General features: G+C 40.4%; 15 protein-coding genes, 1 long non-coding RNA gene and 5 pseudogenes across 22 annotated transcripts; 5 read left to right on the forward strand and 16 right to left on the reverse strand.

The window, feature by feature from the left end:
* Nucleotides 1-8,720: 8,720 nt before the first annotated feature.
* Nucleotides 8,721-14,860, reverse strand: LOC112541643 (mas-related G protein-coupled receptor member H-like; annotated as a pseudogene). The gene is made up of 2 exons (XR_015797546.1): nt 13,880-14,860; nt 8,721-10,905 (listed from the first exon to the last, which is right to left on the reverse strand). The product of XR_015797546.1 is annotated as a mas-related G protein-coupled receptor member H-like (transcript).
* Nucleotides 14,861-25,747: 10,887 nt separating this feature from the next.
* LOC148214736 (proto-oncogene Mas-like) lies at nt 25,748-26,680 on the reverse strand (annotated as a pseudogene).
* An 11,676-nt stretch (nt 26,681-38,356) lies between these two features.
* On the forward strand, nt 38,357-56,096 carry LOC112541644 (proto-oncogene Mas-like). The gene is made up of 4 exons (XM_025172046.2): nt 38,357-38,418; nt 51,615-51,706; nt 52,203-52,266; nt 53,868-56,096. The coding sequence occupies exons 2-4, from the start codon at nt 51,679-51,681 to the stop codon at nt 54,835-54,837; spliced, it is 1,062 nt and encodes a 353-aa protein (XP_025027814.2). The 5' UTR covers nt 38,357-38,418; nt 51,615-51,678; the 3' UTR covers nt 54,838-56,096.
* Nucleotides 56,097-61,572: 5,476 nt separating this feature from the next.
* Nucleotides 61,573-62,807, forward strand: LOC148214737 (uncharacterized). The gene is made up of 2 exons (XM_088149248.1): nt 61,573-62,251; nt 62,799-62,807. The coding sequence occupies exons 1-2, from the start codon at nt 61,643-61,645 to the stop codon at nt 62,805-62,807; spliced, it is 618 nt and encodes a 205-aa protein (XP_088005374.1). The 5' UTR covers nt 61,573-61,642.
* A 2,528-nt stretch (nt 62,808-65,335) lies between these two features.
* Nucleotides 65,336-69,390, reverse strand: LOC148214738 (proto-oncogene Mas-like). Its single transcript, XM_088148929.1, has one exon. The coding sequence runs from the start codon at nt 69,227-69,229 to the stop codon at nt 68,291-68,293; it is 939 nt and encodes a 312-aa protein (XP_088005055.1). The 5' UTR covers nt 69,230-69,390; the 3' UTR covers nt 65,336-68,290.
* Nucleotides 69,391-81,408: 12,018 nt separating this feature from the next.
* On the reverse strand, nt 81,409-82,309 carry LOC148214739 (proto-oncogene Mas-like; annotated as a pseudogene).
* Nucleotides 82,310-94,420: 12,111 nt separating this feature from the next.
* LOC112542814 (proto-oncogene Mas-like) lies at nt 94,421-104,678 on the forward strand. Its single transcript, XM_025176547.2, has 5 exons — nt 94,421-94,572; nt 95,617-95,814; nt 100,508-100,602; nt 101,357-101,420; nt 102,714-104,678. The coding sequence occupies exons 3-5, from the start codon at nt 100,575-100,577 to the stop codon at nt 103,696-103,698; spliced, it is 1,077 nt and encodes a 358-aa protein (XP_025032315.2). The 5' UTR covers nt 94,421-94,572; nt 95,617-95,814; nt 100,508-100,574; the 3' UTR covers nt 103,699-104,678.
* LOC148214740 (proto-oncogene Mas-like) lies at nt 104,203-107,270 on the reverse strand (annotated as a pseudogene).
* Nucleotides 107,271-115,462: 8,192 nt separating this feature from the next.
* On the forward strand, nt 115,463-121,534 carry LOC148214741 (proto-oncogene Mas-like). The gene is made up of 2 exons (XM_088149265.1): nt 115,463-115,552; nt 120,607-121,534. Exons 1-2 carry the CDS (start codon nt 115,463-115,465, stop codon nt 121,525-121,527), a joined length of 1,011 nt encoding a protein of 336 aa, XP_088005391.1. The 3' UTR covers nt 121,528-121,534.
* Nucleotides 121,535-127,033: 5,499 nt separating this feature from the next.
* Nucleotides 127,034-129,278, reverse strand: LOC148214742 (proto-oncogene Mas-like). Its single transcript, XM_088148930.1, has one exon. It carries the CDS (start codon nt 129,276-129,278, stop codon nt 128,295-128,297), a length of 984 nt encoding a protein of 327 aa, XP_088005056.1. The 3' UTR covers nt 127,034-128,294.
* Nucleotides 129,279-139,092: 9,814 nt separating this feature from the next.
* On the reverse strand, nt 139,093-140,014 carry LOC112543100 (proto-oncogene Mas-like). Its single transcript, XM_025177267.2, has one exon. The coding sequence runs from the start codon at nt 140,012-140,014 to the stop codon at nt 139,109-139,111; it is 906 nt and encodes a 301-aa protein (XP_025033035.1). The 3' UTR covers nt 139,093-139,108.
* Nucleotides 140,015-145,738: 5,724 nt separating this feature from the next.
* On the reverse strand, nt 145,739-149,225 carry LOC112542738 (uncharacterized). The gene is made up of 4 exons (XR_015797547.1): nt 149,070-149,225; nt 148,579-148,621; nt 147,749-147,800; nt 145,739-146,238 (listed from the first exon to the last, which is right to left on the reverse strand). It is a non-coding gene; the product is annotated as an uncharacterized LOC112542738 (long non-coding RNA).
* A 2,887-nt stretch (nt 149,226-152,112) lies between these two features.
* LOC112542737 (proto-oncogene Mas-like) lies at nt 152,113-161,156 on the reverse strand. The gene is made up of 4 exons (XM_088149285.1): nt 161,045-161,156; nt 160,047-160,143; nt 155,983-156,067; nt 152,113-154,472 (listed from the first exon to the last, which is right to left on the reverse strand). Exons 2-4 carry the CDS (start codon nt 160,072-160,074, stop codon nt 153,503-153,505), a joined length of 1,083 nt encoding a protein of 360 aa, XP_088005411.1. The 5' UTR covers nt 160,075-160,143; nt 161,045-161,156; the 3' UTR covers nt 152,113-153,502.
* An 11,110-nt stretch (nt 161,157-172,266) lies between these two features.
* On the reverse strand, nt 172,267-189,892 carry LOC112542739 (proto-oncogene Mas-like). 5 transcript variants are annotated; one of them, XM_088148933.1, is made up of 5 exons: nt 189,756-189,812; nt 178,075-178,117; nt 177,221-177,376; nt 175,133-175,190; nt 172,267-173,641 (listed from the first exon to the last, which is right to left on the reverse strand). In XM_088148933.1, exons 3-5 carry the CDS (start codon nt 177,336-177,338, stop codon nt 172,636-172,638), a joined length of 1,182 nt encoding a protein of 393 aa, XP_088005059.1. In that variant the 5' UTR covers nt 177,339-177,376; nt 178,075-178,117; nt 189,756-189,812; the 3' UTR covers nt 172,267-172,635. The 5 variants fall into 5 exon arrangements, with proteins under 5 accessions (XP_088005059.1, XP_088005061.1, XP_025032048.2 ...); XM_088148935.1 differs by lacking the exon at nt 177,221-177,376 and having other exon boundaries at nt 189,756-189,892; XM_025176280.2 differs by lacking the exons at nt 177,221-177,376; nt 189,756-189,812 and adding an exon at nt 178,568-178,641.
* Nucleotides 182,693-183,703, reverse strand: LOC112542740 (mas-related G protein-coupled receptor member H-like). Its single transcript, XM_025176281.2, has one exon. It carries the CDS (start codon nt 183,695-183,697, stop codon nt 182,693-182,695), a length of 1,005 nt encoding a protein of 334 aa, XP_025032049.1. The 5' UTR covers nt 183,698-183,703.
* A 10,892-nt stretch (nt 189,893-200,784) lies between the features above and the next one.
* On the reverse strand, nt 200,785-213,029 carry LOC103054524 (mas-related G protein-coupled receptor member H-like). Of its 2 annotated transcripts, none has more exons than XM_007439782.3 (2): nt 212,898-213,029; nt 200,785-201,783 (listed from the first exon to the last, which is right to left on the reverse strand). In XM_007439782.3, exon 2 carries the CDS (start codon nt 201,738-201,740, stop codon nt 200,796-200,798), a length of 945 nt encoding a protein of 314 aa, XP_007439844.1. In that variant the 5' UTR covers nt 201,741-201,783; nt 212,898-213,029; the 3' UTR covers nt 200,785-200,795. The 2 variants fall into 2 exon arrangements, with proteins under 2 accessions (XP_007439844.1, XP_025029914.1); XM_025174146.2 differs by having other exon boundaries at nt 200,785-201,786; nt 212,898-213,003.
* Nucleotides 213,030-229,485: 16,456 nt separating this feature from the next.
* LOC148214743 (proto-oncogene Mas-like) lies at nt 229,486-230,410 on the reverse strand (annotated as a pseudogene).
* A 7,653-nt stretch (nt 230,411-238,063) lies between these two features.
* LOC112542127 (proto-oncogene Mas-like) lies at nt 238,064-239,026 on the reverse strand (the record flags this gene model as incomplete). Its single annotated transcript, XM_025174145.2, has 1 exon — nt 238,064-239,026. A coding segment is annotated over one exon (963 nt), but the record flags the coding sequence as incomplete, so codon positions are not given.
* Nucleotides 239,027-263,238: 24,212 nt separating this feature from the next.
* On the forward strand, nt 263,239-265,029 carry LOC112542125 (mas-related G protein-coupled receptor member H-like). Its single transcript, XM_025174143.2, has one exon. The coding sequence runs from the start codon at nt 263,420-263,422 to the stop codon at nt 264,566-264,568; it is 1,149 nt and encodes a 382-aa protein (XP_025029911.2). The 5' UTR covers nt 263,239-263,419; the 3' UTR covers nt 264,569-265,029.
* A 9,601-nt stretch (nt 265,030-274,630) lies between these two features.
* Nucleotides 274,631-275,692, reverse strand: LOC112542126 (mas-related G protein-coupled receptor member H-like). Its single transcript, XM_088149287.1, is given in 2 exon segments — nt 274,631-275,375; nt 275,378-275,692. Coding segments are annotated over 2 exon segments (930 nt in total). The 3' UTR covers nt 274,631-274,760.
* Nucleotides 275,693-280,875: 5,183 nt separating this feature from the next.
* LOC148214744 (mas-related G protein-coupled receptor member X2-like) lies at nt 280,876-284,292 on the reverse strand. The gene is made up of 2 exons (XM_088149286.1): nt 283,985-284,292; nt 280,876-281,604 (listed from the first exon to the last, which is right to left on the reverse strand). Exon 2 carries the CDS (start codon nt 281,551-281,553, stop codon nt 281,002-281,004), a length of 552 nt encoding a protein of 183 aa, XP_088005412.1. The 5' UTR covers nt 281,554-281,604; nt 283,985-284,292; the 3' UTR covers nt 280,876-281,001.
* Between the last annotated feature and the right edge of the window lie 4,066 nt (nt 284,293-288,358).

Raw genomic sequence — 288,358 nt, forward strand, 5'->3', positions numbered from 1 at the left:
ATTAAACCTCATTGCCCAGTTTCTGCTCATTCTCACCTCAACCAGCGTGTTCCCAAAGACTTTTCCAGGCAACCCAATCTCTCAAATGTTGTATTCCTGTTTGCTTCCTTTCCTTTATCTAAAACGTTGACAACGTTCTTCCTAACGTCAGGCACACATACATGAAACAAGTAGTACAGCTTTTTTGCAAGCTAACCACATCCATGTATTCACATTTCTCCAGATGTACTATCTCCATCTACAGCCTTACCGTTTTTCAACTTTCTTCCAATATTTATGACTTTCTTTCCATCATTCTCCCCCGGGGCACTAACATTTATGGTGTGACTTTGAAATTTGGCCTCTCTCTATCAAAAAGCAAATTCATTGGCAGCTAATTGAATGCAGACTGGTAGAAAACCTACAGGGGAATTTGTTTGCCTAACCTTACCATTGCAATTCAAGAACAGAGCACTGAAGATGGGGAGGCATGCTCTGAGCAGCCCTAATAGAGACTGAAAACTGAAACCGTGATGATGATGATGATGATGATGATGATGATGATGATGATGATCAGCATTGATAAAGCACAGGGAGAGGCAAGGTGATAAGGAAACATCTGAGCTTTCCCATCAAACCTAAATATGCAATATCATGTTTGCTGTAAAAATATCTATTTGAAACCATATATTTCCACCCTGTAATAATTGTATGGAATCAACATAGTACAAAGGAAAACTGATTTGTGCATCTTAAGGTCGGGAGAAATTTTGCATAATTTTTGTAGATGCTTGTCTTACTCGAGGAAAAGAAAAAAGGCAGCACTTCCAAATTGCAACTGCAGACTTGGATACAATTTCACTGCAGTGACACCCAAAAGGCTTGCTAAAAATAGCACCGCAGAGCTGTAAACAATGCGTTCAGGTTATAAAGGAGCCAGTGGATCTCTATTACTCATTTTGGAAGCTGAAAGATAGAAAAGTGGATTTTCAAGGCAAATTACTTTTTGGAACGATGGATCAAGGACAGCGTTCCTGCAGCAGGCAGAGAGGTTACAGCTGTTTTGCACTTGGAGCTGAAGAGTGAATGAAGCAATAGAGCAGAACATTCTCCATTTCTATTTATTCTTATATTCTTTTCCAATGGAATGTTGGAAGGAAATTATATAAAGATGCTCAGGATTCCGTTCACGTCTCTGTTAGCAGGATAACTCTCTCGTGGAATGGGAGAGGACCACATTTGGTGGATGGGGAAAAGCTAGCAAAGGAAAATGGAAACTCATTTGAAAATGAGTTGTATCTGGCCAAGATCCACAAGGAAAATGTCAGCCCTTCGAGGTAGTCCAGACAGGAAATCGAAACCATGAATACTAATACTACCTTTATTGTAAGGTTACAGTAACAGAACCTTGCAAATGTGACAGCATTTTCTCCCTCCCTTGCCTTTATTTTCTAGAGAACGAGGGAGGGTCCCTTCTGAGATGCTTTCTCCATCCCCATTTCTGCTGTAGGCTGAGATATCTCTTATTTGACCATTGCCCTGGCTGTGGCTCTTCCTTCTGACTGCCAAGGTTATTCTTGCATCCCTTTACAGAAAAAATGTCCTCCCAGTGCATCTCTGCTGGAGACACAGTCAGGCAGTGGCTCAGCATGTTGGTGACTGCTCTTTTCTAAGCTGCCCCCCTCCTCCCTTCTGGTCATGTGACCTAGGGCCTGCTCCACACTTCCTAGTGCACACATGCACACAAAGACAGGAGAGAGCAGGAATACACACACTTAGACACAACATGTCACTTTATGTCATGGCCCAGGACTCAGACTCTGATCTGAAGCCTCAGGAGACCCCAAGGCAGGAATCACCAGAGGCTGATCAAGCACAGGCACTGTCAGAACAGCTGGAGCAGCCAGATGGTGCAGTACGGCCTCCAAGCCCTGGGACTCGGGGAGTAGAGCGGAGAGCAGAGCTAACATACTTAATGAGGCTTCTTGCCAAGCAAGGGAGTAACTCTCTTAATTGAAGAGAGCTGGCTGCAGCCTAATTTAAGAGGCAGTCCTGACTCATGTTTCTCTGTTGGAAACAACTGTCTCATCTCCTGCTCTGGCATGTTGTTCCTGTGTATTCTGCTTCTGTAAAAATCCTGAAATTTTGACCTTTGGACTAGCTGACAAACCTGACTTGGCTTTACAGACTTTGGGCTGAATTTTGACTTCTCTTCTGTGTGCTGTTGTTGAAAGTGAAACTAAACAGGTTTGATTTACATTCCTTTCCTTATCTGACATTTATCTATTCAGCCTTGAGTAAATTCCTATTTTCACCTAGCACCTGTGTGTGTGTGAGTTTGAAACCTGAAACAGCACACTATTACATAGAAAAACATACAGAAGCCTCTTAGAGCCACTGCTGAGAAAGGGGTTGAAAAGAAATCTGGAAGCCAGGGTCTGCAGATTTTCTTTACCTTTCTCTGAAAAATCATTCTTCGTAGATTAAGCTTATGCTTAAAAATAGAAAACAATAAAAGGAAGACGCTGTGAGTCCAGACTACCATATTCCATGGCCAACAACCAGGGCTCCCCATATACCCTACCCCAAGGCCTAGGAGAATTATACATACTTATTTCACTTGCAGTGGTGCTTAAATATTTGTGAAAGTGAGCCACGGCATACTTCCACATACCTGTGTTGTGAAGATCAGACTTTGATAGGGAATACCTACAGTTCTGTTCTTTAAATAAGGCAGGACCTCCCATACTCACACCTGATTCTCATCCCATTGTTTGAAACCCTTAACTCTATTTTCCCTTTCAATGAAGTGATAATCCTAGAGGTACACATACTTTTGCCACACACAAATATGTAGCTTTGGATCAGTTTCCTCAATAAATAAATGAAGAAGTATAATGTTTTGACTCATTTGTTTAAATGGGTTCGCTTTATCTAGTTTTAGGACTTGTGTGGAGAACAGGTCACGTTTTAGGTCACATTTATGCAAAAATATTGGACATTGAAAAGGGTTCACAAACTTTGAAGCACCTCTGTATATACAGTGGTACCTCAGGATACGAACTTAATCCGTTCCGTGACTCTGGGCATATCCCGAGTTGGTCGTAACCCGACGCAAATTTCCCCATAGAGTTCAATGTAAATCTGGTTAATCCATTCCGCCCTCCGAATTTGGTCGGACCCCGAAGCAAATTTTCCCATAAGGTTCAATGTAATTACCATTAATCCATTCTGGTGTCCGCGGACCACGCGTCAGGGACAGGAGAACGGCCAGGCGCCGCGTGGCGTGGTGGGAAAAAGGCCGGACGCGGTGTGGTGGGAGAACGGCCGGGCGCGGCGCGGTGCGGCGCGGCAGGAGAACGGCTAGGCGCCGCACTGCCCGGCGGCAAAATGGCCACGGACCACGTGTCAGGGGCGGAAAAATGGCTGCGGACCACGTGTCAGGGCGGAAAAATGGCCGTACCCTGAGGCGGAGTTCGCACATCGAGGTAAATTTTTGCGGCTGGAGCTGGTCGTAACCCGAAAAGTTCGTTAGTAGAGGCATTCGTATCCCGAGGTACCACTGTACATGCTATATGTTTCATGAAATGGACCACTTACTGTAGTATAGCATACAGGTAGTCCTTGGGTTACAACAGCAGTTGGGACTGGAAGTGCCGTCACTAAGCAATGTGGTTGTAAAGCATGACATCACATGACCATGTTGCTTAGTGACAGCAATTCCAGCAGTCCCAGTTACCATAGTTAAGTGAATCACCATGGGTCACTAAGCGAGGACCTCATGTGACCATGACTTCTGACTTCCTACCAGCTTCCCCTTTAACTTTGTTTGTAGGAAGCTGGCAGGGAACGTCTGAAATTGCAATCACATGACTGCAGGGACACTGCAATGGCCAGAACTCCGAGGACCAGTCATAAATCCCCTTCATTCAGCACCATAGCAAGTTTGAACAGTCGCAGGAGTAATTGTAACCCTAGGACCACCTGTAATAGCTAGTATAATATGTAATGTAGTTTCAAGTTATTAATTTTTTTCCTTACCTTGTGTCAGGTTCAGCCCAAAGAACTCCAAGAGACAATGCAAATACAGTTCTGTTGCATTTATTAGCTATAACCTCCAGACAGAAAATCTCCCCAGACTGAACCCAAGTTCCCAAGCCAGCCAGCCACAACACCGTGAATTCCTCAGGGAGGTGCCAGCCTCATCTTCTTGAACTTCCCACGCTCCTGCTGAGGGCTAAGAACACGCTTATCTCCCTGAGCCTGGCCTTCATAAGCCCATTCCATCACACCTTGCATCTTTTATTAATTGTGTGTCGTGAGTAATGGACAGCTGGTCTCTGATCAAAGTTTACAGGATTATAATATCTGATGGCAACAAAGTTGCTTAGCCTTGCCTTAGAGCAACACCTCTGGTGCAGGTACATTTTCTTGCAGGTCAACTGGCAAAAGACATAGAAAAGAACTCTACCAGATAGGACAGAAACACACTATCAGGGTAGGATCTAGGCCAGCTTGTCTCCATTTATCAGAATGAGGCAGAGGATCCCCAAATACAATGGGGTTGGCTTACCACAAACCAGGACTAGTAAAGACATATGCATTGCTATCTAAAGATGATCCATAGCTGCCATCGCTCTGTTCCTTTGGAATATCCTGGTCCTGGAGTTTTGGAAGATGGTTCAGACAGAACTTTCCCCCAGACTTTTAATTTTTGATTTCTTATGGTAAGAATTGGTGCTTGGATAATGGATGCCCAGGTGGGAGGCTGGCTTCTATCAACCTTAAGTACTAGTTTTACCAATTTTATTCGGCTATATTGTAAGCCGCCAGTCTTTTAGAGTACAGCAGCCTATATAAAAAAAATAATAAAGAAATAACCACTCCTCTTCTTTCCCATAAGACAATTCAGCCCAGAGTCCAAATGGCCTAATTGTTCGACATGCAATAAAAAGATGGCTGAAAGAGAGAACATCAAGAAGTTTACTGTATATTCCCATAGCAACGTGCCTGTCCAGGTTAGAATCCTGCAGTTAGCTGAATTAATCTATTTTTAAAGGACATTTCAGGGATTTACTTTCAGAACCATAGATGTTGATAGAGGCAGGCTTTGTACAACATGTTAGTATAAGGAAATGGGTGAGGGGTAAAGTACATTCAGGATATTGCAAGAACCCAGCCATTATCTTAGCGTGTTGGGTGAAGAAGACCTTTGGGTTAAGGTGTTCTGTGGGTTATTTTGGGAGCATCACTAGTTATGTGAACACAGGAAATGTAGAATTTCAAATGTGGTATAAACTCAGCCATACCTGAGTAGGTATTAACTCATTAAGGAGGTACTAACTGAGAAAACATAGTCCAAGGAAGCATATGAATTTATTGTAATATTGTGAAATGTTGATGCTTAAATTCCACAGATACAGTGGTACCTCTAGTTATGAACGACCCTCCTTACGAATTTTTCAAGATACGACCAGCTCCGGCCCCAAAAATTTACCTCGATATGCGAACTCCGCCTCGAGCTACGAACCGGATCCGCGGCCATTTGCCCTGCTGCCACGCGGTCGTGGCTTCCTGTGGGCGAGATCGAGGTAGCAAGGAGATGTTCGGTCAGGCTTGTGGTGTGTTTTGTGGCCTTTGGAAGGTTTTTGGTGTGCTTGTCAGCATGGCTCCAAAGAAAATGCAGAGCAGGCTGGCAACTGACTTTAGACAGGTTTTTCCCCAGAACTGAGCCTGCAGCTAAGAGGCAAAGAAGAGAGGAAACCCCTGAAGGAGATCTCCCCAATGTCCCTTTGGAGGGGGACTCTCCCTCCAAACAATAACTGCCTCCCCACCCCATTCTCCCTCTTCATACTGTGCTGTACTGTACTTTTTTTCATGTTTTTGAGGTTTAAAAATAAAATGCATATGTTTCAGAACTGTTTAGCCGTATTTACATTGAACCTTATGGGGGAAATTTACCTCGGGGTGCGACCAAATTCGGAGGGCGGATTAGCCGTATTTGCATTGAACCTTATGGGGAAATTTGCCTCGTGGTGTGACCAAACTCGGAGGGAGGAACGGATTAACTGTATTTACATTGAACCTTATGGGAAACTTTATCTCGACTTGCAACCAACTTGAGTTGCAACCAGAGTCACGGAATGGATTAAGTTAGTAACTAGAGGTACCACTGTATCTTGAATTTTGATAGCACATAGTATGGACTGGTATATCTTTCATTTTATTTATTTCCTTGGTTAGATGAATATCTTGCCTTTCTTCTGGGAATTCTGCAATATTTCCCCATAACCACAGCCCTGGTTTGTTGGGCTCAGAGAGAGTGGCTGGCCCAAAGCCATTTAGTGAGCTTTCATGGCTGAAGGCGGATTTGAACTTGTGTCTCCTCAGTCCTATAACAGTACCTTAACTACTACACCACACTGGCCTTGTAAAATAGGTTAAGTGTATTCCAGTAAGTTGGGTTCCACGTATAGAAGATGAATTGGTAAAATATGTTCTTCTACTTCTCCTGGACAGTCTTTTCCAGAATTGGCATCCCTCTACATACAGAAAGATGGCAAAATAACCGTCTTATGGTGACAGGAATGTTATCAAGTATACGAAAGAAAGAGAGGGAGGGAGGGAGGGAAAGAGAAAGAAAGAAAGAAAGAAAGAAAGAAAAAGAAAGAAAAAGAGAGAGAGAGAGAGAGAGAGAGAGAGAGAAAGAAAGAAAGAAAGAAAGAAAGAAAGAAAGAAAGAAAGAAAGAAAGAAAGAAAGAACTGATGTTTCTCCAAGGCTTTAGTCTATTGTATAGGTTTATAGCCCACTGTAAAGGTTGAGTAGATGGTGTAACATTTTGGGCAACACTAGTGTCTGTGTTCTTCATGATATAAATACTATTATAAATAAATAAATAAATAAATAAATAAATAAAAAACTATTATGCCGGTTGGCCAGCAGATGGCTCATGAGCTTCATAAATACAATTGTGAAAAGACAAGTGAACTTCAGCTCCTCCATCTCTTTACTTTGTGGATTTTTGGAATATTTCAGAAGGAAGCATTCCATCATGTCTTTGTTTTGATCCAGGCCTTGTTGCTTCTGAAGATTCTGTGAGCTTGGGCCTACTCCCTTTGCAAGACTGTTTACACAGCCCTGGTCCTGGATACCCTCCACCCCCTCATCTGGCTTATTCTTTTGGCTGTTTATGTCAGCCAGGGACAAGCTTTCCTCTAAATAGCATGCCCTCGTTTCTGTTATTCCAGGGAGAAAGTGAGATCATGACTTTTCAAAAGACAAATCCCAGAGTGCTCAGTATATTTTCTAAAACCAATTGCTCTTTTCCAGTGATCTTCTCTGACTCTGTTGTACTGTTACACGTGTGTCTCCTCCAGGTGGAGCTTCAGGGGTTCAACAGATCCCTGGTTGCCATCAGATTTCTACAGCGATTAAGTCACAACGTATTTTTCAGGGAGCAAACTCACTCTCATCCAGATGCAGTTCCAGCAAAATAGCACTCGCTCCCCGTCTTTCTCAAGAGGTAAGATCGCTCAATGTTTTATGGACTGATCTACCTGCCATTGACACACACAAGCCCAGGGAACAGGCCTTCTCCATGGTAACTCCCACCATTTGCAATGCTCTCCCACAGGATCTTTGGACGGCCATCTTTTGCAAAGAAGTTAAAGCTCTTCTGTCTGAGCATGTTTTCAGCCTTTAGTTGTTCTTGGGTGATTTTACTTATGGTTGCAGTTTTATACCAAATAGTTGATTGTGCTCATTAAAATCCATCCAAGTTCATTAGGGTGGGATGTGAACCCTGAAAAATGCACACCCACCCACACCCATGTGCATGCACACACTTGTAAGCTCTTTATCCAATCTTAAAGGCTGTTGTCTTAGGGCAGCCATCCAGATAATAAAGCTGCGTTCACACAACATGTTTAGCTGAGTTATATAAAAAGTAGAGCATTTGTATTCACCTGTTAGTCAGCATGGCTACTTTTAATGCTGCTTACATTTTTCTGGCTTAATCACGTTATAATGGGCCCAACCTACTTGATCAGTCTATGGCAGTATTTCTCAACCTTGGCAACTTGAAGATGTGTGGACTTCAACTCCCAGAATTCCCCAGCCAGCATGGCTGTCTGGGGAATTCTGGGAGTTGAAGTCCACACATCTTCAAGTTGCCAAGGTTGAGAAACACTGGTCAATGTATTAGTGTTACACACACTCCCAGATTCGGCTTATGGACACTCACTCATGTACATACAGCCTGTTGGGACACACAGATTTTGTAAGACCCCCTCTACCTGGCTTTCTACCTGGGTTTACCAAATGGGGTTGGCTCGAGCAGACAATACCCACAGCCCTGGTCAATGGCTGGGAAATAATTAGGAACACACACAAATCACTTTCAACTTGATCTGTGGCCATCTGGATTCAGGAAAAGGTTAACTCTTACCCATGAAGCATCTTAGCCCTCTCTGTCGCTTCAATGAAACATGACACTTACTTCATGTGACACAGTAAGCCACTTCAGTAGGTTCCTAGAGCAGAAGATCTCCACAGCACCCAATTTTGAATTCAAATTCTAGACGATGTTAACAAAATTATGGCTGCTTTGAGTTCAAAAAAGCCATTAGATTAGGGGTTCCTAAACTTTTTCCCATCACACCTCCCTTTAGTGTAATCTTAGTGTATGCACCTCCCCTAAAAATCCAAACCCCCAAATGCACACAAATGCACCATGCAAACACTACAATGAAATTTTGGGAAAGGTTGATGTATTGGAACAATGTAACTAAAAGGTTCTTCACACCTCCCCTGGACTCTGTCTTCACCTCCCCAAGGGGGGTACACCTCAAGGTTTGGGAAACCCTGCATTAGATCAAAAACAAGTCCAGGGTATGGCTAACATCCCATGAAATATAGGGTTAAGATGGGGACAATCATAGGCCCATTGTGTCTAGTTTGAATGTGCCAATGTTTCAGGTAGATTCCTAAAAGGACCTCTGGTTTTTACCTTATGTTAATTTGGCTTTCAAATATTAATGCCGCTGTTTTATGTATTTATGTATTTATTAAATTTTTATGCTGCCCATCTCCCCCAGAGGGTTTTAGCTGCAAAATTACTGTGGATAATTTCCAGTTTAGGTTGCACCCATCACACTCTCCATCAAGCCCAATATCCAGATCAGAGTAAGTACAAAATAGCAGATAGATAGATAGATAGATAGATAGATAGATAGATAGATAGATAGATAGATGGTTATTATTGAAAGCAGGTAACTGGCAAAAAGACAAAAAACAGGGAAAGACGGGGAGAAAGAGAGAAAGACATGAACAGCAGGCAAGAATTTATATCGTGATCTAACTACTTTCACTGGAAACAGTACTATGGGGACTTAGCATGGACAGTCCCAAAGGGAATGATTTTGGTTATTTCAGCCTTAATCCTTTTATGTATATAATGGTAGTGGAATAGAAATGGAAAGTAGGACACTAGGTGATCCCACCTCTGTATAAGTATAAATAACTATTGGTGGATGTTGGAGAACTGATACCTAAGTTGGTAAAGTTGTTGCCCACCATTGAATACTTATCTACACTTATCTACTTATTTATACAGTATTCTGATTTACAACCCACAGTTCTGTCCATAGGGAGCTCAAGGAAAGTGACAATCCAAAATGAACATAAAACACTAACACTTAAATGCTAATGAATACATTTAAAATCCCGGAAGCTGGCAAGGCCTAGCTAAAGAGGAAGATTTATTGTAGCGCATGTGTTGAATTCTAGGTAGGAGGCAAATGTTCATGAAGCTGGTTAGGGAACAGAACACATCTGGCTCCTCAAATACTCCACAGACAAAACTTTTCTCCTCACTCCATGATGCTTGTTTGGACACTCTGTGGCTTGGATTCAGTAGCTTGCTACACCACTTGCCTTTCTGGCAGTCAGTTCATCCCCAGAAGGTGTTCCTTCCCAGAAAGCTCTCTGCAGCACCATCTTCAGTGGTTCTCGAGATGACCATTTCAACCTTTTGCCCACTAAGTAATAAAAGACAGGCTTGGTGCTGCTGTTGACAGAATGGATAAGCTGGGAAAATACAAGAAGTGTGCGAAGATGCCTGTAGCCCTGCAAGGAGAATGCAACAGTCCATGGGCCACGGAGTACAAGGATACAAAGGAGTGAGAGGAGAAGAACTAGATTTAGAGTTCCTGGTGATTGCTGCTGGGAGTTGCAACAGATCTTGGCAAGCAGGACCAAAATGAAAGAACCCAGAAGGGAGGGCAAAACATAGAAATTGACTTATGAACCTGATATCAACTGGGATCAAAATCTGGTGATAAATCATGTAAAATGAAATCTGCATTCCGTAGAACATGGCAGACAAGGTCCAGATCAGAAAAGATAACATGGAAGAGAGCCATCTCGGCTATGACGTTGGTAACAGACCGGAAAGAGGAGAGACAGACACGTCTCTGCGCTGAGAACAGTAAGAAAACAAAGACTGGCTGTATACGTAAAGTGAATGAGATTTCTCAGTTGTATAGCTGAACTAAACATATAGAACAGTATACCATGAAAATGGTTAACAAGTGAAAGAATAAGATACACTGTCAAAAATACAAGGGTACCCAAGTCAGTCACAGCCAAGTTCAAGATGTAAGTGGTGAAAGAGTTACTTGTAATATGGATGCTGAGCCACCACATAACCAGCCCATTCCCCACCACCCCAAATATACAGATAAAGATGGCAATGCTAAGAATGATCAAGTCACTTAATCGATAATATAGGTAGGTGTAATTTGCATTATCCTGATCCTCGGTGACATCATCCATTAGGAAATCGTAGGCTGTGTTGTTGTCGCCCGTGATGGAAGGCTGCAGAGCTCACAGTTCTTCATTCAGCTGCCCAGCCATTCCCACTTGGCCTGAAATATGTTTGGAAAAGAAGAAGAAAGTGAATTCAGTGTTCCCCCATCTCTGCTGCTTAGCTCCTGAGGCTACCAAACTCAACCAACATAGCCAAACCTGATCAACATTAGCCAACTGGGCTTCTGCCTCAAATCCTGGAGATTAGAAGTAGGTACTCTGCTTTCCACATTGACTCCCAACCTCTGTTGTCATTGGCCAGAATGGTAGGGGCTGATGGGAACCAAAAAAAAGCAAAAACAAAAAATAGACCAGGTTCCAGTCCATCCTCAACTATGGAAGCTCATTGGGGAAAATGGGAGGATTCTATGAGATCCAAAGTCTGCTGGTCCTCAGATGCATTACTCAGAACTAACACAGCAGTGAATTCTTACAAGGGTGTGAACTAGACTATTTCCAAGGTCTCTTCCAAGCTTTCCATTCTATGATATCACTCTGGAACCGGTGTATGCAAGCTTTTCCGATAGAGGAGGAAAAATTAAAAGGGAGGGGGGCCCTATAAAAATCTTCAAAAAGGACACACACAGAGAGGCAAAATTTTGCTCCTCTCACCCTTCCACTCTACCCCACACCCACCTCCCATATATCCTCTATTGATGGATGTCTTCTCCTTCACCTAAAAGGATGATATGAATGATTTTTGGACAGGCAAGCTCTGAAGACTGAAGTTGTGAGGTTGTGTATTATGGGGTTCCATGTGCCTTTCCAGAATGGCAAAGTCCATGAAAAAGTCCCCATATTGTTCTAGCAATATATTTTTTATTTCTCCAGTTATATGAGTGTGTGTATGTTTATGACGTTCTGACTTGCTATCAAACACTCCCAGGCTTCCTGAATCCCATAAGATCATGGAATCCTATAATCCTAGAGTTGGAAGGGAATCTGCAGGTCTTCTAGTCCAATCTCCAACCCAGGGCAGGAATCTTCAGACCATCCCACACAAATCTGCTTTCTCTTCCCTCTGAAGCCCTTCAAATAGTAGAAGAGTGCTGTCATGCCTCTCCTTAACTTTCTCTTCCCAAGACAACTAACTCAGTGGAAGTTCATTTTGAGGTCATTTTCTTATTTCTGAGTAAATAATAAAAACAGAGGTCATTGATTATGTCAACCACACTGGGGTTTTATCTACAAATATGAGTCAGCAGCTTCCTTACTTCTCTGCAGGACAAAGCTGTGGTAACAACTATTCCCTGCAAGGTTCAGAAGGGGAAGCTCTGTAAACTGCAAGAAGAGATCTTCAGTTTTCTGGCTTTTTCCATTTTGATTTGAAGGAGCAATGTGTGGGCAACTAACAGGGTGAGATCTGCAGCCCAGATCCCCTAACCCCAACCCCTAGATTAAGAGAACATGATTTTTCTGTTCATAGAACTTCCAACACCCCTCAAATAAATCAAGCTACAGCTTCATCTGATGGTCTGCTTCACACAATATTTTAAGAGAAGTTTTGCTTCTCACAACAGGCTGAACCAGAAGCTACTATATAGTCTAATTGCTGGTTAGCTCTCAGCCTGGGAGGATTTTTATATTAAAAAAATAAAAAAGATTCCCATGATTTCTCTGGGGTAAATCATTTCTGGAGACTAGGTTTTTTTTCTTTTTCCATTCAGCCATGTCCGATTCTCGGAGACCACCTGGACAAGTCCCTGCAGTTTTTTTTGGCAAGATTTTTCAGAAGTAGTTTGCCATTGCCTCCTTCCTAGGACTGAGAGAAAGTGACTGGTCCAAGATCACCCAGCTATTTACCCCTTAGGACAAACATTTTTTTTCTCTCTCTACTGTGATAAACAGCAGTCTGGGGGTGGGGTGGGGTGGAAGAAATTAATAGCATGAAAACAGAGAAGACCATCTTTCTCCCCAGGATATGTCTGTACTGTAATTTATTGGCTGAATAGTTACTCTTAATGGAATTATAAAGAGATCCAATAAAATAAAACCTTAGAAGGGATCATCTAGCCTAGCATTTCTCAAACTTGGCAACTTTAAGATATGTGGAATTCTGGGAGTTGAAGTCCACATGTCTTCAAGTTGCCAAGTTTGAGAAACACTGACCTAGCCCAATCTCTCCTGGTCACCACAATAATTGCATTCCTAACAAATTGTTGAATTGCTTCTATCTCTACCTCCAGTGAAAGTGATTCTCTTATCTTACCTGCCAAAACTATCTGTTCCACATGCACACAGCTTATCTTTCTCCCAATGTTCAGTCCAAGATTGTTCATTCCTCCCTGAAATTTCTCAAAACCCCTATTTCCCCATTTTCAATCGGGAAGCTTATCCTCTGACCCTGTCCATGCAAAACATTTATTACTATTTCTCGTCTTCTGGGTTTGCATAATACTTTGTTCTCTAAATTAAGCAAATGTTTGCAGGCTAAGCTTAGCAACAGGAACATCCATGAAGTTACAACTAACCGAGCATTACACGTTATACAAATGTCAGCCCCTGGATTTTAACTTGTCTGGCTAAGCATATGGCATGAATACAGCCACTCTGTTCAATTGACTTGAGTTGATTAGCAGTTCTCATGCTTTCTGGGAATCTTAAGTTCAGTCTCTAAAGAGGTGAATAAAGATTATTTCAATGAGAAAAGGCACCTGCTAAAGTTTGCTTGTCAGAAGCTTAATCTGAGAATTTCTTCTTTCTTTCTAACCATGTTTTTCTGGGCAGCATGAATGGGATCTGGGATGTAGCCCCCCCCCCCTTTTCCCAGTAGGTCTGTTCTTGGGTGGGGTTGTTAGAACCAGATGCCCTGGTTTGCCCCTCCCAGTCCTTGCACAGCCATTAGTTCTTGTCCTCTCAACACAGCATCACAATGTCCTTCTTTGGAAGGCACCATTGAGGCCAACAAACCCAACTTTCTGTCTGGTGCAGGAATCCAAATTAAAGCACTCCCCCTAGTCTGACTTTCACTGCAACCCCTGCAGAAGCCCATCAACTCTTGGGTCTTTGGTTCCATTGTCCAACTGCTCTTACCATTTGGAAGCTTCTCTTTTCAATCTGCCTTGTTTCTAATTTCAAGCCATGATTCCATCTCGTCCTTGGAGTCTGCCAGCTCTGTCTGTTAGCTCCAAGTCCTTGTCTCACTCTCCTTGCTTGTCTTCTTGTAGATCTTCTCAGCTCCAGAGTAAGTTGCCTTCTTGCAACCGACCTTCCAGGTCTCTTTTTCCCTTTCTCCTCTGGCTGCTCTGCTCCTTCTCTGCTGTGCTCTCCTCCCTCCTGCCTTCTTCACCACGCCTTCCCTTCCTGTGTTCACGAGCCGCTGCCCAGCTGGGAAACGACATCTGTATCGCGCTTAACTCTTTCCTGAAAAGGAAGCGAAGGGGGTGGGGGGTGGGAGAGCCGTGTTGGTCTACCTTAGCCAAACATCGGGGCTCGGGCAGCCCTCTTGTGGGCTAACCATTGTAATCAGAAGGCACCAGCTTTCCTGCGCTTGCAGCTCGCTGCATCCGATGCACGGAGGGGTTAAACCCACGCAGGGTTTAGCCTGAAAAGATGTGAGCAGGCTCCAGATCTTTAATTCCTGGCAGCACGTCCCAGGTGGAATGAGCCTCCCTCCGGCTCAGGGCATGTCTACAATCTCAGAGCAGTTTACCCCGAATGATAAATTAAAGGCTCGGATCTTGCCTTAATGGGAGACCGCGTCACTACTGGCAAAGCCCGCTGAGGCTCGCCGAGTCCGAAAATCAGCGTCGGAGCGAAAAGAGCCAAATAAAGGTGCGCCTCCCCAAGAAACAAAAACACTTTCTAAGGCCAGGCAGCTTTTTATTCCTGTTATTATGGATGCTGTTGTCGCAGAACAGCGGCTGAATCTCACAAACGGTTTTTTCAGCGGCGAGAACTCTTGATACGCCCAGCGGGTTTTCCCTCTTTGGGAATCGGGTGTTTTAATCTGGAATGCATTTTCAACTGCTCTGTGGCCGTAATGAACGGAATTGAGCAATCTCGTAAAGTTTGCGGCCGGGGCGGGGGGAAATTGGGGTCCCACAACGCTTTTTCCCTGCCTCGGTGCGCTGAGCAAGGGGCGCTGGCCAGAAGAGCCCCGCCGGGGACGAGGCATCGCGCGGAAGCCGATCGCACCGGTGCGCAGTTTCCGTTCGGGCAGCGTGTCTGGAGAACGCGAGGAGCCTGCGTAAATGACACTCGGGCCGCTGCTGGCGCAGGCCGGCCTTCGTCGGCTCTGCTCGGTTCCGGCGGAGGCAACGCCATGCGCGTTAGGGCGATGCCAGATGCCCGAGACGCGGAGGCCCGGCAGCGCAACAGCAGCCCAGCGTGGGCTTGGTTCCCTGGCATGCTTGACCTACCGGTGGAAACGTCCCCTTTTCCAGGTTCGCGTGATGCGTTGCACCACAAACATTCCTCCAGGTTGGGTTCACACGACTTCCTACACCACACTTCTCCTTGTCAACTGGATGCTAAAATATGTTGTTGAAGGAATAATATTGACAAAGAGCGGTGGGCAAACCCCTGGCTGAACTTCAGCATAGCCCCAACCTGGACAGCAGCCCTGGAGAGCATCTCTCTGCTGCTGCCAGGGGGGTCCCATAACTCACTGGGACACGATTCCCCTGTTTGAGCAGGTACCTCTGAGCTTCATGGGTCTTCAGTCAAATATGAAGATCTTCTAGCACAGTGCAATCAGTGTCTGGGATTGATTAAAGAACTGCACTCCTGTGCTCCTAACTGATTCTATCTTGTATCAGCCCGACTGGCAATATTGAGAATATCTGGAAGTTCCCCATGCCTATTTTAGGAAAATCAAAAGTCACCCCAGAGAGCAATGCATTTTTGCATCGGTAAAGGAGCGATAGATAACTCACCTTGCTGCGTTCATAAGAGCCCCATTGGATCAAACCAAGGTTTATCTTAGTCTACTAATTTGCTTCTAAAATTAGTCAAGCAGATGCTTTTGGGCATGTGGAAGCAGAGGTTTGAGACCCCTCTCCCTTGCAGTTGGTATCCGGGGATGAACCTTCTTGACTTATAATCCTTGATTTGCGTTCCTCAACCATGTCTCCACTCAGCCTTCTCCTTCATTGTCCCCTATGTGATAATGGAGCTCAACCATGTCTCCACTCAGCCTTCTCTTTCATTGTCCCCTATGTGATAATGGAGCTATCACGTTTCTCCCATTCTGCCGTCTTTATGCAACTCGCCACCAGGAAAGGGTCAAACGTAGCCTTCCTCTGACAACTTCCGCCCTCTAGGGCAGCCCAAGACGATGGCTTCTAATGCACCTCCCCATTTTGAAAGGGGTCCAGAAAATGCACAAAGAAATGATTATCCATTCAGAGAAGGGTCCAATGAATTTTCTTGTGAGTTTTCCTGCAGAAACTTAAAGAGTCTCAAACTGTTTGAGAAATCAGCAGAGCAGACTTCAGCTGGGCAAAATGGAAAACTTTTCCAAATAAAAATGAATTTGACGTCCCGATTAGGCTGCTTCTCTGCCAGGGATTTTTTAGGTTGTTCCTTCTTCCAAGATACGATTGCATCTTTAAGCACTTCGTTTGCATATTGCATACTGCTAACAATTTAGTTGCAAAATTGTGAAGTTCAAGAATATTGCTGCTATAAGATGTTCCTCCTTTGATGGGCCTGACCTCTAGGAATTTGACATCCAGATTTGGTTGCTTCTCAAGATATTTTTATTATGGAATATTATTAGGACTCTCCTCCTTCCAGAGTTGGTTCCAGGCAGTGTTGATGGGGGGTGGGGGAGAGATCCAGCTGGCAGCCCCTTCTTTGTGGGGTGCCATAGGGCTTGGCCCTCTCTCCCCTCTTGTTTAACATCTACACAAAACTACTGGGTGAGGCCCTCTAACAGTTTGGGGTGTGGTATCATCAATATGCTTATATGTCCACCCCAGGCCACTCGAGTGATGCTGTAGAGATTCTCTCTCAGTGCCTGGAGGCTGTGGGGGCCTGGATGGGGTGCAACAGACTTCAGCTCAACCCAAGCAAGACCAAGTGGCTCTGGGTTTTTGGACCTCCTGGTTCCGGGGACCTTCCATCTTTGGTTTTGGATGGGGTGGCACTGCCCCAGACAGACTTGGTGTGCAACCTGGAGGTCCTCCTGGACCTACGGCTCCTGCTCAAAGAGCATGTGGCAGCCATGGCTAGGAAGTTCTTTGCACAGCTTATGGCTGTGCCTCAGTGATGCTTGTTCCTGGACTGGGGGCCCCTGCTTATGGTCACTCATGCTCTTGTGACCTCCAGATTGGACTACTGCAATGTACTTTATGTTGGGCTGCCCGTGAGGAGTATTTGGAAGCTTCAATTGGTGCAAAATGTGGTGGCATGGCCAGTTACTGGTGCCAGTACTCAGCACATGTGACACCACTGCTCTGTGAGCTGCATTGGCTTCTGGGTGCAACTCAAGGTGCTGACTGTCACCTTTAAAGCCCTTCATGGCTTAGCACCAGGTTATTTATGGGACTGTCTCTCCTCATCCTACCCAATCTGGCAGGAAAGGCATGCTCTGGGTACCATTGGCTTCTGGGCCCTGCCAATGTCAGCTGGCAGGGCCCAGAAGGAGAGCCTTTTCTGCTGTGGCACCCACCGTTTGGAACATCATCACCCCTGAGATTAGATTGGCCCCATCCCTGTTGGCCTTTCATAAGGCATTAAAAACTCAGCTTTGTGCCTGAGTCTGGGGCCCTCCACATGGGTTAGAGCCCATCTCCTGACTGCATGGATAATAAGTTAGAATATGCCTGTCTGCTATGTGTTTTTATTTTTATTTTCTTTTTATATTGTGTATTTTATGTATTTTTTTTTTGTTTTACTCTAAGTCACTGAGAGTCACTTAAAAGGGAGATGGGCGGTTATATAAATCGAATAAGTAGGTAAATAAATATTATCCCTTATTGGTACAGTGACCATACATCTTTCATTATAAAGGATAGTCCTTTATTTCAGAAAACCGTCCTTTAGATTTAATTTAATTATTTTCTTAGTTTTGCTCTTGAACTTTTCCTTGTAAAGCAAAATTATAAACATAAACCATTATTATTATTATTATTATTATTAATAATAATAATAATAATTATAATCCTTATGAGCCTCTTTCAGATTTGCCCCTTTCTCAGGCTTCTCCTATATTTTTTCCAAGAAAACAGGGTCCCTGTAGTGATGGGTCATGTTGAAAACCTATTATCTATTTCCTTTGTGGTCATGGCAAGTGCTATGAACAACATATAGCAGGAAAGGTATTTTATTTCCAGGAGTGGGAGCAGTGAGAAATCTTTGGCCCACATTGGGACGTACATTGAGTTTTTATAACAAGACTCATGAATAGACTCCTGACACTGGGTGTGCTCAGTGCCCTGTAGATGTTCTCTCTGCTCTTTAACTCCACGTGTAGTCTTTTAAACTTTGTTCTGTGTTTTTAACTATCTTTATGCTTTTTATGGGTGAGCTGCCAAGAGTCACTTGTATAGCGAGATGGGCAGCATACCATGCTGTTTTGAGTTTGATTTATAAATAAATAAAAATAAATATCTAACTTTTTGGAAACTCCCGCTTTGAATATTGGTGGTAAATAATTCTATTGGAAACCTTGGGTGGAAGCTGGGATTATGACTTCAAAGCAACTACTGCGCAATGACTATTTTAAGGATTTTTCTCAACTTCAAATTGAATTTGGTCTTTCCAATCTCCACAACAGTGGAGATTTTTTCAGCTTAAGCATGTTCTAACAAATCAATGTGAACTAGACGCTTTGGCTGCCTCAAAGGCACTTGAGTTGTTTCTTGCCTGATGGAATTCATTATAGAAATAAAACCTATAACGTATCTCTATCAAAAGCTCAAGAATATTTTTAAAGTAGACATTTCTGGGATAAAGAACTGGAATTTCTGATAAAGCCACAGTAATGGTTTCAGGTTCTTAAAAATGTTAAAATGGTGTCTACAGGTTTGAGATTAAGGTTGATTCATTAAAAAAAAAAAATCCCCTCTCACCCCTTTGGGCGGTACGTGTCTTCCTCAATCTTGGGTCCTCTTCCAGAGGCCTGGGAGTTTGAGGGTTCTGAGTAGGATCTGAGCTGTTCCTAGCGCTGCAGTCTTCTGGACAGAGAGCTCTGAGTTGTTCCTGGGATCCGTTGGAGCCATTCTACCAGCTTAGGGGTCACAGTCCCAAGTGCTCCTACCACCACTGGGACCACTTTGGCCTTGACTTTCCACATCCTCTCTAGTTTCTCCTTCGGGCCCTGGTACTTCTCCAGCTTCTCATGCTCCTTGTTCCTGATGTTGCTGTCACTTGGCACTGCTACATCTATCACCACCGCTGTCTTCTGGTCCTTGCCTACTACCACAATGTCTGGTTGACTGGCCAGTACCTGCCTGTCCATCTGGATCTGGAAGTCTCACAGGATCTTAGCCCTGTTATTCTCCATGACCTTTTGTGGAATCTCCCATCTGGGCTTGGGGGGGTCTAGCCCATATGCTGTGCAGATGTTCCTGTACACAATACCAGCTACTTGGTTGTGTCATTCAGTATATGCTGTTCCTGCCTGCATCTTACACCCTGCCACTATGTGTTGGACTGTCTCTGAGGCCTCTTTGCACAATCTACACCTTGGGTCCTGTCTAGTGTGGTAGACCCCTGCTTCTGTGGATCTGGTGCTTAGTGCTGTTCTTGTGCTGCTATGATCAGTGCCTCAGTGCTGTCTTTTAGTCCAGCCCTTTCCAACCACTGGTAGGATTTCCCAGCATCAGCCACCTCAGCTATCTGTTGATGGTACATCCATGCAAGAGCTTGTCTTGCCATGGCACTTCCTCCACTTGACCTTCCTCCCGTGTCTGCTGCTGCCTGAAGCATTCTTTCAGCAGCTCATCTTTGGGTGCCATCTTAGTGATGTACTCCTGGATGCATCGGGTTTCATCCAGGACACTGGCTTTGACACTCATCAGACCCTGCCTGCCCTCTTTGCGGCTGGTGTACAATCTCTGGGTGTTGGACTTGGGGTGGAAACCTCCATACATTGTGAGAAGCTTCTGGGCCTTCACACCGGCAGCCTCCATGTCTTCCTTTGGCCAGCTCACTATACTGGCAGGATATCCGATAACTGGCAGAGCGTACATGTTGAGGGCATGGATCTTGTTCTTCCCATTGAGCTGGCTCTTCAGGACGTGTCTGATCCTTTGGTGGTACTTGGATGTTGCTGTCTTCCTTGCCTCCTCATCATGGTTCCCATGTGACTGTGGGACACCAAGGTATTTATAGCTGGTCTCTATCTGGTATGCGGCCCACTGATAGTTCCACTCCATCATTATATATATGTATGTATGTATGGTATATTGGACTCCCCAGAGAATGTATTTGAAAGGATGGACATCAGATTTTTTATGCTGGAGATATAAGGAATTTGAGGACTCACTGTCACACAAGAGATTGTCATGTGATCATTTAGTATCTTTTGGAGATTCTGTATTAGTAGACTCATGGGAAAACCTTTAAATGTTAAAAATGTTAAGGTAATGTTGAATTATATACAAAAGCTTTGGAATTTGACTGTTTATCAGGAATTGTGATTGTACTGAGTATGGGGGGTGGACGGCATAGCAAAAGGAATATTAAGAAATTGGAAAAATGATGTTATTCCACATATCAAGGAATGGTGGTCAGAAATGTGTGATCTATCTGTTTTGGAAAAGGCAATATTTTCTACCAGTCAAAGGATGCAACAATGTGTGTAATTATGGCATAGATGTTGTGATACCTTATAATAATATCTTGTATTGTTTATATTACAGTAGTGAATTTCAATGGTAAACCAATGACTATCGATAAATATGAAATATAAGATAGATTTTTTCATTTCCTTCTTAGTCTGTGTTTATAGTTAGTATTTTTAATTTAAGTTTCTTTTTTTGGAAGATTAAAGATTATTTTGTTACCAAAAAATAAAACCATTATCTTTTTAAAAAATTCTTTATATGCAAAATACACATTTGAGAGGTTTGCAACAGACCTGTTTTGACTTGGTTGCAGCAAATGACCAAGAATTAGTGGATAATATTTGGCTTATCAAAGCTTCAAGGCCATAATTGTTCCCAAACCTATCCATTTGCTAGATAGAATAAGATTTTAATTTCTCCCTTGGCCTCAGCCAGCATCATTGAGAAATTGCATTACAACACAGAGATCACCATCTATGCAACATTTTTCCACATTATAAACTTTTCACCCCAGTTCTGTGTCACACACATAAACATACACTGTTTTTAACTTAGATTTTGGGAATTTCCATTGAAAGCCACACTGATTTTACTAAGACGCTAACTGTCCTGTTTCAGGGTTCAAACTCTCTCACACAGTTACTAGCTGAGAATAGTAATTTACTGAAGGTTGAATAGATAAATGGCAGCGAAAGAAAGGAATGTAAATCAGAATCTCTTAGAAAGAAAGCTTGCCTGTTTAGTTTCACTTTCAAGAGGAGCACAGAGAAGAGAAGTCAAAATCCAGTTGGAAGTTCAGAAAGCCAAGCCAGGTTTGTCAGCCAGTCCAAAGGTCAGAATTTCCAGGTTTTTTTATATGAGCAGAATGCACAGGAACAACATGCCAGAGAAGGAGATGAGACAGTTGTTTCCAATAGAGAAACATGGGTCAGGACTGCCTCTTAAATCAGGCTGCAGCCAGCTCTCTTCAATTAAGAGAATTACTCCGTTGCTTGGCAAGGAGACTCATTAAGTGTCTTTGCTTTGCTCTCTGCTCTACTCCCTGAGTCCCAGGGCTTGGAGGCCATTCTTCACCATCTGGCTGCTCCAGCTGTTCTGATGGTGCCTTTCTTTGATCAGTCCCCAGTGATTCCTGCCTTGGTGTCTCCTGAGGCTGACATTCCACTGGTTCACCTGGAGCAGCTCCTTCAGGGTCAGAGTTTGAGTCCTGGGGCATAGTGTAGCCATTTTTGTACTTTTCAGCCATTTTAGTACTCTGAATGATCTTCCCCACCCCTTTTGAGAAAAACATGCATATATCAAGCTAAAGTGATAGATTAGGGCCATAAAGTTATTATGTTGCTCTGGCATCTAAGGGATCATCTGTGAGTGCAACAGGAAACACAGAGGCTTGAATGATAACAGGCCTGACTGATCTAAGATTGTTTTTCCTGCCTACATGAGAGATACCAGATCTGAGAAATGCTTCTTTTACTGATAAGAAATGCTTGGTAGGAAGACATCTGCTTGTTTTAATAACTTCTAACATGATATGATGCTTGCTTGTGACCATGGCTCTATCTAAAACAACCTTGGGAGAGTTCACATCCACTGCTAAACCAGAGTTGATGGCATAAATCTTAGTTGGCTGGGTTCACTCAATATGTAAGCCATTAAATGTGGTTTATATACAAAACACAGCCACACTCTGGCTTAGTGTAATGTATAAACTCAGCTGGGGAAAAGGCAGAGAATGCGCCAAGTAGCTTGCTGAACAGTGTTCAAGATCTTGGGTAGAACAACCCAGATGGGCTGTGATATGATTGTTTGTTTGTAAAAGAGGCTTCAGGTGGCCCCCAAAAGGTCTGCATGAACCCTTGAGGCATCTTTCACAATGTTCAACCGTACTACAGAGGCTTGACAGGCCATGTCCCTTTTATTCACCAAGCTTCTGATTTTTGGATTGCACCCAGGAATCAAACTTCAGAATAGTTTCTGAGCCCCTCATTTCTGAAAACAAAGACCCTGCTGAAATCTGCCTTACAGTCTCTAAAGTTTATTTGCCTTCTAACATAAGATTTTGCTTTTCTGCCTCATGCTAAACATTTCTTTTTGCTTTCTCATGGTGGTGTTTTTGAGCATTGTTTAATGTTGGAGGTGGTGCATGGGTTCTCTTCCATTATAGTTATTTCAGTCACAGTGCAGCCTCCGGAGCTCCCATGTTTCCTAGCCTGAGAAAGCTTAATCGGATGAGTATCCTCTCCTGCCTTGCTTTGGGATTGAATTGGACTGCGAGAAGGCAGAGAGGCAGCAGAGCTCTTGAAGGTGATCATGCAGAGAGAGTCAGGACAGTCCTATCCAGGCCTTCACCCCTGCTAACCAAGTAAGTGGAGGACCTCCATGTTCCACCCATGACAAGTTCTCTGAAATTCTCTTCTCTTTGGACAAAAATGTTGAATGCCTTTCTTCTTCTTCAGATTACATGAGAAATGTTTGGAAGGAAATACAGGAAGGTGATCATGGACCCACCACGCTTTTTAAAGAGGATATGAAAGAGAAGTTAAAAAAGAGACCTCCAGAATCTCCATTGTAAGGCATGGAGACCTACTGCTCCTTTCAGGAATCATCTCCTTCCAGCCATAAAAAAAGTCCTTCAAGATTTTCAGTGTTTGGTTGAAGCAATCAGAACAAAAACTGCATCTGTTGGAAAATATAGACTAACCAGCAGAACACAATCAGCCTGATCCACATCCCCTACTTGCTTCCTGGAGTAATTTGGTTAGCAAGGAAATTGCTGTCACAATTAATAATTGCTGCCATAAGATGTTCCTCCTTTCATGGGCCTTATGTCTAGGAATTTGACCTCCAGATTTGGCTGCTTCTCAAGTTATGATTGCATCTTTAAGCACTTTCTTTGCATATCGAATGTGCTAGCACTTTTAAATGGCAAAGTTCAGATAAGGATATTTTGCAAGTTCTATTTTTTCTTTCTGAGAAAGTTTGCACATTGGTTCACCTCAATTATCCTTTCAGAGAGTACCTGCATCAAGTGCAGGTCAACCAGATTCATTGAAAAAAAATCTCATCTGGATCAGACCAACTCCGGTCTTACTTTAGGATTTTGCTTCCATCATTAGTCCATCTATGGCTCTAGGAAGCAGAAAATGGCAGTATAGCCTTCTCCTGCTGCCACTGATATTTAGAGGTATGCTGGCATTTCATTTCATGAATAATGACCCCCGAGAGACCTGCCCATCTTCTCCATGCTGTGCATGACTTTATTGGCTGAGAACTATGTGGATTCAAGATGAAAGTAGCTTAAATGGCTTTAATAGTAAGGTTGAGTTGCCTGTTGAAAACAGTCTTCAAGTATGGAGGATCTCACCGTTCAGAACAACCCAGGATGACCCAACTCATTTTGTTTGGAGAGCTGGGCCATTGTTTACATAACCAAAAGGACAATTTTGCTTCAGATGACATTCTGAGAAAATCCAAATGTTTTTGCTGGATCTGAGGCTGTTTTAAAAGTAAAAATGAGGCTGGAGCTTGGTTTCGCAGGATGTTTTTAATAAAAGAGTAAAGGGTAGGGAGGGGTATGAGGCCTGGCAGCACCAAAAGAAGGAAGCATGAACAGCTACCACATTGCATGACATGACATCACAGCAAGAAATGGAAATCTGGAAGATCAGTGGCCATTAGCCTTGATGGCAGTGGGACTTCTTCTGAAGGCCATCTGCTGGGGGAGAAATGGGCTTCCTTGTGCAATTGGTTGGCCACTCTGAGAACAGATTACTGGAGTAGATGGGCCAGGGGAGAAATCCAGGAGGGCACTGCCTACATTCTTATGTAGTTATTACTGAAGGAGCGCAATGGCCAAGTGGGGTTTTGAGACTGAATCTCTGCAGTTGAAGTCAAACACCACAGGCGCTACACTTAATTTGCCTCTCATCTTAAATCCCTTCCCATCTACTATCCTAATCCTAGGCAATCTACTTTGGTTGAATTTCCATTTAGAAAGAACTTGGTGGTGGGAATTTTCCTCAGCTTTTCCTGCTTGGGTTTGAGCATGTGTGACCAACATAAAATAGAAGACAGTGGAGGAGGTAGAACGTGATCTCTCTGGCCATGAATTTGGAGTAATGGAAGGGTAATTTCAAAGGAGAGGAAGATTACTCTTGGCAGGTAGAGAGTAAAAAGCATTAGTGACATCAGGGAAAAGGAAAACAGTCCAGCATTATATAAAACCTTGGGAAAGGTAGCTTTAGAAAGCTGTGTATCTCAGTGGCCATAGGCAAACACATGACTTCTACAGACACAGTTATCTGTTATTCATTTATTTGCTAAATTTCTATCCTTCAACATTCAAGGTGGCTAACAACAAATAAAAAGAGAAAGTATAAACCACAAGAATAAATGATTATAATTTAAATTAAGGCAAAATTAAAATCAATATCATTACAATTGAAATCCATTGAACAAAATATTTAAACATGCATGGGAAATTAATCAAATATATGTATTGAAGCATGGGTGATACTATAGAATGAGGTTTCCAGAGTCACAGATCAATTCTGACTGGTACATGGACTTTGCTGGGTAACTGGCTGTGAGGATAAAAAAGCAGGGAACATCAAAGCATTTTAAACAGTGTTTGGAGCATTTTTAATTTGTGCTTGAAAATGAGCAAAGGGCGAGTGCAGAAATTGGAAGATCAGGAAAACATTCCATTCAGCTGCTCCCAGCTAATGACTAAGATCCAAGAAAAGTTTAACCCATTTAATCCATGTGTTATCACCTCACGTCATCTCAAAAGGATCTGTTTGAAATGTCTTGGAGAGACCTGACTATTTGTTTGTTTGTTTGTTTGTTTATTATTACATTTGTATGCTGCCCATCTCCTCCCAACGGGTGACTCTGGGTGGCTCACAGTTAAAATCAGAAACCCCATCAACAATTAAAATTCCCCTATAAGTAGTTAAATTCATCCATTAAAAATCAAATAAAGACAACAAACCCTATACATATGGTTTGCTGAGGAAATGAGACTAATTTCCAAAGTTCCTTGGCATTAAATGTCTGGTAATCCTGTATTTGCCAGAACAGTTTTGACTGAATGAGACATCAAGTCCTGGATATCAACCATGGAGAAGAAGAAAGATGAAAGATTTTCAGTCTTGTGAGAACATCATAACTGGATGTCAACCTAGACCTCTGGTTGCTGTTCATTCTCTTCTTCCTCCTTGAAAATTCTCTGGAGGATGATTTTTAGGTTGGACATAGAATGAAGTTCCTTCTTTCTCCCCAATAGAAAATAGATCAGTGGGTTAACACTGCTGCTTAGACAGGCAAATAAGTAGGCATATGCAGCTAAATTGGAATATTTCTGATTGAAAATAACATCTATGAGATAAATAATGATTGGTGGAAGAGAAAAGATGAGGAAGAAAAACAGGGCAAGCAAAATGGCTGTGAGAAGCTTCCCTCGCCTCTTCCTCCGTGATTTAAGATAGCCTTTGATGAAGAGGGCCAGACTGGAGACCAGCATGAGTGGGAAGCAAACAGTGGTATATATGAAAATGTGGTAGAATTGGCGGAAGTTTCGATGAGATTTAACCAAAATCAAAGTGTAATGAATTGCACAGAGAAGGAAAGAGACAATCCATGTAATGGCACAGAGGATGGTGGACAAGTATGGGGGCCGATGGCATCGATACCAAATTGGGTAGAAGACAGACAAACACCGGTCAATGCTGATGATTGTCAGAAGAAATTGACCGGTGCAGTAAGTGCATACTGCACATTCTGTTAGTTCTATGAAGGAATCCCCAGTTGTTATAACAAGAATTGCATGCACAAACAGGGTTATGAGAGTCCCACTGTCAGCCACAGCTAAATTGAGGATATAGATGGTGAAAGAGTTCCTCTTAATCTGGGAACCCAAAACTCGGATGACAGTTCCATTTCCAATAACCCCTGGAATACAGATTAAAATGATTAATGAATAAAGGAGTGTTTTCACATATCCAGGGTCATAAATGATGCCTTTTGAGTATATGGCATGAGTATCATTGTGTTCAATAGAATCAAATGTCAAATTTCCCATTTTAGCATCCATTATTCCAGAAATTATGATCATCAGGTTGGTTGTCATTTTCAGTGGAAATGAATCTTATTTTGATTGTATTTATTTGTTTGTTTGTTTCTGCTTCTTGTTGAGGGTGAATTATAGATCTAGACAGGTAAAGACCAAGCCAAATGTCCTTTGCCTATGTTTTGGTTTTTCCAACAAGATGGTGGAAGATGTGTGGGAAATTTCACAGAAAATCTTCAGTGGAAGTCACCTGGGTTATGCTTTTGGGTAGTCCTGCTTTTGTTCTTGCTCAAGAAGGCAAACGTTGAGACATCAGACTCCCACAAAGTAGAAGACTTGTTTCACCTCAATTCCATACATGAAAAGCAGAAATAACTCACGGAGGTCAGTTTGTTTTTCACTTTGCCAGATAAAAGAGGAAATTCCTTTTGGTTTGATTGGTTCTCCTCTGGCTCTTTACAAGAACTGTGTAATATGAAAAGTGAAAAGAAAACAATCACTCTAATGGCAAACCATATGGATCTCTCCATTTCTATTTTAAAGAGTAATTAGAACTGCTGTACTAATTATTAGTCATAGTTCTTATCCTTCTAAAATGATCACTTTGGGACCACATATAAACAACAGAATGTTTCATGATATTCTGGTTGGTCAGAGCTGAACCTCACAGGAGAGGAAAATGTCCATTGGAATCACTAATGGATTCTTTGTTTTTATACGTGATAACAGCAGCAAGACTTTTATGTACACATAGGTGGAAAGATTTGCCATTCCCTACAGTGGAAGAAGGGATGGTGCAATTGATGGAGTTGGCTGAGATGGTGAAATTGGCAGCTTAGGTTAGAGAAGAGACATTGATTGATTTTAATGCTGATTGGAAACCTCTTCTGGACTTTTGGTGTGAAACAGAAAAAATGAAATCATGATATATGGATTTGACATTTATAAATAATAGTAGACAATAGAAAAAAATGGAAGTGAATGTGAACTTGGAGTAAGAGCTTAAAGCAAATTTATCTGTTGTAAAAGAAAGTTGGAAGCCATTTTTATCTTGTATTTCTTTTTTTTTCTACACTTGTTTTCATTTTCATTCTTTAACTGTTTCTCTTTTCTACTTTCTATCTTAATTATTAGTTCTTGTTAGTTTTTACCTTTTTATCTTGAAATCTAATAAAGTTATTTGGAAAAAAAAGAATCACTACCTGGTTAACTTCTCCCCTACTAAATATTTCTAGTATTGTGGAATCTCAGATGGTTGGTGATAATTTAACAAGGGGTTTAACTGGCTATTGAATTTGAATTTCAGAAATTTCTGTATTTTTTTTTTTTTAATCAGTGTAAACATTAGCTGGAACTGGCATCCTCATGAAGAACAGAGCAAATCTTCCCAGCAAAGGAAGAACGTTTTTCTGACTGGGAGGGGGATTCTATTCCCTGAGATGGGGTGAGGCATTGGGGAGTGGGAGGTGCTTGTTTAGAAAGTCCTCTCGTTATTTACAAGCCGCTTCCACTCACTGCTGTGGAACGAAAGAGGTCTAAACTCCTTGGCAGGGTTGGGCGGTTGGTTTCTCTAGGAACGAGGAAGGTTTTGTGGCCCAGTCACAACAAGAGGTGAATGGGATTGTTGGTTTCTATGCTAGGGAGAGAAATTGAGACGATGGGAAGCTGGAAAAGGAAGTATTTCCTGTTCTGCTCCAATCTGGGCTCCTCTGAATGGAAATACAAATAATCAGGAGAAGGAAGAGAAAAGGGAAATAAGGCTATCAAACATTTTTGTCTGACCAAAAGGAAGTGGCAAGGAATAGGCCTTGGGTAGTTGTTTTCGGAGGTTTCAAGAATTTGGGGATTCAACATTGAAACGGCTCTGTGTATCCATGGGTGAATGTAAAGGCCTCTGATCTGGACCCAAATTGGAGGCAGAACATTCTTCATGATAACATTTAGTATATTCTTCCATCCTTGATGTACTTGGAATTTTATTTTGCTTTATTTATATTTATTTATTGACAGACTTATAGGTATGTGTCAGCCCTTTGAGGTAGGGCAGGTCAGGAAACAGACAGTAGAAGAAATACTGGAACTGGAGTAATATTGGCTATAATAACATCTTGAAAGTCTGACAGCATTTCCTCTCCCTTCCCACTTATACCAAATATCTTCTCCAAAATCATCTTTGTGTTCTTCTACTGTATATCCTATCATCCCAAGGTTCTAGGTAGCTAACTCCTCGCTAAGCTAAGCTAAGCTAAGCTAAGCTAAGCTAAGCTAAGCAAAAATATAAAACAAAATAATAAAAGAGTAAAATGAAATAAAGTATACACTGAAACAACAGCCATATAGAACACCATATAAGCCACCTTAAAAAGTAAGGACAATTTTTTGCAGTGATATAAAATGAATAATTACTCGACTTGAGAAAGGAATGAATATGGGGGAGAAAAAGCAGGGAAAAGGGAAACCAAAGCAAAACAAAAGGGAACAAAACCACAACGACATTTGGTCGGACAGGAGACAATTATTGAAATAACTCTGCTCTCTATGACCTGAAAAATGTAATCAGGGAGTGCAGTTGCCCAACATCAGAAATATCCAGAGAAGGTGCTCCTGAATGAAAATGAGGAGCTTAGAACTGGGTCATGGGTGGGGAAAAAGTCAGTAGGAGAAGAGGAAGACCAGAAAAGGGCATCTTCACAAGCCTTCTGACAAACATTGGAAAGGAAAGGATGTTCTTGAGAAGTAACCACATCTGTCCAGAACATCAGGAGCAGATTTGTGAGTCACTGCAGATTAGGACTTGATAAGGATTGTGGGATCAATGGTCAGGCCTGAGCCCTCACTAAAGGAGGATTGGCCCCATGCTTATAATCCACAGTGGTACAACATGGAAGCCCTATGAGGCACACTATAGTGGATGCTTCAGAAACACCCACAGAGGCTCCAGACATGCGAGAATCAGTTGGTGCCACTGGTGCTTTTATGGCAAGCAGGTTGGCAGGAAGATACAGGTGGTTATGTTGGCTAAGACTTACAGTGCTGAGGAAGTACATCTAGAAATTGTTGTCTCCACCATGCAACTGTTTAACTGATTTTTAAAATGTAGATGTAGATGCAGATGTAGATTTAGATGTAGATATATATCTGGTCATCCATGATGGATACCTTTTTGTAAGAAATCATACTATCAAATAATCTCATTTTAGCAGTTCCTAAGACTCATCCTGAACTGAGAAAGAGTTCTTTTCGTATAACAGTTGCCATGATGGAAGTTCTACCTTTACTCTGGACATACCTGGTGATGATTGGGAAGAATCCCTGGTGCGAACCAGCAGGTCTCTTTGAGGAAGAGGAAGTCCAGAAATCTGGAGTTCTTTGATAAATTCAGTTTGGTCTGTATGTGAAGTAGCTGTGGTGAGAAACCAGAATTTATTTAACAACAGAAGCAGATTTCCGGGTTAAAGAAAAGAGGAACTTGCTTCATATTTTGCTATATACTTGGAAAGAGAAAGTGTTTTTACAAATTTTATGCAAAAGAAATATTTAAAGATGTACTAATAACTTGGAAGGGGAAACAAGAATTTACGAGACTGAAAATCAGATCATAAAATGCTAGATTATAAAAGAGAAAGGAAAGAGAAAGGAAAAGATGCTGTGGATCTGAAGATGGACTCATAGTTGCTTGATTATGAAAATGATGCAGAGAAAGAAGCTGTAATGCATCAGAAGAGTGAGTGTGAGAGTTATCTGGACCCACAGAAGGGAAACCTCAAATCTCTGAAATCTTTCCGAAAATAGACAGGGGGAGAATGATAAGAGATTATTATTTGGGGTATTATTTGAAGACGTGAATGAAGACTACTGAGCCTTCCAAAAAGAAGAGAAAGGAATTCAAAGTGGATTTATCAGATCAGGGTCAAATAGCCTATGTTCTGATCTTGGAATGTTAATACTGAATGTTCTTTCTTTGGCCTGGATTATAAGACAATGATTTATACCTGTAAAAGTGATTTATTTGGTTTAGGTTAATATATATATATACACACACCTAAATAAAGGTTAATATAATAATAATAATAATAATAATAATAATAAATTATTAATAAGTTATACATAATATATATTATATATAATAAAACAATAATTTTATTAATTATTATTATTATTATTATTATTAATAATAATAATTATTATTACTGGTCTTTTGTATGCTTCAGGAGAGAAATCTTTTAGGTTTTACTTTTAAGGAAAATTTAGAAGTTAAAATGTGAAATAGACCTATTTGTTGAAGCTTAAAATATATAGTTTATAATCTCTGGCACTCTTAATGCTTTTGCTGATAAGATTGATTGTTGAATATTCTTCATAATTCGGTTATTGTGTAGGGATGAGAAAGGGGATGAAGAGGGCTTTTTAAAGTAATTTTAGAGAAGGTTTTAAGTTACTGTTAATGCGTATACTTGTTTGGAGGGAGGGGGAAGTCACCTTTTATATTTCTTTCTTTCTCTTTTCTCTTTTTTTCTCTCTCTCTTCTTTTCTTTTTGTGTGTGGGTCTCTTGGTTTTGCATTAGTTTTTATATATATAAACTTTAATTAAAATATTATTTTTTTAAAAAAGAAATTTATCCCAAAGTCTGTTTCATCCTCTATCTGCAAACATTAATAATTTTTGAAATGTTTGCATGAAAATTTACACTAAATGGAATGGAGAAATAAATCCTTTTTCTAGCTTTCTAGTAAAGGTGAGGTTCATTAGAAGAGTTAACAAATTACACATGTCCGCATATGTTGCTGAGGACATATATTGGGTTGAAAAGGGTTAGTTGGAGCCATGGAGGTAAAAAGCAATTGGAACCCTGTGGTGCTTTTCAGGATGCAGAAGGCATCACACATGGAGCTTTGCTTGAAGAGCACTCAAAACTACAGTTGGTCCAGAACGCAGCAGCCTGAGTAATGGTGGGCATTTTTCATTTTGCTCATGTGACAGCTCTACTTTGTGAGTTGCACTGGTTACCAGCAGGCTTCCAGGTGTAATTCAAAGCATTGGTTGTCACCCATAAAGGCTTCTAATGGCTTAAGACTTGGACACCTATGGGACCACTTTCTTTTATTTGTTTCTGCCTGGCCAGTAAGATCTGGCCCAGTTGGTTCATTCCAGGTCCCATTTATCAAGAATGTCTTTTGCAGGACCTAAGTTATAGGTCTTCTCTGTGACCGTGTCTACCCTATGGAGCTACATTCCTTCCGAAATTGGTATGGCTCCAAGCCTTCTGCACTTTTGCAAATCTTTCAAGGCCTTTTTAAAGGTTCTTCCAGCAGGTCCTGGGAAAGGATTTGTACCAAATGTATTAAATATTTAGGTATGTGCATACCAGAAGGTATAACTCAGTAACATCTAATATAAATAAAATATGTAAATAGGTTTCTTTTGATATGGACAGATGGGAGTCATAAAACCTCACCCTTTGGGGAAAAGTAAATGTTCTCAAAATGAATATGGTTCCCAGATTTATTTATATTCTGAGAGGAATTCAAATATCTGGAAAATACTTTCAGAAAATAAATTCTTTGTTTAGAAAATGTTTATGGAATTCTTCGATTCAGAGAATATCTTCACAGAACATTCAATTACCAATCAATGATGGAGGATTCGTTTTCCAAATCTGGAGCTAGATCACAAAGCTTACCTACTGTCAAGTGTTAAATACTGGAAGCCAACAAGTAGTGTTAATTTTCTGATTTGGGCAACATTGGGATATACATATATAGCACCTTTGGTTGGATGGACAGTATTAGGATCTAAATACAAGAGAACTCTAATATCTCTGGAAACAATTTTGTCAATTAGAAAGCTATGGGATGTAATGTCTAATTTAAAAAGTTTTGATCCTTTTTCCTATGCCAAATTGACTTTATGGGGAAACCCAACTTTAAAAATTGGGAAAAAGATGGTGATATGGAAAAATTGGATGGAAGTGGGGTTATTGATTTTGGACCAACTGATAGATGATGAAGACGATTTTTTAATGTAGGCTGTGCTGAGAGGTAACTATCATCTATCAGATGTAACCCAATGGCAATATTTACAGCTACAACATTTGTTAACAACATTGTTTGGACCAACAGCATTTTCAGCTTCTGAGACACCTGAGGTACTAGAACAACTTGTTAAATCCTTTAGAACTAAAAAACCTATGACTAGCTTTTATAGATATTTGTTATCAATAAATCAATTTGATATGCAGATGTTAAGGGATGAGCAGAATAAAGAATTAGAAGTTTCTATATTGCCTAGACAATGGGAGAGTGTCTTATCTTCTATAACAAGAGTGTCAGTGGACCTTAAACTACAACTCATACAAAAAGAAGTAATATGTAGAATTTACTGTACTCCATTACATTTGAATAGAAAAGGATTGTCAAAAGGAGCATTTTGTTTGAGATGTAATAAGGACAATGCCTCTTTAAAAGATATGTTTTACAATTTATTTTAACTCCACCCTTGGTGTGATTTATTGGGCTATAGCACACCAGGCAATGAACACCGCATTTTGGGACAACAGTAACCACAGATCTTGTGTTACACACGCTGCTCCCAGGTTCGGCTTATGGTCACTCACTCACACACTCACAGCCTGTTGAGGCACGAGGATCTTGTCAGCCTCCCTTGCTTTCTACCTGGGTTTTCCAGTTAGGTGCAGCTGGAGTAGACAGACACACAGCCCTGGTCAACAGCAGGGAAATAATTGGGGATACACACAAATCACTTCCAACCGAATACTGAGGCACAAGAGGTTCTTTGTAATACACGGAGACCCAGTGAATTTAAAGTAACAGCAAAACTTTACTGGTTGCAAGGTACATTTGCTTTTTCTCTCTCACACACACACGCTCATCCACACTTATCCACGTCCTTCCCAACTAGGCTGCCAGGCACTAGCTAGAGGGATGGAAACCTCCAGGTCTGGATCCAAAGATGACTCAGAAAACTCAGACAACTCAGAGTGGGCGGGCTTTGGGACCCCTTTTATCCCCAAAAGTCCTTGCTGGGTTGATTTACAGGTTGATGGGATTGGGGTGAGGGTTTCCATGTGCTCAGGCCAAACTTCCTTTTTCTGGTTCAAGTCCTTTGTTTTTTTCCTTAATGACTTGCTTCCTTCTTATCTATGTCCCTGAAGGGATCTCATAGATAAGTTTCCTGGCTTTTGTTCTCTCTGCTTACGTGCCTGCTTCATCTTTAGCTTATGGCAGCTTCGGCCTAGTCTCACACTTAAGGCATCTTTAAGAATGTTCAACCGTTCTATGGAGGCTTGACTAGCCAAGTCCCTTTTATTCACCGAGCTTCTGATTTTTGGACTGCACCAGGAATCAAACATCAGAATAGCTTCTGAGCCCTCCATTTCTGAAAACAAAGACCCTACTGAAATCTGCCTTACAGTCTCTGATGTTCATTTGCCTGCTAAAAGAAGAGTTTGCTTTTCTGCCCCATACTAAGAATTTCTTTTTGCTTTCCCATGGTGGTGTTTTTGAGCATCGTTTAATGTTGGAGGTGGTGGATGGGTTCTCTTCCATTACAATTCTTTTGGTCACAGTGCAGTCTCCGGAGCTCCCATCTTTCCTAGCCTGAGAAAGCTTAATCGGACGAGTGTCCTCTCCTGCCTTGCTTTGGGACCGAATTGGACTGCGAGAAGGCAGAGAGGCAGCAGACCTCTTGAAGGTGATTGTGCAGAGAGAATCGGGACAGTCCTATCCAGGCCTTTATTCCCTGCTAACCAAGTAAGTTGAAGACCTCCATGTTCCACCCATGACAAGTTCTCTGAAATTCTCCTCTCTTTGGACAAAAATGTTGAAAGCCTTTTTTCTTCTTCATATTACATGAGAAATGTTTGGAAGGAAATACAGGAAGGTGATCATGGACCCACCACACATTTTTCAGAGGGTGTGAAAAAGAAGTTAAAAAAGAGACCCCCGAATATCGTGTTTTTGTATCTTCTTATAATAACATCATATTGCAATCCAGAGTAGTAATATTTTCATCCAGTAAGCCAATGCCTTTGCAAACATTACCATCTCATAAAATAATTTACCATGATAAGCTTCCATAAATTTACACATTGACTGCAATTTATCCATCACCTGAGGACTTGATATATCTTGAAAAAGACTCTTAGCCCCAGATCAAATTAAGCTGAAAAAAACAGTTCCAAGAAACTCAGAAGCAAGAATAATATCATCTTGAGATTTCACCATCAAAATTAATTGTTCTATAGAGGAGGGGCTGGGAATCTTCTCCCTGGCTTTTTTCACTTTCACTTCAGGAGGCACAATTAACTCTTCTTCCCAATATGGCCTTCTCCTGCTGCCACTGGTATGCTGGCATTTCATTTCATGAATAATGACCCCTGAGAGACCTGTCCATCTTCTCCATGCCATGAATGACTTTACTGGCTGAGAACTATGTAGATTCAGGATGAAAGTAGCATAACGGCCTTAATAGTAAAGTTGAGTTGACAGTTGAAAACCGTCTTCAAAATATGGAGGAATTCACCATTCAAAACCTAGCATACAAACTATACTGGTCCTTTCAGTTCAATTTCATCAAATTCAAGTCTAAGCAATAAACCCCACACAATTTATTTAGAGCGGTTTTTCTCAGCCTTGGCAACTTTAATATGGGTGGACTTCAACTCCCAGAATTTCCCAGCCTGCAAGTCCACCTAACTGAAAGTAGCCAGGGTTGAGAAACACTGCCTTAGAGACTCATTGCAACCCAGGATGACCCAAACCCTTTTCTTGGGATAGCTGGGCCTTTGTTAACATAACCTAAAGGGCAATTTTGATTCAGATGACATTCTGAGAAAATCCAACTGTTTTTGCTGAATCCAAGGCTGTTTTGAAAGTAAAAATGAGGCTAGAGCTTGGTTTTGCAGGATGTTTCTTCCATCCTTGATGTACTTGGAGTTTTATTTTGTTTTATTTATATTTATTTATTGATAGACCTAATAGGTAGGCATCAGCCCTTTGAGGTAGGGCAGGTCGGGAAACAGACACTACAAGAAATACTGGAACTGGAGTAATATTGGCTATAACAAGATAATCTTGAAATTCTGAGAGCATTTCTCCTCCCCTCCCTCTTATACCAAAGACAACCTAGTGGTCTCTCCAGAGATCTTCCTCAAGATCATCTCTGTGTTCTTACACAAATATACAGTATATGCATTTGAATAATATTTGAATTTGATAAATATATATAGATTTGCAATTATTTACTGTATAATGGTATACTACACTTTTTATTTTTTATTTTGTTCTTGTATTATTGTCACTTTTTGTAATACCACGTTTTAATATTTTCTTCCTTCTTTTCATGTATTATTATTTTTGTGTTTTTTTCTTTTTTGTTATTTATTAAAAAGCAATAATAATTTATTAATTATTATTAATGGGGAGAAGGGTGCTGTATAAATTTAATAACGAAATTAAATTAAATTAGAAAAAAAGAAATACCATTTGCCTGAAATCAAGAACTGGTGGGACTACAAAATAGACAAAGTAATAGAAAATGAAGAAGCTAAAGTGCTCTGGGACTTTAGAATTGAAACCTACAAACACCTGCCACACAACACCCCAGACTTAACAACTGTTGATAAGAAAGACAAAAAAGTCTGGATAGTGGACACTGCAATACCTGGAGACAGCAGAAGAGAAGAGAAAGAGCTGGAGAACATCACAAAATATAAAGACCTGCAAATAGAGGTAGAACGACTCTGGCAAAAGAAAGCCAAGATTGTACCAAGTGTAATAGGTGTCTTGGGTGCAATCCGAGAACATCTGGAGCACCACTGGAGCCCCATCGGCATTGATAAAATCACCATCCGTCAATTGCAAATGGCAGCTTTACTTGGAAGAGCTCCCACCTTGTGATGATACGCTTAACACCATCAAACAAGTGGTGTGAAAGAGAAGTAGAAAAAAGAGACCCTCCAGTATCTCCATCGTAAGACATGGAGACTTAGTGCTCCTTTCAAGAATCATCTCCTTCCAGACACAAAAAAAGTCCTTCAAGATTTTCAGTGTTTGGTTGAAGCACTCAGAACAAAAACTGCATTTGTTGAAAAATGTATACTAACAAGCAGCCCACAGGTCAAAATGGGCAAGATGGTGGACACCTGTATCCACATCCCCTACTTGCTTCCTGGAGTCATTTGGTTAGCAAGGAAATTTCTGGCACACTTAACAACTGCTGCCATATGATGTTCCTCCTTTAATGGGCCTTAACTCTAGGAATTTGACCTCCAGATTTGGCTGCTTTTCAAGATACAATCATATCTTTAAGCAATTCCTTTGCATATTGGGTGTGCTAACACTTTTAACATTTTAAGTTGCAGATTCAGAGAAGGATATTTTGCCAGTTCTCTTCTTTCTTTCTCAAAACATTTGCAGCTTGGTCCACCCCAATTCTCCTTTCTGAGAGCAACTGGATCAAGTGCAGGTCAACCAGATTCATTGAAAAAAAATATCATCCTTAGGTTCTGCAAGAGATCTACTTCTCCCCTCTGGAGATTCTTCCTATCATTAGCAGATATGTCAGCAGTAAAGGTAGAGCTTCTATTGTGTTAATTGTTACTTGCAAAGTACTCCTTTCTGAGTGCAGGATAGGACTTGGGGACCTTTGGATGGGATCAGGTGATATTGCAGGATCCTTTGGCCAGTAACGGAGCTCAGTTTAGCAGCATTTTTTTCCAGGATGGTGTGACACCAGTCTTCTCACCCCTCACTCCAATAAGTCTTTGGGTGTGTATGCGTGTGTGTGTTTACCTGTATATATATATATATATATATATATATATATATATATATGCTTTCTTAACTTTTAACTTGTTTCTTTTAACTTTTAATTTTTAAATCCCAGTTTTTATCTTGTTGACTGGTGCGTGTCTGACTTTCTTTGGATTTCTTTTATCTGAGTATTATTTTCTTAATGGGGAGGAAGATGAAGAGGAGTCACTCAAGATCTGGGCACATAAACCCGAGAAAATCCTTGAAGCCTCTAAGAATTGATGAGGCCAGTTAGGGCCACTGATTTATTTACGATAAGTAATCGGTTCAACCCCTTGGCTGATTCATGAACGGAAACAGTTCTAGTCACGGAGGCAGATTGTATGAGCAATCAAGGCATGACAATGTCCTACCTACTACAGGAATCTCCACTGCCAGAACAGCTAACAGAACGAGTAAAATATAACAATGCAACCTTTTCTCTGCTGACTCCTCTCAGAGAACTTTTATGTCAAATCAATTATTGCAGATACTGTTTCTTTGATATTTTCAAACTCACACATCATCTGTGAAAAACTTGACTCCCTACTATGCTTATGAGGTTATTTCTCAAAAGGCTTCACAGCATATCATACAATCAACTCAAAGTATGGTTTCCATTTGTAATAATGTCATGAAATTAATAAATGTGGTCCCTGTGAAAAATAGTATTCTCTTTGATTTTGTTGCTACATATCCCAATTTCCCAGTTGGAGCTGGAATCATGAGTATGCTGATGATATCCAATTTATCTCTTTCAACCCCAGGATGTCAAAGTCCCACCCCAATGTGCAGAGAAGGAGGAAGATGATCTTGATGGAGATATGAAGGAAGTGTTACTTAGGCAAAAGGGGCTGAAGCATTTTTTCAGTCTTCTGGTGGCATCTAAGCAACTGTTTGATCCTCTCCTCTTCTCTCCCTCCTTTAAAGTCCTTTATCTGGAGTGAAATTGGGTGAGCCTGTTTTACAGATTTATTTTGCTTTTTTCTTCTGCAAAATGTCATTTTGTACTTTTTGGGAAGAAGGGTTAATTGTGCCTCATGAAGCTTAATTTGATCTGGGGCTAAGAGTCTTTTCCAGGATGAATCAAACCCCAGGTGATGGATAAATTGCAGTCAATGTGTAATCTTATGGAGGCTAATCATGGTAAATTATTTTCTGTGATGATAATGTTTGTAAAGACATTGGCTTACTGGATGAAAATATTACTACTCTGGATTGCAATATGATGTTATTATGAGAAGATACAAAGCGCATATTAATTTCAAGAGGTGCTGGAAACCATGAAGACAGTACAGTAGTTGCTCGTTGTCATGAACCCAGACTAAAGGGAGCTGAATCTAAAATTGAACAGTCATTGTTAATGTGGATGTTTGCCTATCGTCGTTGATGAAGACCTCGACACCATGGGGTTTTTTTTAGTATATAATATTGAAACTAGATATGGGGTGTCCGAAGATGACTCATTAGGCCAATTTGGGCAATTCAGAGTGTTGCATGTTGGACAAACATGCACGGGCATTGCAGTAGCTGTGCTCATGGCTCTGGTCTTAGGCAGCTCGCACTTACGTTGTGCTTGAGCAAAGGACCTTGCTTTGTAAGCTTGACAGCCCCTGTGGATGAGGCCCCGCCAGGTAGGGCAGTTTTGTGTCTATATCAAGCAATGTCAGGGAGGCCTTTAGTGTGTCTTTATAACTTTTCTTCTGCCCTCTGTGTGAATCTCTTCCAGCAGAGAGTTCCCCAAAGAGGAGCTGCTTGGGTATGTGCTTGTCTGGCATATGAATGATACGATCTGCCCACTAGTTTTGTGCTGTCACCAGCAGTGTGTACGCTGATGAGAGATAGTCTAGATAAAACTTCAGTATCTGGTACTTTGTCTCGCCATCTGGTGCCTAATATCCTGCAAAGATTCAGCTGTCTTGCACACCTTTGATGCACAGTCCACGTTTCATAGGCATAGAGAAGGACAGTAAGTACCACGGCTCTGTGGATCTTCAATTTTGTTGCTGTGCTAATTCCTCAACATTCCCACACAGTGGAGTGCAGTCTTCTGAAAGCAGCACTTACCTTTGCTATTCTGCAGTTGACTTCTGTATCAGTGGTCGCTAGTCGGGAGAGGGTGCTGCCAAGGTAATTGGACTGGTCCACAGCCTGTAGTTTCTGCCCTTTGATTATGGTTTTGGGTTCTACATCTAGTGCATGAGGAGCAGGCTGATGCATGATCTCCATCTTTGGGTGTTGATGGTAAGTCCAAAGTTGTCACAAGCCATGGAGAATTGATTCACATGCATCTCTGGCTCTGAGCCAGCATTCAAGGCATAGTCATTGGCAAAGAGGATGTCTCTCAGAACAATTAATGCAATTGTTAATGTAATGTTGAACTGTATACCAAAGGATTGGCATGTGACTGTTTATCAAGAGTTATGGTTGTATCAAGCTTGGGAGGGTGGCTAAAAGAATCAAACTGAGAAACTGGAAATATGATATTATTCCCGATGTTAAGGAATAGTTGTTATAAATGTGTGATGTATCTGTTTTGGAAAAAGCAGTATTTCCTACTAAATCAAAAGATGCATGAGTGGGTGTTAGCTACTATGGCAGACATTTTGGATATTTTAGAATAAAATTTTGTACTTTTCACTAATATTAGCTTACCCATTAGTAAATCAGTAACTATTGATAAGTACAAAATATAAGGTAGAGTTTTCTCCTTTTTTTTCTGTCTTAGTTTTCAGTTTGTGTGGGGTTGTCTCATTTCTATTTTTAATTATTTTAAGTTTAAAGATTGCTTAGTTAATTGCATATGTATAAAATTTAGAAAAAGAAAGAAAGAAAAGTCCAGAATTATGAGATAACATTCAAAATCGGCTCAGGCAGACATCTCCCTAATTCACTCAATATAAGAAGGAGGAGAAGCTATACCATAATCAGACTTGTGAGATTCTGTTAGTATACCCAATCTCAATAAAACTAGTCTTAGCCTTCCTGTGCATTTGATTTCCTGGGCTAGTCTATCTAGTGGAGCAAACACAGTGCCTGGAGGCTGTGTGGGCCTGGATGGGGAGGAACTGTCTTCAGCTTAATCCCACGAAGACCGAGTAGCTGTGGCTGCTAGGGCCCCCTAGATCTGGGGAGATTCCAACTTTGACCTTGGGTGGGGTTGTACTTCCCCACTCAAGAGTGTTTGTAATCTGGAGGTGTTCTTGGTCTCACAGTTCCTGCCTCATGAACAGGTGGCAATCGTGGCCAAGAAGACCTTGGCCAGCTTTATCTGGTGGGCCAGTTGGGCTGTTTCCTAGACTGGGAGTCCCTTCACATAGTCCCTCATGCCTAGTCACCTCATGGCTTGACCATTCCAATTTGCTCTATGTGGGTCAGTCCCTGAAGACCACTCTGAAGCTTCAGCTGGTCCAGAATGCATTGGCACTGGCAGTGATGGCCTTCCCTTGGTATGTCTATTTGACATCTCTGCTCTGCAAGCTGCACTGGCTGCCGGTGTGCTTTAGGTGTGACTCAAGGAGCTGGTTATGACCTATAAACCCTATATGTCATAGGGCCCAGTTATTTGAGGAATCATCGATCTCCCTGGTGTCTGCCTGGGCGATACAAACCGAAGGTCACTTCAGTTAAACAGCATTATCTTTCAGGACCCAGAAGGTGTACCTTCTCTGTTGTTGGGCTTATCCCCTGGAATGAAGTTCCCCTTACAATCTGGATGGCTATCACCTTGATAGAGTTCCTTTTTTAAAAATACAATTTTTATTTAAAGAAAATTTTACATAAGATTAAAAAACTATGGAAACATAAAAGTAGAAAAAAGAAAGAAACATGAAAGAATAAATGAAAAAGTGAAAGATTACAAAAGAAAGAGAGAAAAATAAAGATATCTAAAGAAGCGACTTCCAACCTCCTTTGCAGCAGTTACAAACATAGTAATGACCATGGTTCCCTTCCTCCCATAAACAAGCCTTTTTAATCAATAAATCCCAAAATCACCAATTCATTTTTATCCATTTTCAGCAAAAAGTCCATAAAGGGTTTCTGGCCTTTTACAAAAGTAATTGTTGTTCCCTCCTTAATCAAAGAAGTCAGTGTAGCCATTTTTGCAAGTTCTGCCATGCTTACGACCCGTTCCTCCATGATGGGTATTTCTGTATTTTTCCATCTTCATGCATATAGTAGCCTCACTGCAGTTACTATATATAACAACAATCATCCATGAGCTTTTTTTAGTTGACTGTCCATAAGTTGCACTAAGAAAAATGGTGGTTTCATCTGAATATTAATTTTTAAAACTCTCTGCATCACCATATCTATTTGTGTCCAACAGTTTTTTGCTTTTTTCACAAGTCCACCATGCACGATAAAATGTCGCTTCCTGTTTTTTACATTTCCAACAGTAATTAGAAGTACTTTTATACATCTTAGACAACTTCTCTGGGGTCATACACCAATGGCAAATTATTTTGTAAAAGTTCTGTTTTAAACTGTAAAAGCCCCTTTGAGTTGTGTTGTTGCCTGCAAACGTCATCTTGTTTTTTAACAGCTTTTATTTCTTTTTTTTTTCCTAGTTATGTTGTATTTCATTTTCTCAGTTATACTCTGAGGTGTCCAGAGTCATCTGGAGGGAAGTAGTGCCCAAATCAAATACATTAAAGTAAATTAAATCACCTTCGCCCAGTGGGACCGTTGTTGATAATTTAATACAGATACCCACTAATACCAGGGAGTGTTTAGATAAATGACTAATCTGCCATCTTGTCTTCCATGTCTTAATGTAATTGTTCTAAAATAACATACGATTCATGTTAGTCCTAGGGATACCCAAGTATTTCACCTTTTTCTTAATCTTAAACCCAGTTTATTCTATCAACTCTTTTTGTTCTTCCATCCTCATGTTTTTGGTTAACATCTTTGTTTTCTGTTTATTAATTGTAAATTCAGCTAACCCACCCAACTCCTTACACACACACATTTATTACAGCTGTAAGGCCAGATACAATCAAAGTATACAATAACAACCATCTTATGTTTATATATATATCTATAAAACAAAACAATTAATATTATTTAATCTAGTCATTAAAATAACAGTGCTAAAATAGATCAAAGTAAGATACTACGTTGTGGAGTTTTAACTCTAAATAATGGTGGAGCGTAGTGTACAGATGGTAGCACAAAACTGGGCAACTTGGGAGAATATTTCCAGGTCTTTGTCCGAAAGGATGTGCCAGAGGTTTGCTGTGCGGAGGTGCTAAAGAGAGGGCACACCGATGGAATTACGGGACATTGTGGATTTGTCAGGACCCTCCACCTCCTGTGCGGGCAGTTCTGGTGGCCGTCCCTCCGGAGGGATATGAGGGAACATGTGGCCAGCTGCTCAATGTGTGCAACTACGAGGGGAGAGAAGGAGAATCTTTGGGACCCTTCTGCCCAATAATTAACCCGGCCATGGTAAGGCTAGAGCCCCAAAACCCGAGGAAAGGCCACACAGTTACGGCAGATGGGGGGCAGTACCCTGGGAAGCCCAATTAGAGAGAGGGGTCTCTCTTCAGGGGGGCGGTATGTCAGATTCAGCCACATGGAACGGCAGGGCGAACGCGCTGCTCAGCTTCGCCTAAGTCAATTTCACCGCCCGGGCGCAAGCGGAGAAAAAGGGGAAGTGAAACCGCAAACTGATTACGGACAGGTGGCGGCGCTTAACTCAAAACCGCCAGCGGATACTTTGCATCAGCGCGGCTTCCCTCGGGCGCTGCAAACAAAGGAAAGCGCAGAGGCTCGGAAGCGAAGCAATCAATGGGCGAGCGATAGAGAACTCCCGGCTTTGCGCGCAAACAGGCAAACCCAACAAAGGCAACAACAGCACAACCCATAGACGACAATCAGAAAGACAAAAGCACCGGACTGAATCTGCCATTTGGGCGAGGGGGGATTACTGCGGGTAATCTGTAACTAAGCAACGGGTAAAGTGCGGGAACGGGGAAGCTATAAAATACCATGTAAGCTATGCCAAGCCAACCCTGGCTTTGTCTGTACTTACTTACGTTACGCTTGAGTAAACGTCTTTGCTGAACACACGTGTCACGAGAGTTTCTCTGAGATGAACGGGGTAAACCTTACAGGAGTAACATTAAATAGGAGTCACACTCCCTGCCAGGAAATCTCTTCAGTATCGGGTATATATATATATATATATCTGTCTAGAATCCTTATATAGGGAGCAATATAATAGCATATGGCTTAATGTTTCTATTGAGCCATCTCCACAAGGACATAATCGAAGGTGCATAGGAATGCCCTTAAAATGTCCAAAAAGGACTGCTGAGGGCAATGCGTCCATTCTAGCAAGGGTGAAAGCTTTGCGAAATTTCAGAATTGTAATAGATGTTAAATAAGAAGCTGGAATAAACCCTTGTGGTAGAAACTGACAAATATTGGGGTGCAACACCTTACTTAAATTTGTTTGTAAATCTATGTCCCAGATACGTTGTTTAAGGGCAGTTCTAGCATTATCAAATCCTAATAAGCACAGAGTTTGCATAGAGAAGCCCAGCAATTGAATTCTATCTAAGGGTTGTTTTTGCCACGGTGATTTGAAATGGTTCCTAAATACTAATGGGGCTAAACCTATAGGAGACAGTAGTAACTTTAGCCAGAAGGTAAGAAGGAGAAACCATGCTCTGGCATCCAATGAAACTATACTAATTCTATTCTTAGGATGGCATTTTTAACACGTTTTGGTACCATCAAAATGGCTCTCATAAACTTATTTTGAATAGTTTCAATTTTATTAAGCTTTGCAAGGGAGCAAATTTGAGAGCCATAGAGGAGCTGAGGTATTACTTTAGCTTGAAAAACCTTGCATGCTGCAGGGATATATAGTAATGGGCTCCTTTTGAGTGGTAGAATCGTATAATTGCTGATGAAGTGCGCTGTGCCACACTTGCTCGATAAAGGAAATGTGCATTCCAGAATAAAGAAGCATGGAATTGCACTCCAAGGTATTTATAGGTGTGCACCTGTTCACTTGGGGTCCCATTTATTTGCCATTTATGGCTTTTATGATAGTGTTGGGCAAAGACTAAAACTTTAGTTTTCTGATAATTTATTGAAAGTTCTTGATCTGTGCAGAAAAAAGCTAGTGCCCTACAATGCTCTTCTCATTCCCACTTGTGTGGTAGACATAATGACTACATCATCGGTATATCATAGTGCTGGAATTGCATGGTCAGCCAAAATAGGTAGATGATGGGCTGAAGCAGCAAGCACTTGAATTATTGGATTTAGATACAAATTGAAAAGTAATGGAGCTAATATGCAACCTTGTCTTACACCTCTGTAAGTTGGGACTGCTCTAGATAAGTGTCCCCAAGGGGTGCATCTAATTTTTAGGGAGGTATTTGAGTAAAGCAACTGAATAAGAACTAGGAGCCTTTTGTCAATCGTGGTATGTCTCAACCTATCCCACGGTCTCTCCCTTGGTATTAGATCAAAAGCTGACTTAAAGTCAACAAAAGTTGTGAAAAGAGAACCACAAGGGGGAGTAGAATATTTCTCTGCTAAATGGTGAAGAACTAAACAATGATCTAGTGTTCAACGTTCCTCTCTAAACCCGGCCTGTTCTTCAGCAATAATATTTTCATTTTCTACCCAATCCAATAACTTTAAGTATAGAAGTCTGGCATAGAGTTTATTTAGTGTGTTTAGTAAATTGATAGGCCTATAATTTGTAGGGTCAAGTCTATTTCCTTTATTTTTGTATATTGGTACTACAATGGCCTGATTCCAATCAGCTGGAAATTGTCCTGTATTGTTAATATGTATAAATAAGGTAGCCAAAACTGGGGTCCACCAATTGTTATTTTCCTTTATTAATTCTGGGGAGATAAAGTCACCACCAGATGCTTTAGCTGGTTTTAATTGGACAATAAGTTCTTTAACCTCGGCTATGGATACCAGCGACCAATCTGGGAGGTCATTACAAGGAGGAATCACATCTGAAATTTCAGCAGATTCCCTTTTAAAGAAATTATTAAAATGATCCTCCCATTTATCTGCAGATATTTGTGTAGTAGGGCCAAAACGTCTATCTGTAAGAAACTGATTTATTAGATGCCAGAACTGAGTGGAATTCTTGAGCTTTGCTGCTAAGATTAAGTTATTCCAATTCTCTTTTATAGCCTGCCATTTCTTTGTCTTCAGAAGGTCTTTATAATTTTTTTTTTAGTCTTAAGTAACTTTAAAGCAACTGAAGAATTTTCCTGGCGAAAGGAAATTATTGCATTTAAGAGAGCCTTTTTAGCTTTAATGCAGTCATTATCATACCAAGATTTAGATCTTTTATATGCATAAACATACTTTGTTGCGTGTCTTGTCGGGGGGGGGGGCTGAAGATTAACAATAATTGATTGATACAATGATATTACTTGTGCATATGAATCAGATGAACAAATTTGGGTATGTATCTGACAGAGGGGCTCTGAGGTCAGAATTCCAGTCATAATTTTAGCTAAATCTTGAGACCATTTATTTTGTACTTGTCCCTTCATTGTGATGTCAATGGGGCAGTGGGCCACTTCTAATGGTTCAAGGTTTGTTTTAGAATCAAAAAAGCAAATTAATGGAAAATGGTCACTATCAGGGCGAGTTCCAATATAAAAATAAGATATATGACATATAGAGTTCTGGGAGATGATAATATAGTCCACCACACTGGCCCCCTTTGGGCACCAGAATGTAAACTCCCCTTTGCCATCAGCCCTGACAGTGCCATTTAGTATAAGTAAATCTAAACTATCCAACAATTGAGCCAAACGAAATCCTGCAATATTACATTTTTGATCTTTAGATTGTCTGGCTAGTAAATATCCCACATCAGTTTTAGGGGACATTTGCCAATTAAAATGAGTTTGTAAAGAGACATCAGATTGGCCCATGCATGCACTGAAATCACCCGCTATTAATATGATGGAGTCTGGATATTGACATGATAGCAAATTTATGTAAGTATCAAACTGATCCCACAGATTATTTATTTCCCTGTGCCCACGAACTGGGGGCAAATATACATTGACAAGTAATACAGAATAAACTTTAAATCTGAGTAGGAGGGCTAGAGCCATATTTGAACCAGACTCCAGCATAAGTACTGGGACAGTGAGCTTAACAGAAATCATAGTACTCAGGCCACCTGATGGTCTACCCTTTTTTGTACTGGGAATTGCATTTAAAGTGAAGGAAAGGTATCCAGATACTAATAGATCCTCCCTAGCCCATGTTTCTTGAAACAAAAGAATATCAAAAGAAGAAATATATTCCATAAATGAAACATCTAACATCTTTGCTTTCCAGCCTGCAACATTCCAGGAGAGGATAGAAATGTCCCCTTCTATAGGGTAGAGTCATTTAGAGTCTGAGGGTACTATCAGTGAGTTAGCAATATATACAAACTTTTCCTTCTGGAATGGGGCCAAAGTTGAAGTTTCCTCTAGTGCTGCCTGGGGTAGCACCACCTGAGTTTGGGGGACAGCTTCCAGTTGGGTGATTTTAGGACTTCCAGTAATAAAATCCAGAACTGAATTTTGGGGAAGAAAACTAGTAGGTTCCAAAGGATGTAATAAAAAGCTATCATGTGGAGAAGGTGATTCTTTTGGTTCTTCGATCCTCATGTTTTTGGTTAACATCTTTGTTTTCTCTTTATTAATTGTAAATCCAGCTAACTCACCCAAATCCTTTATTTTTTCCATTACTATTTCTATTCCTTCCAAAGTATTTTCCAAAATTATCATCCAGTCATTGGCAAATGCCCGTAATTTATTTGTTTCCCATTTAATCCTCACTCCAAGAGTGCTTTCATCTTGTCCTCTGTCTCTTTTCAGTACTTCCAGAGCTAAGATGGATAAATATGGTGACAGGGGGCACCCTTGTCTTGTCCCTTTCTGTATCTCACAAGGTTTTATTAATTCTCCATTTACAATTATCTGTGCCTTTTGTGAAGTATAAATTGATTTTACCTATTTAATAAAATTCTCACCAAAGTCCATATCTTCCAAACTTTTAAACAAGAAAGTTCAGTCCTGATTGTCAAAGTTTTTTTCTATATCTAAAAGATCAGTGCAGCTTGTTTTTCATCATGTTGTTATAAATATTCCAAAATGTCCAATACATTTCTCATATTAACTTTCAACTGTCTTTTGGGAAGAAGCCACGTAGATCTTCATTAATAAAGTCCTGTAAAATGATTTTCATCCTTTCAGCTAAAATAGTGGTAAATAACTTATAATCATTATTTGGTAATGATATTGGGTGGTAATTTTTTGGTAAAGTCAAATCTTGACCTTCTTTATATTAATGTTATATTGGTCTCCATCCAACTGTCCAGTAACTTTCTACTCCGTAAATTAGAGTTCATCATTTTGGCAAAGGTTGTAGTAATTCATCCTCAAAATCTTTATAATAAGAGGTCATATGGTCCAGGCACTTTCCTTATTTTAGCATTTTTCATAGCTTCACAAACTTCCTTGATTTTTATAGGTCCATTCATTATATTTCTGTTTTTCCATAATCTTTGGTAAGTCTTGTTTCTTTAAATATTCATCAACTTTTGCCAGGGAGATTTCTTCTCCTTTATATATTTTAGAATAATATTGATGAATATTTTTTGCATTGTCTGTTATTATAGTGTTTCCATCTTGTAATTTGAATATAATTTTTTCTCTTTTTCTTTCCTTAATTTTTATGCCCACCATTTCCCTGGCTTGTTTGCAAATTCATTTTTTTTTTTTTTTTGGTTTTTCCTAATTAATTTTTATTCTACTTCTTTTATTGTAAACATGGACAACTGCTGCTGTAAGAGTTTAATTTGGTGGGAAATAATTTTTTAACCTGGGGATTTCTTTAGTTCTTTCATATTTTTCTCATCTATAATTTCTTGTGTTTTCTCTTCGTTTTAAGTTTACTATTATGTCGTATAAACTGTTCCCTCATAAAAGCTTTACTTGCATCCCAAACCTTCCTTATGTCAGTACCTTTAAGATTATTTTTTAAAAAACTTTAACTTCCTCTTACATCTTCTACTACCGTTTGTTTTTGTAACAGTATTTCATTCCACCTCCACCTGAAAGAACTGATTTTCCTTTTAAGTGCTTAAGTCACTGGACTGGGGTCTGAAAAAGCAATATCTCCATTTTATGAACAGTAGTAGCCAGATGACTAGAAATCCAGAACATATCCATTCTTCAAAAAGTTCTTTTGGAAAAATAAGCATATTCTTTTGAACCACCATTTTTTTACCTCCATACATCCATACATCTACAAGCTGTAAGTTATCCATCGTGGGGAAAAAAATCGGCAATTTACCTTGTGTTGTTTTAATGTCTTCCTCAGAGGTTCTATCTTTTTGTGGATAAATTACTCCATTCCAGTCTCCCATTAGACACCACTTTTCATATGGTAAGTCCATTAATTAATCCATAAGTCCTTTATAAAATGCTGCTTTGTCTTCGTTTGGGGCATAGATTCCTAATATCAAAGTCTTTGCCCCATGTAAATTAATTGCACCCTCACATATCTACCATGATCATCAGTCAATATCAGTTCTGGTTTATATTTATTTATTCATTGATATTTCAAATTTAGTCACCACCCATCTCACTGGTTGTAGCTGGGGAGTTATATACAAGACAAATCAATTTCTCTTTTTAATTCCTGCTGAAATGAACTCTTCAGCTAAATGTTTTTAAATCAATTTTTTAATATCCTTTTCGAATATGTGTTTCTTATTGACAAATTAGATTCTGTTTTTATTTTTTTTAAATAATGAAATAATTTTCTTCTTTTTTGAGGAGCATTTACTCCATTTATATTCCATGTTGGGCATTTACATTCCATAGCTAGGCCAGAAATTTAGAAAAGTCAATCCCTATCAATATCAATTTCTTGTTGTTGCTGTTGCTTAGTTATTTCTGTCATCTCCATTTGCACGTCTTCCATTTCCTCTTTAATTTTTTTCTAAAAATTCTCTTGCTTTTTGCACTGAATTCAATGAGTAACTCTGCTATCTGAATGTGAAAATCACTCCTTCCAAATTGTCCCATCGGAATGGTTGTATCCTTTTTTGTTTGAGTTTATCAGTAAAAATTAAAAAAAAATGCTCTTATGCAATATTCATATTGGGATTTCTTTAAGTACAATCACATCTGTCCTACTGATTTTCAGTCAGTAAAATGCTGCTGCAGAACTTGGTCTCTAGTCCTCTTCCTGACAAAGTGCAAAAGAATATCCCTTGACACATTTCTTAATCTTGCAGATTGTGTATTAATCCTATATACTTTGTCCATCTCCACATTGTTGTCTTCTTCATCCTATTCCAAAAATTTTGTTAAAGTTTGAACAAACTTTTCTCTGGTATTTTCTCTAAGCTCTTCTGGGACCACTCTAAATCTCAAACAGAACTCTCTTTCTCTCAGTTCTAACTCCTGTTCCATCTCTCTGTTTATTATTTTTGTCTTGCTTTCTAAAATTTCCACTTGGTCTTTAATTTGTTTTATTTCTCCATTCAGCTATCCTACAGATCCTTCAATTTTTTAAACTTCTTTCACTTCCTCTGTCCTCTTTTCAAATCTTTCTTCCATTCACCCTTCAAATTCCACTAGCTTTTTTTTTACAAGATTCAGACAAATTCTGCTCTAGTTCTTCAAACATTTTTAAAAAATATTTCTGGAGTATTCCCCTTTTCTGCCAGTTGTTCTAGCAATCCTCCCCTCCCTTCACCAAGCTTTGCCACTTTTCTGGTGGTCACCATGCTTTTATTTGTAATTCAAAAGTGAAAGTGAGTCAATCACAAAGGTTAGAATTAAAAGGCAGGCTTCCCCCCCGCCCGCCACCTGTTTTTCCCTTTTCTATACCCCTAAGGCTTTAGTCCAATCTGTCTCTCTGTAGTTTTAATCACACAGTTTTCTGGGTGAAATTTATAGTGGACCAGATGTCTCTGAAAGAGCAAAGATGATGCTGTGGTGGTGAATGGCAGCCAGCTGTGGTTTGTGGCTGGCTATCTCCCTGGAGAAAGGAGAAACCGAGAGATCATCCACCTGCACCCTGGACAGCTGCTCCTGATGAGGAGACCATGGGAATCGAAGTCTTGCGGTCTTCCATGAGTAGAGTGACTGTGGCATGAGGAAGAGACTGCAGGCTTGCACCCACAGCACAGCCTTTTTAAGGACATTAGGTTCGCTCAAACCCTTACTTTCTTAAACACTTCCATATATAAGCAATTTACAGTTAAAGAGAGGTCTTTGGAACAGTGGGAAAAGAAAACCACCACTTGGTGAGTCAGCCTTCCTTCCAAACTACAGAAGAAAAAGAGGAAAATAATATTTTTAAAGGCTTTAAATTCACAGCAAATAGCTTAAGAAGACTTTGATTTAAGAAAATTATAAAAGGATAAAGGGGAATGTATAAATGTGACAGGCTAATATTTTGGCGAAAGTGCTTCTGATGTTTGGAACTAATTAGATAAACAGACCAGACATTCATGGGGATGTTGATTGTTTGACATCAAAGGGAAAAGACAACTGGTGGACTTTGCAAAATAAGGAGGCAACTGTGATAGGAGACAGAAAGACAATGGGGTTTTAAAAGAACAAATAGGTAGTTATGCCAGGAGCATAGTCTACTTTTTCCTTTGGCTTTCCCAGGCTCTCTTCACCTCCCAGTGTCAGCCCCACGAAGCAGGCCAGACCAAGAAACAGACCCCACAGAAGTCTAAAATGGCTTTTTAAAAGACGGACCTTTTTAGCAGAAACTTACCAGACTGATTGTCATTTACCTCCCCTCCCTCTTATACTCAAGTGAATCAAGGAAGAGTCTGCTTCTTAGAGCTTAAAGAATGCTTCATCCATAATGGTTCTTGGATATTTCCCTGTGGGAAAATGTGGGAAGGGTACAATTTTCATAGCATAGATTAATGTCACTTCCACATAAGCTATGATCTTGGAAAGCAAAGAATGGTTACACCTGTTTAGAGTATGAATGGGAGACCAACAATCACTTTGAATTCCCCAACAACATTCTTCCTATGAACCATTTTGATACTCAGAAGAACAGTTGAGTTTTATTTCTGTTGATAATTGTATTTCCCCTTAAATTGCAGTGTCCTGGATTGTCCTCCTAAACCATTCTCAACGTCTCTTAAACAAGCAAACACTTTTTGCATAATGGCACAACAATTTAATTTTTCTGAAGGTAAGACCAGCACATAAACTATATTATACAATATTTTCCTTTCCTTTGTGGCTACTACTGATAAAGAAGACCTCAAGTGTTCAAGATGCGTAATTAGTTTCTTCCAGAGTTCAAACTCCAGCACTAGATCACGAGTCCCCATTGTTTTTTCCCCTGAAGGTGGGGTGCGGGATGATGGGAGAAATGGCATTTTGAAAACATTCAGTGGGTGCATTCACAAAATGTCTGCTGAGGGAATTACTCATTCAAAAAACAGCTCTCCTGGAGAATGTAAGAACACCAGTGCTCTAATACCTGCTGCTTCCTCTGGGCAACATCATCCCAGAATGGTCCTTGGAGGGACAGAAGGGATGAAGGCAACCATCATGTCCTTTAAGAGAACTTTCACCAAAGTTATGTTATTGGAAACCCAGACACATTTCTAAAAACACATTTGCATTTTTGCTGCCTGGTGTTATTGACCGTCATCATGACCTTACTGTAATTGCTTCCCTAGGTAGTGCAATGATCTCTGAAGAATATTCCCGCCCCAATGATACTTTGCCTCCTGACTCTCCAGTGTAAGTATGCTATGGTACAAAATATTTTCCTTAGAGGAAGGAAGGCAGCCGTCCAACTGTTTCATAATATTCCACAAGCAAAAATTAAATATAAATAAGGATTGTGTGTATGAAATTGTTATGGTTGTACTGGACTTGGTTTCTCCTATTGTGTAAGCCTGGCTTCAGTGTTTCTATGTGTACAGTATGTGTGTTTGTGTGTACTTTGGCTTTGCAACAATTGAGATTTGATTTGCAAAAATTGTTTTGGAGCATGAGAAAGTGCCTGCGTTCTGCCTGTGTACAATCTGGCAAAATAGGTACATCTTTCACCTTCTGCACAGTCTCACTAAAAGGCAGATTTGTTTTCAAGGGCTGCTGATGGTACATCATGTGCCCTTCAGTGTGCTCCAAAGGACTTTCTTGGAATCAAATTCAAAGTGTTGCACTGCTGTAGGGTTTTCAAGTGTGTTAGAAAAAGAGTTAGGAAGAGACGGGGGATGAAATGGGAGAGACGCTGAACATTAAGTGGAAGAGATGGGTTTTGTAGGAATCCATTAGAATCCCTGCCCAAGAAAAGTTACATGCATTACAACCTAACATTTAAACCCTAAACACTCATCCTTGCTGCTGCTGCTTTACTCAAGTATTCAAGTCACATGGATGCACACTTTGGCATTAGTCCTCCTCTCCCTGCACAACCCCCACCACTATAGACACTAATGCAATGAACATATTTCTGAGTTTTTATAAGATCTAAATGTAACATTGATTTCTTCAGCCTGCATCCACTTGAGAGCTGAATTATGTATTATTTCAGGGAAGAGTGGCTTTTGAATCATGACAGGCAGATTTTTTTCCCCACTACTGGAAAAGAAACTCTGGGTTTCTCTGCACACAATCTGATCTCTCTCAGGTATTTCCTTTATTCAACATTTGGTGGAACATGTGGAGAGATCAAAGTAGCTACTCCTTCTCCCCACATGATCTGGAACCTGAATAAAGCCAATCTCTAGATCACATTAAGAGGGGTACCTGAGTTCAGGCCATAATAGCAGCTGTTGCAGATTTTTCCCTAAAAGCACGGAGTTGCATCATTATTCCTCTCCTCTTTCCTTTTCAAATTCTCCATAGAGTCCCGAGAATGTCTGAATATACAATGAGGAGAAGGACTGAAATTCAAGGCACCCACCTGACCACAGGCAACTGCTTTAAATGGAGCCCATCCATAGGCCCATACCCTTTTTTTTTTTTTAACAGAAAGTTCAGCAACCACATGTTCTGCAGAACTCTAGAACTGTACCTTCTTTTATACTCAGCCAGAATGGCTAATAATTGGTGGGAGTTCTAGCTCTCTAGCATCTCATGGACTTCTAGTTTAAAAGGTTGGGTCTATACTGATGGTAGCAATTCTTAAACCTGTGGAGTCCTTAACCCTGAGCTACACATATTCTCTTCTACTGGATTCTTAAACCTCACATGGAGAGAGTGACTTTACTGCTGTACTAAAAAGCACACTTAAACACTGATATCTGTAAGGAAAAAAAGGGAGGGGGGAACCATACCATGTATCTAGTTCTGTAATTAGAACTGATTCTCTTTTGGTCACTTTCTGTTAACAGGAAACAGGACATGGCTCCATCATTTACTAAAGTGTCTTCAGAAATTATTGAAATTAGGGAAATTTTTGGAATCCCTTCTTCTCCAGTTGATCACCTGTTTGATGATTTAACACGAAATCTTATCAATGCCTACATTGCCATTATCTGTATTTTGGGCCTGCTAGGAAATGGGAGGACAATTTATCTTCTGACTTATTCCGTTAAGAGGAATTCTTTCACCACTTACATCCTGAGTCTCTCCATCGCTGATTTTGGGGTCCTCGTATCCCTCATTATTGCGGCTATATTTGTTGCTGTTTTAACTCTGCGTAAAGAAACTTACTTACTCTATACCTTTTTCTTCCTATTTTTTGAGCTGTTTTTCTTCACCTATTCTGTTAGCCAGTTTCTGCTGACAGCCATCAGCCTGGACAGGTGTGTGGCTGTCCTCTTCCCACTCTGGCATCGCTGCCATCGCCCGCCCTATTTGTCCACCCTAGTTTGTGGCATCATATGGACCCTCTCCTTCCTGCTCGCTGCAGTGCACTTCATTCTCCACCAGACCAGGAGTTCTGGACGTTCACCTTTAGTTTACCAGCTGATTGTGAATGGTTTACTTTGCACGCCGCTCATGGTTGTGTCCACTGTGACCCTCTTGTTCCACGTGGGCTCGAAAGCACAACGCAAGCAAAGGAAGCTGCTGACCGCCATCTTGCTGGCTCTCCTTTTCTTCCTCCTTTTTTCTGTCCCAATGAATGTCGTTTATGTCTTAGAATATTTGGATCCCCCTCATTACATTCTCATGACAATTGGCATAGGATGTGCTGGTCTCAACAGCAGCATCAACCCCCTCCTCTATTTCTTAGTTGGGAGTAAACAGTCAGGAAGGGATCAGCCCAGAGCATCAATGAGGGTTGCTCTGCAAAGAGTCTTCAGGGATGAGCAGGACAGCCCAGAAAGTGAGAAAACCATGGAGGAAGACCGGTTGTGAAGAGTCACTATCATTGTATATTCATTTTTTTAAGCCATAAATAATATATGGTTCAGTAAGAAGATATGAAATTGATGTAAGTTCCCAAACAAAATTGCAAAACTCAAAATAATGAAAGCTGGAAACATTCCTCTATATGTAGCTTCCAGAAGTGAAGAAGAGAGATTTATATCAAACATTCTTACTTTATATACTGTAATTCCATTCTATTTCACAATAGCAGTAACAATTAATTATTACTGTATGAAACTTTAAATATATCTAATTTTTATGATGATAAATATTTGTCTTCATTTCATTTTTTCAACCCTTTCCCCCCAAATTCCATACTGTATAAGATGTAATCAATATAATCGAAATTTGGACTTTTGTTTTCCAAATTAAAATGTCCATACATTTAATATCAAATTAGAAAGTTATTTGCCAATTGGAGAGGTTCTGAGCTTTGCTGTACATATTTCTCTGTTTAATCAAGCTTATTAGATCCTATATGCAGTTATAGATGAAGGGTAAGTAACGCCTCCTTCAAAACAGCCTTCGCAGCCCCAGCCCATTGATTTCTTTATCAGCTGATGGAAAGAGACAAATAAGGATCAAACTGGTCTTACAGGGGGCTGTCTAGGATGGGCTAGGCTGTCAAGAAGAACAGAAAAATATGAAGGAAACCCATTTGTAATGGCTCCTTAAGCAGATAAAATACAATAGCTAGCATTACATTGGTAATGTTTTAACTCATAATTTTATTTTGTAGAAGAATATACGGCTTCATAAAAAAACGCACATTGATGTAAATAATGAAAGGAAATAGGAAAAACAAAGAGAAGAGCAGTGCAAGAGTCAGTTATTTGAGATGGGTGGCCATAAAAATCAAATAAAGAAATAAAGCAATAAAGCTTGCTGTATACCTAGTTTTCTTAAGTATAATGTGAAATTCATAATCTTGAAAATTTCAGACAATGTATCATTCCATTTTATTTCATAATAAAGAGGTATCATAAATAATGATTACTTGTTGCCTTTCCTTTTTGGATTATACTTTAAAATATGTAGCTTTGTGACCCTTTTTTTTACTGCACCGTGTTTTCCAAGCCTTGGTTTAAACCAATCTTTATTGACATTTCACATCCTATTTCTGGTGGCACCAGCTTCACCTTGTAAAGTGCTGGAATGGTGGGACCTTAGCAGACCATCCTTCACATCCATCAAACTCATCTTCGTTTGTATTCTGCATGGCTGATTTTGAGACTGATTGAGTAGTTATGCCCAAAGCTGGCTGTGAGCTGGAGGATGAAAGATATTTGTGATGAATAATGTATCATGTTGGAAGCCCTGGTTGAATCTTAAAGTAGGAAAATTCTGCCCATAACCCTAACCCTGGGAGCACTGAGAGAAGGAAGCATGAACAGGCACCAAGTTGCATGACAGGACAGGACAGCAAGAAATAAATTGTGAATGGCATGGAAAATAGGGGCTTTTGCTCTCCTAGACTTACAGTTAAGTCCACCTACCTGTTCAGGATTGCACTGAGACAACAGCAAACCTATTATCAAGGAGATTCCCTTTTCCATAAGCATTTATACCAGAATTGCTCTGAAACTGATTTCTGGTTAAACCTTTACCTGCACAAAGCACTGAAGATGCACTAAAGGACATCCCCCCCCCCTTTTTTACTGTGCTTGATTAAAGCCAAATACCTTTACCTATATCTCAATCAATCGATCAACCAGTCACTCAACTGATCGAGATCTAGAGAGATACATAGATATCCAAAGCTGTATTATGAACAAGTAAGGTAATCTAGGATAAGTTCTGAACATAGACATGCAAAATGATTGATGTTTCCAATGGCCTTAGGTAGGTACTGGATTTTGGATTTTGGCAAACAATCTGAATTCTTTAGAAGTGCCTAGATAGGGCAGACTCTCTAGTCTGCTTTTCTGGAGGAGGAGTTTAATACAATACTTTATTAGAAATGAAGGTGTCTGTGCTGGTCATATGTAGTTGAAAGAGCTAGGATGTCTTACAATGCTGCGAGTTTTAGAGGAACATGGCAAGTAAGTGGAGTTTACCCATTTTATCAAAGGTTTCCCTTCTATTATCACAGATTTAAGTAGTAACAAAACCCAGAGAATTTCAGTGCTACATATGCTTTGGCTGAATATTGTATGAGTAACTGTCTCATATGTTATCAGAAAACAAACGTTCTTTCTCCAAAAGGCCGAATATTCACAAATGGTATATAGGTAGAATTAAAATTGAACAATGCCTAGAAATACCCAGTTAACTGTTTTTACAGCCTCTTGGAGCTGAAAAGCTCAAATGCAGTACAATGTAGGAAAACTCCAATGTAGTGCAAATGCAGTATTTAAATTCCCTAGAATGTAAGTAGGCATATCTCATCCGCTGTTTGAATATTTCAGACAAAGAGAATCTTATACTATTCTCTTAAGTATTTTCTTTGTTTTCTTCTCATCTCTTATGGGGAAGAAGACAAAAATCCCATGGAGCTAACATAGCACTGAGTAATTTTATTACATCATGGCAACAAGCTGCTTGGAGAATCGAGAATTGAACGCCAAGGCTCCTCTTTCGAGAAGAGTGATTCCACTGGGTGCTGTAATTCTTGAGGAGAACAGAAAAGTGATAGAGAGAGGTATTGGCTGTGGAATTTCATTTCATGTTTATCTCTTGACGGTGAAGATAACCCCAGCAGGAGTCTGGATAATGCTTAATGCCGTCTCAGAAGCTGGTGTGATTTCCCACCCCCATGTTATTTCGTTCCCCAAGACCTCCTGTGGTCAGTTATGACTGGGAAAAAATTCCAGTAGCCAAGCTTTGCAGCTTTTCCTCACTTGTTTTCCTCCTCAACACAACAGAACATTGGAAAGAAATTATATAAAAGAGCTCAAGAGTCTCTCTCTCTCACCCCCCCCCCCCATCGGTGCCCTTTCAGGCTGTCAGCAGGACAACTCTCTGAAAACAGAAGGATACCAAATTTGGAATGGCAGGAGAAGCCAGATCAAGTTGAGAAAGGGGCTGCAGAGAAAAATCACCATAAAATTCCTCCAGTGCATCCATAGAAGAGGGGGAGTTGCATAATAGCTTGGAGTGCTGCTGATGGCTCTCTCGTAAGCCCCTCTCTCCTGTTCACATGACCCAGAGGAGATTTTATGCAGCCCACTCTGTGTTTCACAGCATAGATCCATGCACAAACGCACCCTGATGAAGCACAAATACAGACAGAAACAGCAAGCCATTTTTTAAAAGATTTTTTATCCTACCTTTCTTATTTTTATCAGTAACTCAAGGAAGCGAACATACCTAATGCTCTTTCTTCCTCCTATCTTCCCCACCACAATAACCCTGTGAAGTGAGTTGGGCTGAGAGAGAGGGATTGTCCCAAAATCACCCAGCTGGCTTTCATGCCTAAGGCAGGACTAGAACTCACCGTCTCCTGCTTTCTAGCCTGGTGCCTTCACTAATAGACCACAAAAGAAAATACAGAACTTCCAAAGTCCATTGGATTTGGGTGACCAATAAATTTAAAATAATACTAATACTAATACAAATAATAATAAGCTAAAGTGCTCTGGGACTTCAGAATTCAAACAGACAAGCACCTGCCACACAACACCCCAGACCTAACCATTGTTGATAAGAAAGACAAAAAAGTCTTGATAGTGGACATTGCAACACCTGGAGACAGCAGAAGGGAAGAGAAAGAACTGGAGAAAACCACAAAATATAAAGACCTGCAAATAGAAGTAGAATGACTATGACAAAATAAAGCAAAGGTAGTACTAAGAATAATAGGCACCTTGGAGGCAATCCCAAAACATCTGGAGCACCACTTGAAGACTATCAGCATTGACAAAATCACCATCAGTCAATTGCAAAAGGCAACTTTACTTGGAGCAGCTCACGTCCTGCAATGACATCTTTAACACTATCAGACAACAACTTCTACTTATCCCAGGTCCTTGGGAAGGACTCAGTAGGTGGATAAAAATGCCAAATTGTGTAAACATCTGGCTGACTGTGCAATCAACAATAATAGTAAATGGAGGGCGGAGCTGGCGTCGCGGCGATACGGCGGGCGATCCTGGGCTCCCAGGATCGCAGCCGATATCTCCCCCCCCGGATGGTCCCGATGGACCTAAGCCGTCCCGTAGAGATGGCAATCGCAAAGGGCGCATCCTGTGGATCTCAGGGACACCGCAAGCCCCAGATTGATCCCAGGAGAAGCTCTTGAAGCCGGCGGAGGAGAGGCAGCCATTTAATGACTGCGAAAGCCGGGACAGCTCCAAAGGAAGAAGAAAGAGAGGGGTGTCAACCGGGTGAGATGGACCTTTACTATTCAACTGTTCTTAGAGAACACCTTAAGTAACTTAAAGAGATTTTTAAAAGTGAAGAAAAGTGGATTAAGCGGCGAGATTGAGCCTTATAAAAAAAAGGGGAAAAAAATCTTTTCTTTTTAACTTTCCCTTTTTAGTGGAATTGGCAAGATGTTTTTCTTTTAAAAAAATATATTTTTAACTGGACTGGCTTTTTCTTTTCAATACTCAATAATCTTTTATCTTAAGCTTCTTTTTTGATTAAGATTTTTCTATTGTTATAAGAAACTTATATTTTTTTATTTGGAAATGGGGAAAGTAGAGTTAAGAGAAAGTAAATGAAAGAAAGTTGCACTGCCATCTAGAGGCTCGATACAGTGTCTTTTTTTTCATTGTGACGTATGCTCAAGGACCCTGGGCTTTCTAAAAAGATAGTGGGATGTGCATGTTTATACAGGTGCCATCCTAATAACTATAAACAAGAAAGTGGAGTTGAAAGCGACTTTGAAAATATTCAAGATGGAAAGTTTGAGTTAGTCACAAGAGCCTTGATTAGTGGCAGTAGCTCTTCTTTCTGCTAGAAGCTCTGCTTTGCTCTCTATTCCCCCCCCAGTTGGATTTTTAAAGAGACCTAGCCTTTCCCCTCCTCTTCTTTTTTTTTTTCTTTTGCCTTTTTTTTTTCTTTCTCCTGGCAAGAACAAAGATAAAGAATCCTTTGACTTAATGAAGGTTTATACAAGATAATAGACTATACGAGAAACACAATGCAGAAAAAGATTTTTAAACTATCGAGGATGACTATAAAAAACTGGAAGAAGAGCTGCAGAAATTCCCGCCAAAAAAAAAAAAGATATTAAAGCTAAAATGGATTTAATTAAACATAAAACGGGATCAATGGAAAAGGAAGAAATATCACAAGAAATCAGAAACACTAAACAGAATTATTTTGAGGCTTATAAACTCAGAATCAAAAGGGTTAATCAACTGATAAATGAAGAGGGACAGACTTGTTCTTGGTACTGAGGGTGAGAAAAAGATTATACAAGATTATAATGGAAAATCGTACTAAGAGAATGCATAAAAAGAAGAAGTAAAACAATATTGAAAGAAACTACTCCAGATGCCTAAAGAAAAAACGAGGGGAATACAACAATGATGGAACTGACAGAAGCTTCAAAAAGCAGAATGCTTGAAAGGACATTTATTATTGCTTTCTCTTATCCAATAATATAGAAAAAGGAATAAACAGCCAGATATTTTGGGATATTGAATGAAAAGGGTGAACTTAAAACTATGCAAGCGTTTGAATAAGGTATAAAACTGAGATATATAGTAAAGAATTGTATTTGATTGTAAATGTTTTAAGAGATTAGACTAAAATTCATACATGGTCGGATATAGTAACATATAGATTTTAAACTGGAGATATTTTTGTTGAAACATGTAGTGAAGAATTAAGTGTGTTTTGATAATGGTTAGAACTGTAACTTTTAAGAATTGGAAGAATGAAAAAGTACCTATGCAGGAGGAAGTTATTGAAAATTATGGAATGTGCAGAGATGAGTTAAACTGATATTTGAAATTAGAGTAAGAAGATAAGTAATTTTATATGACACGGGATTTGTTTTATTAATGATTGGATGAGAAAATATAGTAATGTAATGGATTAGGAAATTTTATAATAGAAATTTGATATTAATTATTATATATATACACATATAATCGATGGATAAAAATGTATTACTAATCCTATTGAAAGCTAAAATTTCTTGTAATAAATGATTCTATAGACTAGCTATGAATGATTAATAATTGATAATTGATAAGTATACAAGTATATTTTGAATAGATGATATGAGAATTTAAGATTATGAAAGGGGCACCAACGAGTTGGTAACTGGTTGACACACGGTATAAAATGGAAGATGGTTTTTTTTATGCCTTTGTATGTTTTTGTTTGTTTATGTATGTTTTGTGTTTGTTGTAAAGAATAAAAAATTTTATTAAAAAAAACCACAATAATAGTAAATAAAAGAAGAAAGCCTGGTTCATTGATATGACTATTTATCAACCTTTTTACTTCAAAGAGGGGGGAAATGGATTGGGCTGTCTGAAGAAGAGGTTGTACCCTAGCAGTGTCAATCCAAACAAAAAAACCCCAAACTCTCTTATATCTGGCAACTGCAAGAGCTAATCCAAATGACCTTTCCAAATTTATTTTAGTGAACTGAAGACTTTACAAGAGTTTTTACGGTATTTTGCGGTGCTTAACATGCCACTTACAAGATTCGGTATTTGATAACTATGAAAATCTACACAAAGAAGAAATGGCAAAACTCTAAATCTTGTCATTTATGGCTGGTTGAAGTGATGCAGATAGATGAGTGAAGGCTGTCTGTGTGAAATGCCTTGATGGGCTGAGGGTGACATTTCTGGCCACTATAATCTTAAACATTGCTGTGGGGGCCTGGATGGGGGACAACGGGCTTCAGCTGAACCCTGGTAAGACAGAGTGGCTGTGGATACGGGGAGCCTCAGGATCTAGGACTTTGTCATCTTTGGTTCTTGACGGGGTTGCACTGCCCCAGACAGACCCGGTGCGTAATTTGGGGGTTCTCCTGGACTCACGACTCCTGCTCGAAGAGCAGGTGGCAGTCGTGGCCAGGAGGGCCTTTGCACAACTTCGTGTTGTGCGGCAGTTACGCCCCTTCCTGGATCAGGGGGACCTCTGCACGGTCACTCATGCCCGGGTCACCTCCGGGTTGAACTACTGTAATGCGCTCTACATGGGGCTACCCTTGAAGAGTATCCGGAAGCTACAGCTGGTGCAGAATGCGGCGGCGTGGACAGTTCTCAATGCCCCTAGGAGGGCACATATAACACTGCTGTTGCGCGAGCTGCATTGGTTACCGGTTTGTTTCCGGGTCCAATTCAAGGTGTTGGTCATCACCTTTAAAGCCCTTCATGGCACGGGACCAGGTTATCTGAGGAACCGCCTCGCCCTGGTCACTTCAGCCCGTCCCACTCGGTCCAGCAGAAGGGGCAGGTTCCAGACCCCACCGGTCAGGGAATTTCGATTGGTGGGGTCTAGGCAGAGAGCCTTTTCTGCTGCAGCGCCCGCCCTATGGAACATCTTGCCTCCTGAGGTCCGGTGTGCCCCCTCCCTCATGGCCTTCAGGAAAGGGATTAAATCCTGGCTCTGCCAGAAGGCCTGGGGGCAGGAGGGGGGCCTGCACCTGTGGAGATGGCTGGTGGGATGATGGGTTGCCCCCCCCCCCCAGCATCTTACAGGTTTTTATAGGGCCAAAATTAGAGGAGGTTTTTTAGGGCATTTTTAATATGTTTTTTAATTATTTATAGTTTTTAGCCATCTTGGAGAGAATTGTGTTTTTTCTTTTTTATTGTGAGCCACCCAGAGTCACCCATGGGGGAGATGGGCAGCATACAAGCCGAATAAATAAATAAATAAATAAACAAACAAACAAACAAACAAACAAACATTCCCTTGTCGTTCTTGGCAGGATCAAGATAGGTGAAAACACTCAGCACAGCAACACTCTGCCATGAAGTCCCACATTGACTATAAAACCTAAAAACTGCAGACTCCCCTTATGTGGTGTTCTCCAGCTACGTTAGTCTAGAGCTCTCATAATTTCCAGTTGGCGTGATTGGTATTTCTGAGGGTTGTAAAGCAGCATATTCAGGAGTACTGGATTGGGAAAAGTTGTTGGATGACGTCGACAGAGGAATCCATTACTGCTGGCTTTTGAAGCTCTAGAATGTTATTTTGGAGACAATATAAATTGAAGGTTTGCCACCATTTTTATGTTATTTATTCAAAATAGTGAGCAATAGAGCCCCATGTTTTAAAGCAATAATGGTTAGAAGATCCTCTGGGGCCCAAAAGAAGGGGACACACAGAGCCCTGGGTCCTTAGAGGACCCCAATTGCTCATCCTTCATCTATAATACGTGTGTAAGTGTGTTGCTAAATATTATCTTGGTAAAAGTTAAAACTGGAGTGAAAGAGAGCCAGTTGGGTGTAGTGATTAAGGATACCAGGCTAGAAACCTGGAGAAGGCGAGGGCAAACCACACCCAAAATTCTTCCCCCAAAAACTGCCTAAATTTGTCCAGACACTGATTTGGAGGTGCTGCGTGCGCACCCACAGAGAGCGCTAAATAGAACTTTTGCAACTCTGACTTTGACAGAGGTAGCCCTATGAAAACGACTCCCGTGTTTGTTTTTTAATTTCCCCAACCAGTTCCTCTTCGTTTTGATGAATGAGAATCTGCTCTCAACATGTCTTTCGAAAGAGAAAAGAATTTGGGGAAAGTGTTCCGATCAGCCGCATTCACAAAGCAGGCTACTCTTGATTATTTATTTATTTTTATTTATTAATGTATTAAACGGATATGGCTCCCATCTCCCCCAGAGGGGGTCTCGGGGCTGCTTACAATTAAAATCCGAAATAATAAAAACAATAAAAATAATAAATTTCCACATCAAAGTAACTAGGAACAATCAGCTTACCATCCAGGCCATCTGGTTAGTTTATGGTCCGTGTGTCCTGGATTAGAAAACGACACTATCAGGCGCCCCCTGAACATGCCCAAAAATTCCAGCAAGAGAAATCTGAAAGAGCCTTTCCAGCAGCCGGAGAATAACCAAACCCTCTTTCGTAAGACGAGGAAGCCTTTGAGACATTGCGAGGCACGTTTTGGCACAGGACGAAGCAGAACCGCGATGGAATGGAGCGAAGACTAGACGGGCCTTTCTTGAACGGCAGAAGAACCCTCGGCTGTCATTTCTTTTTTTCCCACAGCCGTGACAAAGGGGCGCTGCAATTCTGACGTTATTTCTTTAAACACCAGAATAACCGCGGGGGAGTTCAGGGACACCCTCACGCAACCTTCTCTTGCGCCCTCGCCGAAAAGCGCCGACGGCCCCCTCTATTCCGGCAGCGGAAGCTTCGGCCTCCAGGACCCGGACCCCCTTCGACCCCCCTCCGAGCCGGCCCCCGCCTGTGCGGAATGTGCCCGGAAACTCCGAGCCCCGGGCGCCTTCCTCACGGGACGCTCGCCCAGAAGCGACTCCGCTCGCCCGGGTTTCGGGCGGCTCCCGACGCAGCGGACCAAGCCGGCGCTCGCAACGGGCGGGGAAGGGGTGAGCCTGCCGCGCGCCGCGCCGGGCGAAGGCAGGAGCCGGGGGCGCTGCAGGCGCAGCTGCTGCCCTCCCGCGCACCGGCGCGGCGGAGTCGAGCCCTCCGCTGGCCGGCTCCGGCGCCGAAGCCCCGCGGGCAGGGCGAGGAGGCGGAGGAGGGCTGGCTCAGCCAGGCGCGCAAGCTCCGCCCGCTCCTCGCAGCACTCCTCCTGCTGCTGCCGCCGCCTGGGCGCAGGGCGGCGGGCTCCTCTCGCTCCGCGTCCATCCGCTCGCGGGCCCGCCGCGCCGCATTTGGAGCGGAGCTTCCTCGGCCGCCGCTGAGCGACCCAGCGCGGGCGGAGCGGAGCGGGGAGAAGAGGGGCCTCGCCAGCCCCGCGGGAAGCGGCTCTAAAGCGGCGCTTCCGAGCTGAGAAACCGACCCCTCCGCGGGGCCGGGCGACCCGCCGCTCTCCGGCAGAAAGAGCGCGCGGGGCTGGCCCGGGAGCGCCCGGCCCTCGCGAGCGCCGGGCCGCGAGGCTGACGGGGCCGGGGCAGGTGGTCCGCGGTGGAGAAGATCTGGAATACTGACACCCAGGGCAGTAAGACAGAATCATCCCCATACCTGAGGTCGCCCCGGGGTGGGAGAACGGAATATAACCAGAGCAGAAAAGCCCGGTTGGGTTTTCCCAGCGCAGAGGACGGAGGTCACCAAGGCATGTTTGAACAAGCGACTTCGTGTTCCCTTCTCTGTTCTTTGTCCTCGGGGCGCGTTTCTTTCTTCCAGGGAGAACTTCTCCGGAGGGGCCGCCCCGTGGATGGAGTTCCCTCCCCAGAGAGACTCACGTGCACATCATTTCGGTGAAGATGCTTCTATTTTCCTGGGCTTTTTGAATTGGCCTTGAATTTAATTCAGTGTTGAAGGACTGCTCGCAAGCTGCCTAGTTTGCATGAAGTTTTTTTTTTGCACTTTCTTGGTTTTATTGTACAAGTTTTCATTTTCATTTTTTAATTTTTAAATAGCGTGTTTTATGGTAAGTCACCTGGAGAGCTTCGGCTATTGGGCAGTCAGAAACTTTGAATGAATGAATGAATGAATGAATGAATGAATGAATGAAATTTTACTGCATCGGCTTTTTAAAAAAATAACTGGCAAATAATTTTGATTTTGTGGAACCTGAGGTCTTGGGGAACCCCAAGGGATCCTTGGATGATACTTTAAGAAACACTATTTTAGTCAGTAGGAGTCAAGCTCAACTCAACTTTTAGGTGCATTTAGCAAATGATAGAGGACAGGTTTTACACAGTTAATTTATTTAGTCTAAACAGGGTTAGCCATTATCCTATTCTTTTCCCCCCAATATGCCCTGGGAGCTCACCTTCCAGAATGTAAACAGCATCATTTGAAGAAATTGGCAGTGTTGAGGCAACATAGTTAACTGTTATCTGCAGTTGCACAGTATGGTGGGCTGAAAATGAACTAAAAGGACTATTTTGAGCAAAGGTCCTCAGCCGTCGAAGAAGAAGGAGAAGAAGAGGAGGAAGAGGAAAAAGAAGAAGAAAGCCAGGTTCAACGTCTTAGGAGAATACGGTTGCTGACCTGAGACACTGTACAAAGAGAGAGGCAAACGCCCAAAGTCATCAGGGCCAAAATGAATGCAGCAATATTGGGAAAATTCAAAGAAAGAGGCCCCAGGGCACCAAATCAAAAGTAGCCAGGCTGTATGTCCTTATCTGAACACTGACGGAAATCACTGTTCATATCCTGAGTCTCATAGTTTGGCATTTTTCTTCCAGCATTTCCTTTCCAACCCCCTTTCGTTTCATATCCCTCCACTGCTTTTTCCCCCATATTGGTCAGGTTCGATCATTTCCCCTCCATCCCCTGGTCCAACTAGGAGACCAGGCTGACCGGCAACCATGGGCAACCAGCAGAAGCCGCCACACACATCATGATGTCATCATGCAAAACGATGTAACGCAACACTCACTGTGGCACTGATGATGCTACCTAGTGGGGTGATGAAACGTCTGCAAGCAAACAGCCAAGCTCAGAGAGCACCAGGACTCCACAATGTAATTTAAGTCACACGAATCACGTAATTCGGTCTTGTGAGCCCGGACATTGCTTGCCTCCCCCCTGGGGGCCCACAGCTGGGCAGTGTCAGTCCTCAGAAATGTAGGGCCTTGCTAGTTGCACAGACCAGCCTGGATTTGCCTCCCTCCTCTTCGCTCTTATGTGCCCAGAGGTGGAAAGATTTGCCATTACCTACAGGGAAAAATGGATGGGGTTTTTTTTTAGAGCTTTGACTAGAGAATTAATCAATTAAATTGATTAGAGAAAAGACATTGATTAATTTTAATGCAGATTGGAAACGCTTTTCGAACTTTTTGTTAAACAGAAAAAAAATGAATTCATGTTATATGGATTTGACAATTAGAAATAATAGTAGATGACAGAAAAAAATGAAAGTTATGTTGTGAACTTGGAGTAAGAGCTTAAAGCAAATTTATCTGTTGTAAAAGAAAGTCGGAAGTCATTTTCCTTTTGTATTTCTTTTTCTTTCTGCACTTTTCACACTGTTTCCTTTTTCATACTTTCCTTTTTCCTCATCTCTACTTTTTCTCTTAATTATTAGTTCTTGTTAGTTTGTATCCTATAATCTTAAAAATCTAATAAAGGAATCTGAAAAAAAGGAATCACTGCCTGATTAAGTTCTGCCCTACTAAATATTTCAGCTAAGATGGGCTTCCTTCTGCAGTTGGTCAGCCACTGTGAGAACAGATTGTGAGACTAGATGGGCCAGGGGTGAAATCTAGGAGGCCACTGCCTATGTTCTTATGTCCTTATTACTGAAGGAGCGCAATGGCCAACTGGGCTTTTGAGGCTGAATCTCTGCAGTTGAAGTCGAACACCACAGGCCTTAAATTGCCTCTCATCTTAAATCCTTTCCCATCTACTATCCTAATCCTAGGCAATCTACTTTGGTTGAATTTCCATTTAGAAAGAACTTGGTGGTGGGAATTTTTCTCAGCTTTTCCTGCTTGGGTTTGAGCATGTGTGACCAACATAAAATAGAAGACAGTGGAGGAGGTAGAACGTGATCTCTCTGGCCATGAATTTGGAGTAATGGAAGGGTAATTTCAAAGGAGAGGAAGATCACTCTTGGCAGGTAGAGAGTAAAAAGCATTAGTGACATCAGGGAAAAGGAAAATAGCCCAGCATTACATGAATCCTTGGGAAAGGTAGTTTTAGAAAGCTGTGCATCTCAGTGCCCACAGGCAAGCACATGACATCTACAGACTCAGTTATTTGCTATTAATTTATTTGCTAAATTTCTATCCTTCAAAACTGAAGATGGCTAACAACACATAAAAAGAGAAAGTATAAACCACAAGATTGCAATTTAAATGAAGGCAAAATTAAAATCAATATCATTACATTGAAAATCCATTGCGCAAAATATTTAAACATGCATGGGAAATTAATCAAATATATGTATTGAAGCATGGGTGATACTATACAATGAGGTTTCCAGAGTCACAGATCAATTCTGACTGGTACATGGACTTTGCTGGGTAACTGGCTGTGAGGATAAAAAAGCAGGGAACATCAAAGCATTTTAAACAGTGTTTGGAGCATTTTTAATTTGTGCTTGAAAATGAGCAAAGGGCGAGTGCAGAAATTGGAAGATCAGGAAAACATTCCATTCAGCTGCTCCCAGCTAATGACTAAGATCCAAGAAAAGTTTAACCCATTTAATCCATGTGTTATCTCCTCACATTGTCTCAAAAGGATCTGTTTGAAATGTCTTGGAGAGTCCTGACTACGATGGTTGAAGAAGTGACAGATTAATTTCCTAAATTCCTTGGCATTACATGTCTGGTAATCTTGTATTTGCCAAAAGAGGTTTACATCAAGTCCTGGATATTAACCAGGGAGCTATAGAAAAATGAAAGATTTTCACTTGTGTGAGAACTTCATAACTGGATGTCAACCTGGACCTCTGGTTGCTCCTCATTCTCTTCTTCCTCATTAAAAAATTTCTGGAGGATGTTTTTTAGGTTGAACGTAGAATGAAGTTCCTTCTTTCTCCCCAGTAGAAAATAGATCAGTGGGTTAACACTACTGTTCAGACAGGCACATAAGTAGCCATATATAAATAAATAGAAATATTTCTGACTGAAAATAATATAGATGAGATAAATGATGGTTGGTGGAAAAGAAAAGATGAGGAAGAAAAACAGGGCAAGCAAGATGGTGATGAGAAGTTTCCCTCGCCTCTTCCTCTGTGATTTAAGGTAGCCTTTGATGAAGAGGGCCAGACTGGAGACCAGCATGAGTGGGATGCAAATGGTGGTACATATGAAAAAATACTTGAGTATGTCAAAAATTTGAATTCCTTTAAGAAAAAGAATGTAATGAATTGTGCAGAAGAGGAAAGAGACTATCCATGTCATGGCACAAAGAATGGTGGACATGTATGGGGGCCGATGGTACTGATACCAAATTGGGAAGAAGATAGACAAACACCGGTCAATGCTGATGATTGTCAGAAGAAATTGAACAGTGCAGTAAGTGCATACGAAGCATTCTGCAATTTCTGTGGTGGAATGCCCAGTTGTTATGACCAGAATTGCATGCAGAAATAGGGTTATGAGGGTCCCGCTGTCAGCCACAGATAAATTGAGGATATAGACGGTGAAAGGCTTCCTCTTAATCTGGGAACCCAACACCTGGATGACAGTTCCATTTCCAATAAACCCTGGAATACAGATTAAAATGATTAAGGAACAGATGAGTTTATCCTGAAATTCAAGTTGATCAATACTGTCCTTTGAGCATGTGGCATGAGTTCCATTGTGTTCAGTACAACTGTGTTTCAAATTTCCCATTTCAGCATCCATGTTGGTTGTCATCTTCAGTGGAAATGAATCTTATTTTGATTTTGTTGTTTGTTTGTTTCTGCTTCTTGTTGAGGGTGAATTATGGACAGCTAAAGACCAAGCCACTCACCCTTTTTTTAGTCAACAGAGATCAAACGTCATTTGCCTCTGTTTTGGTTTTTCCAACAGGTATGGTGGAAGATGTGTGGGAATCTTCACAGAAAATCTTCAGTGGAAGTCATCTGGGTTATGCTTTTGACTACTACTGCTTTGGATCTTGCTCAGGAAGGCAAAAGCTGAGACATCAGCCTCCCACAAAGTAAAAGACTTGTTTCACCTCAATTCCTTTCCATAGAAGCAAAGCAGAAATAACTCATGGAGGTCAGTTTGTTTTGTCACTTTGCCAGATAAAAGAGGAAATCCTTGTCGGTTTGATAGGAAGTAAGTTTTCTTCTGCTCCTTCACAAGAACTGTGTAATATCAAAAGTGAAAAGAAAACAAACAATGGTCATATGATCAATCTATTGGCAAACGATATGGATTTATCCATTTTTATTTTAAAGTGTAATCACAACTGCTGTACAAATTATTAATCATAATTCTTATCCTTCTCAAATGATCACTTTGGGACCATGTATAAACAACAGAATGTTTCATGATATTCTGGTTGGTTTATATTGGGTCAGAGCTGAACCTCACAGGAGAAGAAAATGTCCATTGGAATCACTAACGGATTCTTTGTTTTTATACGTGATAACAGCAGCAAGACTTTTATGTACACATAAGTGGAAAGATTTGCCATTCCCTACAATAGAAGAAGGGATGGTGCGATTGATGGAGCTGGCTGAGATGGTGAAATTGGCAGCTTAGGTTAGAGAAGAGACATTGATTGATTTTAATGCTGATTGGAAACCTCTTCTGGACTTTTGGTGTGAAACAGAAAAAATGAAATCATGATATATGGATTTGACATTTAGAAATAATAGTAGACAATAGAAAAAAATGGAAGTTATGTTGTGAACTTGGAGTAAGAGCTTAAAGCAAATTTATCTGTTGTAAAAGAAAGTTGGAAGCCATCTTTCTTTTGTATTTCTGTTTCTTTCTACACTTTTGTTTTCTTTTTCATTCTTTAACTTTTCCTCTTTTCTACTTTCTATCTTAATTATTCTGGTTTTTCTTTTTTCTTAAATTCTAATAAAGTTATTTGAAAAAAAAAAAAGAATGAGTACCTGAATTACTTCTGCCCTAGTAAATATATCTTCTTATGTGGAATCTCAGATGGTTGGTGATAATTTAACAAGGAGTTTAACTGGCTATTGAATTTGAGTTTCAGAAATTTGTGTATTTTTTTCATCAGTGTAAACATTAGCTGGAGCTGGCATCCTCATGAAGAACAGAGCAAATCTTCCCAGCAAAGGAAGAACATTCTTCCAAATGGGAGGGGGATTTTATTTCCTGAGATGGGGTGGAGCATTGGGGAGTGGGAGGTGCATGTTTAGAAAGTCCTCTCGTTATTTACCAGCTGCTTCCACTCACTGCTGTGGAAGGAAAGAGGTCTAAAAACTCCTTGGCAGGGTTGGTGGGTTGGTTTCTCTAGGAACGGGGAAGGGTCAGATGGAAGCTTTGTGGCCCAGTCACAACAAGGGATGAATGGGATTGTTGGTTTCTGTGCTAGGGAGAGAAATTGAGTCGATGGGAAGTGGGAAAGGGAAGCATTTCCTCTTCTGCTCCAATCTGGGCTCCTCTGAATGGAAATACAAATAATCAGGAAAAAGAAGAGAAAAGGGAACTTTCCTGTAAGGCTGTCCAACATTTCTGCATGAGCAAAAAGAAGTGGCAAAAAATCACCCTGGGGTAGTTGTTTCAGGAGGCTTCGAGAATTTGGGGATTCAACATTGAAATGGCTCTATGTATCCATGGGTGAATGTAAAGGCCTCTGATCTTGATCTGAATTCTAGGCAGAACATTATTTGTGATACCATTTATTATATTCTTCCATCCTTGATGTACTTGGAGTTTTATTTTATTTAATTTATATTGATTGATTGATAGACCTATAGGAAGGTGTCAGCCCTTTGAGGTAGGGCAGGTCAGGAAGCAGATAGAAAAAGAAGTACTGGAACTGGAGTAATATTGAAAGTCTGACAGCATTTCTCCTCCCCTCCCTCTTATACCAAAGATCTTCTCCAAAATCTTGGTGTTCTTCTAATGTATAGCCTGTCATCCCAAGGTTCTAGGTAGCTATCTTCTCACTAAGCTAAGCTAAGCTAAGCTACGCTACAGTATAAGACAAAATAATAAAATAAAATAGTAAAATAAAATAAAGTATACAATGAAACAATAGCCATATACAACACCAGCTTAAAAGCCAGCTTAAAAAGTAAGGACATATTTTTGCAGTGATATAAAATGAATAATTACTTGAGTTGAGAAAGGAATGAATATGGGGGAGAAAGAGCAGGGAAAAGGGAAACAAAAGGAATAAACCAAACAAAATCAAAAACATTTGGTCGGACAGGAGACAATTATTGAAATAACTCTGCTCTCTATGACCTGAAAAATGTAATCAGGGAGTGCAGTTGCCCAACATCAGGAATATCCAGAGAAGGTGCTCCTGAATGAAAATGAGGAGCTTAGAACTGGGTCATGGGTGGGGAAAAAGTCAGTAGGAGAAGAGGAGGACAAGAAAAGGGCATCTTCACAAACCTGACGAATATTGGAAAGGAAAGGATGTTCTCAACAAATAACCACATCTGGCCAGAACAGCAGGAGGAGATTTGTGAGTTACTGCAGATCAGGACATGGTCAGGCCTGAGCCCTCACTAAAGGAGGATTGGCCTCGTGCTGATAATCCACAGTGGTGCAAGATTGAAGTGCTATAAGACACATTATAGTGGATTCTTCAGAAACACCCACACTTGCTCCAAACAGATGCAAGAAGTCAGTTGGGGCCACTGGTGCTTTTATGGCAAGCAGGCTGGCATGAAGATACAGGTGGTTATGTTGGCTAAGATTTACAGTGCTGAGGAAGGACACCTAAAAAATGGTTGCTCCTCCACCCAATTGATTTTCTTTTTCTTTTAATAACTGGTCATCCATGATGGATGCCTTTCTCTAAGAAATCATACTATCAAATAATCTCATCCTAGCAGTTCTGAAGACTAATTCTGAACTGAGAAAGATTTCTTTTCATATAACAGATGGAAGTTCTACCTTTACTCTCGACATACCTGATGATGATTGTGAAGAATCCCTTTTGAGAACCAGCAAGTCTCTTCAAGAATCGAAGGAAGTCCAGAAAGCTGAAGTTCTTTGATGAATGCAGTTTGGTCTGTATTTGAAGTACATGTGGTGAGAAAGCAGAATTTATTCAGTGCCAGGAACAGATTTCTGGGTTAAAAGAAGAGGAACTTGCTTCATATTTTGCTATATACTTAGAAAGTGTTTCTACAAATTTTACAAAAAGGAAACATTGAAAGACTTACTAATAACTTGGAAGGAGAAACAAGAAGTATCAGACTGAAAATCAGTCTTATCTTATCCCTGTTTACAACTTCAATGAAAATCAGGAAGCAGCTGAAATTGAACCCAAACTCTGTTTCATCCTTTGCCTGGAAACAATAGTGATTCTTGAAATGTTTGCATGAAAATTTGCAGTAAATGGAATGGATAAATAAATCTTTTTTGTAGTTTTCTAGTAATTGTGAGGTTCATTAGAACACTTGACAGATTATACAGTTGTTATCTTGTTGACTGGTGTGTGTCTGACTTTGGATTTTTTTTATCTGAGTATTTTTTCTTAATGGTGAGGAAGACGAAGAGGAGTCACTCAAGATCTGGGCACTTAAACCCGAGAAAATCCTTGAAGCATCTAAGAATTGGCTGGTGTGGGTCTTCTGGGCTGTGTGGCCGTGTTCTGAAAGTTTTGTCTCCTAACGTTTCGCCAGCACCTGGGACCGGCATCTTCAGAGTGCAGGAGCACAGACAGGAGCAGTTCTCTCTGTGCCCAGGGTGATGTGACCCTTTTGTGGGAGATCTGAAGGGGGGGATTGGTGGTGTGTGGTGGGGGGTTAGGGTGTGTGGGGGGTTCAGGGGGGTGTGGGGTTTGGGTTAACAAGTGGCTGCTTGTTTTGGTGTCAGAATATGTGTGTACACACATACACACATACACACATACACACATATTCTGGCTGTTACTTAGGCAAAAGGGGCTGAAGCATTTTTTAAGTCTTCTGCTAGCATGCAGATCTAATCAGCTGCCTGTTTGATCCTCTCCTCTTCTCTCCCACCTTCAGAGTCCTTTATCTGGAGTGAAATTGGGTGAGCCTGTTTTACAAGTCTCTTTTGCTTGTTTGTTTGTTTCATTTTGCAAAGTGTCCTTTTGTACTTTTGGGAAGAAGAGCTCATTGTGCCTCATGAAATGAAATGAAGGCGAAAAAAGCCAAGGAGAAGATTCCCAGCCCCTCCTCCATAGAACAATTAATTTTGATGGTGAAACCTCAAGATGATACTATTCTTGTTGCTGAGTTTCTTGGAACTGATGTTAAAATGCTTCCTGTTTCTTTAGGCTTGTAATATAATTTTTATTAAAAGAAAATTTTACATCAGATGAAAAAACTATGGAAACATAAAAGAGTAGAAAAAGAATTATGAAATATGAAAGACTAAAAGACAAAGTGAAAGATTAGAAAAGAAAGAGAGAAAAAGAAAGATATCTAAAGAAGTGACTTCCGACCTTCTTTGCAGCAGTTGCAAACATAATTCCCATTTCCACCCTACCAGATTTCATATCATGGTTCCCTTCCTCCCATGAACAAACCTTTTTAATCAAGGAATCCCCAAATCCCCAATTCATTTTTATCCATTTTCAGCAAAAGGTCCATAAAGGGTTTCCAGTCTTTTATAAAAGTAATTGTTGTTTCCTCCTTGATCAAAGAAGTCAATTTAGCCATTTTGGCAAGTTCTCCTATCTTTACAACCTATTCCTCCATGATGGGTATTTCTGTATTTTTCCATCTTCATGTGTATAACAGCCTCACTGGAGTTACTATATATAACAACAATCATCCATGAGCCTTTTCTAGTTGACTATCTATAAGTCGCAGTAAGAAAAATGGTGGTTTCATCTGAATATTAATTTTCAAAACTCTCTGCATCACCATTTGTATTTGTGTCCAACAGTTTTTTTTTTTTCACAAGTCCACCATGCATGATAAAATGTCGCTTCCTGTTTTTCACATTTCAAACGGTAATTAGAAGTGTCTTTATACATCTTAGACAACTTCTCTGGGGTCATATACCCATGGTGCATCATTTTGTAAAAATTCGGTTTTAAACTGTAAGAGCCCCTTTGAGTTCTGTTGTTGCCTGCAAACGTCATCTTGTTTTTTTAACAGCTTTTATTTACTTTTTTTTTTTTTGGTCCTAGTTATGTTGTATTTCATTTTCTTAGTTACCTTCTGAGGTGCCCAGAGTCACCTGGAGGCAGGTAGTGCCCAAATCAGATACATTAAAGTAAATTAAATAACCCTCGCCAGTGGGACCGTTGTTGATAATTTAATACAGATACTCACTAATAACAGGGAGTGTTTAGATAAATGACTAACCCACCATCTTGTCTTCCATGTCTTAACATAATTGTTCTGAAATAACATACATTTCATAATAGTCCTAGTGATAACCAAATATTTCACTTTTTTCCTCAATCTTTTTTTTTAATTCAATAAGCACATACGCATACATAGAATTATAACTTATTTCCAACTTCTATTACTTTTGCATATAAATTTAGTAATTACAATTATAGAATGAAATATTAGATGTGTATCCCACCCCCAGGACCAATATTTTTCTTAATCATACCTCTTTTCAAAAGTATAGTAATTCTTGTGCAGGTGTAGATCCTTTCCCTTTCAATAAAACAAAATCTATAAATATATTCCATATCTCTGCAAAGTCATTTCGCCTTTGCAACCCCCTTCTGACTTTAATATTACACGTTAACTTATCATTAATTGCAATATCCCACACTTCTTTATACCATTCCTCTATCTGATAATCGCCTTGTGTTTTCCATTTTCTGGCTATCATTAGTCTTGCCGCCGTCATTAAATTTGTAATTAAATCTTTAGTAGCTTGAGTGCATCTAACCTTATCATACAGTGTATTGATAACAGTGCTATATTTGGACATAGTTCCAAATTTATCCCAATTATCTCATTTATCTCTTTAAATACCTGTTGCCAGAACTTCTGTACCTGTTTACAACTCCAGCACATATGGAGATAAGTACCTGACTCCTGACATCCCCTCCAACATGTTCCTGAGTATTTCCTATCAATTTGGTTTAATCTTACATGTGTCAGATACCATCTCCAAACCAATTTAAAGTAATTTTCCTTTATCCTTTTTTTAAAATCTGTGTTCAGTCATTACCGACTCTGCAACTTTCTGGCTGGCAACTTTCAGCGTCATTAAGCCGCTGCGCCACCGCGTCCCCACTTTCCTTTATCCTTACCGACATAATTTTTAAAATATGCATATCCCATATCTTACCCCAACTCTGATTACTTATTTGTTATGTTAAATCATAATCCCATACTGATTTGAGACAATCTAGTTGATCTTCAATTTCTAATAATATCTTACAAATTTCACTTGTTTCACCTTTAATGACTATATTGTCTTCTTTATCTTCTCTCTCTAAAATCATCTTCTCAAATCTTGTGTAGCCTCTATATTTTCATTTATCCACTCCCTAGTCCACTTCTCTAATTGTATATACAGTAGTTAAACCACAATATCTTTCTTCCCCTTAATACCTCTCTTATTCTATCTTTACTATTCATTTCTTTCATCCAATCCTTTATTCGAAATATTTTCTTCTCCCTTAATTCCTTTTCCAATTCCTTCTTTAAATTTGTAGGGAATTTTTCCATCATCACCACTGGGGTCAATGGGGAGACAACTGGCTTTAATTTCTCCTTATATTTTGCCCAAATCCTTAAAATAGTTTTAATAGTTCTCAACCCCATCCAGCAGTTTCTTAGTTTGTCAAAAAATACATTTTCCAATTTCCATTCCACTTCTTGTGTTTCCATCTCTAACCAGTTCAACTCTCCTTGTCCTACCATACCATCTATAATATATCTTATTTGATTAGCTGTATAATAAAGTCTTAAATTCGGAAGCCCCAGTCCTCCAGTTTTTTGAGACTTTCACCATCTATTTTTATTCACCCTTGCTTTCTTGTCCCCATTACAAAAATTATTAAACGTGGTTTGCCAACTCTTCATCTCTATCTCTGTTACCTTAATTTTTTTTTTTTTAATCTGCGCTCAGTCGTTACCAACTCTGCAGTGACTGCTTGGACGAGTCCTTTTGCAGTTTTCAAGGCAAGGTGTTTTGGAAGTGGTTTGCCAGAGCCTCCTTCCTAGAGCAGAGCCCAGCTGGCAAGCACAGGAGGCGTGGTTTCCGTTGCTTCGTGCCCTTTTTGGGCGAGCGCGGTTTCGCGTTTTACCGGCAACTGCTCCCGACTCCTTTGCAAGGCGCCGCCAGCATTTTTCCTCCCACCGGAGTGAGAGTACCCATTTATCTACTCACGTGAGTTTTCGAACTGTTGGGTTTACAGGAACTGGGGAGGAAACAGGAGCTCACCCTGCTAACGCGAAGGCTGGACTCAAACCGCTGAAGTGTCGACCATTTCTGGCCAGCAACTTTCAGCGTCATTAAGCCACTGCACCACCACGTCCCCCTTGTTACCTTAATTGGTAACATCCTAAATAAATAAAAAAAAAATATTCTAGGTAAAATCTTCATTTTAATCATTGCTATTCTGCCAAATGATGATAATTTAATTTTCCTACAATCCTCCAACTTCTTTTTAATCTCTTTCTTTAATTTATAAACAAGTTCCATTTCTAAATTATCTAGCTCTCTTGTTATATTTATTCCTAGATATTTTATTGAATTCTTTAACTTAATATTTATTTTGTTATTACTCATAAACCATTTCCTCTTACTGTAATTAAATGGCATCATTTCTGATTTGAACCAATTTATTTGCAGCCCCATCATTTCCCCAAATTCTTTCAAGTGTCCTTGTATTCCCTCCGATGACTCCAAGGGGTTTTCAATAGTTAATAAAGTATCATCTGCAAACAAGCTTACTTTAATTTTCCTTTCATTCCCAATCCCTTTAATGCTTTCAACCTCTCTAATGACATTGGCTAAAATTTCTATATCTAAAGTAAATAGAATCGGGGAAAGGGGACAACCTTGCCTCATACCTCGGGCTAGTGAAATGTGATCTGTCCTTCCATCGTTCACTACAACTGTTGTAGTATTTTGTCGTTATAATTGATTTATCAATTGTTGAAATCTTTCCCCAAATCCACAGGTTTCTATTGTTATTTTTAGAGCTGGCCATTCCACACAATCAAAGGCCTTAAATATGTCCAAAGCTATTAGACCTGCTTTCAGTCTGTTTTTATTTATTGTATTTATTAAGTTCAACTCATCCAGTTGACATCTGCCTTCCTGCTATAAAACCACATTCATCCTTATTAATATATCTAAATAGAAAAGTATTCATTCTTTTCACGATTATTGCCGTCGATATTTTAGCATCCTGATTTATTAACGAAATTGGTCTATATGATCCTGGATCTGTTAAATCTTTATCCGTCTTTGGAATTAATACAGTTAACGATTGTTCCCATGATAATAGGATCTTGTCTCCTTCTATTACTCTATTATATGGTACCTTTAGTTTAGGTATCAATAAATGTTTAAATATTTTGTAATATTCCGGTCCCAATCCATCTACTCCTGGGGATTTCCCCCTTTTAGTTTGTTGATAGCTTCTTCAATTTCTTTATCCGATACTGGTTGTTCCATCACCCCCATCATCCTCCTGCAATTTTATTATCCAGCATTTCCTTATATATTCTCTAATCCCCATGGGTTTACCCCTTGAGGAATATAATTCCTGATAAAAGTCTGGAAAGACTCTTATTCTATCCTTCATCCAATTATGGCTTTTCCCCATTTTATCTTTATTTCTTCCAACTGGGTTCCTCTCCTTTTTTCATTGTGCAGACCTAGCCAGCATTTTAGAATTTTTATTACTATACTCAAAAAATTCCCTTTTCAAATATATCAAATTTCTCTGCGCCTTCTCCATATCTTTATTCTCCAACTCCTTCCTCTTTGCTTGTAATCGCACAAATATCCTTTTATCTCTGTCTTTTATATATTTCCACTCTCTTTAATTTCTTCCTCCAATCTCTTCTCATCCCCTTCCTGTTGCCTTTTCAATATACATGATTCTCTAATACAAATTCCTCTTATTACTGCTTTCATTGTATCCCATAATACCGCTCGTGTACATTGTCCTGTATCATTAATTTCCCACATTCCTTACCATTCTTTTCCAATTTTATCCACAATATGCTTATAATTTAAAATCTTCATATCTAACCTCCACCACTTAGCTTCCTTATAATCTTTCTTGATTTTAATATCCATATTAACCAATGCATGGTCTGTAACCTTAATAACCTCTATTTCAGTATTTATTACTTTAGGAATTAATTTTTTAGATATAAAAATATAATCTATTCTTGAATAAATCTTAGACACCAACGAATAAAAAGTAAATTTATTTTCTTCTGCTCGTACTATTCTCCAAACATCCTTCAGCTCATTTCTATTCATAATCCAAGTTAAATCAGTAATTTTATTATGGCACTCATCTACAGAGGTCTTCCTGTTTATCCATCACCATATTAAAACCTCTGCCATTACAATATAACCCTTCTGGAAATCCTCCATATCTTTAAACACCTTCTCATAAAACTGCCTCTGTTTCACATTCGAGGCATAAATATTTACCAAAGTATATTCCTCTCCCCCCAATTCACCCTGTATCATTATATATCTGCCCATAGAATCCTTTTTTGTCTTTATTACATTGAAACCGCATTTCTTTGATATTATAATCGACATTCCTCTTGCTTTGGAGGTCCCATAGGCCTTTTCATAAACAGCTGACCATCTTAACTTAAGTTCACTTATGCCCTCTTTCACCTGACATGTCTCTTGTAAAAATATTGCATCTGCTTTATCTCTGTGCAGTAATGCTTCCACCCTCTTCCTTTTGATCCTAGCCCTTTAACATTTAAAGTTGTAAACCTTAACCAATTATCCATAAAGTTTGTGAAATCGTTCTTAACTGGTCCTTTAAGGTGAAACTCTTAACTAACATCTTATTCCCCAGTCTCTCTTCTCCCCCCCCCATACCCACACGAAGAAACTTCCTCCCTCTTCCAGAGGTTAATAACCTCTCCCATAGTTCTTATGAACTCTTTAAGGGGGGAGAAGGCGGTTCCCCGGTTTAGGAGTAACAGCAACATTTCCAGTTCTTCTTCTCCCAGTCCATCTCTCTCTCTTTTTCCTTTTCCTTATACTATTTTCCTATATACACTAGTAGCCAGATTCATAGCAATCCAGAACATACTTATTCTTGAAAAAGTCCTGTGTCTTTTGGAAAAATAAGTATATTCTTTTGAATCACCATTTTTGTAACCCCAAATATCTACAACCCATAAGTTATCCATCTTTTTGTTAAGTAATTAGATAAACAGACAAGACCTTCATGGGGATGTTGATAGTTTGATATCAAAGAGAAAAGTTAATTGGTGGAGTTTGCAAAATAAGGACTGTAAAATGAAACAGAAACACAATGGGGTATTATATGTTTCTTTAAAGATGGACCTGGGTGACAGAATCTTGCCAGCCTGATTGTGCTTATCTCCCCTTCCTCTTATACACCAGTGAATCAAGGAGTCTTCTTCTCAGAGCTTAAAGAATGCTTCATCCATAATCATTCTTGGATATTTCCCTGTGGAAATATGTAGGAAAGGTGCAATTTTCATAGTATAGATTAATGTCACTTCCACATAACCTATGACCTTGGAAAGCTAAGAAGGGTTACACCTGTTTAGTGTATGAATGGGAGACCAACACTGTCATTGAATTCTCCAACAACATTTTTCCTATGAACAGTTTTCATAATCAGAAGAACGGTTGAGTTTTATTTCTGTTGATAATGGTTTTTCCCCTTAAATTGCAGTGTCCTGGATTGTCCTCCTAAACCACTGATCTCAACGTCTCCTAAACAAACAAACAGTTCTTGCACAATGGAACAACAGTTTAATTTTTCAGAAGGTAGGAACAGCATGTAAACTATATTATACAATATTTTCCTTTCCTTTGTGGCTCCTACTAATAAAGAAGACCTCAAGTGTTCAAGATGCATAATTAGTTTATTCCAGAGTTCAAACTCTAGCACCAGATCACGAGTCCCCATTGTTTTTTCCCCTGAGGGTGGTGTGGGGGATGATGGGAGAAATGGCATTTTGAAAACATTCAGTGGGTGCATTCACAAAATGTCTGCTGAGGGAATTAGTCATTCAAAAAACAGCTCTCCTGGAGAATGTAAGAACACCAGCGCTCTGATACCTGCCACTTCCTCTGGGTAACATCATCCCAGAATGGTCTTTTGGGGGGACAGAAGGGATGAATTCAACCTCCATGTCCTTTAAGAGAACTTTCACCAAAGTTATGTTATTGCAAACCCAAATGCATTTCTGAAAATTAAGAAAAAGCAAGAGTGGGAAGTATAGTTTCCCTTTCAAAATGGTTGGTTTTAAATTAATTATCAGGTTATAAAATTCTGGGGCAGAAAGCCTAGAGAACAGATCAATTCTGACTGGTACATGGACTTTGCTGGGTAACTGACTGTGAGGATATAATAGCTAGGAAGATCAAGGCATTTTAAACAGTGTTTGGAGCATTTTAATTTGTGCTTGCAAAGGAGCAAAGGGCGAGTGCAGAAATTTGAAGATTAGGACATCATTCCATTCAGCTGCTCCCAGCTAATGACTAAGATCGAAGACGAGTTTAACACATTTAATCCATGTGTTATCTCCTCACGTCATCTCAATAGGATCTGTTTGAAATGTCTTGGAGAGACCTGACTATGATGGTTGAGGAAGTGACAGACTAATTTCCAAACTTCCTTGGCATTAAATGTCTGGTAATCCTGTATTTGCCACAACAGGTTTGTCTGAATGAAACATCAAGTCCTGGATATTAACCAGAGAGCTATAGAAAGACAAAAGATTTTCAATTGTGTGAGAACTTCATAACTAGATGTCAACCTGGACCTCTGGTTGCTCTTCATTCTCTTCTTCTTCCTTGAAAACTCTCTGGAGGATGTTTTTTAGGTTGGACGTAGAATGAAGTTCCTTCTTTCTCCCCAGCAGAAAATAGATCAGTGATTTAACATTGCTATTTAGACAGGCACATAAGCAGACATATGTAAATAAATTGAAAGATTTCTGAATGGAAATAATCTCAATGAGAAAAATGATGATTGTTGGAAAAGATGAGGAAGAAAAACAGGGCAAGCAAGATGGCGATGAGAAGCTTCTCTCGCCTCTTCCTCCATGATTTAAGGTAGCCTTTGATGAAGAGGGCCAGACTGGAGACCAGCATGAGTTGGAAGCAAATGGTGGTACTTATGAAAATGTTGTCGATTAGGCATAAGTTTCAATCAGATTTAACCAAAATCAGGGTGTAATGAATTGTGCAGTGGAGGAAAGAGACTAGCCATGTAACAGCACACAGCATGGTAGACAAGTATGGAGGCCGATGGCATTGATACCAAATTGGGAAGAAGATAGACAAACACCGGTCAATGCTGATGATTGTCAGAAGAAATTGAACAGTGTAGTAAGTGCATATGAAGCATTCTGCAATTTCTGTGGTGGAATGCCCAGTTGTTATGACCAGAATTGCATGCAGAAATAGGGATATGAGGGTCCCACTGTCAGCCACAGATAAATTGAGGATATAGACGGTGAAAGGGTTCCTCTTAATCTGGGAACCCAAAACCCGGATGACAATTCCATTTCCAATAACCCCTGGAATACAGATTAAAATTATTAAAGAATAAAGGAGTATTCTCAGATATCCATGCTCATGAATGATGCCTTTTGAGTATATGGCATGAGTGTCATTGTGTTCAATATAACTGAATGCCAAATTTCCCAAAAGTCATCAAATGTCATTTGCCTGTTTTGGTTTTTCCAACAGGTATGGTGGAAGATGTGTGGGAAATTTCACAGAATATCTTCAGCAGAAGTCATCTGGGTTATGGTTTAGGGTACTCCTGCTTTGGTTCTTGCTCAAAAAGGCAAATGTTGAGACAACAATGCCAGTAGATTATTATTCTCTTCCATCAGTTTTCAGCCCTAGGGCTCCATTCATCATCTGACACGTATAACTTTTCAGAATTAAGAACTTGACTCTCACAAAGTAAAAGACTTGTTTCACCGCAGTTCCATACATGAAAAGCAGAAATAACTCACGGAGGTCAGCTTGTTTTGTCACTTTGCCAGATAAAAGAGGAAATCCCTTTTGGTTTGATAGGAAGTTTGTTTTTCTTCTGCTTCTTCACAAGAACTGTATAATATGAAAAATGAAAAGAAAACAAACAATGTTCATACAATCACTCTAATGGCAAACCATATGGATCTCTCCATTTCTATTTTAAAGTGTAATCAGAACTGCTGTACAAATTATTAATAATAATTCTTATTCTTCTCAAATGATCACTTTGGGACCACATATAAACAACAGAATGTTTCATGATATTCTGGTTGGTTTATATTGGGTCAGAGCTGAACCTCACAGGAGAAGAAAATGTCCATTGGAATCACTAACGGATTCTTTGTTTTTATACGTGATAACAGCAGCAAGACTTTTATGTACACATAAGTGGAAAGATGTGCCATTCCCTACAATAGAAGAAGGGATGGTGCGATTGATGGAGCTGGCTGAGATGGTGAAATTGGCAGCTTTGATGAGAGAAGAGACATTGATTGATTTTAATGCTGATTGGAAACCCCTTTTGGACTTTTGTGTGAAAAAGAAAAAATGAAATCATGATATATGGATTTGACATTTAGAAATAATAGTAGACAATAGAAAAAAATGGAAGTTATGTTCTACACTTGGAGTAAGAGCTTAAAGCAAATTTATCTGTTGTAAAAGAAAGTTGGAAGCCATCTTTCTTTTGTATTTCTGTTTCTTTCTACACTTTTGTTTTCTTTTTCATTCTTTAACTTTTTCTTTTTTCTACTTTCTATCTTAATTATTAGTTCTGGTTAGTTTTTATTTTGGTCTTAAAAATCTAATAAAGTTATTTGAAAAAAAAGAAAAAGGAATCACTACCTGATTTACTTCTGCCCTACTAAATATTTCTACTTATGTGAAATCTCACATGGTTGGTGACAGTTTAACAAGGGGTTTAACAGGCCACTGAATTTGAGTTTCACATTTTTTTTTTTTTTTAATCAGTGTAAACATTAGCTGGAGCTGGCATCCTCATGAAGAACAGAGCAAATCTTCCCAGCAAAGGAAGAACATTCTTCCAACTGGGAGGGGGATTTTATTTCCTGAGATGGGGTGGGGCATTGGGGAGTGGGAGGTGCATGTTTAGAAAGTCCTCTCGTTATTTACCAGCTGCTTCCACTCACTGCTGTGGAAGGAAAGAGGTCTAAAAACTCCTTGGCAGGGTTGGTGGGTTGGTTTCTCTAGGAACGGGGAAGGGTCAGATGGAAGCTTTGTGGCCCAGTCACAACAAGGGATGAATGGGATTGTTGGTTTCTGTGCTAGGGAGAGAAATTGAGACGATGGGAAGTGGGAAAGGGAAGTATTTCCTCTTCTGCTCCAATCTGGGCTCCTCTGAATGGAAATACAAATAATCAGGAAAAAGAAGAGAAAAGGGAACTTTCCTGTAAGGCTGTCCAACATTTCTGCATGAGCAAAAAGAAGTGGCAAAAAATCACCCTGGGGTAGTTGTTTCAGGAGGCTTCGAGAATTTGGGGATTCAACATTGAAATGGCTCTATGTATCCATGGGTGAATGTAAAGGCCTCTGATCTTGATCTGAATTCTAGGCAGAACATTATTTGTGATACCATTTATTATATTCTTCCATCCTTGATGTACTTGGAGTTTTATTTTATTTTATTTATATTGATTGATTGATAGACCTATAGGAAGGTGTCAGCCCTTTGAGGCAGGGCAGGACAGGAAACAGACACTGGAAGAAATACTGGAACTGGAGTAATATTGGCTATAATAAGAACATCTTGAAAGTCTGACAGCATTTCCCCTCCCCTCCCTCTTATACCAAAGATGTTCTCCAAAATCTTGGTGTTCTTCTACTGTATATCCTGTCAGGCCAAGGTTCTAGGTAGCTATCTTCTCACTAAGCTAAGCTAAGCTAAGCTAAGCTACGCTACAGTATAAGACAAAATAATAAAATAAAATAGTAAAATAAAATAAAGTATGTTGTTCAGTCATTAAGTCATGTCCGACTCTTCGTGACCCCATGAACCATATTGCGCCAGGCCTTCCTGTCCTTCACTGCCTCCCTGAGTTTGCTCAGTTTCATGCTCATTGCTTCAGTGATGCTATCTAACCATCTCATCCTCTGCCGTCCTCTTCTCCTTTTGCCTTCAATCTTTCCCAGCATCAGGGTCTTCTCCAAAGAGTCCTCTCTTTGCATTAGGTGACCAAAGTATCTGAGCTTGAGCTTCATTATCAATCCTTCCAATGAGCAATCAGGGTTGATTTCCTTTAAGATTGACTGGTTGACCTCCTAGCAGTCCAGGGGACTCTTAAGAGTCTTCTCCAGCACCACAGTTCAAAGGTATCAATTCTTCGGCGGTCAGCCTTCTTTATGGTCCAGCTCTCACAGCCATACAATGAAACAATAGCCATATACAACAGTATATAAGCCACCTTAAAATGTAAGGACATATTTTTGCAGTTATGTAAAATGAGTAATTACTTGAGTTGAGAAAGTAATGAATATGGGGGAGAAAGAGCAGGGACAAGGGGAAAAAAAAGGAATAAACAAAGCGAAAAGGCAAAAACATTTGGTAGGATAGGAGACAATTATTGAAATAACTCTGCTGTCTATGACCTGAAAAAATGTAATCAGGGAGTGCAGTTGCCCAACATCAGAAATATCCAGAGACGTTGCTCCAGAATGAAAATGAGGAGCTTAGAATTGGGTCATGGGTGGGGAAAAAGTTAGTAGGAGAAGAGGAGGACCAAAAAAGGGTACCTTCACAAACCTTCTGACAAATATTGTAAGGGAAAGGATGTTCTTGAGAAGTAACCACTTCTGTCTAGAACATCAGGAGCAGATTTGTGAGTCACTGCAGATTAGGACTTGATAAGGGCTGTGGGACCAATGATCAGGCCTAAGTCCCCACTAAAGGAGGATTGGCCCTGTGCTAATAATTCATGGTGGTACAAGTTGGAAATGCCATAAGCACATGTGAGGAAAATGCATCTTTGGGTGAAAGAAGTAAGTTTTTAGAGGTGTCAGATGAATGGGATCGCCTTAATAAATTGAAATATAAAGGAATGTGCGGCACCCTTGAAGCTGGCTGGTTGGAAAGAATTCATCTAACTGGTGTGAACTGGGGTGATTGCAAAAAGCCTCATCTAAAAGCCCTATCACAAACCTCCCAATATACAAGGGATCTATCTCACAGTTCTTCCTGGCATTTGGACTGACTTGAACTCCCTTGTTACTTCCTCTTAGCAAAAGCAGATTTATGGGTCACTGCAGATCAGGACTTGATAAGGGCTGTGGGATCTGTAAGGTTTGCCCCGTTCGACAGAGAAACCCCATGACACGTGTGGTTCACAGAAGAGGTTTACTCATGCGTAACGTAGTGGTTACAAGCAAAGCCAGGATTGGCTTGGTACATTTGCATCACTCGTTATATTCCCCCCTTCCCGGGCTTTTTTCGCCCCGCGATCGCGTTACCGCTGCGGATTATCGGCCCCCCAATAATCCCCCTTAATTGTCCATGATGGCAGGTTCGGCCAGGGTCCATTGTCCTAGATTGGCAGTCCCCTCCAGCATGGGTTGGTTCCCCCCCGTTACGTGCAAGCCCAAGGGTTCTGAGTTGCGTGGTGATCTTGTTTCGCTGCCTGCGGCCCCGTTCATTGTTGGCTCGCGCCGTTATCAGTGTATAGTTAAAGCTTCCGCTGCAGTTTTCCTGTTTGGCTGGGCGCAGGTGGCCCATTAATTAGCGGCGCTTTCAGTTCCTCTTTCCCTCAGCTAGCCACCGCCGGCGGAGTTCGTGCAGTGTGGCTGCAAGCTTCCCCGAAGCACCGTGCCAGCCAAACCTGACATACCGCCCCCCTGAAAACAAATCCCCCCCAACTTTATTTCGGTTTCCCAGGGTATTTGTTGTAAAAGTCCCGCACTAGGTCCAGCACTTTTATGTGGGCTTTGCTTACCCATTTGCTGTGGGACTTGGGAAAATGTTTCCATTGCACCAGGAGCTGGACCTGCCCCTTGTGCCTCCTGGCGTCCAGTATCTGGTTGATCTCGAAGTGCTGCTCCCCACCGACCATGATGGGTGGTGGCACCACCTCTGCCTTGTGCCAGGCGTTCCCCGGCTGGTGCAGCTTTAGCAGGCTGCAGTGGAACACTGGGTGGATCTTCCCGAGGCTTTTCGGGAACGTCAGCCTGACGGTTACCGGATTGATGACCTCTGCGATGGGGAATGGCCCCACGAATCTCGGGATGAGTTTCTTCGATGTCTGGTGTGTCTTTAGGTTTTTGGTTGACAAATACACCTGGTCCCCCACTTTCCACTGCCCCTCGGGGAGTCTCTTGCGGTCCATGTGTTTTTTGTAGTCGGCTTTGGCTCTTTGCAATGCCGCGTGTGCCGCCCGCCGGATGGCGTCGATTTGGGCGAACCAGGCATCCAGGGAGTTGATTTGGGATGCCGGCTGAGGCAACTCTGGCATGGGGATAAAGTCTCTCCCGGTGGCTACTTTGAACGGGGAAAAGCCATAACTTTTGTGGACGGCGTTATTGTAGGCTACTTCCGCGAATGGCAGTAGCTCTGCCCAATCGTCCTGTTGGTGTCCCACGTAGCAGCGCAGGTACTGCTCGAGCCCCCCATTCAGGCGTTCCGTGGCTCTGTCCGTCTGCGGGTGCGCCACGGAGGAAAGGGCTTGCTTCGTCCCCACCCGCTTCAGGAACTCCCTCCAGAACCACGCGATGAAGTTGCTGCCCCAATCGCTGATGACCCGTCGGGGCGCACCGTGCAGCCGGTAAACATGCTGCACGAACAGCCTCGCCAGCCTCTCTGCCGTGGGGACTCGCCGGCATGCTACAAAGTGTGCTTGTTTGGAGAATAAGTCCGTGACCACCCAAATGGCGGTCTTCCCCTTACTCTCCGGGAGCTCTACTATGAAATCCATGGCGATCTCTTGTCATGGGCCGTCGGGGTCCGCTACCAATTGGAGTAGCCCCCTAGGCTTGCTTTTAGCCCCTTTCGCCGTCGCGCACACCGGGCAACCCCCCGAGTATACCTCCACGTCCTTCTGGAGCGTTGGCCACCAGAACTGCCGCCGAATTAAGTGGAGCGCCTTCACGAAGCCGTAATGCCCCGCATTCTGGCTGTCGTGGGCTCTTTCCATGACCCCCCCGTCGGCACTTTTCGGGCACGTACAGCTTCCCTTCGTTCCGCCACAACCCCCCCTGGCTGGTTAGCACGTCTTGGTTTTGCTTGAGCCAAGCGTCCCGCTCCGCCGCTTCCACAAACTCTTGCTTTAGCTCAGGCACTGCGTCCCGCCGCTCCCCCTTGGTCTGACTCCAGGTTACCGCCTTTGCAGCCAGCCTGCTGGCGGGGATGATGGAGTCCACGATTTCCTCTTGCAGGCTGGCATGCTGGGGCATGCGAGACAACCCATCTGCCAGGAAGTTACGCTTCCCGGGGATGTGTTTTAGGGTGAAACTGAATCTCCCGAAGTATTGGGACCAATGCGCTTGTTTGGGGGATAGCTTATGCGGGGTCTTCAGGGCCTCGAGGTTCTTGTGGTCCGTCCACACCTCGAATGGTTCGGCTGCCCCCTCCAATAGATGTCTCCACGTGGTTAGCGCCCACTTGACCGCGTACGCCTCTTTCTCCCACACCATCCACCTTCTCTCTGTCTCTGTGAATTTGCGGGAGGCGTAGGCGCACAGGTGGATGGCCCCCTCCGGGCTGGGTTGGAGCAGGACCGCCCCCGTTGCCACATCTGATGCGTCTACTTGGATGATAAACTGCTGATCTGGGTTGGGATGGCGCAGGATCGGCTCCGCTGTGAACTGCCATTTTAGCTCCTCAAACGCCCCCTGGCATTCCGCTGTCCACGCAAGTGCCATGCTGGGTTTGGGGGGCTTCCCGCTGCCCTTGGTTTTTAGTAAGTCCGTCAGGGGAAGAGCGATTTGGGTGAAGTTCGGGATGAACTGCCTGTAGAAGTTCGCAAATCCCAAGAAGCTTTGAAGTTGCCTCTGGGTTCGCGGCGCTTCCCAGCCCAGGACATCTTTCACTTTCGCCAGGTCCATCTCAATCCCCCGACTGGATATACGGTAGCTGAGGTAATCCAGCTGCTCCCGATGAAACTCGCATTTTGATAGCTTCGCGTACAGCTGCGCCTTCAGCAGTCTCTGGAGCACCGTGCGCACCAGGCTCACGTGCTCCGTCAGGGTTTCGGTGTAGATGAGGATGTCGTCCAGGTAGACCAGGACGCCCCGGTAGAGTAGGTCGTGCAGCACCTCATTTATTAGCTGCATAAACACCCCCAGGGCCCCTTTTAATCCGAACAGCATCACAGAAAACTGGTAGCTTCCGAGCAGCGTGTTGAATGCCGTCTTCCACTCATCTTCTGCGCGGATCCTAACCCTAAAGTATGCTTCGCACAAGTCCAGCTTTGTGAACACCCTCCCCTTGGATAGGTGCAACATTAGGTCCTTCATCAGGGGGAGGGGGTATTTGTACTCGGTGCTGATTGCATTTAGCCCCCGGTAGTCCACGCATATCCGGAGCAGGCCATCCTTCTTCTCCCGGAATAGTACCGGGGCCGCTAATGGTGACTTCACAGGTTGGATGTATCCCCGTGCCAGGTTCTTGTCTATGAACTCCCAAAGGGCACCCATCTCCTTCATTGACGGAGTACATTTTCGGCTTGGGCAGCTTTGCCCCTGGCTCTAGCTCAATGGCGCAGTCACTGGGTTGGTGTGGAGGGAGCTGGTTGGACTCCTTCTCCCCGAACGCCGCCGTCAGGTCCCGGTATTGTCTCGGGATGCCGCCGCTCGCCGTGGTTTCCCCGGACTCTGGCCCTTGTCCCTCAGTCGTCCCGCTGGTCGCTGCTACCTGCCTATGCCTCGGGATCGCCGCGAGCCTCCGGGTCTCCAGCGCTGCCGTTGCTGCAGTCGCCGCCCGGGTCCTGACCTCCGTCTGCTCCTGCCTCGTCTCCCCATGCCTCGGATCCTCCACTTGCCTGTCTGTGGCCGCGGCCATGCCCGTCGCCGCTGGCCGGTCCCATCTGCTCTCGCACTCCACCGGCTCCTCGACCCCGAATCGTACCGCCTCTGCCGCCCAGTCGACACGTGGGTTCTGTCGCCGCAGCCATGCCAAGCCGATTACCACCGCGTAGTCGGCGACCGGGACCACCACGAACCTTAGTTCTTCCCGGTGATTCCCGATTGTCATCTGGACCGGCTCAGTGTAATACTGAGCCACCCCCCCCGCCAGCGAGCCGTCTAACTGGCTGAATGCGATGGGTTCCCGGAGGCGCCGCAGCTGTAGGCCGAGTCCCGAGACCACAGCTGGGTGCATCAAGCAGTGGGTACAGCTTGAATCCAGCAGCGCCCGCAGCTGTGCCTCCCCTCCGGATCTCACCCCCTGGATGCGTATCCTCACCCGGAACGGAGGGCAGTCCTCATCCCCGATTGGGTTCGCGTGCCTCGGTTCCCCTGCTCGCACTGGGACGCCGTTCAGTGCGAGTACACCTCGTTTCCCGCCAGCTGCGAATCCTCCCCAGAGGACACCGTCTCCGGGGTCGACCACCCCATTCGGCCTCTTTCGGTCACCGCTGCCACTGTACTCTTCCACAGTCGGTCGCCTGCCCTTTTTCCAGTAGGATGCGGGGGCTTGACTTCGGAGCGTGGTGGGGCTCCTTCCCGCTCTGTCGGGCACTGCGCCACCCGGTGGCCTCTGCCCCTGCACCGGAAGCACAGGTTCGGGGTTTGGGTTGCCTCTCGCCCCCCGGTGGATGGCCGCCGACTGCTCTGCCTCTCCTCTGAGGGTCTCTCCCTCGGCCAGTCCCTCGTCTGATCCCGCCACCTCGCGCTCTGTTGAATCTGCCGCCACGCCGACTCCGCCGTTCCGGCCAGCCAGATCCAATCTTTCACTGTGGATGGGTCATCCCATCCCAGCCCCTGCTCCAGGATCTCCGGATTGAGCCCCCTCTTAAAATACTTTACCCTCAGGGACTCCGGCCAGTCTGTGAGCTTCTCTACCAACCTCCGGAACTCCAAGGCGTACTCGGACACCGACTTGTCCCGCTGCCTAAAGTGCAGGATGTCGTCCTCGGCCCGCTTGGCACTCAATGTGTCCTCGGACCTGTCCCGGAGCGCCTGCATGAAGTCCGGGAAACTCCTCAGTTCCGCCGCGTTGGCGTCGTACAGTCCGATCACCCAGCTAGCCACTTGGCTGTCTAACAGCTCGGCCACGTAGGATACTCTATCTTCATCCCTAGCGAATAGGTGACCACCCCTCTCCATGAAACCCCTGACGTGCGTCAGGAAGTGCGGCAGCTATTCAGGATCCCCCGAGAACTTCCCGGTGATGCCTTGAAGTCTCAGGGCGTCAGCCGCCCGTTGGTCCATCGACCGGGGCACCGGGGGCGGTACCAGCTGGGGTACCGGGCTGCCACCCCTGTTGCTTGCGCCATCGCTTGCCGCCGACGGCCCCGCTCCCCGCAGCAAGGTCTGGAGCATCGCCTCCACGGAGTCTAGGCACCGCTCGATCCTCTCCTCCAGCCGAGCGAACTTTTCGTCCCACTTGCGATTCCGGTGCCCCGAGCCCTGGGTCATCATGACCCCCGAGATGTCTGGCCCCTGGTTCATGCATATCGACCACCGCTCTGGTGGAGGGTCCCCGGCCCTGGCCGCCGCCCCGTTGCTCCCGGGTGGCTCCGTCCGTCCCTCCTCGAGTACGGGTTTCTCGTGCTCCAGCTGACCCACGGATTCCTCATCACTGGTCATGCCTGTGTTAGAAAAAGGAAACGCTCCTCGGTGGCACCGGGTAGCGTTAACGGTGAGTACTGGCTTTATGTAAGGTTTGCCCCGTTCGACAGAGAAACTCCCGTGACATGTGTGGTTCACAAAAGAGGTTTACTCATGCATAACGTAGTGGTTACAAGCAAAGCCAGGATTGGCTTGGTACATTTGCATCACTCGTTATATTCCCCCCTTCCCGCGCTTTTTTCGCCCCGTGATCGCGTTACCGCTGCGGATTATCGGCCCCCCAATAATCCCCCTTAATTGTCCATGACGGCAGGTTCGGCCAGGGTCCATTGTCCTTGATTGTCAGTCCCCTCCGGGGTGGGTTGGTTCCCCCCCGTTACGTGCAAGCCCGAGGGTTCTGAGTTGCGTGGTGATCTTGTTTCGCTGCCTGCGGCCCCGTTGTTTGTTGGCTCGCGCCGTTATCAGTGTGGAGTTAAAACTTCCGCTGAGGTTTTCCTGTTTGGCTGGGTGCAGGTGGCCCATTAATTAGCGTTCCTCTTTCCCTCAGCTAGCCACCGCCGGCGGAGTTCGTGCAGTGCGGCTGCAAGCTTCCCTGAAGCGCCGTGCCGGCTGAACCTGCAGGATCAATGGTCAGGCCTGAGCCCTCACTAAAGGAGGATTGGCCCTGTGCTTACAACTCACAGTGGTACAAGAAGGAAGCGCTATGAGGCACATGATAGTGGATTCTTCAGAAACACCCACACAGGCTCCAGACAGATGCGAGAATCAGTTGGGGCCACTGGTGCATTTATGGCAAACAGGTTGGCAGGAAGATACAGGTGGTTATGTTGGCTAAGATTTACAGTGCTGAGGAAGTACTTCTAGAAACGGTTGTCTCCTCCACCCAACTGATTTTTTTTATAACTGGTCATCCGTGATGGATACCTTTCTGTAAGAAATCATATTATCAAAAGACGTAACAATTGTTGATAAGAAAGGCAAACAAGTCTGGATAGTGGACATTGCAATACCTGGAGATAGCAGAAGAGAAGAGGAAGAGCTGGAGAAAATCACAAAATATAAAGACCTGCAAATAGAGGTAGAACGACTCTGGCAAAAGAAAGCCAAGATTGTACCAAGTGTAATAGGTGTCTTGGGTGCAATCCGAGGACATCTGGAGCACCACTGGAGCACCATCGGCATTGATAAAATCACCATCCATCAATTGCAAATGGCAGCTTTACTTGGAAGAGCTCCCACCTTGTGATGATACGCTTAACACCATCAAACAACAACATCTGCCTATCCAACTTGCTTACTTTATTGTAACTCAAACAGCAACTTGAGACTTTATGATTTGAGAAACTGAACCTAGAGGAGACTAATGATTCCAGGCAGAAAGGGAAAAGGAAAAAAAAAATCCTCTTGTTTTTGATCAGCTCTTGGAACTTGCAAAATGACAGAAAACGCTTTGACATTTGTTCCTGGTTGTTTGATGTGGGAGTGATATAATCCTCAAGTGACCTATTCTGCTCAGAATAAAATTGATTTTATCTCCACCTTTGGTGTGATTTATTGGGCTATAGCACACCAGGCAATGAACACCGCTTTTTGGAACAACAACAGTAACCACAGATCTTGCTCTATCAAAAACAACCTTGGGAGAGTTCACATTCACTGCTAAACCAGAGTTGATGGCATAAATCTCAGTTGGCTGGGTTCACCCAATATGCTAAGCCATTAAACATGGTTTATATAGAAAGCACAGCCACACTCTGGCTTAGTGTAATGTATAAACTCAGCTGGGGAAAAGGCAGAGAATGGGCCACATAGCATGCTGTACAGTGTTCTAGAACTTGGGTAGAACAACCTAGATGGAGCATGATATGTTTGTTTGTTTGCAAAGGAGGCTTCAGGTGGCTCCCAAATGGTCTGTGTGAACCCTTGAGGCATCTTTCACAATGTTCAACCATACTACAGAGGCTTGACTGGCCAAGTCCCTTTTATTCACCGAGCTTCCGATTTTTGGACTGCACCAGGAATCAAACATCAGAAAATCTTTTGAGCCTCTCATTTCTGAAAACAAAGACCCTACTGAAATCTGCCTTACAGTCTCTAAAGTTTCTTTGCTCTGTAAAAGAAGATTTTGCTTTTCTGCCTCATGCTAAAAATTTCTTTTTGCTTTCTCGTGGTGGTGTTTTTGAGCATCGTTTAATGTTGGAGGTGGTGGACGGATTCTTTTCCATTACAATTCTTTCAGTCCCAGTGCAGTCTCCAGAGCTCCCATGTTTCCTAGCCTGAGAAAGCTTAATTGGACAAGTGTCCTCTCCTGCCTTGCTTTGGGACCAAATTGGACTGCGAGAAGGCAGAGAGGCAGCAGACCTCTTGAAGGTGATCATGCAGAGAGAGTCGGGACAGTCCAATCCAGGCCTTCACCCCCTGCTCACCAAGTAAGTGGAGGACCTCCATGTTCCACCCATGACAAGTTCTCTGAAATTCTCCTCTCTTTGGACAAAAATGTTGAAAACATTTTTCTTCTTCAGATTACATGAGAAATGTTTGGAAGGAAATTCAGGGAGATGATCATGGACCCACCACACTTTTTTCAGAGGGTGTGAAAGAGAAATTTAAAAAGAGACCCCCAGAATCTCCATCATAAGGCATGGAGACTTACTGCTCCTTTCAGGAATCATCTCCTTCCAGCCATAAAAAAAGTCCTTCAAGATTTTCAGTGTTTGGTTGAAGCAATCAGAACAAAAACTGCATCTGTTGGAAAATATAGACTAACCAGCAGAACACAATCAGCCTGATCCACATCCCCTACTTGTTTCCTGGAGTCATTTGGTTAGCAAGGAAATTGCTGTCACAATTAACAACTGGTGCCAAAAGATGGTCTTCCTTTCATGGGCCTTATGTCTAGGAATTTGAGCTCCGGATCTGGCTGCTTCTCAAGATATGATCGTATCTTTAAGCACTTCCTTTACATATTGGGCGTGTTAACACATTTAAGTTCCAAATTCAGAGAAGGATATTTTGCAAGTTCTCTTCTTTCTTTCTCAGAACATTTGCAGCTTGGTCCACCTCAATTCTCCTTTCCGAGAATAACTGGATCAAATGCCAGGCAACTGGATTCATTGAAAAAATTCTCATCCTTAGATTCTGAAAGAGATCAGATTGTCCCCTCTGGAGATTCTTCCTATCATCAGCAGGTATGTCAGCCATAAAGGTAGAGCTTCTATTGTGTTAATCGTTATTTGCAAAGTACTCCTTTTTGAGTTTAGGATAGGACTTGGGTACCATTAGGTTGGGATCAGCTTCGTTTGGATTTCTTTTATCTGAGTATTTAATGGTGAGGAAAACAAAGAGGAGTCACTCAGGATCTGGGCACTTAAACCAGAGAAAATCCTTGAAGCATCTAAGAATTGATGAGGCCAGTAAGGGCCACTGATTTATTTACTATAAGTAATTGGTTCAACCCCTTGGCTGATTCATGAACGGAAACAGTTCTAGTCGCAGAGCCAGATGCTGTGAGCATGTCAGTGTCCTGCCTACTACAGGAATCTCTGTTGCCAGAACAGCTAACACAGCAAGTAAAATATAACAATGCAACCTTTTCTCTGGCAGCTGAGAACGTTTAGTCAAATTAATTATTGCAGATACTGTTTCTTTGATAACTCCAAACTCACACATCATCTGTGAAAAACATGACTCCCTACTATGCTTATGAAGATATTCCTCAAAAGGCTCTTATCAGACCAAAGAATTTCTCTCGACCCTCAGGTTGAGACAACCTCTAAAACTTCACAATATATCATACAATCAGCTCTAAGTATGGTTTCCAGTTGTAATAACGTCATGAAAATTCATAAATGGGGTTCCTGTCAAAAATAGAATTCTCTTTGCATTTGTTGCTACATATCCAAATTTCCCAGGTGGACCTGGGATAGTAGAACAACTGCCAAGTGATTGAAGTGCCAGTAGGCTCTTGCTGACCTTTAACACTTGCATAATTCCATCAATGCTGATTAAGATGAGGAATCATATAGCCACCTTTCAGATCTCCCTTTACTGAGTTTTGGTTGTAAAGGAGAGGTGACTCCCTATCCCCTTCTTTGTGAAATGCCTCAGGGCACAGGGGTCTCCTTCGTTCAACTGAAAATCTACCTGAAAGCTCTGGATGAGGTCAGAATATTGGTTTGAAGTTTGGTATCATGAGTATGCTGATGTTATCCAATTATATCTTTCAACCCCAGGCTGTCAAAGTCCCACTGCAGTGTGCAGAGAGTAAGGAAGATGATCTTGATGGAGATATGCAGGAAGTGTTACTTAGGCAAAAGGGGCTGAAGCATTTTTTAAGTCTTCTGGTGGCATGCAGATCTAATCAGCTGCATGTTTGATCCTCTCCTCTTCTCTCCCTCCTTCAGAGTCCTTTATTTGGAGTGAAATAACAGGTGAGCCTGTTTTACAAGTCTCTTTTGCTTGTTTGTTTGTTTCATTTTGCAAAGTGTCCTTTTGTACTTTTGGGAAGAAGAGCTCATTGTGCCTCATGAAATGAAATGGTGAAGGTGAAAAAAGCCAAGGAGAAGATTCCCAGGCCCTCCTCCATAGAACAATTAATCTTGATGGTGAAACCTCAAGATGATACTATCCTTGTTGCTGAGTTTCTTGGAACTAAAGTCACAATGCTTCCTGTTTCTTTATGCTTATAATATAATTTTTATTAAAAGAAAATTTTACATCAGATGAAAAAACTATGGAAACATAAAAGAGTAGAAAAAGAATTATGAAATATGAAAGACTAAAAGACAAAGTGAAAGATTAGAAAAGAAAGAGAGAAAAAGAAAGATATCTAAAGAAGTGACTTCCGACCTTCTTTGCAGCAGTTGCAAACATAATTCCCATTTCCACCCTACCAGATTTCATATCATGGTTCCCTTCCTCCCATGAACAAACCTTTTTAATCAAGGAATCCCCAAATCCCCAATTCATTTTTATCCATTTTCAGCAAAAGGTCCATAAAGGGTTTCCAGTCTTTTATAAAAGTAATTGTTGTTTCCTCCTTGATCAAAGAAGTCAATTTAGCCATTTTGGCAAGTTCTCCTATCTTTACAACCTATTCCTCCATGATGGGTATTTCTGTATTTTTCCATCTTCATGTGTATAACAGCCTCACTGGAGTTACTATATATAACAACAATCATCCATGAGCCTTTTCTAGTTGACTATCTATAAGTCGCAGTAAGAAAAATGGTGGTTTCATCTGAATATTAATTTTCAAAACTCTCTGCATCACCATTTGTATTTGTGTCCAACAGTTTTTTGTTTTTTTCACAAGTACACCATGCATGATAAAATGTTGCTTCCTGTTTTTCACATTTCAAACGGTAATTAGAAGTGTCTTTATACATCTTAGACAACTTCTCTGGGGTTATATACCCATGGTATATCATTTTGTAAAAGTTTGGTTTTAAACTGTAAGAGCCCCTTTGAGTTCTGTTGTTGCCTGCAAATGCCATCTTGTCTTGTAACAGCTTTTATTTACTTTTTGTGTGTGTGTGTGCTAGTTATGTTCTATTTCATTTTCTCAGTTATACTCTGAGAAGGTAGTGCCCTAATCAAATAAATTAAAGTAAATTAAGTCACCTTTGCCCAGTGGGACCATTGTTGATCATTCAAGACAGATACCCGCTAAACACCAGGGAGTGTTTAGATAAATGACTAACCCACCATCTTGTCTTCCATGTCTTAACATAATTGTTCTGAAACAATGCATGATTCATAGTAGTCCTAGTGATACCAAGTATTTCACATTTTTCTTAATCTTAAACCAGGTTTATTCTGTCAATTCTTTTTGTTCTTCCATCCTCATGTTTTTGGTTAACATCTTTGTTTTCTCTTTATTAATTGTAAACCCAGCTAACCCACCCAAATCCTTTATTTTTTCCATTACTATTTCTATTCCTTCCAAAGTATTTTCCAAAATTATCATCCAATCATTGGCAAACGCCCGTAATTTATATGTTTCCCTTTTAATCCTCACTCCAACAATGCTTTCATCTTGTCTTTTGTCTCTATTCACTACTTCCAGAGCTAAGATGGATAAATATGGTGACAGGGGGCACCCTTGTCTTGTCCCTTTCTGTATCTCACAAGGTTTTATTAATTCTCCATTTACAATTATCTGTGCCTTTTGTGAAGTATAAATCGATTTTACCTATTTAATAAATTCTCACCAAAGTCCATATCTTCTAAACTTTTAAACAAGAAAGTTCAGTTCTGATTGTCAAAGGCTTTTTCTGTGTCTAAAAGATCAATGCAGTTTGTTTTTCATCATGTTGTTCTAAATATTCCAAAATGTCCAGTAGACTTCTCATATTAACTTTCAACTGTCTTTTGGGAAGAAACCACATAGATCTTCATAAATAAAGTCCTGTAAAATCATTTTCATCCTTTCAGCTAAAATTGTGGTAAATAACTTATAATCATTATTCGGTAATGATATTGGGTGGTAATTTTTTGCTAAAGTGAAATCTTGACCTTCTTTATTTAATGTTATATTGGCTTCTATCCAACTGTCCAGTATCTTTCCACTCTGTAAATTAGAGTTCATCATTTTTGCAAAGGTTGTAGTAATTTATCCTCAAAAGGTTTATAAAAAGAGGCTGGTAAGCCATCTGGTCCAGGTGCTTTCCCTATTTTAGCCTTTTTTAAAGCTTCACAAATTTCCCATATTTTTATTTATTTATTTATTTATTTTATGTTTATTTAATTTATTTGTTATTATTTGTTAGTTCTTTCTCTTTATCATAATGATCAGTATGTTTTGTTTCCTTAAATATTCAGTAACTTTTGCCAGGGAGATTTTTTCTCCTTCATACATTTTAGAATAATACTGATGATTTTTTTTATATGTATATATATATATTTACACTGTCTGTTACTATAGTTTTTCGATCTGGAAATTAATTTCTCCTTGAGGAATATCAAGGATATCAACACAAGTTAACCATTTCTTTCCTATAAAATGCTTCTTGTGGAGATGATCATAGGTGTATTCTTGGATACAGTCTAGGTTTATATCTGTTCCAAATTCTCAAAATGGCACGTCTAATAAAGTGATTTTTTAAAATCCACATTAACCTTAACTTTGTGTCCTTCCAAATCGAATAATTTGTTATTTCTCAGCAACACCCATTCTCTCAACCAAACCAAATAATAAGTGGCCAATTACAATCTGAAATCAGCCAAGGCTAAATCTCCTCTTTCTTTAGCATCTTGCAACACCTTATATTTAACTCGTGGTTTTTTGCCTTGCCAGATAAGTCTAGTTATATTCTTCTGCCATTGCTTAAATGGTAAGTCAGTAGTCACAATTTGTATTGTCTGCAATAAAAAGAGTATCCTAGGTAAGACATTCATTTTTATCACAGAAATTCTTCCCAACAATGATAGTTGTAATTTCTCCCATCTTAACATATCTTTCTTAATTTCATTCCATGTCTTAACATAATTATTCTGGGACAACATACTGTTCATATTTGTCAGATTAATACCCTAATATTTTACCTTATTTTCAATCCTAAAACCTGTTTTATTCATCAATTCTAGTTGGCCTTGTATCTTTGAATTTTTTTTTAGCATATTTGTCTTTTGTTTATTATTCTGAAATCCAGCAAGCGCACCAAATTCCTTTAATTTTCTCATTAGTATTTCTATCCCTTTCAGAGGATCTTCTAGCACCAACACCAGATTATCTGCAAAGGCTCTCAATTTATTTATCTCTTTCTTGAGTTTAACTCCCATTATCCCCTCATCTTCTCTTATATTTCTCTTTAAAACTTCCAAGACCAAAATAGACAAAAGTGGGGAGAGTGGACATCCTTTTCTTGTACCTTTTTGTATCTCACATGGTTTTGTTAACTCTTCATTGACAATAATTTGTGCTTTCTGTGACACATAAATCAGTTAACATTTTTTTTAAAAAAAGAGCAGAGATACTGCTGTGGTGGTGAACAGCAGCCAGCTGGGATTTCTGTCTGGCTAACTCTCTGGATAAAGGAGAGACTGAGAGATCACCCACCTGGACCCTGGACAGCTGCTCCTGATGAGGAGACCATGAGAATCGAAGCCTTGCAATCTCCTCATGAGTAGAGGGGGTGCGACAAGGAAGAGACTGCAGGCTTGCACCCACAGCACAGCCTTTTTAAGGACATTAGGTTCGCTCAAACCCTTACTTTCTTAAACACTTCCATATATAAGCAATTTACAGTTAAAGAGAGGTCTTTGGAACAGTGGGAAAAGAAAACCACCACTTGGTGAGTCAGCCTTCCTTCCAAACTACAGAGGAAAAAGAGGAAAATAATATTTTTAAAGGCTTTAAATTCACAGCAAATAGCTTAACAAGACTTTGATTTAAGAAAATTATAAAAGGATAAAGGGGAATGTATAAATGTGACAGGCTAATATTTTGGCAAAAGTGCTTCTGATGTTGTTTGGAACTAATTAGACAAACAGACCAGACGTTCATGGGGATGTTGATTGTTTGACATGAAAGGGAAAAGACAGCTGGTGGACTTTGCAAGATAAGGAGGCAACTGTGATAAGAGACAGAAAGACCATGGGGTTTTAAAAGAACAAAGAGGTAGTTATGCCCGGAGCATAGTCTACTTTTTCCTTTGGCTTTCCCAGAGCTCTCTTCACCTCCGAGTGTCAGCCCCATGAAGTAGGCCAGACCAAGAAACAGACTCCATGGAAGTCTAAAATGGCTTTTTTAAAGACGGACCTTTTTAGCAGAAACTTACCAGACTGATTGTCATTTACCTCCCCTCCCTCTTATACTCAAGTGAATCAAGGAAGAGTCTGCTGCTTAGAGCTTAAAGAATGCTTCATCCATAATGGTTCTTGGATATTTCCCTGTGGGAAAATGTGGGAAGGGTGCAATTTTCATAGCATAGATTAATGTCACTTCCACATAAGCTATGATCTTGGAAAGCAAAGAATGGTTACACCTGTTTAGAGTATGAATGGGAGACCAATGTTGACATAAAATTCCTCAACAACTTTCTTCCTAGGAACAGTTTTGATAATCAGAAGAACAGTTAAATTTTATTTCTGTTGATATTTATATTTCCCCTTAAATTGCAGTGTCCTGGATTGTCCTCCTAAACCACTGATCTCAACATCTCCTAAACAAGGAAACAGTTTTTGCACAATGGCACAACATTTTATTTTTTCAAAAGGTAGGAACAGCATGTAAACTATATGATATATTATTTTCCATTCCTTTTCTTTATGAGTAGTACCCTCTGTTGCTACTACTCATAAAGAAGACCTTAATTGTTCAAAGATGCGTAATTAGATCATTCCAGAGTTCAAACTCTAGCAGCAGGTCATGCGTTCCCTTTGTTTTTTTCCCTGATGGTGGGGTGGGGGACGATGGGAGAAATGGCATTTTGAAAACATTCAGTGGGTGCATTCACAAAATGTCTGCTGAGGGAATTACTCATGCAAAAAACAGCCCTCCTGGAGATTGTAAAAATGCCAACGCTCTGATACCTGCCGCTTCCTCTGGGCAACGTGGTCCCAGAATGGTCCTTGGTGGGACAGAAGGGATGAAGGCAACCTCCATGTCCTTTAAGAGAACTTTCACCAAAGTTATGTTATTGGAAACCCAAATGCATTTCTGAAAATTAAGAAAAAGTAATAGTGGGAAGTATCATTTCCATTTCAAAATGGTTAGTTTTAAATTAATTACCAGGTCCTAAAATTCTGGGCAGACAGCTTAGAGAGCACCATCAGGGCTGATTATTGGCTAACTAGGGTCTGGGGCAAACAGAGGAAAACCTTATTGGGAGTTCTTTTATTTTTATATACAGAGACCCATGGACAGAAACACACAAATCTAAGTATGAAAGAAGTTTCCCAACACGTTTGCATTTTTGCTGCCTGGTTTTATTGACTGTCATCATGACGTTACCTTAACTGCTTCCTTAGGTGATGCATCGATCTCTGAAGAATATTCCCACCGCAATGATACTTTGCCTCCCAACTCTAGGGAGTAAGTATGCTATGGTTCAAAATATTTTCCTTAGAGGAAGGAAGGCAGCCGTTCTACTGTTTCATAATGTTCCAGAAGCAAAAATTCCTCCCCTGCTCTGCACACAGATGCTGCTGGAATGGGAACCCCTTGTTGAGGTTGGAGGTTACCTAACTCAGTTTGCTTTTAACCCACTTTGGGTGAATGTCCTGAGATACCAGGTTCCCAAGAGAGCCAATGAGGATTTCTGGATTCAGTGCGGGTGCAGGCAAGGGACAGAGTTTCCCTGAGAGTAGATCATTTCCACTTGAGAATTACCAGGCAACCTCCTTTGGCAGATATTGATCTTCTGAAGGAAAGGTGGAATAGGACTTGCACGAATAAATAAGGATTGAATTGGAATACTTATTTGTGGATAAGGATTCCAATTGTTGGAATTGTTGGCATTGTTATAATTGTATTGGACTTGGTTTTGTCTATTGTTTAAGCGTAGCCTTAGTGTTTCTCTGTGTGTGTGTGTTTGTGTGTACTATGGCTTTGCAACAATTAAGATCTGATTTGCAAACATTCTTTCGGAGCATGAGAAACTGCCTACATTTTACCTGTGTACAACCTGGCAAAATAGGTACAACTTTCACCTGCTGCCCAGTCTCACTAAAAGGCAGATTTGTTGTCAAGGGTTGCTGAGGGTGCATCATCTGCCCTTCAGTGTGCTCCAAAGGACTTTTTTGTAATCAAATCCAAAGTGTTGCACTGCTATAGGGTCTTCAAGTGTGTTATAAAAAGAGTTAGGAAGAGAAGATGGGAGGACATGGAAGAGACACTGAACATAAAGTGGAAGAGATGGGTTTCGTAGGAGTCCGTTAGAATCCCTGCCCAAGACAAGGGACAAAACACGCATTACAATATAACATTTAAACCCAAGACATCCTTGCTCCTGTTGTTTTACAAGTCACACGGAGAACAGAGTAGTTCCTCTATTCAGACATTTTCTGGAACATGTGGCAGATCAAAGGAGGTACTCCTTCTCCCCACATGATCTGGAACCTGAATAAAGCCAATCTCTAGATCACATTAAGAGGGGTACCTGAGTTCAGGCCACAATAGCAGCTCTTGCAGATTTTCTCCTAAAAGCACGGATGTTAGAGAAAGGGGGAGACAGAGTCACATCATTATTCCTGTTCTCTTTCCTTTTTCTGTCTCATGGTAAACAGCAAAGTTATACACTGATATCTAGAAATCAAAAGGGAAGCATGTGATCCGTCTAATTCTGTAATAACAATTTTCTCTGATTTGCTCACTTTCTGTTAACAGGAGTATTCCATTGGCTGTAGCATTTGTTGAAGCATCTAACAGGATTCTTGAAATTGGAGACATTCATCAGAATTTTTCTGAAATACTCGATCCATCTCCATATGATCACCTGTTTGATGATTTAATACGAAATCTGATCAATGGCTTCATTGCTACTATTTGTATTTTGGGCCTGCTAGGAAATGGGAGGACAATTTATCTTCTGACTTATTCCGTTAAGAGGAATTCTTTCACCACTTACATCCTGAGTCTCTCCATCGCTGATTTTGGGGTCCTCGTATCCCTCATTATTGCGGCTATATTTGTTGCTGTTTTAACTCTGCGTAAAGAAACTTACTTACTCTATACCTTTTTCTTCCTATTTTTTGAGCTGTTTTTCTTCACCTATTCTGCTAGTCAGTTTCTGCTGACAGCCATCAGCCTGGACAGGTGTGTGGCTGTCCTCTTCCCACTCTGGCATCGCTGCCATCGCCCGCCCTATTTGTCCACCCTAGTTTGTGGCATCATATGGACCCTCTCCTTCCTGCTCGCTGCAGTGCACTTCATTCTCCACCAGACCAGGCGCTCTGGACGTTCACCTTTAGTTTACCAGCTGATTGTGAATGGTTTACTTTGTACGCCTCTCATGGTTGTGTCCACTGTGACCCTTTGGATCCATGTGGGCTCGAAAGCACAACGCAAGCAAAGGAAGCTGCTGACCGCCATCTTGTTGGCTCTCCTTTTCTTCCTCTTTTTTTCTTTCCCAATGAATGTTGTTTATGTCATAGAATATTTGGATCCCCCTCATTACATTCTCATGACAATTGGCATAGGATGTGCTGCTCTCAACAGCAGCATCAACCCCCTCCTCTATTTCTTAGTCGGGAGGAAACAGACCGGAAAGGATCAGCCCAGAGCATCTTTGAGGGTTGCTCTGCAAAGAGTCTTCAGGGATGAGCAGGACAGCCCAGAAAATGAGAAAACCATGGAGGAAGCCCAGTTGTGAAGAGTCACTAGCATTTATATTCTTTTTTTTTTTAGCCATAATGAATATATGGTTCAAAATTGATGTAAGTTCCCAAACAAAATTGCAAAACTCAAAACAATGAAAGCTGAAAACATTCCTCTATATGTAGCTTCCATAAGTGAAGAAGAGAGATTTATATCAAACATTTTTACTTTATATACTGTAATTCCATTCTATTTCACAATAGCAGTAACAATTAATTATTACTGTATGAAACTTTAAATATGTCTGATTTTTATGATGATAAATATTTGTCTTCATTCCATTTTTTCAACCCTTTGTTGAAAATAGATGTAATCCAATCAAAATAATCAAAATTTGGACTTTTGTTTTCTAAATTAAAATGTCCATACTTTTAATATCAAATCAGAAACCTATTTGCAAATTGGAGAGGTTCTGAGCTTTGCTGTACATATTTCTCTGTTTAATCAAGCTTATTAGATCCTATGTTCAGTTATAGATGAAGGGTAAGTAACGCCTCCTTCAAAACAGCCTTCGCAGCCCCAGCCCATTGATTTCTTTATCAGCTGATGGAAAGAGACAAATAAGGATCAAACTGGTCTTACAGGGGGCTGTCTAGGATGGGCTAGGCTGTCAAGAAGAACAGAAAAATATGAAGGAAACCCATTTGTAAAGGCTCCTTAAGCAGATAAAATACAGTAGCTAGCATTACATTGGTAATGTTTCAACTCATAATTTTATTTAGTACAAGAATATACGGCTACAGAAAAAATGCACATTGATTTAAATAATGAAAGGAAATAGGAAGAACAAAGAGAAGAGCAATGCAAGAGTCAGTTGTTTGAGATGGGCGGCCATAAAAATCGAATCAAGAAATAAAGAAATAAAGCTTGCTGTATACCTAGTTTTCTTAAGTATAATGTGAAATTCATAATCTTGAAAATTTCAGACAATGTATCATTCCATTTTATTTCATAATAAAGAGATATCATAAATAATGATTATTTGTTGCCTTTCCTTTTTGGATTATACTTTAAAATATGTATCTTCTAAGTGAGCCTTTTTTATTGCAACGTTTTTACAAGTCTTGGTTCAAACCAGTCTTTATTGACATTTCAAGTCCTATTTCTGGTGGCACCAGCTTCACCTTGTAAAGTGCTGGAATGGTGGGACCTTAGCAGACCATCCTTCACATCCATCAAATTCATCTTGGTTGGTGTTATGCATGGCTGATTTTGAAAGCATCCAGAACATAAGCCTTGTTTTAGACAACTGCATGTGGGATCAGGTTGTTTCAGGCCAGAATCTCCAACTTTTGGACCCAGTTGGTGCTCTTGTTATAAAAGCCTTCCCCATTCACAACACGGCAGCCACAAGGGGTGTGATCAATTACCAAATGCCCATTAGTCGTGAGATAAATCTGTGAGATTGGCCCTGGTCTTTTGTCCATCAGAGCTTGCCAAGCATGCAAAGGGAAGGTTCAGAGAGGATGTTGCTACAACCAAAACTCCCTCATTGCAGCTAGCAATGCCCAGTGGAAGGACACAAAGCTCTGTATATGCACACCAAAATCTAGACAACTAGGGCAAGCTTTCCAAAGAGCTATGCCAAGCGTCCCAAGAGGCCTTTTCTGTGTCTTGCCTTTCCACAGTGGGGACGTTGTTTGCGCCAAACTCTGTGCCAAGGTGCCTGTGACATGCCTTTGATGGACCTACTTTCTAGCTTAGAGCGGTGTTTCTCAACCTTGGCAACTTTAAGATGGCTGGACTTTAATTCCCAGAATTCCCCAGACTGCATGCTGGCTGGGGAATTCTGGGAGTTGAAGTCCACTTGTATGAAAGTAGCCAAGGTTGAGAAACACTACCTTAGAGACTCATTACAACCCAGGATGACCCAACCCATTCTTGTTTTGGGACCACTGGACCCTTGTTTACATAACCTAAAGGGCAATTTTGATTTAGGTGACATTCTGAGAAAATCTAAATGTTTTTGCTGGATCTGAGGCTGTTTTGAAAGTAAAAAATGATGCTGGAGTTTGTTTTTGCAGGATGCTTTTAATAAAAGGGTAAAGGGTAGAGGGGGGCATGAGGCCTAGCAGCACCAGGACAAGGAAGTGTGAACAGGCACCACATTGCATGACATGACATGACAGCAAGAAATGGAAATCCAGAAGATCAGTGGCTATTCGCCTTGATGGCAGTGGGACTTCTTCTGAAGGCCATCTGCTGGGGGAGAAATGGGCTTCCTTGTGCAGTTGGTTGGCCACTCTGAGAACAGATTGCTGGAGTAGACGAGCCAGGGGAGAAATCCAGGAGGGCACTGCCTATGCTCTTATGTCCTTATTACTGAAGGAGCGCAATGGACCACTGGGCTTTTGAGGCTGAATCTCCACCGTTGAAGTCAAACACCACAGACGCTTTGCTGACATTGCCTCTCACCTAAAATCCCTTTGCATGTACTATTCTAAGCCTAGGCAATCTGCTTTGGTTGATTTTCCATTTAAAAGGAACTTATTGGTGAGAATTTTCCTCAGCTCTTCCTGCTTGGGTCTGAGCATGTGTGACCAAGATAGAATTGAGGACAGTGGAGGAGGTAGAATATGATCTCTCTGCCCATGAATTCGGAGCAATGGAAGGGTAATTTCAAAGGAGTGGAAGATCACTCTTGGCAGGCAGAGAGTAAAAAGCATGACTGAGATCAGGGAAAAGGAAAACAATCCAGCATTATATTAATCTTTGGGAAAGGTAGTTTCAGAAAGCTGTGCATCTTGGTGGCCATAGGCAAACACGTGACTTCTTCAGACATAGTTATTTGTTATTCGTTTATGTGCTAAATTTCTATCTTTCCGTTCTGTTTATTCAACACTCAGGTGGCTAACAACACATAAAAAGAGAAAGTATAAACCGCAAGAATAAATGGCTGCAATTTAAATTAAGGCGAAATTACAATCAATATTATTAAAATTGAAATCCATTGCGCAAAGTATTTAAACACACATGGGAAATTAATCAGTGGGTTAACATTGCTGTTCAGACAGGCACATAATTAGCCATATGTACGTAAATTGAAATATTTCTGATTGAAAGTAACGTAGATGAGATAAATGGTGGAAAAGAAAAGATGAGGGAGAAAAACAGCCCAAGCAAGATATCTGTGAGAAGTTTCCCTCGCCTCTGCCTCTGTGATTTAAGGTAGCCTTTGATGAAGAGGGCCAGACTGGAGACCACCATGAGTGGGAAGCAAATGGTGGTATACATGAAATTGTGGTAGAGAGGGTGGAATTTTCGTAAGATTTTAACTAAAATCAGAGTGTAATGAATTGCACAGGCAAGGAAAAAGACTATTCTTGTAATGGCACAGAGCATGGTGGAGAAGTATTGGGGCTGATGGCACTGATACCAAATTGGGAAGAAGTTAGACAAACACCAGTCAATGCTGATGATTATCAGAAGAAATTGACCACTACAGTAAGTGCATGCTAAACATTCTGTTATTTCTATGTGGGAATGTCCAGTTGTTATGTACAGAATTGCATGCAGAAACAGGGTTATGAGGGTCCCACTGTCAGCCACACATAAACAAGAGAACATTTCATGACATTCTGGTTGGTTTATATTTGGTCAGAGCCGAACCTCACAGGAGAAGAAAATGTCCATTGGAATCACTAACGGATTCTTTGTTTTTATACGTGATAACAGCAGCAAGACTTTTGCGTGCACAAAGGTGGAAGATTTGCCATTCCCTACAGTGGACGAAGGGATGGTGCGATTGATGGAGTTGGCTGAGATGGTGAAATTGGCAGCTTTGAGGAGAGAAGAGACATTGATTGATTTTAATGCTGATTGGAAACCCCTTTTGGACTTTTGTGTGAAACAGAAAAAAATGAAATCATGACATATGGATTTGTTGATTAGAAATAATAGTAGCAATAGAAAAAAATTAAAGTTACGTTATAAACTTGGAGTAAGACCTTAAAACAAATTTATACTTACAACTGTTGGAAAAGAAAGTTGGAAGTCATTTTTATTTTCTACTTCTTTTTTGTTTTGCACTTTTGATATTTTTTTTTTCATTCTTTACCTTTTTCTCTTTTCTACTTTCTATCTTAATTATTAGTTCTTGTTAGTTTTTACCTTTTTATCTTGAAATCTAATAAAGTTATTTGAAAAAAAAAGAATCACTACCTGGTTAACTTCTTCCCTACTAAATATTTGTAGTATTGTGGAATCTCACATGGTTGGTGATAATTTAACAAGGGGTTTAACTGGCTATTGAATTTGAGTTTCAGAAATTTCTGTATTTTTTTTTTTTTAATCAGTGTAAACATTAGCTGGAGCTGGCATCCTCATGAAGAACAGAGCAAATCTTCCCAGCAAAGGAAGAACATTCTTCCAACTTGAAGGGGGATTCTATTCCCTGAGATGGGGTGGGGCACTGGGGAGTGGGAGGTGCATGTTTAGCATGTCCTCTCGTTATTTACAAGCCGCTTCCACTCACTGCTGTGGAACGAAAGAGGTCTAAAAACTCCTTGGCAGGGTTGGGCGGTTGGCTTCTCAAGGTACAGAGAAGGGTCAGATGGAAGCTTTGTGGCCCAGTCACAACAAGGGATGAATGAAATTATTGCTTTTTATGCTAGTGAGAGAAATTGAGATGATGGGAAGTGGGAAAGGGAAGTATTTCCTCTTCTGCTCCAATCTGGGCTCCTTTGAATGGAAATTCAAGTAATTAGGAGAAGGAAGAGAAAAGGGAATTTTCCTGTAAGGCTGTCAAGCATTTTTGTCTGACCAAAAGGAAATGGGAAAGAATAGGCCTGGGGTAGTTGTTTTTGGAGGTTTCAAGAATTTGGGGATTCAACATTGAAACGGCTCTGTGTATCCATGGGTGAATGTAAAGGCCTCTGATCTGGACCCGAATTATAGGCAGAACATTCTTCGTGATGCCATTTAGTATATTCTTCCATCCTTGTTGTACTTGGAGTTTTATTTTGTTTTATTTATATTTATTTATTGATAGACTTATAGGTAGGTGTCAGCCCTTTGAGGCAGGGCAGGTCAGGAAACAGACAGTAGAAGAAATACTGGAACTTTGTATGGTTAAGGGGAGAAATCTTCTAGGTTTTACTTTTTAGGAAAATTTAGAAGTTAAAATGTGAAATAGACCTATCTGTTGAAGCTTAAAATATATAGTTTATAATCTCTGGCACTCTTAATGCTTTTGCTGATAAGATTGATTGTTGAATATTCTTCATAATTCGGTTATTGTGTAGGGCTGAGAAAGGGGATGAAGAGGGCTTTTTAAAGTAATCTTAGAGAAGGTTTTAAGTTACTGTTAATGCGTATACTTGTTTGGAGGGAGGGGGAAGTCACCTTTTATATTTCTTTCCTTCTTTCTTTCTTTCTTTCTTTCTTTCTTTCTTTCTTTCTTTCTTTCTTTCTTTCTTTCTTTCTCTTTTCTCTTTTTTTCTTTCTCTCTTTTTTTCTTTTTGTGTGTGGGTCTCTTGGTTTTGCATTAGTTTTTATATATATAAACTTTAATTAAAATATTATTTTAAAAAATTAGCCCAAAGTCATTTTCATCCTGTGTCTGCAAACATTAGTGATTTTTGAAATGTTTGCATGAAAACTTACAGTAAATGGAATAGATAAATCAATCAATCAATCTTTTGTGTGGCTTTCTAGTAAAGGTGAGGTTCATTAGAAGACTTAACAGATTATACATGTCAGCATATGTTGTTGAGGACATATATTGGGTTGAAAAGGGTTAGTTGGGGCCATGGAGGTAAAAAGCAGTTGGAACCCTGTGGTGCTTTTCAGGATGCAGAAGGCATCTCATATGGAGCTTTGCTTGAAGAGCACTCAGAACTACAGCTGGTCCAGAACACAGCAGCCTGAGTAGTGGTAGGCATTTTTCATTTTGCTCATGTGACAGCTCTACTTTGTGAGTTGCACTGGTTACCAGCAGGCTTCCAGGTGTAATTCAAAGCATTGGTTGTCACCCATAAAGGCTTCTAATGGCTTAAGACTTGGACACCTATGGGACCACTTTTTAAAATTTGTTTCTGCCTGGCCAGTAAGATCTGGCCCACTTGGTTCACTCCAGGTCCCATTTATCAAGAATGTCTTTTGCAGGACCTAAGTTATAGGTCTTCTCTGTGACTGTGTCTAGCCTATGGAGCTACATTCCTTCTGAAATTGGTATGGCTCCAAGCCTTCTGCACTTTTGCAAATCTTACAAGGTCTTTTTAAAGGCTCTTCCACCAGATCCTGGGAAAGGATTTGTAACAAATTTATTAAATATTTAGGTATGTGCATACCAGAAGATATACTGTAACTCAGTAACATCTAATATAAATAAAATATGGAAAGAGGTATCTCTAGATATGGATAGATGGGAGTCATTAACCCTCCACCTTTGGGGAAAGGTGAATGTTTTCAAAATGAATATGATTCCAAGATTAATTCATATTCTGAGAGGAATTCCTGTTCAAATACTGTATCTGGAAAATACTTTCAGAATTTAATATTTCAGATAATTTCAAAAAATAAACTCTTTGTTTAGAAAATATTTATAGGTTTCTTTGATTCTGAGACTATTTTTACAGAAAATGCAATTACCAGTCAATGAGGGAGGATTCGGTTTTCCAAATCTGGAGCTAGATCATGAAGCTTACCTACTGTCAAGTGTTAAATACTGGAAGCCAACAAGTGGTGTTAATTTTCTGATTTGGGCAACATTGGAATCTACTATATAGCAACTTTGGTTGGATGGACAGTATTAGGATCTAAACTGTTGTTGAGGACATATATTGGGTGGAAAAGGATTATTTGGAGCCATGGAAGCAAAAAGCAGTTGGAACCCTGTGGTGGTTTTCAGGATGCAGAAGGCATCACACATGGGGCTTTGCTTGAAGAGCACTCAGAACTACAACTGGTCCAGAACGCAGCAGTCTAATATCTCTGGAAACAATTTTGTCAATTAGAAAGCTATGGAATGGAATGTCTAAAAAAGATGTGACCCTTCCTCCCATGCCTAAATGACTTTATGGGGAAACCCAACTTTAAAAAATGGGAAAAAGATGGTGATATGGAAAAATTGGATGGAAGTGGGAATACGCACTTTGGACCAACTGATAGATGATGAAGACGAATTTTTAACATATGCCGTGTTAAGAGATAAATATCATCTATCAGATGTAACCCAATGGCAATATTTACAGCCACAACATTTGTTAACAACATTGTTTGGACCAGCAGCATTTTCAGCTTCCGAGACACCTGAGAATAACTTGTTAAATTCTTTAGAACTAAAAAAACCTATGGGTAGCTTTTATAGATATTTGTTATCAATAAATCAATTTGATATGCAGATGTTAAGGGATGAGTGGAAAAAAGAATGAGAAGTTTCTATATTGCCTTATTATCATTATTTATTATTTATTTGATTTGTCCCCGCCCATCTCCCCACAACGGGGGACTCTGGGCGGCTTACAACAAAGTAAAATCGGAAATACAATTAAAAATTATAAAAACCAAACATTATAAAAATAAAAAAGCTAAAAAATCCAAGAGGCCGATAGGGGCCACACCAGGCCGCTAAGGGGCCAGCCAACCCCATTTCTGATATCCTCCCTCCCCACCCCAGGCCAGATGGCAGAGCCAGGTCTTCAAATCCCTCAGAAAGGCCTGGAGTGAGGGGGCCTGTCTCACCTCCGGGGGCAAGATGTTCCAAAGGGCGGGGGCCACAGCAGAGAAGGCCCGCCTTCTGGACCCCGCTAGTTGAAGTTCTTTTACCACGGGGACCCGAAGCATGCCCTCTCTGTGAGATCGGGTGGGACGGGTTGAGATCATGGGGTCGAGGCGGTCCTTCAGGTAACCTGGCCCCATGCCATGTAGGGCTTTAAAGGTGATAACCAATACCTTGAATTGGACCCGGAAGCAAACTGGCACCCAATGCAGCTCACGGAGCAGAGGTGTTATATGGGTCCTTCTTCGGGCCCCAAAAATTGCTCGTGCGGCCACATTCTGGACCAGCTGAAGCTTCCGGATATTCTTCAAGGGTAGCCCCATGTAGAGCGCATTGCAGTAGTCTATCTGGGAGATAACGAGGGCATGAGTGACTGTTCGCAAGGTATCCTGATCCAGGAAAGGGCGTAACTGGTACACAACCCGAAGTTATGCAAAAGCCCTCCTGGCCACAGCTGCCACCTGCTCTTTGAGCAGGAGCCGTGAGTCCAGGACGACCCCCAAATTATGCACTGGGTCTGTCTGGGGCAGTGCTACCCCATCCAAGACCAACGATGACAACGTCCCAGATACAGAGGAGACTACATAGACTATGACTTATACAACAAGAATAATATTTACAATTTACTGTCTTCCATTACGTTTGTATAGAAAAGGATTGTCAAAAACATCATTTTGTTAGAGATGTAATAAGACAATGCCTCTTTAAAACATATGTTTTTACCATGTCCTATAATTACTAAGTTTTGGGAGAAAGTAGTGGACTACAGGATATAAACATGATTGGGCACCAAAAACTAAAATCTTCAGAGGATAATATTCTTTTGAACTGTATACCTGGTCCTTAGAACTTGACATCTGGACAACATAAATGGATTCTCCGTGCCCTTACTATGGCCTGATATTGCAGCATTGGAAAGATAAATGTATGGGGCCCTTCACTCAAAGGATTGAAGACCTGATTGCACTTGCCTCTTATGAGCAGATGGCCTATAAACATACAGTAGACTTGTCTACAGACAAGTATAATGAAATATGCAACTCATTTAGACCAAATACAGTAGGTTAAAAAAATGATAGCAATATAAATGCATTGGAAATATATATGCATTTGAATAATATTTGCATTAGATAAATATATATAGATTTGTAACCTTTACTGTATAATGGTATACCAGACTAAGTTTTTTAAAATTTATTTTTGCTGTTGTTGCATTTTTGTCACTTTTTTGTAGTACCACTTTTAATATTTTCTTCCTTTTATTCGTGTATTATTATTATTTTTCTGTTTTTTCCCCTTTTTTTGTTAATTAAAAACCAATAACATTTATATATAAAAAGAAAGAAATACCATTTGCCTGCAAGCAAGAACTGGTGCGACTACAAAACAGAAAAAGTAATAGAAAATGAAGAAGCTGAAGTGCTCTGGGACATTAGAATTAAAACTGACAAGTGTCTGCCACACAACACCCCAGACTTAACAATTGTTGACAAGAAAGGCAAAAAAGTCTGGATAGTGGATGTTGTCATAGCTGGAGAGAGTAGAAGAGAAGAGAAAGAGCTGGAGAAAATCACAAGATATAAAGACCTGCAAATAGAGGTAGAACGACTCTGGCAAAAGAAAGCCAAGATTCTACCAAGTGTAATAGGTGTCTTGGGTGCAATCCGAGAACATCTGGAGCACCACTGGAGCACCATCAGCATTGACAAAATCACCACCAGACCATTGCAAAAGGCAGCTTTACTTGGAACAGCTCACACCTTGCGATGATACCTTTAACACCATCAAACAACATCTGTCTATCCAACTTGCTTAGGTTATTGTAAGTCAAAACAACAACTTGAGACTTTATGATTTGAGAAACTGAACCTAGAGGAGACTAATGATTCCAGACAGAAAGGGGAAAGGAAAAAAAAATCCTCTTGTCTTTGATCAGCTCTTGGAACTTGCAAAATGACAGAAAACGCTTTGACATTTGTTGCTGGTCACTTGATTTGGGAGTGATATAATACCCAAGTGACCTATTCTGCTCAGAATAAAATTGATTTTATCTCCACCTTTGGTGTGATTTATTGGGCTATAGCACACCAGGCAATGAACATCACATTTTGGGACAACAACAGTAACCACAGATCTTGCTCTATCAAAAACAACCTTGGGAGAGTTCACATTCACTGCTAAACCAGAGTTGATGGCATAAATCTCAGTTGGCTGGGTTCACCCAATATGCTAAGCCATTAAACATGGTTTATATAGAAAACACAGTCACACTCTGGCTTAGTGTAATGTAGAAACTCAGCTGGGGAAAAGGCAGAGAATGAGAATAGCATGCTGAAGAGTGTTCTAGATTTGGGTAGAACAACCTAGATGGAACGTGATATGTTTGTTTGTTTGCAAAGGAGGCTTCAGGTGGCCCCCAAAAGGTCTGCATGAACCCTTGAGGCATCTTTCACAATGTTCAACCATACTACAGAGGCTTGACTGGCCAAGTCCCTTTTATTCACTGAGCTTCTGATTTCTGGACTGCACCCAGGAGTCAAACATCAGAAAAGCTTCTGAGGCCCTCATTTCTGAAAACAAAGACCCTACTGAAATCTGCCTTACAGTCTTTAAAGTTTATTTGTCCTGTAAAAGAAGATTTTGCTTTTCTGCCTCTTGCTAAGAATTTGTTTTTGCTTTCTCATGATGGTGTTTTTGAGCATTGTTTAATGTTGGAGGTGGTGGACAGGTTCTCTTCCATTACAACTCTTTCGGTCCCAGTGCAGTCTCTGGAGCTCCCGTCTTTCCTAGCATGAGAAAGCTTAATTGGACAAGTGTCCTCTCCTGCCTTGCTTTGGGATTGAATTGGACTGCGAGAAGGCAGAGAGGCAGCAGATCCCTTGAAGGTGATTGTGCAGAGAGAGTCATGACTGTCCTATCCAGGCCTTTACCCCCTGCTAAGCAAGTAAGTGGAGGACCTCCATGTTCCACCCATGACAAGTTCTCTGAAATTCTCCTCTCTTTGGACAAAAATGTTGAAAGCATTTTTCTTCTTCAGATTACATGAGAAATGTTTGGAAGGAAATTCAGGAAGATGATCATGGACCTACCACACTTTTTTCAGAGGATGTGAAACAGACTTGCTACTTGCTTCCTGGAGTCATTTGGTAAGCAAAGAAATTACTGTCACAATTAACACCTGCTGCCAAAAGATGATCTTCCTTTCATGGGCCTTAAGTCCAGGAATTTGATCTCCAGATCTGACTGCTTCTCAAGATATGATCGTATCTTTAAGCACTTCCTTTTCAAATTGGGTGTGTTAACACATTTAAGTTCCAAATTCAGAGAAGGATATTTCGCAAGTTCTCTTCTTTCTTTCTCAGAACGTTTGCAGCTTGGTCCACCTCAATTCTCCTTTCCGAGAGCAACTGGATCAAGTGCTGGGCAACTGGATTCATTGAAAAAAATCTCATCCTTAGATCCTGAAAGAGATCAGATTGTCCCCTCTGGAGATTCTTCCTATCATCAGCAGGTATGTCAGCCGTAAAGGTAGAGCTTCTATTGTGTTAATCGTTATTTGCAAAGTACTCCTTTTTGAGTTTAGGATAGGACTTGGGTACCATTAGGTTGGGATCAGCTAATATTTCAGGATTCTGTGGCTAACTCAATTTTGCAGCACTTTTTCCAGCATGATGTGATACCAGTCTTCTCATCTCTGACTCCAACAAGTCTTAACATGTTTTTTTTTCCTTGTCTTTTAACTTGCTTCTTTTAACTTTTAATTTTTAAATCACAGCTTTTATCTTGTTGACTGGTGTATGTGTGACTCTGTTTGGATTTCTTTTATCTGAGTATTTTTTCTTAATGGTGAGGAAGACGAACAGGAGTCACTCAAGATCTGGGCACTTAAACCTGAGAAAATCCTTGAAGCATCTAAGAATTGATGAGGCCAGTAAGGGCCACTGATTTATTTACTATAAGTAATTGGTTCAACCCCTTGGCTGACTCATGAATGGAGACATTTCTAGTCGCAGAGGCAGATGCTGTGAGCAAGGAAGGCATGTCAGTGTCCCGCTTACTACAGGAATCTCCCCTGCCAGAACAGCTAACAGAGCAAATAAAATATAACAATGCAACCTTTTCTCTGCCAGCTGAGAACGTTTAGTCAAATCAATTATTGCAGATACTGTTTCTTTGATATTTCAAAACTCACACATCATCTGTGAAAAACATGACTCCCTACTATGCTTATGAAGATATTCCTCAAAAGGCTCTTATCAGACCAAAGAATTTCTCTCGACCCTCAGGTTGAGACAACCTCAATAAATTCACAATATAGCATACAATCAACTCAAAGTGTGTTTTCCATTTGTAATAATGTCATGAAAATTCATCAATGGGGTTCCTGTCAAAAACAGCATTCTCTTTTATGCTTCTTCTCTCCCTCCTTTAAAGTCCTTTATTTGGAATGAAATTGGGTGAGCCTGTTTTACAGACCTTTTTGTTTGTTTGTCCGTTTGTTTTCATTTTGCAAAGTGTCCTTTTGTACTTTTTGGGAAGAAGAGTTCATTGTGTCTCATGAAATGAAATGGTGAAGGTGAAAAAAGCCAAGGAGAAGATTTCCAGCCCCTCCTCTATGGAACAATTAATCTTGATGGTGAAACCTCAAGATGATACTGTTTCTGCTGCTCAGTTTCTTGGAACTGAAGTCAAAAAGCTTCCTCTTTCTTTAGGCTTATAATATAATTTTTATTAAAAGAAAAAATTACATCAGGTGAAAAACCTGTGGAAACATAAAAAAGTAGAAAAAAAAGACTAAAAGAAAAAGTGAAAGATTAGAAAAGAAAGAGAGGATATGAAAGATATCTAAAGAAGTGACTTCCGACCTTCTTTGCAGCAGTTGCAAACATAATTCCCATTTCCAACCTACCAGATTTCATATCACGGTTCCCTTCCTCTCATGAACAAACCTTTTTAATCTAGGAATCCCCAAATCCCCAATTCATTTTTATCCATTTTCAGCAAAAGGTCCATAAAGGGTTTCCAGTCTTTCATAAAAGTAATTGTTGTTTCCTTCTTGATCAAAGAAGTCAATTTAGCCATTTTGGCAAGTTCTCCTATCTTTACGACCCATTCCTCCAGGATGGGTATTTCTATATTTTCCCTTTTTTGTGTGTATAACAGCCTCACTGCAGTTACCTTTGATAACAACAATAATCCATGAGCCTTTTCTAGTTGATTGTCCATAAGTCGTACTAAGAAAAATTGTGGTTTCTTCTGAATATTAATTTTTAAAACTCTCTGCATCACCATTTGTATTTGTGTCCAACAGTTTTTTGTTTTTTTCACAAGTCCACCATGCATGATAAAATGTTGCTTCCTGTTTTTCACATTTCCAACAGTAATTAGAAGTGCCTTTATACAACTTAGATAACTTCTCTGGGGTCATATACCCATGGTACATCATTTTGTAAAAATTTGGTTTTAAACTGTAAGAGCCCCTTTGAGTTCTGTTGCCTGCAAATGTCATCTTGTTTTTTTAACAGCTTTTATTTACTCCCCCCCCCCCCAGTTATGTCGTATTACATTTTCTTAGTTGCCTTCTGAGGTGCCCAGAGTCATTTGGAGGCAGGTAGTGCCCTAATCAAATACATTAAAGTAAATTAAATCACCTTCGCCTGGTGGGACTATTGTTGATAATTCAATAGAGATACCCACTAAACACCAGGGAGTGTTTAGATAAATGACTAACTCACCATCTTGCCTTCCATGTCTTAACATAATCGTTCTGAAACAACGTACGATTCATATTAGTCCGAGTGATACCAAGTATTTCACCTTTTTCTTAATCTTAAACCAGGTTTATTCTATCAATTCTTTTTGTTCTTCCATCCTCATATTTTACCAATTGTTTGTCCATCAGTCCCAAAAGGAAAGTCTCTTGTTTTAAGTGTATATTAACCTTCAAGATCTTTTGAATTAATATATGAATTTGGATCTAAAATTTTTTAGCCTTATTACATGTCCACCAAAGATGATAAAAAGTCCCTTCTTGTGGTTCACATTTCCAACCTATCTTTGAAACCCCTTTGTACATTTTGGATAATCTTTCTGGTGACAAATAACATCTATACATCATTTGATAGAAATTCTCCGTCAAATTAAGATACAGTGTAAATTTTAACCCTTTCATCCACATATTTTCCCTTTGTTCCATTTGTATATTGTGCCCAAAAATTTTAGACCATTTGATCATACAGTCTCTAACTTGTTCATCTTCTGTTTCAAATCTCAGCAAAAGCTTATACATTTTAGCGATACAGTGTTCATCATTGGTACACAATTCAGTTTCAAAAACAGCTTTGTTTTGTTCAAAACACTGTATCTTTTTATTAACTTTATATCTTTCTCCAAGTTCTACATATGAAAACCAGTGGCATAAATGTCCCTGAGATGTCAAATCCTCCCTTGCTTTTACTTTAATTTCTCCTTGATGAATATCAAGGATATCAACACAGATTAACCATTTCTGCTTCGTTACCATTTCTTTCCTATAAAATGCTTCTTGTGGAGATGACCATAGGTGTATTCTTGGACACAGCCTAAGTTTATATCTGTTCCATATTCTCAAAATGGCACGTCTAATAAAGTGATTCTTAAAATCCACATTAACTTTAACTTTATAATACCATCAATAGCCGTGCCACCCAAATCTCAATTTGTGTCCTTCCAAATCCAATAATTTGTTATTTCTCAGCAACACCCATTCTCTCAACCAAACCAAATAATAAGTGGCCAATTACAATCTGAAATCAGCCAAGGCTAAATCTCCTCTTTCTTTAGCATCTTGCAACACCTTATATTTAACTCGCTGTTTTTTGCCTTGCCAGATAAGTCTAGTTATATCCTTCTGCCATTGCTTAAATGGTAAGTCAGTAGTCACAATTGCTATTGTCTGAAACAAAAGGAGTATCCTAGGGAAGACATTCATTTTTATCACAGAAATTCTTCCCAACAATGATAGTTGTAATTTCTCCCATCTTAACATATCTTTCTTAATTTCATTCCATGTCTTAACATAATTATTCTGGGACAACATATTGTTTATATTGGTCAGATTAATCCCCAAATATTTTACCTTTTTTTCAATCTTAAAGCCTGTTTTATTCATCAATTCTAGTTGGCCTTGTATGGTTTAGTGATGAATGGGAGACCAACAATGACATAAAATTCCTCAACAACATTCTTCCTAGGAACAGTTTTGATAATCAGAAGAACAGTTAAAATTTATTTCTGTTGATATTTGTATTTCCCCTTAAATTGCAGTGTCCTGGATTGTCCTCCTAAACCACTGATCTCAACATCTCCTAAACAAGGAAACAGCTTTTGCACAATGGCACAACAATTTATTTTTTCAAAAGGTAGGAACAGCATGTAAACTATATGATATATTATTTTCCATTCCTTTTCTTTATGAATAGTAGCCTCTGTGGCTACTACTAATAAAGAAGACCTTAATTGTTCAAAGATGCGTAATTAGATCATTCCAGAGTTCAACCTCTAGCACCAGGACATGCATTCCCTTTGTTTTTTTCTCTGAAGGTGGGGTGGGGGATGATGGGAAAAAGGGTATTTTTAAAATATTCAGTGAGTACAATCATAAAATGGCTGTTGAGGGAATTACTCATTCAAAAAACAGCTCTCCTGGAGAATGTAAGAATACCAACGCTCTGATACCTGCTGCTTCCTCTGGGCAACATCATCCCAGAATGGTCCTTGGAGGGACAGAAGAGAAGAACCTCCATGTCCTTTAAGAGAACTTTCACCAAAGTTATGTTATTGGAAACCCAGACACATTTCTGAAAACACATTTGCATTTTTGCTGCCTGGTGTTATTGACCGTCATCATGACCTTACTGTAATTGCTTCCTTAGGTAATGCAAAGATCTCTGAAAAATATTCTGACCCCAATGATGCTTTGCCTCCTGGCTCTGAGGTGTAAGTATGCTATGGTACAAAATATTTTCCTTAGAGGAAGGAAGGCAGCCGTCCAACTGTTCCATAATATTCCACAAGCAAAAATTCCCAAGAGAGCCAATGAGGATTTTTGGATTCAGTGTGGGCGGCAGACAAGGGACAGAGTTCCCCTAGGAGCAGATCATCCCCAGTTGAGAATTACCAGGCAATCTCCTTTGGAAGACATTTATCTTCTGAAGGAAAGGTGGGACAGGACTTGCATAAATAAATAAGGATTGTGTGGATGAAATTGTTATGGTTGTATTGGACTTGGTTTTGTCTATTGTGTAAGCGTAGCCTCAGTGTTTCTCTGTGTGTGTGTGTTTGTGTGTACTATGGCTTTGCAACAATTAAGATCTGATTTGCAAACATTCTTTCGGAGCATGAGAAACTGCCTACATTTTACCTGTGTACAACCTGGCAAAATAGGTACAACTTTCACCTGCTGCCCAGTCTCACTAAAAGGCAGATTTGTTGTCAAGGGTTGCTGAGGGTGCATCATCTGCCCTTCAGTGTGCTCCAAAGGACTTTTTTGGAATCAAATCCAAAGTGTTGCACTGCTATAGGGTCTTCAAGTGTGTTATAAAAAGAGTTAGGAAGAGAAGATGGGAGGACATGGAAGAGACACTGAACATAAAGTGGAAGAGATGGGTTTCGTAGGAGTCCGTTAGAATCCCTGCCCAAGACAAGGGACAAAACACGCATTACAATATAACATTTAAACCCAAGACATCCTTGCTCCTGTTGTTTTACAAGTCACACGGAGAACAGAGTAGTTCCTCTATTCAGACATTTTCTGGAACATGTGGCAGATCAAAGGAGGTACTCCTTCTCCCCACATGATCTGGAACCTGAATAAAGCCAATCTCTAGATCACATTAAGAGGGGTACCTGAGTTCAGGCCACAATAGCAGCTCTTGCAGATTTTCTCCTAAAAGCACGGATGTTAGAGAAAGGGGGAGACAGAGTCACATCATTATTCCTGTTCTCTTTCCTTTTTCTGTCTCATGGTAAACAGCAAAGTTATACATTGATATCTAGAAATCAAAAGGGAAGCATGTGATCCGTCTAATTCTGTAATAACAATTGATTCTGTTTTGGTCACTTTCTGTTAACAGGAGTACTCGAGTGGGTGTAAAATTTGTTGAAGTGTCTAACAGAATTCTTGAAACTGGAGACAATCATCAGAATTTTTCTGAAATACTCAAAATCCCTCCTTCTCTGTATGATCACCTGTTTGATGATTTAACACGAAATCTTATCAATGCCTACATTGCCATTATTTGTATTTTGGGTCTGCTAGGAAATGGGAGGACAATTTATCTTCTGACTTATTCCGTTAAGAGGAATTCTTTCACCACTTACATCCTGAGTCTCTCCATCGCTGATTTTGGGGTCCTCGTATCCCTCATTATTGCGGCTATATTTGTTGCTGTTTTAACTCTGCGTAAAGAAATTTACATACTCCATACCTTTTTCTTCCTGTTTCTTGAGCTGTTTTTCTTCACCTATTCTGCTAGCCAGTTTCTGCTGACAGCCATCAGCCTGGACAGGTGTGTGGCTGTCCTCTTCCCACTCTGGCATCGCTGCCATCGCCCGCCCTATTTGTCCACCCTAGTTTGTGGCATCATATGGACCCTCTCCTTCCTGCTCGCTGCAGTGCACTTCATTCTCCACCAGACCAGGCGCTCTGGACGTTCACCTTTAGTTTACCAGCTGATTGTGAATGGTTTACTTTGCACGCCTCTCATGGTTGTGTCCACTGTGACTCTCTTGTTCCACATGGGCTCGAAAGCACAACGCAAGCAAAGGAAGCTGCTGACCGCCATCTTGTTGGCTCTCCTTTTCTTCCTCCTTTTTTCTTTCCCAATGAATGTTGTTTATGTCATAGAATATTTGGATCCCCCTCATTACATTCTCATGACAATTGGCTTAGGGTTTGCCGCTCTCAACAGCAGCATCAACCCACTCCTCTATTTCTTAGTCGGGAGGAAACAGACCGGAAAGGATCAGCCCAGAGCATCTTTGAGGGTTGCTCTGCAAAGAGTCTTCAGGGATGAGCAGGACAGCCCAGAAAATCAGAAAACCATGGAGGAAGCCCAGTTGTGAAGAGTCACTAGCATTTATATTCTTTTTTTTTTTAAGCCATAATGAATATATGGTTCAAAATTGATGTAAGTTCCCAAACAAAATTGCAAAACTCAAAACAATGAAAGCTGAAAACATTCCTGTGTATGTAGCTTCCATAAGTGAAGAAGAGGCATTTGTATCAAATATTCTTACTTTATATAATTCCATTCTATTTCACAGTAGCAGTAACAATTAATTATTACTGTATGAAACTTTAAATATGTCTAATTTTTATGATGATAAATATTTGTCTTCATTCCATTTTTTCAACCCTTTGTTGAAAATAGATGTAATCCATATGATCAGAATTTGGACTTTTGTTTTCCAAATTAAAATGTCCATACATTTAATATCAAATTAGAAAGTTATTTGCCAATTGGAGAGGTTCTGAGCTTTGCTGTACATATTTCTCTGTTTAATCAAGCTTATTAGATCCTATATGCAGTTATAGATGAAGGATAAGTAACGCCTCCTTCAAAACAGCCTTCGCAGCCCCAGCCCATTGATTTCTTTATCAGCTGATGGAAAGAGACAAATAAGGATCAAACTGGTCTTACAGGGGGCTGTCTAGGATGGGCTAGGCTGTCAAGAAGAACAGAAAAATATGAAGGAAACCCATTTGTAATGGCTCCTTAAGCAGATAAAATACAATAGCTAGCATTACATTGGTAATGTTTCAACTCATAATTTTATTTAGTACAAGAATATACGGCTACAGAAAAAATGCACATTGATTTAAATAATGAAAGGAAATAGGAAGAACAAAGAGAAGAGCAATGCAAGAGTCAGTTGTTTGAGATGGGTGGCCATAAAAATCAAATAAAGAAATAAAGAAATAAAGCTTGCTGTATACCTAGTTTTCTTAAGTATAATGTGAAATTCATAAACTTGAAAATTTCAGACAATGTATCGTTCCATTTTATTTCATAATAAAGAGGTATCATAAATAATGATTATTTCTTGCCTTTCCTTTCCTTTTTGGATTATACTTTAAAATATGTATCTTCTAAGTGAGCCTTTTTTATTGCAACGTTTTTACAAGTCTTGGTTCAAACCAGTCTTTATTGACATTTCAAGTCCTATTTCTAGTGGCACCAGCTTCACCTTGTAGAGTGCTTGAGTGGTGGGACTTTAGCAGACCATCCCCACCATCCATTAAACTCATCATGGTTTGTGTTCTGCATGGCTGATTTTGAGACCAATTATGCCAGAAGCTGGCTCTGAGGTGGGGGATGAAATACGTTTGTGATGAAAAATGTATCATGTTGGAAGCCCCTGGTTGAATCTTAATGTAGAACAAGCCCAGGAGAGTTCTGCCCATCCTTCTCATGAAGTTAATCTCCCTGATCCTGCTGGGAGTGTCTGGTGGCCGATGGAGACACAAAGTGGCTCTTTTTACTCTGGTTTCTTTGTCAGTGTATGTATTCAGGAAAATGTAAACTGCCTGTATTTGAGAGAAGGCTGCAATCCAGTCATTATCTGGGACCCAACAGTGATCAGTGTGCACATCAGTCAGATTTGTTTGCATGTGGTTTCACTCTAGGGCATTTTAGGGGAAGCAATCTCTGCTCTTGACAATGCAACTGAACTACATTTTCATCAGCATTGTTAGCAATATCGAGACTATACTGACATCCACAAATCCCCCAAAGCAACTCCACGGGAGTCAAATGAACCCAAAGAGACAGCGGTGCTTTTGGGATAGATAAAACAGTCATAAATAAGCTTGGCACTCTCGGGAGGACGGAGCTGGCGTCGCGGCGATACGGCAGGCGATCTTGGGCTCCCAGGATCGCAGCCGATATCTCCTCCCCCGGACGGTCCCGATGGACCTAAGCCGTCCCGTAGAGATGGCGATCGCAAAGGGCGCGTCCCGTGGATCTCAGGGACGCCGCAGGTCCCAGATTGATCCGGGGAGAAGCTTTTGAAGCCGGCGGAGGAGAGGCAGCCAAAATGGCTGCGAAAGCCGGGGAAGCTCCAAAGGAAGAAGGAAGAGAAGGGTGTCAGCTGGGTGAGATGGACTTTTACTATTTAACTATTCTTAGAGAACACCTTAAGTAACTTAAAGAGATTTTTAAAAGTGAAGAAAAGTGGATTAAGCGGCGAGATTGAGCCTTATAAAAAAAGGGGGGAAATTTTTTTTTTCTTTTCAACTTTCCCTTTTTAGTGGAACTGGCAAGATGTTTTTCTCTTAAAAAAATATATTTTTAACTGGATTGGCTTTTTCTTTTTAATACTCAATAACTCTTTTTCTTAAGCCTTTTTTTTGACTAAGATTTCTTTATTGTTATAAGAAATTTATACTTTTTGATTTTGAAATGGGGAAAGTGGAGTTAAGAGAAAGTAAATGAAAGAAAGTTGCACTGCCATCTAGAGGCTCGACATAGTGCTTTTTTTCTTCTATTGTGACGCATGCTGAAGGACCCTGTGCTTTTTAAAAAGATAGTGGGATGTGCATGTTTATACAGGTGCCATCCGTAACTATAAACAAGAAAGTGGAGTTGAAAGCGATTTTGAAAATATCAAGATGGAAAGTTTGAGCTAGTCACAAGAGCCCTGATTAGTGGCAGTAGCTCTTCTTTCTGCTAGAAGCTCTGCTTTGCTCTCCATCCCCCCCTCAGTTGGATTTTTTTAAAGAGACTTAGTCTTTCCCTTCCTCTCCTTTTTTTTTTTTTTTTTCTTATTTTTGGCAAGAACAAAGATAAAGAATCCTTTGACTCAATGAAGGTTTATCAAGATAATAAACTATACGAGAAACACAATGCAGAAAAAGATCTTTAAACTATTGAGGATGACTATAAAAAACTGGAAGAAGAGCTGCAGAAATTCCCGCAAAAAAAAAGAAAAAAAGTTATTAAAGCTAAAATGGACTTAATTAAACATAAAACGGGATCAATGGAAAAGGAAGAAATAGTACAAGAAATCAGAAACATTAAACAGAATTACTGTGAGGCTTATAAACTGAGAATTAAAAGGGTTAATCAACTGATAAATGAAGAGGGACAGACTTGTCCTTGGCACTGAGGGTGAGAAAAAGATTATACAAGATTATAATGGAAAATCGTACTAAGAGAATGCACAAAAAGAAGAAGTAAAACAATATTGAAAGAAACTACTTCAGATGTTTAAAGAAAAAATGAGGGGAATACAATAATGATGGAACTGACAGAAGCTTCAAAAAGCAGAATGTTTGAAAGGACATTTATTACTGCTTTCTCTTATCCAATAATATAGAAAAAGGAATAAACAGCTAGATATTTTGGGATATTGAATGAAAAGGGTGAACTCAAAATTATGCAAGCGCTGGAATAAAGTATAAATCTGAGATATATAGTTAAAAATTGTATTTGATTGTAAATGTTTCAAGAGATTAGACTAAAATTTATACATGGTTGAATATAGTAACATATAGATTTTAAACTAGAGACATTTTTGTTGAAACATGTAGTGAAGAATCTGGTTAGAACTGTAACCCGGTTAGAACTGTAACTGATATTGTAACTGATATTGGTTAGAACTGTAACTTTTAAGAATTGGAAAAATTAAAAAGCACTTATGCAGGAGGAAGTTATTGAAAATTATGGAATGTGCAGAGATGAGTTAAATTGAGATTTGAAATTAGAGTAAGAAGATAAGTAATTTTATATGACACTGAGAAAATATAGTAATGTAATGGATTAGGAAATTTTATAATAGAAATTTGATATTAATTATTATATATATACACATATAATCGATAGATGAAAATGTATTACTAATCCTATTGAAAGTTAAAATTTCTTGTAATAAATGATTCTATAGATTAGCTATGAATGATTAATAATTGTTAATTGATAAGTATACAAGTATATTTTGAATAGATGATATGAGAATTTAAGATTATGAAAGGGGCACCAATGAGTTGGTAACTGGTTGACACACGGTATAAAATGGAAGATGCTTTTTTTATGCCTTTCTATGTTTTTGTTTGTTCATGTATGTTTTGTGTTTGTTGTAAAAATAAAAAAATATTTAAAAAAAAAAAAAAAGCTTGGCACTCTCACGAAAGTGTAAGATCAGCCCACCTGGATCAGACGAACTCTGGTCTTAGTTTAGGATTTTGCTTCCATCATTGGTCCATCTATGGCTCTAGGAAGCAGGAAATGGCAGTATAGCCTTCTCCTGCTGCCACTGATGGTGAGAGGTATGCTGGCATTTCATTTCATGAATAATGACCCCCGAGAGACCTGTCCATCTTCTCCATGCCGTGTATGACCTTACTGGCTGAGAACTGTGAGGATTCAAGATGAAAGGAGCTGAAGGGCCTCAGTAGTAAGGTTGAGTTGACTGTTGAAAACTGTCTTCAAAATCTCCCCATTCAAGCGGAGGATCTCACCATTCAAAACCTAGCATACAAACGATACTAGTCCTTTCAGTTCAATCTCACCAATTCAAGTCTAAGCAATAAACCCCATGAAAGTTGGAATGATTCAGTGAAAGCCATTCCTTTGAACAATTTAGTAAATCATGAGTTTCTTCCTCCATATCAGCTGAAATGAGTTCTTTCCTCTGTTTCATACCTTGCAAGTCTGCCTTTTTTGAGAATGCTGACGTGCAAAGCCTTAGAGGCAAATCTCTTGCCCTTCAAAGTAAAAATTCACCAATGGTTTGACATTTGGAGGAAGATCCTTTTCTTGCTGTGGGAAGCTTTCTTAAGAGCATCCAGAACATAAGCCTTTTTTAAAGACAACTGCATGTGGGATCAAGTTTTTTCAGGCCAGAATCCCCAACTTTTGGAGTCATTTGGTGCTCCTGCTATAAAAGCCTTCCCCATTCACAACACGGCAGCCACAAGGGGTGTGATCAATTACCAAATGCCCATTAGTCGTGAGATAAATCTGTGAGATTGGCCCTGGTCTTTTGTCCATCAGAGCTTGCCAAGCATGCAAAGGGAAGGTTCAGAGAGGATGTTGCTACAACCAAAACTCCCTCATTGCAGCTAGCAATGCCCAGTGGAAGGACACAAAGCTCTGTATATGCACACCAAAATCTAGACAACTTGGGCAAGCTTTCCAAGCAGCTACGCCAAATGTCCCAAGAGGCCTTTTCTGTGTCTTGCCTTTTCACAGTGGGGACGTTGTTTGCGCCAAACTCTGTGCCAAGGTGCCTGTGACATGCCTTTGATGGACCTACTTTCTAGCCCCTTAGAGCAGTGTTTCTCAACCTTGGCAACTTTAAGATGGCTGGACTTTAATTCCCAGAATTCCCCAGACTGCATGCTGGCTGGGGAATTCTGGGAGTTGAAGTCCACTTATATGAAAGTAGCAAAGGTTGAGAAACACTACCTTAGAATCTCATTGCAACCCAGGATGACCCAACCCATTCTTGTTTTGGGACCACTGGACCCAATTTTGATTTAGGCGACATTCTGAGAAAATCTAAATGTTTTTGCTGGATCTGAGGCTGTTTTGAAAGTAAAAAATGATGCTGGAGTTTGTTTTTGCAGGATGCTTTTAATAAAAGGGTAAAGGGTAGAGGGGGGCATGAGGCCTAGCAGCACCAGGACAAGGAAGTGTGAACAGGCACCACATTGCATGACATGACATGACAGCAAGAAATGGAAATCCAGAAGATCAGTGGCTATTCGCCTTGATGGCAGTGGGACTTCTTCTGAAGGCCATCTGCTGGGGGAGAAATGGGCTTCCTTGTGCAGTTTGTTGGTCACTCTGAGAACAGATTGCTGGAGTAGACGAGCCAGGGGAGAAATCCAGGAGGGCACTGCCTATGCTCTTATGTCCTTATTACTGAAGGAGCGCAATGGACCACTGGGCTTTTGAGGCTGAATCTCCACCGTTGAAGTCAAACACCACAGACGCTTTGCTGACATTGCCTCTCACCTAAAATCCCTTTGCATGTACTATTCTAAGCCTAGGCAATCTGCTTTGGTTGATTTTCCATTTAAAAGGAACTTATTGGTGAGAATTTTCCTCAGCTCTTCCTGCTTGGGTCTGAGCATGTGTGACCAAGATAGAATTGAGGACAGTGGAGGAGGTAGAATATGATCTCTCTGCCCATGAATTCGGAGCAATGGAAGGGTAATTTCAAAGGAGTGGAAGATCAATCTTGGTAGGCAGAGAGTAAAAAGCATGACTGAGATCAGGGAAAAGGAAAACAATCCAGCATTATATTAATCTTTGGGAAAGGTAGTTTCAGAAAGCTGTGCATCTTGGTGGCCATAGGCAAACACGTGACTTCTTCAGACACAGTTATTTGTTATTCATTTATGTGCTAAATTTCTATCTTTCCGTTCTGTTTATTCAACACTCAAGGTGGCTAACAACACATAAAAAGAGAAAGTATAATCTGCAAAAATAAATGATTGCAATTTAAATTAAGGCAAAATTATTTCAAATTCAATATTATTACAATTGAAATCCATTGCGTAAAGTATTTAAACACACATGGGAAATTAATGAAAGATATATATCGAAGCATGGGTGATAACATAGACTTAGGTTTTCAGAGTCACTGATCAATTCTCACTGGTAAATGAAGTTTGCTGGGTAACTGACTGTGAGGATAAAATAGCTAGGAACATCAAAGCATTTTACACAGTGTTTGGAGCATTTTAATTTGTGCTTGCAAATGAGCAAAGGGTGAGTGCAGAAATTTGAAGATTAGGACACCATTCCATTCAGCTGCTCCCAGCTAATGACTAAGATCCAAGAAAAGTTTAACCCATTCAACCCATGTGTTATCTCCTCACATCATCTCAATAGGATCTGTTTGAAATGGATTTCAACTTGGACCCCTGGTTGCTCTTCATTCTCTTCTTCCTCCTTGAAAACCCTCTGGAGAATAATTTTTAGGTTGGACATAGAATGAAGTTCCTTCTTTCTCCCCAGTAGGAAATAGATTGGTGGGTTAATACTGCTGTTCATACAGGCAATTAAGTAGCCATATGTCCGTAAATAGAAATATTTCTGATTGGAAATAACATTGATGAAATAAATGATGATCGGTGGAAAAGAAATGATGAGGAAGAAAAACAGGGCAAGCAAGATGGCTGTGAGAAGCTTCCCTCTCCTCTGCCTCTGTGTTTTAAGGTAGGCTTTGATGAAGAGGGCCAGACTAGAGACCAGCATGAGTGGGAAGCAAACGGTGGCATATATGAAAATTTGATAGAATAGGTAGAAGTTTGGAAGGCCTTTAAGCAAAATCAGAGTGTAATGAATTGCACAGAGGAGGAAAGAGACAATCCATGTAATGGCACAGAGGATGGTGGACAAGTATGGAGGCCGATGGCAGCGATACCAAATTGGGAAGAAGATAGAGAAACACTGGTCAATGCTGATGATTGTCAGAAGAAATTGACCAATGCAGTAAGTGCATACTGAACATTCTATTATTTCTATGAGGGAATCCCCAGTCATTATGACCAGAATTGCATGCACAAACAGGGTTATGAGGGTCCCACTGTCAGCCACAGCCAAATTGAGGATATAGATGGTGAAAGAGTTCCTCTTCATCTGGGAACCCAAAAGTCGCATGACAGTTCCATTTCCAATAACCCCTGGAATACAGATAAAAATTATTAAAGAATAAAGGAGTGTTTTCACATATCCATGGTGATAAATGATGCCTTTTGAGTATATTGAATGAGTATCATTGTGTTCAATAGAATCAAATGTCAATTTTCCCATTTTAGCACCCATTATTCCAGAAAAGATGATTGTCATGCTGGTTGTCATTTTCAGTTTAAATGAATCATATTTTGATTTTATTTTTTGTTTGTTTCTGCTTCTTGTTGAAAGTTGACTATATACCTAGACAACTAAAGACCAAGCCACTCACCCTTTTTTTAGTCAACAGAGATCAAAGGTCATTTGCCTCTGTTTTAGTTTTTCCAACAGGTATGGTGGAATTTGTGTGGGAAATTTCACAGAATATCTTCAGCAGAAGTCATCTGGGTTATACTTTTGGGTAGTCTTGCTTTCGGTTGCTTGCTCAGGAAGGCAAAAGTTGAGACATCAGTGTCAGGAGATTATTCTTCTCTTCCATCAGTTTTCAGCCCTAGGGGTCCATTCATCATCTGATGTGGATAGCTTTTCAGAACTAATTAAGAACTTGACTCCCACAAAGTAAAAGACTTTTTCACCTCAATCCCTTTCCATAGAAGCAAAGCAGAAATAACTCATGCAGGTCAGGTTGTTCTATCTCTTTGCCAGATAAAAGAGGAAATCCTTGTCGGTTTGATAGGAAGTAAGTTTTCTTCTGCTCCTTCACAAGAACTGTGTAATATGAAAAGTGAAAAGAAAACAAACAATGGTCATGTGATCAATCTAATGGCAAACAATATGGATCTCTCCATTTCTATTTTAAAGTGTAATCAGAACTGCCATACAAATTATTAATCATAATTCTTATCCTTCTAAAATAATCTCTTTTGGACCATGTAAAAACAACAGAACATTTCATGATATTCTGGTTGGGATATATTTGGTGACAGCTGAACATCACAGGAGAAGAAAATATCCATTGGAATCACTAATGGATTCTTTGTTTTTATGTATGATAACAGCAGCAAGACTTTAAGGGGGATTTTACTTTCCTGAGATGGGGTGGGCCACTGGGGAGTGGGAAGTGCATGTTTCGAATGTCCTCTTGTTATTTACCAGCCACTTCCACTCACTGCTGTGGAATGAAAGAGGTCTGAAAACTCCTTGGCAGGGTTGGTGGGTTGGCTTCTCTAGGAACGGGGAAGGGTCAGATGGAAGCTTTGTGGCCCAGTCACAACAAGAGATGAATGGGATTATTGCCTTTTATGGTAGTGAGAGAAATTGAGATGATGGGAAGCTGGAAAAGGAAGTATTTCCTCTTCTGCTCCAATCTGGGCTCCTCTGAATGGAAATACAAATAATCAGGAGAAGGAAGAGAAAAGGGAACTTTCCTGTAAGGGTATCAAACATTTTTGCCTGACCAAAAGGAAATGGCAAATAATAGCCCAGGGTAGAAAATTTGGGGATTCAACATTGAAATGGCTCTATGTATCCATGGGTGAATGTAAAGGCCTCTGATCTGGATCAGAATTCTATGCAGAACATTCTTTGTGATAACATTTAGTATATTCTTCCATCCTTGATGTACTTGGAGATTTATTTTGTTTTATTTATATTTATTTATTGATAGACCTATAAGTAGGTGTCAGCCCTTTGAGGTAGGGCAGGTCAGAAAACTCAAACAAATACTGGAACTGTAGCAATATCACTATAATAAGAAAATCTTGTAAGTCTGGCAGCATTTCCCCTGCCCTCCGTCATACCTCAAAGACAGCCTAATGGTCTCTGGAGATCTGCTCCAAGATTATCTGTGTGTTCCTCTACCATATATTCTGTCATCCCAAAGTTCTAGGTAGCTAACCTCTCACAAAAGTAAGCTAAGCTAAACTGTAAGACAAAATAATAAAATAAAAGAGTAAAATAAAATGAAGTATACATGAAACAATAGCCATATACAACATCATATAAGCCACCTGAAAACCTTCTGCCCCAGTCCAATCTCTCCCATACAATAGAAGGGCTCAAAACAAGGACAGAGAGAACAGAACAGAGCAGAGCAGAGCAGAACAGAACAGAACAGAACATTTCTTTATTTAGTCAATGGCCAGCAAATTTAAGAGAACAATGACAGAGTAAAACATTGATAAAATAATGTCGTAAAAGACAGATCACAGAGTAATATTACATTCATTCCTCTATAACCATATTAATACATTTATTACCAGAGTAACAATATGTTTAAAAACTAAAAACTATGATTTTGAGTAAATATACCCCTAGCAGCTTATTAATTAAGAAATATCAATGCAAAAGTGATATTTACATAAATAATAATATCTTCCAATATCCTGTCATCCCAAGGTGCTAGGTAGCTAACCTCTCACTAAGTTAAGCTAAGCTAAATGATAAGACAAAATAATAACATAAAAGAGTAAAATAAAATAAAGTATACAATGAAATAATAGCCATATACATCACCAGAGAAGCCACCTGAAAATCACCTTCTGCCCCAGGCCAATCTCTCTCATAGAAGGGCTCAAAAGTAAGGAAATATTTTTTCAATGATATAAAATGAGTAATTCCTTGAGTTGAGAAAGGAATGAATAGGGAGGAGAAAGTGCAGGGGAAAAGGGGGAAAAAAGGAATAAACAAAACAAAAACACAAAAACATTTGGTAGGATAGGAGACAATTACTGAAATAACTCTGCTGTCTATGACCTGAAAAATGTAGTTAAGGAGTGCAGTTGCCCCACACAAGATACATCCAGAGAAGATGCTCTAGAATGAAAATGAGGAGCTTAGAATTGGGTCATGGGTGGGGAAAATGTCAGCAGGAGAAGAAGTAGGCCAGAAAAGGGCATCTTCACAAACCTTCTGACAATCTATTGTCGAAGGCTTTCACGGCCGGCATACGATGGCTGGTGTGGGTCTTCCGGGCTGTGTGGCCGTGTTCTTGAAGTTTTGTTTCCTAACGTTTCGCCAGCACCTGGCGTGGCGCCAGGTGCTGGCGAAACGTTAGGAAACAAAACTTCAAGAACACGGCCACACAGCCCGGAAGACCCACACCAGCCACCTTCTGACAATCATTGGAAAGGAAAGGATGTTCTTGAGAAGTAACCACATCTGTCCAGAACATCCTGACTCATCCTAAACTCAGAGACTCATCCTAAACTCAGAAAGAGTTCAAGAAAGAGTTCAAGAGAAAGAGTTCTTTCATATAACAGTTACCATGATGGAAGCAGATTTATGAGTCACTGCAGATTAGAACTTGATAAGGGCTGTGGGACCAATGGTCAGGCCTGAGCCCTCACTAAAGGAGGACTGGCCCCGTGCTAATAATTCACAGTGGCACAAGATGGAACGCTATAAGGCACATGTGAGGAAAATACATCTTTGGGTGAAGGAAGGAAGTGTTTAGAGGCGTCAGATGAATGGGATCACCTTAATAAATTGAAATATAAAGGAATGTGCGGCACCCTTGAAGCTGGCTGGCTGGCAAGAATTTATCCAACTGGCGTGAACTGCGTTGATTGTAAAAAGCCTGACCTCAAAGCCTTCTCACAAACATCCCTTTGCACAAGGCATCTTATCTCACAGTTCTTCCTGGCATTTGGCACCTTGAACTCACTTGTTACTTCCTCGTATTAAGGCTACTGTTTTCCTTGAAGATAGCAGAGAGGAAGAGGGGCAAATACACAAGACATCTGTCTCGAAAGAGGATGAGATAAGAAGGGGGGCAGAAAGTAACTTGAGATCTATTGCTTGCTAATGTATGCCTGCATCATCGCATGAATATATATGTGTATGCATTCTTTTTCTCTTCCCCTTCTTGTAGAAGTGTATAAATAACAGAGCATCCATTCTGCCTGTAGGGGAATGTCTCCCACTAACCCTTGATGGGTTCCCTCCAGTGTGCACTGTCTAATAAATCCTGCAGTGAAGCCTTGATCATTTTGCATTTGAGTCCTGCATTTTGATTCCACGCACACACAATAGTGGATGTTTCAGAAACACCCACACAGGCTCCAAGGAGATGCGAGAAGTCAGTTGGGGCCACTGGTGCTTTTATGGCAAGCCGTTGGTTATGTTGGCTAAGACTTACAGAGCTGAGGAAGAAATTGTTGTCTCCTCCACCCAACTGTTAAACTGATTTTTTTTTTTTTTTTTTTAATAACTGGTGATCTGAGATGGATACCTTTTTGTAAGAAATCATATTGTCAAGTAATCTCATCCTTGCAGTTCCTGAGACTCATCCTAAACTCAGAAAGAGTTCAAGAAAGAGTTCAAGAGAAAGAGTTCTTTCATATAACAGTTACCATGATGGAAGTTCTACCTTTACTGTGGACATACCTGGTGATGATTGGGAAGAATCCCTGGTGAGAACCAGCAGGTCTCTTCAAGAATCCAAGGAAGTCCAGAAACCTGGAGTTCTTTGATGAATGCAGTTTGGTCTGTATTTGAAGTACATGTGGTAAGAAAGCAGAATTTGTTCAGCAACAAGAGTAGATTTCCAAGTTAAAGAAAAACTTGCTTAATATTTTGCTATAAACTTGGAAAGAGTTTATACAAATTTTATGCAAAAGAAACATTTAAAGATAATCTAATCTCATCCCTGTTTACAACTTCTGTGAGAATGAGGAAGCAACTGAAATTGAACTCAAAGTCTGTTTCATCCTTTATCTGCAAATATTAGTGATTTTTGAAATGTTTGCATGAAAATTTACACTAAATGGAATGGAGAAATAAATCCTTTTTCTAGCTTTCTAGTAAATGTGAGGTTCATTAGAAGACTTAACAGATTATACATGTCAGCATATGTTGTTGAGAACATATATTGGGTTGAAAAGGGTTAGTTGGGGCCATGCAGGTAAAAAAAAGTTGGAACCCTGTGGTGCTTTTCAGGATGCAGAAGGCATCTCATATGGAGCTTTGCTTGAAGAGCACTAAGAACTACAGTTGGTCCAGAACACAGCAGCCTGAGTAGTGGTGGGCATTTTTCATTTTGCTCATGTGACAGCTCTACTTTGTGAGTTGCACTGGTTACCAGCAGGCTTCCAGGTGTAATTCAAAGCATTGGTTGTCACCCATAAAGGCTTCTAATGGCATAAGACTTGGACACCTATGGGACCACTTTTTAAAATTTGTTTCTGCCTGGCCAGTAAGATCTGGCCCACTTGGTTCACTCCAGGTCCCATTTATCAAGAATGTCTTTTGCAGGACCTAAGTTATAGGTCTTCTCTGTGACCGTGTCTACCCTATGGAGCTACATTCCTTCCGAAATTGGTATGGCTCCAAGCCTTCTGCACTTTTGCAAATCTTTCAAGATCTCTTTAAAGGCTCTTCCAACAGGCCCTAGAAAAGGATGGTTTACAATCAACTCCCTGAAATTAACTTGAAAATTTGTCTTACCTGTGTTACAGAAATCTAGATCCTGATAGAATCTGCTCCCTTTGCTGCCCTGGAGAGAAATGAGTGCCTTGGACTGGACACCGAACAACCTTCCTTCCTTTCTTTGCTTCACCTAATGTTATCACTGGGCAGATTCAGAAACAAATGTCATATTTTCTGTTGCTAAGGAACTTTGGTACTGGAGAAATTAGTCATTTCCTCCTGCCAACTGTTGTGGTTATCACACTCTTTTGCTGTGGTTACCTTCATCAATGGAAAACCTGGCTGAACCCTCACCCAATCCCATTGTGTTTTTCTGCTTCCTGCCTTCATTGCCTGGCCTTGTTTTCTGCTTATAGCATATATTCATAAGATCACAATCACAGAATCATAGGGTTGGAAGGGACCTTGGAGATCTTCTAGACCAACCCCCTGCCCAAGGAGGAGTCCTCATACTGACTCAGACAAAAGGTTGTCCAATCTTTTCTTGAAAACCTCCAGCAATGGAGCACCCCCAACTCCTGGAGGTGAGCTGTTCGACTGTTTAATAGTGCTCACTGTCAGGAAATTCCTCCTTATTTCCAGGATGGATCTCCCTCTGACGAGCTTCCACCCACTGCTTCTTGTCCTACCCTCAGATGCTATGGAGAATAAATCAATGCCCTCTTCCTTGGGGGAGCCCTTCAAGTATTGGAGGACTGCTATCACATCTCCCCTCAATCTTCTCTTCGTTAAGCTAAACACACCTAGTTCCTTTAGCCGTTATTCATAGGATTTGCCCTCCAGACCCTTAATCATCTTTGTTGCTCTTCTCTGTACTCTTTCTAGGGTCTCAGCATCTTTCTTGTGTTGTGGGGACCAGAACTGGATGCAGTATTCCAAACGTTGGCTCACCAGTGTGGTGTAGAGCGGTACTATCACTTCTGTTGAGCTTGATACTAGCTTTCTGTTGATGCAGCCCAAGACTGCTTCTCTCTGGGGTATAACACCCATTATTGGATGTGTTGGTTCTTTGCTGATGTCATATTGGAAACTCTTATTCATTGTATTATTAATATATTGTGGTTTGGGGGGAGGGGGAATTCTCTTTTTTTAAATTCTAATTAACTTTTGTAAGCTTTTGTTTCCTTTGTGACTGAGGTAGCTTACCGTCTTGTATAGCTCATATGCTTATTAGATTCTTCATTACTATTCATAACTATACTTGAAGAATGATGTATATCTGCTTTATTTAAAATCAAGGGTATCTCCTCCGTGTGGCCAATTTAACTAGAAATTTGGGATCCCAATGAGTTTCGTTGGGATACAATTTGTTTTTATATCCCCATCAGGACTTCTTCAAGAATTTCCATGATGATAATCCATAGGTACATTTACCTTTCACAAAATTATATTACATGAATTATAACATATCTAGACTGTATTGGTGGGATTGTAAGTAAAATTGTGATATTATCATCTCAGGGACAATGGCCAATTAGTGATGAAGGGTCAAAAATTTTTAAAGAACGGGGAAAATCATCTTAAATTAACACTGAGTCTTGCTATTAGTTTACTGTCCATTTTTCCTGATACATAAAAACTGATGCAGTACGAGATGCTAATTCAGTTCCTTTTGTTAACTGCTAGGCTTCTTATCACAATACACTGAACTACTAGGAAATTTTTAGCTGAAAACATAAGATAATAAAAAGTTTTTAGCTGAAAACGTAAGATAATAAAAAGTTTTTCTATAGAATGTGTTTATTCCAATTTGGTCACTATTCTTCCATCTACATGAACAATGTTTTTCTTATACAAACATTGCTTTGGATCAAAATACTTAATATGGAAGTTTGACAGGTTTCAACAAATCTGCTTGCAAAATTCCAATGTTCAACCATTTCTGTTTCTAATTTCTTAAAAAAGAACTTTCTAATCCTGAAGGTTTAATAGGCTAGAGATAAATGTCCTACCTAAGGAGTACAATCTGAATGCTTGGGACATGACCGTGCCTAATCGAATGGAGCATCTGATAAAGTAAGCAATGTTCTTAAAATATTTTGGGGCCAATCTTGATAGAGCGATTCCTAGGAAAAGTTGGGACCAAGTTTGGTAGAGATATTTCTGATTACTGATAAAAGGGTACCTTGGAGCCAAACTGGATCCCTTTATGTGGAGGGCAGAAGCCAGCATTGCTCCATAATATTTAAAATGTCTGTAAAAGCACAAAGTGTCTTCTGAGTCAGCTCAGGTCCTGATGACTACCCAGACACAAACAAGTTTTGCTTTTTTGCAATAATATGGAATTGGTTTTCCATTGCCATTTTCAGAATGATTCTTCAGCTTCCCAGTCTAGCCTGTAGCAATGGAATTTCCATGGGAAACAGTAGAAGCAGGTCTGACCTCTGTTAGCTTTTCACTTTAAGAGTTCATATGGAGGTGACATGAACACTTCTTCCTTATGTCATGAAAACTGAACCCCACCCACTTCTGCAACCCTGACATTACTTCCAAGAATCGCTATACGTTAAGAGAAGGGAGATGTTAGTTAGTTAGTTAGGTAGTTAGTTAGTTAGTTTCCCTACAACCTGTGATTATCCAATGACATTGAATTGATTTAAGACAGATAAAAGGTATTCCTCACATAGTCCATAATTCTGAAATTTTATACCCCAGTTTCATGATGGACACTAACATGGATGGCATTGTAACCTCTAAATATGAGGGATTGAGGGGACTGTTACCTTTGTACCTTCTGACCACCCTAGAGGTACTGTATCCATTTATGCAAACTAAATGCTGGATTAGAATCACCTATGATTCATCTGGAGCTGGCACAGGCAACTTGTGGGCCTCTCAGCTTCGTTAGCCATGCTGATCATGGCGTAGTTCAGTTACATCTTCAACAGCGCAGATTCTCTTCCTCCAAAGTGTCCAATAGTGACAGCAGCATGAAGATCAATCTGATTGATCTGAGTGCAGTAAACAGGCACCACATAGTTCCTTAATGGATCCTAGGAAATCACTGTGCACTGTATTCCTTTGTCACTGGGAAACAGTTCATGTTTTACTGAATACATATACAGAAAAGGACACCTCATCAAAAGAGCCAATGCACACCCTGGTCAGATACCAGGAACTTCTGGCGGGAAGAAGGAGACAATCTTCACAGCAGACTTGGACAGGAGGTTCCTGTCCTAGGTCTACATTGAGATTCAACCAGGGGCTTCCCAACATCTCAGTTTATATAGTATTCCTTACAGGAAAGGTTTCATCCTCCAGTTCTCAGCCAGCTGTTTAACTGGGCATAATTAGAAACTCTGTCTCAAAGGCAGCCATAGAGAATACAAACCAAGATGAGTGTGATGGATGGGAGGCAAGGTCTACTAAGGTCCCATCATCCTGGCATGTTACCAGGTGAGGCCATGGCCTTTTAGAAATAAGGACTTGAAATGTCAGTAAAGTTTGTTCTTAATCCAAGCTTGGAAGGCATGTAGCAAGAAGAAAGATTCAGAATGATAGAAACTACATATTTTTCAAGTAGAGTCAAAAAGAAAGAAAGAAAGAAAGAAAGAAAGAAAGAAAGAAAGAAAGAAAGAAAGAAAGAAAGAAAAGAAAAGAAAAGAAAAGAAAAGAAAAGAAAAGAAAGAAGAGCAGGAAGCAAACTTTTCAAAAATAATAAAGCTGTTATTGTAAAATAGACTGTAATAAAATATAAAGTCTGAAATTTTCAGGATCATAAATGCAATATTTTATTTTGTGAAACTATTTACAGCAAGGTTTCCTCTTTTCATTTTTCCTTTTGCTACTTTCTATCATTACTTAGATCAGTTTGACATGTTTTAAATGAAGCCATATATTCTTCTGTCAAATAAAACAGTGAGTTGAAACATTAAAAATGAGATATAGCATTTGCTCTTTTACTCCTGTAAGGGGTCATCATGACTGGTCTTCCTTCATAGTTTTCTGTTCTCCCTGGCTAATTGATGAAAATTCTCTGCAAGGCTGGCCTGGTCCGTTTTGATCTCGTCTTCAACTAAGAAATAAATCATTGGCTGATGCTGCTGGTGAGGCAGGAGCAACCATATGGTGTTGAAGAATAAAGACTGACTTGAAGGAGACTTCACTTATACATAATCTATAAGTGGATGTAAGCTCTAATAATCTTGATTAAAAATATAAACAGGGATTAATCTACGTCAAAGTTTGGAGCTTTTCCAGCCTTGGAAATAAATCAGACAAAGATAACAAATATATTGGCAACTTTATTCGGAAAAGAAAAAACCAAAATGTAGATTATGCTGCTTAAGTAAATTTTTGAAAGTCTGTAATTTGGTGAAAAGACCTTGGAAAATATGTAACAAGGAAAAACATTTGCAAGCATAGAGGCCACACATATTTAAAGTTTCATATACTAAGATGTAATAATTATTTCTAACAGCAGATATTATGAAATAAAAAGGAATGATAAAAAGCAAGGAATTTTCTGTATAAACTTTGTCACTTTGAAAATTATGTATACAGCAATATTTCTTGTTTATATTGTTTTATGTTTAGCAGTTTTGTTTGGTAAATTGTATCAACTTTGAATGTTCATATTGAATGATATATACCTATGGCTTAAAAAATGAATATACAGTTATAGTGACTCTTCACAACTGGTCTTCCTCCATGGTCTTCTGCTTTTCTGGCTTGTCCTGCTCATCCCTGAAGACTCTTTGCAGAGCAACCCTCAAAGATGCTCTGGGCTGATCCTTTCCTGTCTGTTTCCTCCCGACTAAGAAATAGAGGAGGGGGTTGATGCTGCTGTTGAGAGCAGCACATCCTATGCCAATTGTCATGAGAATGTAATGAGGGGGATCCAAATATTCTAAGACATAAACGACATTCATTGGGACAGAAAAAAGGAGGAAGAAAAGGAGAGCCAGCAAGATGGCGGTCAGCAGCTTCCTTTGCTTGCATTGTGCTTTTGAGCCCACGTGGAACAAGAGGGTCACAGTGGACACAACCATGAGCGGCATGCAAAGTAAACCATTCACAATCAGCTGGTAAACTAAAGGTGAACTTCCAAAGCTCCTGGTCTGGTGGAGAATGAAGTGCACTGCAGTGAGCAGGAAGGAGAGGGTCCATATGATGCCACAAACAATGGCAGACAAATATGGCGGACGATGACAGTGATGCCACAGTGGGAAGAGGACAGCCACGCACCTGTCCAGGCTGATGGCCATCAGGAGAAACTGGCTAGAAGAATAGGTGAAGAAAAAGAGCTCGAAAAAGAAAAAGAAAAAGGTATCGAGAAGGTAAGCTCTTGCAAACAGAATTGAGAAAGCCACAAATATAAACGACACAATGAGGGATATGAGGACCCCAAAATCAGCGATGGAGAGATTCAGGATGTATGTGGTGAAAGAATTCCTCTTAACAGAATAGGCCAGTAGATAAATCATCCTTCCATTTCCCACCAGGCCCAAAATACAACTAACAATAGTGAAGCCGGTTATAATATTTTGTGTTAAATTATGGAAGAGTTGACCATAAGGAGTAACAGATGTTTCCATGGTGTCAGTAAATTTCACAGAAGTTTCCCATGTGAGATTTGCCCCGTTCGACAGAGAAACTCTCGTGACACGTGTGGTTCACAAAGAAGGTTTACTCATGCGTAACGTAGTAGTCACAAGCAAAGCCAGGACTGGCTTGGTACAATTGCATCACTTGTTATATTCCCCCCTTCCCGCGCTTTTTCCCGCCTCGTGATCGCGTTGCGGCTGTGGGCTATTAGGCCCCCCAATGTCCCCCCTGATCGTTCATGATGGCAGGGTCGGTCAGAGTCCATTGTCCTTGATTGCCAGTCCCCCTCCGGCTGGGTTGGCTCCTCCCTGCTACGTGCAGACCCGCGGGTTCTGTGCTGCGTTGCGATCTTGTTTCGCTGCCCTGCGGCCCCGTTCCTTGCTTGCTCGCGCCGTTATCAGTTCATAATTAAAAGCTTCCGCTGCGGTTTTCCTGTTTAGCTGGCCGCAGGTGGCTCGTTAATTAGCGGCGCTTTCGGTTCCTCTTTTCCCCGCTAGCTACCGCCGGTGGATTCCGCGTGGTCTGGTTGCGAGCTTCCCTGCAGCCCCGTGCTTCCCTGAAACCTCGTGCTGACCGAACCTGACATGCCGCCCCCCTGACGACAACTCCCCCCCCTCGGTCCTATTTCGGCTTCCCGGGGTATTTACTGTAAAAGTCCCGCACTAGGTCCGGCGCCCTTATGTGGGTTTTACTCACCCATTCGCTGTGGGACTTGGGGAAATGTTTCCATTGCACTAGGAGCTGGGTCTGCCCCTTGTGCCTCCGGGCGTCCAGTATCCGGTTGATTTCGAAATGCTGCTCCCCCCCGACCATGATGGGTGGTGGTACTCCCTCCGCCTTGTGCCAGGCGTTCCCCGGCTGGTGCAACTTTAGCAGGCTGCAATGGAACACCGGGTGGATCTTCCCGAGGCTTTTCGGGAGCGTCAGCCTGACGGTCACCGGATTGATGACCTCCGAAATGGGGAACGGCCCCACAAACCTCGGGCTGAGTTTTTTCGATGCCTGGTGCGTCTTTAGGTTTTTGGTTGACAGATACACCTGGTCCCCCACTTTCCACTTTTCCTCGGGGAGCCTCTTGCGGTCCGCGTGCTTCTTGTAGTCGGCTTTGGCTCTTTGCAATGCCGCGTGCGCCGCTCGCTGGGTTTCGTCGATTTGGGCGAACCAGGCGTCCAGGGAGTTGATCTGGGATTCCGGCTGAGGCAGCTCCGGCATGGGGACGAAATCTCTCCCGGTGGCTACTTTGAACGGAGAGAACCCGGTGCTCTTGTGGACGGCGTTGTTGTATGCCACCTCCGCGAATGGTAGTAGCTCCGCCCAATCGTCCTGTTGGTGCCCCACGTAGCAGCGCAGGTACTGTTCGAGCCCCCCGTTCAGGCGTTCCGTGGCTCCGTCCGTCTGCGGGTGCGCCGCGGAGGATAGGGCTTGTTTCGTCCCCACCCGCTTCAGGAACTCCCGCCAGAACCGCGCGATGAAGTTGCCGCCCCGATCGCTGACGATACGTCGAGGTGCGCCGTGGAGTCGGTAGACATGTTGCACGAACAGTTTCGCCAGCCCCTCGGCCGTGGGGACTCGCCGGCACGCTACAAAGTGCGCTTGTTTGGAGAATAAGTCCGTGACCACCCAAATGGCGGTCTTCCCCTTACTCTCCGGGAGCTCCACTATGAAGTCCATGGCGACCTCTTGCCAAGGGCCGTCGGGTTCCGCTACCGGCTGGAGTAGGCCTCTAGGTTTGCCTTTGGCTCCTTTCGCTGTTGCGCACACCGGGCAACCCCCCGAGTACTCCTCCACGTCCTTCCGGAGCGTGGGCCACCAAAACTGCCGCCGGATTAAGTGGAGTGTCTTTACGAAGCCGTAATGCCCCGCGCTCCGGCTGTCGTGGGCTCTCTCCATGACCTCCCGTCGGCAACCCTCGGGCACGTACAGCTTTCCTTCGTGCCACCACAACCCCTCTTGGCCGGTTAGCGCCTCTCGGTTCTGCTTGAGCCAACCGTCCCGCTCCGCTGCCTCCGCGAACCCTTGCCTTACTTCAGACGCCGCGTCCCGTCGCTCCCCCTTGGTCTGGCTTCGGGTCACCGCCTTTGCAGCCAGCCTGCTGGCGGGGATGACGGAGTCCACGATCTCCTCCCGTAGGCTGGTGTGTTGGGGCATGCGAGACAGTCCATCCGCTAAGAAGTTGCGCTTCCCGGGGATGTGTTTCAGTGTGAACCTGAACCTCCCGAAGTATTGGGACCACCGTGCCTGTTTGGGGGATAGCTTACGCGGGGTCTTCAGGGCCTCGAGGTTCTTATGGTCCGTCCACACCTCGAACGGTTCAGTTGACCCCTCCAGTAGATGCCTCCACGTGGCCAGCGCCCACTTGACCGCGTACGCCTCTTTCTCCCACACCATCCACCTCCTCTCCGTCTCGGTGAATTTGCGGGAGGCGTAGGCGCACGGGTGGATGGCCCCTCCGGGCTGGGTTGGAGCAGGACTGCTCCCGTTGCCACGTCTGATGCATCCACTTGGATTATAAACCGCCGGTCTGGGTCGGGATGGCGCAGGATCGGCTCCGCGGTGAACCGCTGTTTTAGTTCCTGAAACGCCCCCTGGCATTCTGCAGTCCACGCGAGTGCCATGCTGGGCTTGGGGGGTTTCCCAGTGCCCTTGGTTTTTAGCAGGTCGGTTAGGGGAAGGGCGATTTGGGCGAAGTTCGGGATGAACTGACGATAGAAGTTCGCAAACCCTAGGAAGCTTTGGAGTTGCCTCCGGGTTCGCGGCGCTTCCCAGCCCAGGACATCCCTTACTTTCGCCGGGTCCATCTCAATTCCCCGGCTGGATATTCGGTAGCCGAGGTAGTCTAGTTGCTCTCGATGGAACTCGCATTTCGAGAGCTTTGCGTACAGCTGTGCCTTCAGCAGTCTCTGGAGCACCGTGCGCACCAGGCTCACGTGCTCCGCCAGGGTCTCGGTGTAGATGAGGATGTCGTCCAGGTAGACCAGGACACCCCGGTAGAGTAGGTCGTGCAGCACCTCATTAATTAGCTGCATAAATACCCCCGGGGCCCCTTTTAATCCGAACGGCATCACGGAAAACTGGTAGCTTCCGAGCGGGGTGTTGAACGCCGTCTTCCACTCATCTTTGCGCGAATCCTAACTCTGAAGTAGGCTTCGCGCAAGTCCAGTTTTGTGAACACCCTCCCCTTCGACAGATGCGACATCAAGTCCTTCATCAGGGGGAGGGGGTATTTGTACTCCGTGCTGATTGCGTTCAGCCCCCGGTAGTCTACGCACATACGGAGCGAGCCGTCCTTCTTCTCCCGGAATAACACCGGGGCCGCTAATGGTGACTTCGCGGGTTGGATGAATCCCCGTGCTAGGTTCTTGTCTATGAACTCGCGCAGGGCTCCCATCTCCCTCCTCGACAGGGAGTACATTTTTGGCTTAGGCAGGGTCGCTCCTGGCTCTAGCTCGATGGCGCAATCACTGGGCCGGTGTGGTGGGAGCTGGTCAGACTCCTTCTCCCCGAACGCTGCCGCCAGGTCTCGGTACTGCCTCGGGATTCCGCCGCCCGTCGGGGGTTCCCTGGGTCCGGCCCCTCGCTTTGCGGTCGCCTCGCCAGTCGCCGCTGCCTCCGCTCGCCTCGGGATCGTGGCGGGTCTCCGGGGTCCCGGCGCTGCTGCTGCTGCTGTTGCTGTTGCCGCCCGGGTCTCGGGCCCCATCTGCTCTCGCCCCGTCTCCCGGTGTCCCGGACCCTCCGCTTGTCCGCCGGTGGTTGCGGCTGCCTCCGTCTCCACGGCTCGGTCCCCTCTGCTCTCGCCCCTCGCCGGTCTGTCGACCCCGAACCGCACTGCCTCCACCGTCCAGTCGACTCGTGGGTTCCGCCGCCGCAGCCACGCCAAGCCGAGTACCACCGCGTAGTCGGCCACCGGGACCACCACGAACCTCAGTTCTTCCCGGTGACTCCCGATCGTCATCTGGACCAGCTCGGTGTAATACTGAGCTGGCCCCCCCCCTGCCAGCGTGCCATCTAACTGGCTGAATGAAATGGGCTCCCGGAGGCGCCTCAGCTGTAGCCCGAGCCCCGAGACCACCGCTGGGTGCATCAAGCAGTGGGTGCAGCCCGAGTCCAGTAGCGCCCGTAGCTGCGCCTCCCCTCCGGATCTCACCCCCGGACGTGTATCCTCACCCGGAACGGTGGGCAGTCCTCGTCTCCTATTGGGTCCGCGCGCCTCGACTCCCCTGCTCGCACTGGGACGCCGTTCAGTGCGAGCGCGCCTCGTTTCCCGCCGGCTCCGAGTCCTCTCCGGAGGATGCTGTCTCCGGGGTCGACCACCCCCCGCGTCCTTTCTCGGTCACCGCCGCCACTGCCCCCTTCCGCGGTCGGTCACCGGTCCTTTTCCCGTTCGCACGCGGGGGTTTGACTTCGGGCCGTGGTGGGGCGCCTTCCCGCTCCGTCGGGCACTGCGCCGCTCGGTGGCCTCTGCCTCCGCATCGGAAGCACAGATTCGGGGCTCTGGTCGCCTCTCGCCTCCCGGTGGACTGCCGTCGACCGCTCCGTCTCTCCTCGGGGGTCCTCTCCCTCGGCCGGTCCCTCGTCTGGTCCCGTCGTCTTGTGCTCTGTTGGATCTGCCGCCACGCCGATTCCGCCGTCCCGGCCAGCCAGATCCAATCCTTCACTGTGGACGGGTCGTCCCGCCCCAGTGCCCGTTCCAGGATCTCTGGGTTGAGTCCCCTCTTAAAATACTTCACCTTCAGGGACTCCGGCCAGTCCGCGAGCTTCTCGGCCAACCTCCGGAACTCCAGGGCATATTCCGATACCGATTTGCCCCGCTGTCTGAATTGTAGGATGTCGTCCTCCGCCCGCTTGGCGCTCAATGTGTCCTCGAATCTGTCCCGGAGCGCCTGCATGAAGTCCGGGAAACTCCGTAGTTCCGCCGCGTTGGCATCGTACAGCCCGATCACCCAGCTGGCGGCTTGGCCATCTAGCAGCTCGGCCACGTAGGATACCCTGTCCTCGTCTCTAGCGAATAGGTGACCACCCCTCTGCATGAACCCCCTGACGTGCGTCAGAAAGTGCGGCAGCTGCTCGGGGTCCCCTGAGAACTTCCCAGTGATACCTCGAAGTCTCAGGGCGTCTGCCGCCCGTTGGTCCTCCGACCGGGGCGCCGTGGGTGGTGCCGGCGGGGGTGTCGGACCGCCCCCTGTCGCTCGCCTCCTCGTTCACCGCCGGTGGCCCCACTCTCTGTAGTAGGGTCTGGAGCATCGCCTCCACGGCGTCTAGGCGTCGCTCGACTCTCTCCTCTAGTCGGGCGAATTTCTCGCTCCACTCACGGTTCCGGAACCCCGAACCCCGGGTCATCGTAACGCCCGAATCGTCTGGTCCTTGGTTCACGCCCATCGACCACCGCTCGGATGGAGTGCGCCCGGCCCTGGCCGCTGCCCCGTCGCTCCCGGGCGGCTCCGACCGCCCTTCCGCGAGCCTGGATCCCTCGCGCTCCAGCTGACCCACGGATTCCTCGTCGCTGGTCATGCCTGTATTGAGAAAGAAAACGCTCCTCGGTGGTACCGGGTAGCGCTGACGGTCAGTCCTGGCTTTATGTGAGATTTGCCCCGTTCGACAGAGAAACTCTCGTGACACGTGTGGTTCACAAAGAAGGTTTACTCATGCGTAACGTAGTAGTCACAAGCAAAGCCAGGACTGGCTTGGTACAATTGCATCACTTGTTATATTCCCCCTTCCCGCGCTTTTTCCCGCCTCGTGATCGCGTTGCGGCTGTGGGCTATTAGGCCCCCCAATGTCCCCCCTGATCGTTCATGATGGCAGGGTCGGTCAGAGTCCATTGTCCTTGATTGCCAGTCCCCCTCCGGCTGGGTTGGCTCCTCCCTGCTACGTGCAGACCCGCGGGTTCTGTGCTGCGTTGCGATCTTGTTTCGCTGCCCTGCGGCCCCGTTCCTTGCTTGCTCGCGCCGTTATCAGTTCATAATTAAAAGCTTCCGCTGCGGTTTTCCTGTTTAGCTGGCCGCAGGTGGCTCGTTAATTAGCGGCGCTTTCGGTTCCTCTTTTCCCCGCTAGCTACCGCCGGTGGATTCCGCGTGGTCTGGTTGCGAGCTTCCCTGCAGCCCCGTGCTTCCCTGAAACCTCGTGCTGACCGAACCTGACATCCCAGACTTCTGAAATTGTTGCAGAACCTTCATATGCAAGAACATGCTCAACTGATTCATGAGGCGCCACAATCCTGTTAACAGAAAGAAACCAAGGGGGAGTAAATCTTTATTAATTCAGACAGATGATATAGATTTTTTTTTTTTAATTGCAAGTATCAGTGTGCAATTTTGTTTTTTTACAACAAGAAGGTAAACTATAGCACCATAATCCCACTCTGCTGGTGAGGTTGGTTAATTGCTGCAGTCAATATAGACTTAAGCTTTTCATCCAGAAATCCTCCAGTTGCTTGCCACAAGACTTCCCACAAACTATGAGGTATTATGTTTGAGGAAAATAGAATTTATAGTTCTAAAGATCAGGAGAACATGAGATTGCTGAACTTTTCTGTAAATACATACATACATACATACATACAGTCATGAGCCTACAGTGGGGTCCCATTTAAGGCAGTTGGATGTGATCAAGCAGGTGTCATGGATTTCCGCCAAAGACAACTAAAGTTCAGACATTCTGATTGTATGGAAAATTCAAAGAAGAAGATGAATGATGATGCAGCCCTATGTCACCTTTTCTCCAACTTCCATGCCTTCAGGAAAGAAAACTGCAGATTATGGTATTGTGGAAAGTTCTCCTGGGGGCCATTGTTGTGGGGATGGGAGAAGAAGAGGGTACAACTTCTACATTGTGGTGTCAGCTGTGACTTAGATACATGAGAATGTTATGGTGAGCAATTATGAATCTTTTGGCTTTATGTTGTAATGCATGTTTTGGCCCCTTTTCATTATCATGGTTTCTAATGAAGCCTACGACTCCCATCTCCTCCACCGTCTGCTCAGTTTCTCTTCTTCCCTTTCCTCTTTTCCTTCTTCTCTTTCTAGCTCTTCTTCTAAGATACTTGAAAACCCTTCAGCAGTGCAACACTTTGGATTTGATTCCAAAAGGGTCCTCTGGAGCACATGTGGAGCCAAATGGCACATGTCGCATCATCTGCAACCCTTGAAAGCAAATGTGCCTTATATTGGGACTGTGTTACAGAGGAAGCATGAACTTGCTTTGCTGACTTGTTACCAGGTAGGAAGTAAGAACTTTCTCTTTCTCCAAAACAATGTTTGCAAATCAAATCTTAAGTGTTGCACAGTGGCAATATGTACACCCACATACCCACAGAAACACTGAGGCTAAGCTCACAGAATATGCATTTCCAGGTGCAGTACAATCATAACAATTGTATCCATACAACCCTTATTCTATCCTTCCTCTCTTTCCTCCAGGAGATCAATGTCTTTGGGTATGAGGACTCTGTCAACTTGACGCACGCTGCCAATGGAGGTGGCTGCATAATGTCCCAAAAGGGGATGATATGTCTCATTTCCTGCACTAAATCCAAAACTTTTCAGTGGTCCCAGACACTCATCCAAAGCAATTTAGGGGCATATGAGTTGGGCAACATCCACTGTTAAGAATGCAGGTTGCAGAGTTGTGCAGAGCAGGGGACAAAGTTTCTCTTCCAAATTTTTGGAACTACGTGGACAGTTGCCTTCAATCCTCTAATTAAAAGATTTGTAATGCAGTATACTTACAGCTTCTTGTAAGAAGGCCACCGATCATCCTGGGCTGTGAACATTCTATTCCCTAAGGAAGTAGGAACAGCAAGGTTATGATTAAATGAATAAACCTTGGCAGACAAAATGCCAGTGTGTTTTAGAAACTTCTTCCATGTTTCCATGTGTATTGCTGTGTACACATGGTGTGATCCATGTGTATGTGTATGTGAGGGTGCATTTGTATTCATATGAAAGAAGCTTTGCATGGAAAGAATCACAAATATTTTGTTCCGGTTGATCCCAATTAGAAGTCATCACCTCCTGTGGTGCTCCTTATAGTTTCTGCCCCATCAGGTATTTCATTTAAAAAAAAACAAAACCACATGCACACAATCATAATTTTCAAAGGGAAGCTATGATTTGGAGCCTTGCTTCATCTTTTTTCCCAAAAGGCATCTGGGCCTCATTTTTCTTAAAGTCTTCTTGAAGAAAATAGTGCTTGACTTTATCCCATCTGTCTCTCAAAAGGACAAGGCTGGAAGATGCTGCCTAGGTGAAGAGGCAGGGATCTCTCTGGCGCACAAGCTTTTTGGTACTCTTACATTGCCCAAGAGAGTTACTTCATAAGTGAGCAACTCACTCAGCAGCCATTTTGGGACTGTACCACTGTATGTTCTCAAAATGCCAATGCAGCCATCACCCTCCCATCCCCTCACAAAAAATGTCAGGGTCCATCTTCTGGTGCTGGAATCTGGATATTGAATTAAGCTCATTAAGTATTTTGAAACACCTGAGACGTTCTTTATCACAAGTAGTCCCCAAAGACAGGAATATAATATATAACATAGCTAAGATGCTGTTCCTACCTGATGAAAGATTGAATTGTCCTTCCATTCTGCAAAAAAGACTCTGTAAATTAAAGGAAAATATAGGCATCAAAAGAAAGAAAACCTGGCTGTTGTTCTGATTGCCTAAACTGTTCAAGAGAGGAGTGTTTTGGGGAATTGTTGGTGCCCTTTGTATCTACTAAGTAGGTGTGATCCTTCATAGCTTTCCAAATCACAATACATGTGGAGGTACTGTAAGATGTCTTCCTCATAGCACGAAAAACGACACCTCACCCACTTCTGAAGATATTAAGGGTAGAGTCCTCGGTGCTGTCTGAGCTTGGTTGTTTGCTTGCAAATGTTTCATTGGCCAACTAGGTAATGTCATCAGCACTGATGATGTTACTTAGTTGGATAATGAAATGTCAGCAAGCAAATAACCAAGCTCATAGAGCACCAAGGGCTCCACAGTTCAGCCTTGAGCCACAGATATTCTCTTCTACTGGATATTAAGGGTGCTGGTCACATACCTCTGTGTCAATTGATCCTTTCAGGAAAGAAGCAAAGATGAATTTGCTATATCTTCTACACTTGGAAATGAGAAATTAATTCATCTTCTCTGCAGGCTCTTGAGCCTACACCCTTTGGAGCAAGACCAGAAGAATTTACTGATACTTGAACATCTCCCTTTCTAGTAGGACTCCAAATATATGAGCGACCACACTCTGAAAATGCTTACAGCACTTATTGCTCAGAAGCTATTTCCTTTCTGTCTACAATATCAGATATTGAGTGTGTGTCATGCTGTAATAAAGATAAAGAAGCACATGGAAATAAAGTAAGATTTTGCAGATAAAAACATTTCATCTTTCATCTTGATACATTTCCCTTCTAGCAGTCAAAACCAGCATCTTTCTTTCACTTTTTAGATGCTCACAAAAAGCCAAAGTCTGTTGTGCATCAAACTTAGGTCCTGGTGGAAGCATCCATGGATTTATTTGAAAAATGAATATGGCTACCCATTTTATATAAAATAGTGCTAGGGAGCTAACAATCAGAAATGCAAATAATATACAGAAGGTTAAAAAAAAGTTTCTTACATACCACCATAACTGTCTTCTCTCAAAAATAAAAAACTGAGCTCGCTTCACATCGTAGAAGATCAAGGCCTTCTGGAAGGCAAGAAGGAAAGGGGCCCTCCAAATTTCAAGGGGGGCAGCTAGTCCATAACTACAGCTACAGCTACAGAAAAGGCTTACTTGCTGGGTCCCACCTGATGATGACACTTAATGGAGGGGACCTGGAATGAGATCATCTTATCCAATTACGGGATGGATAGATGTCTTCAGGAAGAGGCGATCCCTTAAACAACCTGGTCCCATGCCATACAGGGCTTGATGTGATGGAATGTATGTTCGAGGAGGAGAGTGATGAGGGAGATCAAGGCCATCAGGAAGGAAGGAGTGCATTCCAGGAGGGGAAAGGAGACAAGAGACAACACAGTCTACAGGGGAGAGTGAGAAGAGTAGGAGATTCAGGATCGCCACTCACTAGAATCTCACAGGTATTTTGACTAGTTGCTGTAGTATAGATTTAGTTTGGCAAGATTTTGTCTATAAGGTGTGAGGAAATAAAGGAACTGTACTAGACTGGACTGTTTCATCATTGTTCTTGGGCTGGGCCTGACACTTTAGTGATAACAGCACCTTGAACTGCACCCAGAAAGAACCAGTGCAGCTCACACAGCAGCAGGAGAACAGGGGAAAAATGTAATGTACCCCAACATGCACACACTGCTGCATTTTGGACCAGTTGACATTTCTGGATGGTCTTCAAAGGCAGCCCCCCTCAGAGCAGATTGTAGTACTCTTGCATGTGTTTGTTTATGAGTGCATAAGATAGAGATAAAAAATGGAAGTGAGGAATATTATGATCTCTTAGAGTATAAGGTCTGAGGAATGGAAATAAGGATGGAAAATAAGGGCAGAACATTCTTGACCAGTAGCTTTCCTAGGTTGATCCCACAGTTAGTTTGCGTATACTTTAATTTTGAACCGGCATAGTTCCCAACCAGGATGGGTAAAACAGGATTGGCTAGTCTTAAAATCAAAGACCCTTTAGCTTAAGGGAAAACATTTGTAGAGGGGCACTTGATGTGTATGTGAAATCCTGGGGACAGTGAAGAGTGAGACGTTTCTCTCTCTCACACACATTAATACTGGTAATCATCCAATGAAGCTGGTTGGATTTAGGACAGACAAACGATACTTCTCACATAACACATCTATTTAACATTTGGAATTTGTCACCACAAAGTATCCTGATGGCCACGAACATAGATAATTTTAGAAGTGGGGTTGATAAATGTATAGAGGACAGGTCAACCAAGGGCTATCGCTGATGAAGGATCAACGCTACCTGTGTTTTGTGAGCTTTGCCCCTCCAAACATGAGTAGGGGAGGGGCCTATAGGTCTTCCTTCTGAGCATCTTAGAGGCATCTGCTTGTAAAAATAATGCTGAAGTAAAACAGCCCTTTGATTCATTTGGACCTGGAATGGGGAACTCGTGGCTCTCCCGGTATTTTCAATATTGCTAGCCATGCTGATGAAGATGTAGTTCAGCTCTATTTTCAGCAGCCCAGGTCCTCTGTCCTAATGTGCCCGAGAGTGAAATCTGCCTGTAGACAAACCTGACTGACTTGAGTGTAGTGCGCAGGAGTACACACAGATCCAAATTATTGCACTCTACTCCTTATTAGTTCCAAGCATTTTGTGTTTTATTGAATGCGTACATGGATGGACACTGGACCAAAAAGAGCAACTGTATATCCTAATGAGTGATCTGGAGCAATTGACAGCAGTTGGGAGATGATCTTCAGAGCAGGCACGTGCAGGACCTTGCGGGCTTGGTCTACATAGAGGTGCAACCAGGGGCTTCCCAAATATTATTCACAGAAAATGATTCATCATGAAGCTCACAGCACACTGCTGGGCATAATTATAAATTCTGTCTCAAAAGCAGCCATACAGAATAATAACCAAGATGAGTCATAGATAGGAGGGAAGGTCAACTAAGGCCAGGTGAGGTCATGACCATTTAGAAATACAAGTAGTCCTCATTTAATTGCCACGTTTGGGATCAGCAACTCTGTTGCTAAGCGATACGGTCATTAAGTGAGAGATCATGTGACTGTGACTTGCGATTTTACTGCCAGCTTCTCCACTGACTCTGCTTGTCAGAAGCCGGCTGCGAAGTGTGCAAATGGCAATCATGTGACCGTGGGATGCTGTGATGGTTGTAAAAGCCCACTGGTTGCAAAGCGCCTGAATCTGGAACCCTGAAGCACAGGGATGCTGTGATAGTCATAAGTACAAGTACCAGTCATAAAGTTACTTTTTCAGCTCCGTTGTAACTTCAAACTGTCACTAAATGGACAGTTGTGAAGCGAGGACCACTTGTAAGGACTTGAAATGTCAACAAAGCTTATTCTTAACTAAAGCATGGAAGGTGGGTAGCAAAAATAGAGATTTGGAAACCACATATTTTTCAAGTATGGTCAAAAAAAGAAAAGCTAGAAGCAAACTTTATTGTAAATGAATATAACAGAATAATATAAAGTTGGCCGTTTTCTAGATCATCAGTGTTATATTTCATTTCCTGAAATATGTATATGGCAAGGTTTGCTCTTCCTTTTTTTCCTTTTGCTCTTTTCTTTCATTACTTAAATCAGTTTGGCATGTTTTTAAGCCCTATAGTCTTCCATTAAATAGAATGATGAGTGAGAAAGATGATATTAGTGGCTTTTATTATGTGAAGGTGGCAACAAAACTGGTCTTCCTTCATGGATTTCTGCTTCTTCCCAACTTCCTTCTAATCTTTCAATACTCTCTACAAGGCTGGTCTGATTCTTTTTCTCTGTTTCCTCGAAATAAAAAATAAGACGTTGGCTTGATATTGCTCTTGAGAGAGGCAGAACTGTACAGCATTGAGGAATAAAAGCCTGACTTGGAGGAGCATTTACTCGTGCTCCTTCTGTAAGTGGATGTAAGCTCTCATATGCATAATTACAAATATAAACAGACATTAATGTACCTCCAGTTCTGCAACTAGCTTTCAATTTTGAAAAAAAAATATCAACAGCTTAATTTGGAAAATGGAAATCACAATGTTGATTAAAGTGGCTGACTGAATCTTAAAGCCTGTAATTTATTGATAAAGCTTGGAAAATATATAACAAAGAACAATATTTAAAATGATAAAGGCTATACTTTTCAAAAATTTCATGCAATACAAAATAATAGAATTATTATTACACAGCTGTTCTTATGAAAAAAGAAATGGAACAATATAAAGAAAGGAATTTTCCCAATAAGCATCTTCGTCACTTTGAAAACTAAGTATTATTGTTGCTGGTTGCACAGTCAGCCAGATGTTTAGACTGGTTTGGGATTTTTGTCCACCTATTGAGTCCTTCCCGAGGACCTGGAAGAGGCAGATGTTGTTTGATGGTGTTAAATATATCGTCATGAGTAAAGCTCCTTTTGCAATGGACTGATGCTGATTTTGTCAATGCCGATGGTCTTCTAGCTCTGCTCCAGATGTTTTGGGATTGGACCTAAGGAACCTATAACTATTGGTACTATCTTTGCTTTCTTTTGCCACAGTTGTTCTACTTCTATTTGCAGGCCTTTATATTTTGTGATTTTCTCCAATTCTTTCTCGTCTATTCTGCAGTCTCCAGAGTAGTCCACTATCCAGACTTTTTTGTCTTTCTTATCAACAATTGTTAACTCTGTGGTGTTGTGTGGCAGTTGCTTGTCTGTTTGAATTCTGAAGTCCCAAGCACTTTAGCTCTTGTGTCTTGTAGCTCACATTAATTTTATACATTCCTAATGAAACCACATATTATATGCCAAATAAAACTACAGAATAAAACAGTGAACATACAGTGTCACTGACACTTCACAACTGGTCTTCCTCCATGGTCTTCTGCTTTTCTGGCTTGTCCTGTTCATCCTTGAAGACTCTTTGCAGAGCAGCCTTCAAAGATGCTCTGGGCTGATCCTTTCCTGTCTGTTTCCTCCCGACTAAGAAATAGAGGAGGGGGTTGATGCTGCTGTTGAGAGCAGCACATCCTATGCCAACTGTCATGAGAAAGGGGTGAGGGGAACCAAAATATTCCATGACATAAAAGGCATCCATTGGGAAAGAAAAAAGGAGGAAGAAAAGGAGAGCCAGCAAGATGGCGGTCAGCAGCTTCCTTTGGTTGTGTTGTGCTTTCGAGCCCATATGGATCCAGAGGGTCCCAGTGGACACAACCATGAGAGGTGTGCAAAGTAAACCATTCACAATCAGCTGGTAAAGTAAAGGTGAATGTCCAAAGCTCCTGGTCTGGTGGAGAATGAAGTGCACTGCAGTGAGCAGGAAGGAGAGGGTCCATATGATGCCACAAACTAGGGTGGACAAATAGGGCGGGCGATGGCAGCGATGCCAGAGTGGGAAGAGGACAGCCACACACCTGTCCAGGCTGATGGCTGTCAGCAGAAACTGGCTAGCAGAATAGGTGAAGAAAAACAGCTCAAAAAAGAAAAAGAAAAAGGTATGGAGTATGTAAGTTTCTTTACCCAGAGTTAAAACAGCAACAAATATAGCTGCAATAATGAGGGATTTGAGGACACCAAAATCAGCAATGGAGAGATTCAGGATGTAAGTGGTGAATGAATTCCTCTTAATGGAATAAGTCAGAAGATAAATTGTCTTCCCATTTCCTAGCAGGCCCAAAATACAAATAATAGCAATGAAGCCATTGATCAGATTTTGTGTTAGACTATTAAACTGTTGATCATATGGAGACGCAGAAATTTCAGAGATATTCTTAAAATCTTCAGATATGAAATTCATAAAATCTTCATCCGACCAATATTCAGAAACTCTGTTAACAGAAAGAGAACAAGAAGAAATCAAGCCTTATCACAAAAATAGACAGATTTTCTCTTTAAATGCAAATATTGGTATAAAGATCTCTTTTTTTACAATCCAAAGGTAACTACACCATTGGGGTCTCTGTTTGTGAGGCTGGAGAATTGCTGCAGTCAATATAAACCCAAGCTTTTTATCCGTAAATCCTCCAGATGCTTTTCATTACAACTCCTGCCAATCGTCATTATTACCTATTCTGGCTGAGGACCATGGAAGGTATAGTTCCAAAGTTGGGAGAACATGAGGTCACTGATGCCATATCTTTCTCCTAGAAGTCACCAAAATTTAAGACACGGGCGAACCAATGTTGTCAGTCTGTAATTTGATCATTAGATACTGAAAAAGCCTTTGACAAAATACACAAGCAGTATAAGATTGCCATATGAAATAGATTTCAATTTCCTTTGGCCTTTATAAAATGGATTAAGACATTATATGAGTCACCCACATCTAAAGTAAAGGTTAATGGAATGTTTTTTCCTACTTTTCCACTATTTAGAGGAACTAGACAAGGATGTCCACTGTCACCCTTCCTTTTTCACATTTGCATTTAACCCTTGGCTTGTGCTATTCGACAACCCAGGGAGATCTACAGAATAGTACACAACTCAGTTGAACATAAGTTGGTTTTATTTGCAGATGACATTCTTTTGTTCATTTCTAATCCTCACATTACTATTCCAGCATTGATGCAAACGATAGATGCCTTTAGTAAAATAGCAGGATACTCTTTTAACTGGTCCAAATTGGAACTGATGCCAAAACCTATTGATATGCATTTAAGGAATATCAATTCCATCTTTGTACTGAATCTATTAAATATTTAGGTATATGTATACCAAAGGATGTAACTGAGTTAGCAATGTGCAATATAATAAAATATAGAGAGAGGTTTCTTCAGATATGAATAGATGAGAGTCATTAAACCTCAACTTTTAGGGAAAGGTGAATGCTGTCAAAATGAACATTATTCCCAGGTTCATTTACAGTATATTCTGAGAGGAATTCCAGTTTTTATATGTGGAAAATATTTTCAGAAAATAAATTCTTTGTTTAGAAAAGGTCTATGGGGCTCTTCAAATCTGAGACTATCTTTATAGAAAACGCAGTTATCAAATAATAAGGGAGGATTTGATCTTCCAAATCTGGATCTATATCATCATACTTATCTATCGTCAAGTATTAAATACTGGAAGCCAACAATTGGTGTTAATTTTCCGGTTTCACTTAGTGACAGCTTAATGACCTTAATTTTTGAAGACTATGGCAATTTCACAGGCTAGCAATGAACACTACCTGGAAATCCTCAAAGGGAGCTGAGTAGGTCTCAAGGGAGCTCCAGTTGCTGGGTGACTTCTTCATTGAGGCCCAAAATTATCAGTACCTTCAGACATTCCCTCCAACTGGGTTAATAGATGTATGGAGTCCTATGCTTAAGAGGTTTAATGCCATAGCATACTTACCTTCTAATATTATGATATTGAGGCCAGTAATTTTGAATTTTGTGGATGGGAGGGATGGAGGTGTTGTGATTCATGAGCAGAGGTCCTAAAGAAAGGAGAGACGGCAAGGGAATTATTGCAGCAAAAGCCATTTAGCAGTCAAAGGACCAATTTTCTAACACCATGTTAAACTTGATTAAAGATCTGCTACATTTATGTATAAAACATAAATAGAAAGTTATTAAGGCTAAAAGGTTTTTTTTTTCCTGATTGCCCAGGACCGAAGCCACATTGGAAGTCTTGTTCCAATGTCTGGAGGCTGATGGGGTCTGGATGGGGAGGAACTAGTTCAGCCTCCACCCCAACAAGACATAAGGCCTGTCTACAGAATGACATGCTATTGCCAGTAGCTCTCAACATTCGGTCTGAATGGGGTTGCACTATCTCAGTCAGAATGTGTGTGTAATTTGAGGTCCTCCCGGATTCTTGGCTATTGATGAAAGAGCAAATAGTAGCCCTAAGCAGGATGGCCTTTGCAGAGATACATCTTCATACCTCAGTCATCTCTCATTTGGATGACTGCAATATGCTCCCCCCAAGTCCAGCTGTGCTGCCTCATCATAGCGGGGAGTGGGGAGTGGGTGATCCTAAGAGAGATGAGTGAACGATGTTGGGAGTATGTATTCCTAGCAGGATCACCCAAGATGTGAAGGTCATCTCAGCCGCCCAGCTAAAGCAAGCAGGAACTTCTGTTGGGCAGCAGTGATATAGGAAGATGCTGGAGGCAGATGATCCCTTTAGGGACAACAGCAAAGGCATCATTTCATACTGCATGGGAGAAGGCAATGGTAAACTACCCCTGTATTTTTACCAAGAAAATGACATGGATAGAAAATATAAAATGATTGACGATATAGTGCCAGATGATGAACCCCTCAGGTTGCATGGCACTCCACATGCTACTGAGGAAGAACTGAGGATCTTTAGGAGTGCTAATGGTGTTTATGATGTGGCTAGATTAAAGCCTTTGGGGTGCCTAGTTGCTGATGCTGCCATACAGGAAAAGAACATCTGAAGCTGCAAAGGTAGAATAATAGTAGGAATATGGATCATAAGAAGCACGAACACGGGAAAGCTCAGTACAGTGAAAGATGAAATGAAACAACTACAAATTGACAGTTTAGGCATCATCAACTTGAGATGGACTGGGATCGGTTACCGTCAGTCAGAAAACCACACCACTTATTACTCAGGATGTGAAAAACAAAGAAACACTGTTGCTTTTATAGTTAGGAAGGGTATAGCAAGAACAGTACTTGGCTACAAGGCAATCAGTGACTGAATAATATCAGTTAGACTTTGTGGACAACCCTTTAATACGACGATAATTCAAGTTTATGCTCCAACCACTGATGCAGAAGAAGGGGAGGTCGATAACTTCTATGATCAAGTTCAACTCAAAATCGACAGAACATGTAAGCAAGTTGTGCTGCTGTAATTAGACTGGAATGCCAAAGTTGGAAACATGAAAGAGGAAAATGTAGTTGGATTGTATAGCTTAGGAAACTGAAATGAAATAGAAGAGCAATTTATCAATTTCTGCCACTCCAGTGATTTCTTCATAGCTAACACAGTCTTCAAACAACCAAACTGATGCCTGCATATGTAGACATCATCTGATGGAGTATACAGAAATCAAATTGACTATATTATTGCTAAGAGGAGATAAAGATGCTCAGTTATAGCATCAAAGACATGCAAGCTGCTGACTGTGGAACAGATCATGAACTACTCATGTGCAAGCTCCAAGTGAAGCTAAAGAAGAAGAAGGAAACCAGTCAGTTTCCACAGTATGATCTTGATATGATAAAGTTTCCACAATATGATGATATACCCATCATTTTCAAGGAGAACAACAGGAATCACTTTGAACTTCATTGATAGAGAATCATAGGGATTAGGGAATTAAGTTAAATAGGTTGTTAAGGATGAATGTGAAAAGAGACTACTAAAAATGAAGAAAGAGAAGAAAGCAAACTGGATTGCAGAACAAACCATGGAAATTGCCAAGAAGAGAAGAGAAGCCAAAACTACGAAAGACAAATATCTCAGAAAGGAACTTGGAAACAGACAAAGAAAAACAAGGAAAGTCTTCCAGAAGATCTCTGAACTCAGAATGAGGTTCCTACCTCAAACTGGTATGCTCCAGGATGCCAATGGAGAGATAGCACAGAATTCAAAGGCAATCAAAGGAAGATGGAAGGAGTATACTGAAACACTGTACCATAGAGATGTCAACATCCAAGATAGCTTAGAAGATATTCCTTACTTACAAGAACCTCTAGTCCAGGAAGATGAAGTTAGATCAGCACTCCAGTCATTAAGGCTACAGGGACTGATGGAATACCCACTGAAATATGGCAAGCAATAGAAGAAGAATCAGTCAACTTTCTAACCAAGCTGTGCCAGCAAATCTGGAGAACAACATAGTGGCCAGCTGATTGGAAGAGGTCGATCTACATTCCAACACCAAAAAAAGATGACTTAACACAATGTGCAAACTATCATACAATGTGTCTTAATTTCACATGCTAGCAAAATAATGCTTAGGATCATCCAATGCAGATTAAAGTCCTACATGGAAAAAGAGATGCCAGATGTTCAAGCTGGCTTTAGAAAAGGCCGAGGAACACAAGATATTATTGTTGATGCATACTGGATAATTGAGGAATCTAAAGAATACCCAAAATAAGTTACTATGTGCTTCACTGGTTATAGAAAGACCTTTGGTTGTGTTGATTGTGTCAAGCTGTGGAATGTGCTCAGAAAAATGGGAATCCCAGAACATCTCACTGTCCTCATGAGAAACTTATATACAAGTCAGAAGCCACAGTACAGACAGAACATGGCAATACAGACTGATTCCAGGTTGGCAAGGGAGTGTGACAAGGTTGCATTCTCTTCTCTTCTTAATTTAACCTATATGCTGCATATATATTAAGGAAAGCTGAATTGGAAAAAGATGAGCATAGTTTTAAAATTGGAGGAAGAAACATCAGAAACCTGTGCTATGTTACTGATGCTATTCTGATAGCTGAAAATGCAAAGGATCTGCAGACCCTAGAACTAAAAGTGGAAGAGCACAGTGAAAAAATGGGACTAACGTTAAGTATAAAGAAGACCATACTATGACAACAGGTAGAACAACCAGCCTTAGAATTGACAATGAAGATATTGAAGTGGCAGATAGCTTCTGCCTTTTAAGAACAACCATCAACTGTAAAGGAACAAGTAATCAAGAAATACGCCACAGACTAGCACTGGGTAGAGCAGCCATGAAAGCCTTGGAAAAGATATTCAAATGCTGTGATGTGTCTATACCAACAAAGATGAGAATTGTGCAAGCCATGGTATTCCCTGTAAGGAAGTGAAAGTTGGACTTCAAAGAAGCAGGATAGGAAAAGTATTGATGCTTTTGAACTTTGATGTTGGAGAAGACTCCTGAGTATACCATGGACAGCCAAGAAAACAAACCAATGAATCATCAAACAAATAAACCCAGAGTTCTCACTCAAGACACAAATGACCAGGCTCAAATTATTCTACTTTGGACACGTTATATGAAAACCCAACTCTCTGAAAAAGGCTCTAATGTTGGGAATGGTGGAAGGAAAGAGAAGAAGACAACCAGCAGCAAGGTGGATGGATTCAGTTATAGTGGTGATGGGTGCACTGTTGGGAGACTTGAAACAACAGGTTAGGGATAGATCGCCATAGAGAAAAACTCCTCTATGTGATTGCTTCCAGTCGAAAATGACTTAATGGCACATAACCAATCAATCAATCAGCATGCACTACACTTGAAGGTAACACAGAAACTCTAGCTAGTCTAGAATGCAATTATGGGAGTACTGGGTCCAGCATTATTAAAGATACAGTTACATATTGAGAGGAAAGGAAAGGAAAATCTCTTGTGATAATGTCACTAAAGGCAACCTTGAACACTTGAGAATTTCATTATAAGAAATAACCCAAAAAGAAGAGAAAGAAAAAAGCACATAATTTCCTTTAGATCTTATTCATACCTGATGAAGAATTAATTAGTTCTTGCATTCTGCAAACGGACAGAAGTTTCTTCTTTAGAGAGCTGTTGTTTAAAAAGATCAGCTCAGGTCACTAAAACTTTAAAAAGAAACATAATTGTTTTAATCAAAACAAATAAATCAACAAATAAAGCACATTTACTTTCACAACAGTGGGATTGTGGTCCCCCATCAAAGCAATTATCCAATACAGCTCCAAATAGCTTTCCATGTTTTGTCTTGTTTTGTTTTTGGTGCGACTGCCTGGATGGGCCCCTGCAGTTTTCTTGACAAGGTGTTTTGAAGTGGCTTGTGATTGCCTTCTTCCTAGGGCTGAGCGAGAGAGACTAGCCCAAGGTGACCCAGCACAATCACCTCAAACGCAGGACTAGAACTCACAGTCTCCTGGTTTGTGACCTGGTTCCTTAAGCACTACACCCAACGGGTTGTCTTCCAAGATTGTGGTATATGTGAAAGTTGCCTTAACCACAACTCCTCACATTTTTGAGAACTGTACCCTACCTAGTGCTCCACCTTGGTTGGTCACTCAAGAGAAGGATAAATCTCTAGCAAGAACATTACATATATTGGTCAATGCTTTTCTTGACATTGACTTCCTCTTCTTTCTCTGGGTGCCGAGGACATAATAAAACAAATTCTTATCTCACTCCCTTTATCTCTCCAAATCTAGAAGGAATGTGTCTCTTGGACTCACAGTCCTGAGTTAGCTCTCATCTGAAATCCCATCTGCTTTTGCTGGAGTTCTATCCTAGTGAATCTATTTTGATTAATTTTCTTTTCAAAAAGAGTTTGGGGAAGATTTTTTTCCAGCTCTTCCTTTAATTTCCAAAGAAGTATTAGAGTCCTTCTAATCAGCACCTTGCAGGAAATCATGGCATCTTATAACCTCATCCTAGCACTCCCTGGGGTCTATCCAGAACTGAATAGGGGTTCTTTTCATATGGCAATTTCCAAGAGCTACACCTTGACAGCTGACATACCTGGTGATAATAGCCAGAAGCTCCAAGTAGGATCAGCAGTTCTCTTTGATAGCCAAAGGATGTCCAGGACATTCGATTTCTTTGATGAATCCGGTTTCACAGTTCAGTGGCGGCTGATATAGGCGCTTTCAGAAAACAGAGAGTATGCAGCCAAAAGTGGAAAGAAAAACAGGAACTTGTTCAATATTTTTCTCCAGATTCGACAGAATGAAGTCTTTATGTAAATATGCAAAGCGTAATCTCATTTATTGTTATCTGATTATATCTTGGCAGAGAAGCAACCTAAAAATTTGAGTGAAAAGATCCTGGTGCCTTCTCTGTCTATACATTCTGTATGAATAATGGGAGAATATGCCAAATTCAGTTTCACTCAGTTGGAATAATTTCTCCTTTTTCCAAGTCTCACCCTATTCTGTTCTATTTCTCCAACAGTTTGTGTATTTTAAAGTTTTTGCTTGAACATTTGCAAGAAAAACAATGGGCACCTCAATATCTGTTTATTGTTTTGCACACTTTCTCTGAAGTCATGCATTTTGCACCCTTGACCTAATGATGTTAATTAAAACTCTTAGAAGATTGTTACTATCAGCAACTGTGCTTTATGCTATAGGATGAAAAAGATTGACTTGGAGCAATGCAAGTAGAATGAAGTCTTAACTCTGCTGTGCTTTTCATGCTAGAGAGTGGACCATAGAGAAATGACCAATCACTGGACTCTAGTGGATAAGAAAATATTCCTTCTTCCTGTTATTTTTGACTCTAATCCATAGTTTCATCTTACTTTAGAAGCTTTTAAAAGGTGGAAATCATAATTAGCCTCTAATTCTCCTCTCCTTCTCATCCTTTTTCTAATCAAGAGGATAAATTTGTTCAGTACAAGAAACAAGAAGATGGAAGATTTTTTGAGAATGAGATTTGGTTACTGGTAGAATCTTGGAAGATCTGAAATGTTGTTGAAAAGGATAGATCACAAGTTTCAACCTGGTTTCAAATAGCCCAATTTCAACCACTCCTATATGAACATTTTTTAAATTTAAGGCCTCCCTTGAGTTACGCTTGACTCCTGGTGATTACATGACCATCTCCATAGTCTTGTCTAAAATCTGAAAGTGGGTTTCTATTGCTTTCTTCTAGAATATACACCCACAAACACACTCACACTACCATCTCACAAGAGACCTAAAATTTGCTGGAGCTCTCCAACCCAAGTACTGTAGTAACCTATGTAGCTTTTTTTGAGATCAGCAAATTAGGCTAGGTGTGGCTCATTATCATAGACTTAAAGATTTATTGTTACTGATAACAAATTTTGAAAAATAATGTATGTAGCTCCTATGAGAATTCAATAACAACTCCTAAGTTCCAAAGGTGATTTCCCCCAGAGATTTCTCAAGCAGAATCTCTTCCAGTTCCTATAGTAACTATTCTTATCAACTTCCTACTAAGCCTTCCACCAACAGATGGAGCTCTAAGGGGTATACAATTTCCTTCCTCCTGGGGGTATGCAATAAGAAAAGGAAGATCCCTCTTCTAGTTGTGAACATTTTGTCAGTTGTTCATTGCTCCCCCAACGGCTTAGCTGAATTCTAGAACTGACTATTTTTGATAGTTACTGTTACAGGAATCATGATTCAGATGAATTCATCCTAGCACTCTCCAAGACCCATCCTGAATAGAAAATAGAGTTCTTTTTGCATGAGAGAAGCTCCAACTTTCCTCCTGACATATTTGCTGATGATAGCAAGGTTCTCCACAAAGGGCCAGCTGATCTCTTTGGGGATCCAAGGAAATGAAGATACTTCAATTTCTTTGATGAATTGAGTTTCACAGTTGTCCTGCATTTGATGTAGTTGTAATCAGTGATGGATGTGGTTAGAACTGGTAATCTGAGTGATGGAAAGATAAGTTGTCTTCACGAGTTACTGCCTTGCATGTATTGACCACAAGCAAGGAACCCATGATCAGAGAGATAGTGCTATACAAATTCTTGATAAAACTGTAACCATTGGGCTTTTGCAAATTTATGTTTAACTACAGCATTTGCTCACTCATAAGAGCTAGTTATGAATTTAAGACTCTGCATGGTAACCAGAAAATGGTAGTTTCTACCAAAGCTCTAGTACCAGCTGCCCTGCTATACTTGCAACAGAGAGAAATGGAGGGAAGGGAAGGGAAGGGAAGGGAAGGGAGGGAGGGAGGGAGAAGCGTTTCTTCAGATTATAATAGTTAAAGTGATTTTAAATATTGAGAACATATGTGCTAGTTCACCAACCTCTGCCTGAATTGAGCCTTTAAGAAAGGGAGGCATAAAATTCTTCATCTTTCTCAGTTGAAGATGGATGTAAGAAAATCATTCCATACTACCTAGACTTTAGTGGAACATTATTGTTCAGTTTGTACCCCACATACTCCCAGTCAATTCTTATGTTCAGATCAGAGCAAGTACACATAGCATTCAGTTCAGCTAATAGAAATCTAGCTTGATGTTTATTTATATGTTAACTAGCAAAATGGGAGAAAAGTCAGATGTACAGGTAAGTGAGGATGGTTGGGAGAGTCATGAATGACAGGCAACAATTTACATTATCCATACACCTCTACATCCATTTACAAAAAGGGCAGGGCTTTCCAGGGCCACTGGAGACAACATGGCGGGGTGGTTAACAAGAATACACAATTTGGTAGACAGAACAATGTCTCCAACACCACAGAGATGATTGTGATGACAAAGTAGCAGACTGTTTGAATGCTATTCTGTGATAAAACCCTTATGCATTTCCTGCCAAAATGTTTCAGTTCCTAACTTTAAGGACACTGTTCTTTATCTATAATCATAGCCATCTTGACTGGAATGAACCACCACTATTGACACACAACCTGTAACTGAATTCAGATAAAGAAGTATGTGGGATATACATGGCAACTTGAACCTCTGCAGAAACTTGATCTTCTTATGGTTGATTAGATACTTTTTATCTTAAGTGGGAAACGTTCTTTGTTTTTATTATAAGTTCTGCTTTTGTGATGTAGAATGTCAAGGGGCTTCTGAGGTGGCAAAATTTAGCAGACCTTGGCCGATCTTGAAAATATCTCAGCAGGGTGAGATCTTCTACTGAGGAAAGAAAACAGTCCCAGAGGGTCCAGGTATGAAACCGTTAATCAAAATTAAACTTTTTAAAAAAATTATATTTATTAAGAATGTTCATATAATAAAAGACGCATCGAAAGAAAGAAAGAAAGAAAGAAAAAACGTGCACGAAAAGAAAAAGAAAACTTAAGTTAGGGTTAGGGTTAGGGCAATGAAGGGTCGTTTCGTGCATGTGAAAACTCACATTCATTGCCAGCTGAACTGAAGGTGCCTGGCTCGATTCAATAAGCTGATCTGATTGAACTGATTTTGGATCACCCTAACTTCTAACTGTGTTTTGAATCATACATAGGATTGTTGTGCAGAGTGATAATCACAAACACTCCTGTTTGTGCAGAGCGCAGCAAAAACTCCAGGAAAATATTAGCCATGAAAGCAAACACATCAACAGTGCAGCTATTCACAATATCCATTTCTTGTTTCCCAAAGAAATCCAGTCAAAAAATATATACTAACTGGTGTTTATTGATAAAATGCAAAAACTCCATAAAATGCAAATATCATACAAAATATAAAGAAAAACACATCTTCTCATTATACTGTAGCATCCAAGACTTATTAGCAACACAAGCTTAACAAAATCTCTAGCTACAAACTCTTAGAGAAGAGGTACACTACTTGGCAATTTGTTACAACTACGTAGCCCATAAAACCTACATAGTGGCTAACACTAAAACAAGTAACAACTACTCTGAGAGGCTGAACATTTTCCTCTCCTTGTATTATAGCTCTATGCCACCCCCACTGGGTACCTAGCATACACACGCCAATAGGTGGCAGTAAATAGCACAATACACAACACACAATAACAGGTGTTTTTCACATGATCTCTATAGCCAAAATATTATTTGTTATTGTTGTAAAGATAACGGGATGAATCCTTTCCCATGAGAAAGAAAATCCTGACAAGGATCTGGATGTGTGAATTGGGTAAACCTCCATTAAAATGTGAACATATACAATGACATGGGACTCATAAGAACAGAACATGATGGGAGAGGAACACATGAATTTTGATACCATTTGACATTGTTAATTTAGGAAGCTGAGACTAACAGGCATCTTCTAAATACTTCAATGAAAAAATTATTTTACACATACCCAAAAATTGCACAAGCATGAACCATTCCTCCCTTCCCCAATCCCATTCATTTATTAACAGTCCCAGAATCTGAAAAAGATCAGCCCAGCCGCAAGATGATCTTTTCCCTGATACTTTTCCATCCATGATAGAATCAAAGCAGACAAATTCTCCCACTAACACCTTTTTTCCATTCCTAATCAAATTAAGGCTTGCCCTTGATTAATGCAAGGCTTGATAATATATTTTTTCCCAGTGAAACCATGAAGCAGACAATAAACAGTAGTTTTTTGAAGTTAACTGATTGGGAAAATCCTTTTTATCACTGTGCATGACCATTTCTTGGAACAAGTTGTGTTTTTTCTAGGAACTGCTAAAGCAACAACCCATCACCAAAGACCATGAAACTGGCAACCAGTCATGTTATTTGGCCTGGGAATCCAAATCTCTATATAAACTTACCTTTTAATTGTAGCAATGTTCCACTTTCTCTGCAATTTGGAACCCAGACATCGTTTGCAAATTAAATTGCTGGTCTTTTTTCTCAGTACTGAGCTCTGTTCTGCTTCCATGACAATGTGATAGTTAATGTAGCATTTATTGATCAGCACCATTTTAGTGTGTGAATTAAGAAATGAATGGAAATGTTTCTGAGAGGAAGATCTTGAACAGCACCTGTGAAGAACTAAACTATAATCAAGTCTACCCTGGAACCAAAGAAATACCAGGTTGGGAAAAATATGGGAGCATAGATAAGAATGAAGATGGAAAGGCATGCTGACAATCAGAGACAATTGTGAGAAACTGCTACCAACCAAGATAAATCTGGAGATGTTATGAAGAAGATAGCAAACTTCATTTTTCTACAAAAGTCATCCTGAGTGCACAGAAGCCTGAATTGGGAATATAATGTCAAAGTGCATCTATGGCAAGTAGTCATCTATGCAACATCGATATTGCATTAATGTTTAGTTATATTTTTCATGAAGTAGGTTAAGCAATTGTGATAGTAAAATAGGGTTGTATCTTACTTGGTGTTGGAGGGGAGGCTATCAGAGAATACTAAGACTATGGCTGAGATTGGAAATTGAAGAAATCATTCCAGAAGAAGACAGTGACAAAGCAATTTGTGGGAAGCAAGCTCAAAGACTAGATTGCCAATATATCCCAATATCCCTCTCAAAGGATCCCACATAGCAGAGTTGGTATCCAGCTATGTGCTGAGAATTAAATCATGTAAGTAGCATTATAAGTCTTTTCCCTGGATCCATGGCAATGAAAGTCTTTGACTTAAGATTTCCATGCAGATCTCTAGGGAAAGGCTGGGAGAAAAGAGTAAGAAAAGGAATACTTGTAAACCTGTTTTGTAAATGACATGAATTTACTGTACACATCACCAATGCATGGTTTCAAAGAAAACTTCCTGGGAAATAGCAGAATTATTCATGTTTGATTAAGATATGCTACCCTTTGCTTGCAAATAACCCCAAAAGGCAACCTTTGAAAATTGCCAGGTTGGAGCCATCCAAACTTGGATAATACTTCTGAAATATTAACTCCTTATAGCTTATAATAAGCTTATAATAAGAAAAATGACATATTAGGCACTAGTCTGAGAGTCCACCTGTCCCTGGGCAGATTCTTTCAGGAAAGAATCATGGAGAAGTTGAACCTATTACATCTTCTGCTGTTGAAGATACATATGAAGAACTCAGCATCTCTGTCACCCTTGGAGATAGTACTGTTTGCAGAAGGGTGACAACACTTTTCTGATATGAGAGCATCCGCCATCTGAGATAGAGCTCAAACTATGTGTGAGCATGATGTTCAAGGTATCAAGATATCACAAAGAGATTATCTACCATAACAGAAATCTTGCAACATGAACATCAACTAGTCAGCCATTTCCTTAGTTGCACACAAATAAAGATAAACATAAAATGAACCTTATGACATGCAGAAACATAACCTTTTAGGGATGCATTTCCAATTAGGGAGAGAGAAAAAGTCGAACTTTTTCTTTGACATGAAAAGGCGACATTAACCCCATTCACCGTTTCTTCTCTTCCTTTGCTTCTTCTAACTAAAGCCTAAATTGGCTCCCAGTCCCTTCCATACAAAGTGGTGGAGATCCCTTTTATATGTTGAAGAGGGGTCTACACAGTGTAGGAATCTAATTTAAAACATTCCCAACAGATATCTGCACCACCACCGTTTGAAGAGAGCCAGAGGATGGGAACCCTTTGCCTCTCCCAGTAACTGGTTTCACCATCAAGGTTATTTCACTGGAGATTTTTTTTTTTAATATTCAGCCAGAAGAACTTTCTTGTAATCTAAGAGCAGTATTCTGGGTCCTTCGCTGTGGGGTGGGAGAAAACAAGCCTTGGCCTTCTTCTGTGTGATGCTTATTCAATAGCACTGTTATATCTTTCCTCAGCTGTCCTTTCTTAAAGTCAAGTATAATAGTTCCTTTAGTCTCTTCTTATAGGACTTAACTTCTACAGCTGTGCAAATGCTAACCATAGGTTTGAGGGTTAGGGCTAGTTCTTCTAATTTCTTCTTATAGGGCTTAATTACTGGAATTATGAAGATTTTAAGAGCATGTCATAACAGGCAAATCATAGGTACAGATTGCACACTAACTTTATCCAGGTGTTATATTTTCTAATACACTTCATAGATTAGACTCCAGGTAATTGGAGGCAGCCCACCAAAGTCACTTAAATGATCCCTCATTTGACCATATAGCCATATGGGTAAAAGCTTTCCATCTTCAGATTTCATGACCCTAACTCTGGCTGAGGGTGATTAGCTTGAGCATTCCGAAATGGAAAAACCCAAACTATATGAGTGACTACATTACATGCTAAATTTCCTCTGTAAGAAGATTGAAATAATTACTTCTTAATCATCACCTGAGGTTTCTAATAAATGTAGGGCACCATTTATTTATAATAAATATATATTTTGGATCAAAATAACTTTGCTCTGAAGTTTTGGGATGACTTGCTACTAATTTAAAAAGATATTAAATATTAAGATGCATTATTTCAATACATATACAGGTAAATTATTTCAGTTTTATCTATCCATTTCCATTTCTCACAAAGATGGGTCTAGATCCCTTGAAGAAAAGAGCAGAATCATTCAATGAATGCAAAATCTCAGAAGTTGCAGTGATCTCATGAGCAAAAGAGATCTTAAGTCAGAATGGTTTGAGAGGAAAGGCCTTCAGCTCAGAAAGCGGCTGCTCAGGGGCAACGCTGTCCAGACTCTGGCACACTTCTTCTTATGAGTCACATGCCAGGCAGTGGACAGAATTGCCTACTAGAGAGATGGGAAACCTCCCAAGTGCCCTTTGGAAACAGTGGGACCCATTAGGATCTGGGCCAGATCACCCAAATGGGTGATCCTGCCCAATAGAGGCCATGGGCATCTCTGAATTGTACCCAGATCAAGGCGTGATCTAACCATGTCATTGGGATGATGGAAACCCTCCCCCTCCAGATCATCAACCAACTGTGGAAAAACAAAAAACCATGTTGAAGGTGTGACTGCCAAGATAGGTTGGGTGTGAGAGAAATCTCAGAGAAACCCATGGTTGCCAGGGAGGAGATGATCTCCTGAGTCTTACTAGAGCTGTTTCCCAGGGCAGACAGATTGAGCCCAAGGATCAAAAGGTTGGAATTCTCCATCCTCATCCTGGAAACCAGCTCTGGCAGTTTGGGAAGAGATCCTGCCAGGCAGCAGGACAGTCAGTACACTGGCAGGTACCCAAGCTTGTCTCATAGTTCAGCCTAACATAAAAGCACTCACCCCCCACTGTCTCAATGCTAGTGTTACCAATACTAAACAGGCATCCCTAATGATCACAGTGAACCCCCCTGCCTGGCTTTGGCATTGAAGATGTTGAAGGACCCAAAAGGGGCAATTGGGGTGGAAGTCAAGGTTACCACAAGATTGAAGGACTTAGTTCCTCTGGAAGTCTATCAACTGCACACCCTCCCTTGATATTTCCTGCAGGCCAGCACTACCACAATAAAAGTGATTCCAGCTAGGGGCAACCTGCCCTCCCCTACTATGGATGGATTTATGTCCCAATTGATCCAAAACCAGAAGAAGATTATTTTAAAACTGGTGGAAGAAACACGTATAACCTGCACTCTGCTGATGAACTACTCTGTAGTATTTTCTGTAGAGGAAAATGTACATGATCTACAAGCACCAGTAATGAAAGTTGAGGATCAGAGTGAAAAAATGAGACTGAGTTTAAATATAAAGAAGACCAAGTTCATGAAAACAGGTCCAGCCACTAGCCTTACAATGATAATAGTGAAGTGGTGGGTAGTTTCTGCCTTTCAGGATCAACCATCAACAATAAAGGAACAAGCAGTCAAGAAATATATTATTGACTAGCACTTGGCATGAAAGCCTTGGGAAAGGTATTCAGTTGGCATGATGTGTCTATACCATAAAGATCAGAACTGTACAGGCTGTGATATTCTATGGAGGTGAAAGTTGGTCTTTGAAGAAGCAGGACAGGAAGAGTATTGACACTTTTGAACTCTGGTGTTGGAGAAGACTCCTGAGAAGTCTGGCAGCCAAGAAAATAAACAAATGGAATCATGAAACAAATCAACCCCAAATTCTCACTTGAGCATGAATGCCCAGGTTCAAAGTATGTTTAGTTGCATCAGCAGTGTGTGGCTGGCAATCTTTGTAAGCTTTTCAAAGCAATCCTTATGAAACAAGTCTACTAATTACAGATCTCCCCAGTTTGAAATAATAATAGCTGTGGTGAGTTGGAAGATTGGGAAACTGAATAAAGCTGAAGTCTCCTTATCCATTTTAAATGAGCATGGAGTATTAATTGAGTAAAGCTAAATTAATTAAATGGGACTGTCCCCTCAGTGGAACTTATTTTTAAGTAGTAGTGTCTGGAGCTCCAAAGGGGCATGTGCAAACACACATTCTTTGTCAGTTGAATTGAAGGGGCTGGATGTGATTCAATGAGTTAATCTGACTGAACTATGTTTGGATTGCCCCAGCTTCTAACTGAGACTTGAATTATATATAGGATTTGGGCAGGCTCCATTATTGTGTAAATATGAATAAATGTAATGACAGTGGGATTGATTCTTCCTTCAGGCCTTAGGGCTAGAAAGTTTATGGAGCCAGATCGGTGTTTTGGCTTGTTTGATTGAGAAGCTCATTCTTACCTGGTGTCTCATTGTTCTTCCTATTGTTTTGTACACATATTTGTAAGATATCCACAGTTATTGGGTTAAGATGGCTGGCTATATAAACATGTAAAATAACATGGAACAAAATTAAACAAAATTGATTAAGAAGAGAATATGACGGGACAGGGACATGAATTCTGATGGCATATGCCACTGTGAATCCAGGCAGCAAGGTTACCTGGCAGCTTCAAGATATGATAGCTTATGTAGCATTCAGTGGGCAGAAGCCATTTCTGTGTATGAATTAAGAAATGAGTGGAAAGTTTCTGTAATGGCTGAGGTGACGTGGAGAGCTGGCCTTTAATATCTTCTCAGGAAGACTTCAAAAGTGGGTTGATAAACTCCTAGAAGATAGATCTATCAACGGCTATCGCTGGTGACGGCTCTACGTTATCTCTGTTTCCTAGCCATTATACATCCAAATATGAGCAGAAGAGAGGTCTGTTGCCCTAACCTCCCTCTGAAAACCACAGAAGAATTGGTTTACATGAAAAAGATGCTCAACTCAAAGGGGCCTTTGATTTATCCAGAGTTCCCATTGGGAATTTGTGGACCTCCATGTATCCTCAGTATCACTAGGCATAGTGTAGTTCAATCACATCTTCAAGAGGACAGATTGTCTACCCTAATGTGCTCCAGAGTAATGCCAGCATGCAGACAAACCTGATTGAGTTGAGTGGTCAACATGAGCACCCCAGATCCTTAATCAATCCCAGTCACTACACTCTATTCTTTTGTCAGCTTGAAGCAGTTCATGTGTTATTGAATGCATACATGGACAAAGACAATTGAAAAGAACTACATTTCCTGATCAGACACCAGGAACTCCTGACTCTAACAGATAGATGATCTTCATAGCAACCATGGGCAGGATCTTCCTGGGCTTGGTCTACATTGAGGTTCAACTAGGGGCTTCCCAACAGTTCAATTTATACATTATTCCTGACAGTAAATGTTTCATCAACCAGTTCACAGCCAGTTGTGGGGCACAATTATTAACTGTCTCAAAGGGAACCATACAGAAAACAAACCAAGATGAGTTTGATGGATGGGAAAGAAGGTCTACTAAAGTCCTATCATCCCAGCACTTTACCAGATGCAGGCTGCCAACTGGAAATAAGGAACTGAAATGTGAGTAAAGGTTACTCTTAACAAAAGCTTGGAAACCATGTAGCAGAAAAAAAGACTTGCAATACTAGAAGCTGTACATTTTTAAAGTAGGTAAAAAAGAAAAAAAGCAAGAGGAGCTTTTCTTGCTATTAATAAAATTGATATTTGCAAATATAATGGAATGTTATAAAGAGCAAAGTTTGCTCTTCTCTCTCTCTCTGTTATTGCTTTTCATTACTTACTTCAACAAAATAAAATAATGACTTCAAACATTAAACATGTGATATCAGTTACTGCCCTTTCATCTCTTTAAGGGGACATCACAACTCGTCTTCCTGCATAGTTTTTTTTCTGCAAAATATTTTTTTTTCCCCTCTGTCCTCCAATTAAGAAAATAAACCAATGGGTTGAGGCTACTCTTGAAAGAGGCACAAGAATACAGTCTTGAGGAATAACAGCTGGCTTTAAGGAAGCTTTTCTTACACCTCTTCTATAACTGGACCTAAGATCTAATAGGCAAGAGTAAATATATGAACAGACATTAATGGACTTCAAACTTCAGAACTTCTCCAATTCTGCAAATAATTTTGTGATTTGAAAATGTCAGAAATAAATAAAACATATTGACAAAAAGTTGGTGATAGAACTGATTAAATCTTTTAAAATCTTCAATCTGATGAAAAGATGCTTGGACAATATGTAACAAAGAAAATTACATGCAATGATGAGAGCTACAGTACATATTTTTAAAGTCTCATAAGAAAAGAAATTCTTATTACACACTGATAATGAAATATAATAGAACGATAGAAAGCATTCTTTTTCTGGATACATGTCTCTTCACTTTTGAAAACTATGTACATAGCGGTTTTTCCTATTTTCGTTTCTTTGTGTTTTATGATTTAGTTGTGTAACTTATATCAACTTAGTACGTCGTTAATGAATCTACATATTATTTCCCAAAGAAAACTGTGGCTTAAAACATGGTATATACATTTTCAGTGACAATTCACAACTGGTCTTCCTCCATGGTTTTCTGATTTTCTGGCTTGTCCTGCTCATCCCTGAAGACTCTTTGCAGAGCAACCCTCAAAGATGCTCTGGGCTGATCCTTTCCTGTCTGTTTCCTCCCGACTAAGAAATAGAGGAGGGGGTTGATGCTGCTGTTGAGAGCAGCACATCCTATGCCAATTGTCATGAGAAAGGGGTGAGGGGAACCAAAATATTCAATGACATAAAAGGCATCCATTGGGAAAGAAAACAGGAGGAAGAAAAGGAGAGCCAGCAAGATGGCGGTCAGCAGCTTCCTTTGGTTGTGTTGTGCTTTCGAGCCCATATGGATCCAGAGGGTCCCAGTGGACACAACCATGAGAGGTGTGCAAAGTAAACCATTCACAATAAGCTGGTAAAGTAAAGGTGAACTTCCAAGGCTACTGGTCTGGTGGAGAATGAAGTGCACTGCAGTGAGCAGGAAGGAGAGGGTCCATATGATGCCACAAACTAGGGTGGACAAATAGGGCGGGCGATGGCAGCGATTCCAGAGTGGGAAGAGGACAGCCACACACCTGTCCAGGCTGATGGCTGTCAGCAGAAACTGGCTAGCAGAATAGGTGAAGAAAAAGAGCTCGAAAAAGAAAAAGAAAAAGGGATAGAGAAGGTAAGTTCTTGCAAATAGAGTTGACAAAGCCACAAATGTAAATGCCACAATGAGGGATATGAGGACCCCAAAATCAGCGATGGAGAGATTCAGGATGTAAGTGGTGAAAGAATTCCTCTTAACAGAATAGGCCAGTAGATAAATTGTCCTTCCATTTCCCAGCAAGCCCAAAATACAGCTAATAATAGTGAAGCTGGTTATAATATTTCGTGTTAAATTATGAAAGAGTCCACCATAAGGAGTAGGAGATCTTCTCAACGTGTCAGTAAAATTCACAGAAGTATTCCAAACGTCTGAAATTGTCACAGAACCTTCATATGCAATAACATGTTCAATTGGTTCATGATACTCCGTAATGCTGTTAACAGAAAGAAACCAAGGGGGAGTAAATCCTTATTATAAATCCATACAGATGATATAGATACATTTTTTAAAATTGCAAGTATCAGTGTGCAGCTTTGGTTTTTTACAACAAGAAGGTAAACTATAGCACCATAATCCCACTCTGCTGGTGAGGTTGGATAATTGCTGCAGTCAATATAGACTTAAGCTTTTCCTCCAGAAATCCTCCAGTTCCTTGTCACTAGACTTCCCACCAATTATGAGGTATTATGGTTGAGGAAAATAGAATTTACAGTTCTAAAGTACAGGAGAACATGAGATTGCTGAAGTTTTCTGTAAATAAATAAGTTTATGGGCCTATATCGGGGTCCCACTTAAGGCGGTTGGATGTGATAAGGCAGGTGTCATGGATTTCCTCTAAAGACCACAAATCTCAGACATTCTGATTGTATGGAAAATTCAGAGAAGAAGAATATGAATGATGATGCAAGCCTGTGTCACCTTTTCTCCAACTTCCATGCCTTCGGGAAAGAAAACTGCAGAATATGGTATTGTGGAAAGTTCTCCTGGGGGCCATTGTTGTGGGGATGGGAGAAGAAGAGGGTACAACTTCTACATTGTGGTGTCAGCTGTGACTTAGATACATGAGAATGTTATGGTGAGCAATTATGAATCTTTTGGCTTTATGTTGTAATGCATGTTTTGGCCCCTTTTCATTATCATGGTTTCTAATGAAGCCTATGACTCCCATCTTCTCCACCGTCTGCTCAGTTTCTCTTCTTCCCTTTCCTCTTTTCCTTCTTCTCTTTCTAGCTCTTCTTCTAAGGTACTTGAAAACCCTTCAGCAGTGCAACACTTTGGATTTGATTCCAAAAGGGTCCTCTGGAGCACACCAAATGGCACATGTCGCATCATCTGCAACCCTTGAAAGCAAATGTTCCTTATGTTGAGAGTATGTGGCAGGGGAAGGATGGAGCTGCTTTGCTGAGTTGTTACTAAGTAGGAAGTAAGACGTTCCTCATACTCCAAAACAATGTTTGCAAATCAAATCTGAAGTGTTGCACAGTGGCAGTATGTACACCCACACACCCACAGAAACACTGAGGCTAAGCTCACAGAATATGCATTTCCAGGTGCAGTACAATCATAACAATTGTATCCATACAACCCTTATTCTATCCTTCCTCTCTTTCCTCCAGGAGATCAATGTCTTTGGGTATGAGGACTCTGTCAACTTGACGCACGCGGCCAGTGGAGGTGGCTGCGTAATGTCCCAAAGGGGGATGATATGTCTCATTTCCTGCACTAAATCCAAAACTTTTCAGTGGTCCCAGACACTCATTCACAGCCGTTTACGGGCATATGAGTTGGGCAACCTCCATCCTTTAGAATGCAGGTTGCAGAGATGTGCAGAGTAGGGGACAAAGTTTCTCTTCCAAATCTTTGGAACTACGTGGAAGTTGCCTTCAATCCTCTAATTCAAAGATTTGTAATATAGTATACTTACGGCTGCTGGTAAAATACCCAGATTTCTTGGCGAACTCTGTCAATGGTTGTTTCATTACCTAAGGAAGTAGTAACAACAAGATTATGATTAAATCAATAACCCTTGGCAGAAAAAATGCCAGTGTGTTTTAGAAACCTCTTCCATATTTCCATGTCCATTTGTGTGTGTGTGTTTCTCTGTGTATATATTTGTGTGGGTGCTTCATTTATATTTATATGAAATAAGGTTTGCATGGCAAGAATCACTAATATTTTTTACTGGTTGCCCCAGATCCCAATTAGACAATCATCACTCCTTGAGGCGCCCTTTAGGGTTTCTGCCCCAGCTGATATTTGATTAAAACAAAAACAAAAACCAAAGACATAATTTTTAAAGGGAAGCTATCAATTGAAGCTTTGCTTCATCTTTTTTCCCAAAATGCTTCCGGGCCTCATTTTTCTTAAAGTCCTCTTGAAGAAAATAGTGCTTGACTTTATCCCATCTGTCTCTCAAAAGGACAAGGCTGGAAGATGTTGCCTGAATGAAGAGGCAGGGATCTCTCTGGTGCACCAGCTTTTTGGTACTCTTACATTGCCCAAGAGACTTACTTGATAAGTGAGCAATTCCCTCAGCAGCCATTTTGTAACTGTACCACTCTATGTTCTCAAAATGCCATCTATCTATCTATCTATCTATCTATCTATCTATCTATCTATCTATCTATCTATCTATCTATCTATCTATCTATCTATCTATTAAATTTATATGCCACCCATCTCCCAAAGAGGGTGACTCTGGGTGTCTCACAATTAAAATCAAACATGAAAAACAGTAAAAAAAATATAAATATCCACATTAAATTAGCTAAAAAAATCATACTATATAAAAACCTATACAGTATACAGTACATTAAAAAACCTGTAAAATGCAAGACGATGGGGGCCAGAATCAATTACCCATGAGCCACGTCCAACGATGTGAGCCACGCCCATCAGTCCCCCAGGCCATATGGCATAGCCAAGATTTCACACTCTTCTGGAACGCCATGAGAGTGGGGGCACACTGCACCTCAGGTGGTAAGTTGTTCCACAGAGCAGGGGCCATGGCAGAAAAGGCCCTCTTCCTAGACCCCGCCAGTTGAAATTCCTTGACTGGTGGGGTCTGCAACATGCCCCTTCTGCCAGACCAAGTGGGGCAGGCTGATATAACGGGGGTGAGACAGCTCCTCAGATAACCTGGTTCTGTACCATGAAGGGCTTTAAAGGTAAAAACCAACACCTTGAATGGGACCTGGAAGCAAACCAGCAACCAGTGCAGCTCACGTAACAGATGAACCCTCCTGGGAGCATTCAAAACTGTCCGCACCACTGCATTTTGTGCCAGCTGTCACTTCCAGGTACTCTTCAAGAGTAGTCCAATGTAGAGCGCATTGCAGTAATCCAGCTGGGAGGTGACCAGGGATGAGTGACCATGCGGAGAGCCTACTGATCCAGGAAGAGGCATAACTGATACACTACATGAAGTTGCCCAAAGGCCCTCCTAGCCACAACTGCCACCTGCTCTTTGAACAGGAGTCGTGAGTCTAGGAGGACCCCCACAGTACTCGCCAATCTGCCTGGGCTAGTGCAAACCCATCAAGAACCAAACATGATAAACTCCTAGATCTTGAGGCTCCCCATACCACCTTACCAGGGTTCAGTTGAAGCCTTTGGTCCCCCATCCAGGTCCCTACAGCCTCCAGGCACCATGAAAGGGTAGACTCAGCATCGCTTAGGTCACCTGGGATGGAGATATATAGTTGAGTATCATCAGCATACTGATGATACCTCATCCCATGGTGCTGGATGATCTCACCCTACGGTTTCATCTAGATGTTAAATAGGAATGGCGAGAGCACCAAACCCTGAGGCACCCCACAAAGTAGGGGCCACGGATTGGACCTCTCGCTCCCTATCAACACCGATTGGGATCGGCCTTGGAGAAAGGAGCTGAACCAGCACAGAACTCTGCTACCCAACCTCAACTCCTGCAGCCGACCCAAAAGAATACCATGGTCGATGGTATCGAAAGCCGCCAAGAGGTCAAGAAGAGCAAGGATGGATGGGCTACCTTCATCCTGCTCTCGCCAGAGATCATCTAAAAGTGCGGCCAAAGCTGTTTCTGTCCCATAACCAGGCCTAAAACCTGACTGGTAAGGGTCCAGATAAACCGTTTCCTCCAGGATCATCTGAAGCTGTCATGCGACCACCATTTCCGCCATCTTTCCTAAAATGGGAAGGTAGGAAACTGGATGAAAATTGTCCAGAAGGGTGGGATCTAGCAATGGTTTCTTGAGGAGGGGGCAGACCAGGGTAGTCCTTAAAAGACTACGGGAACACCTCTCCTTCAAAGATGAATTGATCACCGCCAGTACCCACCCCAATGTCACCTCCCTGGTGGTTTTAACCAACCAGGAAGGACAAGGATATAAAATACAGATAGCTGCATAACAGCCCTGAGGGTCCTGTCCACTTCCTCATATCCAACAGGATCAAACCATTCCCAGATAACTGGGTAAGTCCGCTCTCTGGGCATCTCCACTGGAACTACCTCATGCTTGGCCTCCAGCTGAGAAAGGATCTGAGTGATTTTATCCATCAGGTGTTTAGCAAATTCCTCTGCACAGCCCTGTAGGTGGTCCTCCGAGCCCTCCCTACCCCTCACATTCCCCAAGAGAGTTACTTCATAAGTGAGCAACTCGCTCAGTAGCCATTTTGGGACTGTACCACTGTATGTTCTCAAAATGCCAATGCAGCCATCACCCTCCCATCCCCTCACAAAAAATGTCAGGGTCCATCTTCTGGTGCTGGAATCTGGATATTGAATTAAGCTCATTAAGTATTTTGAAACACCTGAGACGTTCTTTATCACAAGTAGTCCCCAAAGACAGGAATATAATATAATAGCTAAGATGCTGTTCCTACCTGATGAAAGATTGAATTGTCCCTCCATTCTGCAAAAAAGACTCTGTAAATTAAAGGAAAACATAGATATATATATGAAAGAAAGCTTGATTGATCTTCTGATTGTGGAAACTGTTGAAAGGAGGAGTGTTCTTGGGGAATTGTTGGTGCCCTTTCCACCTACTAAGTAGGTGTGATCCTTCTTAGCTTTTCAAATCACAATACACGTGGAGGTACTGTAAGATGTCTTCCCCTTAGCATGAAAAACGACACCTCACCCACTTCTGAAGATATTAAGGGTAGAGTCCTCGGTGCTGTCTGAGCTTAGTTGTTTGCTTGCAAATGTTTCATTGCCCAACTAGGTAATGTCATCAGCACTGATGATGTTACTTAGTTGGGTAATGAAATGTCAGCAAGCAAATAACCAAGCTCAGAGAGCACCAAGGACTCCACAGTTCAGCCTTGAGCCACAGATATTCTCTTCTACTGGATATTAAGGGTGCTGGTCACATACCTCTGTGTCAATTGATCCTTTCAGGAAAGAAGCAAAGATGAATTTGCTATATCTTCTACACTTGGATATGAGAAATTAATTCACCTTCTGTGCAGGCTCTTGAGCCTACACCCTTTGGAGCAAGACCAGAAGAAATTACTGATACTTGAACGTCTCCCTCTCTAGTGGAACTCCAAATATATGAGTGACCACAGTCTGAAAATGCTTACAGCACTAAATGCCCGGAACCTGTTGCCTTTCTGTCTACAATATCAGATATTGAGTGTGTGTCATGCTTTAATAAAGATAAAGAAGCAAATGGAGGTAAAGTGAGATTTTGCAGATAAAATCATTTCATCTTTCATCTTGATACATCTCCCTTCTAGGGGTCAAAACCAGCATCTTTCTTTAACTTTTGGGATGCTCACAAAAAGGCAACGTCTGTTGTGCATGAAACTCAGGTCCTGATGGTTAGATGGAAGCATCCATGGATTTATTTGAAAACTGTGTACGGCCACCCACGTTATATAAAATAGTGCTGGGAACTAACAATTGGAAACACAAACAATATACGGAAGTTTAAAAAAAGTTTCTTACATACCACCATAACAGTCTTCTCTCAAAAATACAAAAGCTGAGCTTGCTTCACATCATAGAAGATCAAGGTCTTAATGGCCTTCTGGAAGACAAGAAGGAGAGCAGCCCTCCAAATTTCAAGGGGGGCAGCTGGTGCATAGCTCCAGCTCCAGCTCCAGGAAAGGCTTACTTCCTAGGTCCCACCTGATGATGACCCTTAATACAGGGGACTGGAACGAGACCATCTTATCCAATTACGGGATGGATAGATGTCTTCAGGAAGAGACGATACCTCAAACAAGCTGGTCCCATGCCATACAGGGCTTTAGTGATAACAGCACCTTGAACTGCACCCAGAAAGAACCAGTGCAGCTCACACAGCAGCAGGAGAACAGGGGAAAAACGTAATGTACCCCAACATGCACACACTGCTGCTTTTTGGACCAGTTGACATTTCTGGATGGTCTTCAAAGGCAGCCCCCCTCAGAGCAGATTGTAGTACTCTTGCATGTGTTTGTTTATGAGTGCATAAGATAGAGATAAAAAATGGAAGTGAGGAATATTACGATCTCTTTTGAGTATAAGGTTTGAGGAATGGAAATAAGGATGGAAAATAAGGGCAGAACATTCTTGACCAGTAGCTTTCCTAGGTTGATCCCAAAGTTAGTTTGCGTATACTTTAATTTTGAACCGGCATAGTTCCCAACCAGGATGGGTAAAACAGGATTGGCTAGTCTTAAAATCAAAGACCCTTTAGCTTAAGGGAAAACATTTGTAGAGGGGCACTTGATGTGTATGTGAAATCACGGGGAAAGTGAAGAGTGAGACGTTTCTCTCTCTCACACACATTAATACTGGTAATCATCCAATGAAGCTGGTTGGATTTAGGACAGACAAACGATACTTCTCACATAACGCATCTATTTAACGTTTGGAATTTGTCACCACAAAGTATCCTGATGGCCACGAACATAGATAATTTTAGAAGTGGGGTTGATAAATGTATAGAGGACAGGTCAACTAAGGGCTATCACTGATGAAGGATCAATGCTACCTGTGTTTTGTGAGCATTGCCCCTCCAAACATGAGTAGGGGAGGGGCCTATAGGTCTTCCTTCTGAGCATCTTAGAGGCATCTGCTTGTAAAAATAATGCTGAAGTAAAACAGCCCTTTGATTCATTTGGAGCTGGAATGGGGAACTCGTGGCTCTCCCGGTATTCTCAATATTGCTAGCCATGCTGATGAAGATGTAGTTCAGCTCTATTTTCAGCAGCCCAGGTCCTCTGTCCTAATGTGCCCAAGAGTGAAATCTGCCTGTAGACAAACCTGACTGACTTGAGTGTAGTGCACAGGAATACACACAGATCCAAATTATTGCACTCTACTCCTTTATTAGCTCCAAGCAGTTTGTGTTCTATTGAATGTGTACATGGATGGACACTTGACTAAAAAAAGCAACTGTATATCTCAATGTGTCATCTGGAGCTCCTGACAGCAATTGGGAGATGATCTTCAGAGCAGGCATGTGCAGGACCTTGCTGGTCTTGGTCTACGTAGAGGTGCAACCAGGGACTTTCCAGGTATTATTCACAGAAAATGATTCATCATGAAGCTCACATCCCACTGCTAGACATAATTAGAAACTCTGTCTCAAAGGCTGCCATACAGAATAATAACCGGGAAGAGTGTGATGGATGGAAAGGAAGGTCTACTAAGGTCTCATCATCCTGGCACATCACCAGGTGAGGCCATGGCCTTTTAGAAACAGATACCTGACCCAACAGAGGAACGACTGGTGAAGTTGATAGAATTTTCAGAGATGGCTATTTTATTTTATTTTATTTTATTTTTTGATTAACGAAAAGAGCACGTCTGCATTTATTGCTGACTGGAAACTCCTTATAGACTTTTTGCATGCAAATGCACTTATAACCTTTGGTTTTGATGATTAGGAAAAAAAAAATCTGATAATAGAAAAAAATAAACTTTTTTGTAACCATAGAGTAAGAGATAACTTTGTACTCGTATTTCCTACAAAGGATATCAGAAGCTTCTTCTTTCTAATTCTTTTTATCTTTTTTTCCTGCTCTTCTGTCTTTTTCTTTTTCTGCTTCTTTTCCTTCCTTCCTTTTCTTTATTCTTTATTTTGTATTACCTTTTGTTATGTTTTACTTTCTCTTTTAAGCTTTTAGTAAATATTATACCACCACCACCCCCAAATTAGAAATAACGACTTGAAATGCCCATAAAAGTTAGTCTTAACCAAAGCTCGGAAAGCATGTAGCAAGAACAAAGATTTAGAATGATAAAAGTCACTATTGCAAGTCCGTGCTATAGTCTAATTGGGAGGTGACTAAGGTGTGAGTGACCATGTGTGGTGCCTCCCAATCTAAGAACGGTTATCCCCCAGGAGGCCCTAACCAGCCAGATGGGACATGACAAGAGTCTCAGCTGATGCCATACCCCAAACCAGCCAGACACATTTCTGGGAGGGGAAAGCCCTTCCTTCCATGCCCAACCCATTCTTGGTTGGAGTTAGGGCTAATATCATCTCGAAAAAATGAAAACACTGACGTGATATGACTTTTTTCCCTGTTATATCTGCATAAATACATTGTTTTTACATTCTTAATGATATTGCAGATCAGAAGACTCTAAATTAGATAATTGGAGTGTAGTATTGATCCTGATCCTGGTAGCACAAACTAATTGGAATGAAATGCTAGAATGGTAGGTATTGGGCTGAACTGAAGAAGAGGAATTGGACAAGTACTGTAGTTCACCAAAGTCCATGCAGTATATTCCAAAGATTTCTTTTTAAAATCAGCTTGTCAAAGTCATAGACCTGAAGAACTTTTTATAACTTATACATAATATGATGGAGGAAACTTCACTATGTAAACTTTGGTGGTCTTCAGATTCTCTTCTATTCCTTCCTTTGCTAAGAACCATTTTAAGTAGTTCTCTCTTACTCCACAACTCAGCAAAGACTGTTCTCAGATACATGATCATTTTAAAACTTTATTTTAAATTTAATTGGGCTGTAGGACACTACTGTGTTGTCTTCTGAGAGAGCAATTATGTCGTACAAGATCATACATGCATGAGCTTATCTGGTTTTAGCAGTTTTCTCTTGATTGTCTATCAATGGTCCAGGGCCCTATTGAATTTTTTTGATACTTACTAAGACACCAGCCATGGATTGATAGTCATCCACCAGATCTACAACTTTTTGTAGAGCAGAGGTACAGTATGATGGCTTTTAAAGCTAGGATGTAGTTTAAACCATTGAATGATAATTCAACAGATTTCTGTGACAAGAGTAAGAGGGAAAAAAAGTCAAATGCATATTATAACTACTTCAATTTTTAACAGTGATTTATGGATAGAGTGAAAAACACTTGAGAAAAAGTTCAGTATACTTTAACATAAAGCTGTTAAAAACCCTTCACTGATTCTCTTCTTTTACATCTTGTGCTAAAAGACCACTTGAAGTAGCTCTCCATTCTTCCTTTAGTAGGAAGGACTGTTCAGAGATAAGTTCTAGTTTAATTATTTGTTTCTTTAATTTTAAGTTCCCTTTCTTTCAAAACATAACTGGGCATGCATCTGGATTGGGGCCTGGGTTTCTGATTCCTTCCTATTCTCTTCATCCTCCTTGAAAATTTTCTGGAAGATGACCTTCAGGCCCTGCCTAGATTGACCTTTCTTCCTGCTCTCTACCAGAAAATAGATCATCGGGTTTATGCTACTGCTTATGCAGGCAAACAAAACGGTAAAACAATACAAAGGTGTCAAGTATCCAAAAAAGTTCATCAGTTCTGCAAGAGTCAATGGAAAGGCCAATATAAGGAAGCAGAAAAGTGCTAGTAAAATTACTGTGAGGAGCTTTCTACGCCTCTGTTGTTTTGGTTTAAGGCAGATTTTGATGAAGAGGATCAGACTAGAGAGGGTCATGAGAGGCAGGCAAAACAGAGTATTTATGAAAAAAGAGAGAACTTCACGAGAAATGCTGATCCCTTTAGTAACAAAGAAAAAGATCTTAATTCCAAAGGGGAGGAAGGCAACGACCCATATGAAAGCACACAGTATGGTGGAGAAGCGTGGTGGCCGATGGCACCGATGCCAGATTGGAAACAGCACAGCCACACATCTGTCAATGCTGACAGTGGTCAAAAGAAATTGACTGGTGCAATATGCAAACATGAAGAGATTAAAAAGAATAATTAGATGACTTTCTAAAGTAATTAGTGGGAAGAAAATACTTATGCATTGGAGGTCCAAGACCACAAGAACACCAAAGTCAGCAGCAGCCAAATTGAGGATGTAGACCGTGAAAGGATTCCTCTTAATTTTGAAGCCCAGGAGCCAAAGGACAATTCCATTTCCCACTATTCCAAAAATGCTTATAATGATGCTTAGGATATAGATGGCATCTTCCAGAGTCCAATAATAAATAATTATTGCCTGATGTTCAAAGTCAGTGTTATTGTAGTCATAACTGTAGTCATAATTTTCACCTTGAGGATTTAATGTTGCAATATTGGGCAGACCAGCTTGAATTGGACAACTCATTTTGATTTATGTTTTGTGGTTTATTCCTTTCGTTTCTTATGCATCAGATCTTCTGATTGTTTCCTTCTATCAGGTGTGTGTATGTTTGCATTTGTATTTCCACTGTTTCTTGTCTTTCTAGCCAGCCAGATCTCACAATTTATTATTCCCGTGCACTGAACTGCTGTCAATTCTTGATATAGTCAATGAAGATCAAATACCACATCGTGTTTCTTTCCCATTTTCAAAATAGACACATGGAATATGAGAAATTTCAAATGATTCCCTTATTAAACATGTTCCTGTTCATATACTTGGACTTTTTTCATGAATGATCTTCTGCAAATGGACAAAAAAATGGAATTTATCTTATTGTAAGAACTAATGACATTTACAAAATCAAAACAGTTGTGTCATATCTATTCCTTTATGAAGAAGCAAGAGATACACAGTATCAGAACAGGAAATAAAAACTCACAATAATCAAAACATAACTCTAAGTATATTTCTCTTTGTGTGTAAAGGAAATATCACATTACTTTCAAATGATCAGTTTGCCCCTTGAAGGGTTTGTTACAGCTAAGTCATGATAAATTAATTTTATCTACTTTTCCTCATCTACTTTTACCTACTTTTTCTTTATCTACTAGCTTACTTGATGGGGAGAATGCTGTGGACATAGTATATCCAATGTGCAATTTGGAAGCCTTCCTGGACTTGTAGCTCCTGCTTGAGGAGCACGTGGCACTTGTGGCTAGAGGAACCTTTGCACAGATTCATCTTGTGCACCAATTGTGCCCATTCCTGCACCAGAAGGCCTTGTTCACAGGCACTCATGACTTACACCCTTCCTAGTAGGATTATGGCAAGACATTCTCCACGGGACTACCCTGGAAGACCATCTGGAAATTACATCTGGTCCAGAATTCAGTGTCACATGCAGCTTTGTGTACCTTTCAGTTTGCCCATATTACACCACTGCTTCATGAGCTGCACCAGCTCCTACTTTCTTTCTGGTTACAATTCCAGGTGCTGGTTATCATCTTTAAAGACCTGCATGATATGGCACCAAGTTAGTTGTAGGACTGCTTCTCCCTGAGGGTATCTGCCTGTTCTACCACATTGGATAGGATGGGCAGATTCCAGGTCCCTTCCTTTAAAGATCTTGGTAGGACTGAGGCAGCTAGGTCGACTAAAAATGATGGCACCCAGACAATACACATGTATGGTCCCACACCAGTTTGGAGGTGTCACACACACTGCTCCCAGGTTCGGCTTATGGTCACTCACTCACACACTTGCAGCCTGTTGAGGCACGCGGATCTTGTCAGCCCCCCTTGCTTTCTACCTGGGTTTTCCAGATAGGTGCGGCTAGAGCAGACAAGACACACAGCCCTGGTCAACAGTGGGGAAATAATTAGGGACACATGCAAATCATTTCCAACCGAACACTGAGGCACAAGAGGTTCTTTGTAATACATGGAGACCCAGTGAATTTAAAGTAACAGCAAAACTTTACTGGTTGCAAGGTACATTTGCTCTTTCTCTCACACACACACATGCTTAGCCACACTTGCCCACGTCCTTCCCAACTAGGCTTCCAGGCACTAGCTAGAGGGATGGAAGCCACCAATTCTGGATCCAAAAATGGCTCAGATGACTCAGAAGACAACTCAGAGTGGGCAGGCTTTGGGACCCCTTTAATCCCCAAAAGTCCTTGCTTGGTTGATTCACAAGTCTGGCAGCTGTTGATGGGATTGGGGTTGGGGTTTCCATGTGCTCAGCCCCAACTTCTTTTGTCTGGTTCAGGTCACATTTTTCCTTTGCTTCCTTCTTATCTACCTCCCCGAAGGGATCTCATAGACAAGATTCCTGGCTTTTGTCCTCTCTGCTTACGTCCCTGCTTCATCTTTAGGTTATGGCAGCTTCAGCCTAGCCTCACAGAGGGTAGCATCAAATGGAGTTCTGTCCTGGGCCTTCTGCTGTTCAACATTGTTATTAAGACCTTAGAGGGTTTGTCAAGCTCAGTTTCATTCCATTACTCATTTTTTTCCAGTCTTAACTTCATTCTATTCTATTTCTGCATCTGCTTACCATTTCTAAAACTCTGAATTAAAATGTGCCCCCTCCCCATCATTTCTTTGAGCAAATTTCTTGCATATTTTTTCTATGCAGTTTACTAATACACACCTTGCCCATACACACACACACGCACACATTCTCCCACACAAAGGTATATCCATAATCCAAATTTATGGGAAAACTGTATTTGCCTTTTTATAGTACGTTTGGAGTGGAAATAGAGAAAAGTCCCCTTAGCAGCACGGTGGTGTTTTGTGGTGTTCACGCCATAGAAAGCATGACCCTGTTCTTCTTTATTACAAATTGTATAGGGCCATCTTTAGAATGTTGATCAATCCTCTCTTACCTGAATTTGAAATGTTCTGATATATTTGATTTGCACTATTTACCAGAACAGGAAGATAATTTTACTTCCGTAAATGTTACAAATTTCTATCACATCATGTTGCAACTCCTCCACAGATGGTTAGGGATTGTACTTTATGATTATTTGGCTATGTTATGGTCCATGTCCACAATAAAATAAATCATTCATTTATTCATAAGTATTATGTTAGATTAAGACCATGCCCCTACGTTTGTATTAATGTTGATTTATTTCTAGTTGTTTAACCTTATCGTTGTTATCACCATTGTTTTTATACACTAACATTATACCACACTACTTTATATTACACTACTTTATGGTTTACATAGTTTTAATATTAATATTTATTAAAACGTTACATTAAGATTTTAGTGACATGCTAATTATATAGCTTTGCATTCATCATTCTGAGTTATAGCTATTTTTCATAGTTTTTATATATTCACATTTATGTCACACAATTAGTAATGATTAGGGGTTTTTTCCCCCCACAGCTTATTGGCTAGATATTTCATATTTGGATGGTTTTATGTGTTCATTATCTAATGTTATGTCAGTTGATGACTAAAATAAGGATTAAGAGCATGTTTATATGTATATTTTTAGTAGTGAACTGTTTCACACTATTCAAAAAATTGTGTAGTTCAGGGAGGGCGGAGCTGGCGTCGCGGCGATACGGCGGGCGATCCTGGGCTCCCAGGATCGCAGCCGATATCTCCTCCCCCGGACGGTCCCGATGGACCTAAGCCGTCCCGTAGAGATGGCGATCGCAAAGGGCGCGTCCCGCGGATCTCAGGGACGCCGCAGGTCCCAGATTGATCCCGGGAGAAGCTCTTGAAGCCGGCGGAGGAGAGGCAGCCAAAATGGCTGCGAAAGCCGGGACAGCTCCAAAGGAAGAAGGAAGAGAGGGGTGTCAACTGGGTGAGATGGACTTTTACTATTCAACTATTTTTAGAGAACACCTTAAGTAACTTAAAGAGATTTTTAAAAGTGAAGAAAAGTGGATTAAGCGGCGAGATTGAGCCTTATAAAAAAAGGGGGGAAAATTTTTTTTCTTTTCAACTTTCCCTTTTTAGTGGAATTGGCAAGATGTTTTTCTCTTAAAAAAATATATTTTTAACTGGATTGGCTTTTTCTTTTTAATACTCAATAACTCTTTATCTTAAGCCTTTTTTTTTGACTAAGATTTCTTTATTGTTATAAGAAATTTATACTTTTTGATTTTGAAATGGGGAAAGTGGAGTTAAGAGAAAGTAAATGAAAGAAAGTTGCACTGCCATCTAGAGGCTCGACATAGTGCCTTTTTTCTTCCATTGTGACGCATGCTCAAGGACCCTGTGCTTTTTAAAAAGATAGTGGGATGTGCATGTTTATACAGGTGCCATCCGAATAACTATAAACAAGAAAGTGGAGTTGAAAGCGATTTTGAAAATATCAAGATGGAAAGTTTGAGCTAGTCACAAGAGCCCTGATTAGTGGCAGTAGCTCTTCTTTCTGCTAGAAGCTCTGCTTTGCTCTCCATCCCCCCCTCAGTTGGATTTTTTTTAAAGAGACTTAGTCGTTTCCCTCTTCTTCTTCTTCTTCTTTTTTTTTTCTTTTCTTGCTTTTTTTTTTTCTTCTTATTTTTGGCAAGAACAAAGATAAAGAATCCTTTGACTCAATGAAGGTTTATCAAGATAATAAACTATACGAGAAACACAATGCAGAAAAAGATCTTTAAATTATTGAGGATGACTATAAAAAACTGGAAGAAGAGCTGCAGAAATTCCCGCAAAAAAAAAAAAAAAAGATATTAAAGCTAAAATGGACTTAATTAAGCATAAAACGGGATCAATGGAAAAGGAAGAAATAGTACAAGAAATCAGAAACATTAAACAGAATTATTGTGAGGCTTATAAACTGAGAATTAAAAGGGTTAATCAACTGATAAATGAAGAGGGACAGACTTGTTCTTGGCACTGAGGGTGAGAAAAAGATTATACAAGATTATAATGGAAAATCGTACTAAGAGAATGCACAAAAAGAAGAAGCAAAACAATATTGAAAGAAACTACTTCAGATGTTCAAAGAAAAAACGAGGGGAATACAATAATGATGGAACTGACAGAAGCTTCAAAAAGCAGAATGTTTGAAAGGACATTTATTACTGCTTTCTCTTATCCAATAATATAGAAAAAGGAATAAACAGCTAGATATTTTGGGATATTGAATGAAAAGGGTGAACTCAAAATTATGCAAGCGCTGGAATAAAGTATAAATCTGAGATATATAGTTAAAAATTGTATTTGATTGTAAATGTTTCAAGAGATTAGACTAAAATTTATACACGGTTGAATATAGTAACATATAGATTTTAAACTAGAGACATTTTTGTTGAAACATGTAGTGAAGAATCTGGTTAGAACTGTAACCCGGTTAGAACTGTAACTGATATTGTAACTGATACTGGTTAGAACTGTAACTTTTAAGAACTGGAAAAATTAAAAAGTACTTATGCAGGAGGAAGTTATTGAAAATTATGGAATGTGCAGAGATGAGTTAAATTGAGATTTGAAATTAGAGTAAGAAGATAAGTAATTTTATATGACACTGAGAAAATATAGTAATGTAATGGATTAGGAAATTTTATAATAGAAATTTGATATTAATTATTATATATATACACATATAATCGATAGATGAAAATGTATTACTAATCCTATTGAAAGTTAAAATTTCTTGTAATAAATGATTCTATAGATTAGCTATGAATGATTAATAATTGTTAATGGATAAGTATACAAGTATATTTTGAATAGATGATATGAGAATTTAAGATTATGAAAGGGGCACCAACGAGTTGGTAACTGGTTGACACACGGTATAAAATGGAAGATGCTTTTTTTATGCCTTTCTATGTTTTTGTTTGTTCATGTATGGTTTGTGTTTGTTGTAAAAATAAAAAAATATTTTTAAAAAAATTGTGTAGTTCATCACATAACAAGGGATGTTGATGAGCTAAGATCCAACGGAATCTGACAGTTCATTTCTATAAGTCAATCCAGATGTGCAATGAAGTCATCATTGGATTAAATCAGTTCATTTTAAATTGTTGATTTGATTCATACAAAAATTTCATTTGTCCATGCAGAAAGGCATATTGAATTGCCAAATGTATCTTAATTTTCCCAATCCGGTGTGTTGCATCAAACAGCCAGTTAAATTGGACAATTGTACTTAAAGAGAAGTATTGAGTTAAACAGTCTTGCAATGCAGCTCTTCCCAGAACACACCTAGAATGATTTATGAGGATTGGAGGATTCTATGAGTAAGTTGCCCAGCAAACAATTTACTTCATAATAGAAGACAACTATAGAATCTACATGTTCTATACGTGTATAGAATAGTCAATGTCCAGACTAAGGAGAAGTCCTGAGGCCAACTGAATCTGAGATGGAACATGAAGTTCTTCCTCAGTGAAAACCTAACAACAATCACAAAATAAAAAAATACTTCAAGAGAAAAAAATACGCAACACAGTTGCTACACAGTAGTAACAATACAAATACAATTAGCAGCTTTGATACCACACCCCAGCTTCAAACTGTAAGTCCTACATTTCCATGTAATCCCACCTAAATATATACGTACAGTTTCACCCAAAATTGTGGACAGCTGTAGAGTAGAGAAGCCATCTGAGTTTTTTCATTTCTTTGTCTGCATTTCTGTCAATGTGCCTCTGTGTGTATTATCTTTTTGTCTCAGAGTTGGCTATCGCAGCTCCTGGTCAGGCCTGTACCCAGAGATAACAACGAAAAACATCTCCTTTCAGGATGTCTGACAAAAAGAGTTTTGGAGGCTAAGCATGTTTCTGCCACCCTTCCGGCAAGCTTCTGCCTTATCAGAGAGAAAACTTTCAGCAGGGCTTCGCATTGAAACTTGGGATATGAACTTATCTATTAACTTATCCAGTGATTATAGATTTGTAGGGGCTGGCTTAATGCTGATTGCTGGAATCAGGAAATAAATTAAATAAATCTAGGCTGTCACGTCTGCAGACCATTTACAAGGTCACAATACATGAAAGTTGGAGTGACTACTGTTGGGAAAAAAGAAAAACTGCAGGCATTCAAAATGCCAGACAATATTTGATTTTAAGACTATGTCTGCCAGACAGGACATGAGGACGAAAAGGAGAACATGTCCTCCTTTTGCTGGACATCTGGTAACCCTACGCAGGCCTAGCATCTAACTGTAATCTGATTCACAGCAGGATCCAGATATATACAGTAAGTCTTGTCAAAACAAACGGGGCAAAAAACGTTGAGATATATTTTTGAACATTGGTCCTTGAAATTATTTCATATAATAGACGGAGGGTGTGTCAATGAAGTTAGAGAAGAAGAACAAGTTATACCAAATAAGTCTGAAACCAATTGGAATCTGGATTTAAATCTGATAAGCAATGAGAAGGATATGGAAAAAAAAAAGACGTACTGGCTATGCAAACGAAACCAGTTGATGTTTCATTCCTTAAGGCATATGTAATGTAAATAAAATAATGTAAATAAATCTGCATGATGATTAGCCTAAAAATCAGTACACATCTCTCTTTTTCTGTTTCTTCTATTCTTTTGGTGATGTGCACATCTTTTTTTTTTTTTAATTATTGGGTTTCATAAAAAAGTAAAATACAGAGAGGTCCAAAAGAAGGAAAAAAATAACAAAAGAAAGAAAAATACAAAAAAAGAAAAAAGAAAAGAAAAGAAAAGAAAAGAAAAGAAAAGAAAAGAAAAGAAACTTCCAACTTTCTTTGGTACAGGCATAGGTATAAAATACATTTACCTCTTACTCTAATAGCTAAAAATTCACATAATAAAAACTGTCCTTTGCTCTAACATTTAAAAAAATTACAAAGTAAGTCTATATCAACAAGAAATATAACAAGATATTTCTCTAGTTATAAAATAAATCAGTTATTAAATCCCAAAATCAAAATTTCATTTTTTTTGAGTCTCATGTAAAAAGTCCAAGAATAGTTTCCAAATAGAAACAAAGCTAGACAATGTTGTCTCTTTGATCAAAGTAGTCAGTTTCACCATCTCCACCAATTCCATTAATTTCAATATCCACTCTTCAGCTGTAGGTATTTGTAGATCCTTCCATTTCTGCATGTATAAAAGTCCCACTGCCGTTATCATATAAAGAAACAAATTTCCATATTTTCTTTCTAGCTGTTTGTCCATCATACCTAAAAGAAAGTTCTCTGGTTTCAATCATGTATCCATTTTAAAAATTTTCTGAATCAAAATACATATCATATCCCAATATTTCTTAGCTTTTTCACAAGTCCACCATAAATGATAAAAAGTACCTTCACACTGATTGCATTTCCAACATACATTTGAGATTCCTTTATACATCTTAGACAGTTTATCCAGTGTCAAATACCGATACATCATTTTATAGACATTTTCTTTTGAATTATAATTAAGAGTAAACTTCAAACCTTTATTCCACATATGTTCCCATTAGTCCAGCATTATGTTGTATCTGAAGTTTTGTGCCCATTTAAATACACAATCTTTAACATATTCATCTCCCAAATTCATTGTTAACAAAAATGTATGCATTTTAGCAATCAGATGTCCATCATTAATGCATAAAGCGTATTCCAACTCTGTTTTCTCTGAGGTGAATCCATAACTTTTCTTATCGATATGCACATCTTCAAAGGGCATCTTTCTTGGAGTGAAGCTTTATGCCAAGCACCCCTTTGCAGCTGGTTTGCAAAAGTGGAAAGAAGAGGCTGCGTTCTCTTTTCTTTGTCTCGCTTTGGGTTATCTAACGTCCTTGCCTTTTCTTCCTTTGCTACAACTGGAAGGGCAGGATTTAAACGGTCAGGTCAATTGATCTATCCATCAGTTGATCAATCTCTCTTATCCTCTTCCATCCAATACACAGTATTGCTCTGAGTCATTAAACGTTTGGAAACCTTCATCTAACTTGCCTTCTGTTTTCCTTTCTTTTGGATTTGCTACAACTGGTGGGCTAGGATTTAAATGGTCAAATCAACTGATCAGTTGATCAATCAATCAAGCTTATCCTCTTTCTTCCATTCCATACATGTATATCTCTGAGTCATTAAACCTCTGGAAACCTTAGCCAGCACAAATACTTGAGTTTGTTTTTTCCTTGGCCTTTATTCCATACAAATTATATGCTATTGTGTACCATAATGTCAATTTGTTATGTGATTCAGGATTAAAATGTAACCACTTATCTATTAATAACGAAATATGCCTAGCAGCCTTCAAAGCAGGAAGCAACCATCTCAGTTTAATATTCCCAGACCCTAAAACCTGCCAAGACTGCAAGAATGTTATACATTTGCTGTCCAAATAGGGCAAAGACAAGATTGATTGTAACAAGTCTAATTCCAAGTACTTGTATATGGCATTTGAACTAAGGTGGACTTCCTCCTCCTGCTCTACACTGTGCTAGTGAAGGAACTCCAGGGATAAGCATTTATTTCTAACCATGATGAAGTCATAATTATGAAACATGCATTGCGATGTCTGTCCTTTTGTACTTCTGTCACAAAATGCAGTTATGTCAGAGGTGGCATTTGCAATATCCTGATACGTGTCTCCTTACGCACCTCCCTCTGCAGAAACCTATGGAAAAGGGGATGCTATATACAAAACAGTGGTGTCTTCTCTTGGTTAGACTGCTGGTTCTTTGTACACAGAAATGATTTTGAGTCGATTGATGGTAGCAAGAATTGAGTGACCAGAAAACAGAGAAGTAACTTTTTCCCCCTCTCTGTGGGAAGAACCCTTATGTGTAAAGCTTGAAAGGTTGCAGAGGTAATAGGCAAAAGATTCCTTCCTTTCTAATGTCTGGGAACCTGTTATTAATATCACAAGGGCTAAATAGAAATTAATTTGCACTTGTGAAAGCTATCTGGATAATGGAAACTCAGAGGTGAAGTGAGTTTTGTGGTTTGGCTTCAGGAGGGAGGAGAAACGCCAGAGCGCTTGGCAGTCAGGGTGCGTGTGTGTCAGTGTGCAAGGCTTTCTTAGGAGCAGAGTCATGCATATGCCAGGAGTGTGCTCAGGCCTGAGGTTCTAGCAAGGAGATGAAGAGCGGGGCATGAGAAAGTTGCACATGGAGGCAGGCCCAAGGGTGCCAGGTGAGGAAACAGCAATGGAGTTCCCAGGAAGGAGAGCAGGCATTGTGCAAGGTCAAAAGATTTGTGGTCAGTGAGCACAATGAAGCTTTGCTGAGAGGAAAGCCAGGGACGTGGTCAGACGCAAGCTGAGGTCAGGGGCAGAGCCAGAATCAGATGCAGAGCAGAGGGCACGATGCTAGAGGCTGCTTCCAGGAACTGAGAAATGCTTTTAGCCTTGCGTCAGTCCCCTTCCAGATGAACGTGCTCAGCTGCAGCTTTTTTTTCTGGCAGCTGTGGCAATGAGGAGGCAGCCAGCCTGCTTGGTTTGGGAGAGGCTTGCTGTTTACTCACAATTTGCTTGCTCTTACAAAAGCGCAGGGACATAGCATTGTGGCCCCACTGCCTGGCACCTGCGTGCCATCTGTGTGAGCAAAGGAGGGGCCTGGCAGTGCTGAGTGTGAGGAAAAAGAGCCCTCCAGTGTGCCCCAATTCTCCTTGGGCTGTAACGTTGAGGAAAGATGGATAGACTTGTTTTCATTCTGTTTACACACAATAAAGTGGTTCTCAACAGTGTTAAACCACAATAGGTGTGTGGATTGGAATCACATTAAACTGGATGGACACGCTACCCTCAGACACAAGCAACAGGTTGCAGGCCACAATGTGTGCCTCTACCCAACATGCTAAGCTAAGTTTAGCATGCTGTAGCTGTTCTTGAAAAAAGTTAAGCAGGTTCAGATCTGGTCAGTATTTGGAAGGGGGACCCTGGAAATCCCAAAAGGCAGTAACAAACCAGCTGCATTTGGCTGCCAGGAAGATTACATAGACATGTGCATGAAGTCACTAAGAATTAAGCTTGAATTGCAAAGAGTTTATAAATAATGATACAGACAATGTTCTCCTTCAAATTTCAAACAGTGTTATGTGGGATGAGTTATACAACAAAATACATTTCACTGTCCAAAACAGTTTGTGTCTCTATTTTTGTCTGCTTTAAACACACACCCACACACACGCACACACACACACACAATAATTGTTCTAGAAACACTGCATTAAGAGATCCAGTCTGGTGTAGTGGTTAAGGTGCTGGGTTAGAAAGGAGGAAACCATGATTTCTAATCCTCCAAGGCATGAAAGCCGGTTGGGTGACTTGGGGCCAGTTGCTGTTGCTCAACCCAGCCCACCTCACAGGGTGGTTGTTGTGGGAAAAATAGGAAGTGGGAGCATTATAATAGTAATTTATTTAACTTGTACGCTCTCTGAACACCTCTTGAGTTGTACAAAAATAAAGGTGGGATATAAATCAAATCATCATTACTACAACATTCCAGTTCAGGGTTCAGTATAACATTAACGGTGGGAGCTTAATGTTAACTGGGGGAATGCTGAAGGTGCTGCGATATCTTTCAGACCTTTAAAGTTCAAAATAGCTGTGAAGCTAGCCAGCTTTATTATAGTTCTTTGCATTTAATGTCAACTGTTGATAGCCCTGGTGTGTGTGCATTTATGTGTGTGTTTGTATGTGCAGATGCTGTCCTCTTTAATATAACAATATAAAATAGTAATTTAAAAATGTGTGTATCAGCAACTACCATGACCTTTTCAATCCAGCATAAATTCTTTAGTTTGGATTTCCCAAGGCTTTTTCTTATCCTGGATCTTGTTCTTTCATGGCACAGTCTATCCAGGTCTCAGGGGTATTCACATCAAGCTGAGGTTTCATCCAACTACGTGTTGTGTTGTCACACAACAAGTTATTCCTTTTTTTTTTTTAAGATTCTCTATCCCGCCTTTCTTATTTTTATAAATAACTCAAGGCAGAAAACACACCTAATACTCCTTCTTCCTCCTATTTTCCCCACCACAACGACCCTGTGAGGTGAATTGGGCTGAGAGAGAGGGACTGGCTCACCATGTTAGCTGGCTTTCATGCCCAAGGCGGGACTAGAACTCACCGTCTCCTGCTTTCTAGCCTGAGGCCTTCACCACTAGCCCAGACTGGCTCTCTATTCCTTTTATTCTATTTTATTCTATTCCTTTTGGTAAACATTTTGGAATAGATACCTTTGAAGATGTAGGAAATCAGGGCAACAGCATTCATATCCATAACATGCCACAGTGATATCAAAACAATGACCTGTGCATCAGAATATCATTGTCCAAATGGCCCTAGTGTGTTGTGAGGTCTTAAAATCTGAGGGCAAGCCATGAGTCATCTCATGTGGGTGATGACAACATCATTTGCACCCACTTCCCTCTGAGGGAGGCCCACGCACAGGTTCATAACAGGATGATTACACTGTATATAATAGAGTTAGCAAAACAGTTTAGATTTAAAGAAAGAGAGGGAGAGAGAGAGAGATTTCCCTAACTCCAGTCAGTTGCTGGGCAACATGTATATGGAACTGCTAATTAGCTGGCCATCTGAGTGGGTGGAGGCAGAAATACAGTGGTACCTCGGGTTACGAACTTAATTCGTTTCCGTGACTCTGGTCACAGCCCGAATTGGTCGCAACCCAAAGCAAATTTCCCCATAAGGTTCAGTGTAATTACCGTTAATCCATTCTGGCATGGAGGACAGGGAGGCGGCTATTGCTTGGAGGGAGAGTCCCCCTCCCTACGACCACATGTCAGGGATGGAAAAATGGCCACGGACCACGTGTCAGGGACGGAAAATGGCCGCGGACTGTGTCACGGAAGGGAAAATGGCCGCCTATCCTGTTCGTACCTCGGGCGGAGTTCGCAAATTGAAGCAAAATTTTGCTGCCGGAGCTGGTCGTAACCCGAAAAGTTCGTTAACAGAAGCGTTCGTAACCCAAGGTTCCACTGTAGTTCAGAGGGTGTTAAGATAGTAAGTGGCAAATGGGTTCCTTAATTCTTGCAGAGGGGTAAGCCACCTATTTCATCTCTTACCACCTCCTCATTATACACCATTTGGAGCCCTGGCTCTACCCACTTTTGGATGGTGGCCCTTGATGTGGTGCACAAAGTTGGGTGTGGTCCTCAAGCCACCAGAAGCGATAGACCACTATTCTAGGAAGCCCAGGGGCGGTACAGAAAAATCAACCTTCAGTGAGACAGTCTTCCATGTTATTCCAACAATCTGGGCAAAGTTCAATTTTTCCTTAAAAGTCTCTTTGGGTTCACCTATGCGCTTGACCATGCTTGTGATGCCACTAATGTTTCTTCAGTTACTGACATTTCTATTCAGCTGGCCTCTTTCCTTTTAATCTGCATTCCAAATTCTATCTCAGTACTTGATCCATAGAACTCCATTTAATTATGCCAACCAGTTCTTACCCCTTTCTCAAAGCCAGGGTACAATGGAACATAAATGTGATTTTGCTGTTTCAGAGTTCTTCACCATCACCGGCAGGCTTACACGGGAGAAAAGAGACACTGCACACTATAAGTGAACATCTCAGAAATGCAATACATTTAGGTACTACATCACGTATGCTTTGCAGGAAATTCTATCTTTGCTATTTTATAGGGTGATTGATGATAAACCTCTGAGTCGATATTAGATCATCCCAAAGACCATATTCTCTCACACAAACCTGCCCAGGTTTTCTGGTACTCGGGAGAAGGAAAACACAAACTCATTTACAACAATTAAGTAGGTTTATTGCATCATAGCTTGAATACAGTGATCCTTTGAATACATTTCTCAGTTCCAGCACAACTAATTAGAAGTACATTTTGCTGATCAACACAGTTTTCCCAACCAAGGTAAGCAGAGAGGTTATCTAAATTAGTAATCTGATAATTATCAAAAATTATCTTGTAGCTCCTCTGGATTCCAGAAAGATTCTCCGGTGTGGAAAAGTTAGTGAAAGAAATAGCAGGCAAAAAGCAACAACCCCAATAGCTACAGAATGGAGACACTTTTACCCCCCTACATACACACCCTAACACACTTCACACACTTCTCCCAGCTTACACACAGAGCTTTTCTTTGTCTTGTATTTTATAACTTAAGCATGTTGGAGTCTGACCCGCTGGTTTTCAACAATCTTGACATGGAATACTGTTACAATTCAGAAGATAATTTGCAGAAGGGTCTAGCCTGATCATGGAAGTTCATGTCCTCCTCCTGATACTTTATTCATCAGTCATACTTTGATCTCCTGTTCTTTGGTACATCATTGTTTTAGTTCACTCTAGTATGACGTTGCATTCACTCCCTCCATGTATCTATGCATTTAGATGGATTACTTGTACTTCATTAGATTGAATGTTCAACATATATTCAGTAGTTCATTAAATTACTCCAGTGTAATCACTAGAAGAAGTCATTTGCTGGGCGGGCCTGCAGAGAGGTTACATTCTGTTCAGACATGGATTCTATCAGCTCCATTAGTCCTTGCTTTCTCCAGATAGAGTTTGTGTGATACAGCTTGTGGCAAGTCACCGTCCAATCTCCTTGCAAAGGCCTCTAAATTCTCCAGTTTTTGTTTTTCCTTACCCAGCGTTTCCTAAGTTTCATAAAGCTCTTTCTTAACACAGCTCAGAGCTTGCATCACTGCCCATATTGCTGCAGCTTGCAATTAGAAGCGGGTTTGGGTGAGGCAAGACTTTATATTTCTCAAACATCATTCACACATACATCCTTATAAGGAAACACAACCACTTCTTTTGTCCAAGGCCTGGCTCCCACATTTGCACAGATCATTTAGGAATTAGCTTTAAGCTGGGATCATTAGCACACTAATCAGCCTGTGATGCCAGAACATCCTTGAAATGTTAGGTAGGTGTGTATATTTTCCCCACACCACAAACAACTACACAAACTCTGAATCAAGCTGAAAATATAAAAGCTCAACATACCTTCTTTGAAGAAGTCTCAACATTGTCTCAAAGCTCAATGTGTCTTAAGATCTCCAAGTTGCAAAATAAATCTCAATCTCAAAAAGAAAATCCCCCAAAGCAAAAATCCAATTCCCAGCCTACGCAATGTTCTGTTCACTACACCCCTGCTTTTACTGCCTGCATCTTCTACCACTCTTGGGAGCCACCTAGAGGAAAGAGAGTGGAGTTCCATGTTGGAAGAAATCAACTGAGTTTTCATGTTGGTGTCAGCACCATTCCTGCCCCAGATATTTGAAGTATTTTGGAACAGTTCTTGTCAGCAACCCCCAACCCCCACAGTAACTGCTCCAAGTGCAATGTTACCCTTGCACACCAGCCCAGCCATGGTGCCACCCATTTTGCAGGTAGTAGGCAGCCAAAAGCCTGCCTTGGTTCCCCTTCTGCCTTCAGCTGTGCATTCTGGGTACAATGATAGAGGAAGCCACCTGCTGGCATTGTGGCATGCAGAAACAAGTGTGTTGCTATCTTGCCCGATTAGACAAAGAAGCAAAGAGGTCACATTCTGTTCAAGGATGAATTCACTTCAATTCATCTAGTCCTTGGTTTCTGTATGTCCAAAGTAGCCTTCCAACACTGACTACCTTGGAGTCTTTCACCAGGTGGCTCCACCAACAGAAGTGAGGTGGATGGCTACAAAGACAACTCTACCTGAAAATGGGCCCCTTTTATAGAATGACCATCCCAGGGATGCCCTTGTTGATGTCTTTTAATACCAATCTAAGATCTTCTACTTTCTCTAAGTTCCTGTTAGTTTTTTTGAAATCCCAACATTACACCAGAATAGTGGTTCCTATATGGTTTTATTATATTCTCCCTCGGATTCTTATTATTACTATATTTAATGTTTTATATAACACATATACCTATATCTATATATTTTATTCAGATAGTTTATTGTTTTTATTATTTTAACGCTTTAAGTAATTCTGTAATACTTCAGAGAATTTTGGTTAATGGGAGGATTAGAAATGTTCATCATTGTCATTAAAGCCATAACTCTTAAAAATACTAATCATTGAATAAAAATAAGAACTATTAGTCAGATCATTCTATTTAATACAATTTAATAATACATTAGGCTTTGATTAAGCTATCTATCTTTCCAATGAATTACCATTTCACTTGCAAATTCATAAGTCCCATCAATGACATCATAAAAATATTTAACAGTATAAAACACCAACATGAAATATAACCATATCAGGTATAAAATATCATCAGATTTCACAGGAAGAAAAAAAATGGCCATTGGTACAACTGAAACCCCCTGAGGCTAAAATAACCTCGTTTATTTCTGTAATTTGGAAGCCAGTGTCATTTCAACAAGTTTAAAACATGAAACCACAAACCTCAGAATGTTTCCTTTATTTACCAAAAGGCAAACTGTCCTCTGTTGTTGATATTCTTAGATACGCTGAGCCAGAACCATTTAGGAATTTAACATCTACAACTTGCCTCTTACAATGAATAGGCAGCTGTTGAAATTATGACATGATAAATGCTATCAAATCAGAATGCCAAGTGGCTGTCACCATCCTTCTGGCTGCGTCTTGCACCACATGAGGTTTTCAAATAGTCTTTATGGGCAGCCCCACATGATTAGAGCAGAGTTGCAGAAGAAAGAACCACTTTCTCTGGATTGAGCCACATGGAGCTTTCTTGTCTAAAGTAGTCACTTGCACTTTCATAAGAAAGCAAAACAGTCTAGAGCTCCAGGCTTTGTCACTAGCTTTTTAGGGGGAGTACACCGAATAAATAACTTTATTTTTTTCCCTTCCGTAAAAGTTATACAGTATTGTTTTGGTTTCAAAACCATTAGCTTCTGTATCGGTTCTGAATAACATGAAACCCTTTAAATCTCATCTGCGTATGTCCAGGCAATAAAGCTATTACAAATGGTTGAAATTTAATTGCTCTTAGTATAATATATATACATGTGTAGGAAGAGAGATCAGTTTGTAGATATTATCACCTGAAACCTGTTCAGTCTTTCTCTGATTCCTTTCTTCTGGAATCATTCAAAAGCATTTTCATTTAAATGTGATTTTATAAGGTCTTTCCTTGTTGTAACAGTTGTCTTCCTTTTGATTCAGTTGATTTGGTAAATCCTGGTCTAGTGGAGCTAGGCAACATATGATTCTCTAGATAGTCTTGAGCTGGAGTTTCCATTATCCTTCACCAGTGGCCATGTAGCTGATAGAACCTGGGAAATTCTGAAGGTCACACGTGCCTATCCTTGGCTTAGAGTCTTGCCCAGCAGGAAATGCAGTAGTCTTTCTACAATAGACACCTTCCAGAGGTGTGAACTTAAACTTCCAAAATTCTCAGCAGTGGTCCTACTGGCTAGACACTGAAGTTGAAACACACAGATCTGGAGGCCACTCAAGTTGAGAAAGGCTGAACTACAACAAGCTAATTAATCTTAAGGTAGGAGATACTCTGTAAATAGGTTAGATGTAAATAGGTTGGCAAATGTTTTGATATTCCACAAAGATAATTGTCTGCACAGATAATACTGAAATTCTGGATTCATGCAGAAATAAAGACCAGTTTCTTTTAAATAAAACAACAACAACAAATTATGTCCTTGCTTGGAAAGAAACGAATATATCTTTTGAATGACAATGGTAAAATTAAAGAGTTCAGATCTTGGAACCGTCTGAAGTTTCCAGTTCATCTGTAGACAGTTCATCCTCCTTGAAAACCTTCTGGAGCAATTCTTTGATGCTTTTCCGAGTTTTACCCTTCTGTCTCCCCACCAGGTAATAGATCAGGGGGTTAATGCTGCTGTTCACACAGGTACATAAGTAGCCATAATGTACAAGGTTGGGATGTATATAATTGAAAACATACAGAACAAAATAAAAGGCATTTAGTGGAAAAGCCAAGATTAAGAAGAAGAAAAGAGTGAGCAAGATCGCTGTCAAAAGCTTTCTCCGTCTTTGGTTTTTTGATATGAAGCAGATTTTGATAAACATGACAACACTGGAGATTGTCATAAGTGGGAGACAAACCACAGCATTAACAATGAACTGATACATTAAGGTATAATTCTTTCCAAACCCACCAACAGCTATAATGGTGAAGTGAATTGAAGAGAGGATGAAGGATATGGACCAGATTAAAACACACATAGTGGTGAACAGATGCGTTGGCCGGTGGCATCGATACCAAATGGGGAAAAGGACCGAAAGACATCTGTCAACGCTGATGACTGTCAGGAGAAATTGCCCAGTACTGTACATTAACAGCAGGACAGTTTGGAAGAGTTCATAGGGAAAGTCACAGTACAAGTGTGTAAAAAGCCAGTGGATTTCAATAATCAGCTCAGTGGTGAGCAAACCGAAGTCCGCAACCGAGAGGTTGAGAATGTAAATGGCAAAAGTGTTCCTCTTAACAGAGCAGCCAAGCAGCCAGATCACGAGTCCATTCCCCAACATCCCCAACACACAAAAAAGCATAGTGAAGATGGCAAAAATAAGGACTTCTTCATTTATGCCGGAATCATAACAAGTTCTGTTTTTGCCGCTGGATGTTCCATTGGTTTGTGCAAAGACACTGAACGGAATAGGTGATACCATATCCATTTTGCTTCTGTCTTTGTACTTTCTTCTGTGGCTGCAGACACTCCTGCTGGAACAAAAGGCAAACAGATGGCATTAGGCTTTGTCGATATTCCTAAAAATGCACACTGATTGCATATAAGTCTAGTTGGTGGGGTGGAAGCTGCAGTACGTTTGCTTGCAAAGTAGACTCTAGATTAGCAGTTCTAGCTTGGATAGACTAGAGCAAGCATGCTTGAGGTGAAATTGGGTTTTGGTTGCACTTGTGGCATACTGGCCCAAACTGCCAAAACTGATCAGTCCTGTCCTCACCATTAGCTTGGAATGCTTCAAGTTGTGTGAGCTGAGGGTAGTAATCTGGCTAAGATAAGGGTGATAATCCTTGTTTATCTAAATAAAAAGTGTTATGTGAAAGCCTTGAGTCATCAAAGCGGTGATGGGTGGTGGAGGACAATATCTATGGTCTCATTTGGTGTTCTCATGAATACTGTGACTTCAGATCTAAGAGTAGTAAATAGTAAGAAACATGGATTAATGAAAAGGAAGGAAGGAAGGAAGGAAGGAAGGAAGGAAGGAAGGAAGGAAGGAAGGAAGGAAGGAAGGAAGGAAGGAAGGAAGGAAGGAAATTTGGGTTTGTAAAACTAAAAGAAAGGGAAAGAATGTACAAGATAAAAATGAAGATGGTCTGATCTTCTGGGATTGATGAATGCATGCAGGAAATGGGACCAAAGAAGAAGAGTTTCATTCATTTTACTAATCAGAATGGATCATGGCAGGTGTATAGTTAAATACAAAATGTATAGCTACAGTAGCTGCATATTTAGATATTTTTTTCACAATGTAATTCAAAATCTTTCCAATGTCCAGCCTCCCAATAGCTCTTAAGGATATCACTGTCAGTTCTGAATCATCTGAAGTTGATCTATTGTTTTCAGCAGCATGTGTGGTAGACTCAATCTCACTTGCCCTTAATCATTTTTACAGGCTTACTCTTTCAAATATGCACTGTCACAGTATCCTACATTTCTTTTGAGATGATTTGCCAACATGTTGCTCCAAAGTTCCTTTTCCCTCTTAAAGTAAAGAGAGCCAGTTTGGTCTAGTGGGGAAGGCCCCAGGCTAGAAAGCAGGAGACTGTGAGTTCTAGTCCTGCCTTAGGCATGAAAGCCGGCTGGGTGACTCTGGGCAAGTCCTTCTCTCTCAGCCCAACTCACCCCACAGGGTTGTTGTTGTGGGGAAAACAGGAGGAAGAAAGAGTATTAGGTATGTTCGCTGCCTTGAGTTATTTGTAAAAATAATAAAGGTGATATTAAAAAATCTAGAAAAAAACAAACCCTGAGAAAAATCCAGAAAAGGTTGTCCCATCTAAGAACCCTGTTTTCTTTTCACCCTGCAAAGTTCTGCAAGAATGTCTGGCTTTGGTCTCTCCAGGTCCCTGCCCCAGGTTTCCTCCTGATCCAGAGCCTCTCTGGTTTATGGTCCGTAGATCTCCATGTCAGATAGACCACAATAATGATCTTTCTTCCAGTTTTCTCCTGAAATCTAGAGATCAACACTGAAAGGCTGTTAGCCTGTTTCTAACTTGTCTATCCTCATCATAGAAATGCGCTTTTCCTGCACAGCTCCCTCGATTAAACTAGAATTGCCACTTCAAGCTTACGTTCTCTATATCTTTTTGTCACATTATCTCTATTATGAGGTTTGACATATACCACAGCACTTCCAGTACAACTGAAACTTCTGCAGATCACCAGCACATGTGGGTTTCCTAAGGAAAACTGACATCAGAACAATCCCCGTCACAAGTCTCACTTCTATATCCTGCCAGCCAGACTGCACCACATGATGCTACTATTTCTTTATAGATTTGAATGCAGTGGGAGATTCTTGGGGCCATATTTATGTAAAATTCAGTGTGTGTGTGGTGTTCATGGAATCCTAAACTGAAAACCAAGCAACTCCTAATCACAAATATACCTGTCTCTACTTATTTCTTAAACATATGAACTGCTCCTGACCTTTCAAAGTGCTGAGCCTGGCAATGCAGTGAAGTGGTCTGCAAATCCAACAGATGGTCTGCTGGCTGAGAAGCTGAACACCCAATAAAATAACCTGAAGGCTTTTTTCTTGAATCTTAGTCTGGTAACAGTTTTTATACTGGGAGGAGAAACTTTCTCAGTCTGAGACAGGCTGATGACAGCAACAACCTTATTTAACTTGCTTTGGATGGTAATAAATCACCAAGGAACTTCCTTTCTGTCTTCTAGATCTTCTAATAACATGGTGGTCCTGAATATTCTGGTCTTTTTTTTTTTCAGAGTCAAATGAAATCCAAGAAACTTCTTCAGCCTGTTTCCATTTTTGCCTGTCACATAATCAGCTGTTCCATCCCTGCTCTTGGTTTTGCCATGACTACTTTCTCCTTCAGCACCACTTTTTTTCTGCTTAGCAAATCCTTATCTTGCCTCAACACTACATACTTCTCCAGCTGCTGCTAATATGAGCAGCTTATACGACAGAGAAAAAGTCATTATTATTTGAAACCAGTTCTACTGTACAGATCCCATGTAACTGGTTACAGGTGTGCAATAAGACTGTTTCCCATGCCCGAGGGCACAATAAATGAAACTATAGGCATAGCATATGGGAGCTGCAAATATCAGATGACCACTAAATGGCAACATGGAGATATATGGTGAACCCCTCTCCCATCTAGTGGTCATTCAGGTAGGTGCAGACCAGATATGGTGTGTCTAGTATTAGGCAATTCATGTTTGATTTAGCTATAAATAGTTGCATGTTTTTGACCAGAAATTAGAATTGTTGATAGGAAGCTAGATAGGTCAACCCAAGGAGCTAAAAAGAAGGGAGGGAAAATCAAACGTCAAAGAAAAGAATCTTTAAGAAAACTCTATTTTTGGTTGAGGATTAGCGTTTGGAAGGGCAGTTGGAATGGAAAAATCTAAGTAAAACTGCCAACATGAATAGAGTTGTTTTTGAGTGAGGACTGATGTGGTGGAAATCAATATGGCAGCACTATGCTAGAAATGTTATGTGTCTCCCAATGTCAAGGATGGGAAAATAATGGCCCAAAGTCCATTGACCTAAAAGAGTGGGAGGAAAAAATCTTAGGACGTAAGCCCTGATTTAATTTTCTGCAGAAAGTGTGAGTTGGGCGGCCATATAAATTTGTTAAATAAATAAGTAAATAAATAAATTGCAGATCATATATATATATATATATGACTTAGTTTTTGTTCACGGAGAAGTTATTTATTTCACCATATCAAGTCTACAAACTTTCTGTGGGATACTTGCTGTATGTCTGGAATTGTCTGTTCCAGACACGTGGCAAGTATCTTTTCTCCAGTTCTCACCAGAAGACTATAGATTAGCCCTGAGTGATTCTTAGCTTCTAACCGATGAATGCTGATTTCAGAACCTGTAAAATGAATGAACCTTCTTTGCCCCATTCCATGTTCCATGTTAAAACTACCTTCAACATCTATAACCACATAATAAGAATAAGCAATAATAATACTTATAATACGGTTCTAGATATTTAAGATTCTTTTTACTTCTGTTGGCATGTTTCTATATTGTTAGTTGGTAATAGTGATAAGCCACAACAGCACTAAAGAGGAAGGAAAGTGACTGAAACTACTGCTCGACTGTGGTCAAAATAGGGAACCTGCTTACATTCACTTTTATTAGATTCCCTTTTCCAGATGTTTCGTCTCCTACAACAGACTGGTTAAATTTTAAAAAATAAAGAACAACAAAAATGAAGGGGTGTTTTCCCAAATGATGAGCAAAGCTTCAATTGCTTATTTTGCTTTTGCCTTTGCCTTCATTAAAGCTCCTTGATGAAATTGTTTTGCACTGTAGGATGAACGAAAACCTTGCCAAGGTACTTAACAGAAAGGCATGGAAACAGCAGTACATAAATAGGATACGCATAAGCAGCGCCTTCAGTGAAATGTCTTTTGATGATTGTGTCGACGATCACAGAGGAAGAATAATAGAGGAAGAAGTAAGCCAGTTTGCTGTCATCTTTCTCTTATGGTGTAGTTAAACCTCATACTATAAATGTACCCTTGTTTACATTTTCTGTGTTGCTTCCTCATTCCTCATAGCCCGCTCCGAGTCCGCTATAAATATTGTTCAAGAAATAAACATAAATTTGTCATGTTCACTGATGGCAGTGATCTCCAAGGTCCAATGCCATTTTTATATTCCATGATTCTCTATAAACAAGAGGTGGTTCCAATCTTTTAAAATGTTTTTCAGTAACATTCTGGGCAGAGCAATTAGATGTATTATTGCCCCAAATTAAGTACCAGAACACCACACTCCCATTCGTTCTCTTTTCCTTTGAAAGAACTGCCAAAACAAAATCTTGTTCGTCAGACTAAAAAAAGAATAGTGGAAAAAAGTGCAAGAGGATTTCTGTGCCTAGCACCCAGGTCAAATCAGCCTAGTTACTAATTAAAAATTAGTTTGCTATTCATTGAATATTTCTTAATCTGCAAGATACTGTTCTGAAAGCTGTTACTTGTGCTGGGTAGGGCAGGGATGTCAATGATCATCATGGTGCCTGGACGAATCTTTTTATGGCATAGATGGGTGCCGTAATTTCTCACAGATCCCTTTGGCTTCTCAGAAGGGCTTGTGGGTTTGGATTAGGGTTAAGGGCAAGCTTGAACGTTGCGCAAGATACTTTTGGATCTCGTTTAATAAGTCATGGAATTTGTCCTCGCAGCAGGGAAGGATATCCCTCAACCTGTATTATTTTAATATTTTCTCTTTATAATTATACTATGTCTATTGTTTTTTTTTAAATACACACGCACACACACACTCACACACCATTTCCAAAAATGTTGTCAAGAAAACTGCAGGGATTTGTCCAAGTAGTTGCCCAAAGTCAAGACTGACTTGAATGCATGAATTCACACAGACAAACACACATGAATATATGTGTGTGTGTGTGTATATATATATATATATACACACACACACACACACACACACGGCAAAAGTGCTGATAAATACTAACCAGCATTGTACTGAGAGGATCTTAGCATTTGGGGGGGGGGGTATTAGAACAATAAGAACATTGCAGTTGAAGGTATATTCTTTTTTTATATATGTAACTTTATTGAAAATTTTAAACACAAGAATAAGATGAATACAAGCTAAAATAGAGTGAAAAAGAAAAGAGAAGGAAAAGGAAAAAATGAAGGAAAAAAACTAAAAGTGCTAAAAGAAAAATAACAGCAGAAAGGTAGAAAAGAAAGGAAAAAAAGATATAAAGAAGTGACTTCTGATCTTTACAGCAGTTATAAGTACAATTTTAGATCTACCTCTTTCTCTAAAGTTACATTATGGCTCTCTTTTTTCTATAATCTATCCTATCTAATTATCACAACCATAAACCGTAAGTTCATTTTTTTTCTTTTTTAAGCAAAAAGTCGATAAGGGGGTTCCAGTCACCAATAAATGTAGATATTGTCTTTTCAGTTAAAGGTATATTCTTGTAGCCTTGTGATTAGTACTTCAGGTGACAGCTGTATTTTGTATGTTTGGATGGGGATTGAGCCACTGTAGAAACACAGACACATACACAGTCCATTAACTACAGCAACTCAAATCCCAAACATTAAAAGGAACCAATATACAAAGACAAAGCATGGATAAAAACACATGTGCATACAGAGAGAGAGAGAGACAGAGAGACAGACACATGCTTTGTCTCTGAGGAACTAAATGTTTGCTGCTGTTTAAATAAATGCTAATAATGGGGAAACAAATGCAAAGAAAATAAACAAATGAATCTTGAAAATAAATAAATCTTGAAAAAGAAGCCGTGGGAAATTTTCATCGGTTTCATCTCTATTCAAGCATCAATCTTTTCAGTCCACTTCACAAACCATCTCTGTGTTTGTGTGTCTGTACCTCTGTGAGAGTTTAAGCACAGAAATATTCACATTTCTTTTTATATGCAATCTTCCTGAACATTCATCGGTAGCCCCAGGCTTCCCATCAAATAAACCATTTTATATACAACTTCCCCTAAGATAAACTTGGCTGGATGCAATTTTCTAAATGAACCAACATTTGGAGAATTATACAATAGGAAGAACAGTGTTATCATCTCCAGATTAGTTTAGGATGGGGAAATTTAACTCATTTGCTTAAAAAATGGGTAACTAACCAAATATTCTCTTATGTGCAAGGTAAAATCCCCTCTAGGTCAAAACTGATGCCTTGAGGACTTCATGGACATGTTGACTTGCTTTCTTAGCCACAACATGACCAGTGCCCTTCTGCCCTTCTGGCATACTGTGTCTTTGATCTGATCTCCCTCCAAGTCTGATGTTGCTTTGCTTTTCAAGATTATCCAGTGCTAGCTGGGCTAGTAAACTGGTGTTCACTGATCCAAAACCTTACACCTGCTAGAAAATGCTACAAAAAAGAAGAGCTGGGCTTCTTAAGTAAGGAGAATGGTTTACTAATCACTCCTAACGTAATTGATTCATGTTTTATCTAACAAGTAAATATGGTGAAACAAAATAAATACTGGGCACAGTTTACAAAGGTTGCATCCATATTGTGAAGATCTTGATAATATTAATATTAATATATAGTAATAATAAGGTCTTAATAATAATTAAGATCAAAATGATGAAGATGATGATGATGATGATGATGATAAGGCTATGAATTTAGTGCTGTTTGTAAAGGTATGGTGGACATTTCTTGTTATGAACAAGAACATGTCACAATTGAAAGAGCTAAGTAAAATTGCCAATAAATGAGTAAATTGCGAGTAAATGAGTTTGACTTCTGAAATTTGCCTAACAGATGAATCCTTGATAAGGAATGCAGACTGACTCAAATGGTAAGAGGTTTTCCTTTCTCCAGTCCTGCACAGGTTTACTCAGAAGTAAGCAATTCTGAACATAATGGGATAATTCTACTGATCTCCATATATCTGTGCCTCTAATTCGTAGTATCTTGTCTTGTCTTGTCTTGTCTTGTCTTGTCTTGTCTTGTCTTTCCTCTTCCTCTTCCTCTTCCTCTTCCTCTTCCTCTTCCTCTTCCTCTTCCTCTTCCTCCTCCTCCTCCTCCCCCTCCCCCTCCCCCTCCTCCTTCCTTTCTTCCTTTCTACCTTTCTTCCTTTCTTCCTTTCTTCCTTTCTACCTTTCTTCCTTTCTTCCTTTCTTCCTTTCTTCCTTTCTTCCTTTCTTCCTTTCTTCCTTTCTTCCTTTCTTCCTTTCAAAAATGCAATAAACTGGAAATGTTGCAGGGTTATTGCTAAAGCTGTGGGCACATGATCTTTTGAAAATCTCCACCCAAGTTATGAGCAGATCATTTAGGTCAATGCTTCCTGTGCATTTTCTGCAGAGGAGAAACTCAAGAAAGCGTGGAGAACACTTCGACCTGGCAGTGGGGAAGTACCCTAAGATCATATTATCCTGGCTTAATCAACATTTATTTCATCTATGCATAAAGAGGGTGACAATAATGTTTATTGAGCAGGTGTCTAATAATTAGGATGCTAAAAAGAAAGTGTGAAGTGCCTTGAAACTACCTCTAGAAAAAGAAAAGGGTGACTGGAAAGGCAGCTTCTATATGTTGACCCCTACAGTAGAATTCTGGGAGTTGAAGTCCACGCATGTTAAAGTTGCCAAGGTTGAGAAACAATGCCCTACAGTGTATAAGTGACCTACTAGGAGAGCCACTTTAAGAAATGTCACATCAGGGTTGGACCCTTCTTTTTCCCCATGTGCTTGCTGCCCAACATTAATATTGCAAAATGAGATTTTCAAACTCTCCATTCAAAATGGGATAGACCTGAAAGGAGAACTACTCTAGTCAGCTACCAGAGCAGAATGATTTTCTCTTCAGAACCCTCATTCATAGCACCCATCTTGTTCTTTCTCCACTGCTCACCTGCTCTTATGTGTTCTACCTGTGCAGAAAAGGAGGAAGGAGCTTTCACAGATGCTGTTTCAGCAAGGGAAGGAGGAAACTGGGCCCAAGGAATAGGCATGGCAGCAGGCAGGTGATAGAGTGGCTATTAAAATGCCCTGTGAAAGGGAGTTATGATGAAAGAAAGGGGTATAGTAATGATAAGTATTTTTTTTACTCTTTTTTTACAATGATATGCACCTCCAACAAGCTAGAACATGAAAGAGAAAAGTTAGATATTTTTGCACCCAACCTACACAGACCAGAGTTGATATTTCTGGCCTTTCCTGATCCTATTTAGCAACTTTCTGTTGTCTAGGAAAGTTTTTCACGTGTCTTTGCACCTCCAAATAGTTAATGCACATTTGGAATAAGTGTAGAAGCTGGTTGGTTTCTGACTGTGGACCACTTTGGTAAAAATGCTGAGATATTGCTTTTGGTTTGTCTAGCAACTGGCCAGAATTAGCAGCCCTCTCCACCATGCCATATTCCTCACTAAAATCTGTTTGTCTTATATTACAAGTTTGTATCATATTACAAAATTATTCTAAAGGCCCAATACTTGCAAGAGCCAGTGTGAACGCTTGACTGTTCAAATCTTACGTGTCACTCGGTTATTTCTTGGGAGTTTCACCGAAAATTATGAAGCCACCTTCACTTCTCTTTGCCACATCTGATGCTAGTTGCTTGACTTGGCTAACCCTTTAAAGTAGTCCCAACTCTCCTTTTAAGTTTCCTATATATATGAGTTCCTATAAATATGAGTTCTATACTGAAGAATGACTTGGCTTCCAATGCTTTAGAATGTAGACAATTGTACAGCAAGAAAAACATATAGAAAAATAAGGATCACATTCTGACAAATTATTTGTATTTCCCTCATTGCAGAAATGTTTCAGTATTCTGGGGAATTTCCCTTCCCTTAAACTCTGTAGGTCAGGCATCTTGTGACAATGTGCCATCACACAGTGCAGTGATTTACCAAACCACTTTGTTTTGCTAACAGAAATACTGACATGGGGGATGCATCTTGAAAATGATACCTTTTGCATCCAAATCAAGTTCACCTGCAGTGTATCTTTGCAATAATCAAATTTTGGGGGAGTCATTTTTCTTTCCTAGTTTTTGATAGACACTGAAGTACTTTCCATAATTAACACTAGCCCTGTCCTCACTGCATATGCTGAAAGTCATTCAGCTCCAGCTGGAAATGACAAGCTTGTGTAATACCTGCTTTGCAACTTTAGACCTCCTGACTCTTATATTTAAAAGTCCAAAAGTGTATGCTGAACTCCATTCTCAAAAGAAATACTGTATATATATTTCAAAGGTTCTGGAAAATATTTTGTTCACCTTTATTAGAAGCATTGGTTGCTCCCCCTCACCAAAAAAAGCTACTGGCATTGAATAAATCAGAATACAGTGTTAGAATGTCCTCCCATGGAACTTTTGCCCTTATCACATGTCCAAAGTTTAGCAATATCAAGTCACTGAACATTTCTCAATCAACTTTTACACCACAGTCCACACATCAATAAGACTGATGTTACTTCACAGCTGACTCTCCTACTATGTTGTGGAAGATCAGCCTTTTCCTTGCTGGTAACATCCATATCACACAGAACAGAATACATGATGGTCATCCTCTCTGCTCTTTGCTATAAATATGTGTTATTGTGATCATACTGAATTAAAAGAATTCACTTTCATCTGGGTATTTTGGATAAGCTAGCTAAGCAATCCCATTTCTAGCAAAATTCACCTCCATTTCTCAGCTTTCTAGGCAAAATGCTGTAATGTTCCTCTCCCTTGACATTCAGTCTAAGCATACATTTTGGCTTAGTGTGATGCTTGTGCCAAACAGTTCTGATTTAAAACATTGGTTTATGGTTTCATGCACTATATAAATTGAGAGCCAGTTCGGTGAAGTGGTTAAGGCATCAGGCTAGAAACCAGGAGACTATGAGTTCTAGTCCTGTATTAGGCACAAAGCCAGCTGGGTGACTTTGGGCCAGTCACTCTTTCTCAGTCCTAGGAAGAAGTTGCTGGCAAACCATTTCTGAAAATGGTGCCAAGGAAACTTCATGGGTTTATCCATGTAATTGCTAGGAGTTAAGACTGACTAGAAGGCATGCACCCACCCACCCACAAATGTTTTAAATATTTGAATGTAACCTTGAAATGCTCTCTCTTTCCCAGTCTGTGGACTGAACCCTCTTGCTCTTTGGCTCATACCCCCTCCAGAACTTTGATATTAGGGCCTCCCGTCTAGTGAGACAGCCACGTTTCTTGGTGATTACTCCCTAAAGGGCAGCATGAAAAAAATGAAGGGTGGTTACAATGCTTTCTGTATTTTTTTTTTTTAAACTGAAATTAGGAACAAGGACAAAGATGTGTTCAGAAATTGGGAAATAAGAAAAGATTGTTGAGTTGGCATTTGGGTAAATCCCCATTAAAATGCTAACTCAACAAACTTCTACTTATACTTTCTGAACCCAGGTTTATTTTTATTCCCCATTTCCTAATACCCTAAATTGGATATTTGCATTGCCTGAACTTATACACCCCTTTTTTTTTTGCATCTATACCTTAAAAACTACCCTTTTCTGAATGCAGGGAAAAACTAGAAAAATATCTGTATTATGGAATACTGTTTGCGGAATAACTACATTAGGAAAAAGTATGCATAGATATATTTATGATGAGAAAACATACAGAATGTGCACATTAGCAAAAATTCACTCAAAGCATGTGCAATTCTTTGTATAGTTGATGATCATCATGGATTGCATGGATTAAAAAGGAATGAAGCAGATACGGCCTGAGCTAGGATAAAGAGATGGGATGAAATGAAAAATAAATTTATCTCTCTGCATATTAGGAAACAAGAGAGCAATCTTATAAAGGGTTTATCTGATTAGTCTAATTATTTATTCCATTAAGCACCTATATTCAACAGAAGTTTAGAAATATTACCAGGATGAACAAGTAATATTTAGATTTCAATAGTGGGCATCACTGTAGAAGTTATAGAAAGGGGAGATGACAGATCAGTACGGACAACGGGATTTAAGGTTATTTTGACACATTTTGGTCAGAATGAGTTCAAGGTGGTTCCATCAAATTCTTCGGAGGAAAGGCCATGATGAAGGATGATAGAAGAGGAGAAGCTAGTAACAAGAAAAGTTTCTATGAGTGTCTTACCTTCTCTTGGCAGAAGGGTACTAGAAGAAGGTTTTCGTCTAGATGTCAAGGTTTTTCTTCCTAATCTCTCTTCTGATTTCAGAACAACCGTGGCTACTTGCTCATCCCTGAGCAGAAAATATTACAGAATTGCTTTATGTATGTTTAGGTGAGGTGGGGCACAAGCGACATGCCCTCAGCTGGGAGGGGCATAAATCAGCCCTGCTAGGAAATGTGTGTCTCCTTTTTCGAAATCATCCCTGCCAGGAAATGAGGAACTTTTTTCTTTTGACAGCAATCTCTGAAAGCAATGAACATTATGAGGACAAGTGTAGTAATACAGGAAAGGGTGGACACCAGGCCTGTAGATATGCTTTCATTTTTACTAGAATGGGCCATAATACCAGTCAGAATAATAATAAGAACAAACAATTACAACAGCAAATTAATAAGGATAAGAATGTGAAAGGTGGATCCAGATGGAATATGCTAGGTTGAGGAGGATTCAACCACCAACTATATCTCAAGAACAGGATGAGCTGCAAATAACGGTCAAAGTCTGCACTTAAGTTGCTAAAGATCTGGAAATACGTGCAGGCAGAAATAATCTGAAATTGTCCTGGGCAACACAAGGTCTTGGAAGAGATTTTTGAAACCCTGATTAAAAGCACAGAGTTCAACATAAATTTGGGTGCAGTTGAAGGAAGGTGGTGGACTGTAGTGGTAAGGATTAGATGGCAATTTTTAGAATGTCCTGGAGAAAAAGATGCCAATGAAATTAAGGGGATTTTGGAAGAACATTGATTTCCCATATGCACTGTAGTTGTCCCTTGAGGCAGGGAAAAGAAAGTGCACTTGGTGGGCTGGAAAAGAGGATGCTGGTTTACTTCTCCCTTATCTTTTTTCAGAAATGGAATTTTAAACCTGGCAGGGATAGGAAAACAACAACAGTAAGAAGAATGAAACTAATAACACTTCTGAGCGTACACCAAACAGAATTGCTCTTTAATATGATAAAACTGTAGGATGAAGAAGATGTTGGGATGGGCTAGAAAAAGATTTGTCAGACAGCATTGTAGAATTGCTTTTAGAAAAGAACCTTCTGCTGACGGTGCCCAGGATAGAAGTGAAATTAACCGAAGAAGCTCAGATCCTCACTGAAGATGATGGGAAAAAGAAGGCTAGCTCACATTACAGAATAGGCTATCATCTAGGATGGTGATGAAAGATGCTTAATGTTTATAGATTCAGGAGTCAACTGGCATGAGCAAGCTCGTGGGGGCCCCAGAAATCTCTTTGGTATCACTATACAATTTGGTATGCATACAAATTCATACAATATACCTTAAAGTGAGCTAACACACATTTTCCCAAACTCACGCAACCCCTTTGGGAAAAAGAAGAAGCATGGTAAAACTTCATGTAGAAATGCAGATTCATTTCCCTTACTGGAAATTAGCTCTTATTAGGGGAAGCAACACAAGATTGAAGTCCATAGTTGCTTATTGCCAATGTGACCCCAAATTTCTTGTGGCCTCCAGAGGCTTCTCCACGCTCAGTGTCCCCAGAACGAGAACTACACTTTCTTCTCATTATTACAGCAGTAATATAATCCCTAAAATAGGTTTGAGGGGGCTTAAAGAGCAAAAGGAAAGAATCCCACTTTACCCAGGAAAGAAATGCAGGAAAAGGTAGCTTCCTTCATGGATAAATCATGACTTCTTGCATCCTGCATCATCACCCAACTTTATGTGGTCCTCCCCCTCCCCAAAACATAGTGAGGATCCCCTAGTTGTTGAACTTTCCTTGCCTTTGTTCATCATGCATTAGATTAAGACAGGTTGACCAAGATGCGTTCAATCCTTGGCTCAAAAATTAGGGTCCTAAATATCTTGAGATCATAGCTGGATTTAGCCTGTTTTTTTAGGGGGTGGGAAATGGGGGATATGGAATTGTTAAGGTCAAGAATAGGAACAGCTTCTAGCAACAGTTAGTTTCTGTGGGAGATTGCAACTTTTCATGCTGTGCTCTTGTCCATAACCTTAAAACCCAACCATGGATACCCCCTTTGTTAAACAGCCCCCCAATTCCCTTAACATAACGTGCATAATAGCACATGGGACATCATTTATTGAATAAAAAGTGTTCATTTGAAGGAAGCAAGATTAAAGAGCCGAAGATCCTATTCTCAGAGGAAAACTGCAATTTTTTTGAAAAAAAGAGAAACCAACTTAGAATTAAGACGTTTGACACCTAAACTATGGCCAGGCTGAGGAATGAGATGGTAGTGACCTTAGTTTGATAGGTATCTTTTTTCCAACTTTACTTAGCAGGGAAAAGTATTTTATGAATGAAATATATATCAGATGCCACCAATTAGTGAGATCACCTTTTAAGATTTGTCAGTGTTCTTCACCTGTCAAACTAACCAAACAGAAATGGTTACCGGATTAAACATATTTTAAAGAACATATTGACTTGTGTAAGTAGTAATTTGAAACAGTAATAGCAGAGAATCTAACACAGAAACTGCTGTTCAATGCATCTTCTGTCTGTCTCTCTGTGTCCCTCTTCCTGTCTATTTCTGTCTCTGTCTCTGTCTCCATCTCCCTTTTTCTCTTTCTCACTTCTCCAAATGACATCCATTCCACCTATAATTCTTTCTAGCTTCTACTGTCAGTTATTACCTAAATACACACATACAGTATATTGCTGATGAGAAATTAACCATAAAAAAGTACATTATTTTAACAATGTGAGAAAGGATTTGAATCTCTGAGCTAAGTGCCAAAATCTTAAATATTTGTTATTTAAGAATACAAAGAAGAAAAAAAGGAAAAGGAAAACTACTAAAAACATTAGAAATAATAGTTTCTAACTTCCCCTTTGTTCAAAGTGTGCCCAAATCATATCTAATTGTGTTGCTACTAGTGTTTTTACATTAGCACATATGTTGTAGCAGTTTATTTATTTATGTAATTACAGGACTTATATGGCCCTCTATCTCACATAATGACTCTAGGCAGGTCACTACAATCCATAAAACATAGTTAAAAATAAAAATTCGCTTCCCCACAGGTACCAGACCAAACATCCTCATAGCTCAACCCACATCCTTGTCCAAAGCTGGGGGGAAGAGCCAGGTCTTTACAGCACTCCAGAAGATTAAAAAGGTAAGGAAGTTTGCTTCCTAGGTGCACTGCATACCTTGTGCTGTTTGGATGAAGGTATGAAGGGACATGTATGGAAAGATGGAGGACATGAGATCCATTGAGAACAGGCCTTGAAGGCAGAAGGGTTTATTCTGGAAGATTTTGGCTTATTCAACAAAGGAGAGTCTAAGAAACCTCAAGAAGGGATGTTTCTCAAAACAAGGTACGGATATCAAAACACAAAGTGATTCTCAAACAAGAAATGGATACACTATAAATTGAAACGGATTAGGTGATAGTACTCAAATGGAAATGTATCAAAAGGCATGACAAGAGTGCCAAGCTGGCTTGTCTAAATTTATAAACTAAAGTACCTTTGGGTTGTCACAAAGAATGAGGTCCCAAGAATGGTGGGCTTCCCACCTTGATTCTTCTAGAACTCAAAGTAGCCTGACCAACTACACCAGTGTTTCTCAACCTTGGCAGCTTGAAGATATATGGACTTCAGCTCTGGGGAATTCTGGGAGTTGAAGTCCACATGTCTTCAAATTGCCAAGGTTGAGAAACACTGGTCTAGATTTTGGGTTACGTGTCTATGTATAGCGGTGTGTGTGTGTGTGTATGTGTATGAGAGAGAGAGAGAGAATATGAACAAAGCTTTTAATTCAGAAAATGAACAGCAAAAATTGCAAATCTGTGCTTAGTCTATGAGTCCTGAATAAATAGCATTGGAGATGCTATAAAGATCTTTTTTATGACTATCCATTTCAAAAAGTTAGGGCTTGTGCTGTATTGCAGAGAGAAAATATCCTATGCATTAAAGCTGGCAGAAAACATCCTTTGAACATGACTTTCTAGACCTTGTGGTCATCACTTCCTGCCTTCTGAGTTCTTGGTATTTTGCTTGCTGTGATTTAAGTTGTCAGCCTTTTGAGATAGATCAGGTCAGGAAACAGACACCACAGGAATTGCTGTAACTCTATCTTATTGTTATAGGGTATAATAGCAGAATCTTGAAAGCCTAACAGATTTCTCCACAACCCATTCCAAATTCCAACCATCCCAAAGATAGCCACCCCAAATAATAACCTGTCCCATTCAGATAAACATCCCATATCTCAGCTCTAAACTATCCACAAATATAAAGTAGTCCCAGCATCCTAATACAAAACAGACTAAAATTCAACCTGATAAAAAGAGCTAATTTCTCCTAAAAAAATTCACACAGTTAGATACTAAGCATTTATATACTAAACAATTAGCATACAAAAAATAGCTATAAAAAAAGAATTGAAACACCAAATAAGTAAATCTAGTATACCACATTTTTCCAGTCGAAATATCAGTAAATCCAAAAATAACCACCCAGAATAACAACATGCCTCATTTTAACCCTGGTCAAATAAGCCGATTTTATATTCCTTTTTTATGTAGAACAGTCTTTTTCTGTAATCCATTCCAATAGTTGTTGATCCTTATTATGAATTTCTTCCATTCCTTTGTAAATCCAACGAAAAAGAATTATTTCCGTTACTCTCTAGGATTTTTTTGTTTCCTTCTTAATTTTTAAAACCTTCTGTTTGCATCTGATGGCAGGTTCTTATCCAAAATTTCATTCATGTTATTCTCAAATGGAATTTGTTCTTTATCTTGTTCTATAACATCTTGTTCTAAAGACAGACTGTTCCCAAACAGACACAACATAGCTGGCATAATTGATTCAAAGTCTCGACGCGGTCCTCAGCGGAGTTCCTCTAAATATCTCTAAATGCCATGATAATTTATTTCCCACAAACATGCATTTATTCTTTAAAAATAATTTCAAAGACTTAATATTCAAAGTTCAACTAACATTTTCTGAGTCCTTAATCTTTCTAAAACTTTCTGTAGCCAAAACTTTGTCTTGCTTTTTGCTGTTTATTTTAAATTCTTAAAAGTTATACAAAATAAATCTTCATTTTCTTGTATTAAGGTCTGAAGGTACTCACTCACCAGGTGTTTTCAGCCTTGTCCCTTTGAAGGTGTCTAACTTCATTAAAGCCATTAATAAGCAATTTCCTAAGGTAGTTAGCAAGGGAAGTGCATGAAGTTCCTTTGAAAGGCTTCATTTGGCTAAAGCAAATATGGCAAATTCCACCATCTCCAAGTTCCACCCCCACCCCCCCACCAGAGATTGGTGTCTTGTGGTCTGTTCATGAGGAAAAGGAACAACCATAAGAAGAAACAGCTTGGGAGATCTTGTGTCGCTCTCTTTTGTCCAGAGAGGATCAAAGGAGCCAATCTATTAACCGGCTTCTTAAAGAAGTCCACAAATGTTGGCTCCGCTTTTTTGTGGAGCCATCTTCAGTCAGCCATCTTCCCTGGAAGTTGAGGAAAAAACAAAACAAAACACAATCTTGGTCTTTAGTCCCTTCAGACAATATCCAAACCCTTGATTTTTTTAAAAAAAATTTCTCTTATCTCTTCTCATGAAGCTACTGACAACATTTACAAATCCCTTTTGTAAATCCAACATAGATATGTTATCCAAGTCATTCCTCTGGTCTGCTATTTGCACATCCATTTTAAGGACTAAAACATCAGTCAGTTTCATTTGTATATTCAATATTTCATCTTTTTCCATATCCTTCTTGTAACTCGTCATTTTCAAATCCACATTTGAATCAATTTCAGTCTTGCTCAGTAAAACATGTTCCTCTTCCATACTACCATTTAGTCTATCAATAATAGCAGAAATCTTTAAAATCAGCTTCTGAGCCCTGTTGTGGAATTTTTGCCAAAGACAGGAGCACAACCCTGAGGAGAAGAACCATGTTTATTGCAAGGATCCTTGGGTGCCTGCTTTCAAGAAAGAGGGACCCTGAACAACAGAAAAGCATAGAATTTATACACTTTTGAGGTTGAGAGGCAGGAAATCAGAGGGATCTAATTGGAGGATAGATTTGGATAGGTGTTAAATGGGGAATAAATGGTTTTTCTATTGTGAGATAAGAACCACAGCAAACCCTTAAGCAGACAGTTGATGGGCCTCCCATTGTTTTAGTAGGATAGTGTTAAGAGGGCTATTCTTGGCAGGAGAACATGGTCACTCTTGGGTCATGCAATAGTTTGGAGCTAATCCAGTTTTGCATGAGCAAAGAATGACAGGAGGAAGTGGAGGAAAGAGATTGCAGGAGAGGCAAGGGGGAGGGGAAGTAAGGAGTCTGCTGCAGGAGAGGCAAGGGAGGGGGGAGTTTCCAGCTTTATTTTATTATTTTTCCATCACAGCCCATTGTTCCAAAATATTTCTCCATATATCCGTAGTTTTGCTTCTTTCTGGTGCCCTCTAGTGTCCAGTCTTCAGAGTCTCATCTTATCATGTAATTTATTTTTGATTGCAAAAACCTGGATAGTTTCCCATGGGAAGGGTCCTTATATTTAATTTCCAAATTTTATTAAATCCATCTGGACCCTTAGTCCATTTATAACTTTCTAAAATCAACATCTGGCCATCCTTTTGCTGTTAATTCCCCCCCCCCAAAAAAACTAAACATCTTTAAACACATCCTTAAAACACCTTTTGTAATGGATTGAAGGAAACTCACCCAGTGAAGTCCATAAAAACTTGCCATTCCAGAGGTTCTCCATGTTAAAAAGCAATAAAATAATTAGTTCCAAAGTGACTAAGAAATAAGGATTGGCCAGATTTTGAGTCCTTAAAGGCTACATTACAACTATGAGTGTAGATGTAGTCCCTCAACTCCCAGCCATTCAACTCACAAGTAGATTGCAAAAATGTCAGTTCCTGCCACCTACTCATGAGAAGCAATTGTATGGAGTACTGTACCGAGGGATTTCGCTGGTCCAGATCCTGCATCTGGCCATGGATTTCAGCCATAATGTTGTCCCTGTTTCTTCAGAGAGAAACAGGGTTGTCTTCAATTCGCCATGTCCTTACCAGAAGTCAGTTGTAGGTCTGGATTTTTAATGAAGCCCCCTGATCATTTTAAGAGCAGAAGATAATTTTCCTTATTTGTTGACATTACATGAGCTGGGTGGAAAATCAGAACTGAGGTTGAACTGAGTAACTTTAAATCTATAGAATACAACTTACAGATATCCAACTAATTATCAACCATTTAAGTTTTAGATATGGCCTCTAAAAGCTAAGCAGGGCTAGTTTTGATTAGCAGTTGGATGGGACACCACTAGAAAATCCTAGAACTAGAGGCTAGTCTGAAATATCAAGAAGAAGAACCTGGAAGAAGATAATGCAAGGCATTTTCATACTGTAACCAAGAAAACTTGATAGATGTGACCATGAAATCACCAGAAATCCTGCTTGACTCAAAGGAGACCTGACTTTACTTATACCCTTAAATATTACAGAATGTACCTTATATTTCAGGGATTTTTTTGATCAGAAGGGGGAGAAGCTATTTTTCAACAATCTTCAGTGATATGAATTCTGTGGTAAGTGCTTCTTTGTAGGCAGAGGGCTTAATGTATAATCTGCTATGTACATCATGAGTGTATTTTTATTTGATTTATATCCCATCTTTATTTTATATAACTGAAGCTCCTATTTTCCTCACAACATCCATCTGTGAAGTGGTTTGGGCTGAGAGAGAGTGACTGGCCCAGAATCACTTAGCTGGCTTTGTGCTTAAGGCAGGACTAGAACTCATGGTCTCCTGGTTTCTAGCCCAGTACATTGTGGCTCCCTTCTCAGAAGCTTACAAAATCCTATATAATAATTTACTTTATTTTGGATTGGGAAGATGCTAGGTTGGGATCTGTGTGACTTTTTTAATTCATTTTTTTTTAATTACCCCAAAGCTTGCTTTTTGCTCTATGTAGGAATAATGCCCTTCTGCTTGCAGGATAATCCTTTTTAATTCTAATGTATTTGGGACACTTAACATGACTGATCAGTCCATTGAATTAGATTTTAACTGGAAGGCAATGTTTATTTCTTAATTTATTGGTTTCTTTTAACTGATGTGGGGCTATGTTATAGTTCACTTTATATGTTACTCCTGTTAGCCAACTTTATAACTCCAACATTTAGGATGGAAAAGTGTCATATACATCTAATGAATGAGTAAATGAATTTATTTTCCACCAATCATCTTTTCACCTTGAGTTCCTTTGCTTTTTCTTTTCAATTCCGCCTCTCATTCTTTTGCTCAACCTCATAAAACCCCACTTGCATACAGTAAGTCAGCAAAAACAGGAACCTAGTAATAACTGTTCCCCAGATGTGGTAACACTTTATTCCTGTGCTCATAACAAATAAAATAACAATAATCAGCAAGATAGGACTTTCTCGTGCTTTATTCACATCACACCCCCCAAAATCTAGAACTGAAAGTGTGAGACAGCCAGTTTGGTCTAATGGTTAAAGGCATTGGACTAAAACCCAGGAGACTGTGAATTCTAGACCTGCCTTAGGCATGAAGGCATCTGGGTGGCCTTGGGCCAGCCACTTTCTCTCAGCTCCATGAAGAAAGCACTTCTGAAAACTTTGCCAAGAAAATTGCTCCTGGCAAATGCTTGGCCAGGAGCCAAGACTGATGTGAAGGCAAGAAGAAGAAGAAGAAGAAGAAGAAGAAGAAGAAGAAGAAGAAGAAGAAGAAGAAGAAGAAGAAGAAGAAGAAGAAGAAGAAGAAGAAGAAGAAGAAGAAGAAGAAGAAGAAGAGTGGGACATGAAATCTGATAACTAATAGAAAAGTTCTGTGGAAATCTTTATCTGGCTGTTTTGCTTCAGCAAAGGTTCAAGTGATGCAACACCTCAAAGCTGCTTTGCCAGCCTGCTTCTCAGAGTGAAACACGGCGATCATGTTGCTTTCTGTATTGCCCTGCCTTGCAGCCCTTTCCTCTGGAGCTCTTACTATAGGAGAAGGCTGAGAGGAACTTCTTTAGCACATAATGTGGATGGAGATGGAGTAGAATGGTGCTGGCTTGTTGCTTCCAGGCTGGAAGATTTTGATCAACTCTCAGGGAGAAGCTGAGGGAAGTCTTCTTCCAGCCCTGGCCCAATGTGGCTCAATGTAATGTGAACTGATTCATCTTCACTTTGACGAAGAGAATCCCGTTGTCTCTCTGGTGGGCATCTCTTCCTCTTCAAAACAAGTTCAAGTCATTTTGCAAAAGCCTATTACAAAAGATAGGCAGGGAGATTTTCCTGAAGTTTCAACCCAACCAGCCTTGTGGTGTTTGATTTTCAATTTGCACCTACTGCAATTTACAGAAATAATACCTTTCGAACAACGTAACGAGCAAACGGATTAAAAGCTCACACAAACATAATGAAAAATGTAATGAAAACATTATTAACCTTCTGTGCCTAAAACAAATTGAAGCTACCTAGCAAACTAATGAATATTCCAGATAAGAATACAAATTCCGTTCTCTGATGGTGGAAAGATAACAGAGAGTGAGCAATCTTTTAGGGCAAGGTTTCCCAACCTCAGCAGGTTTAAGATGTATGGACTTCAACTCCCACAATTCCCCAGCCAGCATTCTGGCTGGGGAATTGTGGGAGTTGAAGTTCACACATCTTAAACCTGCTGAGGTTGGGAAACCCTGCTCCAGAAGGTTATTTTTGGCAATTCCAACAAACTTGCTTCTGATTATAGCTGGGCAAAGAGAAGGATCTTAGCACTCAAGACAGAATCCTATAACCTCTTCCTCCGTTCCCAAGTAAACCTTCAGTGTTTCAAGAATCCCTTTGATGAACTCCATTATTTGTGCACTGGGCTACCCCCTTGTAAGGGGGAGTGGCTGTCCCTTTAAATCACAAGGCTGCCTGTTGTGCCTAGGGGGAGTCACCTGACCCCTGAGAGCCAATGAAGGGAAAGAAAAGGGTTCTGTCAGGTTTTGAGCGGGAAATCTTTGGGGCATCTTTGGTGAGAGACTTGGATGGAGTCCTGGATGAGGGGTTACCTCAGGCAAGGTGGGAAATTGCATTATTTTGCTATAGTCACAATTGATTTTGGGTTTTGTGTATTTAAACTCTGTGTTCTGTGTGTGGAAACTTGCTTTCTTTCAGCACCTTTAGTAAAGTGGATTTTCTGGCACCTGCCTCAGCTTGGCCAAGCTATTGGCTCCCCAAAGGTTTCCTTGGGTTCCCTTCTGGATTTAGCCAGCCCAGGAGGCGTGCAGATGTCCCCCTTCTATCCTCCCCTGGCTCCCCAGAGGTCTGGTATGGAGATGAAGGTGGGTGGTAGCAGCCCAGGGATCAGATTTTCCGGTCGATGGTCACCCCCAGGTGCAGGTTACCTCAGAACTGAAGGACCTCAGAGAAGGGTCTGGTTCGACCCTGAAGACCCCTTTCCCTTATCACTACAGTGACCCTTCTTGGAAAAAAAAAAAGGACAAACCTGAAGAGGGATAAATCTGAAAGAGGTTCCTAAGGATTTTAATTGATTGTAACGTTGCTTTACAAAGGAAAATTCAAGGGCAAAACCAAGAAAAACTTCACCAGAAATGTATATTCTATACAGAACAGTTTTCTGAAATAAAGGACAGTCCTTTATAGTAAAGGACATATGGTCACTGTACTCATGTTACTTTCTCTCAGTGTTGGTCTCTGTCCTCCTCCTTGCTTGGTGCTGTGATGTCATGGGTGAGTCCATGGTCTAGATGTGTTTGATGGGAGTTCACTCTAAAAGCATCCCTGCAAGATCTGTATACAGGGTTAAGAGTGAAAAACAGGTTCGGGGCATTTCCCACAGTGTACTTTGGGAGATCTGCCTGGTGCGTCTTCCACCCTTGGAACTCCTGGCTTGAGCAAGGCTAAGTCTCCAAGGGCTTCTGCCTGGGCTGTTCTTGGAGGAAGATTCCCGGCTGTATAATTAGGCTTTTGGCATTAGGGATTGTTATCAGCAAACTACACAGGAGTGGTGTCTTCAGAAGCAGAACCGTGCCTTGTAAAGCTTTCAGGCTGGAACAGGTTCTCTTGGGAAGAGGCACTTTGTAAGAAGGGAAGAAAAGAAATGGAATGCTAGGTGATCAGAAATTCATGCCATACACACTTTCATGTGAACTAACCTAACTTGCCCTTTTTGAGCCAATCTGCAAATAAAGTGCAGCTGAATTTTCATATCCCTATTCTTCAATAATGTTGCCTTGTTTTTATCCAGACTAGGGGCTAAGAAGTGCCCTAAGGGTCAAAGGGACCTTGGTTCCAGCCATGGAAATTCACATTGGTATTTGGGGCCAGGCACTCACTCTTATTTCATTTTATGGTTATGATTATTTTGTAGCTTAGTTCACATGAGTTCATAAGCTGGCCAGAATTCTGCCCTTCAGCTTTCCAGTGTGTCCTGCGGCCCTGATATTTACAAATTTTTACCAGGTCAGAGCCTTCTTATTCTTGCCATCTGTTTGGGGAACATAAAGATGCCCTTCAAAGCTGAATAGGACTTTCTTAGCAACAGCAGAGAAGTAGTTTTGCATTGTCTTTTCCATGGAATTTTGTTTGTCTCTCATTCCAACACTAACCAGGTTTTTCACAGCTGAGTGTAGCCAGTGTCTATGATCTACTGGTAGAATTCTCCTCCAAGACAAATGTTACATTTTTGACAAAACTGATATCATCATGTAGTTTGTTAGACATTGTACATAGGTAGCTTGCATTTCCTTCTGGAGTGCTTTTTGTCTGTCTGTCTGTCTGTCTGTCTGTCTGTCCGTCCGTCCGTCCGTCCGTCCATCCATCCATCCATCCATCCATCCATCCATCCATCCATCCATCCATCTATCTATCTATCTATCTATCTATCTATCTATCTATCTATCTATCTATCTATCTATCTATCTATCTATCTATTCCCAGTCTTGAAATTCTTCTGCTTTCCTATTCATTTACTGACCATCTCAGCAGCTAACTCTGCTTAGCTTTCCATGATTACCCAATATCCATAGAAGGCAATAGAGCTATAAAAAATCTTCTACATCCTGATACCTTATTATTGTTGTTGTTGTGAGAATTGGGTATATCAGGAAAAAGGTAAAAGGAAATAGGCTTTTGAAGATTTGTGTCTTATAAAACAAGAAGAGATATGGTGAGAATGGATGAGTGCTGAATAAATATAGTTTGGGTACAAAAATGACAAACTGATAGGAAAAAAGTACAATGAAGTGGCTGAACAAGACAGAGAGACGAATGAGGATGCAATTAAAGACAGATATATGAAGGAAGACTGAAGGTGGTGATTGTGGCATATGGGTTTTAGTGGCCTGGCCTGGCTGTTCTTCTCTTGGCGTGAGTCAGCAAATGGACCAAGAAAAGAGCATCCGGATGACATTTCTACTCCCAAGGAGTCCTGTGCAGGCGATCATAAAAATAAAGGCTGACAAAATAATTGATTCTAATTTATAATAATAAGTTCTCTCTTGTCTGTTCCCATGTGAGTCATTTGTATTAAAATAATCAGAATACTTTGCTGTAAAATTAACATTTGCCAGGCTGAAATTCATCAAGAAACTTGCATAATCCAACCAAACTCTCTTCTTTTGGATTTGAAGCTCCTGTTAGAAGAAAAGAAAGAAGAGTGGATTTAGTCATTCCTGCCTGCTACGTAACACTGAGAGTGTTGTAGGTTCATAAGCGAGTTCCCTGTGGAAAGGTTGAGGGATGTGGCCTGAGGAATTAGCTAGTTATTTTATTCTATCCCTTGTTTCCCACCAGGCAGGTAGCAGGTAGCTACCTCTGCTTTCACTATCAGCAAATATATATGTATATGTATATACTGTAAGTGCGTGCGCACACACACACTGTATGCATAAATATATGTATTTTACTGTTTTTAGCTTTGTTGTTTGCTGCCCAGAGTCGCCTGTGGTGAGATGGACAGCTATATAAATTGATTTAATAAATAAACAAATAAAAATTTCAGGAGGTGCTTCATTAAAATAAATCATCCCTTTGAAACTCCACACATCCTTTCTATTCAGCACTTGGATCTAACTGGTGCAACCCAAGCATGGAAGGGTAATTCTGTACCCCTTGCCAAAATCCAAACATTAAGCCACAAACTGAATTGCTCTTCATAGAAAATAGGGTTATCTAATGGCATAAGGAGTTAAAAGATGCTGCTTACCTTTCTCCTCTTTCAGGATCAGCCTGGCACATGAATCCACAGTGTTTGATGTACATGTGCTTCCAAACTCAGCTCTCCTTGACTACCCCTGTGGAGGTCCCTATCTCTCCCTTCCTTTGCAGGAAAGGGACTGAAATTTCTGGTCAATGGTCACCCCAGGTGTGGGTTATATCAGAACTGAAGGATCCCTGAGGAGGGGCTAGTTTGACCCTAAGGGCTCCCTTTCCCTATTACAGCCCTATTTTTGAATGGCACCTATTATTTGTACTGCAGAAAAGCCCAATGTGGGAATTAAGAATCAGGAAGAAACATTACAGCACAAAATATTTTCTGTGTTCCAGGTTCCTCCCAGGTGAACGTAGGATAAAGGCAGAGTCAGTTTGGTGGATACGAAAGGTAGGCTTGGTCATCAAAGGAGAGATCAGGTTGACACTACTGGATAACAGATAAGTCATTTTGTACAGACATCAGAAAGAGTCTTGGAAACTCCTTTGCTCATTCATGAACACTTAACGTTACAAAACTGGGGAAAGATTGAGTCTGATGCAATCATTTCTCCTAATTCAGTTTGTCCTTTTGGCCTCACTCATTCCAGAATCCTCAAAGCAATGATGCAAGAAGAAAATACTGCTTGAAAGTAGAGGGAATGAATCCAAGTGCTTCCTGGTAGTTAACTGTGCTGCCAGGAAGCACCATGCCATAACTTTTTAACCAATTGAAAAAAAAAAAAAAAGCAGAAGCAGATAAACAGAAGCATCAAGCATTCAATATATGCAGTTGATGCCTTTTGGTTATTTGAAGAAAAAAAAAGTTCATTATAAACACAGAAGGGGAAAAGGAAAAGCCTACATTAATGTTAAATATTAAGAAGACAAAGGGAATGGCAACCTGCATGCTGTATGAACTTCCAGTTGATCATGAAGAAATGAAGGTGGTAAATATTTTTGTTTTCTTGAACTCAAAGAAAAGATGAATAGTGGGCTGGAGAAGTAAATGGAAGTTAATTCTAGGGAAGAAGGCAATGACCTTATCCTTATGGAGAATAAGAACATTTCTATTACACTAATGAACAGAATAGTTAAAGCAATGGTCTTTCCAGTGGTAATGTATGGCTATGACACTAGGCGCTGAGAAAGATTGAGAGAAAGAAGATGCCTTTGAACGATGAATCTGTAGGTGGTCTCTGAGAATAATGGCCTGCAAGAAGAACTAATCAATCAGTTCTGGACTAGTAAGACATACTGTTCTCTTAAGCTGATGATTAGCAAGCAGAAACTCACATACTTTGAATAGACGATGCAAGCAGTTGATAGTCTAGAAAAAAAATACTATGCAACTGATTAGGTGGAGAGACAGAATAAAACAATATCAGGAATCTACTGGGAAGAACTACACATTCTTAATGGAGAGAGGTCAAGGTGGTGAATTTTTGCCCATCAGATGGCAACATCAGAAGGTGATACTTATAACTAATTAACTAATTAGTTAGATAACCACAGTTTTCTCAGATCTCCACGCAATTAGCATCTTCCTTTCTGAGGAAGTTCTTTTGGAGCCTAGGGATTTTTTAATTAGAAAAGCAGGATAATATGGTCATTAATTCATTGACATCTGCCCAACTGCAGTAGCAATGTGGAATCCTTGGGGTTCTCTGTGCTTGGTTCTTTTCTTGCAAATGTTTCATTACCCAGCTAGGTAACATCTTCAGTGGTGGAATGGGATGGGGTTTGCTCTCTGTTTATATACTCTTGCATGCCCTGCCAGTGTTGGTGGGGGTGTGGGTTTTGTTTTGTTCTTCTGGTAGTTCCTTAATTAGGGTATTGTTTGCTGCTTGCTTGTGTGCCCTGTGGTAACCTCTGCTTATCTTGGTGATAACTGCTGGTGAGGAGCTGTTCTGGTCCTTTGTCTCTTTTGAATAGTGTGCAGATGCTGTTTATCTCTATGTGTCTGTTAACTGCTGCCTTGTCTGAATACCATGCTTCCAAGAATTCCTTTGCCTTTTTGGATTTTGCTTGTGTATCCTCAAGAATACACAAACAGCAATTCCTGGGTTCTTTTCTCCTTCCATCAAAATGTAGATTATCTGTAAATGATTCTATTACCCCTAAAAGCAAATTTTGAATTATTTCTATGACATGCATTTTTGAGGAAGAGACTGCCACAGGGCAGGCTGAGAAATGGAACTTTCAATTGGGTCACAACAGGAACAGGAAAGAAATAGGAAATGCTGAGGACAGGCTTCAGCGTAGGGGACATATTCAATGTTTGTACCATTCATTAGTGAGCAAACTAAAGTCTCCAAGCCCTGTGGAGGTCATCTTCTTTGTAAAGCAAAACTTTTTTCTAATTTGGACTGAGGTCTAGATAAAATATGCACTGTGATGTCCGTATCAACATGGGCTTTATTCTTTACAAAAAGAAAGAAAAGAATAGGGAAATAGAATTTTATGACTACTGGAAGCCCTGTGATCCAATTTGGTCAGCAGTGGCCAGATGTACCCCATAGGTCATTGATATTTACAAACAGCTGTACAACCTCCCAGCCAGCTGCCAGTTAAACCTTCTACCTTGTTTTAATATAGGTATAAACTATATTCTATCTTTTAAAATATATGTGTATTAATATTTAATAAATATTAATTTTATTTATTTATTTATTTATTAATGTCAGATGTCTGTAACTGGAAAGCTACCAAGTTGCTAAAAGAAACACTCACCCACACAAAAGACTCATTAACAATTGCATTAATGAGCTATGTGCTAATAATTTGTTCATCAGATAGGACCAAGTCTACCTGAGTACAGGTGAAATCACACTACTTTCCTAAGGTTGCTAGGCAACCCTACCTCCTGGACTGAGCTCATCTCAACTTTAAAGAAAGCATCCAAAATTCATTATGAAATAAAGCTTCATTAGGTCACACAAGCAGGTGCACTGTGCTATTAAAGGCAAACCCAGAGAAACCTAACCCAGTGAAGGCCATATATATGCTGTAATATAAAACATATCAAGAATAAATTGGCCTAACTCAACTTCCGCATTATACAAATGTCTTCCATGGGGCTTTTATCCCACAATACCCCATTATTCTAAATCAGGGAACTGACGTCCAATTTCACAAGATCATGAAGTTAATGTGAGTTGTTTTACAGTTTTTAAAAATTATTATTTAGAGTTAATATGTTTCAATCAGAATATATCTCAAGTGCATTAGATTGATCTGATGTACTAAAAATGTGTTCCAGCTCCCAGAATTCCCAGCCAGCCTTGAATTTGCTGAGTTAGAAGACAACATAATGAGGGGAAATGGAAAACCAAATTCCATCCTAAGTCTTGTTCTCTCCATTGAAAACCTTCTCAATTAATCACCTTCAAGCTCTCTTCAGCTTTATCCCTTTTTTCCTTCCTACTAGGACATAAATGAAAGGGTTTACAGTGCTATTTAAGGAGACACATAGGAGAACATGCTCATTGAGGTAACTGTTATCAAAGCCAGGAACAGAATAGGAGACATAATGAATAAGATTCATTGGTAAGCCAAGCAGAAGAAAAGAGAGAAGGCTATATAACAACTGTTATAAACTTCCCTTTCTGAACTTTGGTTGATATTAAGCAGAGTTTAATTGTCAGGGTTACTGTGGAAAGAGACATCAATGGGGTGAGAATGAGGGCATTCATAAGAACCTGGTAAAACCATAGGTCATCATATCTAACATGTTGAGTGAGAATGATATCAGTAATAAAGATTAGGAAGGTGAGGATCCATATGAGAGTCCATACAATGGAGGACAAGTAAGTTGGAAGATGGCATCAGTACCAAAATGGGAAGATGGTTGATACACAGCTGTCAATGCTGATGGCTGTCAGAAGGCTTAAGCTAGCACTGTACCAACACACAAACAAGCTTTCTACTAAAATCCTTAGAAAATAAACAGTGTTGAAATAATTTCATTTATGTAGAAGGTAGTAGACACTAATAGCAGCTAAAGCTGAGCTCACACCAAAGTCAGCAAGGGAGAGGTTGATGAGGTAAGTGGTAACATGATTATTCTTGATGCAGAAGACAAGAAGGCAGAAGGTACCTCCATTCCCCACAAATCCAGAAAGGCATATCAATATTGTTAAAATGTTCATTAAAAACACTCCTAAAGGATATGTGTGGCTGTCCTTCAGAAGAATGGTTGTATTTTGAAGGAACACAATTCCATTGAGTGATATGTTGTATTTCTTTCCATCATCAAGCAGAAACAGCAATGTGCGAGACTGGGCATGATGCTCAATTATTTGGGGGGACATCTTTTGGTGCAAATGGAACAAAGGACATTTCAGTTGTTTGCTTGGAGTAAAAAAATACAGATGCAGAAAGATTCACCTAGTTGCTCAGTACTGATTGTAGAATGAATCAGTTCCATTAAGAGATGAGCTACAGAGTCTACAGGTGGTCCTCACTTAACAACCATTTGTTTAGTGATCATTCAAAGTTACAATGGTGACTTATGACTGGTGTCCAAAGTTATAACTGTTCCAACACCCTGGTGGTCATGTGATCACGATCTAGGAGCTTGGCAATCAGCTCACACTTATGATGGTTGCAGTGTCCTGGGGTTATGAGATTGTCATTTGCGACCTTCCCAGGCAGCTTCTGGCAAGCAAATCAATGGAGAACTGCATGATTCACTTAACAACTGTGTGATTTGGTTAATGACCATGGTGATTTGCTTAAGGACCACAACAAAAAGGTTGTAAAATCAGGTCTGATTAGCTTAACAACCACTCCGCTTAACAACCAATTTTCTAGTCCCTATTGTGGTTGTTAAGCGAGGACTATCTGTATTTCTGGTCAATGCCCCTTTACTCTATGCTCATCCTCAAATCTATTCACCAATTTCCACATTAGTCAAAGTAAAACTCCTAAGTAATAATTATTTGTATTAATCGTATTGAAGTTAAAATAACCTTTAAGTATTCGTTAGATTAAAGCTGAATGATGACAGTTGCATGACAAGCAAAGTCAGAATCAGTTTTTGTGTACTCCAGAAGCCATTCCTTTCTTCTTGAAATGTATGGAAAGACTTCACTGGATTGCTTTAGAAATATGACGTTGGGCCCAACAATGGTAGATTAGACTATCATTCCAGTTTGTTTTTCAAGTCCCTCAGGCAACTCCAAGTAAGACTAATAGGCTCCAAACAATGAGAAGGATTGGCCAAAGCAATCACACTTCATAATTTGTCATAAAATGCAAGACTCTGCAGAGCCCAAAATCCCCTTCTCCCCTTTTGGCTCAACCTGATGTTGCTGATGATTTTTAATGACTTGAAAAATGTCAGTGACATCTCCTTATGAGATCCTGTAAGTGGTGAGTTTGGAAGAGGAAGCAGCTGTGAAGCAAAGAAGCTTCACAAGCATACAACTTGGCAAACAACCCTCTCTGAACATTATGAACCTGTAAAATACCATAAAAGTACACTAAAATAACTGAATGGAAAACTGAAATATAACTAAAGGAATGTCTAATGTTTGTTAAATGGTGTTTTCAGTGTAGTATACACAGTGAAAAAATCTTGTTCAAAATAAGTTTAAAAAATGCATGAGCAAAAGGAAAAGTACATTTACAAAGTTCTTTAAAACTGCACAGTTGATAGGGTTGTTCCTTCCAAACAGCAGGTAACTTACGCCTATTCTAGCTTTTATCTGCTGTTTCTTAATTTAACATACTGCTCACCTAAGTTTACTGTGGTTTTGTTCTCTTCATCCTGAGAAACATCTCCTTTTTTGGGGGGGGTATTTGAAAGTAGATTGACCTGTTCCCATCTGTTGGCCACTGCGTCTCCAGATTTGCTGGCATAGTTTGGTTAGAACCTTGACTGATTCTTCTTCTGTTGTTTGCCATATTTCAGTGGGTATTCTATCAATTCTTGTAGCCTTCCAACTCGGTGATGATCTAACTTCATCTTCTTATACTAAAGGTTCTTGTAAGTAGGGAATATCTTCTAAGGTGTTTTGAGATGTTGACATCTCTACTGTACAGTATTTCAGTATACTTCTTCCATCTTTGTTTGATCTCCTTTGAATTGGTTACTATCTGTACATTGGTGTCCTTTAGCATACCAATTCAAGGTTGGAGCCTTATTCTGAGTTCAGAGATCTTTTGAAAGACTTTCCTTGTTTTTCCATGCCTGTTTCTATCTGTAGCTTTCTCTTATCTTTTACTGTATGTCCCACTATAAGGGTAGCAGTGTCATACATTAACAGTGCTGTCATTGTGTTATGTAGTACAGATAGACCTCAGGTTACAACCACTCGTTCAACAACCATTCAAAGTTACAACAACATTGAACAAGGGGGATTTACGAGCAGTCCTCGGAGTTCCAGCCATTGCAGCATCCCTGCAGTCATTTGGTTGAGATCCAAGCGCTCGGTTTTGCTTTGTGACTTATGTTGATAGAGCCATGGTCCTATTTATAATTCTGAAATGTTGACAAACAGGTATACCGAGTTGCCAAATAATATTACTAGGTGTTAAAGGCATTAGAGTATAAAGTAACACAATGTGAAGGCTTTACTAACTTTCCTTTAGGTAATACTTCTATAAAACTGAATGTTAACACACAGAGATCGTCTGTTTTTAATGTATTTATAGAAAATATATATACAATTAGACTTTTATATAATGAATGTATCTTTTAATTATATGAAACCATAAGATTTTTTTAGTAGTGCACTCTGTGCAAATAAGATTTTAATAATGTACTTCTCATAAAACAAGCAAGATTCTCTTTAAGAGAAATATTTCATTACCTCTATTAATAACTAGGAGCATTGTGGAATCCCAAGAGTTAGTTATTGATTTTCTTTTCTTCTTCAATATTTAAGATTTCTCATAAATTCCTTTTGTTCAGAGAAACCCACACTTCTGTAAAATTGCTATATAATTCTTCTGTACTTTTCCTCTAGATACAAAAAAGCACTATAAACATTAAGAGATAATAAAGTACTCTTTATAATTAATGCAAATGATGCATTAAACTAGATTCTTTTCTTAGACTATAATTTAAAAGTATTCTGAAGTCCAATTATCTTTGATTTACCTGTAAAAAAAAAATTCAGAGTAACAGCCAGGGTTTTTAAGTGAGTATTTCTCAGTAGACAAATGGATTTGAGTGGGAGAAAGTAGGAGAACTGAGAAGTGAGATGCAAGTGAATTATGCCTATTTGCTGGTGACTTTTTAAAAACTCTTCTAAGAAAAATCTATTCATAAAATAGGAAGCAGTAGGGCATTTACCTAAAGTAATAAGAAAATCATCAGACCCATATTGCTCTGAAGTGGATCTTTCCACCTTGCAGATATTTGGAGCTAAACTTAAGACCTCCAAGTGAATTGTCCATAATAAATGGAATATATATCATCCCATTATAGTGAGATTATCACATCTATCACTGGAATATCCAGGGCCTTGGAAGAAGACTAACCGGAAAGGAAGAAGGACCACATAAGCTCATCCCATCCTATTCCAGTAATCGCCACATGGCATGCCACTTCTTCCCTGGTCAGTTTCTTATTCAATCCCTGAACAAATAAACACTATAATATCTATGAAAGAAGAGAATGGGGTATTCTTGCATATATATGCATGGAAATAAGTGAGAATATTTTTTTAAAGAAACAAGAAGTAAAAGCGCACACACGCACGAACCCATCTATAGAAAACAGAAACTGTTTCACCTTGCTCCCCCCCCCCACCTCCAGCCAATTTCAAAATGCAGTTGTATGTTAATATTAAGAAATTTAAGACTAAGGATTAATTCCGGTATTCCAAATTATAGTTTACATATGGCAATTATTCACATTATGTTTAGCTTCCCTCAATAATAAGTTTCTGATTAATATGGGTAACAAAAAGAAGAAGAAAAAGAAAAACATGAGCAGGTTCGTTGCTTTTTGCTATAAGACACAATAATGGAATGTTGTTGTCGTACCTGATTAAGTAGCTAATTAGCATCAATAAACTCTGGCAGTGGAATAGCAGAGGTTAGTAAAACCGCGATTACTAAGGCAAAAAGCGCAAATGGGAGGGGAGAGGATGAAAACGACAGGTTAATAATATGAAACTCTTCTATTTTAAAAACATTTTGATCATAATTTATATTTGCAGACTGCAAAGCTAATCAGGAGTTTTGTAAGATGAATTTCACAAATGCTCTTCCTCTTTTACCTTGAAAGCTCATATGCTTTAGCAGACACAGTGCTGTGTACAACAAAGCGGGTGTTTTGATGTTGTTGCTTTTCAACAATAAGCACAAAGCATCATGGGCCTTCACACTTCCTCATATCTCACCTTTCCTAACGTTTATTCAGCTTCAATCTTTCCTGCTGCAATTACTTCACTAAATCACTGGTAGAATATGTCACAGAATCATTTTTATTGTAAAAGAAAGACTATGTTCTAACAGACTAATGCTGCTAGTGTTTGTCTTTATTTTATACTTTCTTTTTCTAAACATGAGCGTTAAAGCCTATGACAGTTGGGAACCAGCATACTCAATGACTTCTTCCAAATATGCCTGCCAGTAGAAGCTCTTCTGATTTACTCTTCATCTAAGAGGAAGTTGGTAGGTTGACAGTCGGTTCTTGAGAAGCAGGGACACACTCTCCAAAAAATAGTGGAACAAGGCCAAAATGAAATACGATTTAATTAAATTACAGTTACTCTTAAATATGGTTAAAGCTATTAATCTTTCTATGTTATTAATATTTTACTCTAATAAATCCTATGAATATATTTCAAGCGCTGAATATTTAAATATTAAGTTAAATATGTGTGTAAGATGGGTTTAGGGTTGGAGCCTAATTTTCTCATTTATTTATATGAGAAAATAAATAAAAATAAAAATAAAAAATTATTTATATTTTGTTACTGCCCAGCTCCCAAGACTCCAGGCAATTTACAATGAAATAGTTTTTAAAAATCCAAATATAATAAAAACAATATTGATCAGCAAGCTCCAACAAAACTAAAACAGTGACCCACTTACCATAAAATTGGATAAACTAAATTAAAAATCAGCTACCAAATGCCCATTGAAACAATACCGTCTTAACAGTTTTATGAAAATCGAGTAGCTTGGGTGCCCCGTGTATCTCCAAGGGCAAGGTGTTTTGTGGTGTGGGAACAATCACAGCCAAGGATTGATTGATTGATCTATCTATCAATCTATCTGTGTATATGTCTCCCTGGGAATGAAAGTGTAGGAATGTCCTGTATTCACTTGTATTTTGGCAGAAGGGGACTTTCATGGTCCCCACCATGAAGCATTATCTGTCTCCTAGAAGTAATGATAAAATTACCAGATGGTATAATTATATAATATGTAGCACTCTCAAATATTTCCTCTCCTTCTGACTGGCTATGGCTTTCTGGATGTGGAGGGATTATTCCAATGGGAATATACAAGTACAAAGTTAGGAAAAAGGTATACAATGGACAAACTGTTGATTGATTGATAGATAGATAGATTGATTACATGCCAACAAGTCGTTATCGATTCTTAGCAACCACCTAGGTCAATTTTCTAATCAAATTGCTCAAAACTAGATGCAGTTAAAGTGAAAGAGGGTTGTGCCATTGAAAACACCTCAGTAATTTTATAAAGAATTTTGATCAATTGCATTTAAACCAGATAGTCATATATTAGTGCATCAATCTCTTTCCTTGCAATGCAATTTATGCAGGGTTCAGCCATATTTCTACTCTCTTAACTAGAGTGTGAGAGCATGCAATGATCCTGGAATCTGAAGGGTGCTGTGTAGGTGATATAGTGGTTGTTTCCAGATAATTATTCAATGTTTGTTCAGAAATTAGAGGGAACCTTTTTTTTGTGTGGCAAATTGATAACACATCCCAGAAATGCCAAACATAATGCCAACAAATTACAATTTCTTCTAATAATCTAAATTATCTGTCTGTTGGGTATGAATTGATTTCATTTTCTTTTTGAAAGAAAAAAAATGAAGAAAATCAAAAATCAAAATACGTTTTTTCCTTTCAATGGAATAGTATGTAAGAGGGGAATAGTATGTTATTATACAAATAATGGTGGTTTGAGTGTAATTTAACATTGCAGCAGAGACCACATTGTTACAATTAATTTCATGAGCAGACTTTCTCAAATGTGTATTGATTGCTTCCCCCTCCTTCCCCCCTCAAAAATCCACCCTTATTTGTTTGTTTGTTTGTTTGTTTATTTGATTTTTTTAGCTACCTATCTCAACCAAGTGGGCAGTGAACAATCATAAAAACAATTAAAACAAGTACAATACAGCATAAAATGAATATATATGGCAGTCAAGAAAAGTTATCCCATAATTATCAGTATAGCTGAGAAATGGGGCCTTAACACATTCAGGGCCCCAGGCCCGGGCAAATAACCAGGTCTTTAGGGCCTTACAAAAGGCCAACAGGGTCAGGGTCATCCTAGTCTCTGAAGGGAGTGTGTTCCAGAAGGCAGAGGCTATGGCAGAGAAGACACATCTCCTGGTCCCAGCCAGCCGACATTCTTGGCTGAGGGGACCTGCAACATGCCCAACCTGCTGGACTGAATTGGACAGGTAGAAACTGTTGGGAGATGGTCCCTTAGGTAACCCAGCCCAAGCTATGAAGGGCTTTAAAGGTGACAACCAACACCTTGAATTGCATCCGAAACATACCGGCAACCAATGCAGCTCACACAGTAGTGGTGAGGCACATCACATATCCGACACTGTTTACTACCCGGGCAGTTGCATTCTGTACCAGCTGAAACTTCCCAATGCTCTTCAAGGGCAGCCCCATGTAGAGCGTGTTGCAGTAATCCAATTTAGGAAGCTGCTAAAATATAAACACTGTACTTCCCTATGAAACCTACATTTATTTTGATATTTTAGAAATGTGGATTGTAACTCACTTATATAACTTATTTGGAATATATTATTGTTTTAGCTAATAGAAGGCAGATATTTTCTTTACTAAGGTGAACTGTTTATTGAGATGTACTGCTAGTTAGCATGCTTATGATTACAACTTTATTCCTAATGTGCAGAAGAAAACATTTCAGTGCTACTAGGACTTCCTGTGCAGAATATTGAAGCTGCCTTTCTCTTCTCCAACTTCTTCATGCTACAAATGTTCAAGGAAGAAGATTCCCCAGACACCCATGGTACTTTAGATCATGGCTTCCTTCCATGGGTGTCTGAAGGGGCCATCAGTGATGTCAAAATGATGGGAACAAGCAGGCAATTGAAATCCTACTCCTTTTTATTGTGCATCACAAACATCCCAAGCATGCAAAAAGGACTGGGGCTTTAATCACCTATTCATGCTCATCTTTCAGACATCATGGATGCCCTCCATGGATGCCCTTGCTTCCTTCAGGGCTCACACAGCATATAGGTTTCAGTACAGCCACAGTTTTGCTTACCATCCATAATATCCAAATAAAAGCTTATTTGAGAAGACAGGACAAATCATAATCATTTGTTTTTTTCCTATCTAACCAGGAATCTTGCTGTCCTAAAAGTTTAATGCCACCAAGCAGCTGAAAGAATTTACCACTCCATAGACATCTTAGTGTTATGATTATTTTAACTTCTGGAATATACCAAAAGTTCTCCATTCATTCTTCTCTTATCATGCTTTAGAGAAAGTAATTTCTGGTGTAAGCATGCTTTTAAAAATTTGTCTTTGAATAATGAGGGTAAAGCATTTTAATTCTAACAGTATAGATCCTTCAACTACAGCCTACAGTGACCTAAACTTCTCCAGATTTTGGACCAACCTTCACTATACCTTGACTTAGCAGGTGAAGGCTGGATCAAGGAACCTCTGTTGTTAGAAAGACTAGAAGTTCCCTAGATATATTTCGTCTATATATTTGGTTCTGTAGCACTGAATCTGGCTAATACATCATAATTAGGTTGTGACTGAGGCTTCAAGTTCCTCTCCATGGGTTTCCTCTTCCTTAAAAGCTTTCTCAAATATCATCCTGATTTTCACTTCAGATGGTCTTTTCTTGTCTCTTCCTACCAGAAAGTAGATGAGTGGGTTAATGGTGCTATTTAGGGAAGAACAAATGTAGGCATACTCATAGAGATAAGGATTGTCAAACTGGGGAAGATACAGTGAGAGATACTGAACAGCATTCATTGGGAAAGCAAAAAAGAGAAAAAAGAGGAGAGTGAGCAAGATGGTAGTCCAAAGTTTTCCTTGCTTATGATGAGAAGGCATTGAACAGGCTTTCAGTGAAAGGGCTGCTGTGGAGATAGTCATAACTGGAGTGAGAAATAGGGCATTCAGGAGAAATTGGTAGAACCTTAGCAGGTAATATCCAGTGGTTAACAAGAGAGTGATATGCAGAGCAGAAAACAGGAAGTTGCAGATCCATATTATGGTACATACAATGGTGGAAGTTTGTGGGAAACGGTGGAATCGATACCAAAGTGGGAAAAAAACCGCCAGGCACCTGTCAATGCTGATAGTAGTCAGGATGCATAAACCAGTACTGTACATGAACAAGAACAGAGTCCGAAATAATGACTTTAGTGGATCAGCATATTCAGTATGACTAACCTCGGCTATAAGCCAATATATATCAATAGCACTGAGACCTGTGAGCACCCCAAAGTCAGCAATGGAGAGGTTCAAGAAGTAAGGAGTGACATTATTTCTCTTAATGTGGAACCTGAGAAGCCAGATGGTGGCTCCATTTCCCACAAGTCCCAAAAGGCAGATAAGTAGAGTTACGGTGATCATCAAGAACACTCCTAGAGGAGTTGTGCCACGATGTTCTGGAAGACTGGTCCTGTTGTGGAAGTTCTCAGTTCCATTGTGTGATATGTTATATTCCATTCTAGCATTCAGCAAGGACAGCACTAAAATTCGGCACGATGGTCAGTTACTAATTTGGTGTTCTGGTGTATAGGGACTCCTGCTGGGAGAAAATGTATAGGATATAATTTGTTTTTTTCTCAGATGGAGCTAAAGAACTATTTCAGTCTGGCTTCACATGGATTACAGAATAAGTAAATCAATTATTTAGCTAGAGATGGAGAAATCAGTGTATTCATGATTCATGCCACTTTAACCTGCATTCATCCACAAGTCTTATCTCTATGACTGCAGTGTTACGAAAGGCAGATTGGGCAGAAGAATTGAAATAAAGGCTGAACTGACTTCATCTGAACCTGAAAATGAAGGTGAGAAAGAGCCATAGACTTCAATGGCTATGCTAGGTATCAGAAAAATGCATGTACTTCTCAAATATATCTCCAAACTTTCCTTCTAATTAGGTAACTCTAATAATTAGGTATGGACTTATTCTAAGCGTTGCCTTCTGTTGTTTTCATTCAGTTTTGCTCACTATACAACATTAATCTCCAGCTTTGCTAATATAAAACTGATGTATTTTTTCTTAGCACATCAAGGAATGGCTCTCCTTCATCTAAGGCTGGAGAGCAACTCAGATCACAGAAGAATTCTATCGCCCATCATGGGTTTGTGTTTCCCAACAACTGAATGCTGTAATCTAAATGATAAAATCTGCACATCCCATGAAGCGTTTGAAGTGCATTTGGGTTGTAGGTGATGACCTCCATGCTTCATGCCCAAACATTTTTATGTACTCCAAAAACCATTCCTTTCCTCTTGGAACAAGGAAAAAACTGTACTAGGTGTCATATGTCATATGAAGCAGAGGCCTCCAACTAAGCTATTTGCATTGGGACCTTAGGCTGAAGCATAGAAACATTTAAATCCCCTCAACCAACTGTGATCTTACTTCTGGTCCTCAAAACAAAGTGAGAAGAGTCAGAGCATGCTCCTTCTTTGCCCTACTAGAAATGAGAAGGTCGTACAACTCAATATCGTATTTCCACAATCTAGGCCACACCTGAATTATTGGAACTCTTTAGGGTCAACAAAGATGCAGTTGACATTTTATTATGAGATAACATAGCAGGTTTTTGGAGACAGAGGAAGACACAATGAGAAGGAAGGAGGTGACTGGGTTAAGAGTGGCCAGGTATTTATTTAAAGATTTATATAGCTGCCCAATTCATAAAAATGCAATTCTGGAAAAAATCACAATATCCCAGCAACAATAAATCAATGACAAGATCAAAAACTCATAGTCAGGGTATGCCAACATGTACTCCCCTTCCCAGAATGAGCTCATCTAACATCCTGGCCACAATGCTGGAGGGAACAGATAGACCTCCAAAGCTTTCCCGTAGGCTAACAGGATTGGGGCCAGTCAAATCATCTTTATATATTTAAATGCTTGTGCTTTAGTTGGATCAGAAACTATTACTGTATTTTGCAGTAACAAATACAAAGAACATCTCATATTTATTTACGAATCAAATGTAGTGCTTTCTAAATTAGAAGCTGAAGAAATCTTGTTGATTATAGATTATGTGAAGGCAGAATCTAATGGATCAAATTCTCCAGGTCATTATCAGGCTGGTTTATTTACTATTTTAGATATTTATATGCTACATTTTACAATCATGTTCTTCCCCGAGTTTGCAAGAAAACAGCTATAAGATTTTTTAAAAAATTCTGAACATAGCAGATTTGTATTTAAAATGAAATAATCTACTATTATTGATCAGCCTCTTGTAAAATACGATCTGAAATATAGCTCACATCAGAAAGTACAAATAAACCCAACAGGAAGAACATAGTAAATTATGAAACATTTTGTTTTAAAATCCAAGCAGGACAAAATAAATGTTCCATCTCTGCCAACAGTGGACATACTGTAAATTCCAATGTAATGATTGAGAACGCTTACTATAAATTATTATACCAAAAGAAACAAAACAATAAGAAAGCTTCAACACACCAGAATTATTGCCAAAGCCCACTGGTATCAGGAGTGACTTACTCTTGTTCATGGAGTACTGTATATTTATTAATTAAGTTATTTATTTATTTATTTATCAAATTTATATCTCTGCCCATTTCACAAGAAGTGACTCTGGGTGGCATGCAACAATAAAAGAAAACAACAAATATATAAAAAACAATCACAATAAAAATATAAAAACAATCATTATTAAAAGTACTTGTGCATATAATTGTAGAATTTTAGGTGCCAAAATACACCCCAAAATTTGGATTTGGCTTATCCGTGGATAGGCTTATCCACAAATATATACAGTAATACTTTTTAAAAGTACCCATATATCCCATATATACTCACAGATAAGCTCATCCTCAGAAAAGCAGACACTTGAATTTTTTACCCAAATACCATATAAAATGCAGGTGGCACATTTTTAATGGTATTTGGGTTGAAAATTTGAGGGTCGGCTTATTCGTCAATGGGCTTATCCATGAGTATGTATGGTAAGCAGTAAAGACTCCAAACTATGATATTAAAGGAGAAATAAGTTTAGGGTTATATATGTGACCTTTGTATTTTACTATTCTGGTTTTATTTCCTTTTGAATGTTTTTCATGTCTTATTTTTCCTCTCTGGTAACTTGATACTTCTTTCGATGGCTGTTGAGAAAAGTGGTGTTTTTACATCTGTCAGGTAGAGCACTTACCATAAATTGGACTCCAGATGTTTGACAAAATCTGAATGTCCCAGTAAATCCCTTCTTACTTACTGAGATAAGAATCCATAAAACCACAAGGCCTGGTTCTCTGCCTTGGCACAGCAGCTTTGTAGTGCTTTCAAGGCTACCACTTTCTTGTGTAAGTAATATCCTTTCCCTTAAGCCTGGTATGTGGGGCAGATCTGAATCCCACAGTGTGTAGTGGCAAATCACAGAATTATAAGAATGATAAAAATGAAGTCAAATCTATGACACCTCCTCTTGTAACTCTAGGGTGAGTTTGAGGCACATGCTAAGAGAAAATCCATCATTTCTTTGGGAGTCAAAAGAATATAACAAGTTTCAAGTGTAAATTAAAGACTTTGTGGAAAGAAAAGAAAAGAAAACTATTCCTTCCACTTTAAACAACCTCTTGAGATCTTGAGATAAAATGGACTGTTGGAGGAAATACTCTTATAGCTGCTAAGGCTATAGGCAGTATGTGAAAAGGAGTATCCCATGCTATGGTACAAAGGAAAAGTACGATTGAAAGGCAGATCAGATCATCATCATCATCATCATCATCATCATCATCATCATCATCATCATCCAGACTTAACAATTGTCGATAAGAAAGACAAAAATGTCTGGATAGTGGGCATTGCAATCCCTGGAGACAGCAGAAGAGAAGAGAAAGAACTGGAGAAAATCACAAAATATAAAGACTTGCAAATAGAAGTAGAATGACTATGGCAAAAGATAGCAAAGATGGTACCAAGAGTAATAGGTGCCTTGGGTGCAATCACAAAACATCTGGAGTACCACTTGAAGACCATCAGCATTGACAAAATCACCATCAGTCAATTCCAAAGGCAGCTTTACTTGGAACAGCTCACATCCTATGACAATACTTTTAACACCATCAGACAGCAACATCTGCCTGTCCCAGGTCCTTGGGAAGGACTCGATAGAGGGATAAAAATTCCAAATCCAGTCTAAACATCTGGCTGACTGTGCAACCAACAATAATAAACTGGCAGTCATGGTCCCAGTGGTTATCAGTACACTGGGTGCCATACCAAAAAGCTATGGATATTACTTAGAAAATCTGCACATTGACAAAATTTCCAGCTGTCAGTTATAAAAGGCCACCCTGCTTGGATCCGCACGTATACTACGCCAATGCATTACGGCATCCTAGGTTCTTGGGAAGAACTCAATGCAAACGAAGGCCAACTCCAGCTAAAGAACTGGCAGCTGTGATTTCATGCTGAATCATCATCATCATCATCATCATCATCATCATCATCATCATCATCATCTTAAAAACTCAGGAGGGAACAAGAATAAAGGGATATCATTTGATTAAAATGTGGTGCAAAATTGTGAAATAGACTTGTTACAGAGTGAGGCAACTCTAACTTTAAAGCAATAGTGGAATATTAAGCAGGTATTTTCAATTAGTAGAGAAACTAGACCATACAAAACAGGAGCATCTGTAGGGTGTGGTCAAAAAAGTCAAGATGGCATCTGCAACATGCAATTGAAGATCTGTCAATAAGTGCATCACACATAAAGAAAAGTTAGAGTTAACTTCACTAGTGTGGCTGACATCTTGAGTTTTTTTTAACCATACCCTGCAGATTCAAAACCTACTAACAATATGCAATTAATAACATCAAGTGAAATTAAACAATATGCAACAGAAAAGCCAGGGATGCTTGTTACCAAGGCCAATCCAACAGCACTAATCCCTGATCAGAGAAGCGCCTCTATAATTCAGAATAAAACAAACAAAAAATGAAGTCCATGCATAAACAGAGAGAGTTGTCCATCATCTGAAGAGGAAGGAGAAGCTGGTTCTGAAGCTGTGGGTTTCGGTCCTGAAATGCCCTCAACCTTGAAGTAACAAGAACAGCTAAAAGGGCCAAGAAGGCTGAGCAAGTAGATTTTCTGGGATGTAACAGCTTTACAATGAAGATAGATAGTATCTTACCACAGTACCTGAAAGGCCAAAATCAGGATTTAGATTAAGATTTTATAGCAGTAGTTTGCCCTAACTTGCCCTAACTGTAGAGCTCTACAGTGTAAAGAAACATGAGGAAAAAACGAATGAACAGACAAGCAAACAAAAAACTCAGATTTCAGTATTTTGAACTCAGGAACACGGAGCAGGAGTAGAGAAGGAAGGCTTGCACCAATGCAGCCATCATACAAAGGCCAGAAATCTGACAATGGATGGATGGATGGATGGATGGATGGATGGATGGATGGATGGATGGAGGGAGAGAGAGAGAGAGAGAGAGAGAGAGAGAGAGAGAGACTTTGCCAGATAGGAAGGGGCAGATATGTCAAATGTTATGCAGATCAAAATGGCAGGCCTCTGTAGTAGCTGCAACAAAAGGTTGCAGGGGCAATCTATTTTGCCACCTGGATGCTCAGATTCTTGACAACTGGTACGGGGTAAATCTGACAGCTTGGAAACAGATTAAAAAATCAGGAAGCAGGAGGGAAGGGCAATCAGAGAAAAAACTAAAAAGTCTATTTTGTCCAAGGTCAGTTTGACATGTTGAATCATCATCTGTTGTTTTATTTTTATGTGTATTGTTTTTCTTTTATTTGAAGCTTCCCAGGGTCATCAAGGAGTTGGGTAGCCCCAAAATTGGATTAAATAAATAAATAAAGTGATGCCATTTCCTGTAAATGAATGAATTCCCTGTTACAATCAGACTTAGCGTGTGGGGGGGGGGGGGAACTGAACACACTGGTGTATCATTGGCATAGATGTGATATTGAAATCTGAGACTAGGGATTAAGTCACCCAGGAAGGGCATGCAGAGGAAAGAGAAGAGAGCCCAGGACTAAACTTTGGGGAATGCCAACAGTAATTCCCTAGGTGAAGTGTTGCTAAACCAAGAGAAAACAAACATGACAAAAGATGAGAACCAGGAGAAAGCTCTAGCAATTATACCAAACAACTGCAAGTGGGACAAAATATTTGATGGTCAAGAGTATCAAATGTGGCTGATAAATGTCAGGGTACCAGCACAGGTGACAGATGCTAGGCCATGGCCACCAGAAAGTCTTCAGCACTCAACACAGAGTTGTCTCGGAACAATGACCAGATTGAACTCCAAATGAAAAGGGATCACAAGGGTCATAACAAGCAAGAGTGGAGCAAACACTCAAGTGCCATGAGTGACTGAAAAGCTGATGGGGAGCTTATGCCAAAATGATTTGATGATGATAATTACTTTTGGATAAATTTAGTGGTGCTAAATGAGAGGGCAGTCCTCTTCCTGTGAGAGATCTTGGGACTTCTGCCACCACCTCTCCAGGTGTCAAGTAAGTGACCATTGTGAATGAAGAGTGGTAGTAAGCCATGGACGAGGAGGTCCTGGTCGAATAGCATGAGTTCTTAATGGTGTCATGGTTTGGTGTGTCTTGTGGCTCAGCATATAGTTCACCAAACTAACTGACAGATGTGGAGATATTCTGAAGAAAGTCCTTCAAATATCTGGGAGCACAACTTTGCTTCAGACACACTTGCAATACAATACTGTATATCTAGTTTGAATTAGTGGGAAGGAACTGATCAAACTGCTTCTCCTTTGCAGTGGGTTTGGGGTGTAGCCAGAGTGCTCAAACAATTTAAAAGATTGAAAAAGTAACATTTTTCCTGTGAAAAAAAGGTACTAGAGTAAATATTAAAATCTCCAGTTACCAGCAGAGGACAACCTAGAATATCTAAAATATTTAGCCAGGCTGAAAATTCACTGGGGAAGCCAGGATGAACAACCAGAGGGCACTAAAAGACTAACAGTAGTACATGAGGCTTAATTTAATTTAATTTAATTTAATTTAATTTAATTTAATTTAATTTAATTTAATTTAATTTAATTTAATTTAATTTAATTTAATTTAATTTAATTTAATTTCTATACACTGATTAATCATCTCAAATGAGCTGGGCTGAATTAATGAATGCCAAAGGTAGGAGATACTATTGTTGTTCACCTTGAGAAATCAGTGCAATCCCCATTCAGCTCCTAAGAATAGCAGAGTTGCCTAAGAGGAGGCAGCAAAAGCAACCAATTCTTCAGTAGAAAACCAGGTTCCTTGTAACCATTGCCAAGGAAATATTGCCATCCAGTAGATTAATTAAAGGATCAACTTTATTCACAAGTCCCCCAAAGAAGACTGCCCCAATGCTTCCACTGGACACAGATTAGACAAGCATACTCTCTCTTGGATGCCAAGGGACCTATGTTTCCTCTCCTGGATGAAGTGAGGATGGGAATAGATTGAGAAAGAGTAGGCACCAAGAAAGAATATCCAGCAAAGGACTAAGCCCCTTGTCATTGGGAACTCAATGGTTGTTTCAGCAATAGGTCAGATGAATAGAAATATGCACTGGAAATGGTGCACCATGCACCTCAGGACCCAAGTTGAACTGTCCTATTCAACACCGAGTGAAGAAATAATGAGTTGGGAGCTGAAACTCCCCAGACGTGTAACTATTACATTAATATGTAATCATCCTATACCTCAACATCTATGAAGTAGAAGGTAGAAGTGGGGAAGCAAGGAGCTGGAGCCAAACCTTCTTCAGGTGCTGCCAAAGGGTTATGGTCCTCCCAGGCCTCTACAGCAGTGAAGATAAAGGACATTTGATGGTTTCCTGGCTTGATCTTCTTTGGAAGCACCAAGAGGAATGATGTTCCCAGATGCATGAAAAGAACCTACTGAGCATGTACAGAGAATGTTCAACTATAGAACATAAGCACAAATACTGACATCTTAGGGACCTTTTTAAGCACTAATGTAGTGACACACATTAAATAAATCAAAACATCCTGATAGAGAGTTTTAGCTGAACTTGGCTATCTCTATATACCTCAGCAAAAAATCCAAAAATAAGTATTACCTTAGCTTTTCTTGAATTTCCAAGCAGAGGGAGATGACACAGCCCAGTTCTTTCAGCTTCAGCTCCCCGGTTGTTGTCGTCTTCTTGCCACACAGTTTGTCTTTATCTCCTTTTCAGGCTTGGGTTTTTCAACTGCCCACTGATTCCTTTAGAGAGATAAGAAGATAAGGTTCCTCTCTTTTCACTCACTATGGACATTGGGACTCGCCTTCCATGACTCGCTCATGCGCTCCTGGCCATCCCATATTTGCTTAGATGAAGGTGTTGATTCTGTGCCTGGCAATCAGTGCCAGTTTAGAAATGGCTTTAGAGTGAGAAAAGTTAATAAATGGGGGCAGGAGAAGCAGTGCTTGCCTATCACCACTGTCACTTCCAACCTGAACATTATCATCCCTTTCATAGTTTACAACACTGGCAAGCTATCTTTTGTCCAATGGCTAAATGGAGCACCAAAACTCATCTATTTTGCAATGGTCCAACAGAAATTTGTTGTCTAACTCTTAAAATTGGCTTCATGCCATAGAAAACACTAAGTCCAATCCCCATAAACAGAGATATGGAAGAAAAAAGAAGGGACAGTCTGCATAAACACAACAAAGAATTCTAGAAAGCAAGGATTGGAAAGGATCTTGGAGATGATTTCAACCACTTGGCCATCAAGCCTTTGCTTGAACAAATTCAGCAAAGCAGAGTCCATTTCTTCTCTAGACAATCTTTTCTATTGTTGAATAGCTCTTATCCTTCAGAAAGGTTTCCTGATGTTTAATGAAAATCTATTTCCTTTTAGTTTAAACCCACTGTTCTCCTGCCTTCTGAAACAGCTCTGAAAATTCTGCCTTTTTTTCTCTCTGACAGCCTTTGGGTTTCTTGAAGACAACTATCATGATTCCCCACAGTCTTCCCTACTCCTGGCTCAGCATACCTGCCCCCACATACATTACTATGCCTGCTGCAGTCCTCAGACCCTCTCTGCAATTGTTAAGTGTAAACCCTGCCCACTCCCCCAAATTGTTCTTTCTTGGACTGCTGAATATATACTGTATGTGTGTGTGTGTGTGTGTGTATATACACACACACATATACATACACATACATATACATACAGAGCAACACAGCTGAATCAGTATGTTCCAAAGAAATATACCTGTGGTTTCATGGAATGCTCTCATAATATTTTTTTTCCCCTAGAAAATCAGGGAAAATAAAGGGAGACAAGAAAGGAAAGGGAAAAAAGAAGGTGGAAACTTCTAATGGCTGGAGGGAATCTTTCTTTGTGGGAAGAAATTATTATTATTGTTATTGTAATTACCGTTGTTGGTGCTGGCAGAAACCAAATTAATTCAAGACGCTTTAAAAAAAAATAGTTTCTTCCTTTGGCTGGTATGGGTCTTTCGGGCTGTGTGGCCATGTTCTGGAAGTTTTGTTTCCTAACGTTTCGCCAGCATCTGTGACTGGCATCTTCAGAGGGCAGGAGCACAGACAGGAGCAGTTCTCTCTGTGACCAGCTGCTCCTGTCTGTGCTCCTGCCCTCTGAAGATGCCAGTCACAGATGCTGGCAAAACGTTAGGAAACAAAACTTTCAGAACACGGCCATACAGCCCGGAAGACCCACACCAGCCATCGTATGCCGGCCGTGAAAGCCTTCGACAATACAGTTTTTTCCTTTCTTCATTGCTTTTCTCCCCTTGCTTTCACATATTAATTGTGATCTACCTCCTTCAGGAGCCATCCTGCCCTACAATAGGAAGGAAAGTTATCTCTTAGGTATATGGTAGGTCAGGAAAGCATATAGCAAGTGCTATTATATAAAAGCAACTTCAAGAACATTTTACAGAAAGAAAATGATATTGAATAAGAAGATGCTCCAGATAATGTCATTATCCCTGACTGGAAATGCATATTTGCTTCTGATCTTCACTGAGAAATTCTTCTGGGTTCTACCAGCCCATAATGAAATGTTCATGCATAGAATGTCCTACCTTCTTCCAGTCACACTTGTTGGTTTGGTTCAGAGTGGATTTTGGAGCTCAATACCTTCTTCTAGAATGGTTATAAATTAATGGCCTCCTAGCATGCAGCCCACATGCTTTAGCAGAAAGTATTGAAGAGATGCTCTTATATATTTTCAGAAGGGTGGGGTGCTTCAATGGATATATGAAATCCATTATTTCCTGCCTGAGAATTAAGACCAGAGTACTGATTGTTTTAGAAGTCTCAAAAGTACTATAAAATGGTTTCCCATAAGTTTGAAAGAGAAACGCATTTGGCAGATATTCCTAACATTCAATTTCATGTGTATTTTGAAAACTGAATAAACAATAAAGGGGTGTGTGTGTGTGTGTGTGTGTGACAGCCACAATCTACAAAGGCCTTTTCACTCCCCATTATTCTAGCATATCAACCTATGCTTTTATCTCTGTCTCATAAAAACCAATCCTAAAATCAAGATTCATATCTAGGCATGCATCAGATAAAGAGATGGTCAACTTGTTTATCTTATGTTAACCTTCTGTTCAAGATATATTCCTTGATAAAATAGAATGGCAGAATTTGGAGACTTCCATTTTGGGACTTATCCATAAGGAATACCAACAATTGTGAGTCTTATTGTGAATCAGATGCTTGGAGCTTCTTTGTTTTCTCGGCCCTCTAACCTAATTCCTTTTAACTGGAGATTAAATCTTTGCATTCAACTGTTTAGAACACTAATTCTGCTTTATGGTTCTAGCCTAGCTAAAAGCTTGCAAAATCATTTCCTTCTTATGTTAGTAGAGAAAATGCTTTTAAATCAACTTCTCCTTTCTGCTGCATAGGGAAAATATGTTTTCCATCATCAGTAAGCTAAAAAGCAATGGTTTTAAATGGCTTAGCATGCATTAAGGTCAGCAGAGACTTCAAGCTTAGCAGCAAATGACATTTCCAAGCACATTTCCACTCAGTTGCACCCAAGAATCCCTTGGAAGCATTACTTCACTCTTTTAAGATGGATGGATGCAGAAAGGCACAGATCCAAGATACCAAGCACAGATTGATTAGATGCACTCTGTTAAAGGACATTGGTAATATCAAAAGCTCTTAGTAGATGACAATGCAATGACTGGCTGAGAAACATAGATATTCTCAACAGCTACAATATATATATATTTTAAAGTGTTTTGTTGTATTGTATTAGTGCCATGAGCTGTTTTCAGCATAATTTTTTGGAGTTGCTGGCACACAGGTTTTATACAATGAAATCTAAGTAAGTGCTAATAGATCTCCCAAACATTAGCACAAATACTATTAAATGTGTTTGTGCACAACACTTTGGAGTGCACAGGGCTACTTACACAGCAGTCTTTGGCAACTCCATAAAGCAGCAGCATAATTGTATTATGATCTCGGGGAAGGAAATCTTCAATTTAAGGAGTTGCTGAAAGTTTTATGTCAAGCCTGTGTGCTCTGAAGCTTCTTATCCCCTTTGAATTTGAAATGGTGCACCCACAAGGAAAAACAACAGCAACAACAAAAACATTAAAATTCCTTCCCAAGTATATAACGAACATCGCCAAGGAAAAATCTTTTCCTTCAAGTTACTAGCATATACTGGTAGTCCTTGCTTAATGACTGTTTGTTTAGCAACTGCTTGAAGTTACGATGGTGCTAAAAAATGACTTATGGCCGGTGCCCAAAGTTATGACTGTTGCAGTGCCCCTGCAGTCCTGTGATCGCAATCTGGGCACTTGGCAACCAGCTTGGACTTACAATAGGTGCAGCATCTCGGGGTCACATGATCGCCATTTGCGACCTTCCCATCCAGCTTCTGGCAAGGAAAATCAATTGGGAACAGTATGATTTGCTTAACGATCACGTGATTCACTTAACGACTGCTGCAAAAAAAGGTTGTAAAATTGGGCCTGGTCACATGTTGATTTGCTTAATGACAACATTGCTTAATTCCAGTTCCATTTGTGGTTGTTAAGCGAAGACTATCTGTATTTTAATAAAAGAGATATGAATAGTGGCCACTTGCATACCTATTGAGATTTCTTCTTTGACTTTGTATAGAAGAAGAAGGAGGAAAAAGCAGAAGGAAGGAAGAAAATTAATGACAAACATATAGCAACAAAAGGCAGAATGATTAACTGCTTGCTAGAGAAGAATGTCATCTCTGTCGTTTTTGAGAAATTCTGTCCACTGTTCTGAAAGGAATCATATGATTGTTTTCTTTCAGTTCATTTATTTATGATATCAGTTTGTTATTCCATGTCATGAGTGGCAGGTCTTGATATTTTTTTTTCACCTGTTAGTCCAGTGGCTACCCACTACTGCAAAATAGAGCCCTCTAAGATTAGGATTCTCTGTTTTTCCGACATGCCCTTTTCTAATGCCTCTCTCAATAACAGCTTGGAGAAACTGAATAAAACTGGATTTAAGTTTTAAAAACTATATAGAACTCTTAAATTCAAATCACTGAAAACAAGCAATTAAAACAAGGGTCTTTCTCATGTTTTTCAGTCCTTTTAGAGCATGGGCATCAGTGCCAAATCATTCCCCTATCAAGGGGTGTCCTCAAAGACCTTTAGACTTTTCTATGAAAGTAGATTTTTTGTCCCCGTCCACATTCTTAGCCATGTCTTCTCCAGATTTTATTTTGCTAAGCTATAAAAGTCACTCTGAAATCACCATGACATGGGATATTAAAACTTAGTTCCAAACCTGAGTCCAGCTAACTTCTCCTCATTTTTACATAACTAAAGTATATATTTCTGCAGTCTTCACAAACAGTGAGTAGAAGGCAACCCTGTAAGGATATTTTTAATCCTCCCAGTTCTGAGAAAAGTTGTGTGCTTGCTGCCAGATTCAGTGGGAGAGCCTGAATAGATCACTTCCTGTTGTGTTTTGTGCCTTAGCCAGCCTATCAGTCTCATATAAACAAATATTTGACTGTCTGTTAAGACAATGATCATTAGTAATGGTAACTGGCATCTTTTCCTTCCAAAAAAGGATAATTTTGAAGAAAGGAAGTTTGAAACAGATATGCAAAGAGAAACCAGTTTTCCCCAACAGTTGTTGTTCATTTATGAGAGTTGTAGCTACCCTCCTTTGCAGAGAGGTTGTAATAACAATGGAGTTGCTTTTCTGTGAAGTCTCCATTTGTTGGGTTGTCCAATCTGTTTTTCTCCAGATTTTGGCTAGGCTGGCTTACAGCTCTGGGAGTTGCAGCTGTTACACATTGGGAAAACACCAGATCAAGCAAGGCAGCTTTGAGACACTTCGAGAAATGTATAAACAAAGGGAATGTGCTGCTCAGTTTGATGACCTACCCATTGGAAAATGCAATAAAAGTTATGGGATTTGTAGGTCAGAGCTTCACTGGGCTTGCAGAATTAAATTACTAGGATAAAGGATTGACCCAGATATTGTATTTATTTATTTATTCATCAAATTTGTCACCACCCATCTCGTGAAATGATTCTGGGTGGTTTACAACAAGATAAAAACTCATTAAAATACAACATAAAAACAATCCTAAAAATAAATAAATTCCAAGAAGGTAGAAAATTGGCAAGTAATTCCAGGGAGCATCATCAGGGGACTAACCACTCCCAGGGACAGGTGCTAAGGTGGTTATCCTTTGAGTCCATCAGGGAAATAAATCCAAAAACATCTGGATTTGGGCAAAAAAGCAAGAGCTGGTCTCTGCTTTTTTTGTTTCTTTGCTTGTTGAAATCTCTAACTGCAGCTCTCCTTCAGGTAGACCACTTCTACATAAGGGCTTTGAAGTCTTCAGACCAGCTCTCTACTTAGCAATTGTACAATATCAGCTTCTTTAGAGACCAGGTAAAGGGTTAGTTCTCTGGGTTTTATTTTGTTTTAATCTGAAACAAGATGAAGGTGGTCTTTTTCAGCGGAATGCTGTGGCTCTATAAAGTTTATGGCTGTCTGCTTCCTTAGCGGTGGTACCTCTTGCCTTATCCTTCCTCAGTGGAATGGACTCCCTCCAGTTCCTATTGCCCAATGGTAACAACTAGTGAGAAAAATAGCTGGGTGGAAAAAAATGCTATCCTTTCAGGCAGCAGAGGAAAATGGGTTTGGTGGCTTTGCAGCTCTCCCTCTTAGCAACTGCTCAGATTTTTCTGGTGAACAGACAGTTTGATGCATGTTAAATGGACTACTTAATAATCTGTTCCAGCATTTTGCTCAATATGAACATGCTGAGTAGTCTTTCGGTTCCTGGGTTATACTTGGTTACAGATCCAATATGACATTACAGGAAGTGTGTTGTCTTGTAGGTGCTCATGTTCAGCAATACTGGAGAGACTACCAAATCTATTCAGACACACCAATGACTATCCTTTCCTCTTGATTCATGTAAGGATGAGTGTCATGGTCAAAAGAGACCATTAAAGATGTTCCACAGACTATGAGCCTTTGAGTAGGAAAATGAAGGGGCTGGAGGTACAAGTACTTTTTTCATCAATTCTTCCAGTTGAGAAGCAAGAAAAGAAAACAACATTTACTGATTAACATGCTATGTGTACTTAAGGCCATAGTGTAATAGGCATTCTTACACACCCAAAAACAAGTACTCATCTCAGATCTTCACTGGTGAGTAGAAGACAATAGTATCATCAGATGTTGTACTGAAATGGCAGGAAATGGCCATTGCAGATAAGTTTTGCATTCTTCCAGTCCTGCAAGCATGGATGTCTTGTAGAATTCTACTTGTTATTTACTTTGGGTGAAAAAAACTTCCACCATTACCTAACAGAAAAAACAGTCTTTTTGTGGTGGTGAAGATAAGATTTAGAAGGAGATTCTTTTACTACAGAAAGCAAGAAACTGGTAGCAAACATGAAATACAATAAAACTCTATCTCCTAATCTCACTTCTGGGTTGGCTATCAACTTTCAGTTGAGTTAAATATCACATGAACGTCACATTCAGTCTCTCCTTTTAGATTCTATTATTCTGGAATAGAGGCTCTCTTTAAGAGAAGAGAAAAATCAGCACAGGCCATGGAAATTTATTTCTGTTAAAATTTTCATAAATCTAGACAAACAAATGTTAATTTCATCTTGTAGCACAGAGAAGTGCCTTGTCCAATGAACTGCAAGACATACTGTGGATTCCTTGCCATATAAAGCTTAAATCCTCTTTGAGATGACATCATTTCTAATACAGAAGAAAGGGAAGGCCATCAAGAGAAGAACACAGTGAAAATATTTTGCCTAGTTGATGCCATCATCAAAAGTACCATGTGCTTCATAGAGTTGTGCAGCACTGTGAAACTGATCTCCAAATGGTGGTTCTCAGTGGGCGGAAGTTCAAAAGAAGTACCTGCTTACAAAACCTTAAAAATGCCATCTCTTTTTCTGGAATAGCATGTCTATCCTTCGCAGATGATATGTGACATTCAGTGGAAAGATTTGATAAACGTGCTTGCACATGACAAAAGGATTCAATAAATGCCCACAACAATCTTACTAAGGAGAGTAGAACAATTTTGGGGGTTTCCCTCTTATTTTTAAAAGCAACTGGAGAGGATTTTTTTCAATGTTTGGTGAATCAAATAAGCTTTCCAGAACCTAAATTTCTGTTCTTCATTTGCCCAACCACAAAGAATAAAACTTTGCACCACACTGGAATAATCCGTACCTGAAATCTCCTTTACAACTTCTCAAATGCTTGTTTTTTTTTCTTCCAGTAAAAGAAGCCTCTCTTTTCTACCTTATTCTTTTGATGCTTGAGAATTTATTTCAATTTTTTCTTGAATTTTTTTTAAACCGTTCTTTTTAGAGATCATGTGTATCTCTAAATAGATAAATAATAAATAATCATAATAAATAATAAATAAATAGGTGTGTGTGTGTGTGTGTGTGTGTGTGTGTGTTAGTAAGGCAGAGTCTTGCCTAGTGAAGCTGCAGAGCAGCTGAGTATCAATTGTGCATTAAAACATGCATATGTACTGCCTGACACTGATAAGTGAATAAATGTAAGAATGTCACCCATTACTCTTAATACAGTAAATCCTCCAAAATTCTCTTTGCCTTTGAAAGTCATTATGAAAGCAAAGCTTTGGGGGCGGGGGGGACACACAAGAAACTTTCTGTTACTGGCATTAGAATTTTATACACAGCACTGAAGTTTAAACCATTTTTTCCTCCCACTAGTGGGTAGTAAATTATGAATGTGTAAATGGTTTCATTTGAAAAGCTAGTTGTCAGGTTATAAAAAAACACACTAAATGCTTAATATAGTCTCTGCAGCTATTCAGGTTCAAAGAATGAACATTTTATGTCCCTGAAAGTAAAGATCTATCAGAAACTCCCAAAGCTGACAAACTGAAGATAATATTGTCACAATATTTTGTGCTAAAATGGCAAACAAGTTTTATATAGATACTACAAAGAGGTCTGGATTAGCAATGAGAAGCTTTGGAGATAAAGTTTTCTTTAAAATGTTAGGAATTGAAATTCTCCTCCTTCTGCTTATATGTTCAGTTCCATTCCCATTCCAGACAGGAAGTAGTAGTGAATGTGATAGAAACTAAGAGGACCAAAAAACATGGTTATTGACCAAATAAGCCAATTATCCTGGATTATGAGTTCATCTTGCATTGGAACCCCACATTATATGTAGTAAAATGGCCATCTTGCAATTCTCCCATCACAGAAGAACTAAGAACCATTGGGTATGAAAACTCCCTGGGAACTAGATCTTCATCAGAGGTGGATTCTGTATTGCTACGTATTTGGTCTTTCCCTGACAAATAGTTCTGAAAGCCTCTAATGTTTTATTCTTATCTCCCCATGCAGTGCTTCCTTCTGAAGTGTTTATCTTGATGCAGGCTCAGTTTCAGTGTTTGCTTCTTCCACACACCACCCTTTGCAACAAATAATACAAAATATATCCATAATGCAGTGCTATGCCTATTTTTGGAAGGTGTACAAAGGTTTTGCATCTGTATGGCCAGTTTTCCTTTCCATTCCTTAGGAAATGAATTATTTGGAAGGTAGGGGATACCCCTTTCCAGCAAACCACAGCACATTATCTCAGCAAATTCTCTGGGCCTGGCTTTGGTTATGTTAATATTCCCTTGTGGGTCACTCACCATGGAATCCCAGAGACAAGGCTTACACTAGTATGTTGCCCTTATCAACTGACCACATACGTATGTCAGCAAAACATATAGATGATCCTTAGCAAGATCTTTCTCAACATAAAGTGGTCTGTGTAACAGCAATACTCTGGAAGAAGTGAAAGAGTCAGCTGGAAAGATAAAAGAAAAATACTTATCATCCTGTGAGTAGAACAAGCTAGTAGAAGATTCTCAGGTGCGACTTAAAAATTATTCACTCCAGCCAGCAAATGTAAACTTGATCTTCCACGTTCTGAATGTTCAAACAATGCATCTCGACTTAGATAACCCTGAAGGTAAGATTAGAAAAGGTTTAGAAGCTGTAATATTTTATGGATCATGGTTTAAATGTTATCAGTCAGTAGTTTTGTAGAATGGAATACAAATAACAAGGAAGTGAAAATGACAACTGAATACATTTATATAGAAAAAATAAGGAGGAAGTGTTGAAACAATTCCTTGCCCACCACCCCATAAATGGAATAAACATTGGATGGAGGACTTATGTCTACATGCTTCTGTGTTTTTCAGACAGACAGCAGAGAGAAATAAATATTGCTTCCCTTGCAGCAATGACAAACATTAACAGAGAAATGAAATATATGTAGCTTCACTGAAATGTTAATGTTTAAAAGAGGGGGATATGAAAAAAATCTAAACAGTTCACATATCTTTTGGCTTGTAAACAGGAAATGTCATATAGAGAGATCCACAAGGAAGACAGTGTGAGTGGAAATAGTGCCTTCTGTTCTAAAGGTGTAACAGGTAGTGAAAAAAAGTAATATTTTTGTCTGCATTCTTCAGTGGGTAGTCACACCAAATGATCACTTTTATCCCAATTTTTTTTAGAAAGCATTACTCTTGTTATCTATCCCATTCCCAGCCACACAAAATGTGTGGCTACTAGTTATAAACTGACACTTGTTTCTATGTACCCTGAACTTCTGATTAAATAACAACAACAGATAATACTGGAAATGACTCAGATCCCTCTTTACAACCATTCTTGGGACCATATTAGTGCTATTCAGGAAAAAAAAAAAACACCTCATATCTCTCCTGCCCCTTAAGCAACCAACTGCTCTCTAATTTGATGAAAGAAAATTTACTTTCAGAACCTCATATCATTTATTGTACAATAATCTGCTGCTTTCCAGGCTCCAAATCATTCCCAAGAGAAGACCTCAGAAGGTTTTTTGTTTTGTTTTTTAGTTTGGGACATGTGGCCAACCAGAAAAGCTTTGGTGGTAGGACAAGAAAACAAGATCAGCCACCCTCATCTTCCTCTAGCGATAAAGCTGAGTCAAAGCAAAACCCAGGGGAAATTGAAAGATATTATCTTGTCTGCTGCAAGGTGAAGATAGAAAATGAAAAGTCACATGCTCAGGGAGAAGCATCTGAGAAATTTCAAGGCAAGTTTTGTCACAGCTTCACAGCACACCTCTGTTACTGGGCATTTTTCTGTGGCTAGGCAGTCTTGCTGTTCTGTTGGAGAAGCACATCTTCCTTACCACTTATATTACATTTATTTATTTAAATTTATTTATTCAAAGCTCTATCTCCCATACAGTGTTGGAACTTTCTGTAGAGCTTTGGAAAGCTGTATTTTCTCCTTTTGAGGGTGGCTTTCAAACCAACAATGGCTCACCAAATTGCTTTGACTCGATAAACCTATAAGGCGGCTGTGTTCATTCAAGTATTTTCATCATTTATAAACTTATCCGGAAGGAGCATAAGGTTGTTGTTTCCAAAGCGTTTAAAATCATCCCTGGGCATCTGTCTCCATATTCTCTCACTGCTTCATTGACATGAACATGATAGGGAGGAAGGATGTATTCAGAGATAGTCCAAGTCTCATCATAAGTCACAACTTAACTGAAATGGGGAAAAAAATCTGGTTCAAATAAATGAAGAGTGTAGTTAATCAGCCATGGCTGGACAGCAGGATTTCCAGTTTCAGAGCAAATGGTTACTGCAGAATCATGGTTTCCCCAATTTGGAAATAAATTTCTTCTAGCTGGCATTAGCATATACTTTTCGATACCTGCAAAGCAGATGTTTCAAATGTGTTGATGGAAGAAAACAAAGGCATTGTTTCCTATGCCAGATTGCACATGCCGTGAAAGCTACTTATCCTTTATGCCCTGGGAGAAAATAGTTTGCTATTTAATAACATCATCAGAAGATATTCAAATATAGTCCCATGGTGCTTTTGATTTTCTTAGGATAAGAAGAGACATGTCAAGATTATCTATCTATCTATCTATCTATCTATCTATCTATCTATCTATCTATCTATCTATCTATCTATCTATCTATCTATCTATCTACTGTATCTGTCTATTCAGTTTATATGGCCACCCATCTCAAACAAGTGACTCTGGATGGTGAACGATCATAAAATCAATTACAATTAAATTACAAACACAATACAAAAGAAAATTAAATATATATAGCATCTGAGAAAATTATAATCCATAGATGTTAACAGTTTAGGGGGAGGAGTTCTGTGCTCTGCAAGGGTTCATGTCCTAAAATGTTGCTCTTGTTGAGACTGATAAGGACACAAAAGCCGGACTGTTACTCAGCACCTCAAACGAGGAGAAGGAGAAAGTTTGCATGTTGTAGCTTTCCTTTCCTCTTCATGCTTATGGCAGCAAGCAGAATGATTCATGAGCAAAACAGCAGTAGAATTCCTTCTCTGTAAAATTAGAAATAGAAAAACAAATATCCTTTGAAAATAGCAATTTCTGGGAAATTGGAGGATGGATTTACACAGCTTCCTCTGCTGCTGACTACTTAAGTAATACAATACAAGTGCCTGTCAAGTGAAGGTCTTCCCATTCAACTATGACTATTCTTTTGTTATAGTTAGGTTAAGGTATATTTTTCAAAAGGTCATGGAGTGATGTCACCAGCTGGAACAGAGAGATCTGCAGTTCAGGAGAAGGACAGCTACCAATATTTTTTTTTTCAGCAGAGATGAACTTCCAAGCTTATTTTGAAGTTCCTTCTCAGTTAAAGCACTTCAGGAATTTCTAGAGATTTTTTTTTAGGTCAGAAGAATTTTGTGACACAGAATTAGCCACATGCACAAATTAATTTGAATGAAAATATTTACCCCCCACCACAGGCCAATGAAACAAAATAAGATTTTAGGAAGAAGAGATAACAGCAAATACAATAGAAATATATCAATATTTCTTATCCTAGGTATTTGGTGACACTGTATTATAGGAAGATCTATAAGGTAAAGTCATGAATTCTTTGAATCCTCAGTAGGCGGACCTTCAGAAAGTGACAGAAGAATTCTTAAATAAGATCTCTCTTTCTCTCTTTCTCTCTCTTTCTCTCTCTCTCTCCTTCTCTGTGTGTGTGTGTGTGTGCGCGTGCGTGCGCATGTGTCTTGACTCTTGGTGACTGCCTAGACTTGTCCCTGCAGTTTTCTTGTCAAGATTTTTGGAAGTGGTTTCCTGTTGCCTTCTTCCTAGGGCTGAGAGAGAATGACTGATCCAAGGTCACCCAGCTGGCCTTCTGCTTAAGGCAAGACAGTCTCCTGGTTTCTATGCTGATGCCTTAACTACTACACCAAACTGGCTCTGTCTGAAATAAGATAATGCATGGATATTACTAGGAGTATGACTTTACCTATGTAAATCTATTTCAGGAATGTATGCACTGATGAAGATTTTTAAGACTAGAATATTTGACAAATTGGGAAGTAAATTGGTTTGATTTCATGTGGACAGCTCAAAAATATTCATCAAATATGAGACAAGCATTATTAAGAAAATATTAGATTAGGAAAAATAGAAAAGAGAATTTCTGGGAAAGCCACTTCAGCTATCCAAAATGGACATTCAGGTTTTTTCCCTCTTATATTTGCATGTGGTTCAGATGGACCTATTAAGGAACTACTTTACAAGTCTTGATGTAGTAATCTATTAGTTGTTTGATTGTGCAAATGCTATACAATATTAAACTAACTTTGGAACCTTTTAACATCATTTTTTTCTCTTTAACCTGTAGTAGACTTACGTTTTGAGGAAAAAAGAAGAAAGCCACTTAGGAATAGGGAGAATTCTACTCCTGCCTTAGACACAACAATCATTTGGATGACTTTGGGCCAGTCACACACTTTCTTCCTAGGAAGTAGGTAATAGCAAATCACTTCTGAAAATGTTGCCAAGAAAACTGTGTGAATCTGCCATGTAGTCACCAGAAGTCAAGGCTGACTCAAAGGATCATAACAAGAAAAAGAAAGGAAGACATTCTTCATCTCAGAGAATGAGGTACTGTGTGTATCCATATATCTTTGTGTATATCTAGTGAGTTGAGCTAAAGGCTTCACTAAAATAGATACATATGAAGAAATTTTCAGATACAGAGGGCAATTGATTATAATTCCTCATGCAAAGTGCAGAACTGATGCCACCACACGGTTGGTTAAAAATAGAATCTAAAAACTTACAAGATGTTTAGATCTTTCAGATTCTTGAGATCTCATATTTGACAGGTCAGAAAGCCAAATTTTTGTGGAATCTCATATAAAATATCAGAATTGTCATTCAATCTTTTTAGCAACCCCTAGAATGGGTTAGCAGCTATCCAATTCTTTTTTGTTTATGTTGCTGTTGGATTTTATATTGTTTTTATACTGTTTTATTGGTTGCAAGCTGCCCAGAGTTGTTTTAATATATTTAATTAATATATATCAATTAAATATATTAAGACAAGATATATATTAATTAAATAAATAAATCCCCAATATTAGCTACTAAAACTATCCTCTTTAGTAACTCCCCATGCATTTAATATTGAATATTTGTCCCCTTCTGCGTTTTCTTCTGATAATTATCTTAGCAGCCAAAAAGGAGCATGCCTTTCTAATCTGATAATGGCTAAACAACAAAACCACTCCGTCGAGTAAGTCTGTGCAGTTTTCATTTTTTAGCAAAGAACTGATGGAACGCGTACATTTTGCTATAACAGCTTAACAGAGCTACACCTTTTGGAATGATTTTCTTCAAATCTTCTATTCCTGCAAGCCATTCCACCACCTGATGCAACAGCGTTCATGTTTTCTGTTCATAAAAGGTGAAGATTAACCACCAGTACTTATTTCCAGGTATGTATGAATATCTGTAGTCTACCACTTGAAGAACTGGCCACGTTACAAGGGCAGAATGTTAGTGTGTTGTGGTGGAGCCACACTTTGTGGCTGGCTTAGCTTATGCAGAGTTTTTGTAGAGCTCATACTATAGCTTTGGGTGTTTCCTGTCTCAAAAGAACTCCAAACCAAACCACGAATTTGCAGCAATCAAACAGCTGCTCTGTCAAAGGCAGCTCTGAGAGTGACAACACGCTCAGGGGCAGCCTATTGCCTCGGAAGAACGAACGGTCCATTCCTTTCTCTAACGTACCATTTGTTCTTAGGAATAATATCCAAAGCCATTGCTGTATAATTTTGTGAGCTAATTTGTTTTGGTAAAATTGGAAAATGGCCTGTAGTAACTCTTTCTGGAGATCATCTGAGGCTTACATCATTATTATAATAGTCTGGGTACCAAATGATTCTATTCTTTCTTTTTCTATGAAGGGTCTATACCAGTGATTCTCAACCTTTTTGAAGCTGCCGCCCCCCCTAAGGAGCGGAAAATTTTTCAACGCCACCCTTTGTGAAAATCCTGTAATTTAGGGTATGGGGAGGGGGGCGGGAGTTACTGAATTATAAAAGGCAAAAATTTTAAGTAATTTTTTTCAGTAGACTTACACACCAAATTTGTTTGATTTAACTTGATACTTTTGCCCTGGAAGGTAACTGCATTCCTTTTATTAAAATTAAAATGACTAATGCAAAAAAAATGCTTAAATGGTCTTTTATGTAAATACGTTTATTTCAAAATGCTGTAAATACATTTATTTATTTTTTTGATGCTCGTTTTTTAACTTTTTAACTTTTTTTAATTTTTAATTTAATTTTTTAATTTTTTTTGCAAATGCTTTTTTAATGTTTAAAAATTCTTTATTCTTAATTAGATAATTAAAAAAACAGCAAAAAAATACACTAATTTTTTTTTTATGATAGTCCACAGTCCTGGGTAGAGGCGATTGATGTTACTTTGAAGCCAAAATTCTGTGAGACGATCACCATTCTGGAAGCTGGCTTTCAAAGTTTCATTAGTTTCTCAAAATTAATAATTCACGACCATGATAAAGAACTAATAAGCGCACTTACCTAGCCGACTGGCCAAATAAACAATGAAAGTAAATAGAAACTGAGGGGAAAAAACAGAAATGAAGCGAACGAAAAGCAACTCAAGAAACACGGGTCAAATCAAACATTCATATTGAAAGGATGCTCAACGCACGCACTGCGATTAGTCACGCGGGAAGACAGCTGATGCATGCGCTGTGCTGGTTGGGATTGGAGAAGAATCGTAGTGTCGAGTTCTTCAAGGTCAGCCTACCTAGAATACAAATTTGTCTCACCATTCTTAGAAGTGCGTGAGGGCAGCCGTCGCGTAAGTTCGTTTTATTGCTGGTACAAATGGTGTAAACCGGATAATCGATTTAATAATTTTTTTGGGGAGTTTTAAAATTAAGTTCGAATGCCAAAACATGCTCATCGCCCCTCTACTGCCCAAAACATGCCCACCGCCCCCCTACTGCCCAAAACAAGTTCACCGCCCCTCAGCATCCTCCCACTGCCCCCTGGGGGGTGGTACCGCCCCGGTGAGAATCAATGGTCTATACTGTCTTTTCTAAAGATAGGGCCTTGTTTATTTATTTTATTAAATTTGTATGCTGCCCATCTCCCCCAGAGGCCTTAAAAGGCCTTTTAAAGAAGAATGTTGTTACAGATTAAAGGTACTCATCTGTTTACCTTGAACTGAACCAAGACTTACAGTAGATCACTTGAAATCAATGGAGAACTCTACATACACGAGTGGGATTTGTGACTATGTCCTCTGTAATTATGATATCTACTGTACTACTGTTCAGGTTTGCAGTATTAGTCTTGTGCAAGGAAATAGACTATTTGAAGATTAGCAAATAAATAAAAAGTGTCTTTTTTTTTTTTTGGTGGACAAGCCTCCCATTTGATCCAGGCGGATTAAGGTAGTTTTACAGTTTGCTTGTGATGGGATAAGAACTTCAAAATATTATGTCGACCATGCCTCATTTTCCATCAAAATTCAGTAATGTCGTTTTTCACTAAATTTTGGGAGCAAATGGATCTGAAGCAGTATCTTTCCCAAATTATCAGAAAGGGTTTGAAGTAGAATTTAGGATCTCTCTAGTGTTAGGAAAAATGTGAGAAATGGAACTTATCCAGTTTCACATACTTTAAGATTTGTAAATATTATACAAGGTTCTATGAATTGCAAATAAAGGTGACCAATGTACATTTATCTTCCTAAAACTCTACCCTTCTTTCCAGATCTCTTGCAAATATCTTGCTGGCTGGTGGTAGATATGGAATGTTTATTTAATTGTGTCTCTATATTTAATTTATTAGACATTTATTTGTTTGCTTGCTCTCCTGAGTTCTGTATTGTCACCAGGATAACTGCATAGCTTGTCAAAGAAAATTCCCTTTTAACCTCCTAAGTTTCTTGTGGCTGTACAAGTTTTCTGAACATAATTTAGCATAATTTAGGATTTATTGTATGCCTGCTTCACCTCTCTCTGCAGGAGTTCATATACAAAAGGAGAAAAAGGCAAATACAGAAGAAAAGAAAATTGAGCTGAACACAATGGCAGAGTTTGGCTCTACCCCATCTTTTGCTTCAGAGGTTATAGACAAAACCTATGACAATTCAAACTGGACTGACTTCAAAAATTCCCTAATTTCAAATATTCCAATTTTTACTGAGAATGTCGTCCTTAATGTCATTCTTCTTACTCTCTGCTTTTTGGGACTTTTAGGGAATGGAAAAGTCATCTGGATCCTTGGTTTCCATATGAAGAGGAATTCTTTCTCCATCTACATCTTGAATTTGGCTGTGGCTGATTCTGGAGTACTCATAATGCAGGCTTTGACTCAAATATCCCAGATTTATAGTCCAAATAATTTGAGAATATATTTGATTTTTAACCTTATCTATTTTGTGGCATACAATACTAGTCAACTTTTACTAATAAGTATCAGCGTGGACCGGTGTGTATCTGTGCTCTTTCCAATGTGGCATCGATGTCGTCGGCCACCAAAATTGTCCCTCATTGTATGTGCTATCTCTTGGGTTCTGCCCATTGTGTTTTTTGGATTGGAATTTGTAGTTATATTTTCACAGACTTTTTTATTGTTCCAGCTTATTTTCAATGGTCTGATTTCTTACCCAGTGATGGTCATATCCACTCTGATCCTACTTGTTAAACTTTTCTTTAAACAACGCCAGCAAAAGTGGAAAAAAGTGTTGACGGTAACCTTGCTTGCACTCCTGTGCTTCATTGTTTTTCGTTTGCCACTGAGTATATTTTCCATTATTAGTTATAGCATACTAAAAAACATAGATTTAAAATGGGTATTGGATGAACTGCTTAGCAGCTCGCTAATAGAAAATGAATACATTTTTGACTTTGTTTTAACTGTTGCATATAATATGCAACCCTGGCTTCAAAGTGTATTTATTCTTATGTTGCTATCTGAGATCTGTATCACAGTAAATAGCAGCATCAACCCAATCCTTTATTTCCTGGCTGGGAGAAAAAAAGAAGATCGATCCAGAGTGTCCATGAAGCTTGCACTCCACAGGGTTTTCAGAAATGAGGAAGACTCCAGGGAAGATGAGATGCAGACTGGTGAAACCCGGTTATGAACATTTCTGAAAAGATGAATGTTCCTTGCTTTACTGGTTGGGCTACAAGGATGGATTTTTGTTTGTTTGTTTGTTTGTTGTTGTTTAAATATAGGAGTGTACAACCAGCTCCCACCAAAATTTCCCCCACACATCCCCCACACATTGCATCATGGAGATAAAGATAATATTCTAAGCATAAGCCCAGAGGAGCTAACAAGGCAGAAGCTAACAATCATATTTAAATATAATTGTCTCCCCAACTGAAAACTGGAAAAATGCTTGGATTTGTTAGATTTTAATGCGTGCTGGACCACACTTCAGACTTCTTTGAGAAGACAGTATGTGGCTTCACCACTATGATTTGGGCCAAAGCACACAAAGGTTTGCCAACGTCTTTAGTTTCCATCCTTCTCTGTGCAACTCCATTTGTACCACAGAGTCAATTTAATGTTAAGATGTAATTTTCCATTACACATCTAAGGAGAACCAGTGAAAACTAGCTGTAAAATGTTTTGTCCTAGCTTGCCTTTGCTTTAGATGAAAAATATTTTGTCACATGACCATGGTTGTAAAAATCATCTCTAATAAACTTACTTTTTTTTTCACCTATCATTAGTGGCAGGAGCTCTCTGGCTTTGCAGCATTATGATAACCAGTTTATGTTAGTCCTGAAATACCTGGTGAAAGTTTACAAGACAAGGGGCTATCATTGTAGTAAGGGAGGGCTGGGGCATAATCCGCATCGAAAGGCAATGGACAAGCTACTGCTTCTCTGGCACAAAGATTTTCACTTTTGTCCAACAATAGGGTAGCCTTCAGCAGTGGAATTTGGGTCTTCTATTGAGTCTTCAGGAATCCAAAGTTCGATGATTTTTAGAATGCAAAGTAGTATCCTGCTATCCCAGAATGCCTGCTTAACTGATTCAGAAATCTGTTCTAGTTGAGATTTTAACTGATGGTGGCAAACTTAAGGAACTCATAATGTTTCCTCTTTGAAAAAACTATGAATCTCCTCCTCCATTATTTGAGCCAGGTGACACTTATTTATTTGCTACCAATTAATCATAGCTTGCTGCAATCCTTTGTCACATAAACCTGAAATAAACATATCAAAATATTAAGTTTTTAAAAAGTAAAGTTTCCTAATAATATTCTAATCAGTTTCAGGGTGCCTTTGATGTCTCCCTTCCATCTTGAGTTACAGACTGACACAGCTATTCCTTGATGTTGTCACTTCACGCGCATTCCAGTATGAAACCATTCTCTCCCGTTTATGTAAAATGTTTTGAAATAGCATTTCAGATGTATGCTTCTCCCACAGATGTGCGTATCATTTTTATTTCCTCTAGGGATGTACAAATAAGTTTACAATTCAAATAAAGTCACCCTTTTATTCATCCACGTTCTGTTGGTTAAGTCAATTGGTATATAGATGGAACACCGTTCTCTGACACCTGTAAGTGATACAGAAATCAAACAGATTGGAGTGAGTTGGGGATGGGCAAGAAAACTCAAATACAGATGGGGTATGTGCAGGCTGAAAAACAATGAATTCCAATATTAAATTACAGTTTTCAGGAGTCCAAGACTAAAACTCTTGCTGGATAACGCTGAAAGAATTCAAATTTGCCCATCTTCTTTTTTCTTTTATCAGAATAAAAGAAACTACATATTTTAGAGTTTGATTGTCACAGGGGCTTCATGGGTTCATGGGACTCGATCCAACTTACAGTGTACAAAACAACTTTTGTGATTTTTTTCCTTTCTTTTTATTAGCAAAATAAGGATGTTACTAGTTTCATTTTCATACAGGTAAAGCATTTCAGACAGTATTTAATTTCAGCATCTAAACAGCAGCTAATTAAGACATATTCCTTTCCCTCACTCCCTGCCCCCTCTGCCCCTGATAAGCAATGGTAAAGCAAACAACCAACTGTTTGATTTACAGTATATGGCCAAAGTTAACTATCTCTCTACTTGATGTGTCTGCAGCCTACAGCTTAAAGATATGCATTGTAGTTTCTAGAATCCTACTTAGAGTTAAGTAAAGAGTAATTATTCTGGCTGGCATTCTCTCAGGCTGACAGGATGCAGTTTTTCTCTTACTTTAGCTTCCCGTGGAAGCAATCTGCATAGCATAAATTTGTCCCTCATTGCTCCCATGTTTCTTCAAAGGGTTTGGATGTCCTCCTAGCTCTACTTCAAGAATCTTGCTCCAGGCTGTCCTGGAACCAACAAGCTCTCAACAGCCAAAGCTGTTTAGAATCTATTTTATTTTCCCATCTTTTTATTTTCTTCTAGTCTCTCTCCCTACTACTCTCTCCAGTTCTCTCCTCCTCTTGGTAGCACAGCAGTGGCCCCCATTTCTTTTTTTTCCTATGGGGAAATTACTGTTTATATCTCCCTTTCTGCTATCTATAAAAACAGTATGCATATCTGCAAGCTGATATGAAAAGTTGGCAGATAGCCCTGGGCTACTGTATGTTGTGACATAGGTCTTAATCTATAAATGTAGGGGTGAAGTCTTCCTGCTGAGAAGTGAATGATACTGCTGAGAGCTTTTACATATCTCACAGCTGGGAGAGTTTTGGACAGAAGCTGATGAGTTAAGACTAGGAAACAATGCAGTGTTCACTGAGAATAAAGGAAACAATGCAGCATTCCTAGCATTTAGACCTCAAAGAAAACCAAAGCAAGGGAGGAACAAGGGGAAAGAAGGCTGAGAACCATAACAGAGTTATTTGGAATTGGGCAGCAATAAATTGAAGGAAGGAAGGAAGGAAGGAAGGAAGGAAGGAAGGAAGGAAGGAAGGAAGGAAGGAAGGAAGAAAGAAAGAAAGAAAGAAAGAAAGAAAGAAAGAAAGAAAGAAAGAAAGAAAGAAACTCAAAAGCAACTTAGTTGTAAGGAAAGGATATCAGGAGTTGAGATAAAGGAGTGAAAAAGGAGGAAAAGGCCAGGGATTTTAAAGCTTTCCCCCCAAAAAATGCAACTGGTGTATAGTGTCCTCAGCAGAGACTGTGTTTTAGTTGGTTGTGATATGTATTTTTTGTGTTGTATTTATACGGTGTTTTTAAATCCTTGCTAGCCACCCAAAACTGCATTGGTGAGATGGGTGGCCATAAAATTTGATTTAAATAATAAATAAACTAGTAATGCAGGCTACATCCCCTCTAGGTTAAGACAGGGAGATTTGGATTCTGTGGGACAGGAAAAAATATTATCCTAAATACTGTAGAATTTTCTACCAGAATATAAATACAGTATATAAATTACGCCTGGCACCAAGGCTTGAGTAGTTTTTGCCCACAAGGTGATACTTAGTTAAACATTTTACCTCTAATTCTATGCTTTTTTTTTTTTATGTCTGTTCATGGTGCTAGCTGTTACTGATAAAGCTCTTTATGGTTTGAGTCAGGGTTCTCCTCTGGCAGGCTGGACTAGTTGAAGAGGAGCACAAAAGTCCAGGAACTTCTAATAGGTAGTTTTATTATAGAAAAGCTAAGAAACCCTTACAAAAGAATTTCATTGACTGCTATGTATCAAAGGTGAGCCTTAACTCTAGTGAGGTCTATGCATGGGTTGGATTTTGGGTTGGGTTTCCTTCCTTCCTTCCCTTTTTTTCAACCCAAACTATGCACCAGGCTGGAGAATCTCCTCTTTGAACAGAAGTTGGTTTCCATCATTGTCTTGTTTTGGAAACAGACAGATCTGATATCAGGTTGTTTTCCTTGGACCGTGTGAGGACTAAGGCTCACAACTTGGGTAGCCTTTATGCTCCTTATCCTTGGAGCATAATCCCTGTAAGATTATGAGGGACAAAAACCTCTGTTTCTCCATATGCTTCCACAAAATTATGCATAAGCTAACTCAGGTCTGAAATGTGAGCTCCTCCACAAGGCTCTAAAATGCTTCCTCTGCTACACCGTTCATTCATGTAGTACAAAGTGAAATTTCTTACAAACCTGGAAAGAAGTACTGATCATTATCTTTACATTTTTCAGTTTCAGTTTTCAACCAAAAACCTGAATGGCCTAGCATCAGGGGCAGGAATGGCTTGTGGTGATGGAAGAATTCCTAGAAAGATGTTTTCACAGGTGGCTGCCACAGCGTGATGGAGTTCATTTTGGACTGGAGGTGTAATGCAAAGCAAAGGTAGCAATGGACACAGTGGAGGTTTTTTTATTTTTTATTTTGTTATTTCTTTTACTATGTACAGCATGTATTTACAGAAGATATTTACACCAGGGTGAATAACACAGTGGTGGGCTCAGGTTACTTCCCACATCTCCCTACCTGCAACTTTCCCTCTCTACTTCTCCTGCTGCCTCCTCCTTTTCTCTCTGTCTCCCTCCTCCCTTTTTAGGCCTGATAAGAGAGAGGGGAAAAAAGAAAGGAAAGGACTGGGGTTACTGGAGGGTGCTCAGCATTGCTTGGCTTTCTTTCAGCTCAACTGAAACACCATCCATTTCTGCACTGGGGGAAGAACCTCTCTCAGGGCCTTCTGCCCAGCTTCCCCCCAAAACCAGGGTTTCCATTGTGACAGCTGATTCTCCCCTCTCCCCTCCCCAGGATCTTGGATGAAGCCGCTATCTCCAACCAGCAAGGTCCCTTCTAGGCCTCCAGGGTCTGGATCCTGTGTGGAGTTCATCCCTCTTGGTCTTCTACTCACCCCAGACAGGAACCGACACTTGGCCTGCACAGCTCTCTTCCCTCTCCAGCCTTTTCTCTCCAGCTTCTCCTTCCCCTCCAGCAACAAACATTTGCTCTCCACTCCTTCTCTTTCGCTCCAATTTTTTTAAATGACATTTTATTGAAATTTTAAAGTTACAAAGTTACAAAGTTAAAAATGAAAAAGAAAATTGAAAATGTAAATTATAAAGGAAAGGAAAAGAAAAAGTGAGATAAAGTCAAAGAAAAAGAAAAAAGATATGAAAAATAGATAACTTTCAATCTATCTCTGGTCTTAGGAATAGTAAGACTATCATAAGTGCTAGTTTTTAATACATTGAGTAGGTGTAATTCTTTGTCAAAACATATCCCATTACATTTATAAGCTAATCTTCAAATCCCCAGGTAAGCTTCGCCCCACCTGCACTCTTTCTCTCCAATTCTTTCTCTCCAATTCTTCTCCACTCTGGCAGCATGTCCCACTGCAACTGAGCAGACGGGTGTCCCCCCAGGGCTCAAAATTCCCCACACCAGCCCTGGTTAGCAGCCAGATCAGCTCATCAGGCCCTGTGACAATGCAGCTGCCCTCCAAGGCTAGGACTGAGCTGCATGAGCTCTTATGTTCAGCTTATTTTCATCACTATAATTTATGCAGTTTTTTTTTTTTACGGCACAAACAGTGGTGTATTATTATATAAAATAATAATAAACAGTACACATTATTTCTTATTTGCTGGGTCTGTCTAAGTGGGCTTTACTTTCTATTCTTATAGATGCAGATTTTCTTTGGGAGGGAGAAGAGAAGGGAACAAGTAAAGTTGTTAGATGTGGTAAAAGTCTGCAGTGCAGCCTTCCTTATCACATGGACCTTTAGAATTATAATAAGAATTGTATGTTTTCTTTATTTGTACTGAAAATTGTGACATTTCTCTATATTCCTAGAATAATAGACTGTGCTGAAAATAAATATACATGCACACTAAGGTATGGACATACACATAAAGACCATTACTCATTTTTGATTGTGAATTTGAAAAATAAATGAATAAATAAATAAAAGATAATTGGTAGCCACTTATAGATCAAAAAACAATTTTTTTTCCTCTAGTTTTAATGAGTTTCTTTCAAACAGCAGTAATGCAGAACAAGGTTAAGAGTGCTGCCACATTGGGTATTCTTTAAGCAATAACTTGGGAAATTTCTTACATACCTGGAAGGAAATGTTGATCATGAATCTTCAAAATCCATGAGCAGAAAGTACAAATATGATAATAACTCATTGAGGGATGGAAGGATGTTCAAAGAAAATATGCCGTATTGGTCTGCTGAAGGAAAACATCGGTGTGCCTTGAATTATCTGCTGGAAAATGATATTTCAATAAGCCTATTTAAAATGCAGTGGCCTAATCAGTTAGCTACTATATGATTACAAGAAGATCATGCTCTTTTATTGGCTGTTGAGATAAGTATTGAGTGAGGTCTTAGAAGGAGGAGAATTTTCCCATGTGAGGCTTTATGACCTCCAAAATCATTCTGGAGAAAAGGCAGAGTGAAACTGGGAAGAAGAGAAACACTTGTTTATTTCTAGGGGACAGCTTGTTTAGGCACTTGAAGGATTCAGTCATATCCCCTTCAGAATATACACACAGAGTTCATACACTTTTCTTTGGATGATTTCTCATCTAACTCTAATGCACTTTGTTGGACCTGTTCCCACCTCTCAACATCATTTCTGAAGTTCATGCCCTAATGGCTCTGGTGAGTGCGGAGCACAATGACTGTTGCTTCTCATTATATGGAAAGAGTGATTCCTGGGGAGCCACTTCCACTGGCCGTCAGCTTTGGTAGAATCACATTGGTGTTTTTTTGCAGCTGTGTCCAGACTACTGAATTGTATTCAGATTGAGATTGACTACGAAAATCCTCAAGAGATTCCAGCTAGGGCTAGGAAAGATGAGACACCACCCCTCCCATCAGGTTCAGAAGAAGAGACATGCTGTGGGACCCATCAGACAAGGAGCTTTGTTTGGCAGGATGCAGGAAGCCTTTTCTGCCATGGCACCCACCCTCCAGAACCTCATTCCCCCCGAGGTGAGATTGGCCCCAACCCTGTTGGCCTTTTGGAAGGCCCTCAAAACCTGCAAGTGCCATTGGGCTTGTGGAGTGTGGAGCCTGTTGAACGGTTGCACTGTGCATAGGTTTAGATTGTACTCTCCCTGTTTTTTGTTATTGTAGTTTTTAACTGTTTTAATTGGTTTTAATGGCTGAATTTTGATTGTTATTCTGTGTTTTCATTGTGTACACTGCCCAAAGTGGCATGGAAGTGAGATGGGTGGCCACATTAATTCAATAAAGAAATAAACAAACAAAGATTGGGCTGAGACATATGGGCCAGGTAAGGGTCCACATCATCTTCAAAGGGAACAAGTCAAGGCATACTTTGTGATGGTTACACAGACAAGGAGGCAGCTGAAATAGAGTAGGGGGTAAGAAGTTGGACTACATTTGGGGAGAACCAGTTTGAAAATCCCCTTTGATTGTGGGTTTCATCTCTGAGTCCAACTTGTGCAAGAGTTGCTATTCTCAGGATAAAATGAGGAGCATCCAAAAGGTTCACTGTGTTGTGCTCACATAGGAAAGGTGGGGCATCAATGAAAAATAATAAATATAATAATACTCAAATATGAATGGTAGGCAGCTTAATCAATTACATATTTTACTGCACAGCCAATAAAGGCACTGGAGCCTTTATTTTTTATTTATTTCTATTTATTTTATTATTTACAGGTCCACCCACTTACCATCCTAATAATGTTATTGACAATGGCTCCCAGAAATATATCTGATTGGTTTACCTGGTTGCTGCTCTTACTTTTTCAGTAAAAACAGGGTGTGGTGTTCACCATACAAACTGGCCAACTAATACCCCAGGATAGCAATTCTGGGACACCTTTACAGGTATCAACCACAGAGTTGAGGGGGGGGGGAGAATGGAGGGGGAAGCAGCAGAGTCCACAGCATAGTGAGGGAGAAGAGAAAGAAGAAAAGGAAGCCAAAAAGTAATAATAATACCAGGGTGATGATAATCAGGGGAATAATGGAGAGGACAGACCTAGAAATGGCAGGACAGACAGGTGGTGGTTGTGTAAAGATCAAATATAATCAGGTTACAATGAGATAGAAGGGAAGGATGATTGATTTATTGATTATGTGCCATCAAGACAATATCAACTCAACCACAAAGATTTTTTTTCCAGGAAACTCTGTTCTCAATCTGGTCCTTCAGTTTTCAGTTGATGCACCCACGGCCTCTATAATCCAGACCATCTACCCTACTGTTGGTTGTCCTCTTCTTCTTCCTTCCACCATTATGGACTTCCAAGAGAGCTATGTCTTCTCATAATTGTCTAAAATATGATTATTTTAGCTTGGTTATTTGTGCCTTAAGTGAAAACTCTGGATTGATTTGTTCCGTGATAAACTATTTCTTTTCTTGGCTCTCCATGGTATTCCCAGGCATCTCCTCCAGAATCCAAGTTCAAAAGGATCAATACTCTTTCTAACCTGCTAATTTAAAATCCAGTGTTCAATTTCGTAGAAGGGAAGTTGGGGATGCCCAAAAGCACGCTGACCTTTGCCCTGTAAATATTATGGCAACTTTTTCAGTATGCTGAAATTTGTCTTCTGCACTTCCAAATAACTTGATTGCTGTTCTCTAGAGCTATTAAGATTTTTGTCCCCTTCTTCATGTGCAGTGACCCCTCCTCCAGCAGAAGTCAGGCTGCTGCAGATTAAAATTATCTTTCCTTGGTGGATCCTTCTCTTAGGCCCTTTCCACTAAAATGAGCCCTTGGCTTCTCATTAAAATCTCCTCTGATTTTAGTTCTAGGCTGAGAAATTCTTTTATTTTTATCTTCCTTCATTCATTCCATTTCTATGACCAGCCATTGGCTAAGCAACTGAGGCCATCTAATAAGAGTTATATGTGTAAACAGCCTGTCTTTTCACTCTAGTCTTCTCTTCCAAGGTCTGCAGCATTTCCATTCAATCCCTTCTCCCATGGGGTCCTTTCAATAGTGGTGCCATGAAAATACACAAAACCCGAAGCCTCCAGATCTTCAGCCAAAAGTATATTTATTTTCAAGATCCAAAGCAAGCAAAGACGAGGGTACCATAGTGTGATTGACAAGAACCCCAGAAGCAAATTTATACTCACACTTTTGCTGAATTCCAACTACTCAACTACTATTCCACTTTTGCTGAATTCCAACTACTCAACTATTTTACTGAATTCCAACTACTTAAGGAAAAATAGTAGTGAACAGCACTACTGTTACATACCATGTACCAATTATTGCAGACTAATTATTATTCCCAATTAATCCCCCCCCAATATTTTATTGCTTTATTGTATTATTATTAAACACAAGTACTACAATAGATTATTTGGGTACAGTGGTATTTACACAGTGTGGACTGGAGATGATTAACACTCTGATGTTTAGATAATTAAAACTTTAAAGATAAAGAAAAAAAGCTTATATCAATACTGGCTATGAATAAAATGTTCATGTTGATAAGCATAAGGTTGCTTAAATTTTATATCTAAAGCTAAATGTGGCATTAGATACAACTGCAAAATACATGAAATTATTTGTTATGTAATAACAGTTTCTATCTCAAGTGTGATACTTAATTCTAAGATCCCTATGGTATTGTTACATATTATTGTTTGTGCATATACAAAAAAAAAGAAAAAAAAGAAGAAGAGCGAAAAGGAAAAAAACAGATAAAAAACAAAAAGAAAAAGTAAGAAGAGGCTTTTTGGTTTCTAAATTCTCTCTTTTCCTGCCTCTACCAATTTGCAGTATTTATAAGCACTGAGGTGCCCTTGGAAACCAACCTCTAAGTAGAAAACCTCTCAAAGAGATGTCTCTCCCTGCAGATTTGTAGAATTGCAAAGGAGTTTTTGTACCCTCCTGTGGCTGCTTCCCTGCTTAACTAGCCATCTTTCCATCCTTTCTTCCTGGGGATCCGAGGTTTTGCCTGTGGCAGGTTTTTCTCTTCTGTGGCTCCCAAGCCACGGAATATACATGAGAATGGCCTCTCTTCCTCTTCCTGATTTCAGTCAAGGATTAAAGTGTCACCATCAGTTACTGAATTTGATTTGGTTTATAATTGGTTCTATTTTAATTTTACTTATTGATGCTTCATTTCATGAATTAATTGCCCTTGGGGGGCATTTGGAAAAAAGAGGTGGGGGTGGAGGGATGGCGCCCTCCTTGTATTTGTAAAAATCTTACTTAGAGTGAGCAAAGTAAACTTTTTTTATAAAAATGCGTGCAGTGTTCCTGCAGAGCATTAGTTATGAACTGATGTATAATCTCTTAAAATGCAATCCTTTATATGTCTACTCAGATGAAAGAGCCAATCTTTTCAAAGAGATTTAGTTGCACCCATATGATTGTAGCCTTAAGTGCATTCTTATTCATGACCACTCAGAAAGAAGCACAGAGGACTTGCAAGTGGGTTTGAACTGGTCTATCTCCCTCCAGTAGCTTCACCTTCTTTGAAGACCTTTTGAAAAACGACCTTCAGGCTCTGCTTGGATTGAGCGTGATTCTTTCTCCCAACCAGAAAATAGATCACTGGATTAATGCTACTGTTTAGGCAGGAACACAGTATAATGCATGAACCCAAATATGTCACTTTAGAGTGAACTTCGATACTAAAATAATCAACTATCACCACAAAGAAATTTAAAGGAAAAACAAGGAGGAGGAAACAGAGAAGAGTAATTAAGATCATCAGTAGGAGGCATTCCTGTTTTTTATGTTTCACTTTAAGACACACTTTGATGAAAAGGACCACAGTAGAGAGGGTGATCAATGGAAAGGAAACTACAGCAGTCATGAGGCATTGGAGACTAAACAGGCCTCCAAAATATTCTGTTAATTGCATAAAGTTCAGAATTCCACCCAGGAGCGAAGAGAAGATCCACAAGAGGACACACACTCTGGAGGACAAGTGTTTTGGCCGGGCACAGCGATGCCAGATTGGGAAGAGGACAGACACACACCGGTCGATGCTGATTGCTGTCAGAAGAAAGTGACTATTGATGTACATGATGTGGCAGAAACACACACAGATAAAGAATCAGAGATGAAAATAATGCTTTTTATAAAATGAGAAACCCATTCAGTTACAAAAAATATTAGAAATCCAAAGTCAGCAATGGCCAAATTAAGGACGAATGTGGTAAAAGGGTTTCTCTTAATCTGGAAGCCAAGTAGCCAGATGATGTATCCATTCCCCAGGAGGCCAATACAGCAGGTAATAAAAGTAATGCCTACCAAAATAATCCATCTGAAATCAAAAGAGGTGGTCTCTTCTGTGTACTCATATGAGTGATTGGTATTGTTATACCCATAATACTTTCCTGTAGCATCCAGATCTCCCAGGCTGGAATTCATCAATCAGCTTTTGTAATCCTCTGAAAATCTTTTCCTTTGGAATGGAATTTCCTTTTAGAGGAAAAGAAAGAAGGGTGGATTCAGTCATTCCTGTCTCCTAAATAACAGCAATATTGTCATAGCTTCATTTCTACCTTCCCTGTGGACATCTTGAGGGATCTGGCCTGAGGGATGAGCCAATTCCTTGACCGTTTATAACCATGCCTGAGGGGAAAAAATACTAGTGCGTGTCCTCCTTCTATGTTTTTCAGGAAATAACTTAAAATGTACAGTGGAACCTCAGTTCACGAATTTAATTCGTTCCACGACTCTGGTCGTGACCCGAATTGGTGGCGACCTGAAGCAAATTTTCCCATAAGGTTCAATGTAATTACCGTTAATCCGTTCCAGCGTGGAGGACAGGGAGGCGGCTATTGCTTGGAGGGAGAGTCCCCCTCCTACGACCACGTGTCAGGGACAGAAAAATGGCTGCGGACCACGTGTCAGGGGCGGAAAATGGCCACGGACCACGTGTCAGGGGCGGAAAAATGGCCGCAGACCACGTGTCAGGGGCGGGAAAATGGCCGCGGACCACGTGTCAGGGGCGGAAAAATGGTTGCGGACCACGTGTCAGGGGCGGAAAATGGTTGCGGACCACGGGTCAGGGGTGGAAAAATGGCAGCGGACCACGTGTCAGGGGCAGAAAAATGGCAGCGGACCACGTGTCAGGGGCAGAAAAATGGCAGCGGACCACGTGTCAGGGGCGGAAAAATGGCAGCGGACCACATGTCAGGGGCAGAAAAAGGCCGCGGACCATGTGTCAGGGGCGGAAAAATGGCAGCGGACCACGTGTCAGGGGCGGAAAAATGGCCGCGGACCACGTGTCAGGAGCGGAAAAAGGCCGCGGACCACGTGTCAGGGGTGGAAAATGGCCGCGGACCACATGTCAGGGGCGGGAAAATGGCCGCGGACCACGTGTCAGGGGCGGGAAAATGGCCGTGATCCATGTCACGGGAGGGAAAATGGCCGTGGATACTGTTTGTGACCCGAGGCAGAGTTCGCGAACCGAAGCAAAATTTTGCGGCTGGAGCTGGTCGTCACCCGAAACGTTTGTGAACAGAAGCGTTCATAACCTGAGGTTCCACTGTATTTAGTACTGGATGGTTTCAATGTAGTGAAATTCAGTGAAGTCTCTCTACCACTTTGCAAGGAAGCATTTTTCTCAATGCTTGTGCCTTTTCAAGAATGGTGGTATGCTGCCTGGAGTGTAAGAAGCAGGGAATAGCAGAGGTCCTGGACACAGGACCCTCAGCCTCCCTTGGAAGGATATGAGAGAATCATCTCTGATCTGCAACCAGCAGTTAGAAGATGACATGAGGGAAGAGAACCTGCCAAGGGGAAATGGGCAGCTTATACACTTTGCAGAGCTACAGATATTCCAAAAAAAAAAGTAAAATACACACAAACACACACACACACCACTTTAATCTACCTAAATATACAAGATTTCATGCATGTGTGTTTGCAAACTTTCTGGGATTAAGTGGGAGTCCCCAAGTAGATGCACAAAGAAATGGGATGAATATTCATATGGAAGAGAAGAGGCAAAATTGCTGAAAATGTATGTTGGAGGAAATGTTAGACCATTTTACTCCCTTGGTCATTAAAACTGTGGGTTTCAGACAGTTTAATGGCTCATGAGATACTTCTACTGTTCTGCTACGATGGCTACAATTAGGATGGAAAATGAGTTAAAACCAGAAAAAGTCAATTGAGATTGATGGGACTATCAAGATATAAATATGGCAAGAAAGATTTTGATAGGAAATATCAGGTACAGAAATATACAGGTAATGAAGGAATGCCTACTACTATGTTATTTGCATCTCCTTGGGTCAGATTAAGCCTTCCAAAATTATAACATACCTGAAAGTAGTGGTCGAAGGTCTTCAAAACTGGTGAGTGGAAGATTATTGTGTCACCGTACTGAGGGCTGAAGTGACTGGGGATGGCAGAACCTGCAGACAAAAAGTGATGGATTTTAAGTCCTGTATAGATGAAGTTCACAGTTCATCGACAGAAGGAAAGTGGATTCCATTCACCCCATCCTTGAGTGATAATGTCCAAAGTGTTGTCAGCAGAATTTGATACACCTGGAAGTAGATACTGAGCCGAAATCTTCAGACGTGTCTTTATATGAAGCACAGGATACACTTCTGGCATGAAAATGGAAGTCTAAAAGCTGCACAGAAACCCTGTGCCTTGCCTAATCAGTATGTAGCATCATGTGACACGAAGATGTCCTTGGGTTTTGAAGATAATCACCAACAGTGAACGTACAAGGGGGAGACTGGCCATGATCCTGGGCAGTTAGCAAGGAAAGGGGATTTTATATATCTATATCTATATCTATATCTATATCTATATCTATATCTATATCTATATCTATATCTATATCTATATCTATATCTATATCTATATCTATATCTATATCTATATCTATATCTGTCTCCTTGTGCCCGGCCCCCTTATCTGAGCAGCTTTATCATGAATTCCTCAGCCTAAATCTCTCATTTCTCATCTCCACACTAAAACATGACCCAAAGTCCGCTTTGTTGACACAGTGATTAAATTCATGCCGAAGAAGGTTTTGAGTGATGTTTATGGATTTCCTGGGGCACAAGGGAAGGCCATCAGAAAGAAGCTAAAAATTCCTCTTTCTATGACTTGGAATGATGCTTTAAACTGCCTGTCCTCTTGCAGGTTTAATTTTGCTCCTGGTCTCCCAGTTGTTACTACTTAAACTGATTCTATGGATTTCTTCCAATCTGTAGAAAGGAAAAACTCCCACACATTATATCTGTTCTAGCAAAGCCTCAGCTAACTAGGAGCCAAAGAGCAATTACCATCTGATTGCGCTGCATTCTACCAATAACGCCCCATGAATCTGAATTAAACAGTAGAAGAATTGCTAGAGATGGCCTTACCCTATTGAGGAACCAACCTTCATCTCTACATTTCTCCAAAACATTCTCTAGTTTAACCTTTTCACCATCTATATAGATGTATTAAAAGTCACACACACATATCACATCACATCACATGACAAAGAGATATTAAAAAATCCCCTTTCCTTGCTAACTGTAGAGCTTCATCGCAAGTCTCCCCCTTCTGTATTCTCTGTTGGTGAATATATATATAGATTTTACATCGATATAGACATGAAAAAGGTTGAACTAGAGAATGTTTTGCGGAAATGTAGAGATGAAGGTTGCATGCTCAAAACAGTATATATAAAGGTACCTAATGCTTAAGAAGGGAACCAAAAGTCACATCAGGCAGAGTTAATTTTAAAGCAATGGTCAGGAAATGTACCGTATAAACAAAGCCTTTTGAGATCATGGGAATTTGTAATCCCGACTGTATTTCTGTTAAGAAGCTCTGATTAGATGGACCATTAGCCAACTGGCATGAGAAGAGCAAAGAGCAAAACTTCTCTGACCATTGGATTTCTCGGCTGCTAAATGTTACTTAGACTGCTCAGGAAAAGACGCAGCTGATCACAGTCATTCTTCTACTTAATGTTTATTTCCTCCTTTACATCATTAGAAATATGGGTGTGGGCTTAACTGGGAGTGTGCTGGGTGTAAACTGAACTGGGAAGTACTCACAGTATTTTACCAATAGTGTAAACTCAACTAATTTTTCTCTGACATTCAGACAGAAAGATGAAACCTATCCAGTCTGTCCCACCACAGAGTGAGAATATTGTTGCTTCCAGATCTTACAGGAATGTCTCGGGTATGAATCCTGAGATGGACCATTCCATAAGTGTTCCCCTGATTTGTTCGCATATTTGTCCATCAGACTGGAATTACAGGTAGTCCTTGACCTATGACCACTTGTTCAGCGACTGTTCAAAGTTACAGTGGTGCTGTTAGAACTGGTCCTCTGAGTTCCGGCCATCTCAGCACCCTGTGGTCACATGATCGTGATCTGGGTGTTTCACAACCTGATTGCACTTATGACTGATTGCCAAGCACACTGCAATCATATGATGGCTAGAAAGTCAGTCGGGAAGATGGCAGGGAAGGTTGCAAGTTGCAGGGGTAAGACTTCCCCACTAGTGCACCCTCCCCCAGCCCCTCAGTACTTGTCCTGTGCCAGCCACTTGTGCATCCCTGCGTGCATGCCCTGACCCTCGCCGTGCTTCCCTTGCACATACCCTCACACCCTCTACCTGACCCCTGCTGCATCCCCGGACACCTCCCCTGACCTGCATGGTACTTTTGTGCACCCTCCCTGACCCTCAGCAACCCACACAGTGCCTCTCATGCACACTCATGCACACTCCCAGACCTGCACAGAACCTCTTGTGCACCCCCTCACACCCTTGCACACCTTCACCAACCCACATGGTACCTCTCAGGCAGCACCTTGTAACTTTGCACACCCTCCCTGACCTTCCCGTGCACTCTCGCTCACTCTCGAAAAGCACACTGCTCCTCTTGGTTGTGGGAGGCCAGCAGGAAGTTGCCTCGCCTAACGACCATGGGATTCAGGGAACAACAGCATCTGGGACTGCAGAAATTGCATTGCTAAGCAACATGGTTGTGCTTTATGACTGCATCGCTTAATGATGTAAATTCTGGTCCCAATTGCTGTCATAAGTCAAGGACTAACTGTATCTGATTAGGAAAAGTTATATAAGTCTCATAAATCTTTGGATTTCAATTTTTGGCTGCTCTTGCTACTTTTGATATATTATGTACCTATGCCACTATTGACGCTTTGCCGATTTTCAAATGATAGATGTGACGAGGGCAGCGACATCAAATAAAACCATGTTTTGTATCTCCTTCTGTTGATGGATCTTTGGTTTCCTCAAGGCACCATAGTGGAATGTCCACTCCTATCTATGAGATATCTGAATTTATTGGGGAGTCCTTTGGCTACAATTCAGCATCTTAAATGTATGGGACCTTTTCTTCAAATGCAACTATGAGATCATCTCCTCAAATTGTTAGATATTTGAGTGTCTCAAGGCACTGTAGAAGTGAATTGGTGAATGTTCTTTCCCAACTGTGAGGTGTCCTTGTTTGGTGAGGTGCCCCTTGGCTACAATTTAACATCCTGAAGATAAAGGGCCTTTCGCCAGCCTCTCAGACCCCCCCAAGCCAGCTGAAAATGGTTTAGCTGGGACAGTGCCCTCCACAACATCCCTTCAGAACTGTTGCTCTATGTCTCTGAAACTTCTACTTGGGAGTCAAAGCCAGTATCTTCAGGGAGATTGAATCCCAGATATAAGATTACAGCTGTAAAGTATGATCTCATTCGTATCTTCTCATGATGCCATCATATTCAAATGCATATTCCAAGATGTTTCGAATTCCAGTCAGGAGAAAAGAGAAGATCCACAGGAGGGCACACACAGCAGGGGATAAATGCTTTGGCCGGGAACAGCGATGCCAGATTGGGAAGAGGACAGACACACACCGGTCAATGCTGATGGCGGTCAGAAGAAATAGACCATTGATATATATAATCCACAACAATGACATAAAGGTGAGCCAGGGAATTCCTGCTGGTATATAATATGTAAAAAAATCAATGCATTTTAGAGCCATAGAAATAAGGAACCCAAAGTCGGCAATAGCTAAATTAAGAATCAGCACAGTGAAAGAGTTTCTCTTAATCTGGAAGCCAAGTAGCCAGATGACAATTCCGTTCTCTGGGACTCCAATACAGCAGATGATTAATATGACTGAGGATATGATCCTTGTAGAATAGATGAATGTATTTTGGTAGTCATCCGAATCATTGGTAATATTATATTCAAAATACCCTGGTGTAGCATTCATGTTTGCCAGGCTGAAATTCATCAAGAGAATTTTGTAATGCTCCACAAATCCCTTCTTTCAGAATGGGAATTCCTATTAGAGGAAAAGAAAGGAGAGTGGATTCAATAATTCCCCAAAAATGGTCATATCTTTATCTCTCTCTTCCCTGTGGACAGGCTGAGACAACTTTTGGATCTTTGCCAATAATGATAATAACTATTGGATAAAAATGCCAAATCCATTCAAAACATCTGGCTGACTGTGCGACCCACAATAATAATTTATTAAACTTGGATGCTACCCGACTCTCAATGACTCTGGGCACCTCACAATGATCAACAATCAAAGGAATTACAATAAAATAAATTAAAAACAAAATCTCCCAGTAGGAATATATTTGTCTCCACTGTCTGGAAAAATCATTCTTATCATGTGCAACATGCTTGGTTTCACTGTCCAGCTCTCAGGACATGCTTTGTTCACAGCTTTTGCCTCCTTTCCCTTCCTGGAAAGCCCCCCCCCCCTCTTCCTGATAGCCTTCCTCTCTGTTACTATCCACCCTCCTCTTCAGAGATACATTCCATCACAGTGGGTTACAGCAATCCAATGAAGACAACATATATAGAAACAATCAATATAAAATATAAAAATAATTATTACATGATAAATATGATAAAAAACCACTATACAAACCCTGAGCAAGAGAGAATAAGGAGAGCGAACTCAAGAACGGTTTCCTGGGAGCCCGAGGCACGTGATATAACCAGGTCTTGAAGGATGTCCAGAAAGTCAAAAGGGATGCAGCTAATCTAAAATTGGGGGGGGGGGGGAGAATGTTCTACAAGCTGGGCACCAGAACAGAGAAGGGTTGACAGCTGGGCCCCAACAATATTCACCTCTACCTGATGGTATCCTCAGCATGCCTTGTCTGCCAGGTCTGATGTGACGGGCTGATACAGCCGGGGAGATGGGGTCTCTGAGGTAACCCAGTCCCACACCATGAAGGGCTTTAAAGGCTAAAATGTGCACCTTGAAATTGACCCAGAAGCAAACTGGCACCCAATGCGGCTCACTGAGGAGAGGTGTAACATACGTGGTTCTAAGAATGCACATAAATGCCTGTGCACAATTATCAACTGTGATCACTTGCATTTCCACCATTCTGATAATTCCAAGTCCATGAGCAAAACATAGCTTCCTCCAGCTGACCAATACAGATGTAACCCCCACACAAGCGCCCCACAAAATTCAGCCTCCCCAGACCTCATCACTAGTTGGTGCTCCATCCTCCAAAATGCCCAGAGCATGAGAACAAAACAAAACAGAACTGATAATGTATGCTGTTAGTATGTCTCCTCATTTCTGCTCTTTGTTCTGTGTTTTTCAGTGTGTTTGGTATCAGATGGTTTGGAAATACACATGTGTGGTGGATGCAGGATTGTAACTGGGTAAATGAAACCTCTGCCTTGCCACCGTGCCAAAGGTGCATCTCATATTCCCTTGTGAGCTGTGAACGTAGAATGACAGCATGTGGGCAATTATGGCAAAAACCATTTTTTCCCAATATTGCAACTGTGGTAGTGTTGTGCCCTGGTGCCCTGAGTGTGGCAGAAGGGGGGGAAACTCTACAGAACGCACCCAGAGGGGGTCTATGAATAGGACCCTCAGCCTCCATGGGAAGAAGAGGGAGTATCTCTGGCTTGAGGTCAGGAGTTAGGAGGGGACCTCAGGGGAGGGATCCTGCCCAGCAGAAAATGGACAGCTTGCATACTTGCCGAGCTACAGATATCCCACGAGAAATGGTAGCTTTGTTGTGCTCTCACAGAAAGCCAAAAAGAAAGAGAAATTCGTTTCCCAAACCAGCTGATGTTGGGAGGTCAGAGAAATCCAGTCCCAAAACAGAAAGAGTGCACCGTGTACTTAGATGCTTAAGTTTAAGCTTACCAAGTGTCTTGCATGTATCCCTGTTTTCTCTCCGGTGGAAGGAGAGGGAGATGCAGGGACAGGGAAATGAACAATGTTGAGATTCCCATGCCAGACTCTGCAGTCCCCGGAGTGAGTGCAAAATTCCCGGGACTGAGTGGGAATCACCTACTTCATGCACAATCACAAAGGGAGAACTTTATCAGGGAAACCAAGTGGCAAACTATTTGAAAAATAATGTTGGGTGAGCTGAAAGGAAAAAAATGTTGGGGCATCTCTCATCTTTGCACCAGGACTCTTAAAACTGTGGGTTTTAGATATTTTAATTGCTGATGAGATATTTGCACTCTTCAGTTTTGATGGCTAGGCTTATATTGGGAAATTAGTCCAGAAAAAGTCAGCCGAGATTTAGGTGACTATCAACATATAAATATCAGAAGAAAGGTTTTGATATGAAAAATCAGGGGCAGAAATCACTAGTTAAGTTGACGAATATTACTGCATTTATATATGTGTAAATTAGATTAAATCTTCCAAATTTCTTACCTACCTGAAAGTATTGGTGCAGGGTCTTCAAGGCTGGCAAGAGGAAGATTGCTGGGTCATGGTATTGATGGCTGGAGTGACCGATGATGGGCAGAGCAGAACAACCTGCAGAGAAAATATCGTGGGTTTTAAGTCCTCTTTAGGTTATTTGTACTTGATAGATGAAGAACAGCGGGTTCCACACACACTGAGCATTGCTTACAATGTCCAAAATTTGACATACTGTACGTCAGACGTGTAGTGGGATAATTCACAGGATTTAATGTCAGAGTAGCAGGCGATGTAAGCAGAACTTTTGCAGAAAATATTCTTTCTCTTCTGGGATGGGGAAGCAGATCTTGCTAAAAGCCTCACACAGCACAATATATTCTGTGTCTTGCCTAATCAGTGTGTAACGTCATGTGATAAGAAGATCTGTTCCCTCTCTTTTCAAGATAATCACCAACTGTGGAGGTAGCAGGAGGAGGCTCGTCATGAACCTAGGCAGTTGACAAGAAAAGGGGAGTCCTTTGTTATTTCAATTGGACTGGTCCCCTCAGCTGAGAAGTTTTATCATGAACTTCTGCTCCTGATTCTCTCGTCTTCATGCTAAACATGTTGCAAATTCCTCTTCATCTCTTTCCTCAGCGGTGGCTCATGCAGACAAAGGTGCTATTTCCAGGGCCTGGATGTATTGGATCAGAAGGGGAGGTCTTCCAAAACAATCGGAGTGGTGTTACCAGACGGCCATGGAGTGATGCTCAAAATGCCTGCCTCTTTGATTGAAGAATTATTCTGCATGGCTGAGCAACACATGAACACTTGCCTGGTCACCTTAGATACTTCTTGTCACTTTCCTGTTTTATCACAAGAAGCTGTGTGCTGCCTCTCTACTGCGGGAATCAGGAGATAACATCCCTGTGGTTTCCCCTTTGAATAATCTTTTTATTCTTGCTATCAATTTAACTGACTCTCCACTCTGTCTACTCATGGATCTAACGTCCTGTTCCCATCGATCGATTTCCTGCACTCAGCGCAGGGAGCGACAAGGATTCCCCATGCCTTCGCAGGTATTTTTGCTGATGTACAGAACTGTCATGGCCCCGGATTCAGACTCTGACTCTGAAGAGGCTGCTCCAGCTGCACCAGTGTAATGGCTGCAGTTAACTGAAAAGGACCTGTGGTCTGGGTCACAAGTTGTTAATCTCCTGATGTTCCTTTGATCCAGGAAGATTGCGTTGCCTGGAATCGGCCTCCCAGCCTGCATTTCTCAGCTGCAGTAAATAAAGTGGCCACATTTTTCATAAAGCACTCTGATGTCCAAATAAAGTTATAATCTCATGAAAACCCAACCATTTTGAAACTTAAATAAGCTATCATTTCTAGATGCTATTAGATGGATGGGAAAGGGAGGGAGGGACGGAGGGAGGGAAGGAGGGACAGAGGAAGGAAGGAAGGAAGGAAGGAAGGAAGGAAGGAAGGAAGGATGAAGGACGTGTAAAAAAAATCCCAGCCATTTATTCAGGATGATTTAAGTTAAAATCTTGCCTTGAACAGAGGCTTGGAAATTATACCCTAACTGGCCCTTTTTAACTCTGTCCTCTAAAGGGCAAGATGTTCTATCAGCTGGTCAGATTTTTATCATACTGCAGAGACCGTTAGTAATAATACTCCATGGAAAACAGGGAAGACATGAACAAGTTGGCAGTTTATCTTACCAAGAAAATAAGGGAAGAAACAATTAGAGCTCAAGCCTGGGTTTTTGGAAACTAAACCTAAAGCATTTGTCGCCATGCTCAAAATAATGAGATGAAACACAGGCCACTGTGTTCACCAAGCAAACCCGATGAGAGCCACTATGCTTAAACTTCAGGGCTGAAACAGCTGGCCAGCTGCTGTTTCTTTTTTTCACTTCCTTGCCTTTCTCCCATCCTGCATTCCCAAATAGCATCTTGCCTGCAGAAGAGTTGTTTCATGCCCTTTTGTGACACTTTGGTTGATCCCAAAAGCAGAATTATCTAGCTGTGGAGATTTTTATTAAGTGGCTTTTAATTTTACAGTGTTATCAAATTACAGGGGCAGAGGGGTTGAGCGGTCAAGTACATAGCAAAGGGCGAAAAGATGAAGGGAAGTCATGCTAAAGGATAAAAAAAGGGTCCATGTACAGTACTTTGTGAGATCCATATTCCCAATCAAGGCAAAAAAATCACAAAGCCGTTTTTAGAAAAATTAGTCCGTCATGTGCAAGGATTTGTCAAGCAATCTGTCTTTCTGTCTCTGTCTCTGTCTCTGTTGATAAATCTATCGTTAAGAGATAAGGAGAATATTGCAATGAAAGGAAAGAGTGGGAAATAGATATGGTTGCAAAGAGAGAAACCACAAGAACATCTGATGGTTTCCCTCATTGATTTCAGTGTGTTGCTTAATAGATTCTTCTTCATTCAGGATCCTCTGAAGGATGATCTTCATGCTCTCTCTAGTTCAGCCCCCTGTCTTTCTCCCAGGCAGAAAATATATCACTGGATTTCCACCGCTATTTCGGCAGGCAAACAATACAACATAATTTTTAAATATTTATTTATATATCAAATTTGTCACTGCCCATCTCATTAAAAATGCTCTGGGCAGTTTGCAAAGCAGTTCAAATCAATTAAAATTACAATAGATAATAATCCTCAATCAATAGAAAATGAATATAATCCAAGGATAGATTTTAAAATTGGCAATAACTTGGGGAGCATCATCAAGGTGCCAGCCACCCCCAGGATTGGGAAAGATTCTTGTCACCCCACACAAGCTGGGAGAGCTAAGTCTTTAGTCCTTTCCAGAAAGCCGGGAGGGTAGGGGCCTGCCGCATCTCTGGGGGGAGATTGTTCCAAAGGATGGGGGCAATGGCAGAGAAGGCTCTCCTCCTGGGCCCCACCAGCCAACATTTTCTTGCTGACAGGGTCCGAAACATGCCCTCTCTGCCTGACTGGGCAGAACGTGTTGATGTAATGGGGGTGAGACATTCCCTCAGGTAGCCTGGACCCATGCCATGTAGGGCTTTAAAGGTGATAACCAACATTTTGAATTGGCCCTGGAAGTGAAACTGGGACCCAATGCAGTTCGCTCAGTAAAGGTGTTATATGTGCCATTCTTGGGGCACTCACGAGTGTCCGCAGGGCTGCATTTTGAATCAGCTGTACTGACATTCAGCAAAGTCCTCTCTACTACTCTGCCAAGGGAGAAGTGGACAGCTTACACACTTTGCAGAGCCACAGATATTCCAAAAAGAGTAACACACACACAGAGATACACGCACGCACACCACCTTAATCTACCTAAATATACAGGATTTCATGCATGTGTGTATGCAAACTTTCTGGGATTGAGTGGGGCTACCCAAATGGATGCACAAACAAATGGGATGAATTTTCAAATGGAAGAGAAGAGGCAAAATTGCTGAAAAAGTATGCTGGATAACCTAAAGAGGAAATGTTAGACCATCTTACTCCCTTGGCCATTAAAACTGGGTTTCCGACAATTTAATGGCTCGTGAGATACTTGTACTGTTCTGTTATGATAGCTACAGTTAGCAATAGAAGCGAATATGTGTAGCTCCGGGTTGAACAGTGGAGTCCTTGGACTCCAAACCCAAGGACTCCACAGCTACAGTTAGGTTAGAAAATGAGTTAAAACCAGAAAAAGTCAATTGAGGTTGATGTGACTATCAAGATATAAATATGGCAAGAAAGATTTTGATAGGAAATATCAGGTACAGAAATATACAGCTACTGAAGGAATGCCTATTATTGTATTTGCATCTCCCTGGATCAGATTAAACCTTCCAAAATTCTTGGAAGCTTGATATTCAGACAAGGCAGCAATCAACAGACACATAGAGATAAACAGCATCTACACACTATTCAAAAGAGACAATAGAAAAGAAAACAAAAGACCAGAACATCTCCTCACCAGCAATCATCACACAGATAAGCAGAGGTTACCACCAGGCACACAATCAAGGAACTACCAGAAGAACAAAACAAACCTCCCACCCCCACCAACACTGGCAGGGCATGCCACAGGATATAAACAGAGAGCAAACCCCACTCCCTTCTAGCACTGAAGATGTTACCTAGGTGGGTAATGAAATGTTTGCAAGAAAACCCCAAGTACTCCCCACTTTGAAAATTATGACATACCTGAAAGTAGTGGTTGAAGGTGTCAGAAGCCTCGCAATCAATTAACCGTCCTGCTAAATTGCTTGCTTCGTTTCTGCCATTACAAAGAAAGCGGGGAGGGAAGAGTTAGTAGATGAACCATTAGGCGCAGATGAGTGTTATCTGTTTCTCAGGAATGCCCAGGGTCGTACCAACATGAGTCCAGGAGAGAACCGGCGACATGTGCAAGACAG

This window comes from Python bivittatus, unplaced genomic scaffold (assembly GCF_059951505.1).
Source record: "Python bivittatus isolate LINGU-HERP-01145 unplaced genomic scaffold, Pbiv_v1 ctg000590_np1212, whole genome shotgun sequence".
Classification (NCBI taxonomy): domain Eukaryota; kingdom Metazoa; phylum Chordata; class Lepidosauria; order Squamata; family Pythonidae; genus Python; species Python bivittatus.

Excerpts from the sequence above, each read along its gene's own strand:
- LOC112542740 (XM_025176281.2), bottom strand. The coding sequence starts at position 183,697 with ATGAGTTGTCCAATTCAAGCTGGTCTGCCCAATATTGCAACATTAAAT.
- LOC112542737 (XM_088149285.1), bottom strand. The coding sequence starts at position 160,074 with ATGCAAGAACTAATTAATTCTTCATCAG. Across the intron at positions 156,068-160,046 it reads ACTAATTAATTCTTCATCAG|GACCTCTGCTCATGAATCAC; the intron begins GTATGAATAAGA and ends TCCTTTCTTTAG. Across the intron at positions 154,473-155,982 it reads CAATATCATAATATTAGAAG|AGTTTCTGAATATTGGTCGG; the intron begins GTAAGTATGCTA and ends TTCTGTTAACAG.
- LOC103054524 (XM_007439782.3), bottom strand. The coding sequence starts at position 201,740 with ATGGATATGGTATCACCTATTCCGTTCAGTGTCTTTGCACAAACCAAT.
- LOC148214744 (XM_088149286.1), bottom strand. The coding sequence starts at position 281,553 with ATGAATTTCAGCCTGGCAAACATGAATGCTACACCAGGGTATTTTGAA.
- LOC112543100 (XM_025177267.2), bottom strand. The coding sequence starts at position 140,014 with ATGGAAACATCTGTTACTCCTTATGGTCAACTCTTCCATAATTTAACA.
- LOC112542125 (XM_025174143.2), top strand. The coding sequence starts at position 263,420 with ATGCCTGCTTCACCTCTCTCTGCAGGAGTTCATATACAAAAGGAGAAA.
- LOC148214737 (XM_088149248.1), top strand. The coding sequence starts at position 61,643 with ATGGGGGACAACGGGCTTCAGCTGAACCCTGGTAAGACAGAGTGGCTG.
- LOC148214742 (XM_088148930.1), bottom strand. The coding sequence starts at position 129,278 with ATGACAACCAGCATGACAATCATCTTTTCTGGAATAATGGGTGCTAAA.
- LOC148214738 (XM_088148929.1), bottom strand. The coding sequence starts at position 69,229 with ATGACAACCAACATGGATGCTGAAATGGGAAATTTGAAACACAGTTGT.
- LOC112541644 (XM_025172046.2), top strand. The coding sequence starts at position 51,679 with ATGGCACAACAATTTAATTTTTCTGAAG. Across the intron at positions 51,707-52,202 it reads ACAATTTAATTTTTCTGAAG|GTAGTGCAATGATCTCTGAA; the intron begins GTAAGACCAGCA and ends TTGCTTCCCTAG. Across the intron at positions 52,267-53,867 it reads TTGCCTCCTGACTCTCCAGT|GAAACAGGACATGGCTCCAT; the intron begins GTAAGTATGCTA and ends TTCTGTTAACAG.
- LOC112542814 (XM_025176547.2), top strand. The coding sequence starts at position 100,575 with ATGGCACAACATTTTATTTTTTCAAAAG. Across the intron at positions 100,603-101,356 it reads ACATTTTATTTTTTCAAAAG|GTGATGCATCGATCTCTGAA; the intron begins GTAGGAACAGCA and ends CTGCTTCCTTAG. Across the intron at positions 101,421-102,713 it reads TTGCCTCCCAACTCTAGGGA|GAGTATTCCATTGGCTGTAG; the intron begins GTAAGTATGCTA and ends TTCTGTTAACAG.
- LOC112542739 (XM_088148932.1), bottom strand. The coding sequence starts at position 176,942 with ATGAGGTATCATCAGTATGCTGATGATACTCAACTATATATCTCCATC. Across the intron at positions 175,191-176,800 it reads AAGGCTTCAACTGAACCCTG|GTAATGAAACAACCATTGAC; the intron begins GTAAGGTGGTAT and ends CTACTTCCTTAG. Across the intron at positions 173,642-175,132 it reads TGGGTATTTTACCAGCAGCC|CATTACGGAGTATCATGAAC; the intron begins GTAAGTATACTA and ends TTCTGTTAACAG.
- LOC148214741 (XM_088149265.1), top strand. The coding sequence starts at position 115,463 with ATGTCAGTGTCCCGCTTACTACAGGAATCTCCCCTGCCAGAACAGCTA. Across the intron at positions 115,553-120,606 it reads ATGCAACCTTTTCTCTGCCA|AATTTTTCTGAAATACTCAA; the intron begins GCTGAGAACGTT and ends GACAATCATCAG.